The sequence below is a fragment of the Podarcis cretensis genome, assembly GCF_951804945.1.
Source record: "Podarcis cretensis genome assembly, chromosome: 13".
Classification (NCBI taxonomy): domain Eukaryota; kingdom Metazoa; phylum Chordata; class Lepidosauria; order Squamata; family Lacertidae; genus Podarcis; species Podarcis cretensis.
Window position 1 is genome coordinate 14750860 of NC_137182.1, and position 243793 is coordinate 14994652.

A 243793-nucleotide genomic window follows, 5' to 3' on the forward strand; every position below is an offset into this window, starting at 1 on the left:
TATTCTGTAGAGAACCGTTGCAAATTTTATTGTAATAAAGTAGGTCTTAACAAATTACATAGCATTGTCAACGTCTATAAATGGTGCTGACGTTTGGATAACCATTTTCCTGACTAAGCAGTAGTTCCAGATAGGTATTTATTGTTGGTGTCATTCATGCATGCAAGCTTTTCACAGCATCTGCCCCCCCTATCATAAGCACCTAAATGCCTGTATCTCCCCCTTTAATCCAGGTTTATACTTTCCACAAAATACCCCATCATTTAAAAAGAAAAAGGAACGGATGTCAAACACCAATTTGCAATAGGACTCCCATGTCTGGAAGCACTCTTAAGTTTAGGTGATGGGAACTCCCGTATTTTATTTCAAGACAACGGTTTGAATGAAGAGAAAAATAGGAGCGTCAAGTCAACAGATGAAAAATATTTGCACGGTCCAAGCTAGGAAGGAGTGTGGTTTTGAGAGAAATTGGGTGAGACTAAACAACAAGCATTCAGCTGAAGGATCGGTTGACCGAGATTCATATCTTCCTTTAAAAGAACAAATAAATATCTCTGAACATGTGTAGTTCGCTGAGCCATAAACAGCCCACATACATCTAGATTTTAGTACTGGTATGGCCCTGCCACTGGGTGAAGACATTTCCACCCCTTCTGTCACAAAAGGGAAGCAGATTGTTAATTATTTTATTTATTACAGTTGTATTTTTGCTGTAAAGGAGAAGGAAAGGTGTTGGTAGGGTTTTCTGCCTTATGTACTCCTGCACTTTGAATTTCAAGGGACGTGTTTAATGCTCAGATATAGACGGCTAAATGTATTGGGCTGGTTCTGGTGGAGCGATATCTGCATCTGATAGCATGACATGGAATGGGTCTCAGTCTCTTCACCTCTCATTTTAGACTCGAGCATGAGCAAATTCGTTTTTAAAATTCATTTTCAGAGTGGGACATACACGGATTTGATGGGGGAAAGATGATCTGAAGAGCTCCCCTAAATATTTTATTTCCACCCCTCCCCAAATATATATTTTGAAAAGGGCCGTTTTATTTTTGAAGTAGTTTGCAAGGCATGGTGGCCAAATGGTTAGGCCTAGGGGCAGCACTCATCCTAAATATCAAGAAACTTATGCATATGCAATCCCAAAGGATAAAAATGCTGACAGGTTTATCCCAAAAGTATAAACATGTTCCTTCGCATAGAAGGAAAAACCTCTTGCATAAAGCCAATTTAGACAAAGGGGACATCCGACTGGCTGTTTATTGTGAATTCATTCTGATTTGTACACAAAGATCCAGTGGTTATTACAAGCCAGTGTTTATTTTGCCACACTTTCCAGTGCAATTTGCTATTCCTTCTCTTCTTATCAGACTTTTTTTCAGTACAGAAAGTGGAAGACCATCGCACAGGACTTCAAGTGATGTCATATAACCTCTGCGCAAATTGTAAGTGAACAAATCAAGATTTCTGCATTGCAGGGGGTTGGACTAGATGACACGGGGTTCCTTTCAACTCTATAATTCTATGAGGAATGCTCAATAAAAACAACCCAGGTGGAAGTGCCATAAGCTGTATCAGGGAGGAATCGGCTTACATTTTAAATCTTAAAAAACCAACAACACAATTTAAACTTAAACATCGGTTCTGTGCACCAGAAATGTACTGGAAGAAGAAGAGTTACATTCCAGCTCTCTGTAGTCCTCAGTTTGGATTGTAGGAGGCTCAGAGTATATAAATAAAACTTTAGGAACACAGGCCTTAGAATCCAACTACATTTCTACATTCCCAGAAACGGAGGGAGCTTTCAAATGCAGCTTGTGATAATAATGGTCTCGGATAATAACGCAAAGCCAGAAATCCTACTCATCATGCCCTCAAACCCCAGACATATCTTTGCAATCTGTATGGTTTGCAGTTTTTGACACAGCACCCCTTTATGTGGCCCTATTTGTACTTCAGCAATAGATGACATTTTTCTTCTCGCTGTGGGGAAAACAACAGCCACCACCAACAGCATCCCCGGCATCAAAACCACCTCAATGTCACCAATTCCACACATGGGAGAGAATTAGAACAAGACAGCAAGGGAGCAGAGATTCAGTCCTGTATCTCTGGGGTGCTAACCGTGCAGCAAAACTACACTATGCAGTGGGCGGCACAAGCTTCGCGTTCATGACCGCGGCACTAGGTGAGGGGAAGAGAGGAGGAAATGTTGGGGAGCAGTTCATCCGAGGAGCTCTGAGTTTCGGATTCCTCCCTCAGATCGTCGATTGCTCCTGCAGGAAAGCATCGCCGCTGGGCCCCGAGCGCTCCGGTTCCGAGGCGAGGGCTGCCTCGCGCAACACAGCCATGTGCTCCTCTGCCGCAGACAGCGATTGGTCGATCCAGTCCATGCGGCTGGGAGAGTGGCAGGCGTTGCGGGTGATCAAGACCAGGTGGCTGACGGAAAGGAGCAGCGCTGTTGTCCTTCAAAAGGATGGAGACTGGTCAGAATAAGGATGGAGCCAGGCCCATCCAGCCAAATGCCCCCATTCCCCTGCCCCCGGCACAGAAAAGGAATTACTATTTGTTGTTTGTTCACGGGATTAAAAATAATTCAATACAGCGTGTTATGTGTTAAAAGAAAATAAATTGAAAAGAAATTAAAAGAAAATTATATGAAAATGGTGTATCGCTGGTATTTTGAGTAGATTAGCAAAAATGTACAGTGGTACCTTGGGTTACAGACGCTTCAGCTTACAGACGCTTCAGGTTACAGACTCTGCTAACCCAGAAATAGTACCTCAGGTTAAGAACTTTGCTTCAGGATGAGAACAGAAATCGTGCGGTAGCAGCGAAGTGGCAGCGGGAGACCCCATTAGCTTCAGGTTAAGAACAGTTTCAGGTTAAGAACGGACCTCCAGAACGAATTAAGTTCTTAACCCGAGGTACCACTGTACAGGACAAGTTCAAATATTTGTTGGAAATGCAAGTCAAAGGAAGGCACCTTTTGTCATATGTGGTGGAACTGTAAAGTAATAAAGGAATTCTGGGAAATGATTTACAATGAATTGAAAAAAAAATGTTTAAAATAACTTTTGTTAAAAAACCAGAATTCTATTTGTTAGGAATCGTAGATGCAGAGATACTGAAGGAACTGAAAAGATTGTTTATGTATGCTACAACAGCTGCAAGGATGCTTCTTGCCCAGAGTTAGAAAGATGGTAAGATACCTACCAGGGTAGACTGGCAGATGAAATTATTGGACTACGAAGAGATGGCAAGATTAACCGGGAAAATCAGAAACCAGGAGGATCAAAACTTCAGTAAAGAATGGGACAAATTTACATTATATTTGAAAGACCACTGTAAACACTTGAACTCTTTGGCAGGTTTTAAATAACTCTTGCAATGTTGCACAGATCTTGCACACAATGGAGGACTGTCAATTAGATGGACTTATAATATGCAGTTTAAAAAGTTACTTACAGAACCCACAGAGGGGAGGAGGGAAGTCTTGAGAATAGGAAGAATCTTGCGTAATTTCTATTATTTGTGATTATGAGTGTAAATGAAGTTGTAAAATCAAATTTTTTAAAAATATTTTTTTTAAAAAAAATACAGTATAAATTCCAAAATGATATACGACATAAAACCGAAACAATCAATTCATAAAACGCTATAACACTATCATAGTGATAAACACTATAACGGAAAACACATCATAATGATAAAACAAAACAAAAATAAACCATGGAACAAACTTTTGGTATGAATGTGGCTCAAGAAAGCATTTAGAGAATAGCCTTTACCAAAGGTGTCATGGATTTTGAAGAAGCACGAACTCAGGACAAAAGGGAGAAACGAGCTAAGAGGAAGGCACATTTGGCAAATCCTCACCGTGATCAACTCCCACTCAAAAACCTATGTCTAGGGCTCCAATATGTTCCGGACATTTTCTGAACATCTCTGGGTTTCGTCCTTCAAAAATGGCACAGAGGCAGAATTTCTGAAAAGCACTCAAAATGTCTGGCATAATTGCAGCCGGTACGGGAAGTGTCGGGGTTTTATGTTTGCAATTTTCATTAAAAAATAGCTAAAAAACCACAAAAATAGCAAAATAAACCAAAACCCCACCCTCAACAACTTCTGTGTCCAGATTTTCACTTACAGTCACCCCACCTATGTTCCCACTGTGGAAGGACGTGTGGATCCAGAATCGGCCTCCACAGTCACTTTCGGACTCACTGTTAAGACCGTGTTCATGGAAGGCTCTTACTCGGCCATAATTGATTGCCAAAGAGGATGTATGACCATGTTGCACAATTCCTGTTATCCTCCACTGACAGCTCGCCTATCCGACATTGCCTACTCACCTGGCATCCAGGAGTTTGGGATCCAGTGGTGGGTACATGGATCGGACCACATCATCGACCCTGGGAGAAAAAAGAAACCCAATAGCCTATCGGGAAGAGATGGCTCTTTCAAGGCCCTTTGTAACACAAGTGGTGTGTATTGGATTAATAAGAGCTACAGGCACATTAAGAAAAAGAGGGTGTGAGAATAAACAATATGCCCTAGCCCAATACAATTCAGGTTGATGGGGAAGGAGTGGGCTGGAATAAAGGAGAATCTGCAGACTGATGTTACTGCTACTACTATTAATTTTTGTGGGAATGTTCAGGGATGCAGGAGAGGATATATTGTTTGATTATAGCCTTTCCAACTTGTGTTAACAAGTTCACAATTTAGCAGAGTAACATTCCCCTTTTTAAACTCACAGCGGATGCATTTGCTCAGGCTCGCTAAAGCCTCTATACAGTCACTTTGTCCTCTCTTGGCTGGAGGCCAAGAGAGCATCTTTGGCTAAGCAGATGTTGCTTCTTTGATGCATGTAGTCAGAGAGAGAGAGAGAGAGAGATAGCTGCCCTGCCCTGTGCTTTTGTCGTTACCTGCACAGGTGAGGCCACGCCCACCTCTAGTCACATGCAGAGGAAGTCTGTCCCAGCCCAGAAGGAAACAGGAAGTTTACCTGCTGGCTGGACAAACATTCCTCCCCATGTGTAAACATGTTCACTCTAGGAATGTTGTACTTGACTGCTCTTGTGTTTCACATCCCACAATTTTATTATTCATATGCTGCCCCTCTGAGTGGGTTGTCCCAGCTGTTCTTGGGGGCTTCAAGCAAAATATAAAAACACCATCAAACATAAAAGCACTTCCGCAGTAGGTGTTCACTGAAATGGCCAGTTTGTTCACACACTTTTCATGCGGTGGCTAACCACAACAGCAACAACAATTTATTTATTTATACCCCGCCCATCTGGCTGGGTTTCCCCAGCCACTCTGGGCAGCGCCCAAAAATGTCAAACTGTGGGTCTCTTATGTTTCATCCCTCATGCTTTTCACACTGCAGAAAATTGGATTTCCCCCCCCCCCCCCAGTCCTGGATGGAAAACCATTAGCTAGACCAGAGGTGGAGAACCTGTCATTGCATTCCTATTCCCACCTGCCCCAGCCAGCATGGCCAATGGTCAGGGATGAGTAGAGTTGTAGTCCAGGGGTGATTGAGAGTCCTGAATGGGGCAATTGTGCCCCTGAAGGACCAGGTGCACAGCCTGGGAGTCATTCTGGACTCACAGCTGTCCATGGAGGTGCAGGTCAATTCTGTGCCCAGGGCAGCTGTTTAACAGCTCCATCTGGTACGCAGGCTGAGACCCTACCTGCCCGCAGACTGTCTCACCAGAGTGGTGCATGCTCTGGTTATCTCTCGCTTGGACTACTGCAATGTGCTCTACGTGGGGCTATCTTTGAAGGTGACCCACAAACTGCAACTAATCCAGAATGTTGCAGCTAGACTGGTGACTGGGAGCGGCTGCCGAGAAATTATAACACTTGTCTTTAAAGACCTACATTGGCTCCCAGTACGTTTCCGAGCACAATTCAAAGTGTTGGTGCTGACCTTTAAAGCCCTAAACGGCCTCGGTCCAGTACACCTGAAGGAGCGTCTCCACCCCCATCGCTCAGCCCGGACACTGAGGTCTAGCTCTGAGGGCCTTCTGGCAGTTCCCTCCCTGTGAGAAGTGAGGTTGCAGGCAACCAGGCAGAGGGCCTTCTTTGTAGTGGCACCCACCCTGTGGAATGCCACCCCATCAGATGTCAAGGAAATAAACAACTATCTGATTTTTAGAAGACATCTGAAGGCAGCCCTGTTTAGGGACATTTTCAATGTTTGATATTTTATCATGTTTTTAATATTCTGTTGGGAAATGCTCAGAGTGGCTGGGGAAACCCAGCCAGATAGGGGTATAAATGCTGAAAATCGCGTCTGCGCAGACGCAATCCAGCCCATGGAGCAATCTCCGTGGGAGTGACCCGGCCCAGGCGAGGTAAACCTTGCCGACCCCTGCTCTGCACCTTTGTTGTTGTCATGTGACAACACCTGGAGGGATGCAAAGCTTCCCTCGGCCTGCTCTAATGCTTCCCGACAGTTTGGCATCGCCCCCTGGCAACTCTCACCTGGGGCTGATCCGCTTGGCAACCACAATGATGTCACTGAGGCTTGCCGGAGGCTTCATCTGGGCCCCCGAACCCATCGTCATGGCAACAAGCTTCTCGGTGAGGGTGTGGCAGATCTGTCGAAAGAGGGATGGTGTGAGTCGGTGCTGCCGCGCATAGCATCCTCACATTGCAGTCCCCCCCCCCACCCACCAAAAAAAGGGATTTACCTTCAGGATAGCAATGCAATGGGAGACCAGGCCCCTGAAAGGAGGAAGAAAGAGGGGGGGAAACACAGCAGTGAGTTAGAGAAGCAATGAGGCATTTTAGCAGATACCACTGAAAGAGTCATCCAAGCTTTTGTAGTCAACGCAGAAAACGGAAAGATCACAGGACTGATTGCACACGTGATTATTGGTTAGGGAGCTGCATTGCAAAATTGGGAAGACTGCAAATTTTGAAAAATCTCATTGGTTCCCTGCTTCTAATGGCAAGGGGTATTTCTCAAAGTTCACCATTCATCTTCCTCCCATCAAAGTCAGCTATTCCCACCCCCCCATGAAAAATTATAGAGCATTTTCCATGGGAAGTCTGGCTTGCCAGCTGCTCTGAGTTTCACACCCGTGTGCTAAACACTCAGATAGACTATACCGTATTTTTCGTCCCATGGGACGCTCCGTCCCATAGGACGCACCTAGTTTTTTTGGGGGGAAATAAAGGAAAAAAAATTCCCCCTAATTTCCCCCCCAAAACCAGGTCGGGGAAACCGAACCAGGTCGAGGAACAGCGGGATGGCGGCGCTGCGCCTCCCTGCTGTCCCCCAAGCTTGTGGGGAGCCCTGCGGTGAACTCCGGCAGGGCTCCCCACGCTGCGGATGTCTGCCCGGCGCGAGGGGTGCTCTGCCTCAGGGCACCCCTCGCGTCAGGCGGCAGGCTGCTATCCGCAGCGTGGGGAGCCCCGCGGGGAACTGCTGCAGGGCTCCCCACGCTGCGGATGTCTGCCCAGCGCGAGGGGCGCTCTGCTTCAGGCACCCATTGCGCCGGGCGGCAGGCTGCTATCCTCAGCGTGGGGAGCCCTGCGGGGAATTCCTGCAGGGCTCCCCACGCTGCGGATGTCTGCCCAGCGCGAGGGGTGCTCTGCTTCAGGCGCCCCTCGCGCCGGGCGGCAGGCTGCTATCCGCAGCGTGGGGAGCCCCGCGGGGAATTCCTGCAGGGCTGCCTAGGCTGCGGGTGTCTTCCTGAAGCCTGGAGAGCGAGAGGGGTCGGTGCGCACCAACGCCTCTCGCTCTCCAAGCTTCAGCGAAAGCCTGCATTCGCCCCATAGGACGCACACACATTTCCCCTTCATTTTTGGAGGGGGAAAAGTGCGTCCTATAGGGCGAAAAATACGGTAATCTCTGGTGTTGTATTAATTAATTACACCGGCAAACGAATGCCAGTGTACTGGAAGAAGCAAAGATCACCAGTGTCAAAGCAATGATTCTTCAACATCAGCTTCATTGGCCTGGTCATGTTGTGCTGATTATCGTCTTCCAAAGCAACGACTCTATTCCGAATTTAAAAATGGAAAGCGTAATGCTGGTGGTCAACAAAAGAGGTCTAAAGACTCTCTCACGGCAAATCTTAAAAAATGTAGTATAAACACTGACCACTGGGAAACACTGCCTGCGAACACTCCAACTGGAGAACAGCCTTTACCAAAGGTGTCACGAACTTTGAAGACGCTCGAACTCAGGATGAAAGGGAGAAGTATGCTAAGAGGAAGGCATGTTTGGCAAACCCTCACCGTGATCAACTCCCGCCCGGAAACCTATTTTCCCACTGTGGAAAGAAGTGTGGATCCAGAATTGGCCTCCACAGTCACTTACGGACTCACTGTTAAGACCGTGTTCATGGAAGACAATCTTGTTCGGCTACGAGGGATCGCCAAAGAAGAAGAAGACGTCTGAAGTGGTTCCTAATACCTGTCACAATTTTGGGTGAATAAAAAAATAAATCCCCTGTTCCCCATTTTATGCTGCCTGGGGAGGCATCGCTGCAAAACTTACGAAGCATCTTCAATCCAGTCTGCATTCTCCAGGATGGCCTCAATATGTGGGTTTGTTAGAACCACGTCATCCAGTTCTAGTTCTGAAGGTTCAGACTGGGTTTCCATGGTGCCACTGAAGTCAACGATGGGCCTGAGGGGAAAGTTCAAAGGTGAACTGGGATCAGCATTTTCTTTCCTTCTTTAATAATTTTTATTAAATTTTCAGTTTTACAATTTCAAATACTCATTTCACATCCTTCAGATATCAGTGACTTCCCTTCTTCTCTTTCCATGGTTCATTTTACACATCTTAAATCTTAAATATTTTACAAAAACAATACCAATTTGTTTTCCATTAGTGCATCCATCAAAACCTATTTACACTGCTGAATTTTATCTTAATGGTGCCCGCGTTTTCAGCTGTACACAATTATTTTCCATATATTCAATATTTTTTTCCCATCCCAACACTCAATTTTGAGAGCACAGAGTTCTTCTGCATCACCCGGTGCAACGTCTCGTGAATTGGAGACGGACGAGGAGGGGAACGTTACGTCGCATCCTCACCGTTTCTGTTAAGTTGTGGGTGAACATATCAGACGACACAGCGATTCTTCAAACAGCTCTTCTTTATTCAGAGGCCAGAACAGAACTGAACTGAAGAGCTCAGTCAGCCTGCTTATATAGAGCTCCAGAACAACGTAACTGTAGCAACTTTCTAAAACTATCCAATCACTGAACGTCACTTTCGATCCTTCATTTGCATACAAACTATCAAATCACTGAACGTCACTTTCGATCCTTCATTTGCATAACTATCTACAGTATCCCCCTGCCGGCCCAGGGTGAGAACTTCAGTACATAACAGTTTCTTTTTCAAAAATTTGCACGCTCACCTGGTATCATAATGGTTCGAGAAGTCCTTGGGCCGGCAGTAACGTTGCCTGCACACCACAACCAGAGCCACGAAAGAAGCCAGGAAGATGGTTGCCAGCACCCCAATGGCCACAATCACAACCGTCTCCATTGCTGGCCCCTTGTACCCTCAGGGAAGAGGACACTTAGGACATAGGAGACTTTAGGACACTTCAGAAGCGCTTCCACCTAGAATGAAAGGGAGCAAAAATGAGGGGATGAGCTGAACTGTCTCAAGCGGTATCTACCCATCTTCCACCGAGTCCTTGTGATTTGAGATATTTTTTACAAAGCAAAAATCTGTGCTCGAGTTCTCTTGAAATGTTAAGGCATGAGTAATCCATATTCCAGGACGCGGGTGGAGCTGTGGGTTAAACCACAGAGCCTAGGACTTGCTGATCAGAAGGTCGGCGGTTCGAATCCCCGCGACTGGGTGAGCTCCCATTGTTCGGTCCCAGCTCCTGCCAACCTAGCAGTTCGAAAGCACAAAGTGCAAGTAGATAAATAGGTACCGCTCCGGCGGGTGCAGCAGCAGCAATCGTGCAGGAAGGTAAACGGCGTTTCCATGCGCTGCTCTGGTTTGCCAGAAGCGGCTTAGTCATGCTGGCCACATGATCCGGAAGCTGTCTGTGGACAAACACCGGCTCCCTCGGCCTATACAGCGAGATGAGCGCCACAACCCCAGAGTCGGTCATGACCGGACCTAATGGTCAGGGGTCCCTTTACCTTTACCTTAATCCATATTCAGTGTTCCTGAGTATGTGACCTGCTTAATGCTTGTTAAGTGCCTTGCAAGACCAGGTGAAAATTCCACCGTGTTCAGCATCCTTTTCATGAATCCCTGCAGAACAAGCACTTGGTGGTTCACCAGAAATTGGCCAATTGATGGATTGCAGAAATTGGCGGATTGCAGTCTACTTTCCTCCACTGCACTGTTGCCTAACACCAATTGTTGCTCACTCCAGGTGTTTGGTGTGTGTGTGTTTGTGTGTAGATGCCTGGGCAACAGACGCCTGTTGTGTAACAAACATGGTTTTGCTCCAGTTTCAATAGAATGGTGTACAAGTTCATCACATGCAATGGAACGCCAAAGAAAATACCATTTAATCCCTCCGGAAATGAAGATATCGGAGCACCACAAATCATTTTCACATGCCTGTGTACGTAAAATAGTAGATCTATTTGAAAGGCAGCACATAGGGATCTGCATTGATCCTCAGGGAATCCCAATTCTTATTTTTGTAACACTATAAGACAAGGGTTAAGGGTGCCCATCTTGCAAAGCTCTCGTTCCCAGCACCCTGAACAAACTAAAGTTCCCAGGATTCTTTGGGGAAAGCCATGTTTAAAAAAAGGTAAAGGTAAAGGACCCCTGGACAGCTAAGTCCAGTCAAAGGCGACTATGGGGTTGTGGCGCTCATCTTGCTTTCAGACTGAGGGAGCCAGCGTTTGTCCACAGACAGCTTTCCGAGTCATGTGGCCAGAAGGACTAAACCACTTCTGGCACAATGGGACACTGTGATGGAAACCAGAGTGCACGGAAATGCCGTTTACCTTCCCGCCGGAGCGGTACCTATTTATCTACTTGCGCTGGCGTGCTTTCGAACTGCTAGGTTGGCAGGAGCTGGGACAGAGCAAAGGAAGCTCACCCCGTCACGGGGATTCGAACCGCTGACCTTCTGATCGGCAAGCCCAAGAGCCTCAGTGGTTTAGACCACAGCGCCACCCGCGTCCCGATAAGGAAAGCCATGACAGTTAAAGCAACTTGAGAACGCTTTCGATGTATGCTGAGGACGGGACCTAAACTGCTGTTCTAGTTGGCTTCTGTACATGGAACAAGCTGGAGCGACCCACGATCTTGTCCTTCATCTCAGGCAGCAAAATTTCTTGGGTGTCTGCTCATTTTTTAAAAAATTACCCCCTTTACAGTGGTACCTCAGGTTAAGTGCTTAATTCGTTCCGGAGGTCCGTTCTTAACTTGAATCTGTTCTTAACCTGAAGCACCACTTTAGCTAATGGGGCCTCCTGCTGCTGCCGCGCCCCCAGAGCACAATTTCTGTTCTCATCCTGAAGCAAAGTTCTTAACCTGAAGCACTATTTCTGGGTTAGTGGAGTCTGTAACCTGAAGCGTACGTAACCCGAGGTACCACTGTATTTTTATTTCGATGGCAATTAGGCAGGCACGTCGATGGATTCTGAAACTGTTGGCCGGATTACACAAATCTGCTGAAATTCACCCAACTATTAAAAGGTAGAAGGCTCATCCCCCCTCTTTTTCACCTGGCCACCTTTGGGCCGATGCCTTGTGCGAACCCAAACGACAACCCCAAACAATGACGCTAAAGGGCTGATCTGGAAGAGGCGGTTGTGGCCAACAGCCCCTCCCTTGGCTAATACACACAGTGATGCACCTTCTGGAACAGGACCAGGTGAGTGTCCTCATGCAAATCGAGCCAACCCACCTGGGAAACCCACCTGGCCTCCGCAGGATCACAGCCGCCGCTGTTGCCGGGAGTAACTTCCGTGCGAGCAAAGCAATGGAGCAAACACCAGCGGCGCTGCTGACCTTTGCCCCCCGTCTTCCCGGCCCAAAGCAAACAGTGCAAGGAAGGGGAGAGAGTTTCCTTGGAAGCACCGCTGGCCTCACTAGGCCTGCCCAGTCGTCATCTTGAAGCAAACGGGGATGGGTGTGTTTCGAGTATTCACACAAGCTGTGGGAAAATCTAGCCCCATTGTCGGGGAAAGTGAGGCGGCTGCCTCCAACATCAAGTGCCAGGAGCAGGAGAAGCTGCAATCCCAGACCCTCCAAGTGCCCCAATTTTCCAGGGACAGTTACGGATTGACAGCAGCTTTCAGATTTGATCCTGGAATGTCCCACTTTTCCTTGGGACGTCCCTATTTTCATCGGAGAAATGTTGGAGGGCATGCAATTCCCATCCAGTGGTACCTCGGGTTACATACGCTTCAGGTTACAGACGCTTCAGGTTACAGACTCCGCTAACCCAGAAATAGTACCTCGGGTTAAGAACTTTGCTTCAGGATGAGAACAGAAATCGTGCTCTGGCGGTGCAGCAGCAGCAAGAGGCCCCATTAGCTAAAGTGGTGCTTCAGGTTAAGAAGAGTTTCAGGTTAAGAATGGACCTCCGGAATGAATTAAGTATTTAACCTGAGGTAGCACTGTATATTTAAAGCACACACACCCCGCGCACAAAGAATCCTGGAAACTGCCCTTTACCCCTTGCAGAGCTACAATTCCCAGCACCCTCAACGTACTACATTTCCCAGGATTCTTGGAGGGAAACCACGTGGTTTAAATGCATGGTGTGCGCTCAGTCTGTGCCGAAGAAAGATTCAGCCGCCACCAGTCTGGTCGGCTTCTGTACACGGAAGCAAGGAGAGGCCCAGTCTTTTATTTACCAGCGGTAACGAAACTTCTTGGCTGGCTTTGGGGCTTTGAGGATTGTGGGCACTGTTTGCAGGTACAGTAAGGCCCACAACTTACGATCTGGTGATCACACCTAAAGCCAAAACCGCCTATAGTTATTGGGTTCAGTGGTGGGTGGAATTGCCAAAGTCTTTTTCCTGGCTGCCCAACCCCTTTTTATTTATTTATTGGCCAAGTTCATAAAGCTGAATGTGCACAAGTTAGGTAAAGGTAAAGGGGCCCCTGACCATTAGGTCCAGTCGTGACCGACTCTGGGGTTGCGGCGCTCATCTCGCTTTATGGGCCGAGGAAGCCGACGTACAGCTTCCGGGTCATGTGGCCAGCATGACTAAGCCGCTTCTGGCGAACCAGAGCAGCGCACGGAAACGCCGTTTACCTTCCTGCCGGAGCGGTACCTATTTATCTACTTGCACTTTGTGCTTTCGAACTGCTAGGTTGGCAGGAGCAGGGACCAACCGACGGGAGCTCACCCCGTCGCAGGGTGCACAAGTTACACGTGTGTTAAGTTATGGGCCTACTTTACAGTGCAAGAGGCCAGGATGGAGTGGCGTAGCGTGGGCTGTCAGCACCCAGGGCAAGGCAAGTAATTTGCGCCCCCCAAACCCGTGGATTTGCGCCCCCTAACCCTAACCCCCAGATGTTGCGCCCAGTGCGGCCAGCCCCCCCTACACCCCCCACGCTACGCCACTGCCAGGATGTAACCTAATGTGTTGGGTATTTTGTTTGACCTTCTGTCTCTAGTCTAGAGCTTAACAGATTCTTAAAACACGCACTAAGAAAAGTCAGATATTTCAGCCTATAGATAAATGGCACAAATCAGAACAAAATACACTTAAACTTCCATGTTTTGCTTCATTTATTCTGATTATAACAGAAATGCGATTCGTTTGACCACTGGAAATTCTAAGCACCTCCACGTCATCTGTCTCTGTGGTGTTAATGAAGAGCTAGAAATTTACTTTATTTCCCAAGATGTAAAAAGGGGAGGTTCTCTGCCTGTGCAGCTTGCGACGGATAAATCTTTTTCTCTTCCCTCTTTCTCTTTGCTTTCAAAATGGCCCTTTTGCTTATCTTTCTTTGTGGGTGCAGTTCCACCCACAAGAAATCCAGGGTAGTACAGATAATAATAATCATGCCAATAATTTTATTATTTATACCCCGCCCATCTGACTGGGTTGCCTCAGCCACTCTGGGCGACTTCCAACACATATAAAAAACACAATAAAACATTCAACATTTAATAACTTCCCTATACAGGGCTGCCTTCAGATGTTGTCGAAAGGTTGTCTAGCTACTTATCTCCCTGAATTCGCAATAATTTTATTATGATGAACTATTTTTAACTACCACCTTTTCCAAAGAGTTTAAGGAGGGAAGAGATGAAAGGAAGGAAGGAAGGAAGGAAGGAAGGAAGGAAGGAAGGAAGGAAAGGAGCAGAGACATCCACAGCTGCTGTTGCTGCTGTTACCTTTTCCTCCTCCTCACTCAGGAATTTTGCCTTAGCAAAAAAAGAAAAAAGTCCTTCGCAGCAAACAGTGGCCTCTTCAGAACTGCCTGTGGAATGTCTGGTTTTCTTTCTTGGGGCTGTTCTTTTAAAGAGGATTAATCACTAAACTCTGGCTGTTTCTCTTCCCCCGCAGTAAAAACAGCCACCGCTTTTGAAGCAAGACCTTAACCAAAAAAAAGCGCAACAGGGAAAAATAATAATTGCACCCTATAGAACACGGAAGAACTGCCCCCCACTCACCCTGTGAACCAAAGACGCCTTAAACCAGCAAGAGAGTGTGCAGAAACATTTCTTCTCTTTTCATTTACCTGCGGGAAGACTTGGGTAAAGTGTCCCCCTTGCCAAAAGTCCACCAAGCGAAGACGGGCCTCTGGTCCCGGCCGCACCAACCCTCTCTTCGACTCCTGGTGAACCAGTCCTCCTGCCTGCATTCCTTAGCAGGATAATAATGAACAGATGCCAAATGGACAGAGGAGAGATTAGAAAGTGGGCTGGCCAAGCTAAGGGGATGGAGGTGGGATTTGGGGGTGGGGGCAAGCTCAGCAGGGATGCTGAGCTCACCCTTCCCTGTGGGAGAAAGTGCCCGAATGTAGTTATCATGGACAAAACCACATCACTTTCTCCCTTTTTTTGAAACACAATAGGGATACATTTAAATTTGCAATTTGGTATAACAGGGACAGTGCAGTGGTACCTCGGATTACAGACGCTTCAGGTTACAGACGCTTCAGGTTACAGATTCTGCTAACCCAGAAATAGTACCTCAGGTTAAGAACTTTGCTTCAGGATGAGAACAGAAATCGCACACTGGCGGTGCGATGGCAGCAGGAGGCCCCATTAGCTAAAGTGGTACCTCAGGTTAAGAACAGTTTCAGGTTAAGAGCAGACCTCCAGAACGAATTAAGTTCTTAACCCGAGGTACCACTGTACATTCTTCTTTTTTCTTTGGTGATCACTCGTAGCCGAGTAATATTGTCTTCCAAAAAAACGGCTTTAACAACGAGTCCGTAAGTGACTGTGGAAGCCAATTCAGGATCCACACGTCCTTCCACAGTGGGGACATTGGTATCCGGGCGGGAGTTGATCACAGTATGGATTTGCCAAGTGTGCCTTCCTCTTAGCACGTTTCTCCCTTGTGTCCTGAGTTCGAGTGTCTTCAAAGCCCATGACACCTTTGGTAAAGGCTGTTCTCCAACTGGAGCGCTCACAGGCCAGTGTTTCCCAGTTGTCAGTGTTTACACTACATTTTTTTAGATTTGCCTTGAGACAGCAGCCATTAAAATATATAAATTAGATCTTAACACACCAAAATACAATCTGAAGTGGTCATTTAAAACCTTAATCATGATGATATCACAGTCATTTAAAACCTTAATCATGATGATTCCCTAAGTTTTATGGCAATCACACAAAATTTGGCCACCTTTAACGTGATCTCTGGATCTTTGTCCTCTACCAGAGATTTTAAACCGTGGAGTTCGGACCCATTTGAAGATTTTTGCATAGCAGGGGTGATAAATGCCGAGCGTATGTCCCCGTAGAAACAACGTCGTAACAAGGCATGAGAGACAGTTTCTACCTCCATGAAGCCGCAGGGACAGACTCTTTCTGTGTATGGTTAACCCTAGAATTTGCCCTGCAATAAGGCAGATGGCAGCACGTTGAATCTAGCGAGGGTGAACGACCGTCTGCATTTAGGTATTTGTAATTTTATTTTTCGCTCTATAGGATGCACCGGACCATATGACACACCTTATTTTAGAGGGGGAGAACAAGAGAAAAAAATTCTCCGCCTCTCTGCCCAGCGCCCCTTAAGCGAAGCGGCAGGAGAAACGGAGCCCCTTCCATTTCTCCTCCTGCTTGACTGAAGGGGCGCTGCGCAGCTCTCCCTCTCTGCTGAAGCCAGGAGAATCTTGCTCTCCTGGCTTCAGCAAAAGGAACCCAAAGCCTGCGGAGCACAGCGCAAGTTCCCACTGCACTACAAAGGCTTCAGACGGCTATCCCTGAAGCCTGGAGAGCGAGAGGGGTCGGTGCGCGCTAACCCCTCTCGCTCTCCAGGCTTCAGCGAAAGCAACGCGTAGCCTCTGGAGTGCGGAGGGAGCTCTCCCTCTGCGCTTTGGAGGCTTCGCGTTGCTATCGCTGAAGCAAAGGAGCCTGCATTCGCTCTATAGGACGCACACACATTTCCCCTTAATTTTTGGAGGGGAAAAAGTGCGTCCTATAGAGCGAAAAATACGGTATATTGCTGGGGTAAACCCTCTCCCATTGTCTTTTATTGCTGGGTGTTTATTCATCTCGCTCACATGGCATTGTAGTTCCACATCCCAATTTCTGACTTCTGTGATTTTGTATGAGCTGGAACTGGCCTGTGACCGAAATAATAAATTCATTCATTCATTCACATCACTTTGGCCTGCAAGCAGAGTTGTCTTTTCCATAGGGCTTATGTTCTCCCACAGCGGCATGGGGGAAAGTTGCCTCCCCCATGGTTGGCAGTGCACAGCTTCACCCTCCCCGCAACTATCCATGGTAATTTGGGGGCACTGGGCAGATATTTGCACCCCAGCGCCGCATCTGCTAAAGACAGCCCTGCCTGCTAGCCAGCTAACAGCTGGAGGAGAACCTCATCCCAGCAGGAACAACTGCAACTCTCAACAAGATGCACGCAGAATGAGAGATGGGGCATCTAAATGGCAAAATGCAGCTCAAGGTCTGCATGAAGCGATGCACATTGGGGTAGACTCCATGTGTAGCAACTGGGAAAGGCAAATTCCACATTAGGAAATGAGTGAAGAGAACTGAATCCCTATCTGGACTGTAGCCTCAGCCACAAGGAAGATCCTTGAAATATACGCGGAGTCGAGTGTGGATTTCATGCTCTTTATTCAGCTCATATTAGTGAGAATGGAAGTTCCCCTGAAATGTCTGCTTTATAGACAATATTTACACAATGGGCCACACGTGATTGGCTAATTCTGGGATTCTCCTGAAGGCCAATCAGGTTGCGGATTCGCTTCCACCTGGAGTTGGATTGGGTGGCTCCTGCGGACCAATCAGACTGCTGCATTCTGGATCCTATTGTTCTAGGACCAATCAGACTGCTGCCTTTTGGATCCTATTCAACTCAGTACATAACAATCCTATAATGCAAAAAAGCAAATCCAAAGGCAAATGCATCTACACAGAATGCTTCATTTCTCAAAATGACGTCGTAACCTCCATCCTAAACACTCGACATAACACCTGTGCTTTTCTTCTAGAAAAAAAGGTGCCAGTACTTGGGGGGGGGGGGGGACACGACATCATATGATCCCAAGTAAACACACACACTTTGTTCATTGAAAGGTTATTGTTTATTTTAAAATAAATTGCCACAAATTGTCTTCCAGCAAAAAACAAAAACAAAAAATCCTTCAGGTCCAACCACCGTTGTCTAAGATGGTTCCTAAAATGACCATCAATTTAAAAATCAAAACCTGTTGAATGTAGGAGGCAAGTGGTAGGGACTGAATCATTTTATGCTTCCTCAAAACCCATGCCACAATGTGCTAATTGTCCAATTCCTGAACAAAAGGATTCGAGTATCTCATTTTTGTTGTGCCTGCGAACAATGCTTTGACTCTCCTGTCAAATCTTTTTCAGGAACAGGAAAGGCTTTGGGAGAAAGAAGTATATTTAACTTGTTTGGCCAACGTTTATCAGAGGCATGTTACATTCTAATTTGTGACGATTCCCTTTCCCAAGGATTTATAACCACACAACTCCTCTGGTAGCCCAGAGCTCTGTGGACACAAAACAGTAAATAACATCCCTCCCCTCCCCTCCAATGATAAATTATTATTATTATTGGAAATACATAGCTGCTTCTGCATGGGAGGTACATAGGGAAAGGGCACTTTCTTAATAGCAATACTCATTTATCACTTTCTGCAGCCTGTAAAAGTTGCTGGGTTGCAGGTTTTGTGTCTTGAAGGGAAAGCGGACAAGCTTACACCATGTGAGATTGGGAGGGAAGACACAATAAAGGCCCTGTCCTTAGCCAGGTGAAAAAGCAGGATGAACATTCCTCCTTCATTGTTCATTAAAATCATAAATACAATTCCCCCCCATCCCCCCTCGAGGTAGGTTGGTAAGTCACTTTTCTACATCTGCTTATGGCTTTGTGTGAGGGACTTAGAAGTGCCCATTGCACATTCAATGCCTCCAGCCAAAGCCACATGGTCCTGGAATCTGCGCAGGCAGAGATCTAGCCTATGCTGGAGAGACCACATGGTAAATTCCTGTATACCAGCCTTCCCCAAACTGGTGCCCTCCAGATGTTTTGGACTATAATTCCCTCCAGTCCCAGCTGCTGATGGGAGTTTCAGTTCAAAACCTCTCCCGGTATGCCCCACGGAGGACCTTAAGGTCCATATAAAGCAACACCCTAGAGGTCCCGGGCCCTAAGGAAGTTAGATTAGCCTCAACCAGAGCCAGGGCCTTTTCAACTCTGGCTCCGGCCTGGTGGAAGGCTCTGCCTCATGAGACCAGGGCCCTGCGGGATCTGATTTCTTTCCGCTGAGCCTGTAAGACAGAGTTGTTCCACCTGGCCTTTGGCTTAGAATCAGTTTGATTCCCTCCCTCTCTTTCTTTTTCCTTTATCCTCCTGTGAAGAGGCTGCATCCTAATGTTTTAATGTTGTATTTTCATCTTTTTTTAAATTGTATTTTAATCAACTTGTTTTTATTATTGGTTGTTAGCTGCCCTGAGCCTGGTCTTGGCTGGGGAGGGCGGGGTATAAATAAAAAAATATTATTATTATTAAAACATCTGGAGGGCACCATATTGGCAAAATCCGGTGTAACCAAAGTCATGGTTAGGTGCCATTTTGCAACAGTGTTCCTCTAAGCCAGACAACCTGTGGCCACTCCCATCAGCCCCTGGCAAATGGTTGGGGAAGATGGCAGCTGTAGGGCGGTCCTACTAGCCCTACTCAAAGTAGACCCCCTTACGTTAATGGACATGAGCTTTCATTGCTTTCAGTGAGTGCAGTGGCATAGCGTGGGGGGTGCAGGGGGGGCCGGCCGCACCGGGCGCAACATCTGGGGGTTAGGGTTAGGGGGTGCAAATCCACGGGTTAGGGGGCGCAAATCCATGGGTTAGGGGGCACAAATTACTTGCCTTGCCCCGGGTGCCGACAACCCACGCTACGCCACTGAGTGAGTGTGCTCTGTCTTTTATCAAATGCAATACAAGCAGCAACTGGAGGGCCACAGATTCTCCATCCCCTGCCCCTTATGAATTCCTGAATGCTGGATTTAGCAAAAAAAACAAGATACTCCCCACCCCTCAACCACTTCCAATTCTTCAGTAGATTGTAGACTAGTCCTGGCTGTGCCAGCCACTCATGTATCACAGTTTTAACAGCATCTCTTATTCCCGTGGGAAGTACAGCCTGGTAGAATGGCACGCCATGGAATCCAGTATTTTCCCAGGACAAGGCAACCTTAAACCCTCATAGCTCAGAGAACCTGGGCCCATGGCGGGGCTTCTATGTGCACTCAGACGTTTCAGTTATTCATGTACCAACAGCAGTGCCCAAACCAGGAGGGCAGGATAGAAAAGGCAGCAAGCCTTCCAGCACACGGTGCTTTTCACTGAAAATGGGGAAGAATTAGACCTCATTGTTACCAGTCTGAGACTCGGCCACTTATTTGTGCTGTTGAGCAGTGTGACAGATGAGTGGCGCAACATTGGAGCAGGAAGTTCACAAATCTAAGCCGCGGAACTTTTCCCAAATGGCAGAAACTAGCCTTCTCAATCACCGTTGGTGCTAAAAGCACAAGCTCTTTACTGTCAATATTGGCACTAGACATGCAAACTGAATCCTCTTGACTGAACCAGAAAGTTTGCCAATGAAAACTCTCATATGGATATTATTTCTTGTGCAACATCGGAAGTTGTGTGTTTTGACACAAAGAAACACAAGCACACACACCTACCATCATGTGGACATATGGAAATAAGCTTCAATCAGTGGTAGATGTTCCCAGGGATCAATTTTTTTGCAGAGGTAGAACATGTATAGGAAGCACACTGCGGGTGGACAAAGTTGCATACCACAAACAGGGCAATCTCAATAAACCAGTCTTGGCTGTCAAGTGCAATCAACTCTTCCTTTTCCATCTTAGGGAGGAAAACGGAACACAAACTTGCAAATCTCAGGAGGAGCGTTAAGTTACCCTCACACTTGGCTGAAATTACACACATGCACCGGAATGAGCAGAAGATGCACTGCTGTTAACCCTACAACACTGAACCCAACATTATTCCCATAAACACTTGTGACCTGCATCACAGAATGGCATCTTGCAATTTTCCGTGTTGTGCATGGGCAGAGACAGGTGGTGTGTGCAACACGGTCTAGAGTTTGGGTGACTGATGCCCTCGGAATGGATTTCTAGCCCTATTCAAACCCACCATCTGGACATGCTTTTTTAAACCAAAGCAAGTTCGCTCAAAAGAGCTGAAGATTCACAGGACAATTGTAGCAAGACAATCCCTGTAATTCCTTAGCAAGAAGCCAGGATGCTTGAAAACATTATGGTGTGCACTTGGCCACAGAAGCCTCCCTCCCATTCCACACCCCCCACCCCCCAAATTTTGTCCACACTACATCCTTCAGCGAAAAATATTCCAGATGGGAGTTGAAGATCACTAACCCAAACAATGAGCTCCTTTCACGTCCAGCAGGGTTTCCCATCCCTGACCCGCAACGTTCAAGAGAGGCAACCATGGACATTCTGAATCCTACATTGAGAGTTTTATTGCTAGTCGTTTCTCTCCCTCCCTCCCATATCTTCACTGTCTCTAGTCTTGGCACTGCCCAGCAACACCGTCGTCCCCACAGCGATGGGACCTGCCCCTTTGCGTCGCAGCTGCTCCTTCATTCAACCAGGCTCCTCGCTCCGCTGGGAAGGTCTAGCTCTCGGGGAAGATGTAGCTGTATTGGCTAAGGATTTGCTCCACAATCTGGTTCTGGAAAACCATGTACATAGTCATGTTCCCTTCTTCGGCCTCTGGCTTCAGCAACGTTGGCCCAAAGACGATCGCGACGCTCTGAACAGACATGCGGTTCTCCTCCCGGAACTCTATAACCCTGCGGGGAAGAGAGGAAGGATTCCATGAAGGTGGAAGAGGGACACTGAGATGCAGCAGCTAGAGATGTGTCTCGTCTGGGCATCCTCGCTTGGTGGTGGCATCTTACTGTAGTTCACCTTCATCTGCGCTGCACATGTAAAGCAGTATCATGGCGCTTTAAAAAGTCATGGATTCGCCCAAAGAATCCTGGGAACTGTATTTTGTTACGGGTTCCGACAGTCATTAGGAGACCCCAGGTCCCTCCAGGGATGATTTAGCAAATAATCCCTCTTTCTTGGGAACTTTGGGAATTGTAGCTCTATGAGGAGAATTGGAGGTTCTCCTCTCAGCACCCTGAACAAACAACAGTTCCCAGGATTATTTGCGGTTTTAAAGTGGTATAGGTAAAGGTAAAGGGACCCCTGACCATTAGGTCCAGTCGTGGCCGACTCTGGGGTTGTGAGGCTCATTTCGCTTTATTGGCCGAGGGAGCCGGCGTACAGCTTCCGGGTCATGTGGTCAGCATGACTAAGCCGCGTCTGGCGAACCAGAGCAGCGCACGGAAACGCTGTTTACCTTCCCGCCGGAGCGGTACCTATTTATCTATTTGCACTTTGACATGCTTTCGAACTGCTAGGTTGGCAGGAGCAGGGACCAAGCGACGGGAGCTCACCCCGTTGCGGGGATTCAAACCGCCGACCTTCTGATCGGCAAGTCCTAGGCTCTGTGGTTAAACCCACAGCGCCACCCGCGTACCTTAAAGTGGTATAAGCGAGCTTTAAATGTCTAGTGCGGATGTGGTTCAAGTGTCTTCTATCACAGGTTAAAAGACACTTGCTACCATGTGCAAATCCCTCTTCCACCCACCATATGATATCGTCAAATACTAATGCTTTCCAAGAGTGAAAAAACCGAAAGAATCCCCCACAGAACGTTGACCATCAATTCAAAGCAGTGCAGCTAGAAGAAAATTCCTCTATAAACCACCCAGGGGAAACGTTTGAAAGGTGGAGTAAAAAATATAATAAATAAGTTTGGGTTGTCTGGAGGTGTGGACAGGGTTAGAGTCCTGTTTACAGACAGGAGCCTAGGGACAGGAGAGTCAGCATGCTGGCGACAGGTGTGAAGAGGAGATGCAAAAGGCTGCGCGACAGCAAGACAAAGGTTGAAGAAGAAGAGAAGAAGAGTTTGGATTTGATATCCCGCCTTTCACTCCCCTTCAGGAGTCTCAAAGCGGCTAACAATCTCCTTTCCCTTCCTCCCCCACAACAAACACTCTGTGAGGTGAGTGGGGCTGAGAGACTTCAAAGAAGTGTGACTGGCCCAAGGTCACCCAGCAGCTGCAGGTGGAGGAGCGGAGACGCGAACCTGGTTCCCCAGATTACGTGACTACCGCTCTTAACCACTACACCACACTGGCTCTCAATGGGAGGATTTTGGAATGGGAGGATAACCTCAACACAGGGACTCGAGGCGCTGGGCTGCAGAGTTCGCACTCAACACCCTTACGCCAGCCCGGAGTACCAGGAGATGCAGCTGCTCACCTGCAGAGATGCTGGAAAAGTACCCTCATGGTATTGTGGTTAGCAGGAGGTAGAGAATTCACCAGCTCCCGTAAGCGGTAGCTGCGCTTCGAGGGCTCTGTAATTTCTGCAATGCCAAACAGAGGAAGAGATCTCACTCAGTGTCTCCCCGCCCCCTATAGAGATACAGCGATACCTCTAGTTACATACTTCACTTCCTGAGAGAAGTGAAGCTACAGGGAACCAGGCAGAGGGCCTTCTCAGTGGTGGCACTCGCCCTGTGGAACACCCTCCCATCAGATGTCAAGGAAATAAACAACTATCTGACTTTTAGAAGACATCTGAAGGCAGCCGTGTTTAAGGAAATTTTTAATGTTTGATGTTTTATTGTATTTTTAATACTGTACAGTGGGGTACCTCGGGTACATACGCTTCAGGTTACAGATGCTTCAGGTTACAAACTCCACTAACCCAGAAATAGTACCTCGGGTTAAGAACTTTGCTTCAGGGTGAGAACAGAAATCGTGCTCTGGCGGCGCAGCAGCAGCAGCAGCAGGAGGAGGAGGCCCCATTAGCTAAAGTGGTGCTTCAGCTTAAGAACAGTTTCAGGTTAAGAACGGACCCCCGGAACGAATTAAGTACTTAACCCGAGGTACCACTGTACAAATAAATGTAGAAGCCTGCACTGCTGCTATAGTCCTCCCTCCATCTTCCCTGCCACCCAATACTTGGGGCCACTACAAAGGGGCACGGGAAAGATAACTGCAACCTTTTGGAGACATTGGAAGTGTGCGTCTCAGGGCTCAATTTTGATACTGCAACTTGCTGCTGGAAGTGGGCAAAAACCAGCAGTGCGTCTACTAGTTTCTCTCCTTTCGCTGCAGTGTCTAGTATGGGAAATACCTGACATGACATACCATCGTGTCAAGCATTTCTTTGCCACGCTGCAGCAGTCAAAATAAGGAGCAGGGCAAGTCTGTGTGTACGATACCACGTCAGACATCTCCCTCACTAGATGTTGGGAAGAGAGGTGAGGAACGACGACAAGGCACACACGGCTGCTGTTCTTCAGCAGCTGGCATTTATCACAACACCTACTTGCGTGTCAGATGGACCAGCTCCTCTGATTTCTACAAAAGTCATGTTATCTCCCGCTTGGACTACTGCAACGCGCTCTACGTGGGGCTACCTTTGAAGGTGACCCAGAAACTACAACTAATCCAGAATGTGGCAGCTAGACTGGTGACTGGGAGCGGCCACCAAGATCATATAACACCAGTCTTGAAAGACCTACATTGGTTCCCAGTACATTTCCGAGCACAATTCAAAGTGTTGGTGCTGACCTTTAAAGCCCTAAACGGCCGCGGCCCAGTATACCTGAAGGAGTGTCTCCACCCCCATTGCTCAGCCCCGACACTGAGGTTCATCTCCGAAGGCCTTCTGACGGTTCCCTCACCACAAGAAATGAGGTTACAGGGAACCAGGCAGAGGGCCTTCTTGGTAGTGGCGCCCGTCCTGTGGAATGCCCTCCCATGAGATGTCAAGGAAATAAACAACTACTGTGTCTGACTTTTAGAAGACATCTGAAGGCAGCCCTGTTTAGGGGAGTTTTTAATGTTTGATGTTTTATTGAGTTTTTAATATTCTGTTGGGAGTCTCCCAGAGTGGTTGGGGAGGCCCATCCAGATAGGGGTGTAAATAATAATAATAATAATAATAATAATAATAATATGATATTATTATTATTATTATTATTATTATTATTATTATTATTATTATTATCTCAGGAGGATGCTATGTTTTGTGGGCAGAGGAGGCTAGCTGATGGTGATCGGATCCCAAACAGGGTTTTCTGCGGTCCAAGCTACATGATGCATTACTATGCTCTTTAATACAGGGTTGTTTTTAAATCACAAATTTCTGGAGTGTGTGTGTGTGTGTGTGTGTGGAATCCAGAGACTCTATCATGGAGGGTAGGCTTTAACCCTTTCTTGCCTGTTGTGACCCCAAATCCAGGCCAGCTCTCGCAATTAAAAATTGCAATAAAAACAGTACTCTCATAAAAACTTGTTTCCCTTATGCAAATTGCAGTCACGGCCTCCCCAAACTGGACTGGGACCATAGCAGGCGGTGGGGGGGGGGAGGATTAAGGTGCCTACTCTGCACACTAGGGTCCTGATCTGGATCTGGCCCTCCTGCACTGACAAATTTGTGCAAAAGCAAACCTGCGCTTAAGGTGCAGATTCTTAGCCAAGGTATCGTCTTGTTCAGCTCTGAATGTGACTCCCCCTGCGGCTCGAAGGCCTCAAGAGAAGCAGCCTCTAAGAAGAAGAAGCAGGGCATAATCTGAGTTCTCTTCCTGCTCTTGTCTTTTCGAAAGCACTGACTAAACAGAGAACCCCTCCCACAGATGCACCTTTAAGTAATATTGCAAGGACCAAAAGCTTCCCCCTTCCCCTTCGCAAAGCAACGTCTCTTACTGATGGCTGCAATGAATCTGTCAAAATGGCTGAAGGGGAAGAGCGGCTCCGGCAACTCGCGGAAGAAGAGTTTGAGGGCCCCGGTGATGACGTGGACATCGTCCCAACGGCCGTCGTCGAGATCCAAGCGCTCATCTGCAAAAGCGACGGCAGGGAAACAGGTTAGGCCGTATCCGAGGGCTGCTGAATTAAGGAGCCAATATTACTTTTGTCCAGAATGTTTGGGCCTGACTGCAGCACAGCAAGGGCCACTCCAATCTAAAATATGAGGATGAATGAGGATCCCCTTCGGTCACAACACAGAGTGGCTGTGGAAGGAGTCCAGCTTCAGACCCACCACTTGGGCAACGCTGATTGGCTGTGAACATGGGAGAGCAGCAGGTCTAGAAACAACTCTATGATTTTATCATAAAGGTAAAGGTAAAGGTACCCCTGCCCATACGGGCCAGTCTTGACAGACTCTGGGGTTGTGCGCCCATCTCACTCAAGAGGCCAGGGGCCAGCGCTGTCCGGAGACACTTCCGGGTCACGTGGCCAGTGTGACATCGCTGCTCTGGCAAGCCAGAGTCGCACACGGAAACGCCGTTTACCTTCCCGCCGGTAAGCGGTCCCTATTTATCTACTTGCACCCGGAGGTGCTTTCGAACTGCTAGGTTGGCAGGCGCTGGGACCGAGCAGCGGGAGCGCACCCCGCCGCAGGGATTCGAACCGCCGACCTTTCGATCGGCAAGTCCTAGGCACTGAGGCTTTAACCCACAGCGCCACCTGCGTCCCTGTTGATTTTATCATAGAATCATAGAATTGTAGAGCTTTTGACAACTAAGATGTATATATTTTAGGACCCACCTTATTTCAGGTATTGTAAATTGTTTTAAGCTGTTTTAAACTCTGGGGCCTTAGGATAAAAAGAGGACAACAACAACAACAACAACAACAACAACAGTTACTCATTCATTTTTTTCTATCACAGTACGAGTGTGTGGGGGGATCTTATGAATTTTGTGCTTTTATGATGTAAACCGCCCTCAGATCTTTGCATGTAGAGCAGTATACAAATGTAATTAATAAGGTAAAAGGTAAAAGGTAAAAGAGCCCTAGACAGTTAAGTCCAGTCAAAGGCGACTATGGGGTTGTGGTGCTCATCTCGCTTTCGGGCTGAGGGAGCCGGCATTTGTCCACAGACAACTTTCTGGGTCATGTGGCCAGCATGACTAAACTGCTTCTGGTGCAACGGGACACCGTGAAGGAAGCCAGAGCACACGGAAACGCCGTTTACCTTCCCGCCGCAGCGGTACCTATTTATCTACTTGCACTGGTGTGCTTTTGAACAGCTAGGTTGGCAGGAGCTGGAAGAGCGCAACGGGAGCTCACCTCGTCGTGGGGATTCGAACCACTGACCTTCTGATCGGTAAGCCCAAGAGGCTTAGTGGTTTAGAATAACAATACTAATAATCCACATAAATATTCAACCAATACCCTTTCTAGAGCGCGCGCTCTCTCTCTCCACACACACACACACACACTGCTAGAGATTGAACTTGGCACCTTCTGCACACAAGCGGAACATTGTACTGTACTGCTAAGTTTTGTCCCCTGCCAAGCTGAATCTATGGAGTCCCTTACCATGGTCCACCTTGTAGCGCAGTTTCTGTATCGTCGCCAGATTCCCACTTATCCGGTAGAGTCCATCAATATCCAAACCTGCGGGATGAGAAATTATGGCTCTTATACTAAAGGCCCACGAGACCAAAAGAATTGCCATGAACAATAAGTCTGAGCCTGAGAAGGTATCGTGCAAATTATGGGTATTTGCATGCATCTCTCTTCCTTTGCACAATATATTTTGCTTCAGTGGGAAGCGACAAGGAGTTAAACACCTCTGGAAGTCCTGCTGCTCAGCTCCTTTCCGAGATGTCACCGGGCCCACATGTTTCGACACTTATCTTGACTGCCACAAGGATTAGGTTAGTGGTGGCTTGTGCCCTTTTTGGACTGGTGGGGCGAATGGAAGGGAGCACAAGCAGTAGGTGGAGCTGCAGGCAATGATATGCGGAGTGAACTCTCTTCAAGTCCTGTTGGTCATCTAAATCTCTGATAAGTTCATCAAGGGCAGGGGAACTTATCCCCCATCGTTCTGCCCGGACGCTGAGGTCCAGCGCCGAGGGCCTTCTGGCGGTTCCCTCATTGCGAGAAGCAAAGCTACAGGGAACCAGGCAGAGGGCCTTCTCGGTAGTGGCACCTGCCCTGTGGAACGCCCTCCCATCAGATGTCAAAGCGATAAATAACTACCTGACATTCAGAAGACATCTTAAGGCAGCCCTGTTCAGGGAAGTTTTTAATGTGTGATATTTTAGTGTATTTTTGGTTTCTATGGAAGCCGCCCAGAGTGGCTGGGGAAACCCAGCCAGATGGGCGGGGTACAAATAAATAATTATTATTATTATTATTATTATTATTATTAGGCCCGAGGGACTCGTTTATCCAGCCCACGGTGACCCCTGCTGCCCACTGCCGCCACCCGCTCTTACTGGCACCGCGCTGCGTGGCTGCCCACTTCTGGGTTGGAGGAGCACTGGAAACAGCTTGTGCGCATGCGCAAGCGTTATTTGCACATGTGCAAGTGTTATTTGCACATGCACAAGCGTTATTTGCGGTGCACATCCGGTCGGAGGAGGCCTGTGCACATGCACACAAGCTATTTCTGGTGCTCCTCCGACCCGGAAGTGTGCCGGAAATAGCGTGTGCGCATGTGTATGGGCACACGCTTTCCCCCTCTCCAGCCTGCCGCGCAATTGGCACTGGGGACACAGTAAGTTTGCTGCCCACTGCTCAAGGGCAACACTGAGACCAAGGTGGAGGAAGCCAATAAGTAATGTTACCATCAGTCCAGAGGGGTAAGCAAGAAGGGCAGGCAGGTGGGGGGTGGCCGAGGGCAGACTGAGATTGGTGGCGCCGTGCCCCATGGGACTCAACAGAGCAGCCTTCACTGGATTAGTAGGAAGAGGTAGAGGAAGAGGAAGAGGAAGAGGAAGAAGAAGAAGAGGAAGAAGAAGAAGAAGAAGAAGAAGAAGCAGCAACTCTCAAGACTTCCCACGACTCAGCAAAACCAGATAATATGAATGGCACAAAACAGAAGAAGTTTTGCAAGTTTTGCTGAAGTTGTACAATGCGTGCAAGCCACAAAACTGGGGGTAGTAGGCACATAATTTCAATTTATTTGGGGGCATAGAACTGTGTACCTCTCTTCTCCACAGTACAGATGCACTGCCTCACAAACTGAGGCACAGTACTCTTCTCACGGTCGCACAAAACTTGCAGAGGGCATCCAAACACCTGATCTGGATTAAAGAAGCAAACAACCCCACAAGAAATTAGGTTAGAAACACGATCCAAAATATCCTTTCTATTTATATCTCATTGCCATCCTTGAAACTTGTGGCAAAAGTAAGACAGCTATAAACAAATCAAAGCCTTCTTAACTTACACGCAGGCTGGGGACACGCTATACATTAATGGCACATGGTTTCCCCCGAAGAATGCTAGAAAGTGTAGTTTCTTAAGGCTGCTGGGAACTGTAGCTCTGAGAAGGGCAAACTACAGTTCTCAGGACTCTCTGAGGGAAGCAGTGTGTTTCAAATGTCTTCTAAATGTATGGCGTGTACACTACCTCAACTGAACAGCTGCAATACAAAGGCTGAAAACTCTGTCAATTGGCCTTGGCTGATCAGCGTGGTTGCAAAGCCTTTTTTTTTTTAATGGACTCTTAGATCTTCCAGGAACATACCTTTGATGTAGCCTCGTTCCCGCAGGGACTGAAGGGTTGGCCGCCTCTGCAGAAACCTCAGGAGTTTGTTGCGAACTTTGCTGGAATCACTGTCCGAGTTGAGAGAGGTGGATGAATGCCAGGAGGCTGCAGAGGGGAGAATTTGGCATTTTAGTACAGGAGGAGATTTATTTTCTGCTGAAGGCTGAGCCTGCCCACATGCTTCAGGTACAAGAGGAAATGCAAGCTTTTCTTCTAAGACAGTTTCAAGGGCCTGTTCACACATGCAGAGCCGTAGCTAGGTGGATCTTGCGCCCCTGGCAGAACCATCCAAACTGCGCCCCCCTAAAGGTAAAGGGGCCCCTGACCATTAGGTCCAGTCGTGGCCGACTCTGGGGTTGCGACGCTCATCTCGCTTTATTGGCTGAGGGAGCCGGCGTACAGCTTCCGGGTCCTGTGGCCAGCATGACTAAGCCGCTTCTGGCGAACCAGAGCAGCGCATGGAAACGCCGTTTACCTTCCCGCCGGAGCGCTACCTATTTATCTACTTGCACTTTGACGTACTTTCGAACTGCTAGGTTGGCAGGAGCAGGGACCAAGCGACGGGAGCTCACCCCGTCGCGGGGATTCGAACCACCGACCTTCTGATCGGCTCTGTGGTTTAACCCACAGCGCCACCCGCATCCCTAGTCACCAACAAATCAGCTCTTCTTTTTGCCTCTCCTCCACCCCCCCCTCCACCAATTCAATTCACCCTCCATTTAAAACCTTTACTTATGAGGCAATAATCAATATTTTTATTTATGGACATATTTTTAAGCTGGTTTTGTACATGCCTGTGCCCCTGGAGGGGGCCCACCTCACCCCCCCCCTAGCAGCGGCCCTGCACATATGCCCCTCAAAGTGCTATTTGCCTTGTCCAGAATCTTTGAGGCGGGTGTGTGATCTCTGTTAGCTAGAATGAATATCCAGACTGTGCTCAGGTGAGGAGCAAGCAAAGGGAAAGGGTGGAGACAGAGACCCCATGCTGAAAGGTCACTCCCAACAGGCACAAGACAAACTTCCAAGTACAGTGGTACCTCGGGTTAAGAACTTAATTTGTTCTGGAGGTACGTTCTTAACCTTAAACTGTTCTTAACTTGAGGTACCACTTTAGCTAATGGGGCCTCCTGCTGCCACCGCGCTGCCGCCGCACGATTTCTGTTCTCATCCTGAAGCAAAGTTCTTAACCCGAGGTACTATTTCTGGGTTAGTGGAGTCTGTAACCTGAAGCATCTGTAACCTGAAGCATCTGTAACCTGAGGTACCACTGTAACAGACGTGCAAAAACAAGCTCCTGCACCACTGGGGGTGTATATGGATGGATTTTTACTTGTCGGAAGGATAAAAAGGAGGGGAGGGGAGAATAATGTATAATGCCTTGAGCTGCTGTTTTTTTTTGGGGGGGGGAATGTGATATCAATGTAAATTAATAATAATAATAATAATACTGTAATAGACAAATATAAACTGTTTGAACTATTTGTCAAGGAAAATTTTGTTCCAAAAATCCATTTCTGTGTTTGAAACCAAAAATTTGCACTGAATATTAACACCGACCTGGGCTTTTCTTCTCGCCCTCTTTCTCTCTGTTGCTTCCTAGCTGTTCCTTCGATTTCAAATCTGATGAATTCTCCTCATTGTCTTCCGGAGGGAAGTCTGTAGGCTGAAAGAAATACAAGGGTCACCTTTGTCGGTACCTCTGAAGAGAACACGACATTTTACCGTGTGTTTGCAGCTGCTTGAATTCCCCATTTCATTTGCATTGTCCACACTGCTCTCAACTCTTGTCCCCTGCAAAATATGGGGATTGCCCGATATGGGGATCATCCAGTAAACTGGGGGGAAATTGGGCTCCAAAACAATCCAATCAGGGTCACAGACAATTGGTTCAGTGTTTTGGGGTATGTGGATCCATCGCCACTTTCTGCAACTCTCCATTCCACAGCTACTACAGTGGTACCTTGGGTTAAGTACTTAATTTGTTCTGGAGGTCTGTTCTTAACCTGAAACTGTTCTTAACCTGAAGCACCACTTTAGCTAATGGGGCCTCCTGCTGCCGCCGCGCTGCTGCCGCATGATTTCTGTTCTCATCCTGAGGCAAAGTTCTTAACCTGAAGCACTATTTCTGGGTTAACAGAGTCTGTAACCTGAAGCGTATGTAACCCGAGGTACCACTGTACTTCCTGAATGCCTTCATTTCTTCTCCAGCAATGCTCCTGACTATTTCATGTACATTCCTAAACTATACAGTTCCTCCTTTGATCCCTCACATTTGCACAAAACCAGAAAACTGTAGAGGCAGCCAGTTCCACCCAACATTGGGGGGGCCCCATCAACACGTGTTGCAAGGCCCGCCACTGCTGTGAGGCCCACCGCCATTGCAAGGCCTGACAAGGCCTGTCGCCACAAGATCTGGCCCCTCAATATTTTTTGGGGGGGGAGGCTCAGTCTTGTCCAAACAGACTTTTTTTTGGGGGGGGGGGTAACTAAAGACATTGCCGTCCTATAGAGTCTATGCAAGCAAACCATGTTAAATACATTGGTACCTCTGGTTGCGAATGGGATCCGTTCCAGAGCTTGGGTCGGATCTCAAGGAATTCGCAACCAGAGGTATTGTTTCTGTGCATGTATGCGGCATGATTTAGCGCTTCTACACATGGTGCAATTTAGCGCTTTTGTGCATGCAGCGAAACCCGGAAAAATACTTCTGGGTTTGCTGCGTTCGCATCCTGAAAGATATGCAACCAGAGTGTGCTTATCCAGAGGTACCACTGCAATCCATGTGGTTTGTTTGTGCAGTTTTCTCTTTTTGTGCAAATCTGAGGGAACAAAATGAGGGAGATGTACCTGATATTGCACAGCTATTTGTGCACAGCCTCTGCTGGTACTTAAGCAGCATAACAGAACACCTACTGGCATGAATGGAAAAGACCCAAGTTGCTCCTCATATACAAATTCAAATAGGTGCAAGTGTGGACCAGTCTGGTCTAATTCAAATGGGGGTGGAAGGTGGACAAACAGCTTTACAATGCTCAAATGTGGACAACTCCTAAGTGTAACTGGGTGTGTGCAGGTCTTCTCAAGGATGCCATTTTCCTCCCATTCCTCTGGCTAGCAGAATAAAATATCTCTCATGAATTGGCTGCCAATTGATGGAAGCTTCCTGACTGAATTCTTGTGAAAATGAAACAATAAAGAAATGGTAAAGGTCTTCAAATAACACAGGATATGCAAACTAGGGATGCTCAGGGATTTCAGTAGGTTCACATTCCTAAGTGAACCAATCTAATTGCTCTTACTGGATAAACATGTAGTTAGCAACATCGTTATTATAATGGCACACGTTTTATGTTTAAAATGTGTACCCAACATGCAAATTTTTGTAGGTTGCTTTTAAAAAATAAAATTGCAGGATGATGCAGAAACAGGAAGGAAATGACTTATGAATAAACAAACCAGAAGCGGACTGAGCTGTCCTTCCCCAACGCACAAACTAGTTTTAAAAAAATTACACAGTATTTTTAATAACACACAGAAGCCAATCAAGACAGAAAATCAAATGGTAAAAAAGAAAACAGAATACATAATACACTAATTATTTAATGCCCCTTAATTAGCAACATGGGGCGGAAACTTTCTACAATGGAAACTTTCCAGTGTGCGTCCTCTCTCTTTAAATGTAGTTTTATTGAAGACTATTCAATGAAATTTTCCACTGTTGCATTTGTTTCCATTTTCCGAATATGTGTTTCACAAATTTAATTAGCAATACAACACATGGATACAATGCCAATGAAACTAGGCAATTTCAAAGTTGTAAATCAAGCCTTAAAAAATAAAATGTAAGAGAACTGAGTGCCACTGAGGTGTCATGTCTTAAGTATTCACAAAAATAAGAATAATTTCCAAGTAAAGCTTTGAAGTTGCTTGAACGGAACATTCAAACACCACATTAATGCTGCAACCTACATTAATGTTGCAAAATATTGGGCCACTGGAATAACTTCTGAGATTTTCATACAGCATGAAATTCTAACATGGCCATTAAAAACTAAACTAAACAGAAAAGTCAAATAAACATACTAAATCAGATCCAAATGGCATTGGGGGGGGGGGTCAGGAATCCATGTACCGTATTTTTTGCTCTATGAGACTCACTTTTTCCCTCTTAAAAAGTAAGGGGAAATGTGTGTGCGTCTTATGGAGCGAATGCAGGCTGCGCAGCTATCCCAGAAGCCAGAACAGCCAGAGGGATCGCTGCTTTCGCTGTGCAGCGATCCCTCTTGCTGTTCCGGCTTCTGAGATTCAGAATATTTTTTTCTCTTGTTTTCCTCCTCCAAAAACTAGGTGCATCTTAGGGTCTGGTGCGTCTTATAGAGCAAAAAATACAGTAGTTTCCTGATTTAATTGTTTCCAGGGGAAAAACCTGGAACACAGCCTTTCATATTACACACAATCAGATGCCTGAGGCAGTGCACCTCTGTGTCACATTCAGACCAACCTTGTTTACACTTGATGCACAAAACTGGAGGGGGGCAGTGGTTTACAACATTTGTTTTCCCCCTGGATGAACATAAGGCCTTACCTGTCCCCCCAGGGTCTATGCTTCCCTCTTCCTGGAAGTCCTTGCTAACCCCTTAAGTTATGCCTGCCGTAAATACACCTGACAGGAACGCAACTGAGGTTTCTTACATTTGGGGCTGGCACAAGACATTTTGGCACCTGAGGCAGACTGCAAAATGGCAGCCCCACTCCTTGACAGGAAAGAAGAGGTGAAGGAAGGAAAAAGAGGGTTGGGAAGGAAGATTGGCATCGGGATCAGCTATCCCTGTGGATTCTTCCGCCTGAGGCAGTCGCCTCACCTTGCCACATGGGTGGGCCAGCCCTGCCTGGGATAAAAACATGGGACAAGCCCCACTCTCACCAGTTTACTGATGCTGTCAGCAATTGCCTTCTGCCATGTGCTGATGATGCACTCTGAATCATGCTGGATCAGGTACTCGGATCCTTCCCTTGTCTTCAGCTGGAACAGAGGAACCACCCAATTGTGACATCCAGGCAGAAGATGCTCACCACAACCCCTAGATTCAGTACAAAATGCCCCCCAGATTCAGTACAATTCTCACGGGTTTCTCACTGAGGACGTTCCTGTACAGTACTTCAAAATTTCTAAAAGGTGAACGGTGCCAGACCTCAGAGCTAAACCGCAAAGCTTGCCCTCTAGCCCAACAACTCTGCCATATAATGCACAAACTGGATGGGGGTGGGTGGGTGGGTTAAGGGACTACTGAAACCCTTTTGACATCACAGGGGGAGACCTCCGGGAGCAGTTGGTAATTTTATGTAAAATATGATGTTATAAAATAAGTGGGCAAATTTGAGCGGTCTGTGGGGCATTAACTTTTTTTTAAAATTGTTTTAAATAACAAACAAAGGGGAATCTTAGGGGCCCTAAAACAAGATTTGGGGGGCTGGATATGGGCCATGGGCTATTGGGTTAACCACCCCTTCTGTAGAAGATACTAGCTGTGCAAACAAGACATTGCTGGACAGCATTGTGCTCATACAGAACCTCTTCCAGCTAATCACATAAAGGTAAAGGTAAAGGGACCCCTGACCATTAGGTCCAGTCGTGGCTGACTCTGGGGTTGCGGCGCTCATCTCGCTTTATTGGCCGAGGGAGCCGGCATACAGCTTCCAGGTCATGTGGCCAGCATGACTAAGCCGCTTCTGGCAAACCAGAGCAGAGCACGGAAACGCCATTTACCTTCCCACTGGAGTGGTACCTATTTATCTACTTGCACTTTGACGTGCTTTCAAACTGCTAGGTTGGCAGGAGCAGGAACTGAGCAACGGGAGCTCACTCCGTCGCAGAGATTCGAACCGCCGACCTTCCAATTGGCCAGTCCTAGGCTCTATGGTTTAACCCACAGCACCACCATCAAACGTGGAAATGAAGTTACTGAAGTTTTATATAGTGTGAGATTTACTTTCTGCACCTAGGATTTGCTGCTAGTTTCCTTCATGTTCCAACGGGGTCACTGGAAACGCACACGACACATCTTACTGATGAGCAGTGTCGGACTCATTGTATGCCTGGCAGCTCCAGAGACAGGCTTCAGCGCCTAGGGCTTGCCGATCGAAAGGTCGGCGGTTCGAATCCCTGCGGCGGGGTGCGCTCCCGCTGCTCGGTCCCAGCGCCTGCCAACCTAGCAGTTCGAAAGCACCTCCAGGTGCAAGTAGATAAATAGGGACCGCTTACCAGCGGGAAGGTAAACGGCGTTTCCGTGTGCGACTCTGGCTCGCCAGAGCAGCGATGTCACGCTGGCCACGTGACCCGGAAGTGTCTCCGGACAGCGCTGGCCCCTGGCCTCTTAAGTGAGATGGGCGCACAACCCCAGAGTCTGTCAAGACTGGCCCGTACGGGCAGGGGTACCTTTACCTTTACCTAGGTTTCCCCACCACTTGAAACCAGGTTGCCATGTACAAATATGGACTCCCGATACTAATCTTTTGTAACCGACGCAGCGCAAGACACGTTGCACGGCAACCATAACTTTCATTTTAAAGAAGTGGCCCATATTTAGGAAATGACAAGATTCACTTTTAATAAGTCTAGTCTTCATAGAGGAAGATGCTTGGAAGATGGAGTGTTGTGGTTTTGTGGCCAAAACTCATCTGTACCATCAGCATTAAGACTGCCTTAAAAGTCTGTCTGTTTTTTAAAAATGTGTGTTCCCTTTTTTTCCAGTGAAGATAAGTTTGTTGAATTGATATTTGCAGGAAGATCCACATTCAGGCATGTGTAACAGACAGATTGCCTGGTGAGGAGCAGCACAGACCTGTGTTGCTTCCTCCTCCATGTACTTTGCCATTATCTGTTGCTATGGAAACAGAAGCAGAGATGGGGACCACCATCCTTTACCTCCAAGACGTTCTTTTTGCTCGACTTGTCTTTTGCAGCCCAAGAAAGTGTTGCTCCACTAAGATCCACAGTGTGCTCAGGGCTACTCAACACGGAGGGATGTTTCTGAGGGTGAAGGTAGGAAACAGAAGCAGCATGGAAGTCCACATTTTATGACTGCTCGCAACTACAGAGAAAACAAAAATCCCACCCACTTACCCGTCAAATTATACCCTGCAGATAAATTATGGGGCTTTCCAGTCACCCTTTGTATTGTGCATTTATGATGGTTTGTGCTCATGATGCTATTGGGGCAGTCACACAGCTGAATTTCCAACCAGTGCATACTGTGTAGCTTCCTTCTGAAATCCTGCAACTTTTTATATACCACAAAGATTGGGCAGGAGGAGATGCCCTGTTTTTGTTGTGCTATAGTCCCTCTGGACAACAATAACATGCAAGCATTGACTTGGATAAGTACCACATAACAAACTAGAGCAGCCTGGAGGGGTTCCAAAAGATCACTGGCTCTCAGTACATTTCCGAGCACAATGCAAAGTGTTTGTGTTGACCTTTAAAGCTGTAAACGTCTTCGGCCCTGTGTACCCGAAGGAGTGTCTCCACCCCCATTGTTAAGCTGGACTCTGGGATCCAGCTCCAAGAACCTTCTGGTGGTTCCTTCACTGCGAGATGTGAAGCTATAGGGAACCAGGCAGAGGGCCTTCTCGGTAGTGGCACCCACACCCACGCTAGGCGTTCACACTGGGTCACAGATCAACGGCGGCGGACTTGCTTTTGTCTTTTGTGTAGTTATCTAAATCTTTTCATGTTGTAAGTTGCCTGTATTATTATTTTAATGTATTTTATTTATGATTTTCAATTTTATACATTTCAATAATTTTATATTCATTTTAACATATCATAACTTGGCTTGATGCCAGAGTGGTGCATGCTCTGGTTATCTCCTGCTTGGATTACTGCAATATGCTCTATGTAGGGCTACCTTTGAAGGTGACCCAGAAACTACAACTAATCCCAAATGCAGCAGCTAGACTGGTGACTGGGAGAGGCCACCGAGACATTATAACACCGGTCCTGAAAGACCTACATTGGCTCCCAGTACGTTTCTGAGCACAATTCAAAGTGTTGGTGCTGACCTTTAAAGCCTTCAATGGCCTCGGCCCACTAGACCTTAAGGAGCGTCTCCACCCTCATCGTTCAGCCTGGACACTGAGGTCCAGTTCCGAGGACCTTCTGGCAGTTGCCTACCTGCGAGAAGTGAGGTTGCAGGGAACCAGGCAGAGGGCCTTCTCGGTAGTGGCACCCACACCCTGTGAAACACCCTCCCGTCGGATGTCAAGGAAATAAACAAATATCTAACTTTTAGAAGACATCAGAAGATAGCCCTGTATAGGGGAGTTTTTAATGCTGGATGTTTTATTATGTTTTGGTATGAGCTGGAAGCTGCCCAGAGTGGCTCGGGCAACCCAGTCAGATGGGAGGGGTACAAATAATAAGACAGCAGGCAGGTGGGGTAAGGCTGAGGTTTGGTGAAGCAGCCTCCACTGTCTGCCTTTCAACTGGGGCAGCAAGCCAGGGCTGAGGACTCACCACACTGCTAGACGTGGAGTGTTTTGAGTCCTTGAAAAAAGTCAAGACACCACCTTCCAGGACAGTCCACGAAGAACTCCAATTCTTCCTAAGAGGGGAGAAAGGGAAGGAAGAAAAGGAAACCTCATTCACAGAGCAGTGCTAACTGAGCAGCGTGAAATGGAGGAGAGGGATTCTGTCTGCCTCAAGGGAAAAGGTTTTCCTACCCTCAGTTATCCTGATTCCCTTCCACCCGCCCCTCGCTCCGCATTTCTGCCACCAACTTTGGCATTAGGGAGAGTTCACACATGCAATTATTACAACAACCAGGTCTCATGCCATGCACCTCTCCGCAAGTTCAGGGCCTCTGATGAAGAGTCAGCTAGGCAGAAGGTGGGACTTCTCAACTGAGGGAACCAGGCCATGGGATTTGGTCGAAGGAAGAGATGAAGACAGAATCAGGAAGCCAAGCTGAGGTCAGTTCCAAGGAAGCAGTCCAAGCAGGGCAGAAAAGGAGGAGACAGAAGGGCTGGGGAGGAGGAAGAGACAGAGGACCAGCAAAGTTCAAGGAGAGATGTGGGAAGAAGACAAGATGGTGAGCCTGAGCTGCTGAACACACAGAAAATGCTTTGCTGCACGGACAGAAGTCCTTTCCACCCTAGGGCCTTTTGGAACTGCCCTTCTGCAATCAGCTGGAAACGGAATTAAAGCACTGCTGTTTTGTGCAGCGCTGTTTATCCCACAACAATCCTGCAATGAAATCCCAGCTCTGTTTACACAAAAGAAGTCACTCCCTGGCGTGAAAGAAACTAGGCTGCCTCTGATTCAAGATGGGGCCTACAAGCTTCCGTTGTTTAAAAAAAACATTTGCTTTAAAAACTTTTTTTCAAAACCAAACACACCTTCTCAATTAAGGAGAGACACATCTTTAACACCCGCTTTAAAAGAGAGGTTTTCAAACGGCTTGGATCCAGGATACCTGGGGGATTGATTGACCCCATACCAACCTGCCCCAAACCCCAAGATCAGAAGGAGATGCACACAAACAAATCATTCTCACCTCTGGCGTTTCCCTTTATCAGCAGTCTTTGTCCGAAAGAGCATCCCAGCCTTTTCAAGCGTTTTTAACTGAGTGGAGGGAAGGAAAAGGCTGTAGTTTAAATCTGTCCTGGCTGAGATCCCGTAACATTATTCACCCACTTTCCCATTCCCAATACAAGCCTCTTGCCGAGGAAAATCTGTGTACACACCATACATTTGAAACACACCCTGCAAGAATCCTGGGACCTATAGGTAAAGGGAAGGTAAAGGACCCCTGGACAGTTAAGTCCAGTCAAAGGTGACTATGGGGGTGCAGCGCTCATCCCGCTTTCAGGACGAGGGAGCCGGTGTTTGTCCGTAGACAGCTTTCTGGGTTATGTGGCCAGCATGACTAAACCACTTCTGGCACAACAGGACACTGTGACAGAAACTAGAGCGCATGGAAACACCATTTACCTTCCTGCCACAACAGTACCTATTTATCTACTTGCACTGGCATGCTTTCAAACTGCTAGGTTGGCAGGAGCTGGGAAAGAGCAATGGGAGCTCACTCCATTGCACGGATTCGGACCACCGACTTTCCGATCAGCAAGCCCAAGAGGCTCAGTGCTTTTATTATTGCTTTTTAGTCACCCTGAGCCCGGCCTTGGCTGGGGAGGGCGGGGTATAAATAAAAATTATTATTATTATTATTATTATTATTATTATTATTATTATTATTATTGTACTTTTGTGGCAAGAACATACTGCAGAATATAAAACAGCCACCTGGGGAATGCCCTTAGGCCACATCCAATATTTAAAGGACTATATATTAAATTTAAATGTACCAGTATGTTTGCAGATGTGGCCTTACATGCGATGCCCAGTCTCCTAGTTACCAATCAAGATAAAACAGAAGAGAAATGGCAGAAGTGGGAATTGTGGCCACAAGAGTTATCAGCTGACTCTTTATGGAGCGGAAGGAAATTGGGTCCTCAGCTCACCACCCTATAGCATCTTATTCATTTCTCTCCACCACTCTAATCTTTCCACAGATGAACCTTGTAGCTCAAAATGCAGGAAGGATCAGGAAACCCGTATATATCCCTTCCTCAATGGGATATGAATTCCCACTTCAGATTTTCCTCCACGGGTCCAAGACAATTCAGGGTTTTCCTTACCTGTCCCTCCTTTGGCCCAGAGAAGGGTACCCAGTTTCCAAAAGGGCTGCTGTCCAGGCTGGACCCACTGCTGGTACTGTGGTGATGGTGGCCAGATGCAGCGACCTGGAAGATATCCTTTTATTAGAAGGAGCAACACAGAACAGGAGCATGTTGCAAGCTGCTGATCAACCCACAGCGCCCTTGAAGCCCTGCCCAAATATTCCTGTGTTTGTGTTGATATTAAAGGTAAAGGTAAAGGGACCACTGATCGTTAGGTCCAGTCGTGGCCGACTCTGGGGTTGCGGCGCTCATCTCGCTTTATTGGCCGAGGGAGCCGGCGTACAGCTTCCAGGTCATGTGGCCAGCATGACTATGCCGCTTCTGGCGAACCAGAGCAGCGCACGGAAACACTGTTTACCTTCCCACCACAGCGGTACCTATTTATCTACTTGCACTTTGACGTGCTTTCGAACTGCTAGGTTGGCAGGAGCAGGGACCGAGCAACAGGAGCTCACCCCATCGTGGGGATTCGAACCGCCGACCTTCTGATCGGCAAGTCCTAGGCTCTGTGGTTTAACCCACAGCGCAATCCGTGTCCCTGTGTTGATATTACCACAGAAGAAAAGCCTTGCCATCAGCTAAAAGGTAAAGGTAAAGGTACCCCTGCCCGTACGGGCCAGTCTTGACAGACTCTGGGGTTGTGCGCCCATCTCACTCAAGAGGCCGGGGGCCAGCGCTGTCCGGAGACACTTCCGGGTCACGTGGCCAGCGTGACATCGCTGCTCTGGCGAGCCAGAGCCGCACACGGAAACGCCGTTTACCTTCCCGCTGGTAAGCGGTCCCTATTTATCTACTTGCACCCGGAGGTGCTTTCGAACTGCTAGGTTGGCAGGCGCTGGGACCGAGCAGCGGGAGCGCACCCCGCCGCAGGGATTCGAACCGCCGACCTTTCGATTGGCAAGCCCTAGGCGTTGAGGCTTTAACCCACAGCGCCACCTGCGTCCCTCTGCCATCAGCTAGTCCATACCATTTAATAAGAAACAGAAAACAGAGGAAAAACTGAATTTTGACTTGTGCTTTTTTATTAAAAAAAACTTTCTTCAAAGTTTAACCCCCAAATCAGAAGAAGAATCTTCACCTTGAATTTCTGCCCCCAAAGCAGCTTTTAAATAATAATAATAATAATAATAATAATAATAATAATAATAATAATTTATTATTTATACCCCGCCCATCTGGCTGAGTTTCCCCAGCCACTCTGGGCGGCTCCCAATCAGTGTTAAAAACAGTACAGCATTACATATTAAAAACTTCCCTGAACAGGGCTGCCTTGTCTTCTGAATGTCAGGATCTTGCCAGCTTTAAAAAAGGTGGCATTTGTTATTTTCACAGGGTTGCTGGTTTCATTGACCACTTACGATAATGTTTTGTATAACATGATCACTTGCTATAACGTTCAGTGATGATCATCTGACATTTCCTTAATGGGCATCAAAGGCCTCAAGCGGTTTTTTTCAATGATCCATGACAACTAGTGGCTATAACAACAGGCCAGCCAAGAGGACACACTTTCTGGTTAAAATGGGGAATAAACTCCAGCCTTCTTCTGTTTGTAGCAGAGGGGGCAGAAACACAGAAGATTTAAGGGTGTTACAAGGCAGCTGGCAAACAGGTCTGAGTTTTTACAGCTGGGTGGCCAAATTAGCCTTTGGTGGAATAAGATTACGCTTATTTCCATTTGGGAATGCTTATCTCCTCTTCTGTGCTTAGTGACTCTGCGCATGCTCTTTCCCCTCAAAGAATTCTGGGTACTGTAGTTCTCCCTCCTAGAGTGACAACTCCCAGCAACCCTGAACGAACGACAGCATGGAAAACTGTGGCAAATGGAGCATGGTTACCCCAGTGCACAGACCCACAGGCTTTCCGAGCCCTCCTTACCTGGTTGGAGGCATACTGGTCACCATCAAACACCAGTCCTTCCTGGTTGCCATAGGACGGCCAGCCTTGGTATGCAGAGGGAACGCAGAGTCCGTCCAGCGGCTGGTAGGAGCCAACCGGAGAATAATCTTCTTCAGGGTAGGGCTCAAGTTCATCGGGAGAAAGGTTGGGGTAGTCAGTTTCTGGAGTTGGCGGCTGAAGGAGGTTTCAGACAAGAGGTCAGCACATAGCATGTTGTCAAACAATAATTCAGGGGTTCTTAAATCTCCTTAGAGAATCTTCCCCCAGAAGAAAAAGGTAAAGGGACCCCTGACCATTAGGTCCAGTCGTGGCTGACTTTGGGGTTGCAGCGCTCATCTCGCTTTATTGGCCGAGGGAGCCGGCGTACAGCTTCCGGGTCATGTGGCCAGCATGACTAAGCCGCTTGTGGCGAACCAGAACAGCGCACGGAAATGCTGTTTACCTTCCCGCAGGAGCGGTACCTATTTATCTACTTGCACTTCAACGTGCTTTCGAACTGCTAGGTTGGCAGGAGCAGGGACTGAGCAACGGGAGCTCACCCCGTCGCGGGGATTCGAACCGCCAACCTTCTGGTCGGCAAGCCCTAGGCTCTGTGGTTTAACCTACAGCGCCGTCCGCGTCCCTCTGCCCCCAGAAGATAGGGAGGGAGCAAAGACCTACAAACCAAAAAGGCAGCAGGCATTTCTGACTGTGCTTCCAAAGGCTTATAAAATACAGAGGCCTTCTCCTGATCGATAGGGTGGGCACCTGCTAATCTATAGCAGGGAACCTTTGGCCCACGGGTCTAATTGGACCTGGCATGGGTTCCAATTTGACCCTGCCGACCTGTCACTTTTAATTTGTATACCACCTTTCTATCTTACAATACTCAAGGTGGTCTACAAGCTGAAGAAACAAAGAATGCACACCTTATAACACTCTGATGCAATACAAAAATGTGATAATATAAAACAGAGCTTTAAAGTAAACAACCTATTTTATCAAATAAAGTAACATTCAACAATCATTAGACTAGTATAGAACAGGGGTCAGCAAACTTTTTCAGTCGTGGGCCGGTCCACCGTCCCTCAGACCATGTGGTGGGCTGGACTATATTTTGGGGAAAAACATGAACCAATTCCTATGCCCCACATATAACCCAGAGATGCATTTTAAATAAAAGCACACATTCTACTCATGTAAAAACATGCTGATTCCCGGACTGTCCACTGGCCGGATTGAGAAGGTGATTGGGCCGGATCCGGCCCCCAGGCCTTAGTTTGCCTACCCATGGCTTATACTGTACGTAAATCTGGCACTGTTCTCATCCCTGGACGTAGATTGTCCTCAGTCCTCAATACACAAACTAGACTTCTGTGGGCTATCCACTGCAGAATCAGAATTTGCCCGCCACCCCAAGACCCAGTAGACCCCTCCCCGACATTTACCCTCCGATCCACAGGGCTGTAGGGCACAAATGCAGGCTGCATCTCCGGATAATTGAGGGTTGCGTCCATCCGGGGTGCGTCCCACGACGTCTCGCCCGTCGATGTGTTGTAGAAGAACACCTGCCCGCTGGCCTCGTCTACATATTGGTCCCACTCGGCAGGCGTGGCAGGGCTGAGGGCAAGCAAGGGAGAGCAAGAAGGAGGGGGACTCCCGCCACCGGCAGGACCGTCAAAGGGAGGCTCCCAGGTCGTTTGGCCAGTGGCCGAGTTGTAATAGAACAAGCGGCCACTTTCTGCGTCCGTGTGGGTCTCCCAGCTCGCCGGGGGGCTGCTGAGGTGGGGCTGGGGTATGGATTCAGTTTTGCTCGTAGTGGAGGGACTCCGTTCCAACCGGAGCTCCTGGAGATTCACATACACAGGATCTTCAGCCACCTCCTTGCTTGGCTGAGGCTGAAAATAAGAAATAAAATAAGTCGTCGTCAGCCAACTGCATCATCACACAATTACGTGACACACAGAGGCAGGACGCCCAAAGCCTCCAATCCACAGAAACATGCTGGATTTCTAATGTTTGGTCAGCTGGATGTGAACATCTTCATCTTTTGTAACGCCCAAACTTCCCTTGTCACCTAGCTCCTATACGTTGTATTTCCTGTATTCTTCTATTACCCTTGCTGGTACCTTTCCCAGGAAAATCAGAGGCTCACTATGTCAGGTTTCTATTGGAAGACTGGACAAAAGCTAGAACATTGGCAGTGGTGAAGTTTTTATCGATGGTTGCAAGAACCAATGATCCCTATCTTTAAGGTAAAGGTAAAGGGACCCTTGACCATTAGGTTCAGCCGTGGCCGACTCTGGGGTTGTGGCACTCATCTCGCTTTACTGGCCGAGGGAGCCGGTGTACAGCATCCGGGTCATGTGGCCAGCATGACTAAGCCACTTCTGGTGAACCAGAGCAGTGCACGGAAACGCCATTTACCTTCCCGCCGGAGCGGTACCTATTTATCTACTTGCACTTTGACGTGCTTTCGAACTGCTAAGTTGGCAGGAGCAGGGACTGAGCAACAGGAGCTCACCCCGTAGCGGGGATTCCAACCACCGACCTTCTGATCTGCAAGCCCTAGGCTCTGTGGTTTAACCCACAGTGCCTCCCACGTCCCATCCCTATCTTTAAGTCTGAACAAAATGCTTGTTTAACCTGGAGGTAGGCTGTCTGAATTGTGCATTGCTTTGTAACGATTTGTTGGGTCTCTGGACCGTAATAAAGATCGATTGATTGATTTTCTCCTATTAGGTAATGTTAACTCAGGGTGCTTCCAGACGACCTGAGCATTGCTTGCAGGGAGGCCAGACAATGCTGCATCAAAGCAAGTTCCACCTCACATTTTCTGGAGCCTTTCCCCATCACTTTCCTTACAGCAAAAGGCTTGACCTTGAGCTTGTTGCCCAAGACCTCCTAATCAAGTAGACAATCTGAATTTGCCAGGATGTGACTGAATCCCACCCCAGTACAATGACATGTCTGACAGAAGTGCCCTCAATGTCCCGAGAGCGATTCACATTGAGGTTTGGTTTCTCTTGGTTCTTCAGCTGGTCTGCTTGGTTGCTACAAGCCTGGCCCATCGCAGTTGTGTCCAGCAATGAATGGCCCAGTTCCAAAAGTGGGTTTTGTTATGTACTGAAATTCTCACCCTGGGCCAGCAGGGGGATACTGTAGATAGTTATGCAATTGAAGAATTGAAAGTGACGTTCAGTGATTGGATGGATACTGTAGATAGTTATGCAAATGAAGGATCGAAAGTGATGTTCAGTGATTGGATAGTTTTAGAAAGTTGTTACAGTAACGTGGTACTGGAGCTCTATATAAGCAGGCTGACTGAGCTCCACTCAGTTCAGTTCTGTCCTGGCCTGTGAATAAAGAAGAGCTGTTTGAAGAATCGCTGTGTCGTCTGATATGTTCACCCACAACTTAACAGGTTTGGTAGTCCTTTCTCCCTATCAAACCTGCTTCTGTCTATTGAAGGATATACCTGAGAAATCCAAAAGCAGTTCACGGGGAAGGCAGACAGTTCGTTTCCTGAAATTTACCTGAATGCAGCACCTACAAGAAAATCAAGCCACATAGGCCAACTATTTTGAAATGGAGCAAGAGACTTCTGAAACAAAGGACTTTTGGAAACGGTACATGTACAAAAAAACATAACCCTGTGCAAGCATATAACTCTATGTCAGACTGTACACTATTACATCGAGAAAATTTATTTACAAGTTGAAAGGAAGGATCCATTAAAAAGAAAGAAAGATAAATATAGCATAAAAAAGGCTTTGGCCCAGGGAATTTGCTTTTTTGTGTGCCAGTTCTGAAGTATTTCCTCTTCTTTAGGCTGCCTCAATTCTGATTTCCTTTAAAATAGGTTTAGTTTTATTTTTACCGGTAATTTGTGGTTTTCTCAGTGCTTACTCTGCATCTTGGTTACATTCCATTTTTTTTTACATTTCACGGTTTAAAACTTTTATTTTTGAACTACACAGAGAAAGCTTTTATTAATGGCAACATATAAATGTTGTAAATAAATATCACCAACCATTTAAAACATTAAACTTATGTTGTTTCGTGTTTCCTGGTGGACAGGAGTTGTGAGGATCAGTTTGCTCTGTGGTGAGACAGCAAAGGAAGTTTGCAGAATTTTCTATAGTACTCCAAACAAGCAGACCTACATCCCAAGTAACAAAAAGTTATCCTGCGCCCCTGAAATATCAAGGTGGTTTTCCCCCCTTTCCATTCAGCTCCCAAAACAGCTCCTTTTATCTTTGTCGAGTTCAGTACTTTTCCCCGCTTTCCACATCTCTCGGCTCATAGCTTTCTTGCACTGGGTCAGCCTAAAAATAAGTGATACTCTTGGCATAATCTTAGCTCCATGTCAGGAGAGCTTCATCTGCTAAATTTCTCTCTATCTAAGGGAGGGGAGATGATAGGTCAAACATTGTGGTCAGGGCTGGCTCCAGGTTTGCTGGATTTGTATACCCCACTTCATCAGAAAACCGCAGGGCAGTTCACAACATAAAAGTACAAAACAAAAAATGTAAAATACACAATAAAACAAAAGCAAAACAACCCAATAACCCACAGACACAATTAAAAGGCCACAGAATGTTTATCATCCAAACAGATGGTTGAAATGTTTTTGCCTGGGGCCTAAAGATATGCAATGAAGGCGCCAGGCGAGCCTCCCTGGGGAGAGAATTCCACAAACAGGGAGCCACTGCGGAAAAGGCCCCGTTCTCAGGTTGCCACCCTCTGGACCTCTCGTGGGGGAGGCACACAAAGGAGAGGCTCAGATGATGATCACAGGGTTGCGATGGCAGCTTTCTAATCAACCCTGGGTAGCTGGGCCTAGCCATCATTTGCATTTTCCCTTGATGCCTCAGAGCAACAATGAGACAGGGGTAACAAGGGAGATTAAAAGGGTGCCTAGATCCAGGCCCAGGACAGATGTCATTGCAGGAGGTTGATGACCCCCAGGGTCCCTTCCCAGTCTACAATTCTATGGTTCATCAGTGATGAGCTGCCCAAGAGCTGACCCAAGGTACCTCTGACTCGGGAGTCCCATTTGATTGAAGGCCTCACCCCAGAGCCTGTTCGCTGGTGTCAAGCCCGAGTCCCTGAACATGTGCAACATGGGTAAAGAGTGCCTCTGAGCAAGTGCTGAGCTGCACTAACTGAATCAGAGCCTAGCTGTGGGACCGGCTTTTCTGTGCCAGGACTCAGTCTCGATCATTATACAAGATGCGTTGCCGAGTTTCAGTCAGTCATCACTGCAAAACTATACAGCCAGCTGCTTTTCAGCTGAGAGAAAGTTGTTTGTCGGCATGCTCAAGCAGTGATACCTCCTCCCTGCCCGCTTTTAATAGTGAGTTCATTCTGAGCTTCCTACTGGCACCTCTGCTCACACATCCTCACTCAGCTTCCTCTGTGCATGAGTTGCTACTAGACCTCGGTTAAAGGTAAAGGGACGCCTGACCATTAGGTCCAGTCATGGCCGATTCTGGGGTTGCGGCACTCATCTCGTTTATTGGCCAAGGGAGCTGGCGTACAGCTTCCGGGTCATGTGGCCAGCATGACTAAGCCGCTTCTGACGAACCAGAGTAGCGCACGGAAGAAGACGAAGAAGAAGAAGAAGAGTTTGGATTTGATATCCCGTTTTATCACTACCCGAAGGAGTCTCAAAGCGGCTAACATTCTCCTTTCCCTTCCTCCCCCACAACAAACACTCTGTGAGGTGAGTGGGGCTGAGAGAAGTGTGACTGGCCCAAGGTCACCCAGCAGCTGCATGTGGAGGAGCGGAGACGCGAACCCGGTTCACCAGATTACGAGTCCACCACTCTTAACCACTACACCACACTGGCTCTCCTGCCAGAGTGGTACCTATTTATCTACTTGCACTTTGACGTACTTTCGAACTGCTAGGTTGGCAGGAGCAGGGACCGAGCAACAGGAGCTCACCCCGTCGCAGGGATTTGAACCACCGACCTTCTGATTGGCAGGTCCTAGGCTCAGTGGTTTAACCCACAGCGCCACCTGTGTTACCCATGTGCAAATAGGGAGTGCTGATCCCCACACTCCCAGGTGGAAGCTGTTGACCCAAGCTCTTTAGGAACTGCACACAGACATCCACAGAATCGTGGAATTTGAAGGGACACCACGGCGCCCTGCAATGCAGGAATTTTTCACCCAACGTGGGGCTCGAACCCACAACTCTGAGATTTCATACTTTACCAACTGAGCTACCCAGGCAGAAACAGACCATTCCCTCAACAGGATGGCTTCCCAAATGAGCAGCTTGCCTTCAAGTTCGGGCAGAGAAACTGAGGCTAGACTTGACATCTTCTGAATTTAAGGAGTGCGTCTGGCTGTTAACCAGAAGGTTGGTAGTTCGAGCCCACTCGGAGGTGGCTGTGCGCAGGATTCCTGCACTTCAGGGGGTTGGACTAAATGACCCACCAGTGTCCCCTCATGCTCTACAATTCTATGATTCTAGGAAGAAAAGCTAGGAATTTAGCCAGAATTAACTCATTTACACCTATGCCAGCTGCCTGTGACAGCCACAGCCGCTGTTGGGAATCAGACATAGAATAAAGACCTGCATTACTGAGGCACACCTGCATTTATGGTACTGCCCTAATCTATTTGTGAATCTATTTTTTCTCGTTCATAGGAAAAGCTGTGGAGCTTCTCGCCACTCAGAAGTGGGAAACACTTGACAGGAAATGTGTAGGGTTGTTTTTGCCATCCAGGCCTATAGTTAGCAACTGGGGAATAGAGCGGCTGTGTACACATTATTGCTCATTCCAGTTCTGGCGTTTAAAGCCAAGTACACATGTGGACTACATGGAACTGGCGGAAATGACTGGCAGAATCCGAGACCAGGGAGAAGAGTCGGTGGAAGAAGATTGGAAGAAATTTAAAGATTATCTACAGAAATATTGTAAAATTAAGGAATGTTAGAAAGATGTTGGAATGAAGTTACATGGCTTTAGCAGAAATGGTATAAAGAATTAAGTATAATAGATTGTAATTGGATTAAAGGAAAAAATAATGTTAGAATTTGTTAAGTTAAATGATAGGACAGAAATTTGAGGAAGATGGAAAGGATTTGCTGAAACAATTAATCGAAGTGGAATACAAAAAAAAAGGGAGGTGTGAGGAGGTCGCTGAAACAAGCAAAAGAAAGTTAATAACACTGAAAGTATAGGTTGTGTTTCTTTTTTCTTTTTTTTAATTGTTTTTGTTTTATTTTTGTTATGTATATGTAATATTTTTGTTTTTGTATTGTATTGTATGGTTTTGTTATGCTTAACTCTTTTTCTTTTTTCTTTCTGTAACTTTCAAAACTTTAATAAATATTATTTAAAAACATAATAATAAAGCCAAGTACACATGGTGCGGGTGGCGCTGTGGGTTAAACTACAGAGCCTAGGACTTGCTGATAAGAAAGTCGGCGGTTCAAATCCCCGCGACGGGGTGAGCTCCCGTTGCTCTGTCCCTGCTCCTGCCAACCTAGCAGTTCGAAAGCACATCAAAGTGCAACTAGATAAATAGGTACCGCTCCGGCGGGAAGGTAAATGGCATTTCCTTGCGCTGCTCTGGTTCGCCAGAAGCGGCATAGTCATGCTGGCCACATGACCCAGAAGCTGTATGCCGGCTCCCTTGGCCAATAAAGCGAGATAAGCGCCACAACCCCAGAGTCGGCCACGACTGGACCTAATGGTCAGGGGTCCCTTTACCTTTACACATGATATTAACTACAATCTACAGGTATCTTGTAGCTTCTAGAGAAATATTCCTGTTGGATGTGCTTTCCTGAAAAACGGCAACCAACCCGTTTGAAAATGCAAGCCGCAGTTAAGCTGAGGTGTGTACATTTCAGGCAGCTGTCGCACAAGCGGAGACGACAGCTTCAGTGGTGAATTGAAGTTTGGCGCAGGGAAACCAAGCAGGTAAAGAAAGGTAATGGACCCCTGGACTGTGAAGTCCAGTCAAAGGCGACTATGGAGTTGCGGCACTCATCAAGCTTTCAGGACGAGGGAGCTGGCATTTGTCCACAGACAGCTTTCCAGGTCATGTGGCCAGCATGACTAAACCGCTTCTGGCACAATGGGACACCGTGATGGAAACCAGAGCACACGGAAACACAATTTGCCTTCCCGCCACAGTGGTACCTATTTATCTACTTGCACTGGCATGCTTTCGAATTGCTTGGTTGGCAGGAGCTGGCACAGAGCAACAGGAGCTCAATGCGTTGCAGGGATTCGAACCGCTGATCTTCCGATCGGCAAGCCCAAGAGGCTCAGTGGTTTAAACCACAGCGCCACCCACATCCCAATTACCAAGCAGGTAATTGGCATCAGGGGCAGGTATCTCCACCCACTCTGTGACCCTCGCTCTGTTTCAAGCAGCTAATGTGCACATAGCCAAAAAACACACTGGCAAGATGTGCGTAAGGGGAAGAGATTCAGTTCAGTTCACATTTGAAGGCAAACTACCCTAATTTGCACTTTCCAAAGAACAACCATCCTTCAAATTTCACACTTGTCCAAATTTCGGACTTTTCCAGTAATGGGCACAAAACTTTCATGTACCAAGTAAAGGGTCCGCAAAAATGCATATATTCATGAAAAGGATGCTGCAGAAAAATAAATAAAAAGCAGACACTGTCCTACAAATTTAGAAGTAAAGATACGACACATCCACGAGGTCATGTGATAAGGTAAAAAGATACTGGGAAAACATATACAATGAACTAAAGAAGATCTTTAGATATACGTTTTTGAAAAAGCCAGAGGATATTGTTAAGAATGATAAGAAATTGTTCTTATATGCAACAACAGCAGCGAGGTTATTATTAGCCCAGGGTTGGAAACAACAACAATTGCCAACAGTAGAAGAACGGCGACAGAAGGTATTGGAATATGCAGAAATAGCTAAATTAACGGGGGAAATTCGACAACAGGGCGATGAAACATTTCAGAAAGAATGGGAAAAATTTATGTAGTGCATAGGAAAAATAAGGTGAAATAGTGAAACCAGTAGAATTGAAATAAACCTCATAATGAGAAATACAAAGAAAATTATCGGATAAATAAAAATAAGAAGTAAAATGTATAATGTGGGTAATGTAAATAATAGTAGTTGTAAATGAATATAGACAGACAACAAGAATTGTATATATAGAAGAACTTATTTGTTTATAGATGTATCATGGACAAATATGGAAGTAGAAGAACAATACAGTGGTACCTCAGGTTAAGAACTTAATTCGTTCCGGAGATCCGTTCTTAACCTGAAACTGTTCTTAACCTGAGGTATCACTTTAGCTAATGGGGCCTTCCTCTGCCGCTGTGCCACTGCCGTACGATTTCTGTTCTCATCCTGAAGCAAAGTTCTTAACCCGAGGTACTATTTCTAAGTTAGCGAGTCTGTAACCTGAAGCGTCTGTAACCTGAAGCGTCTGTAACCCGAGGTACCACTGTATACAAAATGGATGAAGACAATGCGAAAAATTTAGAGGTGATATAAAAAAGCCAGAAGGAAGGAGGGAAGTCAGCTCTTAGGAGCAAGTATAAATGTAAAATGTAATACAATATCTGTATGTAGAGTATGTAATTGAAAAACCAATAAAGATTATTCTATAAAAAAGACACGTGCAGGAGGAAGAGGAGGAAGAGAAAGACATGTGAATGGATGGAGGGGTGTATGTGAAATCAGGGGTGATAAGGGAAATGGCAGCTTCCAAACGGAAAGTCAGATCCAGGACACTAGAGAAGTATGGGTTAAGGGTATAACTAAAAAGGTGTGACTCTGTAGAAGGAAGCTTCCTATGCTCCCGAAACAGGCAACATGAAAGGCAGAGCCGAGAGGTCATCTAAGCATGGACAAAGTTCAACAGTTCAGACGGGCATTCTCCTTGAGCTAAGTTGGGAGCGCTCAGAGCCAGTGGGTGTTGGCTCACAAAGATGTTAAGAGCTTACAACAGAAACAGGCACGGAGACAAGAGTCTTTGAGCTGACTCTGAATGGGGGAAGTGGCTGCTTTATTCTTGGGCAGGCGACGGCCAAGGGCTGAGGACATAAATAGATCCCAGGTTGCAAAACTCAACCCAGCCAAGAGGAACTACCGAGGCAGAGAACAGGCTGGGGGGAGAATATCAGACTGAGTGGAGCAGCAGGGTGGACTGTATTGTTTTTGGGGTCTCCCACAACTCACCCTACACAACACAAAGGCAGCACACAGACTCAGCTACCCTTTGGGTCAAATCTCTTTCAGTCATGAACTAGGCATCTATCCTTAATAATAATAATAATAATAATAATAATAATAATAATAATAATAATAATAATAATTTATTTATACCTCGCCCTCCCCGGCCACAGCCAGGCTCAGGGCGGCTAACACCAATAAAATTACAATAAAACATAATGGGGAGGGGGAAACAAACAAACAAACAGTTTATTAAAATATGGGTTAAAATACAATTTAAAATGCAGCCTCATTTTAATAGTAGCCCATAAATCAAAACCATAAGGGTCAGAAACCTAAGGGTCAGACTGAGTCCAAACCAAAGGCCAGGCGGAACAGCTCTGTCTTGCAGGCCCTGCAGAAAGATGTCAAGTCCCGCAGGGCCCTAGTCTCTTGAGACCGAGCGTTCCACCAAGTCGGGGCCAGTACTGAAAAGGCCCTGGCCCTGGCTGAGACCAATCTAACCACCTTGCGACCTGGGACCTCCAAAGTGTTGTTATTTGTGGACCTTAAGGTCCTCCGCAGGGCATACCAGGAGAGGCGGTCCCGTAGGTACGAGGGTCCTAGGCCGCATAGGGCTTTAAAGGTCAAAACCAGCACCTTAAACCTGACCCTGTACTCCACCAGGAGCCAGTGCAGCTGGTAAAGCACTGGGTGAATGTGATCCCGCGGCAAGGACCCCGTAAAGAGCCTCGCCGCGGCATTCTGCACCTGCTGGAGTTTCTGCGTCAGCTTCAAGGGCAGCCCTGCGTAGAGCAAGTTACAATAATCCAGCCTGGAGGTGACCATCGCATGGATCACTGTGGCCAGCTCAAGACAAGTCCCTGGTCTCAAGGCGCTTCTAGACAACCTGTTTATTGAGCACTCACCCCAATCTGTTTGCAAGGAGATTAGACAACCTGGGCAAACAAACATTCACTCCGATTTGTTTACGGAGCGGCCGGTGCAAGTATTAACCCAAGCTTCTCATTACAGTGGTGCCCCGCAAGACGAACGCCTCGCAAGATGGAAAACCCGCTAGACGAAAGGGTTTTCCGTTTTGGAGGCGCTTCGCAAAACAAATTTCCCTATGGGCTTGCTTCGCAAGACGAAATGTCTTGCGAGTTCCTGCGGGTTTCCCCCCTTCCCCCCCCCTTTTCCTAAGCCGCTAAGCCGCTTATCAGCTGATCCGCTGATAAGCCGCTTATCAGCTGATCCGCTAAAAGCCGCTAAACCGCTAATAGCGCTAATCCGCTAAGCTGTCAATGGGCTTGCTTCGCAAGACGAAAAAACCGCTATACGAAGAGCCTCACGGAACGGATTAATTTCGTCTTGCGAGGCACCACTGTACATTTTCTCACCACGTTCCCTATTGCAAAAATAATCCAATATTTGGGGGAATCGGGTTTGTTGCACAAGGCCTTGAATTGCACAACCTGAATTTGCTGGCAAGCAATGGAATCCCACCTGAAAATATTAACGGAATAAGAAATAACCCTCCACTCTCAACCAATCTGAACCTGAAATCTGAACCTTCTTTGCAAAACTTCAGAACCAGATTTGGAGGAGAAACGGTGACCTAATGATAGTGAGGGGATCATCACTCTGTATATTCTACTACTGAATGCAATTCTGCAGCTAAGCGCTGGCTGAGTTTATGGAAGCAAGTGGAGGCGCCCAATTTCACCCCCAACAGCAGACATGGGTGGAGGCGGAGAAAACCTATTTTGTGCTCTCTTCAAATCACTCAGCTTAAAACACCACCAGGGCCACTTTTAAGTCGTCTGTGGCAACGGGATCTTTGAAGGCCTGAACATGGAGAGCAAAACAGGTCTGCTGTAATGAGGCCACTGTCTCCCTTAGGCCAGCACCCCTGTCTCCAAGAGAGGTCAGCCAGTCCCAGAGGCAGAAGATGAAAGCAGGACCCTATGCTCAGAATCTAGCATTCAAAAGTAAACCGTCTCTGGACACAGAAACCCCACTTTGTGGTCAAGGCTGGCCTACGTTACTGGTCTGTATTAAGGATCACAAAGAAACTGCACGAAGCTCTTGGAACGCAGGAAAAGCGTCACTTCAAATATTTTTAGTGGCCGGCTAACAGTCATGGTACTGGAGGAGACTCTTGAGAGTCCCATGGACTGCAAGAAGATCAAACCTATCCATTCTGAAGGAAATCAGCCCTGAGTGCTCACTGGAAGGACAGATCCTGAAGCTGAGGCTCCAATACTTTGGCCACCTCATGAGAAGAGAAGACACCCTGGATAAGACCCTGATGTTGGGAAAGATGGAGGGCACAAGGAGAAGGGGACGACAGAGGACGAGATGGTTGGACAGTGTTCTCGAAGCTACCAGCATGAGTCTGACCAAACTGCGGGAGGCAGTGGAAGACAGGAGTGCCTGGCGTGCTCTGGTCCATGGGGTCACGAAGAGTCGGACACGACTAAACGACTAAACAACAACCAAACAGTCATGCAAACTGCTCGAAGACCTCAGTACAATCCAAACAGTTGCAATCTCATGCATGCTTATTCCAGAGCAAGTCCCAGTCATTGTGGCCGTGACTCCAGCCGCAAATGGGTCACTGCAGCCCTCCAAACTGCTCTTTGGAGTAATAGCACCAGCATATATTTTAAAAAGCGCCCCCCCCCCACATTATGGCACCCAACTCCAAGAGATAGTACACAAGCCCCATCTGTGGTCTCTTTTAAACAGGCTGTAAAAGGCTGATTTATTTACTGTGTCCTTTGGGGGTTGGATTAGAAGGTCTGGTAGTCTTCAGTCTCATTGCAGGGCGCAGTATTATTAGGGCACCACAGAAATATTCAGATGATGGTCTTTGGGGGAGAGGGAGATAAAAAAAAAAATCCCAGAAAAATCTCTTCAGAGAGAAAATTAGCTCAGGTCTACATTTATCACAATAGCCCCCACTTTCTTGTCCCTGACTAAATTCAGACCTTTGGCATTTTTACTTCCCCTTCCTTTCTCAGTCTTGCCAATGTGGGGAGGAGGAGAAGGAGGGAGAGCAAACCCCAAACAGCTCTAAATTGACTGAGCAAAGTTCAGGTCCTGAAAAGGCTTTTCCTTGTCCAAAGGTGCAAAGCTCCACAAGTCTGCTTGGAAGCAAGCTCAGTAGGGCTTATGACTAGATATGGGACTGCAGCCTAACGTTTTCCAGACAGGGCACCAACTTTCAGTTCACGGTGCTTTTGGGGGCGGGGGGGGGGGGAGGGACAGCAGATTGTGAAACACTTTTTCATGCAACACTTAAAACGCAGCGCAAGTTCTAGGCCTGGCCAAGAGTGGATACATCAGGATTTCCCACCTCTAAACATTTCCAGAAGCTAACTTTCCCATCGACATATAGCATTATTATTATTATTATTATTAGTTTTTAATGTTTGATGTCTTACTGTGTTTCAATTTGTTGTCAGTCACCTAGAGTGGCTGGGGTAATCCAGTCAGATGGGGGCATATAAACAATAAAAATATTATTGTTATTATTATTATTATAGCATGCCACTGTTTAGAAAAGCAATGGTAAATACTGTACTCTAGCCCCCTGGCCTCTTCCCACTATAACAGCTGCATGGAGCATTGAATGTAGTCAAAGAACGGGCTCGCTGCTCTAATCTACAGGCCTCCTGTGCTTTCCACAGAAATCGAACAAGGCACATCTGCTGAAATCTGTGGCACTGTTTTTGCTGTAATTGTATTTTAAGTTATGTTGGGAGCTGTAGTCTTGAGACTCTATTGTACAGGGAGCGGCGGATGTTTCAATGTTTTAGTTGACTAGTTACTACATTCATTAGATTTTATTTATTATTTATCTCATTTCTTTACCGCTGTATATTCTTAAGAAAAAAACCCCAAAGCGGTTTATAAACACGTTAAAACGTCAAGTAAAAACAACCCAGGATAAAACATTACTGATGAAAGGCAAATATAAAGCATACGTTCAAAGCAACACAGTTAAACACTGACTAGAATTATTCCTACATATTTTTGTTATATATGCATATATATTATGTTTAGCTTGTCTACCTTGTGCACCTTCTTGTGCAAAAATGTTCACTTTTGAAAGACAGGATATAAAATCTAGAATAAATAAATAGATTTACCAGTCACAGAGGTGCTGCGATGGGGAATCCTGCATAGGCCCATCTTCTGACAATCATGGGATAGAGCCCCGGAGCTTTGGGGTGAGGGCGGGGGGGGGGGGGTGGATTTTACATGGTGGAAATTATTATGAATTTCCTGCTATCATCCACCACCTCTTCTAAACAGGGTGTGATGTATTTTAATCAGCAATTGGAATACCCTTCCCCCTTGTTGACTACTTTCTAAAAGGTGTGCATGAACTTCCCTAGGAATCTCATATTCCTGGCCCCAGATATGCAAGTGACCCACTGCAGCTATTCAACAGAGAGAGAGAGAGAGCAAACACTCTGCACATGCCCAGAGGCCCTAACACAGGCACCCCCAAACTCGGCCCTCCAGATGTTTTGGGACTACAACTCCCATCATCCCTAGCTAACAGGACCAGTGGTCAGGGATGATGGGAGTTGTAGTCCCAAAACATCTGGCAGGCCGAGTTTGGGGGTGCCTGCCCTAACACATCCACATATTTCCAGCCCTAGTCCATGGAGTACAAGGCAAGTTCTACACCACCTCAAAAGCAAGCACTAAGCAGCACTCTTGAATTAGTTAGCAACTATCTACCTTTCCCACATCACCATACCTTGGGAAAGTCAGGCGGACGACGTGATTTGCGCCGGGAAAACGCTCTGGGGACCCAGTCGCCCATTGCCAACGCCAGCCAAAAAGGTATGTCACAGAACCCAGACGCAGCGCCTTAATGGGGAGAAAATGGCTGAGGGCGGGCGGGAAAGGGACAATTCACTTTCTCAACCACCGGCCAATCACGAGAGAAGGAGCAACACAACGCAGTGCACAAAACAAGAACCCTCGCCAATTGCCTTTTGCAGGTTTCCTGTTGAGGTTTGTGGGATAGATCAGTTGCTGTGACAACAGGGGCGTTAAGTCCTACCTAATGCGCTCTACTGACAGTTTCATAGTCACTCATCAAGACTTCCTCCTCTATGCTCCTGGGGCCATGCGCAGGGAAATGCCAAGGATTCAGTCCCTCAGCAAACCCTACGTTTTTTGACCTGGGAGCCCTACATTCCAACAGTTAAAAGGTAAAGGGACCCCTGACCATTAGGTCCAGTCGTGACCGACTCTGGGGTTACGGCGCTCATCTCGCTTTATTGGCCGAGGGAGCCAGCGTACAGTGTCTGGGTCATGTGGCCAGCATGACTAAGCCGCTTCTGGCGAACCAGAGCAGCGCACGGAAACACCATTTACCTTCCCACCAGAGCGGTACCTATTTATCTACTTGCACTTTGAGGTGTTTTCAAACTGCTAGGTTGGCAGGAGCAGGGACCGAGCAACGAGAGCTCACCCTGTCGCGGGGATTCAAACCGCCAACCTTCTGATCGGCAAGCCCTAGGTTGTGTGGTTTAACCCACAGCGCCACCCGTGTCCCATATGCAGAATGTAGGCACCCTATATATAGAAATGAGCAAACCAGTGATATTTTAGGGAGCAGGCTAGCAGACGGGACCCATTACTTCCATCATAGGAACCTACACAGAACAAGGTTGCTGTGTGTAGGTTTTATTATATTTGTTTTTCATCTTATATTTTGGAAATGTACATCCAGTTTTTTCCCCTTTTAATTTTTTTTGGGGCCCCAAGAGAGTGGGGCCCTAAGCTATAGCTTATGTAAATCCGGCACTGGGTTGGACGAGATGATCCTCAGGCTTGCCTCCAACTCTACAGATCTATGATTCTATGAAATCTTAGTCCCGCGACCATAATATTGGTGGGGCTAGCAACCCCAGAACCAGACTCTGTTTTTGTATGCTAATGACCTTTCATAATGACATCTGCACAAGCCCATGACAAAACAGCAGCTAAAATATATACCAAACGGGGAGACAGGAAGGATACATCACAAGGCGCTATAGCAACTCAGGGTACTTTATTAAAAGAGAGGGAGAAACTTTACTGGGTAGTTAGAAAACTGAACACACCCTCCTCACAGTTACTCTGACCTTGACATGTTTGCATGCGGCCCGTCAAGTATTAGATCACTGGGTGTGTTTTGCAAAGCAGTTATGCGCAAGAAATTAAATCAGAGGCCAACAAGAACTCTGTGGCACCCGCTGCAATAAACCTGAATTTTAACATTCCCAAGAAGCAGCGTGCTGAGGGCTGGACAGGAGGTGCTGGTTAGCGAAACCAAGTGGTAAACTCGAGAATCCACATAAAAAAGCAACTTCTCTTTTTGTTTTCTTTTTGAGAAGTTGCTTTTTTCCAAAAAGAAATAATAAACAATGAGTATAAAATTCTGTCAAAAATGTATAAGATATTGCTGGAATGGCATACTAAGGATGAAGAGGTTAAATCGGTAATGATACAATGGGCAAAGGATTTTGGGTATAATATTCAGTTTGAGGAATGGGAAAAATTGTGGAAAGAGAATATAAAATTTACGGCATGTACGTTATTGAAAGAGAATGTAATGAAAATGTTTTATAGATGGTACATGACTCCTGTAAAATTAGCGAAGATGTATAAGGTTGATAACAAATGCTGGAAATGCAAAGATAAAGAAGGGACGTTCTTTCATCAATGGTGGGAATGTAAGAAAGTTAAAAGTTTCTGGGAAATGATATATAATGAGATGAAAAAAATATTAAGATATACATTTGTGAAAAAACCAGAAGCTTTTCTTTTAGGTATTGTAGGAAAGGACATAAGAAGAAAGGACTATAAGCTTTTCCAATATGCTGTAACGGCAGCCAGAATCCTGTTGGCCCAGAAGTGGAAACAAGAGGAGATACCGACGATAGAAGAATGGAGATTAAAATTGATAGACTATGCGGAACTGGACAAATTAACTGGGAAAATCAGATTTACTAAAGACCAAAAGTTCATCGAGGACTGGGGAAAATTGATGGACTATCTGAAAAACATTTGTGGTATAAATACAACGTTAGTGGGATTTCAAGAGGCACTGTAAAAATACAAATAAGTATTGTTTATTAAAAAAAAAAACGGGAGTAAGGAGGAATAATGGCAATATGAAAAAAGGGAATGTGTATCAAAGGTATAAATATGGATGATTGTCAGAGGCGCTGAAGGAAGTTCAAAACAGGTATAATATGTTGTATTCAATTTAAAATGTATAACTGGATGAAAATCAATAAATTTATTTTTTTTTTAAAAAAAAAAACAACTTCTCATGTGCTGGTACTTCAAGACAACCAAACTGTCCATCTCTCCCACCCTCGCCTAAATGCTTCTATGCTTAAAGCAACTACAGGTACTGCAATCCATCAACAATCCTCTTCAATCTTAACAGGATGCCTTCGTGGGAGACTTCGCAAAGTGGGCTCTAGCCCAAGAAAACTGAAAATAAAACAGGTGATTCACAGTGCAACCATTTGCATGTTTACTTAGAAGAACCGGTGGTGGTGCTGAGGGGAGACTAACAGGCCTAGCAAGTTGAGTGTGCATAATATTGTCACTGTCACATCTCTCTACTTAAGCCTGATTTCTGTATTATCAGTGTGTGGTGCTTCTGTTTGTTTATTCAAATTCTCCCATGTCACCACAAAAAACACAGCTTCCCATCCGGCTGACAGATTGAGTTACAGTGGTACCTCGGGTTAAGTACTTAATTCGTTCCGGAGGTCCGTTCTTAACCTGAAACTGTTCTTAACCTGAAGCACCACTTTAGCTAATGGGGCCTCCTGCTGCCGCCACACCGCCGGAGCACGATTTCTGTTCTTATCCTGAAGCAAAGTTCTTAACCTAAAGCACTATTTCTGGGTTAGCAGCGTCTGTAACCTGAAGTGTATGTAACCTGAAGTGTATGTAACCCAAGGTACCACTGTACAGAAATATAGTATGAGATGATAACAAGGGCTAAACAAATCAAACCTGTATGTTTGTTTATATGGTACTGTAGGTGCAAACTGCACCAATAAGATTCCTCACCTTTGCTCTACCCTCAAATTAAGAGTGTTTAGATGGGTTGCAAACAGCACAAGAGAAGCTCGAGAGATTCCTTTCGGCCACATGGGACAAAAACAAGTGTCTTATTTGATGCCACCAGATTTTTTTTTTTTAATATTCTTTTTTATTAACTTTCATTTATCACACACACACAAAGAAAAAACAAAACCATTTAAAACAACAACTAATACAGAAAAGGAAAGATTTACATTAAATCCAATACTTATTAAATTAAATAACAGAAAAAAGTGACAAAAAAAAAAAGCACCAGATGCCACCAGATTTAACACACTACAGCTGCTCTCCTGGAAACCTTCATCCGGAAGTTCCCAATGTGATCTGCCAGGAAACACCACTCACTACCTTACAAAACAGTTAAATGCCTCTAAATGCCACTTGTAAAAATGCAAAAATTTGACCAAACTGCAGGAAGCCGTGGAAGACAGGAGTGCCTGGCGTGCTCTGATCCATGGGGTCACGAAGAGTCAGACACCTAAACGACTAAACAGCAACAACAAAAATGCAAAATCTCCACTACAAACCAAAGAGAAAAGGACCTGTTTTACATGCAATACTGCGTTGTGAACCTGCCCAAGCCCCCATCTTCATCAAGAGAGGAGTCTTAGGGCTACACTTTTGATGAGAGGCACCTGCTCAAAAACTCTGATCAGCAATCTGAAATGGACACAGGGAGATTTACACAAATTTCTACTTACCCCGGGAGCAAAGAAATCGCTACCTTAGGCCTTCAGCCACACTGGTCACTTTGCCTAGCTGGATTTTTCAGCAAACAGCCCCACCCTGCCCTGCTAGGACAGGTAAGGCAAACGGGTCATTTGCATAAGAGAAAAGGGGCGAGGCCTCCCTGGTTTTAACCCTCTGGTTGCCTCATTCGGCCTCTGGACTCCTCCACTGCCACTGAATCACCTGTAGAGAACCCGTGGCTGGAAGGCAGAACTACCACGAGACAGGATGTGGCTTCCAAGCAGGGACAGGTTGTGGTTTTGTTGTTGCTGTAATAACCCTCCCCTGGAGGCCAGCATCCACCAGGGCGACGCTGTTTTTAATTCAGCCTTTCCAGGTGCAAAGGAACAGGAGGACCAACTCTGAGAAGATGCAAGGTGCACTATTTCACTACTAAGTGCACATTTCACTACTAAGTGCACACACTACTAGGTGCACACACAGTTGCACCTCTGGGACTGGGGGGGGGGGATATTCCCCAATCAAAGGTTGTCATTTGCATTTTTAAAATATTGCAATTTTTATAAAAATTTTTTAAAAAGAATGAAAAAGTGAAAGTGTCGTCTTTCCCCCCAGCATTGCACATATTCAATCATAAGTCAATCATTTCTGCGTCAATCTGCTTTGGGATTAGTTTAGAATGAAAAGCAGAAGAGAAATGGATTTTAATGGAGATTTTTGTTAAGAATCCTGAAAAAATACTTTCTAAAATTACATTTATCCCAAAATACACATTTTTAATGTATCTTGGTACTTTTCTTTTTTGAGCAGAGAACTGTATTGCAAAACCCACAGAAGCGAAAATACCCAGAAACTGCATTCCCCCACTTAAAAATGCACTTAAAAATGCAGAGCAGGCTCAGTCCCCAGTGGACTCGGGTGTATGAATTTGGCGAGCAACCATCCCTGCCACCCTCTACATTTCAGCACACCTTCAAGGTTTCTCCTGAAACTAATGAGAACATTTTAATTTTATTTATTTATAGGTCATTTTGAGAAAGAAGAATGATCCACATATACCGTATTTTTCGCTCTATAAGACGCACCAGACCACAAGACGCACCGAGTTTTTGGAGGAGGAAAACAAGAAAAAAAATATTCTGAATCTCAGAAGCCAGAACAACAAGAGGGATCGCTGCACAGCAAAAGCAGCGATCCCTCTTGCTGTTCTGGCTTCTGGGATAGCTGCGCAGCCTGCATTCGCTCCATAAGACGCACACACATTTCCCCTTACTTTTTAGGAGGAAAAAAGTGAGTCTTATAGAGCAAAAAATACGGTATTTGGCTTGTCAGGTGCATCAGGGAAGCTCATAAACTTCATTCATCAGGGCAAAATTCAACTCCTGTGGTTAATCCCCAGCATCAAAACTGAATGCAGAATCTACCTTGCTGACAAATGAAAGCATCTTTACAAACCTAGGAACACCCACCTCCTGGCTGAGGCAAGTAACTCTCACAACGTCCTGCGGCAATTATATTCACAAAGTGCTTAAAAAGATGCACTGTAATCATTGCTAGCAGTCTCCAACGGACGTATCCCATGCATTTCTCAAGCTCTTTTAACAGCACCATCCTATGCCAAGGGAGATGGACCAAGGCACACGAAAATAAATTAAGAGCACCTAACATTGCCTAGGGACGCAGGTGGCGCTGTGGGTTAAACCACAGAGCCTAGGACTTGCCGATCAGAAGGTCGGCGGTTCAAATCCCCGCGACGGGGTGAGCTCCCGTTGCTCAGTCCCTGCTCCTGCCAACCTAGCAGTTCGAAAGCACATCAAAGTGCAAGTAGATAAATAGGTACCGCTCCGGCGGGAAGGTAAACGGCATTTCCGTGCGCTGCTCTGGTTCGCCAGAAGCGGCATAGTCATGCTGGCCACATGACCCGGAAGCTGTACGCCTGCTCCCTTGGCCAGTAAAGCGAGATGAGCGCCGCAACCCCAGAGTCGTCCGCGACTGGACCTAACGGTCAGGGTTCCCTTTACCTTTACCTAACATTGCATAAGATTAGGCTGAAATAATTTGCGCATCAGCCTGAGAGTAAATCAGTTTTGAACATGCATAGGACTGGTCTGTAAGCAACAACAAATCAAACAGTTCTAATGGCCCTTTCCACTTCCTGTGATGATATCTATTCCATACGACAACTATGCATCTCAGAGCAACAAAAATCCTATGACCTCATTAGTTAGAAACCCGTTGTCAATTTCAGCGCATAGCTCCAGGTGCAAAAAAACCCTTTTAAATCTTTGAATCCTTCCACTACATTTGTGCAAGTTTTAAAACAAAAACATTTTTTGTTTAAAAATTAAGGAAGAAACCCTTCCATCCTGATCATTTTAATTATCATTTACATCATTCACCGATAAAATCTCCTCCTTCAGAGAACATCCCATTTTAATGGCAGAGTGTATATATTGCTACATACCATCCCATGAGGCACAGCGGAGATTGCGGCGTCTTTATGACATATGGTTTATTTATCCAACCTGAGCCTAAGGCTGCACATAGCAGTCATACCCCAAGAGGTTCTGCCTCCTCTATAAGTGCAGTACAGTGGTACCTCGGGTTAAGTACTTAATTCGTTCCGGAGGTCCGTTCTTTACCTGAAACTGTTCTTAACCTGAAGCACCACTTTAGCTAATGGGGCCTCTCACCGCCCCACCGGAGCACAATTTCTGTTCTCATCCTGAAGCAAAGTTCTTAACCTGAAGCACTATTTCTGGGTAAGCGGAGTCTGTAACCTGAAGTGTATGTAACCTGAAGCATATGTAACCTGAGGTACCACTGTATTGCATTCAAACACACCCCAGCCATTTCTCTGCCTCTCTCTCCAGCCCCACTGCTCGATAACTCAGTTGCATAACTCTTAAAACTCTGCCCTAAGCTCTTGTCCATATTGCTTCCCTTCCCTTCTCTAAGCTCTTGGCTTTTATCTCTCCAGTTAAAGGGCTCCCACTTCTCTAAGGTGAGTTTCTTTTGATTGCTAAAGACCAATTACCCAAGCTAGTCCTGACTTAATTAGTCCCAGCACTTGGCTTCATTAAAAGATTAGCAAGGTCTGGCACAGCTCAAATTCGCAATTGGGTCTATCCTAAATACAAATGAGTCTGGCTATTTCCTGCCTTTAATACTCCAAACCTAAATTAAATCCTACCACTAGCATAATCTGGAATCTAGGGTGTCTTGCACCCCCAGATTCATAACAATATGATTAATTTCAAACATGTGCATGCACACAAACACACACACACCCCAAGATAAATTCAGGTCCCCTGGGCAAAACTGCTGGGACAGGTCAGCAAGGTTGCCAACTTCTGTTCCTAGCTCTTGCTCCTCGCCTTGAAAAGCAGCTTGATCTACTGTCATCAAGAAGCTGTGAAACCCTCACTTCCTGTGCATCAAGCAGTTGTTAAAGGCACAGGATTTCCTCCTGTTAGGTTGTGGGTGAACATATCAGACGACACAGAGATTCTTCAAACAGCTCTTGTTTATTCACAAGCCAGGACAGAACTGAACTGAAGGGTTCAGTCAGCCTGCTTATATAGAGCTCCAGTACGACGTTTCTGTAGCAACTTTCTAAAACTATCCAATCACTGAATGTCACTTTCGATCCCTTATTTGCATAACTATCTACAGTATCCCCCTGCTGGCCCAGGGTGAGAACTTCAGTACATAATACCTCCCCCACCTACCAGACTTGTAGCTTTATAAACCAGGGATAGAAGTTGGGGGACTTTGGCAGAAGCAGAACAGACAACCAAGCCTTCTACTGGAAGATACGGTGCACATGTCTGCATCTAGACGTCCCAGGTTGGATTTTTGGCTTCTTTAGGTAGGACTCCCGGGAGAGACCCCTCTCTGAAATGTTGGAGACCTGTTGCCAGTCAGTGCAAACAATACTGAGATAGCTGGAGTAATGATCAGAAACATAAGATATGGCCTTATACTAAAAAGCTACATGGGGAAGTGGGTGCAAAGACGGTTGTCACTGAGCATCGCTCCATCAGCATCCTAGCTCAAAGGACCCTGTAGTGGAGTGTTTCTGGAGGAAGCAGAAACAGGCACCTTGTACAGTGGTACCTCAGGTTAAGTATTTAAATCGTTCCAGAGGTCTGTTCTTAACCTGAAACTGTTCTTAACCTGAAGCACCACTTTAGCTAATGGGGCCTCCTGCTGCCGCTGCGCCGCCAGAGCACGATTCCTGTTCTCATCCTGAAGGAAAGTTCTTGACCTGAAGCACTATTTCTGGGTTAGCGGAGTCCGTAACCTGAAGCGTCTGTAACCTGAAGCATATGTAACCCAAGGTACCACTGTAGTCCCTCATACAGCAACCCATGAAGTCATGTACAGTGGTACCTACGTCACTTTGCCAACAAAGGTCCGTATAGTTAAAGCTTGGTTTTCCCAGTAATTATGTATGGAAGTGAGAGCTGGACCATAAAGAAGGCTGATCGCCGAAGAATGGATGCTTTTGAATTATAGTGCTGGAGGAGACTCTTGAGAGTCCCATGGACTGCAAGAAGATCAAACCTATCCATTCTGAAGGAAATCAGCCCTGAGTGCTCACTGGAAGGACAGATCCTGAAGCTGAGGCTCCAATACTTTGGCCACCTCATGAGAAGAGAAGACTCCCTGGAAAAGACCCTGATGTTGGGAAAGATGGAGGGCACAAGGAGGAGGGGACGACAGAGGACGAGATGGTTGGACAGTGTTCTCGAAGCTACCAGCATGAGTTTGACCGAACTGTGGGAGGCAGTGGAAGACAGGAGTGCCTGGCGTGCTCTGGTCCATGGGGTCACGAAGAGTCGGACATGACTAAACAACTAAACAACAGTTGAGGTGATCCGTCCGAAAATAACCTCCCCAAAATGAACGTTTGTCATTTTTCAGCTGCTAAATAGATTCAGCCTCAGGAGAAAAAGTGACGGAAGCTTTCCCTGCTTCTCAGGCTGCACTGTCAAGGTAGTCCTAGGGTCAGCCTTCCGGAGTCACCATAGATGTCAACTTACAGATTTGAAAATAAGGGACCAGCAGCCTTGAAAATAAGGGATCAGCAGCCAAAATAAGGCATTTTAGCTTATGCACGTCGGGGCTGCCGTTGTCCTGGTGCGAGGAGTTCCATTGGCCCTTCCCTGCCCGAGAGAGACTCTCACCCACGAGCCCAGCATGAGGTGGTTGCGGCATCGCGGTGGCCGCTGAAGCGCCGCCCTTCTTCGTCCCTCCCCATCCCCTCCTCTTCCTCCTCCCTCAGGCCACCTCCGCAGCCGCCTCCAGCTTCCCCTGGCAGCGCGGCGGAAGTCTCGCAAGAGAGGGGCTGCCTGCCCGCCTGCCACCACCCGTCTCCTCACGACGCACCCCTGAGGGGGAAAAGGGAGAGACGAAAACACGGCAACTCGTGTTCGCGCTCTCTCTCGCAGCTCAGGACCCCGAGCCGCTGCTTCCCTCCCGAGCCGGGCGAGCATGAAACCCGGGAAGTTTAAGGGACATCATCAATCTGGGACAGCAGCGGGACACGGCGCTGGGATAAGGGAGTTTCCCGCCAAATAAGGGACGGTTGACAGCTATGCCTCACAGGGACAAGCACCCATGTGGAGTGTTGTTTGGCATCTACAAAAGGGCTGTCAGTTTGTTCAGCTCTGGCCACTGCCCTAGGGTGTGGTCTCTGGCATGCAACATTCCCCACTTCACCCTGTTATTTATAGCAAGGCAAGGCAGAGCATATTACATAACCTGAGGTGCCAGGGAAGAGTTACATAAACCAAGGTGTCACTCCAGACCTGTGGCTAAAATAGTAAAGGCAGTGTGATAACATAACTCAGCCCTGGAAGCTTGCGCCCAAATATCTGGAGGGGTTTCTGGCAAGTCTCCTCTGCCTCTGAAAAGCTGGATGATAGGCACACATTTAAACTGAACATTTCCCCATGCAGGGGAAGCTTCTCCTGTTGGATTTCTGCCTGGAACACAGCTGCGAAAGGTACAGGAGCCTCACTAGAGAAAACGGTGACACCTCAAGGTGAGGGGGTTTGTTGGGCGATTTTATAAGAAGAGAAACATGGAGCCTTAAAACTGCTGGGAAATAACACCCTTTGCCCTGGAAATTATTACATTTCTAGGGATGGATGAAACCTCTCAATTTCAGTTTCTCATTTTTCCACTCTTCAGTTCTCCACATTTTCATGTCAGTTTGTTATACAGTGGTACCTTGGGTTACATACGCTTCAGGTTACATACTCTGCTAACCCAGAAATAGTGCTTCAGGTTAAGAACTTTGCTTCAGGATGAGAACAGAAATCATGCTCTGGCGGCGCGGCAGCAGCAGGAGGCCCCATTAGCTAAAGTGGTGCTTCAGGTTAAGAACCGTTTCAGGTTAAGAACAGACCTCTGGAATGAATTAAGTTCTTAACCCAAGGTACCACTGTATATATATATATATATTTTCAAGACTTCCGGAGGCGGCGCGAACGGCAATGGGGGTCCTCTTCTTGTTGTGAAGGGGAAGCTCCGCGGAAAACGGGTCGTCCGCTACGGCGAAGCGGAGACCCACATCGGAAACCTACAGGTAGCAAGAGCCTGTGGTCGTGGGACTCGGCGGGCGCCAGAAGCGGCCCCAGAAACGCAGAAGGGACCCCGTAAGGGGCTCCGGAACGTGGAGGGGGTATCGCGGCGCTGTGAGTCGATCGCTATTCCCGTGGAGTGAAGCCGCACAGCCGCTGTCGGTGAGCGCTGACCTTTTTTCCTGGAAATATTCGATCTTCAAAAAGCAACAATCCGTGAGTAAGAAAAGACTGTAAAATCTGAGCCTAAAATTATTATAAATTCGGCTAAAAGCGGAGAGATATAAACAGGAAGTCCGTCTTCCGCTGCTGCTTAAACTTCAAAGCAAAAGATTTCGACGTTTGGAGCCTTTGAAGAGGCGTTAAAAATAACTAATCTGTGCATTCATTGAAGCTGCTTTTGTGCAAAGTGAGGACTTTACCTATCTTTGTGATTTATTCTTTTTATTTGGACTGTGCTAAACCCCTTCTTCTGGAATTACAATTTTATTGAGAAGCCTAGGTATTTGGACTGCCTGAATAATAGAGCTGTCAGACTGCAGACTTTGACATTTTGTAATTGGGGTTTGTTACAACCTGAGTGTCTATGGACTGGTTACATTGAAACATCATTCTGGGCACTTGTTAGAGACAATGTAATGCCTTTTAAACCAACTCTGCTAAATATAAGTTAAGTTGAAGGTTCCTGGAAACTAAATTGGCTTTATTGACTTTTATTGACTTGGCTTCTTCCCTCAAGACATTCTGAGCTCCCTCTAGAGGATTTTGGATTTACAGTTGTGACTTTATTTTACTTTCTCTTTCCTTTCCTCCTATTTGACTGTTTACTCTCTGGGCTGCCGCTTTCCCATGGGAACAACTCAGTTTGACCTTGATTACTAGACAAAACTGGAATGAGTGGTGCAAAAAAAAAAGAGGCCAGAGTAAGAACTAGACAAACAACCTTAGCCTTAGCCTCACAGGCACGTAGATCTTCTGTTCCTACTCTGCCGTCGGCAGGGGGAGAAGAAGCTGAGCAATTACAGTTGGAAGATATGGCTGCAGGAGCATCTGGTTCAATTCTAGAGAAAATCTTTGAAAAATTGGAATCTTTGGACAAGAAAGTGGATGAACAAACGGCTAAGATTGACCAAAATGCAGCCTGCCTAAACAAAATAACTGAACAAGTGGCTCTGAACGTACAATCAATTGGACAGCTATCTGAAGCCACTGCAGAAAATCGCAAATTAGCTGAGGCAACTAGTCAAAAAGTTGAAAATCTAGAACAAGAGGTGAAACCACTGCACAAACAAGTTGGCGAGCAACAGATGTATTTGTCTATGATAGAATTGCAGAACCGGGAAAATAATTTAAGATTGAGGTCAATACCAGAACTTGAACAAGGAAATTTAATTGAGTTCCTGACTAAAGAATTTTCTAAATTCTGGCCTTTAGAGGAGGAAAAGGATTTTAAAATTGTGTTGGCTTTCAGACTTGGAAGGTTGGTAAGGAAAGACAAGCCCAGAGATTGTTTGATAATTCTGAGATCGAAGGAGGAAAGAGATAAAATACTAGGCCTACACTACGAAAAGTCACTGGACATTTCGGGTACAAGAGCTGAAATTTACAAAGATATTCCGAAACAACTTCTGGACCTTAGATCCACCTATCTTGAACTGGTTAAATTGCTGAGGAGCAATTCAATTATTTTTAGGTGGGAATTCCCCCAGGGACTATCTTTTACCTTCAGAAGGAAGAAGGTTAAAATTAAAACAGCTGAAGATAGAGATAAATTTCTGATTGCTTACGGAGAGGACCTTCAGAAAGGGATTGAAACACCCTTTGGGCCTGGACCGCTATCTACACCTGCACCCTTGGAACCTGAAGATCCAGAGAAAAAGATACCACCGCCAGAGAAATAACAGATTTGTTCAGGATGTCTCTGCAACTTCTGAGTTGGAACATTAATGGCTGCAATTCCCCGGAAAAGAGGAGAAGAATTTTTCACATATTGAGAAAAGAACAATTGGACATTATCTGCTTGCAAGAAACACATGTGACTAGGCTCCATAGAAAAGTGTTAATAAATAAAAGATTAGGCCAAGAATTTATCTCTTCGGACCGAGTTAAGAAAAGAGGAGTGGTGATATATGCAAAGGAGAGCCTGTCACCAAAATTTCTATTTAAAGATGACCAAGGAAGAATTTTGGCTATTGAGATACAGAATCAGGGAGAAAAGCTTTTGATATAGGGAATTTACGCACCAAATGAGGGGAAATCGGAATTTTACAAGAAGCTGCATGAGACAATGCTGGACTATCTGGACTATGACAACATCATTATGATGGGAGATATGAACGGGGTGGCATCAACCAACATGGACAAGTCTCAAAGCCTAAATGTGACAAAAGATGGCAGACTACCTAAAACTTTCTTTGAACTGACTGACAATATGGACTTGATTGACATTTGGAGGACAAAGAACCCCCTGGGAAGAGAGGGAACATTCTTTTCTGAAGCCCAACTGACATGGACAAGAATCGACCAAATATGGATAACTAGAGGTCTGGCACCTAAGACGAGAAAGGTGGAAATCTGCCCAAAGACCTGCTCCGACCATAACGCCGTAAAGATGGATATGAGACTAATTCCAACCGGCTCCTTTAGACGGAAGATGAATGACAACCTGTTCAGAGATCAGGAGATTACCAAAAAGGCCCAAAAAGCTTTGAAGGACTATTTTGAGATAAATTTGAACACCACGGTGGAAAAAAGAATCACCTGGGATGCAAGTAAGGCGGTTATGAGGGGGTTTCTGATACAACAGAACGCTGCAAAGAAAAGAGCTCAAAATGAGAAAAAAGATAAGATTTTGGAGAAAATCAAAGACTGTGAGAAGAAGCTAAGAGTGAAACCGAAGTCAAAGGAGATCTTGAAAGAAATTAAATTTCACCAGGCACAATACTCCAAATTGATAAATCAGGAAGTGGAGTGGAAAGTTAAGTTGATGAAACAAAGATCATTTGATTCGGCAAATAAATGTGGAAAACTGCTAGCATGGCAGTTGAAAAAGAGACAAAAATTAAATACGATCACTAACCTAGAGATTGAAGGAATAAATATTCAGAACCCTGTGGACATTAGGAAGTGCATCCAGAGATACTTTAAACAATTGTATACCCAAGGGCCGCAAGATGAGGTGGAGATAGAACAATTTTTGATAAAGAATGGACTACCAAGGTTGTCTCAAGAAAACAGATCAATCCTGAACGGTAAAATAACACTACAAGAGATTGAAGTTGCCATTCAGAATATGCAACTGGGCAAATCCCCAGGGCCTGACGGGCTTACCTCCAAATATTATAAGACATTGAAAGACCACTTGATATACCCACTAATGGAGGTTTGCAATGAGATTATGGAGGGGAAGAAAGCACCGGAAACGTGGAAAGAAGCTTTCATCACATTGATACCTAAATCAGAATTGGAAAAGACACAACTTAAGAACTACCGCCCCATTTCCCTTCTCAATGTGGATTACAAAATTTTTGCAGACATTCTAGCAAACAGATTTAAAAAGGTTTTAAGTGATGTGATCCATAAAGATCAGGCAGGCTTTCTCCCAGGAAGACATTTGTTTGCTAACACAAGGAATATTATTGACATTTTGGAACTTCTGCAAACAAATATTAATACAAGAGCAGTGCTAATATTTATAGATGCGGAGAAGGCCTTTGACAACATTTCTTGGAAGTTTATGAAGAAAAACTTGGAAGGGATGGGAGTGGGACGGGGTTTTGAAAATGGGATAGATGCAATTTATTCAGAACAAAAGGCTAAATTGATAGTTAACAATGTGGTGACAGAAGAGTTTAAAATTGAAAAAGGAACACGACAAGGTTGCCCTATTTCCCCTCTGTTATTTATTTCAGTCCTGGAGGTGCTCCTGAATATGATTAGAGGGGACCGGTTGGTGGAAGGAATTCAGGTCAGAGCGAAACAGTACAAACTTAAAGCCTTTGCAGATGACCTAGTTTTGACTTTACAGGAGCCAGAATCTAGTACGAAAAGGGCATTACAACTGATTCAAGAGTTTGGTCGGGTGGCGGGATTTAAATTAAATAAACAAAAAACTAAGGTACTGGAAAAAAATTTGACAACTTCAGAGTCAGAAAGGTTTCAGAAAGAGACAGAGTTAAATGTGGTGAAAAAAGTAAAATATCTAGGGGTGAACATAACAGCAAAAAATCTGAGTCTATTTAAGGATAATTATGAAAAGTGTTGGTTAGAAATCAAGAGGGACTTAGAAAGTTGGTCAAGATTGAAACTTTCCTTGTTGGGCCGAATTGCTGCTATAAAAATGAATGTATTGCCAAGGATGCTGTTTCTTTTTCAGACTTTACAGATTGTGGACAAAATGGAGTGTTTCGGGAGGTGGCAAAGAGATATTTCTAAATTTGTCTGGCAGGGCAAAAAGCCCAGAATTAAGTTTAAAATATAAACTGATGCTAAAGAAAGAGGGGGGTTTGCCCTGCCAGACTTAAGGTTGTACTATGAATCAGCAACTTTCTGCTGGCTGAAAGATTGGCTGCTTCTTGAAAACGCTGACGTCTTAGACGTGGAAGGATTTAACAATGCTTTTGGTTGGCATGCATATTTGTGGTATGACAAGGTTAAGATTCATAAGAATTTCAAGAACCATATTGTCAGGAAAGCAGTGTTTAATGTCTGGACAAAATATAAAGACTTATTAGAAAACAAGACCCCGAGGTGGTTATCACCTATGGAAGCTAAAGCAGTGAAAAGACCCAATATGGAGGTCAAATGGCCAAAGTATTGGGAAATATTAGAAAGAGATGGAGACAATTGGAGATTGCAGAGTATGGAGAAACTAAAAGATAAAGTGCGAGATTGGTTACATTACACTCAGATTAAAGAGGCTTTTAAATTGGATAAAAAGTTAGGATTCCAGGTGGAAAAATCGAAATTGGAAACAAAACTGTTAGAACCTAAGACTAAATTAATTTCAAGAATGTATAACTTGCTGCTGAGGTGGAATACACAGGATGAAACGGTTAAATCAGCTATGATAAAGTGGGCACAGGACATTGGGTATAATATCATGTTTGCTGACTGGGAAAAGTTATGGACCACCGGTATGAAGTTTACGGCATGTAATGCCTTGAAAGAAAATATTATGAAAATGATATATAGGTGGTACATGACCCCAGTCAAGCTGGCAAAAATATATCATTTGTCCGATAATAAATGTTGGAAATGTAAGGAAACTGAAGGAACATTCTTTCACCTCTGGTGGACTTGCCCTAAGGTGAAGGCCTTCTGGGAAATGATATATAATGAGTTGAAAAAGGTATTTAAGTATACCTTTCCCAAGAAACCAGAGGCCTTCCTTCTGGGCATTGTGGGCCAGAGGGTGTTAAAGAATGATCGAACATTATTTATGTATGCAACAACAGCAGCAAGGATACTCGTCGCTAAATATTGGAAAACTCAAGATTTGCCCACGCTGGAAGAATGGCAGATGCAACTGATGGACTATATGGAGCTTGCAGAAATGACCGGCAGAATCCGAGACCTGGGAGAGGAAGCTGTGGAAGAGGATTGGAAGAAATTTAAGGATTATCTACAAAAACATTGTAAACTATATGAGTGCTAGGAAGGATGACAGATTTGACTAACAGGGCCCATTAAGTTAGTTGATAGTATTATGAGAATGAGTGAACTTCATGAGAAAAATAAATTTTGAATAAACATTGTGTTTAAAATTAGATATTTAAGACCTAGATAAAAATTTTCAAAATTAGGGACAAAATATTGGAACTGTGTTCAATAAGAATTGAAATAAGGTGATAAGTTGCGGGCTAAAGCATTATAAATTTGGAACGCAGGAGCGTGAGATGTGAGGAAGTCCAAAGGATGAAGAAAAGATGGGTACTGCAAGATGTTAAATTTTATGCTTGTTTTTTCTTATGTTTACTTTCTGTTTATTCTGTCTTTTCTCTATTGTATCAACAAAACTCTTAATAAAAAATTATTATATATATATATTTTCAAGTCCTCATAAACATTTGCCAGTGTTTTAGTGCAAATGTATCCCAATATTCATATTTTCGGAAGCAATTTCCCCTAACATTATGCATGTTTATGCCTTTTTTTTTTTTACAAATATGCGCACTCCCCCCCAATATTCACATTTTTATACACTTCATTTGGTTGGAGAACTGCGTCAAAAAAAGTGGATAAATGCTAACTTTGAAGGATAGCTGTGTTTTGGTCCACGTATTGTGAACGAAGTAGATTCACTTTGTCTGAAACAAAAATATCCCCTCTTGTAGGTGAGGGAAGCTTAAACGGCACAGGCCAGATCTGCCTATTCAGTGGGCTATGATACTCATATGGCTACGTTTCTCTCCCTGCCCCAGTATAAATACTCCAAGACGAACTCGGGTTGCAATTAATCAAATTATGCACTGCCAAGCGGCTTCATGGCCTCTCGGGCTGCAGAGTTAGGAACCAGCTGGGTGAGCTGTCATTCTGACTGCGCATGAGTCATTAGTTAAATTAGAGCTACCTTGTTCTGTCTCTGCAGGCAAACATTTGCTGAAGGACTGAGTCATCCACAAGTCACACAGGACCCTCCAAATATTAAGACCTCCAGGCAGGCAGGATCAGTCTTCAAAGGAAGAACAGGCATCACCTGCTCACAGGTGCTGCCTTTCCTGAGATGTGGTCTCTACCTGTCGCAGAATCAGGTGGGAAAGTGGACTCTACCACTCGACAGAGCAGATGGGGGAAATTTCATATTTAAATACTTTTTAAAAAACCCTTTTAATTCTCTTTTTTTTAAAAAAAAACTCCCAAAGAAAACTAACACAGCAGACAAATATTAGAAGTTTTCTACTTAATGTGCTATTTTTCTTCTTCTGTTTGCTGGAATTATTGGGGGGGGGGACATGCAAAAATGGTATCTCCCACTTGTGGTCTTCTTAAGATGTTCCTTGGCCAGTTTCCTTCGGCCCCATCAATTGATCAAGCTTTAGTGAGCTGCTGCCACCTGCTGGATCCTCTGAGTTTGCAGGAGGAAAGGATCCATTTCAAGCATTTTTAACATGTTTGGTTTCCTATTTTGCTACAGTTGTTACCTCCTCACTTACTGGAGAACCTATTTGCCATAGCTGTCAACTTACAGATTTGAAAATAAGGGACCAGCAGCCAAAATAAAGGACCTGCAGCCTCACCTGTTCCAGGCACTCCAGTCTTCCTGTCCTCCTGCAGTCTGGTCAAACTCATGCTGGGTAGCTTCGAGAACACTGTCCAACCAACTTTGTAACCAGAGGTTCAACTGAATAGAATCTGAATCACATGCACCACAAGGCCTATGCAGCCTCAACTTAAGTTGGCTCCCCGGCCTGGCTTTGCACTGCAAAGTTTGCAGCAGCACGTGCAACAAAATGGCGTCCAGCATTCAAAAACCTCCTCAGCTTGCATTAACTAGCCACACACAAGGCATGCAAGCTTCACCCCCCAGTCGTTCTTAGACTTCTTATTGGGTGAGCAACACAGCCAAGCAACACAGTTGGAGCCTCCCTCCTCCCTGGCCGGCAGGGAGGGAGGGAGAGGAGCTGCTTCCTTTGAAATTTAAGGGACATAATTTAAGGGACATTTAAGGGACATCCATCAATAAGGGACAGCAGCGGGACATGGCACTGGAATAAGAGACTGTCCCTTCAAATAAGGGACACTTGACAGCTATGCTATTTGCGCAGGTGGCGCTGTGGGTTAAATCACAGAGCCTAGGACTTGCCGATCAGAAGGTCGGTGGTTCAAATCCCCGCGACAGGGTGAGCTCCCGTTGCTCGGTCCCTGCTCCTGCCAACCTAGCAATTCAAAAGCACCTCAAAGTGCAAGTAGATAAATAGGTACCGCTCCGGCGGGAAGGTAAACGGCGTTTCTGTGCCCTGCTTTGGTTTGCCAGAAGCGGCTTAGTCATGCTGGCCACATGACCCGGAAGCTGTATGCCGGCTCCCTCAGCCAGTAAAGTAAGATGAGCGCCGCAACCGCAGAGTCGGCCACGACTGGACCTAATGGTCAGGGGTCCCTTTACCTTTACATAGGATCATAGAACTACAGAGATGGAAGGGCTCCGAGGGTCATCTAGTCCAACCCTAGGAATCACAGTTAAAGAGTCCATGACAAGGCGGCCATCAAGCCTCCGTTTAAAAACCTCCAATGAAGAAGAGTCCTATAGACAGCAATTCAAAAGGGCTTAGCATAGAAATTTAATGATGGAGAGATGCACCTGTTGCATTTCTGCCTGCTTTGCCTTCCAGATGTTGAACAGAACATAGATTCCCAATTGCAGGGATGGGACTCCTGGTGTGATTAATGCACGTTTGTCTTAAATACACCAAAGCAGCAACAAAGTCTAGAAGGGGAAAAGTGACTAAGAAATAAGTCTATTCAACGATTAATTTGATCGGTCAGATCAGAGCTGAAAGACTGAGGATACTCGGTAGGGATAAATTTGGTGCAGTTCACACTTAAAGGCAAACTAATTCATTTATCTATTTCTTGAATTTATATACGCTTCAGGTTACATATGCTTCAGGTTACAGACTCCGCTAACCCAGAAATAGTGCTTCAGGTTAAGAACTTTGCGTCAGGATGAGAACAGAAATAGTGCTCCGGCAGCGCGGCGGCAGCAGGAGGCCCCATTAGCTAAAGTGGTGCTTCAGGTTAAGAACAGTTTCAGGTTAAGAACAGACCTCCGGAATGAATTAAGTACTTAACCCAAGGTACCACTGTACTGCCCTATACCTGCATGTCTCAGGACGATTTGCAGAATAAAATCAGAATATAAAACCACAAAATACATAATCAAAACAACCAACAACAACAACTCAATACTGTCCCCCCCGCCCCATTTTAAAAGGGCACAGGATGTGAATCAAATCAACCAAAGGCCTGCTTAAAAAGGAACGTTTTTGCCTGGTGCCTCAAGGTGCATAATGAAGGCGCCAGGCGAACTTCGCTGGGGAGAGCGTTCCACAGATGGGGAGCCACTGCAAAGAAGGCCCCGTTCTCGTGTTGCCACCCTCCGGACCTCTCAAGGAGGCAGCACAGGAATAAGCAGGAAGTGGCAAGTGTCATCCCCAGTGCACCAATAGGATACAGAACACACGCCCTCCACCGTCTTGAGAAAAAACCTTAATCCTTATTTTATTATTTAGTAGCTTACAAAAAGAGAAGCACACAGAAATAGGGGGGAATTAGAAAGGAGCAAGATTAGGCATGAATAACAATGCGCTAAAAAATAAATAAATCAAGACTTCTTGCGCTCTGCTCCAGCCAGCTAGGCGGGGTATAAATAATAAATTATTATTATATTATTCTTTAATCCCACCCAGGGCACCTCCGGTCTCTGCCTGCTTCTCAGAGCTGCTGTATCACACGGGGCTGGGCCACAGCTGCAGTAGAATCTCCTCTGGTCTGCTCTCCAGCAGCCGCTACAAAGCTGCTCAAGGGGGGAGGAGGTGGGCAGCAGAAACCATGGGGCAACAATGGGGTGCTCCCGCACAGCAGCCGCTCAGGACAAGTGGCAGCTCATCCTCCCTGAGCTGGGTGGCCGCTGCCCTGGCAGGGAAATAGGGACATTCCGGGATCAAATCAGAAGCCGGGATGGCTTTGGTAATTCTGGTACTGTCCCTGGAAAATCGGGACACTTGGTGGGTATGCTACTTGCAGCCTGCATGGATTTTTATTGAAGTATGTGCACTGGATGCTCGGGTTGCGAACGTGATCTGTGCGGGATGCACATTTGAAACCCGCAGCGTGTGTGAGTGTCTGGAGGCGGCTGGAGGATGGATGGCGGCTAACAGATTGAGGTTGAATCCTGACAAGACAGAAGTACTGTTTTGGGGGGACAGGAGGCAGGCAGGTGTGGAAGACTCCCTGGTCCTGAATGGGGTAACTGTGCCCCTGAAGGACCAGGTGCGCAGCCTGGGAGTCATTCTGGACTCACAGCTGTCCATGGAGGCACAGGTCAAATCTGTGTCCAGGGCAGCTGTTTATCAGCTCCATCTGGTTCGCAGGCTGAGACCCTACCTGCCCGCGGACTGTCTCACCAGAGTGGTGCATGCTCTAGTTATCTCCTGCTTGGACTACTGCAATGCGCTCTATGTGGGGCTACCTTTGAAGGTGACCCGGAAACTACAACTAATCCAGAATGCAGCAGCTAGACTGGTGACTGGGAGCGGCCGCCGAGACCATATAACACCTGTCTTGAAAGACCTACACTGGCTCCCAGTATGTTTCCGAGCACAATTCAAAGTCTTGGTGCTGACCTTTAAAGCCCTAAACAGCCTTGGTCCAGTATACCTGAAGGAGCATCTCCACCCCCATCGTTCTGCCTGGACACTGAGGTCCAGCGTTGAGGGCCTTCTGGCGGTTCCCTCGGTGCGAGAAGCCAAATTACAGGGAACCAGGCAGAGGGCTTTCTCAGTAGTGGCACCCGCCCTGTGGAACGCTCTCCCACCAGATGTCAAAGAGAAAAATAACTACCAAACTTTTAGAAGACATCTAAAGGCAGCCCTGTTTAGGGAAGCTTTTAATGTTTAACAGGTTATTGTATTTTAGTGTTTTGTTGGAAGCCGCCCAGAGTGGCTGGGGGGACCCAGCCAAATAGGCGGGGTATAAATAATAAATTATTATTATTATTATTATTATTATTCGCAACCCGCAGCGGTCTGTCTACGCACGTGTGGGTTGCAATTTGGCGCTTCTGAGCATGCACAAAGCGTGATTTAGCGCTTCTGCACATGCGTGATCACCGAAACCTGGAATTTACCCGAAGTCATACCCGAGGTATGACTGTATTATCATTTCTCGCACACATGAACTTCAGCTGGCTTGCTCACTTCTCCCTTATGCAAGGGGGAACCTGAAGCAGACTGACTTCCCAAACCCCTGTATGCTTGTATCGCCATGGAAAAACGGGAATCGAAAATACTTCACGCCACAGCCATGAGAACAAACAGCCTTATTAGTTCACTAGGTGAACTATATACATGATTGTAACTACCCGAGATTTGCTGGAAGAAGTGGAACTCTTTGGCAACTCTGCCTGGTAGGTTTTCGCAGGCTTTGAAAGAAGCGCGCTGACTTCTTATCACTGGAATGACGTCCCAACTTGCCAGAGGCTTTTCCTGACAAGACACACTGCCCTTTCCATGCTGCATCCAAAGGGAGAGATTCAGCAAAGAGACCTTTTCCACGCCGCAGAGACAGGAAAAGCTGCATTTGTTCCAGTTGTGCTTTTAGGTTGCACAGGAACCTATCTCTGGGAAGAAGTTGGTAGCCGTGCACACGCAGATAAATCACATGGTGTTGCTTTTCTGCAGCTGTAGCCCAAAGGAGCAAAATCCTTTTGGCCTTGTGGGCCAGATCTTTACCTTCCCAGCCCGCACCTCTGCTGGCCTACTTTGACAGGTGGGTGGGGCCTGCCAACTGTCAAACACCTGACATAATAATAGCATCTGGTGACTGACAGGTAGGGTGTCTCGCCCACCTGTCAAAGATGGCCTGTAATGGGGGGGGGGAGATAGTGACCAAGCAGAATTCAGCCCCCTGCACATCAGCTGATGAGTTTGGTCCTGCTTTCGGCAGGGATCAGGTGGGTGATCAGATGATCCAGCTGCAACTCTACCTGCTCCACACCTGACATCACATATGATGCTTGGGGTGGGGCAAGTGAATGTGGTTTGGGGAAAACAGTCTCACAGGCCAAATGCAGCCTGCAGACTGCCCTGCTGTTCCCCACCCTCATCAATTCCTGCACACAGAAAAGTCACATATCAAGAGAGAAGGAAGAACCCTTCTCTCTAACATGCTACTTTGCAGTGTTCAAGCAGCTTGTTTCATTCATTCTCCAATCTACATATACTGTCAGAAAGGGCTAGGCTACAACATTTTTCTACATCGGGAACATTACGTCACTGGAGGATCCTGGGTAATGTGCATCGAAGGAAGAGTGCCGATGGCAAGGTTAACTAGAGTCAGGGTTTCGCCCCAGAGCCTCTTTTGCTACCATAAGGTAAAGGTAAAGGGACCCCTGACCATTAGGTCCAGTCATGGCCGACTCTGGGGTTGCGGCGCTCATCTCGCTTTATTAGCTGAGGGAGCCGGCGTACAGCTTCCAGGTCATGTGGCCAGCATGACTAAGCCACTTCTGGCGAACCAGAGCAGCGCACAGAAACACCCTTTACCTTCCCGCCGAAACGGTACCTATTTATCTTACTTGCACTTTGAGGTGCTTTCGAACTGCTAGGTTGGCAGGAGCAGGGACCGAGCAACGGGAGCTCACCCCGTCGCGGAGATTCGAACCACCAACCTTCTGATCGGCAAGTCCTAGGCTCTGTGGTTTAACCCACAGCGCCACCTGTGTCCTGGTTTTGCTACCATAGCGTGCAACAAAAGAGGTGCCTCTGAGCGTGTGCAGAGTGGCAATCCTTCAAGGAACCCAAGTCAGCTCCTTCCCACCTGAAGGCAGAATGTCAGAATGTGTGGCTTACGAGCAATGGAATGCTAGCGCCGCCTAAGGTATGAAGGAAAACAGCAACTGGCAAAAGATAGACATAATACAGTACAAGGACAGGAAGAAATATAATGGACAGTAATAGCCACACACAAGAAGAACAAAGAGAGAGTTTGCAGGCTTTGCCTTTAGGCCTGTAAATTATTTGATGTGTTAATGCGAATGGAAGTCATTAAAACTGCAGCTGCGGTATAAGGGTTTTTTATTCTGACTGGTGTGTAATTGGAATTTATAAGTTTTTGGAATGCAGAGTTAAAGTAAATAATCAAATCATCAATTCTAGCATGCGGGGGGGGGGCAACAAAATAATATAACTTGGCATCTGAACAACTGGCATTATTAATTGTATTATAATTTGGTAGTGACAACAAGGCTTTTATCGGGTTATTGTAATTGAAAACTACCATATTTTTCACTCCATAAGATGCACCTGACCATAAGACGCACCTAGTTTTTAGAGGGGGAAAGCAAGAAAAGAAATAATTCTGCGCAGAGCATGCAAGCGGCTCTCGCTTTTCTTGCTTTAAACCCTTCCGTCCCTCCTCCCGTTTCGCTGAGAAGCCAGCAGAGCAAGTGCGATAGCTGCGCAACGCCTCTTGTTCTGCTAGCTTCCCAGTAAAGTGGGATGAGGGACGAAAGGGAGCCATTACAAGGGAACGCTGAGCAGATCCTGGCAGCGGCTCTTGCTGGCTTTTCCGGGAGGTGTGGGAAGGGACAGAGGGCAGCCCGTCAGTCCCTTCTCCCACCTCCCGGAAAAGCCCCCAAGAGCTGTGAGCTCTTTAAAGAGCCACGCCTAGCGTTTGTGCTGCTCTTGGGGGCTTTTCCCTGAGGAGAGAGAAGGGACTGATGGGCTGCTCTTCTCCCTCCTCGGGGAAAAGCCACATGCTCCACTCGGCTCTTTAAAGGGAGCGCTGAGCAGAGCCTCCTGCCTGCATTCGCTCCATAAGACGCACACACATCTCCCCTTACTTTTTAGGAGGGGAAAAGGTGCGTCTTATGGAGCGAAAAATACGGTAATAAAAATGTGTGGCTTACCTAGAAAAGGCTGCCTCTCAGCTGGGAGAGTCAGAGATACAGGGCGTTAGCCCAACAACAACAAATGAGGACCTCCACATGATATTTTTAAAGCAAATATTTAAGGCGGATATTTTTTAAGCAAATCCCATACCTGTCTGGCACAGGGCTCTGGCGTACCCTGCTCCAACCTTTCCTCCGCTGCTTTGTGGAAGGTTTCGGAGTTGCTCTTTGGGAGCGGGCGAGCCGGACTCCACGAGGCTGCTTTGTACAAGTTCCCAACACCCGCCTGGCCGGGGGGCGTCGCGAATTTCGCCAGGTCATCCAGGGACACCGTAGACCTTATGTGTTCAGAGGAATGGCTGTAGCCCCCTGGGGAATAATCGGGACCTGCCGCGTAGTGAGGCTTCAAGGAACCATGAGATGCACTGAGGGCAGAAAGAGTGGCTCTGCTTGCTCCGGAAATGGGGGGCGGAGCGTTCCCACCAACGTCAAAGGGGATCGTTGTCCCGACCCCTGAGGAGATCGAGCACTGCGAGGAAGAAGAGGCAGCTTTCTCCGCATCTACCTCACACGCTGGAACGGCATTGACAAACCGATATTCGTACTCCGCCGGTGGTTCCTGGCTGACCCGGATAGAGGCCTCTAAATTGACATTTTCCAACAGGGTTGTGGAGGGCAGCTCCTCAGAGGATGGCATGGTGTGGGTCACAGAGCCCAGTTCCTTGACGTATTTTGCTGGGATGTAGAATGGACGGGCTTCTTTGTTCTTCCTCACGTGCCACCAGTGGTCATTGGTTCGCCTCAGAAGCATGTATCTCTCATTGGGCTGTATTGAAATGAGCTGCCCGTCCTTAGCGGTGTACTCAAAGGGGTATTCCACCAAGACATATTTCTCCTCCTTGCCACCCAGGGAATCCATTCTTGTGCCCTAAAGTGGCTTCCTCGGAGCAGCAACTTCTTTCTGAAAAGGAAGAAGGAAAAGTTGGTGGCATGGGTTGAGATACGTAGGCCTGGAAAGACTAATGTTTGATGCAACTTGTCTGAGAAAATTAATGAGCAAACGCCTAGATTTTATTTCATCGGAACTGAGTGAAGATGGCGTCTGCCACCAGAGAAGGACTTTTGGATCGATTCGGCATAAACACCAGCGTGTGAGGACATTCTGCAAACAACAGACTTACCAGCTGCAAAAAAAAGGAGAGTCATACAAATTTCACACAGAAGCACATTATTGTTTACTTCAACTCGCCTGTGGAAACAACTCATAGGCTACGAAATAAGGAAGGATAACAACAGGAAGATTTAAAGAAGGAACTATTGGAAACTCAAGGCAGTAGAAACATAAGATGATTAGAGCCCCACTGAACTTGAAGCACGGGAAGCCCCAACAAAAAATTATAATTTGGCAGAATATTTGGATTATATGAGATGTATTTGTATAATTTGGAATACTTAATGTGATTTGATTGGATTGTTAAAATGGAAAATTTAATAAAAATTATTTTTTTAGAAAAAGAGATAGGTAGGCCTGTGTGGACTTAGCAATGGGGGGGAAACGGCAAAAGAAAGAGTTCTGTAACAAGCAGAATCTTACAACTCACGTAAGAGGCAAATGTAAGATAATTCCACTTAGTTTCTGTCAGGACAGGCCCTACCGTTAGGCAGAGTGAACCCAGGCACTAGGTTTTGGTTGCTGTAAAGGCCGCCAAATTGTTAGTTTTTAAAGATATGAGTATTGTATTTTTACTGCCTGGGGTGGGGAGAGGTGCTTGTGGGTTTTTCTGTCTCAGGTGGCAAAACATGAGGGGAGGGCAAAAGGTACAGAACCAGCCTTTGTTTTGCCCAATTGTTTTGCCTTTGTTTTGCCCTTTGTTTATTCACAGTTTATTCACTGGTGTCAGGGACTCAGCGGGAGCGCAGGGAGGAGAGGAGATGGAAAGCGAGGGGGAGCAATCCGAGGGCAGCGTAGGAGAATATGACAGCAGCCCGATAGATTCCATGAGCCTCTCCAGCGAATCGGAAGATTCACAGAAGGGGGCGCCGATGGGCAGGGCAAGGGGCGACACAAGGGGGACACCCCAGAAGCAAGGGGCCAGCGGGGACTCCCAGAGCAGCAGTTGCAAATCAGGACCAGCTTCCCCACCAGAGCGTAGTGGGGGGGAGGAGTCCCAGGTGTCAGAGCCCACACATGCACCACCAGCGAGAGAAGATGAGTCAGGGTGGACCACGCCTCCATCGGAGAGCGAGTTAACGGTTAAGAGGAAAGTTGCAGGCTGGGCGCGCGCGCCAAGTTCAAAGGTACAGGCGAGCGGCACAGAAGGTAGCCCGGATAGGGAACCAGGTCCTAAAGCCCGCCGGAAGGAGGGGCAAGAATCGTCAGGGTCAGCGTCAGAGGAGTCCAGGAAGGATGAGACCCTAGCGGGCAGGAGGGCCCAGAGGAGAAAGGAATTTAGGAAGAGGTGGAGCAAAGCGAGAGTCTTAAACTGGTGTGGAGGGGGAGGAGACTCAGACAGGACTTCGCCGGTCTAAGGTCGGGACGTAGAGCTGCACGCTGCGGCTTTGAAATGGAGACTGAATCTCAATAAAGACTTTTGTACATAACTACAGCCTAGCGTTGGTCCTCTGTGAGCTGGGACCTGGAGGCAGCTCTGACAACTGGGCTGAAGGGTTCAGCCAGCCTGCTTATATAGAGCTCAACTACAAAGCAACAGTAACAACTTTCTGTAACTATCTAATCACTGAACGTACTTTCAATTCCTTATTTGCATATGTGGACCTGAGTGAAAACTATCTACAGTATCCCCCTGCTGGCCCAGGAAGAGAACTTCAGTATATAACAGTTCTAGCTGTACCCAAATATTGTTTTGAACTGCCACGTCTCTACCCACAGTGTCACCCCCGATCACTCTCTCAAACCAGTTTCCCCTATCAATTTCAATCCACCCCTGCTTTATTCAAACCTCGGCTGTTTAAAACTGCCACTTTTTCTCCTTTCAGCGTCTCTCTCTTCTTGCCATACTCAAATTTCTCCCCTATTCCATTCCCCCAGTTGCTTCATGTGAGATAAAGGATGTGGAGTCCTCAGATATTCCAGAGTGCTTTACTCAAACCTTTACCATTGTTTAAAACTGTCGTTTTCCTGTTTCTTCCATCCCTGCTTTACACATACTTCTGCCATTGTTGCAAACCACCTCTTTGTGACACTAAGAATCCTCTAGTGGGATGACGACAGCATTACATTTTTATGTATATAGGAAGAAATATAAAGAGAAACACTGTTCTATTAGAACTGCTTGCAAGAAAATGCATACTGGGGCAACATTGCATATAAAAATACGTCTACCAAGTTAAATGCATGCAAAAATGTGCATACATTTTCATCCAGACTTAACCCCCTCCTTCCCACCCCACCCCCATCGCTGGCTAGCTAATATGGAAGGCAAAGTTTAGGATTGGGAAATATAGAGAAACTAGAATTGACATGTCATCTATCCCCTACCTGAGAGCAGCTTTAGGAAAACCTCTTTCTTACTGGAGCCTCCAAAATGAGCAGCTGGATCATGAATCTGGCTGGTTTTGATAGAAGAAACCCTGCTGTCTTGCTTTTCCTCCCATACTGATAGATGCTGACTTCTCTGCGTCTGAGGTGGTGGACTTCCTCCAAACAGGGGAAAGGCTTCCTCTTCGGCAGTTTCTCTGCTTTTTGAGTCCTGATTTGGGGGGGGGGGAATCCCCAGACTAGATTACACACTTGCAAATGGCGTTCCCGGATGAGGGCTTCAGGCCGAGGGCTTCCCAATACTACTCTGAAAAAGTTAAAAAAACAATTCATTTCAACAGTGTGCACTGAGAAATGCAATCAGATAGGTCCCAATATTAAAACTTCTCCGGTGGTCTTCCAGGATAACAATATGGCACTGGTTAATAAGTACTGATGCTTTTGAATTATGGTGCTGGAGGAGACTCTTGAGAGTCCCATGGACTGCAAGAAGACCAAACCTATCCATTCTGAAGGAAATCAGCCCTGAGTGCTCACTGGAAGGACAGATCCTGAAGCTGAGGCTCCAATACTTTGGCCACCTCATGAGAAGAGAAGACTCCCTGGAAAAGACCCTGATGTTGGGAAAGATGGAGGGCACAAGGAGAAGGGGACGACAGAGGACGAGATGGTTGGACAGTGTTCTCGAAGCTACCAACATGAGTTTGACCAAACTGCGGGAGGCAGCAGAAGACAGGAGTGCCTGGTATGCTCTGGTCCATGGGGTCACGAAGAGTCGGACATGACTAAACAACTAAACAACAACAATAAGTAGCCTGGGCAAGTAGCAAGGGCTACTTTTGAAAACAGGTCTGAAGGCTTCTCCCTCTCCTTCTGAAAGCTAGCCATTTCTGCTCCCTCCATCTTCCCTCTAGGTTAGCAACAGAGAGGGCCAGTTTGCCCCAAAGGCCCTCAGCTGATATAGATGAAGTTGGCAATGTCAAACACTTGCGAACACTAAGCTAGGAGTAAGTCACCCCACTGAGTGCTGTGACCTATTCCTGAGTGAGCATGCACCGAATTGTTGTGCAAACCTCCCATTTGGGGAATTTAATAAAGCAGTCAATATGCCAGCCTAGTTTCTGTTGTGCAGTGTGTGCTGTTCCTATCCCCTGGTCCACAGTGCGAGCTGCAGCCAACAGTATTCTTTGCCCAGGCTTATGGCTATTAAATAATCTATGGCCTGCGAAAGTGTGGGGAGAAGACTGTTATTATGCTGATTTTTTTTACTATTGGGCTGTCCGTCAGTATGCTTTCGACTATGTTTTTATTATGTTTCTATCACTAATGTTTTGCTATGTGTTTCTGATGTTGTATACCGCCCTGGCATCTTTTGATAAAAGGTGATATATAAATTGTATTATTAATAATAATATTAATGATCATAAAAGGTAAAGGGACCCCTGACCATTCGGTCCAGTCATGGCCGACTCTGGGGTTGCGGCGCTCATCTGGCTTTATTGGCCGAGGGAGCTTCCGGGTCATGTGACCAGCATGACTAAGCCGCTTCTGGCGAACCAGAGCAGCGCACGGAAACGCCGTTTACCTTCCTGCCGGAGCAGTACCTATTTATCTACTTGTACTTTGAGATGCTTTCAAACTGCTAGGTGGGCAGGAGCAGGGACCGAGCAACAGGAGCTCACCCCGTCGGGGGATTCAAACCGCCGACCTTCTGATCGGCAAGCCCTAGGCTCTGTGGTTTAACCCACAGTGCCACCCACGTCCCATTAATGATAATACGCCTGTGCTACCCTTACAAAAGATTCCTTACTGATGGTTAAGCAAGATGTATTCAAAACAAGAAGATGGTGTGGAAACCGGAAGGGTTTTAGTTTGCATATTAAATGGCAATTTTTAATAGCACGTTGCATTCTAGAGCTAACATTGCAGTGTGCTAACCAGTGCGCACTGCTCTGATGCTAGCTCAAATGCCACACCGCACTGTCATAACAAAGGCAGCACAGTGCGTGGGTGTGCCTGTCTCGGGGTTCTTCCGTTTGTCAGTCTGTGCTCAACCAGCTCTCTCTGTTTTCCTGCCTCTGTTCTTTTCAGACGCTACAGCTGCGGCTGGTGCAGCGGTTTCCTGCGTGAATTGTAGTCTGTGACAAAACGATCTGCACAGAGCCAGGTTGCACGGAAGGGACCAGATCTTACTTGGGCGTTGTACTCCCCGTTACGTAACGGTTACCTCTTCCCAGTATGAAGCTGCGTTATGATACAGGGGGAAGACGAGAGCCACTGAAATTCTCTCTCACACATAGCAAAGGCACGTGTGACATGGGCCATATGATTGTGGGGCGCAGCCCCGCCGAAAACATGCACACTGACAGCATCACTTGCTGGCCATATATTTGCCGGCCGTAGGAGGGTACCAGAAGACTCTGCAGTGTTCAAACATCTCTGGTTAACCATCCTTCACACAGCAGAGCTGTTCATGTATACTGTGGTACCTCTGGTTGTGAACGGGATCCGTTCCAGAGGCCCGTTCGCAACATGAAAAGAGCACGAGCCGCAACGGCGTGTCTGCGCACACACGGGTTGCAATTTGCCGCTTCTGCACATATGCATGATGTCATTTTGCGCTTCTGCACATGCGCGACCAGTGAAACCCGGAAGTAACCCTTCCTGGTACTTCCGGGTCGCCACGGGACGTAACCTGAAAGACCATAACATGAAGCAAACGTAACATGAGGTATGACTGTATACAGTGGTAAGGTAAAAGGTAAAGGTACCCCTGCCCGTACAGGTCAGTCGTGTCCGACTCTAGGGTTGTGCGCCCATCTCACTTAAGAGGCCGGGGGCCAGCGCTGTCCGGAGAAACTTCCGGGTCACGTGGCCAGCGTGACGAAGCTGCTCTGGCGAGCCGGCACCAGCACAGCACACGGAAACACCGTTTACCTTCCCGCTATAAAGTGGTACCTATTTATCTACTTCAACTTAGGGGTGCTTTCGAACTGCTAGGTGGGCAGGAGCTGGGACCGAAAGACAGGAGCTCACCCCGCCGCAGGGATTCGAACCGCCGACCATGCGATCAGCAAGCCCTAGGCGCTGAGGTTTTACCCACAGCGCCACCTGTGTCCCCCCGTATAAAGTGGTACCTCGGGTTAAGTACTTAATTCGTTCCGGAGGTCCGTTCTTAACCTGAAACTCTTCTTAACCTGAAGCACCACTTTAGCTAATGGGGCCTCCTGCTGCTGCTGTGCCGCCTGAGCACGATTTCTGTTCTCATCCTAAAGCAAAATTCTTAACCCGAGGTACTATTTCTGGGTTAGCGGAGTCTGTAACCTGAAGCATATGTAACCTGAAGCGTCTGTAACCCGAGGTACCACTGTATGTTTATACATGTAGCATACCCTTCAACTGTCTCGTTTTATGTGGGACATCCCAGAAGCAAATCCTGGTTTCTGTTTGGACCCTGGAATTTTTTTGGTACAACACTCCTTTTTCAGACTGATCCTCTGGCATGAGTCAACTGGGTTGCACCAGAGCACTAGAACAAAAACCGCTCATTTTTCGGACACGACACACATGGATACTGGACGTGACACCGTCATGCGTGACATCTGGGCATTGCGCGGCATCTGGGGGGGGGAGCTCAGCCCCCTAAAATACATGGGGGGCACTTAAGTCCCCTGAGCCCTCAGGAATTGGTGCCCATGCTGGATGCTATGAAATAGACCCCTTCATGTGGCTGCCAAACTGGTTTATGGCCTGCAAGCACACTGGCAACCGGAGCTACTCCTGGCTCAATCTTTCATCTGTGTTCGATGCAACTGACCATGTATCCTTCTAGTCCGTCTGCAGGAGATGGGTTCCAGTGGAAATGTTCCGCTCTTACCTCCAGAAACGGTTTAAGAAGGTAGCACAGGGTGTACGTTTCCGAGCACAATTCCAAGTGTTGGTGCTGAGCTTTAAAGCCCTAATCAGCCTCGGTTCAGTACACCTGAAGGAGCGTCTCCACCCCCATCGCTCAGCCCAGAGATGGAGGTCCAGCTCCGAGGGCCTTCAGGCAGCTCCCTCCCTGCGAGGAGCAAGGTTACAGGGATCCAGGCAGAGGGCCTTCTCGGTGGTGGCACCCTCCCTGTGGAACGCCCTCCCATCAGATGTCAAGGAAATAAACAACTATCTGACTTTTAGAAGACATCTGAAGGCAACCCTGTTTAGGGAAGTTTTTCATGTTTGAAGTTTAATTGTGTTTTTAATGTTCTGTTGAAAGCCACCCAGAGTGGCTGGGGAAACCCAGCCAGATGGGCAGGGTAGAAATAATAAATTACTATTATTACTCATATTCCTGCCTCTTGAACCACAGGGGGCTGCAGGGCATTACATTGTCTCCAGTGATATTTAATTATTTTTTTCTGGGAATATGCTGACGATGGCCCAACTCTATTTCTCTGTAATGTCTGAATCAGTAATGGCCAAGGAGGTCCTGGGCGAGGTTCCGGTTGCACTAGTGAGCTGGATGAATGCTAATAAACTGAATCTGAATCCTGGCAAAATGGAGGCTCTGTAGGCGAGTTGTTCCCAGATCTGGGAAGCTGGTAAACTTCCTGCCCTGAATAGGATCATGTTCTCCCTGAAGGAGCAGGTTTGTAATCTGCAGGTGTTCCCAGACCCTTTGAAAGTAGTTTAACTTTTGCCCATCATTGCACAGAAGAGAGTTAGAGATGGAGGAAGTGGCCTTCTCTGACAAACTATCTCACTTTCAGCAAGCAGAGAAGTGAAATTGACTAAACTGCAGATGGGGAATAGGTCGCTTTCAAAAACTGATTTTTTTTTTTTAAGGACCAGATACAAAAAAAAGTGGGTGCATTGCTGCCGGGAACATAAATTAGCAATATCAAAAGCAACACGATGGCCAGAAACAATTACAATGTGAAAAACTTTATGGACTAATTCAAAACATCAAAACTAACAAACTGAAGTCTCTGAAAATCCTTAAATGAGTCATGGTGCTAGACTTTACGCAGCGGAGAGCAAGCTTTGTATAATAAGCAAATGACTGATTCTGATGTCGAACATAATCGCATGAGCACTGTTCCAGAGTATTTTTCATTCTCATGTACTGTGGTACCTCGGGTTAAGTACTTAATTCGTTCCAGAGGTCCGTTCTTAACCTGAAACTGTTCTTAACCTGAAGCACCACTTAAGCTAATGGGGCCTCCTGCTGCTGCCGCGCCGCCGAAGCACGATTTCTGTTCTCATCCTGAAGCAAAGTTCTTAACCTGAAGCACTATTTCTGGGTTAGCGGAGTCTGTAACCTGAAGCGTATGTAACCGGAAGCCTATGTAACCTGAGGTACCACTGTATATTATATCTATTCGAAAAAAGATTGGCTAATGAAGAAATTACATATCTTTCTACTCACAAGTGTTGAACTAATTGGCTGATGAAGAATTCAACGAAACAGTAGTTGTTATCCAGAAACACTGTTCAGCAGAGTTCAGAGCTGGACATCGGAATCGGACATTTGCTGATTATACAAAGCTTCACAGCTTGCTCTCAGCTGGGTAAAGTCTGGCATTGTAATTGTTTCTGGCCATTGTGTTGCTTTCGATATTGCTGGGAACATAAATTAATCTTTCTTTTCAATTTGGCTATAGCATTCGTTCTCTAGTTGAGACCAATCCAACCACCTTGCGACCTGGAAGAGTTGGAAGGGACACCAGCGGTCATCTAGGCCAACCCCTTGCAATGCAGGAAACTTTTGCCCAATGTGGGGCTCGAACCCACAATGCTGAGATTAAGAGTCTCAAGCTCTACCAGCTGAGCTATCCCTGCTGTCACCTTTCAGCTCAGTAAGGAAGAGAAAGGTCTTGTCACATGTTCAGAGGCACTCGCCTATATGATTTCTTTACAGGTTTCCTGGACTGAGTTTTTGGCTTTGAAAACACATTCTGAGGCTGCTGGAAACTCAGGCAAGGGATTCAAAAGCTGAAAAAACTCAGTGCATGGCGACCTTGTCTAGCTACCCCTGTACAAAAGGCAGGTCTGTACAAAAAAAAAACATCAGTGGAACATTTCATGCAAGCCAAACCACAATGTGCCACAAGCGCACTGTAGCTACAGGTGTCTGAAAAGCAACTGTATGCACATCTCGAGCAAGTGAGCCAAGCTACATGGACAGATGACCACCCAACCTTTGCTAAAAAAAACCTCCAAGTAAGGAGAGTATATATGTCTATATGTCACCTATAAGTTGGTCTATATGTCACCTTTCTACACTGAGCTGCGCCCAGAGCAGTTTACAACAAACATCCACTAGTCATCAAAGACAAAACATCAGGAGGGTGTTGGTTGTGCTCACCCTATTATGGTGAAATACATGCAATTCATTGCCACTCAATGTTGTTGTGGCCACTAGCATAGATGTATTTTTAAGAACGAATAGACAAACTGAACAAGGAGAGAGAGAGAGAAATCAGTATCTAGTAGACATGGTGGCTGGGGAAGAAACTTCCATGTTTCAGAGGAATGAGGCTCTTGTTTACAGATTCAGGGAATAAACCCCAGACAAAGAGCTTTGTTTTTCTGCCCTGCTTGCATCTTCGGTGCTGCTGTTGCAGTGCTTAGAGGTGGCTGAACGGATCAGCTTTAGTATGTGCTCAATCCTATGCCCATTACGTTTTTGGTATGCATTTCCCCATTTAAAATATCACCGAAACCATATCGCAAAAATCAGGAATGTGTGCGATAGCTGTGCTCCGATCTGCATAGAAGTCTGTGCACTTCAAAATGCAGACCAAACACATTTCTACTCTGTTCCTAGCAGGTACTGAGTTAGACAGACCTTGATCTGATTAAAAAAAGGTTCCTTAATTTCCCTCAGTGCTTCTGAAGAGCAGATAGCAGGACATTGTTTAGCATTCTGGAAAATTCAAAAAAGCTTGCATGCTCTTTTGAGATGTTTCTTTATAAAAGTATCTCCCCAATAGGGATGTTGGGATTTTTCTGATGGGCCGATATGGCAAAATTATTTTCTGTTTCCTGTCGTGTTTGCACTGTACGTCAGGGCACCATCGCTCCAGTTGCACAGACGAGGAAAACCGAAGTTTCTCCCAGGGCCATTAAACAATCCCAGCATGGCTATATGGGATCTGGACCACAGTTTGACCTCTCTGCCCCCGCTGGACAGCTGCCAGCCCTCCTGCCTCTCAAAGATCAATGGGCCAGAATTTGTGGACCAAAAGAGATGCAGGATTGTGCCCAGCTTCTCCATCCTCTCTCTAGCTCGCCGATTGAATGGGTTGGAAAATATTTGGAGGGGACTTTTATGTCAGGAGCAGCTGTTCCCTTCTGTGCAAGGAGTGCTGGCGAGAATCCATTTCTCTAACAAGCAACTCTTGCCCAGACAAACACACAAGCCCTGCCGAAGCTGATCATTCAAGAAATTCAGCTCACACTCTGAATTTTCAACAGCTGGAACAACATTGGGGAAACGGAGCTCATTTTGACATGTTTTCCATGCTGTCCCATTGCGGATTCAGCCAGCCTTCCGGGACTTGACCCCTTGACCCCACCCTGTTCCCCTGTTTTACCTGCTGGCTCACATTTTCTTAGTTTCCTTTCCTGTCCCGGCCTCTTCTTCGCCTGCCTTTCGATCCTACGCTTCGAAGGATGTCCCAGATCTTCCTCGTCGATTGTATCAGGAGCAGCACGGACCTGCCCAGGCCTGTGCGCCTGGTCTGAACCTGCCTCTGGTCCTCCCCTACCTAAACTATGTCGAGAACGGAGGAAAGGAGGGGGAGCAGAGACTGTCACAAAACAGATCTTTCCGTTGGCTTCCTCAGGAGAAGGAGACTTGCGAGTGAAGGAAAGAAACAGCAGCCGGTCAAGACTTTGGTCCAGCGGCTCTGCCCAAACATCTTCATCATCGCCAGCAGCCCAAGTCTGGCATTCAGCCGTCACCTAAAGGATCGAAATCAGCTTCTCCTTGCGGGCAGCAGCCAAGACGTCCGACGGCGAGAGGAGCGTTCTGCAAGTGCCGCTTCGATGCAACACGAAAAACCAAAACGAAGAGGCACCTCTGGGGAAAACAGCCGGCCACACCCCTTCCAGTTTCTTTCATCCAGGTCAATTCCAGCTGAGGACAGGTGCTCGCTTCTCCACCCGTCAAAAAGAGCTCCTTGCAGTCACCCAAGACCTAGTTCCATGACCTCGTCTCCTCCGACTCCTCCCCAGCAATGCCCGTTTTCGGCCAAGCCCTGCCGAACTTGTGCAGAGTCTTGCAAGAGTAAGGCAGGCAGAACGACAGGGCTGTTCCCACCAGCCTGCGCTGGATGGAGGAAGGAAGCTTCCTCAGTCAGAGGAAGTCTCCCCAAGGCCGGGGAGGTTGGGGGGAGGGCGCTGCTCAGTGGGGAATGACTCACACACCACTGCCGAGTGCATCTCTCTCTCTCGGTGCGTGTCCAAGATTTCCACCAGCCTCCTGTGCCACCCTGATTGAGTCACGGGCCTGTCGGAGGGCATGGATAGCATTCCGGCTGGGTTGGGCTCCTCCAGTCCCAAAAGGATGTGCGCGTGCACGTTTATTTCTCTCGCGAGCAGCGGAGGAAGGCGACGAGGAGCCACACGTGTCTGTCGCCAGAAGGAGCAACCTACCTGTGCCTTTCAAAACCGATGGCATGATGTGCTGGGCTGACCTTTGCCATGCCAAGGGGCAGAAGAAAGCCTCTCCCTTTGGGCAAGCAGACCGCAAAAAAGGGAGCTGTTTTCTGTTTTCCGAGCTGCGGAAGGTCTGCCACAAGCTCAGTAGGTGGTTTTTGGCAAGCTGCTCTTATCGTCTCAGCACCCACTCACCCAGGAGCCTAGACACGCAGAGAGGGATAATTATTACTGCACCGGTTCCCAACGTTTGGTTTCCGCCAGACTCAAAAGTGAGTCAAAGAAGCAAAAGGCGGGAGCCATTTTTGCAGGGGAGGAGGAAGCCATTTATAAATTTGTCATGCAGGGAAGCGTGAGGGGCAGGGGTGCCATCTAAGGAACCTGAGGGGCCAAGTGCGCCCCCCATTTTTTTCAATAAGCCCCATTTTTCTGCGCCCTGTGGCAGAAAAACCTTTCCGTGGCTGTGATGGGGCCTACCAGCAGGTAGCAGAAGGTTGCCTCATCCTGCGTGGTGTCGGGAGATGTGTGTGACATCACTTGCCGCGTGTGTGACATCACATGTGCGCGCCGGACCCCTTTAATCTTGGGGGAGACCAGGAGCCTGTGGTGAAGGCCTTAGGTGAAAAAGGGTCAAGTGGGGGAATGTTTTCAATACAAGGGCCATGTTCCGCTCTGGTCAACCCTAGGCCAGAGGTGGGCGGGGCCACAGGCAAAAGTTAAAGGGGGCGGAGCAATGAATATTAAAAAAAAAAATCTTTGCACATTAGGCCAGATTCTAAACATGAACATGCTTCTCTGGCCTCCATTAGGAATGCAAGAGGCTCCATTCGAGATCAAGGACACATTGCAGCCAGACAAAAACATTGGGCTGCAAGCAGGGGCAGTGAGGGTTGTGGCAGGGAGAAAAGGGGTGTGGCCTGGATAGAGGGTGTGGCTTGGGGAGAGTTCAAAGGGCTGAGTGGCCTGAAGAGTCCAATTCAACACCAGGCCTTTAGTGCCACACCCCTGAGTTGGGCCCTCTTTCCCAAACTTCCAAAATACCTCCCCTGCCCCAGAGAAATTCCACAGGCCTTTTTACTAAAGCGGATATACTCAATGCTATTTTCATAGAAAAAGAGATGCTGGAACTCACTGTGAACGCCTCCTTTGTTTTCTTATAATGGCAATGGAGCCCACCTGAGAGGTGCTCAGTTCCAGCGAGTTCCGGCTGGGGAAAAAGCCCTGGATATACTAATATTGTCCTACATTAAAGGTAAAGGGAAAGGGACACCTGACCATTAGGTCCAGTCGTGGCCGATTCGGGGGTTGCAGCGCTCATCTCGCTTTATTGGCCGAGGGAGCCGGCGTACAGCTTCCGGGTCATGTGGCCAGCATGACTAAGCTGCTTCTGGCGAATCAGAGCAGTGCAGGGAAATGCCGTTTACCTTCCCGCCGGAGCGGTACCTATTTATCTACTTGCACTTTGACGTGCTTTCGAACTGCTAGGTGGGCAGGAGCAGGGACCGAGCGACAGGAGCTCACCCCGTCGGGGGAATTCGAACCACCAACCTTCTGATTGGCAAGCCCTAGGCTCTGTGGTTTAACCCACAGCGCCACCCGCGTACGAGACTGTTATTACTGAGATCCCTCCTTTGAAAAATTTGGCACATTTAAAGATGTCCTTTAGAGATGCATCGTTATTATCTGAGTGACAGGAGGCTGCTGTTTTAATTTAATTTTAATATTTTGGCTCAGGTGCAGAAATGTTTCCAGGCAGACAGGCAGATATTACTTTAGGCAAGGGTGCCACACAGTTAAGTGAAGGCCTCTGGGGAGGTTCACATACATCATAACCCAAGTCTCCTATAGCATTTGGAAAATGGTCACAATATTGTTGTTTCAGCAGGTCTAAAGCTGGGCTTTTGTTGTTGTTTAATTTGATTGGGCGCTAAGGGATTGACTGAATTGTCTTTATCACGGCCTCATTTTCTCTCGTTCCAATGAATATTTCATGCAGCCTTGCCCTGCTTCTCTCTAGTTTGGTGTTCTTTCCACCCCGCCCTTCCTTGTTAAAAATAAAACAAAATTGCAGCAGCACGAAAGAATACAAATAGTCAGCAGCAGCAACCCAAAGCAGCAATTAAAACACCTCCACCACATAATAAGAATCATTATGTCGGTTATTACACCTCCACTGTAGAAACAATATGCATCTGAATACGAGGTGCTGGGAACTGCAGGTGGGAAAAGTGCTGCTGCGCATCTCTCTCTGTTGGGGAGAAAATAAACAGGTCTGTGCGGGGGCCACGACTGAGAAGGCCCTCCTGCCAGTTGCCATCCGCCTCACTTTGGTGGTTCTCGGCAGGCTTCCAAAGAAATAACACCTGGGGGGCAGCCATATGTTAAGGTAAAGGTAAAGGTACCCCTGCCCGTACGGGCCAGTCTTGACAGACTCTGGGGTTGTGCGCCCATCTCACTCAAGAGGCCGGGGGCCAGCGCTGTCCGGAGACACTTCCGGGTCACGTGGCCAGCGTGACAAAGCTGCATCTGGCGAGCCAGAGCCGCACACGGAAACGCCGTTTACCTTCCCGCTGGTAAGCGGTCCCTATTTATCTACTTGCACCCAAGGGTGCTTTCGAACTGCTAGGTTGGCAGGCGCTGGGACCGAACGACGGGAACGCACCCCGCCGCAGGGATTCGAACCGCCGACCTTTCAATCGGTAAGCCCTAGGCGCTGAGGCTTTTACCCACAGCGCCACCTGCGTCCCCTATGTTAGGAGGCCATATGTTAGGAGCAGCCAATTCTTCAGCTACCCAGGTCCCAAGCTATGTGGTGGAACTGGGAGCCAGTGCAATTGTTTCGGCACTGGGGAGCTGCCCCGCACCAGTTGGCATCCAAGCAGATAATAAATAATAATAATAATAATAATAATAATAATAATAATAATAATAATAATAATATTTATACCCCATCCATTTGGCTGGGTTTCCCCAGCCACCCTGGGCGGCTCCCAGCAGAATATTAAAAACACGATAAAATATCAAACGTTTAAAACTTCCCTAAACAGGGCTGCCTTCAGATGTCTTCTAAATGTCAGATACAGTGGCACCATGGTTTAAGAACAGCTTAGTTTATGAACAACTCGGATTAAGAACGCTGCAAACCCGGAAGTAGGTGTTTTGGATTGTGAACTTTGCCTTGGAATAAGAACATGTTTTGCTTCCTGTTGTGTATGTTCCATTTGTAAATTGAGTCCCCCACTGCTATGGGAAAGCACACCTTGGTTTAAGAACGCTTTGGGTTAGATAGAGTGCGAGATTGGCTACATTACTACCAAATTAGAGAGGCTTTTAACATGGACAAGAAACTAGGTTTCCAGGTGGAAAAATCGAAACTAGAAACGGAATTGTTAGAACCTAAAACTAAGACATTGTCAAGAATGTATAACTTGCTGTTAAAATGGAATACTCAGGATGAAATGGTTAAATCAGCTATGATTAAGTGGGCACAAGACATTGGTTATAATATTATGTTTGCTGACTGGGAACGGTTATGGACCACTGGTATGAAATTTACGGCATGTAATGCCTTGAAAGAAAATATTATGAAAATGATTTATAGGTGGTACATGACACCAGTCAAGCTTGCAAAGATATACCATTTGCCCGATAATAAATGTTGGAAATGTAAGGAAACTGAGGGAACATTCTTTCACCTCTGGTGGACGTGCCCAAGGGTAAAGGCATTCTGGGAAATGATCTATAATGAGTTGAAAAAGGTATTTAGGTATACCTTCTTGGCATTGTCGATCAGAGGGTGTTAAAGAAGGATAGAACCTTTTTTTATGTACGCAACAATAGCAGCAAGAATACTCATCGCAAAGTATTGGAAGACACAAGATTTGCCCACTCTGGAAGAATGGCAGATGCAATTGATGGACTATATGGACCTAGCAGAAATGACTGGCAGAATCCGAGATACGGGAGAAGAACAAATAGAAGAAGAATGGAAGAAATTCAAAGATTATCTGCAAAAACATTGTAAACTATATGAATGTTAATATGATGCAGGATATTGAGACAATGTGGCATTAGTGACAAAGCTGAAGGAATGTGCAAAGATGTTTCATTAGTAACAAATAAGAGAATCACAGTTTAGTTAACCTAAGGATGGAAGATAAAAAGATGAGTGGATAGCAGCAGGAATGGTTAACTTTAAAAGAAATTAAGACATATTAAATTGGTTAAAATAGGGGGAAAATCTGCTGAAACTAAATTGGAAATTTGAAAACAGAAAAGGGAGATGTGAGGAAGTCCGGAAAGAAAGCTACATGAAACCAAGAATTGAACCTTTTAATTTTGTTTGATTTTTGTTTTGTATTGTTTGTTGTTGTGATGTTTTGCTTTTTGTGTTACTATAAAATTTGTTGAAACTTTAATAAAAATTTATTAAAAAAAAATAAAATAAGAACGCTTTGGTTTAAGAACGGACTTCCGGAACAGATTAAGTTTGTAAACCAAGGTACTGCTGTAGTTGTTTATTTCCTTGACACCAGATGAGAGGGCATTCCACAGGGCGGGCGCCACCACTGAGAAGGCCCTCTGCCTGGTTCCCTGCAACCTCACTTCTTGCAGCGAGGGAACCGCCAGAAGGCCCTCAGTGCTGGCCCTCAGTGTCCAGGCTGAGCGATGGTGGAGATGCTCCTTCAGATATACTGGGCCGAGGCCGTTTAGGGCTTTAAAGGTCAGCACCAACACTTTGAATTGTGCTTGGAAATGTACTGGGAGCCTATGCAGGTCTTTCAGGACTGGTGTTATATGGTCTCAGCGGCTGCTCCCAGTCACCAGTCTAGCTGCCGCATTCTGGATTAGTTGTAGTTGTAGCAATGGCTGAAGCCATACAACCTGGCCTTGCAGTAGCTGGGTGGCTGGCTGGAGGCCTGGGCTCGTGGGCGGCCGCAGCTGGCTCTGGGCCTAGTACATCAGGTTACGCCGCACCTCCCTCTTGGTGGCCCTGATTCCCAGATTGCAAACCTCCTCCTTTTGGTGGAGTGCAACCGCATCCGGAACAAGTTGAAACAGCCTCCCAAAGCACATAAACACCCACCAATCTTAATCCGAGCTGAGCTTCAGTTTATTGACTTTAAGCGACACATGACGGGTGCCAGGCACCCAACCTAGCATGCACCTGAAATCGGATGTAAGGGAGTAGTAGAGTTGAGCATCATTAACCCATTGATGACCTCTCCTGCAACTCATCTCTTGATGGCCTCACTCAGGTAGATCAATTCTGGGGAAACTTTTCTCCCCTTTTAGGGTTGTTTTCCTTCAGGGGTAATCTTGGAACGGGGGCTTGCATGACGCTTGGGTCACCATTTTTTCCTCTCACTTCCTTTTCTTTCTCCCTGCTCCCCTCTTCCTCCTTCCCCTGCAGGTTTGCTTGGGATGGGGCAGGGAAAACAGATCACTCTTGCCCAGAGCTTTCCAAACTGTGCGTCTCAAGACGTTAGCGTATGGTTACCAGATGTCCCCATTTCCCGGGGACAGTCCCTGGATTTACATATCTGTACCTGGACAAAATGGGACGCGGGTGGCGCTGTGGGTTAAACCACAGAGCCTAGGACTTGCCAATCAGAAGGTCGGTGGTTCAAATCCCCGCGACGGGGTGAGCTCCCATTGCTCGGTCCCTGCTCCTGCCAACCTTGCAGTTCAAAAGGACCTCAAAGTGCAAGTAGATAAATACGTACCACTCTGGCGGGAAGGTAAACAGCGTTTCCGTGCGCTGCTCTGGTTCGCCAGAAGTGGCTTAGTCATGCTGGCCACATGACCCGGAAGCTGTACACCGGCTCCCTTGGCCAATAAAGCGAGATGAGCGCCGCAACCCCAGAGTCAGTCACGACTGGACCTAACGGTCAGGGGTCCCTTTACCTTTACCTTTACCTGGACAAAATTCGTCCCTGGAATGTCCTCAGATTTCTTTTAATGTCCCTGGATTTATATTTTAAGGGATTAATATTTTATATTATTAGGGAATGAATGTTGTGTAGGGAATGAATGTTGTGTAGGGAAAGAATTAGTAGGGAATGAATGTTCAACGGCACAAGACACATTATATGGGGACTTCCGGTGAGGCAAAATGGCGGGCGCCACGGCAGCGAGCAGCTCCTGAAGCCAGCCAGAGCCAACTGCGCTACCAGGCTGGCTCTGGGCTGCTGAGACTGCCACTGCCGAGGGGAAACCGGGGACGCCCGGCACGTCAACTGGGGGAACCACTGACACACACATCCCTGCAACCCAAACTGAGCCGGGAGTGAAAGCACCCAGTGGCGCTCCGGGGCCAGGAAAACCCCAGAGCCGACACAGGGAGGAGGAGGAGGAGGAGGAGGAGAAGGAAGAGAGAGAGAGAGGAAGAAGGAAAAAAAAGGGGAGCCCTTACCTTGCTGCGCCACTGCCGCTCAGGAGAGGTAGGAGAGCACTGGGAGAGCTAGCCTCCAAGAGAGCAGGCCGGGGCCCAGAGGAAAGCCGCGCGACAGAGGAGACCACAGAAAAGATATTTCTTCTTTTTTATTATTTTTTAAAAATAACTTTTATTTTTTTAAAAAAGAGTGTACCTGGATTATTTGAAAAAAATCTGGTAACCTTACATTAGCGTGTTGGCTGCAGTGTATAGGTGTGTTGCACAAACGCTCCCCGTACTCCTCCTGGGGCTAGAAAGGGGTTAGTTTAACCTCCAGTTCACTAGTAAAACTGAACTAGGTAAAGGGACCCCTGTCCATTAGGTCCAGTCGTGGCCGACACTGGGGTTGCGGCGCTCACCTTGCTTTATTGGCTGAGGGAGCCGGCGTACAGCTTCCAGGTCGTGTGGTCAGCATGACTAAGCCGCTTCTGGCGAACCAGAGCAGCGCACAGAAACGCCCTTTACCGTCCCGCCGGAGCGGTACCTATTTATCTACTTGCACTTTGACGTGCTTTCGAACTGCTAGGTTGGCAGGAGCTGGGACCGAGCAATGGGAGCTCACCCTGTCGTGGGGATTTGAACTGCCCACCTTCTGATCGGCAAGTCCTAGGCAATGCCATGACTCATTGGCAGAGAAAACCACTCAGGGTTTCAAGAGAATTATTGCAGGATCATATTCCCCTCATCCTCCCAACACAGGTTATGAATCAGGGTGGCCAAAGCAGTTCCTGTGTCAAAACCAGGCCAAATTGGATACAGGAAAGGACTAGTAGCTATCAGACAATAATTGCTACCATCTTCCGGGCTCCAAGGCTTTTTGAGGACACGTCTGGGAATCGCTCCCAAAAATTGGCATCTGGGTGGATTTTTGCCAAATTGGCAAAATATCTGGGAAAACCCGGACATATGACAAGTGGAGCAATTTTTAACAAATACCCAAAAAGCCTAAAAATGTAGATGATGTTCCCAAAAGAAGCTCAACAACTTTGACCGAGAACAAAACAAAACCTCTGTCCGGATTTTCACATTTGGGAACCTTAATTATGGGAGCGGGTGGGTGTGATCTTGTGGCTTCCTTCTAATGCTGAGATTTGACATGCCATTTTTCAACGTGACATCTAAAAACCACCCTCCCAAGCTGCTCACATTTCCTCATGTACATACACAGAGATATCACTTCCTCTCCATACTTGCTTTAACTAAAACCACACTATTTCCCTAGCTGACCCATGCTATGTTAATATATTTGCTTCCATCTCACATACTTACATCATTCCTGACATTGGTATTGCACCTTTCCTCCACAGAGCTCAAGGCGGTATGCTTCATTTTATCCTCTCAAAAACTCAGTAAGGCTGTGATAGCGATTCACCCAGTCACCAATGTGTCTTAAAAATATATATTAAAAATTCTATATATATATATATTAAAAATACATTTTTCAATAATATCACCTGTTCATGCACCTTTCCTTTTTCTGTCAGAGTTACTGTCTTCTGTGAAGCATCTTCCTGAGTAGAAAAGCCCATGTTGGTTGCCTGGTTTGTGTCAACAAAGGAAAAGGACTTTTGGTTTCTTGTTGTTTGCATGTGTCTGCTTCCAGAGACAAAGGAGTGTGTCTCGTGTGTGTGTATATGTGTGTGTGTGTGTGTGTGTGTGTGTGTGTGTGTGTGTGTAGCTAAACTGCTGGAGAATCACAGCACCTGCGGTGGCTGCAGAGACCCGTAACTCATACCCACTGCCTCTTGTGTTGTTTTTGCTGCGTTAGCAGCACTGAAGTGATCTCCCCGGGGCTTGAGCCTGCCTGGGCAGTGTGTCTGGAGGTCCTGAGCTGCTCAGATGACAAGACTCCCGCTTCCCAGCCTCGCTGACGTGGTCCAAATGAAAGCAGAGCCACACGTTTGGCACCAGCTTGGCTGCAGGTGTTGCCGGAAGGAGACGTACAAGACTCCAACCATCATAGGGCCTCCACTCTGGATTTGTGTAGGATCTACTACTCTCTTGGGGACGCGGGTGGTGCTGTGGCTTAAACCACAGAGCCTAGGACTTGCCGATCAGAAGGTCGGCGGTTCGAATCCCCGCGACGGGGTGAGCTCCCGTTGCTCGGTCCCTGCTCCTGCCAACCTTGCAGTTCGAAAGCACGTCAAAGTGCAAGTAGATAAATAGGTACCGCTCCAGCGGGAAGGTAAACGGCGTTTCCGTGTGCTGCTCTGGTTTGCCAGAAGCGGCTTAGTCATGCTGGCTACATGTCCCGGAAGCTGTATGCCGGCTCCCTCGGCCAGTAAAGCAAGATGAGCGCTGCAACCCCAGAGTCGGCCACGACTGGACCTAACGGTCAGGGGTCCCTTTACCTTTATTACTCCCTTAGCCTTTTCCTCTCCCGAAGATGTCCCACAAGACAGTGGGCATGGATTTTTGCTGCCAAAGCCTTGCTCACAAATGACTATAGCCGCAAGGCAGCAGAGATTTAGGATCAGAGTTTTCCTTCTCCTAGAGGGGTTACCTTCCCTGGTTGACGAGCCCCATCTGTCGCTCATTTCCCTCGACAACATGTGCAGTCACTGTCTTCTTGACCGCTGATTGGTCTCGTTTCCTCAATCCGCCAGAGCCTGTCTTCGCAGGATAGACAAGTCCCTAACCCATCAATGGTTTAAGACTGCCCTCACCTGAGTTAGCCACCCACTCAAAGCTGTTTCTCTGATGTGGTCACTGTCGCATGCTCATAGCTTCTAAGGTGCCACTGGTGAGAGCTCCCAAGGGCAGTGTAGGAACCAAAGGTGGACAAACAATGTCTCCCTTAACACCCAAACTTTGAAGGCAAAGGAAGCTGCAAAGAAACGAGAGCCCCCCGAGTTAATTCCTTATTAAATTACTTTTTATTATCTGCATAGAAGATTAAAATGGAAAATAAAAATTCATCTCTGGAACCCATTGGCCTAGCATTAAAAAACAAGGAGCAGAGAAGTGGTTTATTATTTGTAAGAAGGTCACTTTGCTTAGAGGGTGCTGGAATGTGTTTTCCCAGAGGATTCAGCAGCTGTTTGGCACGTGGCACTTCAGGGGTAGCCTGCAAAGTGCGGAAGGCACAAGAACTCTGCTACAAAGTGCATTAATTTAAAAACAAAACAGAAAAAAACCCCCCACCCTTTCTTATCGCTGGTCGAATCAAAATGTCCACTAACGTTGCGTCTCCCTAGGAGTCCAAGTCCGACAAGTCTTACGTGTATCAAATGCTTGCTGCGCCCAAAGCAGCCAGGTATTTTGTCTGCAGAGGCCAGAGAGAGGCGGAAGGGAATGGATTGTGGCTCCAAGTGGCGGCGGCAGATCGGCACAAGGAAGCCACCGCCTCCTTCCCACCTTTCTCTGTCGGAAATGTGATCCACAGCTGATGTCGCCAGAGCCCAGGTGATCCCTGATGGGTTGGACCTTCAGGGGAAAGGAGTTGTGTGACTAGCCAGGGCCTTCCTTTGCTCCAAAGCCTGCCTCTGTCCTTTCCCAGCTGTCCTCTGGCCTGGCCCCTTAAGGGCTGTGGTCTGCCCCTCTTCAGGGAGAGGTCATTTGCAAAGGGACGCCTGCAGCTTCTGCTGGTATTCCTCCCGGCGGACGCAGCGAGGACAGAAACTGGCATTTGCCTGGCAGCTGCTGTGGAAGACAGTCTTGCACACCTTGCACCTGTTGAAAAAGAGGAGGTTAATTGCCAAAGCAATTCATGCAGCCTGGAAAGGGAGGGGAAAGAAGTAAAGACAGCCCATTAAAGCGTGGGGGGGGGTAGAGAACTCCCCCTGTCAAGGGCCGCATTCCCTCAAGCAGAATCTGTTGGGGGCCACATCCCACAGATGTGGTCAGGGCTGAAGTCAGTGGTGGGACCAGCAGTGGCGTAGCGTGGGTTGTCAGCACCTGGGGCAAGGCAAGTAATTTGCGCCCCCTAACCCTGGATTTGCGCCCCCTAACCCTAACCCTAACCCTAACCCCCAGATGTTGTGCCCGGTGCGGCCGGCCCCCCCTGCACCCCTCACGCTACGCCACTGGGGATCAGTCATTCCCCCACCCTCACCTTCTGACACCCAATTTTTCTTCTCTTCTCTCTTTCTTCCTCCACATCTAGCAAGCTGCCGAGGGAGGCACAGGTCAACAGAGCTCTGAACCGATCGCTTGCAGGTTTTTTTTTTTTTTACAAAATTATGCTTAGTTAAACATGTTAAATTAACTTAATCGGAAAGCTTGCAATTACCAGATAGGCTTAGGATTTAAATATGTAATGTGATGAATTAATATGTTTAAAGTTGAATGTTTAAGAAAGACAGATGTTAAGTGATTAAGTTAAATTTTTAAGAGTTTAGGTTTTGGAAAACCGTTAAAATGATATACGCTGAAATTCAACCAGGGGGATATGAGGAAGTCACAAAACAATGTTATGAAGATCGGTTCATTTATGGTGGAGATGTATGTTTGTCTGTTTGTTTGTTTTTTAAATGAAAATTCTGGAAAATTAATAAAAAATTTTGAAAAAAAACAAAAACAAAGTTATGCTTAGGACTGCTGGCTACCACCCTCTCCATCCCCTGTCTAGCCACTCCTTTTCAAATCATCATGCTGGGCTTGTTCAAGAACCTCTCTGTGAATTGTGTGATCTGTTCAGTTCAGAACAAACTTCCACGCTTGCATTAGGCTTTTGGAAGAACCATCCCCCCCTGTTTGCAGTCAGCACGCAGCACAGCCCTCGGACTTATTTTTCTCTTTTCCTCTGCTCAAAAGCAGACTGGTAACTTTGTGCCCCTGTGGCTGAACGGCTACGCAAGAGGAAGTGACCCCAGGCTGCCACCTGTGCAGGACAGCGATTCAGGAAGGGCCTGCTCCTCCTCGGAGCTATTGTCAGGAGAGTTCCAGGCACATCCTGCCTCGCCGGGTAAATAGCCTGATTCGGGCGACAGGAAACTGCATCAGCTCGGCAAGCAGGCACTCTTCCTGCCTCAGCACAAAGCCAGTGAGCAGAGGGCGGCAATCTTCAGTGAACCAGGCCTGCCGACGGCTCTCTTGTCTGCGCTGCTCTGATGCTGCAGCCTTGTGAGATTGAGCTGGGGTGCGGGTAAAAGGAAGTCGGATATTCAAAAGCTACTTTAAAGGAGGAACCGGGGCCTGAATTCCTGTTCAGCGTTCTGACCGTCCCCACAGAACAGAGATCAGGAAGATGTTCTCTTCCAGAAGTTGTTGGTCCACTGGTGGTGAAGGCTGAAGGGAACTGCAGGGCCAACATCATCCTGATGGCTTGTTGTTGTTTAGTCGGGTCCGACTCTTCGTGACCCCATGGACCAGAGCATGCCAGGCACTCCTGTCTTTCACTGCCTCCCGCAGTTTGGTCAAACTCATGCTGGTAGCTTTGAGAACACTGCCCAACCATCTCGTCCTCTGTCGTCCCCTTCTCCTTGTGCCCTCCATCTTTCCCAACATCAGGGTCTTTTCCAGGGAGTCTTCTCTTCTCATGAGGTGGCCAAAGTACTGGAGCCTCAGCTTCACAATCTGTCCTTCCAATGAGCACTCAGGGCTGATTTCCTTCAGAATGGAGAGGTTTGATCTTCTTGCAGTCCATGGGACTCTTCAGAGTCTCCTCCAGCACCATAATTCAAAAGCATCAATTCTTCGGCGATCAGCCTTCTTTATGTTCCAGCTCTCACTTCCATACACCACTACTGGGAAAACCATAGCTTTAACTATACGGACCTTTGTTGGCAAGGTGATGCCTCTGCTTTTTAAGATGCTGTCTAGGTTTGTCACTGCTTTTCTCCCAAGAAGCAGGAGTCTTATCCTGATGGCTAGAGGTTGCTAAAAAACGGTGGACCTCCTTGCTACTGAAGCATTATCCCTACCCCACCCCACTGATTTTCAAAAACCCTGCCCCCTTACAATACAGTGGACGCTCGGGTTGCGAACGTGATCTGTGCGGGATGTACCTTTGCAACCTGCAGCGGTGCATCTGCACATGCGCGGGTTGCAATTCGGCGCTACTGCGCATGCGCGACCTCCAAAACCCAGAAGTAACCCGTTCCGGTACTTCCGGGTTTCGGCAGTCCGTAACCTGAAAAAAAGCACCCTGAAGCACCTGTAACCTGAGGCATGACTGTGATAGGATTGGAAGGGATGTCATGGAACAGCAGTGTGCCTGAAGACAATATACAGTGGTGCCTCGCAAGACGAAAAGAATCCGTTCCGCGAGTCTCTTCGTCTTGCGGTTTTTTTCGTAAGCCCATTAGCGGCTTAGTGGATCAGCTGATAAGCGGCCTAGCGGATCAGCTGATAAGCGGCTTAGCGGCTTAGAAATAGGGGGGGGGGGAACCCGCAGGAACTCGCAAGACATTTTCGTCTTGCAAAGCAAGCCCATAGGAAATTGGTTTTGCGAAGCACCTCCAAAACGGAAAACCCTTTCGTCTAGCGGGTTTTCCGTCTTGCGAGGCATTCGTCTTGCGGGGCACCACTGTACCTAAAGCATCCCCAATAAATGCCTTGCCAAGCCTTATTCCTCAGCTGCACCTTGAGCTCCACGGCATGGGAGATAACACTGCAGGATGATTTTTTTGGTTATTTTATTTATTTATTCATTGAATTTATATACCGCCCTATACCCAGGGGTCTCAGGGCGGTTCACAGAATAAAACCACAAAATCCATAATAAAAATAAAAACAATAACCCAATTACCCCCCCCCCATTTTAATCATGTGTTTATATCTTTTTGGTGTATTTTAAATTTTGCATTATGTATGCTTTTACAGTTCTAAGTCGCTTTGGGGCATTCTTGTTGTAAGATACAGTGGTACCTCTGGTTGCGAACAGGATCCATTCTGGAGGCCCGTTCGCAACATGAAAAGCCCACAACCTGAAGCGCCGTATCTGCGCAGGTGCGCGGCGTGATTTGGCGTTTGTGTGCATGCACGAGGAGCGAAACCTGGAAGTAACCCTTTCCAGTACTTCCGGGTCTCTGCGGGACGCAACCTGAAAAAACGTAACATGAAGCAAACGTAACATGAGTATGACTGTAGTATTATTATTATTATTATTATTAATAATAATAATAATACATATTTATAAAGAAATACTTATTCTTCACCTCTCCCCCTCCATTGCAAAACAGGCAGTGTGGCGCAACAGTTAGAGTGTTGGACTATGGCCTGGGAGACCAGGGTTCGAATCCCCATTCAGCCATGAAGGTCCCTGGGTGACCTTGGGCCAGCCACCGTCTCTCAGCCTGACCAACCTCCCAGGGTTGTTGTGAGGGTGAAGTGGGGGGGAGGAGAAGAATCTACACCACCTCGAGCTCCTTGGAAGATAAAGGTGGTATAGACACGTGACAAATAAATCAATAAAAAGGAACACAACTGCGAAAAACGAATCGCTTCTTTGAAAACTTGACTCCAAAGGCAAGGTGGGGAAGAGAGGAAGAATGCTTACCTGGTTGTTGTGTCAAATTCAAAGGGGAAGATGATGTCATTCCTGTTGCAGATCTCGCAGATGAAGCCCCTCTGGGTGCACAGGTCGCAATTGTAGACGTGATGGGAGGCAAACTGAATTAGAGACTGGAGGAAGGTCTCAAACACGCCGTCTGCTATCTAGGAACAGAGGAGGGCTATTAATAATAATAATAATAATAAATTATTTATATCCCGCCCTCCACAGCCGAAACCAGGCTCAGAGCAGCTAATAGCAATAAAAGTAATACAGCATTCTAAAATTAATATTCTAAAATACCGTATTTTTTGCTCTATAAGACTAACTTTTCCCCTCCTAAAAAGTAAGGGGAAATGTGTGTGCATCTTATGGAGCGAATGCAGGCTGTGCAGCTATCCCAGAAGCCAGAACAGCAAGAGGGATTGCTGCTTTCAGTGCGCAGCGATCCCTCTTGCTGTTCTGGCTTCTGAGATTCAGAATATTTTTTTTCTTGTTTTCCTCCTCCAAAAACTAGGTGCGTCTTGTGGCCTGGTGCGTCTTATAGAGCGAAAAATACGGCAATTCAAAATGAAATGGCAACCATTGGGCTAGAGTTCTGTGAGGATTTCCAAAGGAGGGAGTCAGGCTGTGCCCTGGCCAAAGGCCTGGTGGAACAGCTCTGTCTTGCAGGCCCTGTGGAAAGATGTCAAGTCCCACAGGGCCCTAGTCTCTTGTGACAGAGCGTTCCACCAGATCGGGGCCACAGCCGAAAAAGCCCTGGCTCTGGTTGAGGCCAGCCTAACCTCTCTGTGGCCTGGGACCTCCAAAATGTTTTTATTTGAAGACCGTAAGGTCCTCCGTGGGACATATCAGGAGAGGCGGTCCCGTAGGTATTAGCAGGTGGGGAAGGGTGGTCGTAAAAGGGAAACCTTTATCTATGAGGCAGCTGTGAATACAGAGGGGCCAGGTGACCAACTAACACCTGAGGTTCTGACACAGATAACAAAGCATCTGCAACATGCAGGACAAAAGGGAAATTTGGTACATATTGGGGAGAGCACCAATGAGGTTCCATGCGACCACTTAAGACTCCAAAGCTGTTTTCGAAGCTCTCTTGAGGCAAAGGCATAAAAGCTTGCTTCTGAGCATGCTCTGTTTTGGTTCAGCACGCTGCATTCTAACGTGTGTAGGTTAAGCCTTGGGCTGGGTCGTGGGGGAATTGTGGATACAGTGGGGTACGTTTTCCCGAGGCAAACCCTTGTTTCAGAGGCTTCCTCTTTCCAGATCTCCTACCTGCCTCAGGTCAGCCACGCTGTATTTATGGGGACATTCCAGGAGGTAGTGCCGGTGATCGAGCCTTCAGAAAGGATACAAAAGAGGAGGAACAGTTTGTTAAGAGCTTTCCCCATCTGCTGCCAAGAGCTATATAGAAGCCATACAATTCCTATACTCCTAATTGGCTTGCAAAGACAGGGCAATAGGGAAGGCCACACTCATTCTTGCACAAGCATGTCTACGGTCAACCTCCTTCGGCTGTTTCCCCCAATCTCATTTTTCTGCAACTGCTTTTGTACCCGCCGCGCTTCTACATTTGCCACAGATATGAAAAAAAACTATGAAAATGCTTTTTAAAAAAATGTTGTAAAGTATATATATGGGACACGGGTGGTGCTGTGGGTTAAACCACAGAGCCTAGGACTTGCCAATCAGAAGGTCGGCGGTTCGAATCCCCGCGACGGGGTGAGCTCCCGTTGCTCGGTCCCAGCTCCTGCCAACCTAGCAGTTCAAAAGCACATCAAAGTGCAAGCAGGTAAATAGGTACCGCTCCGGCGGGAAGGTAAACAGCATTTTCGTGCGCTGCTCTGGTTCGCCAGAAGCAGCTTAGTCATGCTGGCCACATGACCCGGAAGCTGTACGCCAGCTCCCTTGGCCAATAAAGCGAGATGAGCACCGCAACCCCAGAGTCGGCAACGACTGGACCTAATTGTCAGGGGTCCCTTTACCTTTATATATGGAATTTGCCATTAGCTCATCAGTGCCATCTAGTGTCAGATTTGTACAATGCACCTAAAACATTGTGAAAAAGAAAAGAAAAGGTAAAGGACCCCTGGATGGTTAAGTCCAGTCAAAGGAGACTCTGGGGTTGCGGCGCTCATCTCACTTTTGAGGCCGAGGACGCCAGCGTTTGTTCACAGACAGCTTTCTGGGTCATGTGGCCAGCATGACTAAACCGCTTCTGGCGAAATGGAACACCATGACAGAAAACAGAGCGCATGGAAATGCTGTTTATCCTCCCACTGCAGCGGTACCTATTTATGTACTTGCACTGGCGTGCTTTTGAACTGCTAGGTTGGCAGGAGCTGGGACAGAGCAATGGGAGCTCACCCCATCACAGGGATTAGAACCGCCGACCTTCTGATCGGCAAACCCAAGAGGCTCAGTGGTTTAGACCACAGCGCCACCTGCGTCCCTTGTTGTTGTTGTTTCGTCATTTAGTCGTGTCCGACTCTTCGCAACCCCATGGACCAGAGCACGCCAGGCACTCCTGTCTTCCACTGCCTCCCGCAGTTTGGTCAAACTCATGCTGCTAGCTTCGCAAACACTATCCAACCATCCTGTCCTCTGTCGTCCTCTTCTCCTTGTACCCTCCATCTTTCCCAACATCAGGGTTTTTTCCAGGGAGTCTTCTCTTCTCATGAGGTGGCCAAAGTATTGGAGTCTCAGCTTCAGGGCTGATTTCCTTCAGAATGGATAGTTTTGATCTTCTTGCAGTCCATGGGACTCTCAAGAGTCTCCCCCAGCACCATAATTCAAAAGCATCAATTTTTCAGCGATCAGCCTTCTTTATGGCCTGCATCCCCTAGCTGAGTCCAAAGTTTCTAAGCCTCATGGGTTGAAGGGCAGATTTTGTATAAGGTACAGCAATCCCTAAATCATATGCTGAGATGCACTGGTGTGCTGTGAGAAGGGCTGAGACATTCCTTGGAAAACTATACCACTATGTTGGATGAATCCCACCATTCTGTCCCTGTTGGGAGTAGGGCACATCCACTGATTCTGCTGCACGGACCCTCTTCTCTCTTTGCCAGTGCAGAGGCAGTGAAATCTCTTTTAGGGATTGCTTTGATGCAGCCTGTGCCTTAGCGGACATACTTGGGGGAATCCCCATAGCATCACCATTGCTCAGAAAGAAGAGGTGCATGACTGGGGAAGGTGAGGCATCAGGAAGCACTGGCAAGGAAGAGGTCCGCCCTGGGTTTTGGAGCCAGTCAATAATATACATTTGTTCAGCGGAAAACTGAAGCATGCCTCTAATGCTAATCTGGATGCAAAAACTGTGCAGGTATCAACAGTTTGGGGAAGAACAGTATTGACAGTACAGAATATAGCCTTTTTTTCTTGGTGAGGATACAAAGCTCAAAAGCAGTATGCTTATGTCATTCAACAGACATTTAAGCACATTCCAATTAGTCCCCCCCCCAAAAAAGCATTTCTTAATTTGATGGTGGAACAGTGCCCTGAATAAGTAACTTGCAAGCAGCAAATATTTGCAAGCAGCCTCAAGTACACTCCTAAGAATCTTGTTCAACTGAGGACCAACTCAGGAAAAGAGGCTCTGCCCAAAATCTCATTCTTTCTTTGAAATCGTCACCTGGAGGGTTTATGGATGGAGCGTTCCTTTTTTGAAATGTACATAAAAAATGAAGCCAAGATCTTCAAGGATCTGCACGACATTTTCCATGCATGTTAGCTGCCTGCCCTTATCCAGTTAGGAACATGGACAACAGAGAGTGGGTCAAAGGCTTGGGGCCTGGAAGAAAAGGGGGGGGGGAGAGAAGGTGGACTCCCTGTATACTGAAGCCTCACCTCTTGCTGATCTCTTTCAGGGCTCCACTGCGGCAAAGGACCAGGTAGTCACCAAGGAGTTTCAGCTGCTCCCGGCTCTTGTAGATGTGGCTCATGTGGTCCACATGGTCATAGAGGGTCTCGTTCACTAGTTTCAAGTTGATCAAGGGCTGGCTATGAATTTGGGAAAGGAACTTCAGAGCCTGGCGGCAGACCTAAGAGATGAAAACACCTGTAAGTGTCCTACGTTGGCATCTAGAGAAGCCAGCCAGAGGGGCTGGTTACAATTTCAGGATAGCACCCTGGATATTTCCCATTATCAGTTTCCATTATCTTCCTCTCAGCCTTGACAAGCCCAGATTTTTTGCAAGTAAAGGTAAAGGAGCCCCTGACCATTAGGTCCAATCGTGGACGACTCTGGGGTTGCAGCGCTCATCTTGCTTTATTGGCCGAGGGAGCTGGCGTACAGCTTCCGGGTCATGTGGCCAGCATGACTAAGCCGCTTCTGGCGAACCAGAGCAGCACACGGAAACGCCATTTACCTTCCCGCCAGAGCGGTACCTATTAATCTACTTGCACTTTGACGTGCTTTCGAACTGTTAGGTTGGCAGGAGCTGGGACCGAGCAACGGGAGCTCACCCCGTCGCAGGGATTTGAACTGCTGACCTTCTGATTGGCAAGTCCTAGGCTCTGTGGCTTAACCCACAGCACCACCCGCGTCCCTCAGAATCAGGACAAATAAGAAACTGTTATAAGAATTTTAAGGTCTCAAATACAGAATATTCATAAATGCACACATATCTAAATGTATGAACCATGTGTCTGAAATAGTACGGAAGAGCAATCCTGAAGCCATTTTGACTCTCCCAACGATTTCAAATATTCCTCTGCAGTAAGGGAGGCAAATGGGGAAAGCCTTCTCATTGTCTTTTTGCTTGCAAATCCTGTCCGAAGGGAGTCTTTGTGTATGAATAGGGTGAGCCTGTGACCTGGATTCAGGAACTAAAGTATTAACTATCACCAAAGAATGGCCAGGCTGCCCAGGTAATGCAATCAGCGACCATTATCAGGGTTCCTGGCAGACAGGATTTCTGCTGTAGAACGCCTCCTTCTGTGATGTATGTGTGATATTTTAGGGGGGGGGGTCGTGGGCTACAGGGTGGGCAATTTCAAAAGTCTATATAAGGGCTTGAGCGCCATTTTTCAGGGTTCTCCTCCCTCCTGCGTGTGGTGAGTGGGGACCCTGTTGCAACAGCTCCTTGAATAAAAATCAGGCTTACTAGCTGCTTTGCTTCTCAATATACTCTGCTTGGCCTCTGTTATTCTCTCCTACTGAAAGGGAACCCACTTAAGGACTCTATATGGGCTCTGGAATACCCCATAAGGGAAAGGGAGCAGTTTTTATTATAACAAAATGAACAATGCATGAGCCACATCAGGAGTCAATCAGAGCACTGTACGCTCCCCCCCCCCCGCCTCACCGGGGCTGTTGCCACCCCAGGCCTGTGCCCCCTATCCTCAAGTCGCCCAGACTTACCGGACGCCTGGTGAGATCCCAGTTGTGAATCAGCCGCGAAGGAATCACAGACTCTTCATCCCAGTGGCAGCTGTCACAATAGTAGAGGCCTGTGAATGCGCAGAGTTTGGGCTTCACAAAGGAAAAGCCAATCTGCCTGGAGCAGCCTGGAAAGAAAAGCGGGAATGGTAATGGCTGCCGGCCACAACCGCTACGTTATATCTCCCCTGTCAGAGTGTCAGGCACTGGACTGAAGGGGGCGAGTTGGAGGAGGAATGGTGGAAGTCCCCACCCCCACCCCTTCTCCTGAAGCTTCCAGAGGAGAGGAAGCCAGTACAGTGGACGCTCGGGTTGCAAACGTGATCTGTGCGGGATGCACGTTCCCAACCCACAGTGGTGCATCTGCACATGCGCGGGTTGCGATTTGGTGCTTCTGTGCATGCGCAAAGCGCAATTTAGCACTTCTGCGCATGCACAACCGCCGAAACCCGGAAGCAATCCGTTCCGTAACCCGAAAAAACACAACCTGAAGCACCTGTAACCCGAGGTATGACTGTATTGAATTACAGCAGTGGTTTGAGGAAGGGAGGGGGGAGACAGAGCCAGGGGAGACAGAGACAGAGCAGAACAGCTGACGCGTTATCACTGGATATTATTTCTGAGCCCCCTTCTCCCAGAACTCGACGTTCATTGAGGGTGCAAGAGGAAGTCTCAGGATACCAGTTGCTTGGAATCGCTAGAATCGGAGAGCGCCGTTGCACTCGGGTCCTGCTGGGCACCTGGTTGGCCACCGTGGCAACAGATTGCTGGATAAAACGAGCCTTCGGCTTGATCTAGCAGGGCTCTTCTTATGTTAAGGGTTCCTAAGGATGCTACCCCTTCATGGATCACAGCCTTGCCGTGGCGAAGGGGCTTGAATAACTCAGAGAAGCTATGAGCTATGCCATGCAGGGCCACCCAAGATGGACAGGTCATAGTGGAGAGTTTTGACTAAACGTGATCCACCTGGAGCAGGAACCTGCAAGCCACTCCAGTATCCCTGCCAAGAAAACTCCATGGACAAAGCTTGGTGTGCTCTGCTCCATGGGGTCATGAAGAGTCGGACACGACTAAACAACAACAAGGATGCTACAAACTGGCCCATGGCAATTTTGAGAGTCTTCTGTACAGTGGTACCTCGGGTTACATACGCTTCAGGTTACATACGCTTCAGGTTACAGACTTCGCTAACCCAGAAATAGTACCTCGGGTTAAGAACTTTGCTTCAGGATGAGAACAGAAATCGTGCTCCGGCGGCGCGGCAGCAGCAGGAGGCCCCATTAGCTAAAGTAGTGCTTCAGGTTAAGAATAGTTTCAGGTTAAGAACGGACCTCCGGAACGAATCAAGTACCGTATTTTTCGCTCTATAAGACGCACCAGACCACAAGACACACCTAGTTTTTGGCGGAGGAAAACAAGAAAAAAAAATATTCTGAATCTCAGAAGCCAGAACAGCAAGAGGGATCACTGTGCAGTAAAAGCAGCAATCCCTCTTGCTGTTCTGGCTTCTGGGATAGCTGCGCAGCCTGCATTCGCTCCATAAGACGCACACACATTTCCCCTTAATTTTTAGGAGGGGAAAAGTTAGTCTTATAGAGCAAAAAATACCACTGTATCTGTTCCCCCACCATGAGCTCTGCGTTGCAGCCACCTTGCCGCCCCCCAACCTACCCGCACAGATGAAGCTCTGGCAGTCCAGGCCTCTCTCTGTGGGGATGGCAACCAGGTACTTGAGGAGGAAGCCATTCCCCTTGGTGGTGCTTTTCAAAACGGCCTGCGAGTTCCCGTCCAGGTTGCCCCCCAGGCTCAAGGCCTCCTCCGCCGTCTCCAGGTACGACATCAACATCCGGCGGACCAAGTCCCTCCAGTCAGCTGCCTCCTCCGCGTTCTCGGCTCTCAGCTTCAGCACCGCTTTCGATGTGATGACTTTGAAGAAGGCTGGCCCCCCCAGGCTCACGTCGGGCAGGATGTCCTGTATGGTCTCGATCCCGTAGCTGTTGCTCAGCGTTTTCTCCCCGTTCCGGGCCCTGAAGCACTTCAGGGCTTCCAAGGACAAGGAGAACACAAAAGGGGCCCACGTCTTTTCGGTTTCCAGGTACAAAACAGACTCCTTGACCGCATCCAGCTCGGGGTCCAAACCGCACGTCCAGTCCAGTCCGTTGCTGCCTGTCCCATTGTATTGCAAGAGGGCCGAAAGCTCGCCGGGCGGACCACCGGCAGAGTTCGCATCCGGGTCCTCTGTTGCTTCAGTGCCCTCCAGGGTCTCCCAGCCTTCGTCCGGCTGAGGCCTACATTTCTGAAGTGCCTCGTGCAGCCGGTCCAGCCAATCCTCCGCCTCATCCTGAGAGGCGGCTCGGAGGCAAAGCCGTTTGCCCGAGAAAGACAGGTCAAAGCGGCCGTCGCTGTGAGCTGCCCCCAGGCAATCGCACCGCAGAAGGGAACAGGTCTCCACGCACACCCGCTCCTCACTGTCCACAAAGAGGCGCAGCTCTAGCGGTGAAAGCTCGCAGAAGAACTCCTTCCAGATGCCCATGCCTCCTCGCCGCTCCAGGGTCCCCAGCTTCAGCAGACCACGGAAAGGGTTCGAAAGGCCTGGAGGTGGAGGATAAAAAAGAAGAAGGGTATTATAGACCCAGCCAAAGTGATTCAGAAGTCATAAATAATGATGCTGCTGACCACCGTTTTGTCTTGTCTTTCGTCATAAGAATTCTAAGGTGACATAAACACAATCAGCACTCATAAGCACACAAGGTAAACACACATACGTTAAGTACATAAACCACATGTCTGAAATAGTACAGGGGAGCAATCCCGTGGCCATCTTGACTCTCTTAATGACTCCAAATATTTTCCTCTGCAATAGAAGGAAGTACCTAGACAGCATCTTAAAAAGCAGAGACATCACCTTGCCAACAAAGGTCCGTATAGTTAAAGCTATGGTTTTCCCAGTAGTGATGTATGGAAGTGAGACCTGGACCATAAAGAAGGCTGATCGCTGAAGAATGGATGCTTTTGAATTATGGTGCTGGAGGAGACTCTTGAGAGGCCCATGGACTGCAAGAAGATCAAACCTCTCCATTCTGAAGGAAATCAGCCCTGAGTGCTCACTGGAAGGACAGATCCTGAAGCTGAGGCTCCAATACTTTGGCCACCTCATGAGAAGAGAAGACTCCCTGGAAAAGACCCTGATGTTGGGAAAGATTGAGGGCACAAGGAGAAGGGGACGACAGAGGACGAGATGGTTGGACAGTGTTCTCGAAGCTACCAGCATGAGTTTGACCAAACTGTGGGAGGCAGTGGAAGACAGGAGTGCCTGGCGTGCTCTGGTCCAGGGGGTCACGAAGAGTAGGACATGACTAAACGACTAAACAACAACAAATCAGTCCTGCACTGCAGGGGGTTGGAATAGATGACCCTTGGGGTCCCTTCCAGCTTGACGATTTTATGATCTTGGAAATAGTTATTTTCAGTTGCAAAATCCTTCAAACCCTGTAAACAGACTTATCACATGAGTAAGGGAAGTCTGGGACAATGGATTTAAGAACTAAGGTATTTACCATTTTGAAAGAATGGCCCAGACTGGCCAGGATAAGGCAATCAGTGACCGTTATCTGATATCTTGACAGACAAGCCACACTCTCAAATTTCTGTTGTAATGTAGACTGCCTCTTACTGGTACGATGCTTGTAGTTGGTCTTTGGCTAAGGGGGGTCTGGCAAATTCTAAAGTCTTTAAAAATTGTTACACACTTTTATTCTAGGTCCTCCCCTCCTTGCAAGGGAGGGAACTCTGTTGCAACAGGGGGGAAAAATAAAGATTTGCCTTGCTTTGACAGGTTGCTGCCTCCACATTTTCTTCTCCAACTTAGGGGACACTGAGCCCCTTGGTGGGGAGTTGGTCTGCTAAAGCCAACCCCAAATTTATCTTCTATCACTTTCTCCTCCCCGCCCCATCATTCGCCCCATGGCAGAAAGACAAGTTACCCATTTGCCTCCGGTGAACGACGCTAAAGCCCTTCGATTCCGCCTCGGGGGACAGTTTGGGCTTCCTGGCCTTGGCTGAGGTCACGTGAAGCTTGTCTTGGTCCAGAGCGCCGCTTGGTATCGATGGCTGGCTATCGGCAGGACGCTCTGGCGAGGGACTGAGTGAACGGGAGAGACTTTTTGCTGTTCCCTCAGGAGGAGGAGAGGGAAGGTAAATGTCATCCTCGGTGATCCAGTTTGTTTCCTGTTGGGGAACAAAAAGAGCTGAATTCAGCTGGACTATTCAACAGGGAAATTAACAAGTAGCAAATAACGTTTTTACCGCGCTAAGGGCTTTATAGAAGTGGCGCAGTTCCTGCCCAAGCCCTGCAGTAGGGCTGGAAGGCCTGTGCCCCTTGGCGTAATTTCAAGTAGCAGAGTGTGGGGAGTCCAAGGGAAAACCAGGATGAAAAACCAAAAGAAATGGAGAGATTGAAGGAGGGAAAATAAGTCTCCTATGAGCAATTAGTTCAGTCCCCCGACAAGAGTGGTCCAGCTTCCTCCCAACATCCTGTTTGGACACGGAGGAAAGGGGAGGGAAGGGGTTTCCAAAAGAGAAAGAAAAGTGGGGTGTTTTCTCCCACTTTTGGCTTTGACCCCAACCATCACCTGCACAAGGCTCCCTCAGTGGATTTAGAACAGGGTCAGTATTTGGAGTGGGTAGGTTTATCAGTGGCTAAGACTAAATGGAGCCCCCTTGATCCAAGTCAATATACACCCCGGTGGGAGACATTGTATAGAGGTGGTTGTTATCCTGAGGGTGGCCTGTTTTAAATTAAGCTGGTCGAAACCGTCAATTTTAAACCATCAAGAAAAGACACCAATGATAAAACTTGATCTAAATAAAGCTCACATACTTTTTGAGCAAGCATGCATTCTAAATGATTGCTCTAGTGATACGTATATAATGGTTTGTAACTAAATAGACACTTAAAGGTAAAGGGACCCCTGACCGCTAGGTCCAGCCGCGGACGACTCTGGGGTTGCGCGCTCATCTCGCTCTATAGGCCGAGGGAGCCGGCGTTTGTCCACAGACAGCTTCCGGGTCATGTGGCCAGCATGACTAAGCTGCTTCTGGCAAACCAGAGCAGCGCACAGAAACGCCGTTTACCTTCCCGCTGGAGCGATACCTATTTATCTACTTGCACGTGATGTGCTTTCGAACTGCTAGGTGGGCAGGAGCTGGGACCGAAAAGAATAGGACACTTAAAGGTAAAGGTAAAGGTACCCCTGCCCGTACGGGCCAGTCTTGACAGACTCTGGGGTTGTGCGCCCATCTCACTTAAGAGGCCAGGGGCCAGCGCTGTCCAGAGACACTTCCGGGTCACGTGGCCAGCGTGACATCGCTGCTCTGGCGAGCCAGAGTCGCACACGGAAACGCCGTTTACCTTCCCGCTGGTAAGCGGTCCCTATTTATCTACTTGCACCCGGAGGTGCTTTCGAACTGCTAGGTTGGCAGGCGCTGGGACCGAGCAGCGGGAGCGCACCCCGCCGCAGGGATTCGAACCGCCGACCTTTCGATCGGCAAGCCCTAGGCGCTGAGGCTTTAACCCACAGCGCCACCTGCGTCCCTAATAGGACACTTAGGTAACCACAAATCAAAATGTGTGGCCATGCTGCTCACACAGCTTTTGGTATTGCAGAACCAAATATGTCTCCTTATGAAGGATATGAAGCAAAATAATTTACTTGAAGGTTTAGGCTTCTGTCTTATCCACCCTTATTCAGAAACAAGCACCACTGAACAAAGTGGAGTAAGATTTGGCTGTGGCATTAGTGTTCCCGGAAGCAAAATTACTGAGCGCAAAATTGTTTAATTGGTTTAAAGGTTACTAGTTTCTTCCAAACCGAACACAGTGCAGCACTCAGGGAGTTGGGCTTAAGGGTCTATGCGGGTTGTGTTGATGATCCCAGAGAAATACAGGATGGCATGATTGAAGCAATGATTCTTCAACATCAACTTCATTGGGACTGGTCATGTGGTGCAGGTGCCTGATTATTGTCTTCCAAAGCAACTACTCTATTCCGAACTTAAAAATGGAAAGCGTAATGCTGGTGGTCAACAAAAGAGGCTTAAAGATTCTCTCATGCCAAACCTAAAAAAATGTAGTATAAACACCGACAACTGGGAATCACTGGCCTGCAAGTGCTCCAACTGGAGAACAGCCTTTTACCAAAGGTGTCACGGGCTTTGAAGACGCTCAAACTCAGGAAGAAAGGGAGGAACGAGCTGAGAGGAAGGCAAACTTGGCAAACCCTCACCATGATCGACTCCCACCCAGAAACCTATGTCCCCACTGTGGAAGGACGTGTGGATCCAGAACTGGCCTCCACAGTCACTTACGGACTCACTGTTAAGACCATGTTCATGGAAGACAATCTTACTCAGCTACGAGTGTTAAGTTCAGATTTAATTTTGAATGAGGTTATCTTAAAGAGAGAGAAAATTATAACAGAAACTTAAAAAAAAACATTTTTTTAAATTTAAAAATCCACCAATTGTTAAGCATAGAATCATAGAATTGGAGAGTTGGAAGGGACTCAGAGGGTCATCTAATATGACCCCCTGCAATTCAGGGGGTTAATAATTGGTTAATAATTTGTGTATCACTAGAAAAATGACAAGCACCATTATCCCCTAGAGATCTGCAGTACATTCAGGAATTTGAAATATTTGTTCAGCCCCGTGCGGGATTTCTGCCTTGTTTGCCCTGGCAGTAGCTTTGCAAGACAGATGATTAATATGCCTATTTTATAGATGAGCAACCAAGGCAATGAGTCACGGGCTGAGATGTGATATAAGCCCATGGCTCCCAGATCTCTATAGACACAGGACCCACGGTGACTGGTTATGGGAACGCCTATCCGAAGTCTTAAGTGCAGCCAACTTTCAACCGCTGAACCTTAAGGTTTTAAAGGGCTCTCCTCTGTAGAACGCAGAGCAGGTATTTGGGCAGGTTGACTCAAGCAGCATGACCTCACTTCCTGCTGCGTGTGTAACATATAGATTGGCTGACCGCCAGGTATGAGAGAGAGGCTTTCTTTGAAGGCAGCCGGTATAAAGAGGAAATGGAATTGGGGAGAGGAAGTTCCCAATTAACTGCAAGGAAAAGCATTTCCTGACCTGCAGAGTAACCGCTTCGTCAACACCACTCACTCACTGAGAGGAGCAGGAGAGACTCTGCTAATTCTTGTACCTATAATTGGTATTAGTCACAAGAGGCTGGTTGACGTCAGACGAACAGCCACATTTGAGCAGGTTAAGCCTACCCACACTCCCTCGGTTCTCAGAGGTTCGCGAATGAACAGTGAGATCGTTCAATAAATAGTGAAAATAAAAACTCAAGATTGACTAGTCAGTCTAATTTGGGCAGGGGGGCCTTTTTAAAAGCACAGTATGATCTCCTAACTCAGGACGCGGGTGGAGCTGTGGGTTAAACCACAGAGCCTAGGACTTGCCGATCAGAAGGCCAGCGGTCCAAATCCCCGCGACAGGGTGAGCTCCCGTTGCTCGGTCCCTGCTCCTGCCAACCTAGCAGCTCAAAAGCACATCAAAGTGCAAGCAGATAAATAGGTACCGCTCTGGCGGGAAGGTAAACGGCGTTTCCGTGTGCTGCTCTGGTTCACCAGAAGCGGCTTAGTCATGCTGGCCACATGACCCAGAAGCTGTACGCCGGCTCCCTCGGTCAATAAAGTAAGATGAGCGCCGCAACCCCAGAGTCGGCCACGACTGGACCTAATGGTCAGGGGTCCCTTTACCCTTTACCTATGATCTCCTAAAATTCCAAGCTTGGCCAAGAAGTCAAAAACCCTCTTGTGCACCAAACACATTCACACAACTTCAGAGACATGCTGTCACTGGGCTTTTGAGCAAAACATTTGGGCTTTTGCCCTTGCCACCAGAACTATACGGAAATCCCATTCTGAATTTTCTTTTCACAAGAGCGAAATATTAAAGATTTTAACAGGACCTCCTAGGATTTGGGGAGTCAAGATACGACTTACAGGTGAGATTGGTGAGAGAAGTCGCCGTGTCCTTGGGTGGCTTTCCTCACGGACAACAACTTGACTGATCCTATATTTAGCCCCTCCTCTCTTGAGGCTACGATGAATTTGGGATGCATCCGCTATTCCTTTAGCGGCGTCTGCTGTGTCCAGCGCAGGCGATTGCTGGACCCTGGAACCGGAAGCTGCTTCCTTGGTTTGAGGTGGGTCAACTGGACTTGGAAGCTGTGAGTCTGCTGCGTCAGGAGGTTTGATGCTGGCAGGGTGTTTAGCTGTTACAGGACAAGGAAGGCGTGCGGTGCAGAGATCAGTGGCGGGACAGGGGCACTGAAGTGAGGAAGAAGCCGACAAGGTGTCTGTCGATTCCGGCTTTCCCTGTGCTCTGCTGAATTCTGCTAGCACCCTTGAAGGAAAAACAAAAGTTTAAAACAAAACTCAAAAGTGTGTGGGGGGGGCATGTTATCTGTTTGATCGCATCTCCCTCTATACCGTGTGCTATGCCAGGGTTTCCCAAACTTGGGTCTCTCTCCAGCTGCTTTTGGACTACAATTCCCATCATCCCTGACCATTGGTCCTGTTAGCTAGGGACGATGGGAGTTGTAGTCCAAAAACAGCTAGCGATCCAAAGTTTGGGAAACTCTGTGCTATGCCAACAGAGGCAAGGCATTCAGTAACCCCCTTTGGACATCAAATGGTCTCCAGGCTCCTTATCTGCTAAGACACCAATTCTAGCCTGAAATAAGGAATTTTAGCACATGTATACAAATGTGCTAGTTCTATGCACTGAGTTGGATAATAAGATTAATGCAAAGGAATTTGCTTTTTTTGTGGTTTAGCACTCCCTTTTGAGAATGGAGTGGATCGTTATACAGAAAGTAAGACGGAGGGGAGTATGTTGTGACTCAGACACGAGTTCAAATTCTTCCTTAGCCACAAATTTTGTTGGGCAAGCCAGCCAGCCACCCCTAGCCACAGCTTCCTCATCTCATACAAAAGGTTGTTGTGGACCTGGAAGCTGGCTTAAAAGGTAGTTTCAGGCACAATACCTATTGCAGTATTTGCTTAACACCAATAAATGTCAAAATGGAAAGCTAGCGTGGCTCTTCCTTCAATACGGGGAATTATCTGCTGAGCTCAAAAAGCTCAAGAGGGTAGAGGAGGTCGTGTTGGGAAAGCTACAGCTAAAAAATATGAACATCCATACATTGCATATGTGTCAGTTATGGGTGATTTCCTCTGGGATCCACAGCTTCCTTCGGGATCTTAGCTTCACACCACATATATATGAGTCATTTAATAGAGTGTCTTTAATGTCTTTCTTTGGCTCACCAAGGTGAATGGTGATTGTGTGGTACCATAATGTTCTGTCTCTCTGGGTTTTTTTTTTTATTAGCAGTGCAATCCTAGGCGTGCTTATTTATTTGAAAAAACACAGTGGGGTTTATTCCCAGGTGTGTTTTTAGGATTGCAGCTTAGATCAGGGTACTGGGCTTAAAAGACAATGACTTTAGCTTCTGCGATCTGCTCGGCAACACCTTTTCTGTAATAAACCTTACTATGCTACTCAGAAGCAACTATCCTCAATTAGCGCTTTTGCTGTTTTCAATCTGAGAGTATTATTTGAGGCTGAGAAAGCGCCTCTTTGTCGGCTGTAGAAGTGTGCGATCAAGTTCTCAAATCAGTCACATTTGTGATCTGGACTGGGCTACGCATAATACTGCAGACTGCCCTGTGATCCTTGGATGAAGGGCAGCCTATAAATTTAATAAAACAAAAAAGAAAGAAACTCTGACCACTCAACCTGGTAGAAATATCATGTAATAGATTCAAAAACAGACATCGCATGGCAACTGTGGGTAAGCCCCTTAGTCACTGGCTGAGCTGCTGTGATGTCACGGACCATTCCAAGCAGAGAGTTGAAAACTGGAAGTGGAAAGTATGTTCATTGGGGGAGTTGGGGACACCTCATATACAGTGGTACCTCAGGTTAAGAACTTAATTCGTTCTGAAGGTCTGTTCTTAACCTGAAACTGTTCTTAACCTGAGGTACCACTTTAGCTAATGGGGCCTCCTGCTGCCGCCACCGTCCGATTTCTGTTCTCATCGTGAAGCAAAGTCCTTAACCCGAGGTACTATTTCTGGGTTAGTGGAGTCTGTAACCTGAAGTGACTGTAACCTGAAGCGTCTGTAACCCGAGGTACCACTGTATACTCAAAGGGGCAAGAAATGCCTGACAAAGAAGTCTAACGATATCAGAGCATCTTTTTGTTAGGTAGAGGAAGAAGGTTGGTTCCCATATATTAATCCGGCTTGCCAAATAGGAGGCTTCCATGTATGATTTTAATAACATGTCGCTATCCACCTGGAACTTCCCAGGTACACCAAGATAAAGATTAGGAAAAATAAAATAAACTCATTGCCAAAGTAAGATATGAAAAGGTCTAGGCGAAATCGGGTTTTCAAAGTCGTTATATAAAGGTAAAGGACCCCTGGATGATTAAGTCCAGTCAAAGGCGGCTATGGGGTTGTGGCGCTCATCTCGCTTTCAGGCCAAGGGAGCCGGCGTTTGTCCACAGAAAGCTTTCCGGGTCACATGGCCAGCATGACTAAACCGCTTCTGGCACGTGGGACACTGTGATGGAAACCAGAGCGCACGGAAATGCCATTTACCTTCTCGCCACAGTGATACCTATTTATCTACTTGCACTGGTGTGCTTTCGAACTGCTAGGTTGGCAGAAGCTGGGACACAGCAACGGGAATTCACTCTGTCACAGGGATTCGAACCACCGACTTTCTGATCAGCAAGCCGAAGAGGCATAGTGGTTTAGACCACAGCGCCATGAGCATCCCCATCGTGATATATCACCGGCTGAATACTGTGATATGCTGATATATCACGATGTCTGGAATGTATCTCGGTGGCTTCTCCCCACCTTAGAAACAGCTGAGATATATCACCCAGTTCTAATGAGCAAGCCCCCATACCATTCTGACTCATGCAAGCTGGAGGGGCATGGGGGCTTCCTTAAATTGCTCAGCTGTGGGGTGGGAAGCCTCCTGCCGTGCCCTCCCCAGCTGAGCAAGCCCCAATACAACTCTGGCTTGCATGAGAAGGAGGGGCAGGCAGGTAGGCAGACCCAAGAATGTGCATGCCCCAAACCTTCTCAGGCTCCATCTGCCTGCCTGCCTGCGCCTTTGCTGCCTGCAGGCAATTTGAGCTGGGAATACATCGCGGCTCCCTGCCCACCGTGATGCATTGGCTAGCTCAGACTGTCTGAAACTGGTATCAGGATCTGAACACCAATTTACCAACTCTGTCAGGGAACTGCCATCAGAGCAGGGGCTGGAAACAGAGGGGCAGTTGTGTTACAGGGAGTCTCCGAAAATCTTGCGAAGGAGTTCCTCTTCCGGTGAGGAGCAAAGCCCCACCTCCAGTGGGGAAGCGGTGAAAGGACCAGAGGATGCTGGTGGGAGCCTCAGCCCCACTCCTGGCCAAGCCGGCCAGGAGGGAAGCATACCCCTTCTGTCGCCTACCCTGTGCAGAAGTCTAAAGCGCAAAGATGGAAGGAAAAGGCTGGGCGTAGCTGCCTTCAGATTGGGCAGAAGGCAAAATAGGAAGATTCCAAGGGATTGTCTGATAACTTTGAGATCTAAAGAGGAAAGAGATAAAATATTAAACCTGCATTACCAGAGAACTCTTCAGATTGAAGGTGTTTCTGCGCAAATTTACAAGGACATCCCAAAATATATTCTGGAGGTAAGAACTCATTACAAGAATCTGGTGGACCTGCTGAAGAAGAACAATATACCTTTTAGGTGGGAATTCCCACAAGGTTTGTCCTTTAATTTTAAAGGAAAGAAAGTTAGAATAAGAACAGTACAAGAGAAAGAACAATTCCTGGATAGAAACAAGGAGGACCTTCAGAAAGGAGTGTTAGAATTGACCTCTGAAACAGATCTTGGAAACCTGACATTTGGACTTAAATCACCAACGGAAGAAGAACAGCTGCAGGGAGCAGTTGGAGGTAACTAACTAACAATGTCTCTGCAATTCATAACTTGGAATTGTAATGGACTGAACCTTCCCAGAAAAAGGCGTGAAGTTTTCCACATTTTGAAAAGAGAACAATTGGATTTGATTTGTTTACAAGAGACCCATGTGACAAGGGCACATAGAAGATTGCTTATAAATAAAAGATTAGGAGAGGAATTTATTTCATCGGATAAAGTCAAGAAAAGAGGAGTGGTGATCTATGTAAAGGAGAAATTGGCCCCAAAATTGATTTTTAAAGATGAACAAGGAAGAATTTTGGCAATTGAGATTCAAATTCAAGGAGAAAAATTTTTGACAGTTGGCATCTATGCACCAAATGAAGGGAAGGCAGAATTCTATAAGAAATTGCATGAGACATTAATGGACTATTTGGATTACAAGGTAATTTTGTTAGGAGATATGAATGGCGTGGTTTCTACTAACATGGACAAAGCACAAAGACAGGTGGTCTCTAAGGATGGGAGACTACCCAAGACTTTTTTTGAAATGACTGAAAACATGGACTTGATTGATATTTGGAGGACAAGAAACCCTCTTGAGAGAGAGGGAACTTTTTTCTCAGAGGCACAGATGACATGGACAAGAATAGATCAAATATGGATTACTAGTGGAATGGCTCAGAAGATAAAAAAAGTGGAAATCTGCCCAAAGACATGCTCCGACCATAACGCAGTAAAGATGGAAATGAAATTAACAACAGCTGGTTCCTTTAGATGGAGAATGAATGACACCCTATTTAGAGATGAGGAGATTTACAAAAAGGCCCAAAAAACTTTGAAGGATTATTTTGAGATAAATCTGAGGACAGATGTTGAAAAAAGAGTGATTTGGGACGCAAGTAAGGCCGTGATGCGAGGTTTCCTAATACAACAGAATTCCTTAAAGAGGAAGAAACAAAATGAGAAGAAAGATAAGATTTTGGAAAAATTAAAAGAAGGAGAAAAGAAATTGAGGTCCAAACCAAAGTCTCATGAGATTTTGAGAGAAATTAAGTTTTACCAGATGCAGTATATGGAATTGATGAATCAAGACATAGAATGGAAAATTAAGCAAATGAGACAGAAGACATTTGAATCAGCAGACAAATGTGGGAAACTTCTAGCATGGCAACTGAAGAAGAGACAAAAATTGAATACAGTTACAAGTTTGGAGGTGGATGGAAAGAATATTTTTAAACCAAATGAGATCAGTAATTGTTTGCAGAGTTATTTCAGGAAATTATATGCACAAGGGCCGGAAAACGAAGGAGATATAGAAGACTTTCTTAAGAAATATGGATTACAAAGAATTTCACAACAAAGTATGTTGGTTCTGAATGAGAAAATAACAGATCAAGAAATAGAGGGCGCCATTCAAAACATGCAATTAGGCAAATCTCCAGGCCCAGATGGACTAACCTCCAGATATTATAAAGTTTTGAAGGAATGGTTAATACAGCCGTTGAAGGAGGTTTGTAATGAAATATTAGAGGGGGAAAAGGCACCAGAATCATGGAAAGAAGCTTTTATTACACTTATACCAAAGACTGAAACTGAAAAGAATCAGATCAAGAACTACCGCCCTATATCATTACTTAATGTGGATTACAAAATATTTGCTGACATTTTAGCAAAAAGACTGAAGAGGGTGCTGGTGGAGGAGATTCATAAGGACCAGGCAGGCTTTCTCCCAGGAAGACATTTATCAGATAATGTAAGGAATATAATTGACATTATGGAACTGCTGACAGTAAATATCAATACAAAGGCAGTTTTAATTTTTGTGGACGCGGAGAAAGCTTTTGATAATATTTCTTGGAACTTCATGAAGAAGAATCTCCATGGGATGGGGGTAGGCCAAAGGTTTGAAAATGGTATAGGTGCAATATACTCTGAACAAAAAGCAAAGTTAATTGTAAATAACGTGGTTACTGAAGAACTTTCTATAGAAAAAGGGACACGGCAGGGGTGCCCAATATCCCCATTACTTTTTATATCAGTCCTGGAGGTCTTGTTGAATATGATTAGGGGGGACCAGCTGGTAAAAGGAATTCAGGTCGGAGCCAAACAATATAAATTGAAGGCATTTGCAGATGACTTAGTATTGACTTTACAAGAGCCAGACACTAGTACAAAAAGAGTCTTAGAATTAATTCAAGTTTTTGGCCAGGTGGCAGGATTTAAATTGAATAAACAAAAAACTAAAGTCTTGGAAAAAAATTTAACAAATGTTGAAAGAGAGAGGTTTCAAAGTGAAACTGAGTTAATGGTGGCAAAGAAAGTAAAATATTTGGGGATTAATATGACATCTAAAAATGTGAATATATTTAAAGATAATTATGATAAATGTTGGACAGAGGTTAAGAAAGATCTAGAAATATGGTCGAACTTGAAGCTTTCCTTGTTAGGCCGAATTGCTGTGATCAAAATGAATGTATTGCCTAGAATGTTATTTTTGTTTCAGACATTACAAATTATGGATAAACTAGATTGCTTCAAGAAGTGGCAGAAAGACATATCTAAATTTGTCTGGCAGGGCAAAAAGCCCAGAATAAAATTCAAGATATTAACTGATACGAAAGAAAGAGGGGGATTTGCCCTGCCGGACTTAAGATTGTACTATGAATCGGCAGCTTTCTGCTGGTTGAAAGATTGGCTACTTCTTGAGAATACAGACATCTTGGATTTGGAAGGATTTGACAATAGATTTGGGTGGCATGCATATATATGGTATGACAAGGTTAAAGTTCATAAAGGTTTCAAAAACCATATTGTTAGGAAAGCACTATACAATGTTTGGATTCGATATAAGGATTTGTTGGAAAACAAAACTCCTAGGTGGTTATCACCAATGGAGGCTAAGGAGGTGAAGAAACTTAATATGAAATCTAAGTGGCCAAAATATTTTGAAATTTTAGAGGAAGAAAGTGGCAAATTTAAATTACAGAGTTTTGAGAAAATAAAGTCTAAGGTACGAGACTGGCTCCATTACTATCAAATAATGGAGACTTTCAAACAAGACAGGAAAATTGGCTTCCAGGTGGAGAAATCGAAACTAGAAACAGAATTGTTAGAATACAATACTAAGAATTTATCAAGAATGTATAATTTGTTGCTGAAGTGGAATACAATAGATGAGACAGTCAAGTCAGCTATGATTAAATGGGCACAGGACATTGGTCATGACATTTTATTTGCTGACTGGGAACAGTTATGGACCACCGGTATTAAATTTACGGCATGTAATGCCCTAAGAGAAAATATTATGAAAATGATTTACAGGTGGTACATGACCCCAGTCAAGCTTGCGAAGATCTATCATCTGCCCAATAATAAATGTTGGAAATGTAACGAGACTGAAGGTACCTTCTTCCACCTTTGGTGGACCTGCCCAAAGATTAAAGCCTTTTGGGAAATGATCTATAATGAAATTAAGAAGGTACTTAAATGTACCTTTCATAAGAAGCCAGAGGCATTTCTCTTGGGCATGGTCGGCCAATTGGTGTCAAGGAAGGATAAGATTTTTTTTATGTACGCCACTACAGCAGCAAGGATCCTTCTAGCAAAGTATTGGAAGACACAAGAATTACCTACACTGGAAGAATGGCAGATGAAAGTGATTGACTTTATGGGACTGGCAGAAATGACTGGCAGAATCCGTGACCAAGAGAAAGAGACGGTGGAGGAAGATTGGAAGAAGTTTAAAGCCTATCTTAAGAATTGTTATAAAATTGATGAGTGCTAAAATGTCAAGGGAAAGGAAGATGCAGAATTGCAGCTGAAACTGTTTGATGAATTAAGATGAAATTGAGAAAGATAATAAGTTTGAATTAATTGGAGTAAAGGGTTGCTGAAAAATTGCAAGATAAGGATGCAAGAAGGGTGGGGTATGGGGAAGTCCGAGAAAGAAGGTTTATGAAAATGAGGTTATGAAATTATATTTGTGTGTTTGTTTTTGTTTGTTGATGTTTTTATGTTGTTTTGTTTTAAAATTGGAAAATTAATAAAAAATTATTAAAAAAAAAAAAAAAGGCTGGGCATAACAAGACTTTTATGTTGGGGTAGGTCAGGAAACAAGCACTCCCGGATTCTGCTAGCGATTGAGGCAGACATGAACTTTGGAGTTCTGCACTGTAAATAGTTTTACAGTGCACCTATATAGCACCTAAATAGCACCTAAATAAAACCTGTAAAAACAGGTCGGAGTCCTGCCTGGTTACTCATGAGCGACCACCTTTGCCATCTGACAAGCTCGAATAAGGTCTTCCCCTAGTATTTTTGTATGCCACAACAGCAGCTAGGATTTTACTAGCCAGAAAATGGAAAACACAAGAATTACCAATGGTAGAAGAATGGCAGATGAAGATGATAGAATTTATGGAGCTGGCTGATCTCACCGGGAGAATCCGCGACCAGAAAGAAGAGGAATACCAAGAAGATTGGAAGAAATTTAAAGACTATTTGAACAAATATTCTAATATTAAAGATATGTAATCACTTGAAAGAACCAATCAGGCCTAGGATTAAATTAGATTTAAATATATAAATAAGAAAATGTATTATAAGAAAGGTAAAGAAATTGGAATACGACTGTAATATTGTTTTATGAAATAATGATATTGGAAACTGCTACATTCAAATTAAGTGGAAATTCAGATGGAGGAGATTAGAGGAAGTCAACCAAAATGTTTATGAAAATGCATTTTAATGAATTAATTGAGTTTCCTTTTTTTCCTGTTTAGGTATCTTAAGTTTGTTACTCCCCCCCCCTTCTTTTTCACTTTTCTATTGCGTTGTTGTATATTTTCTTTTTTGTTATGTCTATTGATGAAATTTAATAAATATTATTGTAATAAATAAATAAATAAGGTCTTCCCCTTTCCTCCGCATACTCACTCTTGGAGGGACTGGTCCAAGTCTTTTGCTGTTGCCACGCCAGGTTCAGCATCATCCGAGATGGGCTCCTCACCCCTGTCCGCATTCTGCGTGGCAGCAGATGTCCCAGGGGGAAGACCGTCGGAGCTGAGGCTGGAAGACAGCTGGGAGGAACCTGTTGTGCTGATGCTCAGGTTGGATGCGGTGAGTTTCTCTGCCCGTTGGCTTTTAGCGGCGGGCAAGAGAGCTGGGGAAGCCTCAGCGTCATCCGAGCCAGAAGACAGCGAGAGGGAGCCCAGCGATTCTTTCCTCCGGGGCTCCAAACTCACAAGCAGTTCTGTGGCTGGGCAAAGTCCCGACAGGGATAAAGGAGTGACCGTCCATTCGTTCAAGACTGCCGACTTGTAGGAGAGGTCGAAGGCCAGGGAGGACAAGCCCTGCAGGTAAGTGAGAAGGAACTCAACCTCCTCGGTGTCCAGTAGCAAGGCTGGCGAATGGTAATACTCAGAGAGGTGGGCTTTCTCGTGGAGCAAGAGCTTCAGGTAGCATTGCATCAGGCCGTCGTTCAGCGCAAGTCGTAGCCAAGCACGGCAGCGGCCCACGTCTGTGTTGATGAAGTCCAGGTGCTCCAGCTCAGAAATGATGTTTCTGGAGAAAAGTAAAGAGAGGAGCAGGGAAGGGGGAGAGAGCACAAGGCCCATTAATGCTGCAGCTCTAATAATAATAATAATAATAATAATAATAATAATAATAATAATAATTTTATTTATACCCCGCCCTTCCCGGTTCAAAAACCGGGCTCAGGGCGGCTAACAGCAAATTTAAAACACTTTAAAACAATTATAAAAGCAGCATAAATTACGGTATAAAATATGAATAACAATAAAATTCAAAAATAAAAAATCAATTAGATAATCCCCAGGGCTTAATTGATCCTACTTGATCCCACATAACACCGGTCCTGAGAGATCTGCATTGGCTCCCAGTACGTTTCCAAGCACAATTCAAAGTGTTGGTGCTGACCTTTAAAGCCCTAAACAGCCTTGCTACTGTATATCTGAAGGAGTGTCTCCACCCCCATCGTTCAGCCCGGACACTGAGGTCCAGCTCTGAGGGCCTTCTGGCGGTTCCCTCACTGCGAGAAGTGAGGTTACAGGGAACCAGACAGAGGGCCTTCTTGGTAGTGGCACCCACCCTGTGGAACACCCTCCCTTCAGACGTGAAGGAAATAAGCAGTTATCCTATCTTTAAAAGACATCTGAAGGCAGCCTTGTTCAGGGAAGTTTTTAATATTTAATGCTGTACTGTTTTTAACACTTGATTGGGAGCCGCCCAGAGTGGCTGGGGAAACTCAGCCAGATGGGCGGGGTATAAATAATAAATTATTATTATTATTGGGCTAGCAAGGAGGCCAGGGGAGAATTAGCTGTGTGGTCTCAGAGTGGGTGATCTTCATAAAAGGGGAGGTGGAAGGGGGGAGCTCTGAAGGACCTTGGAAAGTGGGGAGGGGTTTGTTAAAAAACAAGAAGTTTTTTTATCCCCCATTCCTCCTCTGACCTGTCTTCATTGTCCCACCCCAACCCAAAGCCTTCCTCTTCTGAGGCTCCCCTTTGTTGTTCTCTGACAGGGACCCCGGCCATTCCTTATTGTCCAGCCAGCTCCTGACATTTTTTGCCTATATCCGCCTAAATTCCTAGCAGGACTTTAGCAAGAAGAGACGACAAGTCCCTCCGTCAGCCATATCCCCTTGAACTTCGGTTAACCACCGTAAGTGGTTAACTCACATTTAATATAAATTTTACATCATGTTATCTAGTAAGAGAGAACTATATGAAAATGCATCACAGGTGTCATCAGAAAGGCTAGCAAAAATGAACAAAACATATAACAATAAGTGCTGGAGATGTAAGTAACAAAAAGGAACCTTCTACCAAATGTGGTGGACGTGCCCCGAAATTGGGAAATTTTGGAGCATGATCCACGAAGAAATAAAGAAAATACTAAGAATATCATATAGTAAAAGGCCAGAGGCATTCCTTTTAGGAATTTTAAATGATGATATTCCAAAAGACAAAACTATTTTTTTCTTATACGCGACATCTGCAGCAAGAATCCTGGCGGCTTAGTATTGGAAAGGGAATCAGTTACCCACTAGGGGAGAATGGTTATGTAAGCTTTCAGAATATTTAGAATTAGCCAAATTGACAGATATAATAAGACAAAAACCAAAAAGTGAAGTGAAAAGGGATTGGGAGTGTATAAATGAATACCCTAAAAGCCAAGGTTCGAGGACAGAAATTTGCCCGAGTCTGGATTAACCGTGTGAAGTGAAAGAATAAGAAAGAGGGATGTATATCTAGATGTTAGGATAGAGATGATAAGGAAAACAGGAAGACACAATGAGAGATAAAGGAGGTGCTGTGGGATTGGTGGAAGTCAATGTTTGTTTTTCTTTTTAGTGTTTATATTATTAACTTGTAAGATATGGATTTATTCTTGGTTTTTTTTTGAATGTTGGTTTTTGTGTTTTGTGTAATATTATTTTTTGATATTTTTCGTGTTGTTGTGTGGAAAATACTAATAAAATTTATAATTAGAAAAAAGAAAAAAGAAAAAGAAAATCTCACATTTGCATCTCGCAAATGCCCATACCACTCCATGCCCAGCAATGTTCAAGCATGTAATATCAGCAAATTTTGCTGATGGCTGCAATCTCCACCCTCAAAGCGGCTGTCTTCCCCACCTCACCTGTGTGTGATAGTTTTCAGCAGGGCCCAAAAGGCTGGTTGGGGGAGGGGCAGGCGCCCGCCAAATTTCCTCCCTTTCGCTCCCGATTCTGCCTTGATGTGCTTGGCCTTCAAGCCGTGCACAAACACTGCTTCGAGGGCGCAGCAGAGGGTGTTGGCATCTCCATCGTCACTGGTCACGAGGGCGTCGGAAGTCACGTAATGTTTCTGCAGGGCTTTGATGGAGTTCACCAGGTGTGTCTTGATCAACTAGGGTAGCATAAAACAGAGGCTGTATTAGGTTAGGGGCAAGATGAAAGAAAGCCCTCCTCCCCAAGGATATTGCCGAAATGTGTGTGGGTTTTTTAAAGCATTTATTAATTTTCCAATTAAAACATCTAATTAACATATCAAATCCAATGAAAATAAAAAACTAAAATACAGTGGTGCCTCGCAAGACGAACGCCTCGCAAAACGAAAAACTCGCAAGACGAAAGAGTTTTCCGTTTTTGAGTCGTTCCGCAAGACGAATTTCCCTATGGGCTTGCTTCGCAAGAAGAAAGCCCATAGGGAAATCTCCGGGGACCTCTTTTAAATGCTGGCGGTGGGGAGCAAAGCCTTTCGCCCCCCTCCGGCCTTCAGAAGAGGTCCAGGAAGGCCGGCGGGGGCCGAAAGGCTTTGCTCCCCACCGCCAGCATTTTTAAAGCGGTCTGGGATAGCAGGGAAGCGCTGCGCTTTCCCGCTATCCCGGACCGCTTTTAAAATGCTGGCCGTCGGGAGCAAAGACTTTCACCCACCGCTGGCCTTCCTGGACCTCTTCTGAAGGCCGGCGGGGGGCAAAAGTCTTTGCTCCCCCCGCCTGCCTTCCCGGGATAGCGGAGAAGCGCAGCGCATTTCTCCGCTATCCCGGACGGCTTTTGAAGGCAGGCGGGGGGGAGCAAAGACTTTCTCCCACCGCCTGCCTTCAGAAGACCTCCGCTGTCCCGGGGGCTTTTAAAACGCTGGCGGGCGGCAGCAAAGCCCTCCTGTCCCCGGAGCTTGCGGGGCGGGAGGTGGGGAGAAGGGATTTTTTCTTCCCACCGCCAGCCTTCAGAACAGCCTTCTGAAGGCTGGCGGTGGGAAGAAAAGCCCTTGCCCCCCCCCCCCCAGCCTTCAGAAGAGGTCGGGGGACAGACTGTCCCCGGACCTGGTCTGAAGGCGGTTTCCATAGGAACGCATTGATTGATTTTCAATGCATTCCTATGGGAAACCGTGCTTCGCAAGACGAAAAACTCGCAAGAAGAAAAAACTTGCGGAATGAATTAATTTCGTCTTGCGAGGCACCACTGTAAAAAAAAGTCCAATTGTCTTCCAAATTGTAATAATTTTTCTTTTGGCTTCCCACGGTCTGAATTCTGAAGCGCTTTCAATATCATAGTCCTGCCTCTCATCATCATCAATGTTTTTCATAATTCCATATCCGATTTTTTCCTCCACGTTCTGACTCTGGTTATGTGATCCTCATTCATGTCACAAAAAAGATACTTTTTTTTCCTATGGAGTGCAGATTTGTCCGTATATTGTACTTTTTCAGCTGTTTTTGTTTTTTCATTGCATCGCTTCATTTAATTGCATCCAAATTCAGAGTTCTGTCCAGCTCTTTGAGAATTGTTATTTTGGCAGCTCCCAAATCGTTAATCTTTCCCGTCCAGGTGTTATCAAAGAAACAGAGAGAAACCTCCTTCTGAAACTCCTTATTGATTTATTCTTAAGCAGACTTTGGATATTGCCAAAATGTTGAGGACAGCAGGAAGGCCTCAACTGGAGCGCACTGTGTTACGATCCGAAACGTTGAGAAGAGGATTGTGAAGCTAAGGCGTATAAACACAAGGTGCTGTTTATGTACTATTTCAGACCAGATCAGATTCAAGTTACCTAAACTATGTCTGTTTGAGCAACGAACAGATTGTAGGTGGAGCAATAAATGTGAGACTATCAGCGCCCCTGAAGCAACGGCACTGATTATAGCTCAGTAGGTTAGAGCATGATGCTGGTGATGCCAAGGTTGCAGGTTCGATCCCCGTGTGGGACAGCCGCATATTTCTGCATTGCAGGGGGTTGGACTAGATGATCCTCAGGGTCCCTTCCAACTCCACAATTCTATGATTAAGGAGATATCACAACTTGATACTGAAATTACCTGTTATCATTTTCCTTCTGGTGTTGTCATCTTGATCATGCCCAACGGCAATACTTACAAGATCTACATTTTCCAGCTATGCCATCTGCCTTCCCCAATGGCCAAAGAGGATGGTCAGAGGAGGAGATTGATTGTATATTATTTACTATACTGCCCATGGGCTGAGAACCCTACACGTAGTTTTCTATCCAAGTTGTTGTAGACCTTTTCTGTGCTTTCAGGTTTTTATAAAGATTTGCTTCCTGTTACTGAATCGTGATAAGAAAATAGGGTGCCAACAGAAAAAGAATATTTTTACACAACTTGATATAGATTTCTCCAGGCTGTTGTTGTTGTTGCCTGTTTTATTTAGGCTTGCTGGTAAACACCTTCTGCTTCTTCCATTTGTATATCTCAAACTTTGGAGTTTTTGGTTGAAATCAATTCTCCTCTGTTTGCAATCTCATACTAGATTGGCCTACAATAATCTTGAATTAGCCTTGAGGATTTTAAAAAGAAGAAATGGGCATCTGTTTAGAAGAAAAGTAACTGGAGGAACTGAGTAGGCTTAGGTTGGAGGAGAAATTAGGGGATGGGATGTGTGAGGAAGAGAGAAATTATAGAAATGTTGGCAATGGTCAAAAATGCCAGTGTCCTAGGGTAGCTCAGAGAAGGCGGAGAATGAGACTCTTGATCTCAGGATTTTGGGTTGGAAGTGGGTTGGAATAGATTACTCTTGGGGTCCCAGCTCTACAATTCTATGATTCTATGAAACCAGGGAGGGGAGGCAATGTTCCATGCCCAGAATGAATCTCATAGAGGTTTCCAAGCAGCGTCGTGTGTGACTCAAGAAGGGCTGAGCTTGATTGTCACCATCAATGGCTGTCAAAAGGAGTGCCTTCTCTCCACGGATCAGATGGAAAAGGATCATGAGATGCCTGTTCATGCATCCAGCCGCCACTTCCAAGTGGGCTCAGCCCCTTCCTCTGGAAAGGCCTGGAAATGTTTCACAGCCACTCGACATCCCTATGGCCAGTGAAGCTTCACCTCCATAGGGCAGCTCGGCTGTAATTATTCACCTTCCTCCTGGGCCATGTTCAGAAAGTGGTGGTGGGGGATGAGTGCTCAGACCCCTGGGCCCTCACTTGTGGGGTGCCTCAGGGTTCCGTCCTCTCCCCCATGCTTTTTAACATCTACATGAAGCCGCTGGGAGAGATCATCAGGGAGTTTGGACTGGGTGTCCATCAATATGAAGAGGATACCCAGTTCTACCTCTCTTTCAAATCAGAACCAGTAAAGGTGGTGAAGGTCCTGTGTGAGTGTCTGGAGGCGGTTGGAGGATGGATGGCAGCTAATGGATTGAGGTTGAATCCTGACAAGACAGAAGTACTGTTTTGGGGAGACAGGGGGCGGGCAGGTATGGAGGACTCCCTGGTCCTGAATGGGGTTCTGCCTGGACGCTGAGGTCCAGCGCCGAGGGCCTTCTGGCAGTTCCCTCATTGCAAGAAGCAAAGCTACAGGGAACCAAGCAGAGGGCCTTCTCGGTAGTGGCACCCGCCCTGTGGAACACCCTCCCATCAGATGTCAAAGAGATAAACAACTACCTGACATTCTGAAGACATCTTAAGGCAGCCCTGTTCAGGGAAGTTTTAAATGTATGACATATTAGTGTATTTTTTGTATTTGTGGAAGCCGCCCAGAGTGGCTGGGAAAACCCAGCCAGATGGGCGGGGTACAAATAAATTATTATTATTATTATTATTATTATTATTATTATTATTATTACCTGGGTAACTTCTCGGGGCTGGCATCCATTCTCAGCTTTGTGGTTGGAATGCATATCTACTGCTGCTTCTGCCCAGTTCTGGAATCACATGGTAACCTGAGGAAAAGCAAACAGGAAGAAAGTAAGAAAGTCAAACACCACGTGAACAAGTCCACTATCCTAACCTCTGTGATTATTAGTGTGATGGCCTGGGATTCGGACTCAGAGGCTGAACCTGAGGGATCCCAGCCTGCACAGGAGTCCCCGCCTCCAGAACCAGCTGAGCCGGGGCTGGGGCATGAGCCTGAAGGCTCCTCACCTGTGCTGGATCCTCAGGTGCAGACATCAGCTGAGTCTGCTCTGGCTCCTGAGGTGATGGAGGACCCATTGCCTGCAGGTGTTCCACTCTCAGCCCCGTCAGAGGAAGCTGAGGTTGCCTCTGGGTCCGGTAACCTTCCAGCCTCTCCTGAGCTGCAGAGGCTCAGGGCAGTGAGGTGGAGGGAACTAAGTTCCCGCAGGAGGAGTGCTCGGCTCCAGGCCAGGAAAGGCAAGTCACCAGAGGATCGGGGCCGCCCTATGCCTCGGGGCAGATAAAAGCTGGCCCAGCCCCAGTCCCAGGTTGCGGGAGCAACAGTGTTGGTAGCCTGTTCCTGTCTGCACCCTGTCCTGCTATTCTGCCAGAGTTCCTGACCTCACCCGACTCCCTGCCTTGGACCCCGCTTCAGCTTTGACGGACAGCCTCCATACCGCACCCTCGACCTCGGACTGGACTCGGACCTCGCCACACGGTTAACCCTCGGGACCAGCACAATTAGTCTGGAATACCCACCACATGAGCAGAGTTGGAGACCAGAGACCAATTCGTACAGCTTTCCTTCAACCTGGTACTCTCCAGATGCTACAACTCCCATCAGTATCTGGGGGACCAAGCAGCTAGGGAGCTAGCCATGAGTGCGAAACACACCCCTCTAAAGTTGTGAGACAAGTCCCCCGAGCCCAGTTCCCTTTTCAAATTAGGCCAGGGAACCTGGGTCCCTCCAGCTTCTTCTACAGGCTCAGGGAGCTCAGCTCTTGGCAGGCTCCTAGAATCATAGAATTGTAGAGCTGGAGGGGACCCTGAGGGTCATCTAGTCCAACCCCGGGCGACACAGGAATCTCAGCTAAAGCATCCATGACAGATGGCCGCCCAGCCTTTGCTTAAAAACCTCCAATGGAGGAGAGTCCACCACCTTCTTTGGGCCTTATGTCTGATCTAGAATCACAGACCCGGAAGCAACCAAAAGGCCATTCAGTTGAAGCTCCTGTGGGGAAGCAGCACCACCCACCCAGAACCTCCCCCTCTCCACTCAAAAGATCAGGCTACACAACCCAGAAGAGCCCGTAACACCAGATACGGAGATCAGGTGAGCTGCAGAAAGGTGCTAACTGAGCAATACCGCTAGGCGGCTCAAGCAAGCGAGCCTAGCCGCATGCAACTCATTCCATCAGAACAGCAGGCAGTCAGACCACAGGGACCAAATTCCTTCTCAGAGCCACACGATCATTCGGCAGGGTCCTGGGATGAGCAGCCCCTTTCCGCTAAGCCTTCAGAAGAGACAAAGATGGAAGGAAGAGACAACCCCGACCAGAGAAGAATGGCAAACCAAGTTGATGGACTATGCCGACATGGCAAAATTAACTAGGAAGCTCAGAAGTCAAGATGACAAGAACTTTAAAAAAGAATGGGAAAAGTTTGTAATTTACTTACAAGACCACTGTAAGCAGGTTAAAACATTAGCAGGATTTTAACCACACTTGTAAAGTAATGGAAAGTATGGATAATTTAGAAGGATAAAAATTTGGATCAGCATTGATATGCAGTTGTAAATATTATCATTAGGACCCATGGAAGAGATCGGGGGATCAGAGTAATATCGATATTTGGATTTTGAATTGTTTTTTGTTGTATTTTTATACTTTTAAAAATCAAATCAATTTTTTTAAGAAAAGACTTCACAAGAGAATTTTGAGCAGAATCGTCGACCCACAGAGGAACATGGCAAAGTGCTCAATATTATATTAGTAATCTCCCTTCCGCTTCCTAGTAAGCCCCTTTACCAGCAACGCCAGCCAGGATGGAAGCAACTGGGCTTCATGGCTATTAATCTATCCCCAAACTGACACAGCAGATGCACAAACACCAACCTGCTCCTCAAGGAGTTTGCGGACAGCCTGGGCAGGACCAACCGAGTCCAAGCAGAGAGAGGACAGTCGCGGACAAAAGCTGCCTAGGGAGACGGGGCGGGTGGCGAGAATGTAAGCCCCTTGCCTCCGCTCTAGGCTTGTCACAAGACCTGCTGAACTCTGAACGCTGCAATTTGAAAAGCTAAGCACAGCAACCACAAAAGCCACAGCTCTCTTAACCTCTGGTCTACATATTTATCGGACAGTCCAGGGAGACAAAAACAAGCCCCCAAGTCCTGCAGTCATTTGCACTGACTTGTATTTCTTCCTGTGGAAAACTGAGAGAGGTGGAGGCACCCCCGGAGTCCTTATCCATACCCTGGATTGCCATGTTGGAGTCACATTCCCCCATGTCTAAATAACAGGCGGTTGGAGGATGGACGGTGGCTAACGGATTGAGGTTGAATCCTGACAAGACAGAAGTACTGTTTTGGGGGGGACAGGGGGCAAGCAGGTGTGGAGGACTCCCTGGTCCTGAATGGGGTAACTGTGCCCCTGAAGGACCAGGTGCACAGCCTGGGAATCATTTTGGACTCACAGCTGTCCATGGAGGTGCAGGTCAATTCTGTGTCCAGGGCAGCTGTCTACCAGATCCATCTGGTACGCAGGCTGAGACCCTACCTGCCCACGACAGTCTCACCAGAGTGGTGCATGCTCTAGTTATCTCCCGCTTGGACTACTGCAATGCGCTCTACGTGGGGTTACCTTTGAAGGTGACCTGGAAACTACAACTAATCCAGAATGCGGCAGCTAGACTGGTGAGTGGGAGCGGCCGCCGAGACCATATAATACTGGTCTTGAAAGACCTACATTGGCTCCCAGTACGTTTCCGAGCACAATTCAAAGTGCTGGGGCTGACTTTTAAAGCCCTAAATGGCCTCGGCCCAGTATACCCGAAGGAGCGTCTCCACCCCCATTGTTCTGCCCAGACACTGAGGTCCAGCTCCAAGGGCCTTTTGGCGGTTCCCTCGCTGCAAGAAGCCAAGTTACAGGGAACTAGGCCTTTTCAGTAGTGGCACCTGCGCTGTGGAACGCCCTCCCACCAGATGTCAAAGAGAAAGACAACTACCATACTTTTAGAAGACATCTGAAGGCAGCCCTGTTTAGGGAAGCTTTTACTGTTTGACGGACTATTGTATTTTAGTATTTTGTTGGAAGCCGCCCAGAGTTGCTGGGGAAACCCAGCCAGATGGGCGGGGTATAAATAATATGTTATTATGATTATGATTATATAACATTGTAAGTTTCTTAGCTGGCCGAGAGACCTGGATTTTTCAGAGTTAGGGCCACAGCCCAATAGCAGGACACATATTTGCATGAATAGGGAGCCCAGAATTTTGAGTAGTAGGGCTGTGAAAGTCTTGGAAATCCACTGCTAGTCAGACCAGGTGGTACTGGGGGAGGCAGGCCATTGTGGAAAGAAAGCAACTACTTACAATCATTTTCACACAGATTCTGGGACATGCATGCTGTGGCAACCCCATAGCCTATTTTAAACACCAGACCTTGACTCGAGTGCAGGAAATCGTGGCACAAGTGTGTCTCTGAGCATGCACAAAACGTCTTCTCCCAGCAGATATATGCCACCTCCACTCATCTGGAGCAGGCTGGACAACTTTGAAATCTTGGCTTGTGAACAAGGTTATGCCATGTTCTGAAATGCTTTTGCTTTGAAGGCAACCTAAAGTGCCCATTCCGGTACTTCCGAGTTTTGACGGGTCCGTAACCTGAAAAAACACAACCTGAAGCATCTGTAACCCGAGGTATACAAGGGGCTTGTTGACAGGATCCCACCACAGCCACCGCTTGCCGTCGGCACACAGAGCCTTCGCTGCTGCTCCTGACAAACAAGGGGTCGATTACCGTTGCCTCGCTACTTCCCATAACAGAAAAGCTGGGTAGCTGCTGACTAGAAATGTTTCCCCTCCTGAAAAACACCGGGCTGAATGCCAGAGTGTGTGACGGCTCAGAGGCACCGTTCCCAAAAGTCTCTTCACAAACAAACACTGGAAGAAAAGACGGGGTTTGTGCGGCGAAGGGGAGGCAGTGTGGAATCTTGCTGAAGGAAGGCATTTCGCAGCTGGGAAACATAAAGCTCACACAGATTTAAGTTCCGTCAGCTGCTCTTAGTAAATATGCATCAAAACGCAGCACACTGAGAGCACAGGGGCTGGCCTGGCCTGGTTAAAATCTTTCTCATGTACATTAGAGCAGCTGGAATAAAATCACCTGGTCTCAAGAAAAGCACATACAGTATAAAGTGTGCTATGTAGGCACAATTATGACACGGAGACATAGTTGTGCAAGGATATAATTTGGCATTCCACCCACTCACCGTGATATTATCCATGAGGGAGCCACATCTAGGTTAAAGCAGACTGCTAAATCCAGAAGCCACTGGTATTCTCCAGAAATCTGAAACTGCATATCCCAGAGTTGGTCAGATCGCTCCTTTCTTTTAAGACAAAAGGCGGCTGTGAGCAGTTGACAGACTCCAAGTCATCGTCATGAGACGCAAGGTTATAAGCAACAATAGACAAGTCACATAGTGACTAAGTCGGAACAGGGAAACTTAAAAGCTATTCATCTCTGGGACGTGAACACTTTGTTCCGTGCAACGTGAATGATGAGACTTTTCCTCCCCACCTGACCAATGCTGTGTACCCACATTTGGGGTCTTTATCTGGGAGGCTGACAAATGAAAAGACTGTAAGCTTGGAATGTCTATGGTGATTATTTCTGAAGAATCTGAAAAGGCTTTACAAAGTCACCTGCCGGGTGAGCACCACGTGGTTCTCTCCCTTTCAGATCCTGCCCACCCTATGCAAAGAGAAAGAGACAGGCAGGCAAGCAGGGAGTCCCACCCACTAGCTCTCTAGAAATCTGAAGACCTTGTTCAAAATAAATTTTTGTTGTTGTTGTTTAGTCGTTTAGTCATGTCCGACTCTTCGTGACCCCATGGACCAGAGCACACCAGGCATTCCTGTCTTCCACTGCCTCCCGCAGTTTGGTCAAACTCATGCTGGTAGCTTCGAGAACACTGTCCAACCATCTCATCCTCTGTCGTCCCCTTCTCCTTGTGCCCTCCATCTTTCCCAACATCAGGGTCTTTTCCAGGGAGTCTTCTCTTCTCATGAGGTGGCCAAAGTATTGGAGCCTCAGCTTCAGGATCTGTCCTTCCAGTGAGCACTCAGGGCTGATTTCCTTCAGAATGGATACGTTTGATCTTCTTGCAGTCCATGGGACTCTCAAGAGTCTCCTCCAGCACCATAATTCAAAAGCATCAATTCTTCGGCGATCAGCCTTCTTTATGGTCTAGCTTTCACTTCCATACATCACTACTGGGAAAACCATAGCTTTTACTATACGGACCTTTGTTGGCAAGGTGATGTCTCTACTTTTAAAGGTGCTGTCTAGGTTTGTCATTGCTTTTCTCCCAAGAAGCAGGTGTCTTTTAATTTCATGGCTGCTGTCACCATCTGCAGTGATCATGGAGCCCAAGAAAGTAAAATTTCTCACTGCCTCCATTTCTTCCCCTTCTATTTGCCAGGAGGTGATGGGACCAGTGGCCATGATCTTAGTTTTTTTGATGTTGAGCTTCAGACCATATTTTGCACTCTCCTCTTTCACCCTCATTAAAAGGTTCTTTAATTCCTCCTCACTTTCTGACATCAAGGTTGTGTCATCTGCATATCTGAGGTTGTTTATAAAAAGAACTATTTTTTAAAGTCTAAAGACCCCCTCTGTAGAAATATCATTTCTCAACAGGTGGGAATGCCTTGCAGATAGCAGCGGTGCGTGGAGACCATCAGCCAAGTCATGCTTCCATAGCAGTGGCCAGAGGAGGAATGACCACTGGGAGGAGTGCAGAAAGAAGAAATGCCATTGTGCATCTGCAGCAGCAAAACTGGGTGCCTTCATCTGCCCCAGCTGCAATGAAACATGTCTCTCCTTTATCGGTGTCTACAGCTACAGCAGGCGCTATAACCTTCCAGTGGTTTGACTTCCCCCTCCCCTAAGGCACACTCTCCCATTGTCTCCCGAGACAGACGGATGCCAACCAACATGTGGATTCCAGAGGGTTTATAACAGGATTCAAAGGAAGCAAGTTTTGAGTCAATCCCCAGTATTTGGAATAGACCTCTGAATGAGATCATGGAATGCTGCTGCAAATCTAATAACAATGATGATGATAATACAGTAGTACCTCTGGTTGCAAACAGGATCCGTTCCGGAGCCCCATTTGCAACCTGAAAAGAATGCAACCCGCGTCTGTGCATGCGTGGGTCGCGATTCACCACTTCTGTGCATGCATGTGATGTCATTTTGTGCGTCTGCGCATGCGCAAGTGGCGAAACCCTGAAGTAACCCTTTCCGGTACTTCCGGGTCGACAGGACGCAACCTGAAAAAACGTATCATGAAGCAAACGTAACAAGAGGCATGACTGTATAACATAAGTAGGTGGCAGAGTGCATGAAGAATAGGACACCCAACTTAAAAGGCTGAGCCTTTGGCCCAGAAAATTAAAGGCATTTCAGGAAAACTTCCTGATGACAAAGAGCAGTTCAGAACTCGAACAGGTTAAACAGAGGAATCTCTTCTCTCAGGTTTTTTAAACACAGTGGTACCTTGGTTCTCGGACTTCATCCGTTCCAGGAGTCCGTTTGACTCCTGAAACTGTTCGAAAACCAAGGCGTGGCTTCCGATTGGCTGCGGGAGCTTCCTGCACTCAAGCGGAAGCTGCATCGGATGTTTGGCTTCTGAAAAACGTTTGCAAACCGGAACACTCACTTCCGGGTTTGCGGCGTTCAGGAGCCGTTCTGGAACCAAGGTACCACTGTAAAAGGTTCAGCAAATACATGTCAGAGATATTTCTCAGATTTGCAGTAAGGCTAACTAAATCAACGAATCACTATTCTTCACATTAAGTGCCTCCTTCACCGGCCAAAGCCCAGGCACCATGGCCTTTAGGAAGGATTTCCGCCACGCCTGCTCCCTTCAGTCCTCCGCAGCACCCTCACCCCACCAAAATTTGACAGCCGACACTAAAAAGGTATTGTACAGATGTACCTGCTACCTCTGAGGTTGCTCTTTGTTGCCACGGCCCATGGCGGGAGCAGCAATTCACAGCAGGTGAGGAAGGACCTTCCACCTGTTTCTTACTAGGCAGCGTGACAAATACTTCGGTGGCTTGTGAGTGAGGAACATCTCGTTCCCCATCACCTGCCCGGGGAGGCCATTATGAAATGAGTGAGATTCCATCTGCATGAGCCGTTGGCCCTAAAGGGAATATTTCAAAATTCAACGTGCAGCCAGCATGGGATACACAGAGGGCTCATCAACATTGGCAACGCGGTTTTCTGCACTGTAAACGTGCCTGCTTTTGCAAGCCTGAAGGAACTGCACTAATTTTGGAGGAAACTCTCTACTTTCTTCACTGCTGCGGTAAACAATGGTCAATGCATTTTGGGAAGCGGGGAGCTGCACCCTTCCTCCTCCAAGCCACCTTTGCACTGCTAGAATGACATACCCTCCACAAGCATTCAGGCCCTTTGCTTGCACCAATGCTCAGCCTGGTGGCATTCCTCATGACAGAAAACACGAGCTGTGCCTCAGTCACCTCCAAGCTTTCATGAGTCCAAGCTGGGTAGGCTGCCTTAACTATGGAGCATGGCAGCGGAGATGGAAGGGAGAATCATTTTCAGCATTTTCCCATGATCCTCGACTGCCATGCCCCCTTTGGCACGAGAAATAATCCAAAATGATATCTAACAAAATGAAAAGAAAAAAAAGTTTAGAATTTTGTTGTTGTTTAGTCGTTTAGTCGGGTCCGACTCTTCGTGACCCCATGGACCAGAGCATGCCAGGCACTCCTGTCTTCCACTGCCTCCCGCAGTTTGGTCAAACTCATGCTGGTAGCTTCGAGAACACTGTCCAACCATCTCGTCTTCTGTTGTCCCCTTCTCCTTGTGCCCTCCATCTTTCCCAACATCAGGGTCTTTTCCAGGGAGTCTTCTCTTCTCATAAGGTGGCCAAAGTGAGAGATTTTACTTTCTTGGGCTCCATGATCACTGCAGATGGTGACAGCAGTCACGAAATTAAAAGACGCCTGCTTCTTGGGTGAAAAGCAATGACAAACCTAGACAGAATCTTAAAAAGCAGAGACATCACCTTGCCAACAAAGGTCCGTATAGTTAAAGCTATGGTTTTCCCAGTAGTGATGTATGGAAGTGAAAGCTGGACCATAAAGAAGTCTGATCGCCGAAGAATGGATGCTTTTGAATTATGGTGCTGGAGGAGACTCTTGAGAGTCCCATGGACTGCAAGAAGATCAAACCAATCCATTCTGAAGGAAATCAGCCCTGAGTGCTCACTGGAAGGACAGATCCTGAAGCTGAGGCTCCAATACTTTGGCCACCTCATGAGAAGAGAAGACTCCCTGGAAAAGACCCTGATGTTGGGAAAGATGGAGGGCAAAAGGAGAAGGGGACGTCAAGCATGAGTTTGGCCAAACTGCGGGAGGAAGTGGAAGTGGAAGACAGGAGTGCCTGGCGTGCTCTGGTCCATAGGGTCACGAAGAGTCGGACATGACTAAAAGACTAAAGAACAACAACAACATGACCCTCATGGTCCCTTCCAACTCTACAGTTCTATGAGTCTATGTGGCGTAAACATCATGTCACCTTAGTTCAAATGGCTTTCTCTATAGAAAAGCAGAAGGCATCAAGCCACGTAGCCAAGGGACCAGGTAGAAGCAGAGGCTGCATTCACAAGCTCCCAAGTTCTCCACACTGTTCCTAGCGCCCTTATGAACATGAATGAAATCAGAACTACAACCACCAGCAACGGGGGTAAATCAGCAGGAGCCCTTTTCCCCGTAAATAGTGAAATAAAGGCAAATGCTACACACATCAGGTATAAGGAACCTGCGGTCCTCCAGGCACGCTCAGTTTCCAACACCCCTCAGCCCCAATCCACATGACCTGTGGTCAGAGATGATGGGAACTTGAGGGACGCAGGTTTCTCATCCCTAGCACAAACACTTGATGGCTATTGAGAGAAGCAGCAAAGTAATCTGCAGCTTCCTAGTCTGTCCTTGCAAGGGAAAAGACAACGCTTGGATAAAGAATTGCACAATTAAGCTTAAAAACTGATGCCAACGTCAGCTTGGGGAGGTCAGTAATTTTCATTAGGATTGTGGAAACGGGGAGAAGGTCAATTGCCCTTTCCGTGGTTCCAGTCTTGATTGGGCTGCCTGCAGCTGTTTTATTATTATTATTATTATTAAGAAACATCAATATAAGTTTGACATTTCATGTAACGTCCAGTTTGGCCTTGAAGAGAACAGAGAAACATCCCTTTTCAGGGGGGCAGGAACCCACTTGCAATTAGGTAATTAAACAGCTCTGTTCATCTGACCTATCAAAAGTAAATGATCCCTCCTCCTTCACTCTTTACAGGTTACAACGGTTTAGGTCAGTGATGGCCAAACTTGGCCCTCCAGCTGTTTTGGGACTACAATTCCCATCATCCCTGACCACTGGTCCTGTTAGCTAGGGATAGTGGGAGTTGTAGTCCCAAAACAGCTGGAGGGCCAAGTCTGGCCATCACTGGTTTAGGTGATAAATGCCCAAATTATCAGGTAGACCCTCCAACAAGAGCAACAAGCAGTATTTTTGCACAGCGAGGAAATCAAGTATCTTGGCCATGACAACTTTTGTGCTCTTGGCGGCAGATTTCCCAACCTCTGAGATTGTAAAAGCTCGTACTGTCACATTTTGCAAGTTCCCAGCTCAGATTGTGGTTTCCTTGCATAACTGAGTGGGAAGGTTCACATGAGTGAAAGAAAGGCATTCAGCCCTGACACAAATTGTGGTCAAAGTTCATCATTATCTGTGCTTAAATGCCCATGAACAAGCAAACAAAAAACCAGACACAAAATATACTCAGATTCCAAAAATGAAAACAGCACACAAGACAGTGGTAAGCAGAGGCACAAAGTTAGAAATAAATTAATCTGTAAAAGGTTCTTGAGCAGAGACTTCTACGCAATCATTCATCTATGTGGGGAAAATACAGCCCTGTCATTTACCTGGATTCTGTATCTTGATCATACTAAAGAATAATACCTTTATCTGCAAAATGCCTGTCATGACAGGCAGGGTGAGAGTGGGCGCTGTGTTTGTCTGTGTGTTCGGCATCACGTATGGCAAGGTGCAGAATCAGTGGCCTTCTGGACATTGTTGGGAGTCCAGTTCCCATACAGCATGACAATTGGTCTAGGATGGTGGAAGGTGGTCTAACAACACCTGAAGCACCCTACGTTTGGTAGCTCTACCCCACGGGATCCTTTTGGGGAGGGGCAGGATCATCGGGTACCAGATGTGGAAAGCAGTTCTTTCCCCTTCTTTATTTCCAGCAGTGTTACTTTTCTGCCTTGATGGCAGTGATATGCTTAAAAAAGTGCATGTGATATTTGCATCAAATGTTTTGCAACTATGGGCTTCAAGCAGTGTGTGTTAAAGAGCTTTAGGTGCTCATAAAATCTTGCATGATGGTTTTATTGCGCTGGCATGTGAAATAAAGAGCACACGCTTTATATAAGCTTTATAAACATACTTTATAAACTCAAATGCACACATTCACACTGCACAGCTACAGTGGTGCCTCGCAAGACGAAAAGAATCCATTCCGCGATTCTCTTCGTCTAGCGGTTTTTTCATCTGGCAAAGCAAGCCCATTGACGGTTTAGCGGCTTAGCGCTATTAGCGGCTTAGCGCTATTAGCGGCTTAGCGGATCAGCTGATAAGCGGCTTAGCGGCTTAGAAAAGGGGGGGGGAGGAAAAAAAACCCGCAGGAACTCGCAAGACATTTTCGTCTTGTGAAGCAAGCCCATAGGGAAATTCGTTTTGCAAAGTGCCTCCAAAACGGAAAACCCTTTCGTCTAGCGGGTTTTCCGTCTTGCGAGGCGTTCGTCTTGCGGGGCACCACTGTATAATGTTTGCAGAGGAATCCTATGGGGAAATGTATACGACTGCTGTCCTAGTCAGTAAACTGAACAAACCATTTCCAGTGTGTTGCACAACTGATATGATGCTTCCAATGATTCAGAAGGAATACTTTGAATACTATTTTAATACAAGTACTTATGCAAATTGTCAAAGAAGAGCAAGCAGGCTGTCTGCAGGTGTCTGGTGATGTGAAAAGGAATGGCTGTAATCCTTCACAAATGAGTAAATCCCATTTAGATCACTGTCCTTGGTTAAACTAAATATAGGTGGGCTTGCAGCTCACAGGCAATAACTTAATTAAAAACTTCTTTATAGCTGCTATTCTATTTTGTGTTTTTAGTTTACTGGAGTCTGCTGTTTTATATTCTCCTGTATTTATCACTGTCTGCTGACCGAATTGGGGCTGATTTTGTTACCCGTAAATTGTTATTAATCAGTTTTTGTGAGCTGGCTTGTGAGGAAAGCTGTCCTAAAAGGCAGAGTATAGATTTACTATGAATGCTTTATGGAAACAAATAGGTCTGTGTGCTGAAACACAAAGACATTCTTACCCCTCAATTCAGCAGAAATGAGAAAATGCCTCTGCTGGATGAAGTGTGTTGTAACATGTTACAGCAAGTGTGCTTTTTCCTGTATAACTATTTTTCATATGCTAATTTATGCAGATATAATCTTAAATATAGACCTTAAATATATACAGCTACACGACCGACCCGATTTCTTATTCAGATTGACAGCCCTAACATAACACACCTGCACAAACGCATAGACAGCTGGGTGTTGGTGATGTAAGCAAGCATAAATTACATTGTAAGCACACTCAAAAAGTACAGTGCTATGCGCCGCTGTCTGTGGACAAGCATCACACCCTTCTGTCTGATCCATTTCAGTGGTGCCCCAATCACATTTTCACATGCTTGGGGGCAGGCATTACCTTACAGCAAGTGTCCCCCATGAGCAGGGTTTTACCAGTGTTGAAGCAATGATTCTACAACATCAACTTTGTTGGACTGGTCATGTTGTGCGGATGCCTGATTATCGTCTTCCAAAGCAACTACAGTGATACCTCGGGTTACATACGCTTCAGGTTACAGACTCTGCTAACCCAGAAATATTACCTCGGGTTAAGAACTTTGCTTCAGGATGAGAACAGAAATCGCGTGGCGGCAGTGGGGGGCCCCATTAGCTAAACTGGTGCCTCAGGTTAAGAACGGACCTCCAGAACAAATTAAATTCTTAACCTGAGGTACCACTGTACTCTATTCCGAACTTAAAAATGGAAAGCGTAATGCCGGTGGTCAACAAAAGAGGCTTAAAGACTCTCTCATGGCAAACCTAAAAAAATGTAGTATAAACACCGACAACTGGGAATCACTGGCCTGCAAGTGCTCCAACTGGAGAACAGCCTTTACCAAAGGTGTCATGGGCTTTGAAGACGCTCGAACTCAGGAAGAAAGGGAGGAACGAGCTGAGAGGAAGGCAAACTTGGCAAACCCTCACCATGATCGACTCCCACCCGGAAACCTATGTCCCCACTGTGGAAGGATGTGTGGATCCAGAACTGGCCTCCACAGTCACTTACGGACTCACTGTTAAAACCGCGTTCATGGAAGACAATCTTCCTTGGCGACAAGGGATTGCCAAAGAAGAGCTCTTTCCGTTATAGCAACTACTGAGAAAGCAAAGGGGTGAACTCTGGGGCACCACTGTGGTGGAAGCTGGTTCCCTCCCATACATGACGACTCAGATTTAGGTGCCACTGAAATCAAGGCTAGATTCCTGCAAAGTGTTATACATGGGGCTGCCTCTGAAGACGGCTCAGAAACTTCAGCCGGTGTGGAATTCACTGGGGCAAGACGGTTTGAGCATATTACATGGATTCTGGCCCAACGGTACTGGCTGCCAATTAGTTTCAATGCAAAGTACTGGTTTTGAACTATAAAGTCTTAAGTGGCTCAGGACTGCAATACCCCAAGGACTGCCTCTCTCCATATCAACCTACCCTGACCCTGAGATCATCTTCTGAGGCCCTTCTCCGCGTGCTTCCTCCTGAAGAGGTCCGGAGGGTGGCGAGATGAGAATAGGCCTTCTCTGCAGTGGCTTCCCACTTGCAGGATACTCCCCCTAGGGAGGCTCGTCCAGCACTTTTGCTACATATTTTTAGGAGCCAGGCAAAAATGTTCTCCCAGGCCTTGGGCTGATTAAACAACGCATGGCCTTTTAAATGTGTCTAGTGTGTGTGTTCCTGCTTTTCTGTTATGCATGTCTGTGTTTTTATACTGCAAACCGTGCTGTGATCTTCAGATGAAAGGTAGAATATAAATTTAATAAATAACAACAACAATCATGTGCGTATAGGACTGCGGTCTAAAGCTGCTCCTTGCTGCTTTATTTATGACCTTAGCCATAAATAAATTATCTGTACTTTTGCATTCTTATCTGCGCTCAAGTTAAGCCAGTGCAGGCGGATCCCCTCCCGAGGCTGCCAAGCCAAGTAGGTGCAAAATAACAAAAACAACAACAACAACATTTTTTGTACAAGTACCTCCTAAGAAGATCCATAAAAAGCAACTGTAGCAAAAGGAATTGTTTTGAAAATAAGAACTATTTTGGAAAGAAAATAAGAACGGTTTCCTCCTGGCTTGGGGCGCCCTGTTAGTGAAGTTCGCTCCTGTGCTTTGCACCTCTGCCCTGGGTTCTGCTCTTGGTCACGAGAGAGGGTGACAGTGCGGTGGCTGTTGGTCACCCTTCTGAGTAATACCCCTCCCCACCTTCTCACTATATAGAAGGGTCTGGTGACTTCTGTTTCAGTGTATCTGAAGAAGTGTGCATGCACACGAAAGCTCATACCAAGAACTCAAATCAAATCAAATTTTATTAAACGGTCACAGACCAGATTAACTCGTACAGCTAGTCAGCAAAAGATAACACCGGAAAAACAAAGGACAATTTCAATACAGATTAGGCCATAACAGCAATTTAAAATTAAAGGTAAAGGTAAAGGTACCCCTGCCCGTACGGGCCAGTCTTGACAGACTCTGGGGTTGTGCGCCCATCTCACTTAAGAGGCCAGGGGCCAGCGCTGTCCGGAGACACTTCCGGGTCACGTGGCCAGCGTGACATCGCTGCTCTGGCGAGCCAGAGCCACACACGGAAACGCCGTTTACCTTCCCGCTGGTAAGCGGTCCCTATTTATCTACTTGCACCCGGAGGTGCTTTCGAACTGCTAGGTTGGCAGGCGCTGGGACCGAGCAGCGGGAGCGCACCCCGCCGCAGGGATTCGAACCGCCGACCTTTCGATCGGCAAGCCCTAGGCGCTGAGGCTTTAACCCACAGCGCCACCTGCGTCCCTTAATTTAAAATTAGACAGCATAAATAAAAGTATTTGCCTTCGCCTGCATATTGACATTGGAAAGCTCTTGTTTCCTGCGCCTAATAGCGGCTACACAGAATTTGGCAACATTGATGGTAATTTCAGGGACCTTATCTTCTACCAAGGCTCTCATACATAGTTCTGGTTCATTTTTAAGCTTTTGCAGAACTAACTTAGTTGGTCTTTAAGGTGCTACTGGAAGGAATTTTTTTATTTTGTTTTGACTAGGGAAAGAGAGAGACCTCAAGAGATCCATCCCTTCACCTGAAACCGAGCTTTTCTTCCTCTTCGGTCCCCCCCGTCCACGCACCTTAACCCTTCATTTTCTTTTTTTATATATATATATAAATATTTATTGAGATTTTTTTAAAATACAAAATGCAAAAATGTTAAACAATGTAACATAAATCATAACACATTTTTCAAAACTTCTTTGGACTCCCTCACGTCTCCCACTCCCACTTACATCATTATGACCTTTTCCCAGCAATTTATCATCTTGTTTGCATTCTTAAATCCCGTTCAATTCATTTAATCTAATAATTCTCCAAAAATTTTATATTTTCCTCAATCTCACTTATCGTCAAATTCAAATCTAATTCAATGGTGGGCAGTTATTTATGATCTAGCATCCTTCTTAAGCCTTCTACCAAATTACAATACTTTTGTAAATAAATCTTGAATTTCTTCCAGTCTTCTTCAACCCTCTCTTCTCCCAGGTCTCGAATTCTACCAGTCATATAGTCCATCATTAACCCTTCATTTTCTACCCCCCCCCAACTTTCTTCTCCCCCCTGAATATGCTCCCCCGACTCCCCCTCCCTCTGCACGGCCTCCTTTCACCCCCACCAGAGGCGGCGCTTGAAGAGAATGGCGGACAAGAAGGCGGGGGGGGGGGAGAGAGAGAGAAAGAGAAAGAGAGAAATTCTCACCCGCTCAGCTGCGCGGCGCGGATGGCGGAGCTCGACTGAGGGAACCCGGAAGTCAGCAGCTCCCAACCAGCTAAGAGGGAGGGAGCGCGCCACTCCTGACGTCACGCCGCCGCCCGAGGAGCCGCAGAGATAAGTAGGCGGGGAAAGGGGTAGAGAGGCCCGTGAGGTCACAAATTGCCAGCTGCAAAGCCTCCTCTGTCCCCGCCCCCTCCTCGCCGGGAGTGGCTGCGATTGAAAGAGTAGCGTGTCCCCCAAATAAAATATTTTATTTATTTACGTATTCATTTATAACCCCAAAAATAATAAGCGGCGGGGGGGGGGGAAGCGATTAAGCAGCAGCGTGTTCCCCATTCAGGCTACGCGGGGGAAATATTTTATTTATTTATTCATTTATAACCCAAAAAAATTAAAAAGGGAAGGGTGGGGAAGCGATTAAGCAGCAGCGTACTGTATTCCCCATTCAGGCTACGAGGGAGAATTTTTTTTATTTATTTATTCATTTATAACCACAAAAATAATGGGGGGGGGGAGCTATTAAGCAGCAGCGTGTTCCCCATTCAGGCTACGCGGGAGAAATATTCATTCATTCATTCATTCATTCATTCATTTATAACCCAAAATATAATAGGGGAGGGTGGGGAAGCGACTAAGCAGAAGCGTACTGTATTCCCCACTTAGGCTACATGAAGCAAATCTTTTATTTATTTATTTCCTAAAAAATAATTTGGGGGGGGGTGATTAAGCAGCAGCGTATTCCCCATTCACGCTACTTGAGGCAAATCTTTTATTTATTTATAACCTAGAAAATAATAGCGGGGAAATGTGGTTAAGTAGCAGCACATTCCCCATTCAGGCTATGCAGGGGAAATCATTCATTCATTCATTCATTCATTCATTCACATCCCCAGTATGCTTCTAAAAGTCAGATACAGTGGTACCTCGGGTTAAGAACTTAATTCGTTCCGGAGGTCTGTTCTTAACCTGAAACTGTTCTTAACCTGAAGCACCACTTTAGCTAATGGGCCTCCTGCTGCTGCTGTGCCTCCGGAGCACGATTTCTGTTCTTATCCTGAAGCAAAGTTCTTAACTCGAGGTACTATTCCTGGTTACAGATAGGTAGCCGTGTTGGTCTGCCATAGTCAAAACAAAATAAAAGAAAAAAAATCCTTCCAGTAGCACCTTAAAGACCAACTAAGTTAGTTCTAGGTATGAGCTTTCGTGTGCATGCACACTTCAATTTTTTTCTTTTATTTTGTTTTTACTATTCCTGGGTTAGCGGAGTCTGTAACCTGAAGCGTCTGTAACCTGAGGTGTATGTAACCCGAGGTACCACTGTAGTTGTTTTTTTCTTTGACATCTGATGGGAGGGCGTTCCACAGGGTGGGTGCCACTACCAAGAAGGCCCTCTGCCTGGTTCTCTGTCAGACCAATGTCCTTTGGGGTGTCCTGTCTGGCCTCATTCAGAGCAGGGACCCCCTTTCCCTTTACGACATCCTTTGATTCCTACTTCAACTGTTGGGGTTTGATTTGTTCCTGATGCAGATCTTTTGTTCCTCCTTTTGTTCCAGATGCGAGACCTTCACTCATCCCTTCTTCCCTGGTTGGGATGTGTGTGCCGCTTTGTGGTTTCATTTCATTTCAGGCTGCTGCCAGATCAATTGCAGCAACTGCACAAGCCTGAATTTCGCCGTCGGTTTCTATGGCTAATAAGGTCTTTCTATTTGTGCAGGGGAAAACCGAAATCTGCTATTAAAGGATTTAAAAATGCGAGCTCAGAAATCACCGCCCTGTGCGAGGCGCGCCACTCTTCATTTATCTCTACATTCTATAGTGAGGAATGGGCAGAGCAAAGGATCTGATAGGACAGGAGCAGAAAACAGAGGCGGGTCTTTCCTTTGTGCCCCCTTCCGGCCGCCAGGACTATCCCCCCCCCCCCCGCCTACCGCGCTTGGATCCCGCCTACTCAAAGCTGCCTGCGCTCGATGATTGGGAAACACATCCATTCTGGGATTTCACTGGCTGAAAGAGGGCAATACCCTGAACAAGTTCCTCCCCCTGAAAAAGCTTAGATGTAGTAAAGAAGGGAAGAGCATAGCAGAGCGTGGGGAAAATGCAGGCATTCTTAAAACAGACCAGAAAGAGATGTTTCCTTGCTCTCTGCAGCATGTCTCAGCCTGGGAACTGGTAGCTTTCAGCTGGGAAAATGTGAGATCCTAAAATAATACTCTCGGGGACGCGGTTGGCGCTGTGGGTTAAACCACAGAGCCTAGGACTTGCCAATCAGAAGGTTGGCAGTACGAATCCCCGCGGCGGGGTGAGCTCCCGTTGCTCAGTCCCTGCTCCTGCCAACCTAGCAGTTGCACATCAGTGTGCAAGTAGATAAATAGGTACCGCTCCAGCGGGAAGGTAAACGGCATTTCTGTGCACTGCTCTGGGTCGCCAGAATCAGTTTAGTCATGCCAGCCACATGACCCAGAAGCTGTACGCCGGCTCCCTCGGCCAATACAGCGAGATGAGCACCGCAACCCCAGCATCGGCCACAACTGGACCTAATGGTCAGGAGTCCCTTTACCTTTTAAAATAATACTCCTGGGCCATAGGCAGGTGCCCCCCCCAATCAATAAAAATCTGAGATTCTGCCCCCTAACAAAAACACACACACCCAAAGCTCTTGGCTAGGCCCATGTCCTGTGCAAAAGGCAGGGCAGCTTATCTTTTAAACGAAGGACTTGCTGATCAGAAGGTCGGCGATTCAAATCCCCGCGAGGGGGTGAGCTCCCGTTGCTCGGTCCCTGCTCCTGCTAACTTAGCAGTTCGAAAACACGTCAAAGTGCAAGTAGATAAATAGGTACCGCTCCGGCGGGAAGGTGAACGGCATTTCCGTGCGCTGCCCTGGTTTGCCAGAATCAGTTTAGTCATGCCAGCCACATGACCCAGAAGCTGTACGCCGGCTCCCTCGGCCAATACAGCGAGATGAGCGCCGCAACCCCAGTTGTGACCGACTCTGGGGTTGCGGCGCTCATCTCGCTTTATTGGCCGAGGGAGCCAGCGTATAGCTTCCGGGTCATGTGGCCAGCATGACTAAGCCGCTTCTGGCGAACCAGAGCAGCACACGGAAATGCCCTTTGCCTTCCCACTGGAGTGGTACCTAGTTATCTACTTGCACTTTGACGTGCTTTCGAACTGCTAGGTTGGCAGGAGCAGGGACCGAGCAACGGGAGCTCACCCCGTCGCGGGGATTCGAACCGCCGACCTTCTGATCGGCAAGTCCTAGGCTCTGTAGTTTAACCCACTGCGCTACCCACGTCCCTTTTAATCCTGCTGTTACATGTACCCAATGCTATATCTGTGCTGCCTGGTATTAGTTTTATTCCTCGGGTCTTTTGTAAGTAGGTTTGGGAGCTTCGTGAGAGCCTGTGAAGTGGGATACAGTTATTTTACAGACGTAAATGTGAACTGCTTTGAACTCCTCCTGGCTTGTATGAGTGCTAAACATGAGATAACAAAAAATGTTAGCTAACAAACAGGGTACCTTTCAGAGGAATGCATTTAATAGTATTCCTTATAAACAACAATAGTACTTTATAAAGTGCTCTAGATAATATACAGCAATATTCACAAAAGGACAATCATTCATCCTCCTCTTCATCCCCTTCGCCTTCTTCAGCTGAACTCCTGCAAATGAAAAGGGAAGGCGAGGTTAAAATTGAACCAGTTGAGCTGGATTCTACTCCGTCGAGTGTTGCAAACTTTCTCCCCAGTGCCACTGCTGCGGCAGACTAAGAACTGGGAACTGCCTTTTTGTTCTGTAGTGCTGTTTCCCTTTTTCGATTCCCCTTTTGAAAGACGGATGCCTACAATTTCTGGCATCGGAGAGGCTGTGTCTCTGAATATCAGCGCTGGGAATCAGAAGTGGAGAGGGCGCCACTGAACTCAGGTCCCGCTAGTGAGTTTCGCATCAGCATCTGGCTGGTGTGAACAAGATGGTGGCCTTTGTCCCGAGCTCTCCTGGGCACATTGTCAAAACAAGAATTACCGTATTTTTCGCTCTATAAGGTGCACCAGACGACAAGACGCACCTAGTTTTTGGAGGAGGAAAACAAGAAAAAAAATATTCTGAATCTCAGAAGCCAGAACAGCAAGTGGGATCACTGCGCAGTGAAAGCAGCAATCCCTCTTGCTGTTCTGGCTTCTGGGATAGCTGCACAGCCTGCATTCGCTCCATAAGACGCACACACATTTCCCCTTACTTTTTAGGAGGGAAAAAGTGAGTCTTATAGAGCAAAAAATACAGTATTCTGAGGCTCTGTACACCCACCCACCCCTTCAAAGCTCATTCAGAGCACAGTCTTCCAAAGAATTATGGGAGCCGTAGTTTGCTAAGTGTTGCTGGAAATTGTAACTCTCTGATGGGTAAACTACAGCCTTGTTATGGACTGACCAGGCATTCAGTAAGAGCACCGCCAAACCAGAGGGCTCCATGCTTCAGTAAAATCTGGAGGAGAGGAAAGACTGAGCCAGGGACAGGGACAAAAGATTTAGACCTTCAACCCAGAGGGTGATCAGGCACGGCACCTCAGCTCTACCTTTTCCTGCTCACCACCACTGAAATTGGGACTGCTTCTTCGCCACTCCCTATTGCCTGCCCACCAGACACATCCTAGCACCACCACCCAATGTCACTATACAGCTGGGAGATTAGGATCACAGATAAGAAACAAGGACCCTGTAGTAGGTGAACCCTTCACTTTTAGGTGGAAGGCAGTAATTTCACTAAAACTCTCCTTATCTCCTTTTGGAGGGGCGGGCTGTACATTTAACAGCTGGTGGCATGCAGAAATTCAGTATAGTTATTAAAGGTGTACGAGGCCTTGCCATTAAAAAAAAAAAAAAAGGTAGCAGCTGTATGTGGCAGGGGATAAGAGACCCACGCAATCTGGTACAAAAAGAGAAAAAAGGTCTGCAATCCGCAGTGGAACCAATGCTTTCTTGTTGGAGCTACCCAGAGGACATAGTCATGTCCCAATCCTGTGTATGCTCACTTAAGAGTGTGATAGGAATTTTGAGGTCTTAGATATATGGTAATGTTCATAAGCGTACTGTCAGAGAACTGACATCAGAGCGAGCAGAGCAAGAGGCGGAGGCAGGGCTCCAGAGCGATGCCGGAGAGGGAACCAGCAATGGGGAAGGAATTCAGCGTGACACCAATAGAGATGAGAGGGAGATGGAGGAATTGGTGACAGGGCTCCAAGACCCTTCACCCGAATCTAGTGGAGAGAGCGCTGGCACGCGCCTGCCTTCCCCTCACTTGCGCAGACGCGTTCCGCGCAGGGAACATAGGAGGAGACTTGGGGTCAAGCAGCTTTTATGCTAGAAGAGGTTCAAGAAACGCCCACTGACGGATTCTGCAAGTGACTAACAGGTCACGGAGGGCGAGCTCCAACCCTAAACATGGTTGAGCAAACAAGCTGACTAAACTGAAGGCAATTTACGCACAAGTAACCCCCTCACAACCATTACACGTACCAACCAAGCACGTACATAGATCAGCACAGGAAGACCGACCTGGAACCATTTTGATTCTTAAACTGAGCAAATGTTTTCTCTGCAAGGTCAAAGTGGGAAACCTCCCCATTGTCTCTTTCCTCACAAGTCCTGTCTTAAGGACACATTTAAGATATGAATAGGGTGTGAGCCTGTGACCTGGCCCAGGAACTAAGTATTTATCAGTACAAAAGACTGGCCAGGCTACCCAGGCAATCCAACCAAGTAACCTGCCAGACAGGAGATAAACAACGACAGGAGAAAAACAACATTCAAATTTCTGTTTTAAGACTGTCTTTTCTGTGATGTAGGTATGATGTATCTGAGGGGTGGTCTTAGGTTACACCCCTTCTGTGATGTATGTATGATGTTTCTGGGGGTGGTCTTGATCTATAGGGCTGCAATTTCAAAAGTCTTTATAAGGCCTTGTGCGCCATTTTTCTGGGACCCTCCTCCTTTCCTGCGGGTGAGGGGAGCACCCTGTTGCAACAGATCAATAAAGATCAAGCTTACTAGCTGCTTTGCTTCTCAATATTCCCTGGTTGGCCTCTGTTATTCTCTCCTACCAATAGGGAACCTATGTAAGGACTCTGTGTGGGCTCTTGGATACCCCATAAGGGAAAAGGGCAATTTTTGTTTACAACAAGAGCAAGTCCCATTGGAACACACCTTTGAAACAACACGAATGGGATCAGGATGCACATTTCCATATAGACACACCTGTTCTGCAACAGGCAGGCCACAGACCACATCTAGCCCACCTACGGAAATGTTCCAAACTGGTCCCGCTTCTTTGTTCGGTTCCCCACTTCTCTCCATGACCCCGCAATCTTTTCCTGTGATTTGCCAGCATGAACCAATTCTGGCCTGCTAGTTTAGTTTATGATGCTGCAGGTGTATACACTAGGCATCATGTGGTACCTAAACACAGCTTCCTAAGGTGGCATTATTGATGCTGTTGCAAGACCTTTGTTGGCAAACTTCGGCAGAGATAATAGATTAGTGGTTGTAGAGCAGGAATATTTTAGCATAAACTTAGGAACAGGTTCTGGCGGGGTGGGGGGTGGGAATGCAAATTATACAACCACCTGGGGGTTGATGTTCTGTGCATATATGTATGTGTTGCTTTTAGTGAAGGTTAAGCGGAAGTAGGGTGCTGGCTGGCTGGCAACCATGTTTACAACAAGGACCTCTTGGAGGAAGCAGAAATCCTAAGCAAGTCCTATCATTTCCTCATTCTTGTCCCTAGATTTGGTCCCAGGGGGCACTAGCTGCTGATATCTACAGGGGAAGGAGTCTAAATCTCCCCCATTTGTAGTTAGAAGAGCTAGTAAGTGTGCAGAAAGAAAAGAAGAAGCAAATATAACAAGCAAATACAAACACTACCCAATGCCTCCGAGATGGACTTCCTAAAAGAGATCTCTGGCCACCTGAGGAGATCTAAACCTAGATCTGATAGAGGAAAACCGATTCATATGCTAAAAAAAAATATATAGTACTGATTCCACCCCACTCCCCCTTAGCCAGTACTTTTTTTTTGGTAAAAAAGAAAAGAGAGGAAAAAAGAGGTGCAGGTACTTATATCTTGATAAACAGGCTGGTTGGTTGGAATACCATCAAATATACGAAATGTTTAAACAAGATAAAAAGATTGGATTTGATAATCAGCCCTCTAAATTCGAAACAGAATTAATAAATAATAAAATCAGGGTAATTTTGAGAATACATCGACTCCTCCTGGAATGGGAAGTTAAGGAGGAGGTTAAGGCAACAATGATTAGATGGGCACAGGACATTGGATGTCCAGTAATGATGGCTGAATGGGAAGAGCTTTGGAGAACAAATATGATAAACAGGCTGTAGGTGTCTCAGCACAAAATGACTGCTGGCAGTGCAGTATTCCACACCATTACAAGAATCAGTCTTTAGCCACATACAGCTTTGTTACAAATACCCATGGCTATTGTTGAGAAGCACTGTTTAACTATTAACTGAGGTTCTGCCTCCCTCCAGCAGAAGTCTCCCTCTCCCCAACCAAAGCCTGCCCCCTGCATGCTCCTAGGGGGTATTTCCCCCCAAAAAAGCACAACAGATTTATGGGGCAACAACTCTGGGCTGCTCTCCCCAACAAAAATCATGGCTACACCCATGCAAATACCCTGCATTCCTAAACAAGTCTTAAGAGGGAGAGGTATCCAGAGAACAGTCCTTCCCCTACCACACGACTTTTATCAGTTCAGAACTAGAGATGGCGAATAGTTACTTTTATCAGTTCAGAACTAGAGATGGCGAATAGTTATTTTCAGAGAGATGAAGGCAGGTAGTTTGAAACTGGTGCTGCTGCTCAGAATGTGTGCACATTTTTGCCTCTAGCCAAACAGGTTTTGCAGGTTTTTGTATTGCCTAATGCACGTGCACACACACACTTGCAAAACCTGCTCGATCAGAGAGTGGGAAACACAAGAAATCTGGAATGGGAAGCCTCTTTCTGAACACTTCCAACTCTTCCCCCCCCCCCTGCTTGTCTCTAGGTTTTAAGTTTCCAGTGGTTCTCCTGACTTGTCTTTAAACAAATATATACTGGAGATCCAGTTTAAAAACAAAACCTAAAACAAAAATGGAAAGAAGCCTCCAGTTTGCTTAGAGAGAGTTGCACAGCAGCCAGTGTCTGATTTGCAAAGAAGCCACGGAATGCAATTCTGCCAGAAACATGTCATGTGCGTGAAAATGCGACGGGAAAGAAATTGTTCCTTTGCATAGCGCTACAGCACCAGAAAGACAAAACCTTCACGCCAAACAGAATAAAAGACGGAAAGCCAATGGGAATGGCTGTTGATCAAAGGAAGGGGACCGGGCGGGAAGAAATCACCTTCTCCAGATATTATGAAGCAAATGAATGTTTCGATTTCTGAGCCTCTACTTTAAATGAAAAAAAATATATCCATCAAATGCCACCCAGGACTGCTTCTGCTCCCCAACTTACTCCCCAACCCCTCCACCATTTTCTTTCCTCCACAGCTCAGTTCCTTTCTCCTTTCCCAGTAATGCATGGTGTTTCATTTTGTTCCTAACAATAACTACATTAATAAGGTAGGAAAACCTTTCCACAATTATCTGCGCTTTGAAGATCGTGAATCTGCAATAGGATGCATTATGTAGCCGAGCTCAAAAAATCAAACCATCTGAAGCAGGGGTGGGAAAACTTTTCTCTGATTGAAGGCAACCTTTGGGGCACGTACGGCAGTGATGGGTGGGGTCAGAGAAAGAGTAGGAAAAGCAATAAGTGCAAGGTTTGCAAAGTAGGTGAGTTTCTGCCTGCACTCACACAATCCTATCCTCCGTCCAGAGAACCAAGAATCCCAAGGGCCAGATATCCGGCCTCTGGGCTTGAGGTTCGCCCACCTCTGGTTTGAATGGAAGAAGGAACTGACTCTGGTGCTACTTACGGTTTCTTTGACCCACTATCGTCTTCTCCTCCTGAAGACCTGATGAGCAAGAGAGAAAAGCAGGAGTTATGTCACAGCAGCTGATCAGTACATCCCTTCCTTCCTTCCTTCCTTCCTTCCTTCCCTCCTGTTATGTACTGAAGTTCTCACCCTGGGCCAGCAGGGGGATACTGTAGATAGTTATGCAAATGAAGGATCGAAAGTGACTCTCAGTGATTGGATAGTTTTAGCAGGGGGATACTGTAGATAGCTATGCAAATGAAGGATCGAAAGTGACGTTCAGTGATTGGATAGTTTTAGAAAGTTGCTACAGTAACGTTGTACTGGAGCTCTATATAAGCAGGCTGACTGAGCCCTTCAGTTCAGTTCTGTTCTGGCCTCTGAATAAAGAAGAGCTGTTTGAAGAATCGCTGTGTCGTCTGATATGTTCACCCACAACTTAACACCTCCCTCTCCTAAATTGCAGCTGTGTGTGCTTTTACTCCATGTCATGTTCATGGCCACATTTGGGGCAGTGGAAAAGGGCAACTTTTGGATTCCAAGCATAGTAGGCAGATGAAAAGGGGTCAAGGTTATGCAACAGAGCAAAATTTCAGACAGCAACGTGACCCTTGCTGAAATCCCCTCTTCTGCATAGCTAGAAGCCTTGTCCTCTTTTTGCTTCTGGACACTCCTAATTCCCAAGGTGTGGATGCAGAGTTGCTGTTCCCTCGCAGCTTGAAGCAAACTGAGTGCTGCGAAATAACCCACATCTCTGAGCACTTTCAGATTGACCCACTCACTGTTAGAAATGGAGATATGAAAAGCAAGGAGCTAAATGGCACCTTAAACCTAGGTTGTGGGCACAACAACAGAATGCCTAGGTGCTCTTTTTTTTTATAGCAAGAACACAAAGCTGAAAATGAATGAACTGCAGCTGAAATATTATGTTCATTTTTCACATGGTCTAGCCTCTTCCCTGACCACCCCTGTAATATTCTTAAGAGGGTCTCTTCTCCAGTCTTCAGAGAGTAGCTGGAAGTGGGGAGGCAGAAAAAGGTCCTCCTTTCCTTCCACTCTGTGGTTTTAATCTGAAATCTTAGGCGGAGCACTGCAACCCATAGTTCAGAAACTGCTCACACTAATGAAATTCTCTGTCACAAAACGCACCTAGAACAATGGGAATTTTGAACACTGGACCCTCTTCCCTTCCCTAATCCGATTATCTAATCTAAGCTGGTCTTAAAAACTGAAGGCTGTTCAAGAGACTAGATTTTCGCCACTAAGATATCCCATCCTAAAATCTTGGGAGCAGGGGACTCAAAGCAATCCCCCCCATTTGCCTCTTTACAGATTAAGTTCTTTTATTCCTATGTTTTTTGGAGAACAGATCCCTTCTCTTATTCCCCCCCCTTTTTTTTAGGAAGAAGAAAATGTGCTACAGTGTCATGCAAAGCATCCTGTATTAAGTTTGTGGGGGGAGGGAGGGAGTAGAGTGGAGATGTGCATATCTGATGTATTTTTAATATATATAATCTGGCGAGCCTTTCCTCTAGCAGACTGCCTTACAGACCAGCTGTTAAAAACCCCAAACATTTGCTAGTTACTTACTCTGGCTTCGGAGCTGGAGGTGGGGGTTCTGGCGCCCTGATTAAGAGTTAAAAAGGAGATGTTAAAGAGGTTCTGCTGCATCTAGGCCATCTTCCTTCCTCAATATACTTGTTTTTGGTACTGCAAGATGCTTTGATTAATTCAATAACCTAAGCAACCATTGCCTCTTTTGCCCAAGACATCCTATGCATCTTCAGATACAGTCGTACCTTGGAAGTCAAACAGAATCTGTTCCAGAAGTCCGTTCGACTTCCAAAACGTTTGGAAACCAAAGCGCTGCTTCTGATTGGCTGCAGGAAGCTCCTGCAGCCAATCGGAAGCCACGGAAGCCCTGTCGGATGTTTGGCTTCCAAAAATAGTTCGCAAAACGGAACAGTCACTTCTGGGTTTGCAGCGTTCGGGAGCCAAACCGTTCAACTTGCAAGGCGTTCAGGACCCAAGGTACAATTGTAAAGTCAAATCTTGGTTGTCAAACGTAATCCCTTCCAGAAGACTGTTCGACTTCCAAAATGTTTGACAGCCAAGGCGTGGCGGTTGCAAGAGCTTATTGTACTCAAGCAGAAGCTGCGTCAGATGTTCCGCTTCCAAAAAACATTTGAAAACCGGAGCATTTACTTCTGGGTTTTCAGCTTTCGGGAGCCAAAACATACGACAACGGAGGTGTTCGGAAACCGAGGTTTGACTGTCCTTCAAGGAAACTTTCCCCACAAGGCTGATTCCTAGTTCCATATTCAATATAGCAGCCTGTGCATAGCTGTCAACTTACAGATTTGAAAATAAGGGACCAGCAGCCTCGAAAATAAGGGATCAGCAGCCAAAATAAGGGATTTTGCTATTGTAAAGAGTTACATACATTCGTAGGATTGACAGATGCTGACAATTCAGCATGAGGCGGTTGTGGCGCCGCAGCGGCCGCTGAAGCGCCACCCTTCTGCGTCCCTCCCCATCCCCTCCTCTTCCTCCTCCCTCAGGCCGCCTCCTCAGCTGCCGCCACCGCTGCCGCCTCCGGACTCGCGGGCGAGAGTCTCTCACCCTCCCCCCCCTCGGGCAGGGAAGGGCCGATGGAACTCCTCGCACCAGGACGACGGTGCCAGCGCACGCTCTCTCTCACGGCGGAGGACCCCGAGCCGCTGCTTCCCTCCCGAGCCGGGTGAGTATGAAACCCAGGAAATTTAAGGGACATCATCAATAAGGGACAGCAGTGGGACACGGCGCTGGGATAAGGGAGTTTCCCGCCAAATAAGGGACGGCTGACAGCTATGAGCCTGTGTCACATGCAAATTAATAAGGATTGAGATGCGTGCATCCCACTTTGGATCAACTCAAATGGCAAACTTCGACACAACAGAGACTTCTCTGAATAAGACCAGCTAGCATAATCTACGGCCTTATCGTTTTGTTTTTGTGTAAGCCAATACAGGTCACTGGATGGGCAAGCACCCAGATCCTCGTTCAGTTATTAAAAATGCTTTGGCATAAATCCCCCGTCCGTTTTTGGTTTCTGCCTGTACTGAGAAAAGGATTGGCACAGGGACAGCATGCCTGAGAATGACTTGGGGAAAATTAAACACCGGACCAGACATATGAGGCCATTTGGTAGGAGACTGACAGCCTCCAGATGGTGTGGATATGTCGTTTGGGATAATGCCTCACCCCATCTGCTTATTCACTGATACAGTCTTCTTTAGCAGTTGTTGGTGTGGGGGCAGCAGATCTGAGACTTGCACCAGAATGAAGCAGTGGTCTGGACCTGATCTGCACGTTCTCACACATGGAAGCATCTCCTGACTGTTGAGATGTATCATTTGGGATACATCAAAGCTTATTTTAGGGAGTACTTTGGGCTGGACAGAGTGCAGGTGCATCTCAAAGAGACTCGTGGAGGTCTGTGATACGGGGTAGCCCCATGCTTGTTTTGGAGTGCAGAGGGATGCAAACTTTATGTACTGAGTTGAATAGGATCCAAAAGGCAGCAGTCTGATTGGTCCTAGAACAATAGGATTCAGAATGCAGCAGTCTGATTGGTCCTAGAACAATAGGGTTCAGAATGCAGCAGTCTGATTGGTCCACAGGAGCCACCCAATCCAGCCCCAGGTGGAAGTGAATCCGCAACCAGATTGGCCTACAGGTGAATCCCGAAATTAGCCAATCAAATGGGGCCCATTGCGTAAATAATGTATATAAAGCAGACATTCTGGGGGAACTTCCATTCCTCCTCACCACTATGAGCTGAATAAAGAGCATGAAATCCACTCTCGACTCCGAGTATATTTCAGTTGGAATAAGGAACTGGGACGGTGGGGGGGGGAGAGAACCAACTTTAGCTTGGTTCCATAATACACCCACACCACATAGATCTAGTCTGTAGAAGAGCTGCATCAATTGATTGGCATAAGATTCAGGGCATTAATTTTATAATGAAATGATTTTAGAATGTTGTACTCTTTTATTGTTGTTAGCTGCCCTGAGCCCGGCTTTGGCTGGAGAGGGCGGGATATAAATAAAATTTATTATTATTATTTATTATTATTATTATTATTATTATTATTGACGAAAGAAAGTGCTGCTTCGTCGCACAGCATGGAATTAACTCATGGAATTCACTGCTGCAACATGCTGTGTTAGCCGCTGGCTCAAGTGGATTTCAAAGGGCAGATTCGTGGAGGTATCAGTCAGTGGCCATTAGGCATTGTAACCTAATGAAACCCCCATGCGCCGTGGCAGCATATTTCGTTATGATGGTTAACGTAGCAACACCTTCCATGCGCGTGGTGCATTGCAAGGAATGAGAGGGGCAGGTATCTGCCCCAGGGAACTTTACAATCTATAACGGACACAAAGTAGACAACAGAGGAAGCAGAGGGAATGGAGAAAGGGGGAAAAGAAGGAGAAGAACACGGAAACACTTCAGTTTGGAACGTGGGGTTCTTCGAAAAGCAGCATCTCTTCAGGATTTCAGGCAAGAGTCTAAAATCAGGGCAAAAATGTTGATTCGCACCAACCATTAATCTCTCCATTAATCTAGGGACACCCACTCAGTGACTTTCCCATCCCAGTATTGTCCCAAATCTTTTCCCCTTTATACCTGGAAAGTCCGAAACAGCCAGGATAAACAACAACAACAACTCACATTCAAAGGGGAAAAGATTTGGGACAACCTGAGGGGGGGTGTCCACTTTTGCTCTGGTGTGGACAGGCCCTTAAATACACTGGGACACAGAATACCCTACATTCGGATGTTGTGCAGGGGGCAGTAGACCAGGAGCGCAACAGATCTGCTTAAGTATGATTCAGATGCCAAGCAATTCAGGTGTCTTGCTGGTGGAGCTGTCAACCCTCTAGGTTGTATCCTAATGTCTAGCTGCAAGAGGAAAAAGTTAGAGCCAAGGCTGATAATTTTGCGGTTGCATAATAATACTCACAGTTTCTTTGAACTGGCCTTTTTAACAGGGGGCTCTTCAACTCTGTCAAAGCAAGAAAAACAGAGGTTAAGGGAAGTCGATTGCACTCAGGGATTGTGCTCCCTTCACTCTCCTCCTGGTCATCACATAAAAAGCCGGCTCCAAATATAGCAATGTATTTGAAGCTGCTCATGACATGAGCTGTCCGAGATAGGTGTGTTGTAAAACTGGGCACAGGGGAAAGTACCGTATTTTTCGCTCTATAGGACGCACACGACCATAGGACACACCTTGTTTTAGTGGGGGAGAACAAGGGGAAAAAAAATCTCCCCCTCTCTGCGCAGCGCCCCTTCAGCAAAGCGGCAGGAGAAACGGAGCCCCTTCCATTTCTCCTCCCGCTTAGCTGAAGGAGTACTGCGCAGCTCTCCCTCTCCCACATTGCCTTCGCCTTCAGGAATAAAACCCGAAGCCTCCGGAGCGCAGTGGGAGTTCCCGCTGCACTCCGGAGACTTCAGGCGGCTATCCCTGAAGCCAGGAGAGTCTTGCTCTCCTGGCTTCAGTGAAAGGAACCCGAAGCCTCCGGAGTGCAGCGGGAACTCCCAGGGGCTTCAGGCGGCTATCTTTGAAGCCTAGAGAGCAAGAGGAGTTGGTGCACACTGACCCCTCTCGCTCTCCAGGCTTCAGCGAAAGCAACGCAAAGCCTCTGGAGCGCGGTGGGAGCGCTCCCACTGCGCTTTGGAGGTTTCGCTTTGCTATCGCTGAAGCCAAGGAGCCTGCATTCGCTCCATAAGACGCACACACATTTCCCCTTAAATTTTGGAGGGGGAAAAGTGTGTCTTATAGAGCGAAAATACGGTATTATGCCAACCCAAACCCAATTACCTGGGAGCAATTTCCTTTGAACACAATGCAGCTTCCTTCCGAGTAGCCTTCATGAATAGGGTTGCGTTTTTTAAAAAAAACAACAACATTGTAGGTGTATCGTGAAACAAGTTCTTGACACAATAGTAGTGTGTCGGGCTGGATTTATTCTGCTTTAGTTTGTGTTGCGATGCTTCCCACGTACTACCACGTTATGTTTGTCCAGAGGGGCTGGTAAAGGTAAAGGTACCCCTGCCCGTACGGGCCAGTCGTTTCCGACTCTAGGGTTGTGCGCCCATCTCACTTAAGAGGCCGGGGGCCAGCGCTGTCCGGAGACATTTCCGGGTCACGTGGCCAGCGTGACGAAGCTGCTCTGGCAAGCCAGCACCCATGCAGCACACGGAAACACCGTTTACCTTCCCGCTATAAAGCGGTACCTATTTATCTACTTGCACTTAGGGGTGTTTTCGAACTGCTAGGTGGGCAGGAGCTGGGACCGAGCAACGGGAGCTCACCCCGCTGCGGAGATTTGAACTGCTGGCCATACGATCGGCAAGCCCTAGGCACTGAGGTTTTACCCACAGCGCCACCCGCATCTCCCAGAGGGGCTGAAACACCACAAAAAAATCAGGACAAAAGCAAACCAGAACTTCTGTGGTGTAAAAAGCTAAGGGATTTCACCAGTTTCCATTGCCTGGAAATGAAGCAGTGTTAATACCCAAAAAAAATTTGAAAGCACAAACGGTATTGAATGTGAGTTAGTGTATGACCCCCAATAGCATCATGAGCACAAATAATAATAATAATAATAATTTTAAAAAATATATTTTTACCCCACCCTCCCCAGCCAAGACCGGGCTTCAGGGTGGCTAACAACCAATATAAAAACAAATTGATTGAAATACAACTTAAAAACAAGATTAAAATACAACATTAAAACATTAAAATGCAGCTTCATTTCAATGGAAACTCAAATCAAAAACTTTTTGGGGGATGAAAACATCAGGTCTTCACCAAGGCTAACTATCCAGATTGGTCCTACATGGGCCAGAAAAAAGCCAGGGAAGTTCCCAAATAGGAGTTCCATCACAGGAGGAGAAAGGAAAAAAGAAAGAGGGGGAGGGAATCAAGTTGATTCCAAGCCAAAGGCCAGGCAGAACAACTCCGTATTACAAGCTCTGCGGAAAGAAATCAGATCCTGCAGGGCCCTGGTCTCATGAGACAGAGAGTTCCACCAGGCTGGAGCCAGTGTTGAAAAGGCCCTGGGCTCTGGTTGAGGCATGAATGTGCAGTATATAAGATGTCCAAAGGGGTCCTCAGTTTCACTTTAAGTGGGGCTTCAGATCTTGCCTTGCCAAAGCCCCAAACAAGCCCCTCTTCACTTTTCTAACTAACCATTCAGACTACGTTGCCATGGAATGATAGCAAAAGCCGACTGGACGAAACTAGCTAGTATTAGCCTAACTTCCCTTTCCTTGCTAAACAACAGGAGAGCCTTGGAGACGGATTCGGTTTAGCAGGGCTGAGGATTGGAGTGTGAGATTATTCCCCTTTCCAGATACGTATTCCGTTAGGTAGCAGAATTCTTTTCGGAATACAAAACTTAAAGAGAGAATTTCCACATCATCTTTTGCTTTGCAAATCAGCAAAAGCACAAATTTAACTCTGTAGCATCAGGTTGCATCCCGGGCGAACCCCAGTTTTTAAACCTAGGGCATAACTAACAGCCGAGAGTCGTACTGCAAGGGGATACTTACACTTTTACTGAACTGGGCTTTTCCACAGGGGCTGGTTCCCTGGAAAACAGAGAAGAGCAGAGGTTAGGTTGTACGGCAGTCAGTGGCGTAGCGTGGGTTGTCAGCACCCGGGGCAAGGCAAGTAATTTGCGCCCCCTAACCCATGGATTTGCGCCCCCTAACCCTAACCCCCAGATGTTGCGCCCGGTGCGGCCGGCCCCCCCTTCACCCCCCACGCTACGCCACTGACATGAACTACTGACAAACCAGGGCAGTGGCGTAGCGTGGGTTGTCAGCACCCGGGGCAAGGCAAGTAATTTGCACCTCCTAACCCGTGGAGCCAGGTAGGGGCAGAGAGCTGCGAGTGCGAGCGCGCCCCCCCCAGATGTTGCGCCCGGTGCAGCCGGGCCCCCCTGCACCCCCCACGCTACGCCACTGACGGCAGTCAAGTCTGAAGGGTTTTGAAACTTAGCACAGTTAGAACTCGGCTACATTGGCGCAGCGGAGTCCCATTTTCACCAACAGGATTTCCCTGTATGACAGAATCGCTTCTTTGATGCGTCTAGATCTAGTCTGAGTTAAGACTCTGGGTCAGGCATGTCCAAAGTCTGGTCAATTTAATCTGGCCCCCGTGGCAGTACAGTGGTACCTCGGGTTACATACGCTTCAGGTTACAGACTCCGCTAACCCAGAAATATTACCTCAGGTTAAGAACTTTGCTTCAGGATAAGAACAGAAATTATGCTCCGGTGGCGCGGCGGCAGCAGGAGGCCCCATTAGCTAAAGTGGTGCTTCAGGTTAAGAACAGTTTCAGGTTAAGAACGGACCTCCGGAACAAATTAAGTACTTAACCCGAGGTACCACTGTATTTCTTTACTGCACCTTATCTATCTATCTATCTATCTTTATCATCTATCTACTATATTTATTTATTTTCTTTCTATACTGCCCTATACCCGAAGGTCTCAGGGCAGTCCATATATAGTATCCAATACAATCCAAACAGAAACAACAACCCAAGAAGCCCCCCCCCCCCCTCAAAGAACCAGCTTTTAAAAAAGGGTATAGGATGTAGATCAAGTCAGGCAAAGGCCTGGTTTAAAAGGAACGTTTTTGCCTCACGCCTAAAGGTGTATAGTGAAGGCGTCAGGCGAACTTCCCTGGGGAGAGCATTCCATAGATGGGGAGCACTGAAGAGGAGGCCTGTTCTTGGGTTGCCACCCTCTGAACCTCTCAAGGAGGGGGCACACAAAGGAGGGCCTCAGATGGTGGTTGCAGGGTTCAGGTAGGTTCCTATGGGAAGAGGCAGTCCTTGAGGTATTGGGGTCCTGAGCCATTTAAGGCTTTATAGGTCAAAACCAGCACTTTGAATTGGGCCCGGAAACTAATCGGTAGCCAGTGCAGCTGGACCAGTATTGGTGTAATATGCTCAAACGTCTTGCTCCAGTGAGCAACCCGGCCGCTGAATTCTGCACCAGTTTAAGTTTCCGAACCTTCTTCAGAGGCAGCTTGTTGCTTCTGCAAGCCTGGGGCAAGTGGGGAGAACAAGGATCTATGCCAATGTGGTCCAACTTTTCATACCAAGTGGGCCACAAGAGTACTTTGACACAGAAAGCGTGGGCTGCACATTGCCTTCTCACTCTGGGGAGAGGAAGCTAGGCCAAAATTTGACACACAGCCCAGCTCTCGCCTTCCCAAAGCCAGCTATGCAAGGCAAGGCGTAGGGTTTTGGGAAGAAGGCACAAGCCTCTGGCAGGGTTCTAGAACCCTCCCACCTCCTTCCCTAAGCTGAGAAAGGGCCAGATAAGTTTTGGGATGGAGGATGGAGGGCTCTAGGACCCTGTCAGAGCCTTCACCCCTCCTTCCCAAAGCCCAGCACCTGAGGGCTCGGTGGGGGCGTCAAATGTTGCCAAGGGCCACAAGTAAAGCCTCAAGGGTGACATGGGCTGGACCTCCCTGATCTAAGCATTGCATAGTGCTGAAGTCTCCACCGTCTTGATTCCATATGCCCCAAGTGATAAGGCAGGGCTCTGTGCCTTAATCAGCTGTGCAACAGACAAAAATGGAAAGGAGGAAGCTTTTCTCATTAAACGTGCATCTGCTGAAATTCTGCTGGTTACACAGCTGCCAGGAAAGGAAGAAGACGAAAAAGGTGTGTTATGTACTGAGTTGAATAGGGTCCAAAATGCAGCAGTCTGATTGGTCCTAGAACAATAGGATTCAGAATGCAGCAGTCTGATTGGTCCTAGAACAATAGGATTCAGAATGCAGCCGTCTGATTGGTCCTAGAATAATAGGATTCAGAATGCAGCAGTCTGATTGGTCCGCAGGAGCCACCCAATCCAATTCCGTGTGGAAGTGAATCCGCAACCTGATTGGCCTACAGGAGAATCCCGGAATTAGCCAATCTCGTGGGTCCCATTGTGTAAATAGTGTATATAAAGCACAGATTTTGGGGGAACTTCCATTCCTCACTACTCTGAGCTGAATAAAGAGCATGAAATCCACACTCGACTTTCAAGGTGACTCAATCCATCCACACATACCCCAGGTTTCATCTGCAGCCATAAGAGCAAAAAATGTGTGTGTGTGTGTGTTTTTAAAGGAAGCTGCAAGTCATACAAGTCTGGTTGCAGCAGCTCGTTCGTTCCTACCTTGATTTGGCCCAGTTGAATATATCTTCCTCATCCGAGGTCTCTTCATCGTGAAGTTTACCAATCATGCTCCTCCTCCGAGCATCATCCAGAGGCTGATACATGTCTTTGAGCCAAAGGGGCTTGTCGACAGAACCCTGAGAAGGAAGAAGGGATGTGAGAATGGGTCACAAAGAATGGAAACTAGAAGAACTACCAACATTAGAAGAATGGAGGATGAAATTAATGGACTACGCAGAATTAGACAGGCCAACAGGAAGGATCCGAAACCGGCGGGACCAGAGGTTCACCGAAGACTGGACTAAATTTATGGAGTATTTGAAAAATATTTGTGATGATCAGATTACGTTTGTAGGTTTACAAGAAGTTCTGTGAGGAGTAACTTAAGAAATATTGTAAAAATGGAAAGGGAGAAATGATTTGTTAAGAAAGGTAAAGGCAATATTAAGTTAAGAATTGCAGGAGAAGTGAACAGGACGGAGGATTATCAGAGGTGTTGAAGGAAGTCCAAATAAGAATATGTATGTAAGAATCTGTGTGGTATGTCTTTTAAAAATTTTGTACATTAAAATTAATTAAAAAAGAAGAAGAGAGAATGAGTCACAAAGCGAGGGAGCCCTTTGAGAGTTAGGTCTGTCGGAATCAAGATCGGAGGCAGCATGCCTGCTGACCTCTCCGATGTTGTTGGGCTAATACAACTCCTATCATCCATGACCGTTACCCAGGATGGCTGTGGCTGATGGGAGTCCAGCAACATTTGCAGCCCAGGTAAGAATGGGGGAGATGTTCACGTGGTCCACATTTCAACGTGGAATTTCCTAATTCACGCTCCCCAAACCAATGTGCCAACCGAAATGCAGCAATCCTACACAATTAGCTTTCTCCATATTTCGCAGAGGGGTTCTCCCATGAATATGCATATATTAAAGGGATAGTGCAAACATGATTTTATTAGCCAGATGTGGGCTTGAGGTGCTTCTGTTCAGAAAACTGCATTGAAATAATGCATACAGATATATATATATATATATATATATTAAATTGCAAACAGATGCAATTGCAATTGTAATGCAGATATATATATATATATTAATATAAATTAAATTATTTTAATTTTTTTAAAAATTAATTTTTTTAAAATTTAAATTTAAATTTACTTTTTTTAAAATTGCAAACAGATGCAGAAATTGGGCAAACTGAAGTTAAGATTGGGAAAATGAGAAACGGGAAGAAACGGAAACTGGCAGAATCTTGAGAGGCAGTAATTATCTCTCATTTTCAGATTTGGGGACAAACAACAGCAGATTGCTGCCTCCATCATTCCCAAAGGACTCCTGGCTGTTTACTGACACCAGATCAAGGTTTCCCCAAACTTGGGCCACCAATTGTTTCAGAACTACAACTCCCATTATCCCTGATCACTGTCCTGCTAGCTAGAGATGATGGAAGTTGTAGTCCACAAACCGCTGGTGCCCCTGGACTAGATGCTTAGTAAGGGAAATAAATTGGGGCTTGCCCAAGGTCACACAATGCATCCCTAGTTCAGATGGAAACGGGGACCCAAATCTCTCAGGCCCAATGAGACGACCTACCTGTCTGTCTGCGCCTTTCTTCCTTCTGCCCAGAAAGGTCCTTTAATGTAAAAAAAGAAAGAAAATAAAAAAGGAGAAATGTGTGTGTTTGGTATTAGTTCTAGGAAGATGTAAAAGACCTTTTGATGGTGTGTGCAGATACCTTAAAGGTAAAGGGACCCCTGACCATTAGGTCCAGTCATGGCCGACTCTGGGGTTGCGGCGCTCATCTCACTTTATTGGCCAAGGGAGCCGGCGTACAGCTTCTGGGTCATCTGGCCAGCAGGACTAAGCCGCTTCTGGCAAACCAGAGCAGCACACGGAAACACCGTTTACCTTCCCGCCGGAGCGGTACCTATTTATCTACTTGCACTTTGATGTGCTTTCGAACTGCTAGGTTGGCAGGAGCAGGGACCGAGCAACAGGAGCTCACCCCATTGCGGGGATTCGAACCGCTGACCTTCTGATCGGTAAATCCTAGGCTCTGTGGTTTAACCAACAGCGCCAACCATGTCCCTATGAATGAACTTATGAATGAGCAATAAACAAAATTTTGAATCTCAGTGCAATGCTTTACGAATTCCCGCCTCTTAAATCTGAGATCCGGGTTTTAAAATGTAATGACTGGCATTTGTACACTTCTTCCGCAAATGTTTCAGGTACTTTTTCATATTAATGTGAGAGAGATTCAGTTTGGTAGCATAAAGCTGTCCTGGTTACTGGAAACACCTTAAAATGAGACATGAATCTCTCTGTCTCTCTCTCTCTCTCTCAAGAGTTTTTTTTTTTTTCCAATTATTAGGGCTGTTCTCTGTATGCACAAGGAACATGCAAATGGCAGTAGGTCCTGCCGCCACACACTGAACTTTGAGGCGGATGTCCGAAATGCGCCTCCATGCATACTGAAGTAGGTGCATAGACAATAATGCTTCTACTTGCCTTCCTGAACATATGGTTGTAAAATTACTTTGAAGTGACTAAAGTTCACCTAAAAGGTAAAGGTAAAGGTACCCCAGCCACGGATGACTCTGGGGTTGCGTGCTCATCTTGCTCTATAGGCCGAGGGAGCCGGCGTTTGTCCACAGACAGCTTCCGGGTCATGTGGCCAGCATGACTAAGCCACTTCTGGCGAACCAGAGCAGCGCACAGAAATACCGTTTACCTTCCTGCCAGAGTGGTACCTATTTATCTATTTGCACTTTGACGTGCTTTCAAACTGCTAGGTGGGCAGGAGCAGGGACTGAACAATGGGAGCTCCACCTACAGACCACCAACAAATCCAAAATTTGGCACACACACAACTAAAGATACATTGATTACTAGACCAGTTTAAAAGGAAGACATTGGCACACCTCTCCGTAGAAACATGGGGTTTTATCTTAAGACAAAAGGCTGCTAAGGCAGGGCATGTTGAATTTTCCAACTTTGAAATTCCCCAAATGAGGGGGTATTGAAAATTCATAACACTGGGAATTCAAAATATATTTTGGCTAAATTAATATAATTTAGTTTTGTTTGGTAAGTAAAATGTGTGTAAAAATTACATAGAAATCAGTTTTAAAAATCAAGTACTTGCAGTTTTAGTATTTATTAATTATCTAGCATTACCTAACCCTTTTAGAAAGTAAAATTAAAATTCTTTGGTTTTCCAAAAGCAGTTTGCCTTCTTCCTCATCAAACATACTTAACAAGCTAAATGTTGTCCAGATCACAAAAATAATAGCAGATTTGGATTCCTTACACCCCAAAACATATTTTTAAGACCCCCTCACTGAAGAAATTTGCACAAATTAAGCTTCATCCCCTAAAATGAAATGTTCTACTGCTAAGGGATAAACTTGACTTGCTCTTAAATATGTAGCAGGCAGCTACAGTATAGGACAGGCATCCCCAACGTGCAGCCCTCCAGATGTTTTTTCCTACAACTCCCATGATCCCTAGCTAACAGGACCAGTGGTCAGGGATGATGGGAATTGTAGTCCAAAACATCTGGAGGGACGAAGGTTGGGGGTGCCTGGTATAGGACTTGATTTTCCTTAACTAATTGTTGGGGGACAACTAATTGTTGTTCTCACAGAGGAAGGGATAGAATCCCCAGCACCCAAATCATGAGCTTGAGACTGAGTCCTGCATGCAGAAATCTAAATTGCAGAGAACTAAGGATTCCTGGGGAAGAATTACCTTTTTTCAGAGCTGCCGTCCTTTGATTTAGCTGCCGAACGCTGAGAGCAGATCTGTTTAACAAGAAGAGGAAGAAGCGATTGTGACTGACTCAAGATTCTAAGATTACTCACAGGTGGGTAGAAGGAATGGTCGGGGTGGCCAAGTAAGAGACTAGTTTGTTGTCATGCCTATAATTATAATTATTATTACTACAGTGGTGCCTCGCAAGACGAAATTAATTCGTTCTGCGAGTTTTTTCGTCTTGCGAAGCACTGATTCCCATAGGATTAACGGTTTTAAGAAAAAGGAAACAAACTTGCAAGACGTTTTCGTCTTGCGAAGCAAGCCCATAGGGAAATTCGTCTTGCGAAGCAACTCAAAAAACGAAAAACTCTTTCGTCTTGCGAGTTTTTTGTCTTACGAGGCATTCGTCTTGCGGGGCACCACTGTATTATTATTACTTATTCCATTTATATGCCACCCTTTATCCAAAAATCCCTGGGCAGCGTACAATATTAAGAACATAATTTATGCAGCCTAATAATAAGAACATACTGTATTTTTTGCTCTGTAAGACTCACTTTTTCCCTTCTAAAAAGTAAGGGGAAATGTGTGTGCGTCTTATGGAGCGAATGCAGGCTGCGCAGCTATCCCAGAAGCCAGAACAGCAAGAGGGATTGCTGCTTTCACAGCATAGCGATCCCTCTTGCTGTTCTGCCTTCTGAGATTCAGAATATTTTTTTTCTTGTTTTCCTCCTCCAAAAACTAGGTGCATCTTGCGGTCTGGTGCGTCTTATAGAGCGAAAAATACGGTAATACGGAGCATAATTATAAAATAATCATAATAACACTCCCCCCCCCATTTAACAGGCAATAGAATATTTAATGATGAAGGCCAGGCTAAAGAAGAAGAATGGCTTTGCCTGGCGTTTAAGACATGTAATGATGGCACCATGCGAGACTCTCTGGCGAGAGCATTCCACATATGGGGAGCCATTGCAGAGAAAGCTCATATTGCCACCCTCCGAACCTCTCAGGGAGGGGGACATTGAGATGGGCCTCGGATAACAAGTGCAGGGTCCTTTCTATTTAAAAGGATGGAGCTAGAGCTCAAAGCTGCTTGGATACCTCAACCCTACTTACTCCCTGTTGTGAAGACATTTGCTGCAGTCATTCATTCTGTTCCTGGTTTTTGGCTTGACATTATAGAAGCAGAAGACCTATTTCAGAAGAAATGCTTGTTTTTGTGTGTGTGTGTGTGTGTGTGTGTGTGTGTGGTAGGGGTGGAGGGGAAAATTGATTCAGTGCACATTTAAATACAGTGGAAATTCACACTTTCTGAAACGGTTCATGAGCCAAAACAAAGCTATGCTTCAAAATTCACAGTTATCTAAATTTTGCAAAGCAATTCTCCAACTCAACTGTGTTTAGGGGGAAAAAATGCATATATTGGGGGGATGTGGGCATAAAAATAAATGTGTTAGTGAAAACAACAAAAATGCATTGCATTAACACCAAAAATGTGCGCGTCAGCTGAAATTGGGTATACAAATATGTTTAATAAGAAAATTGCACTAAAATACTGATGAATTTTCATGCAGATTTCTTTTTTTTAAAATGTCACTAATTGCTGTAAAAAGTGGGAAAGTGCATTTAAGACTGGAAAAAAATGAGAAAATAAGAGAACTAAAATTGACAGATTCTTCATCCTTATGTGTAACTCTGGCTTAAATTAAGGTGAAGAACAAGGTCCTTCGACCAGTGGCGTAGCGTGGGGGTGCAGGGGGGGCCGGCCGCACCGGGCGCAACATCTGGGGGTTAGAGTTAGGGGGCGCAAATCCACGGGTTAGGGGGCGCAAATTACTTGCCTTGCCCCGGGTGCTGACCACCCACGCTACGCCACTGCCTTCGACAACAGCAGAATATAGTGTGTTTGGGGGGTATAAGCAATGGAATGTATGGCAAGTTAAGAGATAAAAATAAGGATTTTTAAAACAACAACAGATATTTAGCTTACCTCAATCAGACAAATTACTGCAATGATAATCATTATCACAGCCGTCACTGAAATAGCCAGCAACAGCTTGTTGCCGTACCCATATTCTGGAATCCCCTGCCTTGCTATCTGCAAGATTGGACAGAAGAAAGTAAAATAAGGCAGTTGGCTTTCTCTGTGTTTCTCTCCTTTCATCAGCCACAAAGACTGTTTGAGGGTGGCTTGCACTCATACAAACACATAAAGCTGCCTTATACAGTGGTACCTCGGGTTAAGCATGTAATTTGTTTCGGAGGTCCGTTCTTAATCTGAAACTGTTCTTAACCTGAAGCACCACTTTAGCTAATGGGGCCTCCTGCTGCTGCGCGATTTCTGTTCTCATCCTGAGGTAAAGTTATTAACCCAAGGTACTATTTCTGGGTTAGCGGAGTCTGTAACCTGAAGCGTCTGTAACCTGAAGTGTCTGTAACCCAAGGTACCACTGTACTAGAATCAGATTTTGATCCATGAAGCCCAGCCTATTGAATCTGGCAACCAATGTCTTTCCTTATTGCCCAGGATATATTTAACTATTGATGCCAGGGACGAAGGCCTGGATTCAATTAAACTTGCGCACCAGCAGAAGTTGGCGCAAGGTTTTTTGCTAGTGCGATGAGGCTTCCCACTTCTTCCCTCTGCATACTCCCTGCATCTCCCCCAAATCTTCTCTGGAGGGTACGGAGAACGTGTCCCCCCAAACAGTGCAGGAGATTAGGGGAATGATTCCACCTGACAAGCACAAATACTGGCACCAATGGAAGAAAGAGGAGCGCAATGCAGAATTCCCCCCTATATCTGGGTTCTTCTTTATGCTAACTGTTATGTACTGAAGTTCTCATTCTGGGCCAGCAGGGGGAATACTGTAGATAGTTATGCAAATAAGGGATCGAAAGTGACATTCAGTGATTGGATAGTTTTAGAAAATTGTTACAGTTACGTTGTACTGGAGCTCTATATAAGCAGGCTGACTGAACCCTTCAATTCAGTTCTGTTCTGGCCTGTGAATAAACAAGAGCTGTTTGAAGAATCGCTGTGTCGTCTGATATGTTCACCCACAACTTAACACTAACCATGTGGTTCACCACAAAGCTATGGGCCTTCTCAGAGGCAGACAAAGGACCTCTGCATCGCCTGCCTACATCAATAATTTTTTGCCTCTCCTTTCTCCCTTATGAAGTGTGTTTAAAACATAAGAACAAATCTTCCTAGAAACCTACGCCAAATCAATCCCTGGAGTAAACAGACTGTAGGAGCACACCCAGCTAAGCTGGGCGTTGGCCAACCTTCTGAGAGACCACTGGTAGACTTGCCTACACTTGCCCCTTACCTCAGTCTTTGTGGGATGTAACATAAGCAATCAAGTACAACACTTCCTGTTTGCCCAGAGTGGACACGCAGGGGGGTGTTACTCCAGCCAAGAGGACTTCCTGTCACACCTGGTCTGGAGCATCCTCCCCCTGCGTGTGACCAGGTAGGTGGGTGTGACTTGGGAGACCCCATAAAAGGAGCTGGTCACACAGCCATCTCTCTTTTGATGCACTCTTCCACTTTGGCCACTGCTCCTGATGCTGTCTGCTGGCTCTCTGCCAGCAGCACATGGGCCCATCCTTACAAGGATGTAAGCCACACTGTGTCTGTCCCTACAAGCTAAAGCCTGCCTTCAGGGATCATACTGTGAACTGAATGTGAGTAAACTTTTCATTACTTATAAGGAAGACTCTGGGCATGCCAGATTGGATTGCTTAACTAAAGAGATTCAAACGAATCTGCAGTTAGCTTCTTGCTGTGTAAAACGGGGAATGAGCTCTGCTATACAGTGGTACCTCGGGTTACATATGCTTCATGTTACATACGCTTCAGGTTACAGACTCCACTAACCCAGAAACAGTGCTTCAGGTTAAGAACTTTGCTTCAGGATGAGAACAGAAATTGTGCTCCGGCGACGCGGCAGCAGCAGGAGGCCCCATTAGCTAAAGTGGTGCTTCAGGTTAAGAACAGTTTCAGGTTAAGTACGGACCTCCGGAACGAATTAAGTACTTAACCCGAGGTACCACTGTATATATATGACTCACTAGCGTGAGTTAGGAAGGATAGTATTTAATCAATATGTCCTCTCCTACTATCCACAACATTCCCACACTCTTCTGCAACTTTGGACTGTAGTCTTCAGATCACAACTTCCATCAGTCCCAACCAGCATAGCCAATGGTCAGGGATGATGGAATTTGTAACTCAATGACATCTGTAAAGCATCAGGTTGGCGGAAGCTGCCTTACCTCGTCAGAAGGTTTCCCCATTTTCCTTGGGCTCAACGTGGTCTTGTTGGCTGCATTCTTGGCAGACCAAAGGTACGACTTCCACAGGGAGGTGGTCTCCTTGATGTTTTCTCTTTCGCTGAAGAGCTTCATGAGGAGACCTGTCCTGGAGATGAGCTTAGCACAAGCCAGCTGGATGGCGGGTTCTGTGCAGTCCATCTTCAAGATGCGGATGACGTGGGAGATGAGGTTCCTCACCGGCACGTTGGGGATGAGAGGCTCCAAACGCTTGTTCAGCTCCGCTTCAAAGAGGTCGCCCTGAAGCAAATAGTCGTCTGGAGCTGGCAAGAGCTGAAGGCGCGGGGAATATGTGGTCCTCTGCTCGTGGTGCTCCCAGTGCGTCTCTTGCGACAAGGTGATGTCAGGGGAGATCTCGTTCAAGGTTTCCGAGTCGTCGGGCGGGGGCTTGGATTTATCTTCTTTCATCAGTTGGCTGAGCAGCTCCTCCTTCTTCAATATCTCAGACTCCAGGCGCTCCCGCAAAATTTCCTCCGTCTTGTCTGTGCTCTCTTCACGTGGAGATGCGACGGCAGGTTGGGCCTCGGCGGCCGGCTGAGCCTCGGCGGCCGGCTGAGCCTCGGCGGCCGGCTGAGCCTCGGCGGCCGGCTGAGCCTCGGCGGCTGGCTGAGCCTCGATGGGTGAAACCGGGTTAGGTACTACTTGCACCTCCTCCTTCACAGAAGGGGTTTGCTCTCCCTGTTCTGTGCTGCTGGTTTTGTTGGGGTGCTTCAAGATAATCACTACCTTGCCTGTCATGTCTTCGGGATTCTCGTCCACCATGATGGAGGCAGTCAAGGGAGGGGACTGGGTCGGGTACTGTCCGGCAGAGCGTTTCCAAGAGGAACCAAGCACTGCTCGGCGGAGTCGAGCCATACTTAGAGGCTCTAGACCCCCGGCTAGGTTCCTCCAGTTCCGAGGCCTAGCAGGGGAATCTGTGCTGCTTCGCTGCCCCGCATGCTGCTTAGCGGACTCTGCAAATTCTCGCCTCTCTCTGCCAGCCCTGAGAAACGACTCCACCCATCTTGGGGTGCTGCCACGCCAAGTTTCTCTTTTCACCCTTCTTAGGTGTCTTCCCTTCCCTTGGGCAGCCCCTGTAGCAGGCAGTGCTTTCGGAGGCTCCTGAGCCGGCTGTGGCCCGCCTTGACTCTCCCTTTCGTCTTCTGCGATTTTTTCTTTGAGCGCCACCTGCAGCAAGTTGGCCAGCAGGTACAACTTCTTCAGCTCGCTTTGGTCGGTCCACTTCACATCCAGGAGGTCCTCGCTTTTCAGCTTTTTGAAGCCCTTGACGGATTCGAAAAGGCTGGTGGGGAGTCGGTGGAAATGGAGGTCCAAGTGAGACTTGCCCTCGGTGGCCGAGAGGGTCAGAGTCAGGTTGGCGCGGAAAGACCTCTCCGGCATAATGTTCAGGGTGCTGCCGCTGTCGTTCAGCTTCCTGGTTTCCAACACCTTTATGACATCTTCTTGCATCTTGTTCATCGCCTCCTCTTTCTCTGTTCGGAGAAAGAAGAACAAGGAAAGAACAACAGAGGTGTCTATGGGCAGTGAGCTTCGGGAAGGGAACTTGGAAATGGGACAAATACATCGAAATCACACAGCTTCCCATCAAGGAATCCTGAGAACTTCGAATTGTTCAGGGTTCCTGGGAATCATAGTTCTGTAAAAGGGTGAGCTACAGTTCCCAGGATTCTTGGGGGGGGGGGGAGCCATATGTTATAAATGTATGGTGTGAATGTGACCATTCTGTCCACTTTGGGCTGAATATGGCCCCTGTTGCAACCCTATACCCTTCTACCTGGGAGTAAGCCCCACTGAATTCAATGGGGCAAATGTGTGTGTGTTTTTCCCCTCAGCCCTGTTGTTTTGGGGCAATGCTACTGCAAATCTAGCACCACTTGCATACCTGTGTTTTACCTGACCACCCTTTGTGTTAGTTTCTTACAGGTTCTGTATTACTCTGAACCTGTAAGCTTTTAAATAAACCGTTTATTTCAGTTACCGTATTTTTGCCCCATAGGACGCACCGCCCCATAGGACGCACCTAGGTTTTTTTTTGGGGGGGGGGAATAAAGAAAAAAAAAATTAATTCCCCCCCAGGCGCGGGGCTGGCGCGGGGGAAGCCCGAGCTTCTCCCGACCCCAGCCCCGAGAACAGCCTGCTATTCGCAAGCCTAGGGAGCCCGGCGGGAAGTCGCGCCGGTCTCCACAGGCTTGCGGAGAGCTGTGCGAAGCCCGGGCGCGCTTTTCAGCGTGCCCCAGGCTTCAGAAGGCAGGCAGCTCTGCGTAACCCTCGGGAGACCGGCACGACTTCGCGCCAGGCTCCCTAGCGTTGCGCAGAGCTGCGCGAAGCCCGGGATTGCAGGCAGCTCTGCGCAGCCCTCAGGAGCCTGGCGCAAAGTCGCGCTGGTCTCCCGAGGGTTGCGCAGAGCTTCCTGAAGCCTGGAGAGCAAGAGGGGTCGGTGCGCACCGACCCCTCTCGCTCTCCAGGCTTCAGCAAAAGCCTGCATTCACCCCATAGGACGCACACACATTTCCCCTTCATTTTGGGAGGGGGAAAAGTGTGTCCTATAGGGCGAAAAATACAGTAAGTTTCCTTTTAGAAGGTCAACCACGGCCAATTAGAAATGTGGAGGAAGAGCCTAAATGCAGGATTCTGGGGGCAAAAAGACTGCACTTTGTGGATTTGTTTAGATTTTGGTCCCATTTTGAACACTGGCGTTTCTGGCGTCATTTGTTAATGTGTTCCATTTCCCAACATTTCCCCCCCTTAGGCTGGGTTGCACACGATACCATTAAAGCACGTTCTTCCCCTCAAGAAATTCTGGGTAGTGTGGTTTGCCCCTCACAGAGTTACAGTTCCCAGAAACCCTTAACAAACCACAAGGCCCAGAATTCTTTGAGGGAACGATTGTGCTTCACATTTGCTTTAAAGATATAGTGGTACCTCGGTTTTCGAACGTCTCGGAAGTCAAACGTTTCGGCTTCCAAACGCCAAAAACCTGCTTCGGTTTCTGAACGCTTTTTGGAAGCTGAATGTGCCACGTGGCTTCCGTATTGAGTTTTCCGGATGTAAATGCTTCCGGAAATGCATGCTTTGGTTTCTGAATGTTTTGGAAGTTGAACGGTCTTCTGGAATGGATTACATTCGAAAATGGAGGTATAGTTTCTACCCAGCCTTTGTGTGAAACTAGACAGACAGAAACAAACGTTTTAATTTTAAAAAAACAAACCTACCACACAAAGTGACGTTAGCGGTACATGTGTTGGCACAATCCAACTTGACCGACTCACACAAAAGCTCAATGTCGTCCTGAATATGGCAGAGGCAACAGGCCATCTTTCTGGGCAATATGCTGCAGATGGAAAAACGACAAACATCTTTAGCCTCTTCTCGTTGCAATTTACCAGCAATCTGAGCACAAACAGCCCAGATACATGAGTGACAACAGGAGGAACACAAAGGGAAAAGGTAAGTAAGATAAGATTAGCTGCCATTTTCAGTTTTTCCTTCTCTCTCTTGGACTCCAACAAAAGAAAAGTTCCACACACAATACTTACAGAGTTTTCAGTTGCAGGCAAGTTCTGAGAAGGGCCTCCAATATCTCTGGGGTCACATCAGTGGCTCCAAGGTCCCTGGAAAAAGGATGCGAGAGTCTTTGCTGTGCTAAATGCCAAGGCATACCAAGAGATATAAAAGATGGAACGCTTTGCATAGTGGGTTTAATGAAACTCACTGGGTGACCTCAGTCTGGTCAATTATGTCTTAGACTAGACTGGCCTACCCTACAGGGTTGCTGAGAGGATGAAATGGCATTAACCCTGTGCCTGCTACCCCTGAGTTCCTCAGAGAAAGCATGGGATGCAATTGTGAGAAGTAACAATGCAAAGCGTCAGTAGGCCATCGTTTCCACCGGGGCAGCTTCTACGGGGGAAAAGGTTTGCTGCTTCTGAATTATACACAGCTCCACATCATGCAGAATGGGAAGAGAGAGAGCATGAGGCTCAGTCCTTGCCACCAAAGCACAAGCAGAGTTCATTTCTTTTGCCACTGACTAAGAACAGTCTGCCCCTATGCATCTGGGTGTGGAGATGAAAGCTTTCTGATAAAGTTGGTGGCTTTGAAGCAAGCTTGAGCCCTCAACTCAGCCTGGCCTAGGAGTCATGCTTTCGACTGGAAATCTGCATTCCTGGCATCAATTAGGGATGTAAAAATCTATCAGTTTGTGTCTTTCTCTCTGTTTCTCATTTTTTAAATCTTCAGTTTGCCACATTTCTGCATATTTTGCATTAAAAACAACGGTCCTTACTCACCAAAACTTGTTACCGTTTTAGTGTGTGTTTCTCCTTACGGACTTATTTTTGAAAGCATTTTTTCCTAACGCAATGCATTCTTTTATGTTTTTTTCATTCTTTTATGTTGTTTTCACTAATATAATCATTTTTATGCAAACTTTCCTTTAACATGCAGACATTATTTTTTTTAGTCAGAGAACTGCATAGCTGTGTTTTGGTGCATTAAAAGGGGAACCAAACCAAATTTCTTTCCATTCCCTATATTACATTGGGGTGATCCAGGTTCCTCAGTGATTCACAAAAGCAACCTAAACATATGATCAAACGCAGTTGACTTCTTATTTCTTCTTCTTCCTCCTCCTCCTCTTCTTCTTCTTCTCCTCCTTCTCCCTGCCCATCTGACTGGGTTGCCCCAGCCATTCTGGACTTCCAACAGAATATACAAAAACCCAACAGAACATCACACATGAAAAGCTTCCTTCAGACGTCTACGGAAAGTCATATAATTATTTATCTCTTTGACATCTAACAGGAGAGCGTTCCACAGGGCAGGTATCACTACCAAGAAGGCCCTTATCATTCACTTATGTGTTCCAGGAACAAAAAACCACTAATTTTCAGTCAAAATTAAACGCTGCAATCTGTGCATGCTCAGAGACTACCACTTTCCTTTTTATATCTTACTTCACACATTTTGTGGCTGAGGGCTGGCAGGAAAACTGGGCTACAGGGGAAAGCCTTTAACTATGAGAGTTACTCAGAGGCACTATCAAGCGGTTAATTTAGATGTATTTTTAAATTTCATTTCTCTTTATTTGTTACACTGCCATCCAGCCTTTCCTCAAAGTTATTCAAGGAAGCGTACATGCCTCCCTCTCCAAACTCTGACCAATTTAGTATTCCCAACAGTCTTGCGAGGCAGAGGATTTGAGAAAATACAGTGGTGCCTCGCAAGACGAAATTAATCCGTTCTGCGAGTCTCTTCGTCCTGCGGTTTTTTCGTCTTGCGAAGCACGGCTATTAGCGGCTTAGCGGCTATTAGCGGCTTAGCGGCTATTAACGGCTTAGCGGCTTTAAGAAAAAGGAAACAAACTCGCGAGAACTCGCAAGACATTTCTTTCGTCTAGCGAGTTTTTCGTCTTGCGAGGCATTTGTCTTGCGGGGCACCACTGTATAGCAACCAACCAACCAATAGTCATTAAGTGTGCTTCATGGCTGAGTCCAGACTTGAACTTTGGGCTACCTTGCCCTAGTCCAGTCTAACCACTATACCACATTGGCTCTTCAGATGTTATAAAGGTAAAGGGACCCCTGACCATTAGGTCCAGTCATGGCCAACTCTGGGGTTGTGGTGCTCATCTTGCTTTATTGGCCGAGGGAGCCGGCGTACAGCTCCCTGGCCATGTGGCCAGCATGACTAAGCTGCTTCTGGCCAACCAGAGCAGCGCACGGAAACACCGTTTACCTTCTCACCAGAGTGGTATCTATTTATCTACTTGTACTTTGAAGTGATTCCGAACTGCTAGGTTGGCAGAAGCAGGGACCGAGCAATGGGAGCTCACCCTGTCGCGGGGATTTGAACCGCCGACCTTCTGATTGGCAAGTCCTAGGCTCTGTGGTTTAACCCACAGCACCACCCGCTGTGACAAAAATAACAGGAGGAAGATGGATGAAGCTCCTCGCGACCCAAGCAAACCCAAATAGTAGCATCTGTAGTAGAAAAATCCCAAGCGAAGACGCAAGCAAATGTATTTCAGGTACTTACAGGAACTTCAGCGAGGGCAGTTTGTAAAAACGGGCATCTTCAATGACCGTTAGCGGATTATGGTTGAGAACCCTGCAGAAAAACCAGGGAAAGGGAACTGGTTGTTGTAACCAGCTTAAAAAGCAAACAAAACCAGCCGCTTAAAAATACCTGGCCAGACCAAGTCAGTTTGCTGCCTCAAACAGATGAACTGCACAGAGCAATAATCAGTCATTAGAGATACTGTGAAATTCTAAAGTTTTAAAGAGAGGTTATGGGGCTCGACTCTGTGTGGAAATATGGAAGCCATTCATCATCATCCATTATTGTTGTTATTGTTGTTTTATTATTTATACCCCACCCATCTGCCTGGGTTTCCCCAGTCACTCTGCATGGCTTACAAGCACATATAAAAACATAGCAAAAAGTCAAACATTAAAAACTTCAGACCTTCCAAGTGTCCCTAGATTTACAGAAGCCATCCCAGTTTCTGATTTGATCCTGGAATGGCATGGTTTTGTTTAGGATGTCTCTATTTTCATTGGAGATGTGTTGGAAGGTATGGTAAGTCATCCCTATTTTCATCAGAGAAATATTGGAGGGTATGGAGTTATGCGACCCTCGAGCTGAGGAGATAAGCAACTATACAACCTTTAGAAGACAATGTTTTATTCTGTTTTTATATATCCTGGAAGCCACCCAGCATAGGCATCATCTGGGAGTCCAACAATACCTGGAGGTTCACTACCCCTGAATTAACATACCCTCCAACATTTCTCTGATGAAAGTATGGGTGTCCTATTCCATAATTATAGGCTTCTGTAAATCTGGGACTGTCCATGGAAAATAGGGACACTTGGAGGGCCAGCCCTACACCAACCCTGGTATCGGTGATTTATACTTTTAGGAGGAGAAAAACACGGGTAAAGGCAATTTCAAAGCTCTTGCTTCTGATATAAACACTTTTTATTTGTTGACCCTGAATATATGTCCTGAAGGGCTCTGGTTACCCCATGACAAGAAAGCAGTTCTCTGCACGTGCTCAGAGGCCCTTTCTTCCTTACAACTGCATGCTACGTCTTCCAGGGCCGAGGGCTGCAGTTCAAAACTATTGTTGAGGGCTGAGAAAGGTCAAAGGCTAGCAGAGTACTTTCAGCATTACCCTAAAGGCATTAATTGCTGACACACCATTTTGGGTTGTGTGCGAGGGTGGATCTACACACACAGGAAAAACATGCTTTAAATAAGCCAGAAATTAAATTGTTATAACAAAAGGGGGGGGGGACGGTATAGAAAATTGCGTAGAATTTCTTTTATCTTCTGGCGCCATCTGGTGTTGCATGTTGATAACTCATTCAAAACAGTGTTTCCTCACTAATGTAGCTCAGGCTCTAGAGCAGGGGTCAGCAACCTTTTTCAGCCGTGGGCTGGTCCACCGTCCCTCAGACCATGTGGGGGGCCAGACTATATTTTGGAGGGGGGGGATGAACAAATTCCTATGCCCCACAAATAACCCAGAGATGCATTTTAAATAAAAGCACACATTCTACTCATGTAAAAACATGCTGATTCCCGGACCGTCTGCGGGCCGGATTGAGAAAGTGATTGGGCCGCATCCAGCCCACGGGCCTTAGGTTGCCTACCCCTGCCCCAGAGGCTGGCTACTCTCAAGTACTTGCAGGTTTTGATTTAACTTACATCTTGAGCAAAAACTGCATTCCGTGCCAGGCCTCAAATGCCCCTTGCGTGATCCGCCCAATAACGTTGCCGCTGAGATTTCTGCCAAGGGAAACAAAAGCAATCGTGGTGTATAGGACTTTGCATTTGTACAAATGCAAGCTCTTCCCCCCCCCCCCCGCCCATCACTGTCCAGTAAGGTAAAGGTAAAGGGACCCCTGACCATTAGGTCCAGTCATGGCCGACTCTGGGGTTGCGGAGCTCATCTCGCTTTATTGGCCGAGGGAGCCGGCATACAGCTTCCAGGTCATGTGGTCAGCATGACTAAGCCGCTTCTGGCGAACCAGAGCAGCGCACGGAAACACCGTTTACCTTCCCGCCGGAGCGGTACCTATTTATCTACTTGCACTTTGACATGCTTTCGAACTGCTAGGTTGGCAGGAGCAGGGACCGAGCAACGGGAGCTCACCCCGTCGCGGGGATTCAAACCGCCGACCTTCTGATCGGCAAACCCTAGGCTCTGTGGTTTAACCCACAGCGCCACCCGCGTCCCACTATCCCTGTCCAGTAATGGATATCAATTCTCACTCTGAGTTGTTGTGACAGAACATGAGGGTAGTTCCTTATTCCCTCCCCTGTTCCATTGGCCTCCCCTGACCCCCCCTTTCCCGCAGTACTGACCCCTTCAATTTCCATTGCCAGTTTCTCTTCTGGATGAACTCTGGGACAGATCTCTAAGGGATATTTTTACTTAAGTCTGCCTGGAAGCTGTTCAGAGTCCTGTTAGCGTTTTCCAAGTTACCAGGACCGGACAGAGAATCCGTTCTAGGACTGAAGCCTGACTTAGCCCCGCTGCTTCAGAATTCCAGTCTGATTCACATAAATCACATTGTTTGGGGTACCTCTGAGCATGCGCAGAGGTCGCTTTCCTCCCTCAGCAACGAATCAATCCATCCCATCTGGGATCATGGGGCAAGGCTTCCAGAGATAATATACTCTCCCCACACCCAGCAGACTTGACCCCCAGCACCCGGTTGCTTTTAGAAATAGTTGGGGGTGGGAAATTATTTCCAGGGCAGGGGCTTGGCAGATTCAGGACTTGGGGGGCTGAAAGCCATTCCATTTCTGCTGCTCACCCGCTCCCAGAAAAGACCATTTTACGCCCCCAATAACTTACATAAATTGCAGAAACGGGACAGGTTCAAAGGCGTTTTTCTCAATGAAGTGGATTTTATTGCACGACAAGTCCCTGTTTAAGACAGCACACAGAGCTTATCAAACTAGAGACTATCCCATGGTTTCTGCTTTTGACTTTTTTTTTTTTTTGACCGGATGCTTTTGGCCTAGTTTAGTCAGCTTTAATAATCCTTTAGCACTATCCAGAGTGGAATCTGCACAGAATGTGGCATATAGCAAAACCATAGCTGTCAACTTACAGATTTGAAAATAAGGGACCAGGAGCCTCGAAAATAAGGGATCAGCAGCCAAAATAAGGGATTTTCCGGGCACAGGTATGTTCAACTTCTGAGCCCCTCTGAGTCAAAGGCAGAAAGCCTAGCCAGCAGCCAAATGAAGCCTCATCAATAAGGGACAACAGCAGGACATGGCGCTGGGATAAGGGACTGTCCCGCCAAATAAGGGACACTTGACAGCTATGAGCAAAACGTACTTATACAGTTGTTCCTCCATGGATCCATCCTTGTAGCTTGACTCATGTTTATGACATCACTGTAACAGTATTAGCCAGGACAGCTAAATGGAACCTTCATGCACAGAGGCAGTATACCTTGAAATATCAGATGTTAAGGACAAACCTTGGGAGAAGACTGTCACCTTCGGGCTCTGCTTATTAGCTTTCTGGAGATATGTCTGGCCACCTATGTGTCAAGATGCTTGCCTAGACAGATCTCTTACCAGTTGGGAGATAGATGTGGCAAAGCAATGTAGGCTATTTACTTTTCCACATGCCAACCTGATTTTGTCATTCGGATCCTCTGCTTTTTAATCTTTCTCCACAAATCTGAAAACTGGATGTATTTCTGATCTCTGATAGGACATTTCAGATTTTGAAATTTCTAGCACCGCAAATTAAATTTCACAAGAATTCAAAATTCAACAGATTCAACTGCTTTGATTGGCTCAAGGCATGGCTAAAAAACGGAACATACTAAATTCCATTGCAAGCCTGCTGTTTGGCTGCCATTTGTGAGTAAGCCTAGGTGAATCTCAGACTCATACCCTCCCCTCTGCTCCTTCAGCAAAGCCTTTAAGAATTTGGAATCTTTTGTTTCTGTTTTTGCTTAACTGCAGCTTGCCATTTTGCCTTGACCTAGATAAAGGTAAAGGGACCCCTGACCATTAGGTCCAGTCGTGACCGACTCTGGGTTGCGGCACTCATCTCGCTTTATTGGCCGAGGGAGCCGGCATACAGCTTCCGGGTCATGTGGCCAGCATGACTAAGCCACTTCTGGTGAACCAGGGCAGTGCACAGAAACACCGTTTACCTTCCCACCAGAGCGGTACCTATTTATCTACTTGCACTTTGACGTGCTTTCAAACTGCTAGGTTGGCAAGAGCAGGGACTGAGCAACGGGAGCTCACCCCATCGAGGGGATTTGAACCGCCGACCTTCTGATCGGCAAGTCCTAGGCTCTGTGGTTTAACCCACAGTGCCACCCACGTCCCTCTAGACCTATATAGATTGTGGTTAATGTTAGTTATGGCTTGTTTGAAATACATCAGTGGGTCTGTGTGTATGGATGTTAACCAGAAAGTTGGTGTTTTGGGCCCACCCACGGCTGGCTTTGGGCAGGATTTCTGCACTTGCAGGAGTTATATTAGAAATTAGGGTTGCCATACGTCAGGAATTTCCTGGACATAGCCTGAATATGTCATTTGGAAACAATGTGCAGGAGGAAAATCTGGATGTATGACAACCCATGTCAGAAGTCTAGATGTTGGCAAATTTGCTTAAAAATAGCTGAAAAACTTACTTGAGATTTTGCAACAACTTTGGGCAAAAAAAGAAAAGAAAAAACAGCTCAACAAATTTTGTGTCTGGATTTTCACTTTTTGAAATATGGCAACCCAACACTAGATGATTCTTGAGGTCAGTTCCAAATCTATGGTTTTCCTGTCCAGAGACACGTGGGAAAGATCTCTTTGTCATTTGTATATTCAATTTTTGAAATTCTTATTTCGGTGCTGAAATTTGACACCGGCAGAAAGTGTTCCTCAACTTTTGAAAGGTTTTGTGTGTTTGATTAGCTTTTTGGAAATTCACACGTTGGCGTAAAAAATACACAAATTCAAAAACTTCTACCATGCGGTATGACTTAGCTTCTGAATAAGAGGTATGGAATAAATCTTGTCTGGTATTCCTACTTTGATGAAAAACAGCAAAGTTAACAATCGCAGCCCTACCAAGTCAAAATGTTACCTGCCACCACTGATGAAGCTTTGAACGACATGGAGATGGGACATTATATTACTTCCATAAGAAAGGTGGCATGCTGAAACTATGAAGCCTATAAATTACTGCAGCCAGACACAGAAACTTACAGGTGAGTAAGGGAAAGCAAGCCATCCAGAGAGGTATTCTGAAGTCTGCTCAGGCTGTTGCTCTTGAGGACCCTGGAGAGGTGGAGACAAGGCCATGTTTTCTGCCTTAACAGAACAGGCATAACCAAAGCACACTCCTTCTGCACTTGCAGAACTCAGGCCCAGCTGCAGCCATGAGCAACTTGCCATGCACAGCAACTGGCTCCAGGTGGAGACTCGCATCCACCTCCTGCACGTCAAAAAAATGGCCCAAATCACTTTCATAATGGAGATGCAAATCCGCTTTCCTGGAAGTTGCTTACAGAGGTGGATCTCCATCGTTGGACTGGAGCTAGATTTCCTCAGTCCTAATATGCACATTTGCAAAATTCAGGAAAGCGTGAATTCAGGAGGCTGAGATGTGCTTTAGTTCACTTACTTATTGTTTCAGAAAGTACAAATTAGGTAGTTTTGCCTTTAAATGACAACCGAACTGAATTTGTTCCCCATTCCTAGCCCCTTACTCACACCGCCTGGATTAAGATGCTCTGTGTTGCCCCAGCTTTCAAAAGTTGTATCAATCTATTTGTCATGTTTGGGGATTTCTGAGTACAATACTCTGGCAAAGGAAGCAATGTTCTTAGCTGGGAGCTTTCTACTACCTCGGATTTAGACCACAGCTGTCAACTTTTCCCTTTTCTTGAGAGGAATCCTATTCGGAATAAGGGAATTTCCCTTAAAAAAAGGGGAAATGTTGACAGCTATGGTTTAGACAAATGTATACTTATTAACTCACAAAACTTCCACAAACATGCAGGGACCCTGTCCCAATTACCTTAAGCTTTCGAACTGATTTGCAGCATAACTGAAGTTCATCTAGCTAGAGCAAGCTCTTTTGCCTTCATCTAGCCCAGCTCACGCCACATTCACACATTCACACATTTAAAGGCCCATGATCCCACAATCATGGCTTCCCCCAAGGTATTCTGGGAGCTATAGTTTGTTAAGGGTGCTGAGGGTTGTTAGGAGATCCCTATTCCCCGCACAGAACTGTAATTCCCAGGGTAGTACAATGGTACCTCGGGTTACATACGCTTCAGGTTACATACGCTTCAGGTTACAGACTCCACTAACCCAGAAATAGTGCTTCAGGTTAAAAACTTTGCTTCAGGATGAGAACAGAAATCATGCAGCAGCAGCGGGAGGCCCCATTAGCTAAAGTGGTGCTTCAGGTTAAGAACAGTTTCAGGTTAAGAACGGATTTCTGGAACGAATTAAGTACAGTGGTACCTCAGATAACATACGCTTCAGGTTACAGACTCCGCTAACCCAGAAATAGTGTTTCAGGTTAAGAACTTTGCTTCAGGATGAGAACAGAAATCATGCGGCAGCAGCGCGGCAGCAGCAAGAGGCCCCATTAGCTAAAGTGGTTCTTCAGGTTAAGAACAGTTTCAGGTCAAGAACAGACCTCCGGAACGAATTAAGTACTTAACCCAAGGTACCACTGTACTTAACCCGAAGTACCACTGTATATCAATCCCTCTCCACAGGGAGAACAGCTTGGTGAGGGGAATAGGAATCTCCTAACAATTCTCATCACCAGGGCTGGCCCACCCATGAGGCGAGGTGAGGCGATTGCCTCAGGTAGCAGGATCCACGGGGGCAGCAGACCCCAAAGTAGATCTTTATTCCCCCACTCCTGTTCCTGATGTAGATTTTCATTCACCCCTTCTTCCCTGGCTGGGAGCAGGGTGCCATTTTATGGTTCGCCTCAGGTGCCAAAATGTCTTGGACTGGCCCTGTTCAGCACCTCTAGCAAACGACAGCTCCTAGAATTGTTTGGGGGAAGCCATGACTGTTTAAAGTGGAATCATAGTGCCTTCTTTAAATGTATGGTTCAGTGGCGTAGCGTGGGGGGGGGTGCAGCCGCACTGGGCGCAACATCTGGGGGTTAGGGTTAGGGGGCGCAAATCCACGGGTTAGGGGGCACAAATCCACGGGTTAGGGGGCGCAAATTACTTGCCTTGCCCCGGGTGCTGACAACCCACGCTACGCCACTGGTATGGTTTGAATATGGCCTTAGTCGTTGGTCAACTGCCAATAGCTTAAAACCAAAAACCACCATGACTGAAACTAGCCAAAGCCAAGGCCAGGATAGGTACTCACTGATGACTCTAAATAATACTCACAAGTACTCAGCCCAAGGATACGCCCTCCACACCTGTTTCCCAATGGAAGAAATCGCATTATCAGTGAAGTCTCTGGGGGAAATAATAAACATGGGGGAATGAAAATTAAATGGATACTCTTGGTGTGGGAAAATAAACTCTGCATCTCTTGTGTGTCATGTTTATCTGGCATCCTGTAAGTCAAATTTCCAGACGTACAGTGCTCCAAGCCTCCACAGAACACTGTTTCCTGAACCTGGAAATCTCACATTTATGGGGGCAATGGCCGAGAGGAGATGAACTCCACCCATGCCCAGGGGAATTTCTCCTCTATGTTGATGACTTCTAGGAAAGGTCTTAGGAAGAGCTGGTGCAAATAGATCCATACTCTTCTGTTAAAATGTGCATAGCAGAGGTTCATTTTTCAGACCCAGGGCCACATTCCCCTGAGTAAGACCTTCCAGGGGCCAGAGCTGGATCCGAGGCAAATTGAGTAGAGGAATGAAATCTCACTATAGGCTACATTCCAGCCAACACAAGCCAGAGATTTCTACACACCTCTCCAATTTCGTTCAGGCATTATGGTGGTTCATGTACACACTCTAGCCAGGCAGAAGTACTCAAGGGGGAGAAGGGGTGCAGAGCAGGCCCAGGGAGAGGTGCGGCCCAGGAGGAGCCCCTGTTTGCCCGCTGGACCTTAAGGTTCCCCAGTGCTGCTGAATATTTTCCTTAGGGTCTCCCTTCTCCTCCATGAATGGCAGGGGAAGGCAAACTTCAGAGTTCGGTGCAAAGGACATTCAGCTAGACTCAAAAGCACATGGTGCCTCTCAGCAGCTGCTTTAGTTGGGGGTGTTTTTAGAGTACCCAGACCTGAAGCTCACAGTCCTTCCACACCCAAATCCATGCCTAGCTACCTAGGGTTGCCATAAGTCCAGAATTTCCTGGACATGGTCCATATACAGCCCTCATAAACAGTGTCCAGGTAGAAATCGCCAAAGGGTCCAGGAAAATCCAGACGTATGGCAGCCCGTGTCTTGACGAACTTCATAAAGAATAGCTCAACAACTCAACTTTGCCAAACGCTCAACAACTTTTGTGTCCGTATTTCCACTTTTTTGAAATAGCAGGCTAACTATGGGTGGGTGTCATTTTGCGGTTGCAATTATTAAAACAACTGAGAATAATCCCTGCCAATCTACTGCAAATAACCAAGAGAGAGAGGCATGACACATTTTCCCCTGCACATCTGTACCATTAGCAGCTGCAGGAGAGGCAGAGAACTACACTGTCACATTTCCCCTCCAGTTCAAAAGCAGAGGAGCCCTTCTAGGAAAAAACAATACAGTAACCATTCTAAGCAAGGATTGAGTGTGCTTCTTCATGCCAATTAACACAGTGGTGCTGAACTCCCCAAATTATAGAGAGGAGGACAGGCTCTAGTTTTCTACCACCTTAAGCAGGGTGGAGATACTTAGATGTTCCTGGAGCATGCACTCATTTTGTGTAGAAAGCCAGCCCTACCAAAACCAACCTGAGAAACCCAGTCTTGAACACTGCTTGTCATGGCATGTGGAGTCCAAGCAGGGATGCCCTAGGGCCTAGGCCTAGACACCTGCTTAGGCAGCATGTGCGATTGAATGAGCCCTGCAGGAGGAAGGTGTGGTGTGATAAACCCCATCTTTGCTGATGTACCTTCTTTTCCTTGAGCCCCCTAGGGAAGGACTCAGAGGAGGAAGGATCAGAGCCAGGGGAGTGGTGGTGGGACATTCAAGACAAGTCAGAGGATGAAAAGGGCAAGGCAAAATGGTTGGATGCTGAACAAGCAACAGGCTTGAGCGAGAGAGAGGAACCAGAGGCAGAAGGCACTGCAGAGGCAGGACAGGCAGCTGAGGAGACAGAGGCTGCAGCAGCTACATAGGAGCCTGCTGTTCCCTCTGGATTCAGCTCCTCTCCTCCCTTGTCTCCGAGGGCATGGAGGGCCTTGCATGTAGAAGAACAAAGAGCACAGGGAGTCCCTCTCCAGTAAGAGTTAAAGACTGCAGGGAAAACAGCTGAGAAGGCTATATAGGGGGATGTGGGAGGCACAGATTATCAGCTCTGACAACTGCTTTAATGGGGCCAGCCATGCCCATAGGTTTGTATTCCGTTTCCTTGAATAAAGAATCAACTTTACTGCTCATCTCTGAGCTGCCCTGCAGTGAACCAACCTGGACAGCCTTCCGCCTTTGGTCGTTTGCCTTTGTTTACCTGGATGGAGATTCCCAAAGGTCACACCTATACTACAGGTCTCGGCAGATACACAACCAGCTCTCTACCTAGTCGTCCCTCAAGTTACCTGGGAGTCAGAAGTCCCCTGCCCCCATCTCACTCACCCCCAAGTCTTAAATAATAATAATAAATTCTTATTTATACCCCACCCTTCCCAGTTTAAAAACTGGGCTCAGGGCAGCTAACAGCAAATATAAAACATTGATTAAAATGCGACTTAAAAACAGCATAAAATACAACATAAATGCAGCATCAATGTCAATAAAATTCTAAAATTCAGGGGTCAATCAGTAAACATCAAATGATCACCAGGGCTAACTGGCCAAGTTGGTCCTACTAGGGCCAGCAAGGAGACCAGGGAAGAGTTTAAATGTGGGGTCCCAGAAGGGTTTCTTCATAGAAAAGGAAAGGGAAAAGGGAATACAGGATCAGGCTAATTCAAATTGAAGGCCAGGTGGAATAGCTCTGTCTTACAGGCCCTGTGGAAGGAGATCAAGTCCTGCAGGGCCCTAGTCTCATGGGACAGAGTATTCCACCAGGTCAGAGCCATCACTGAAAAGCCCTGGCCCTGGTGGAGGATAGTCTGGCTTCTTTAGGGCCCGGGACCTTTAAATAAGAAGAGTTTGGATTTGATATCCCGCTTTATCACTACCCGAATGAGTCTCAAAGCGGCTAACATTCTCCTTTCCCTTCCTCCCCCACAACAAACACTCTGTGAGGTGAGTGGGGCTGAGAGACTTCAGAGAAGTGTGACTGGCCCAAGGTCACCCAGCAGCTGCAGGTGGAGGAGCAGAGACGCGAACCCAGTTCCCCAGATTGCAAGACTACTCCTCTTAACCACTACACCACACTGGCTCTCATAAAATAAAAAAAGCATTTTGGCCTCCCAGAGTTCTGGGAGCGGGGTGATCATCTCTCGGGTTCTCAAATACTTACAAGAAGAAAAAAACGTGAGCATGGCCAAAGGGCTTGGGGAGAGGCACGCGGTGGAGTCCCGGAGGGCTGCTGATCCGGCTACAGTTGAGGATCTCCAACGTGCAACGGCATGGGGTTGGGCAAGGCTCTATGGCTAAGTCCACCCTCGTCAAGGACACCAGCAGTATCGCGAGGAAGAAGAGATGGGCATTAGAGGAGGCAACGGGGCCCATACTACAGAGCAGATTCCAGGCCCCGCTCCCCTCTTGCTCATCTGACCCCAGCAAAGGATGATTTGGGAAATGGCGGCCAACACTGGTGGTGGCTCCATGCGGTTACCAAGCAACCACAGCCACATGCCTCTCCATTACGGAGGCTGCACTGGCGAGGCTCTTAGAAGAGGCCACCGCATCACCACCCCATGTCTGTGTATTCCCTGATCTTTGACCCCTTCACAGTAAGCCTCTGTGTGCCAGTTCCAAGCATTCCGCTCGGTTGTGACATCGTTTCTGCGTTACTCCCGGCATCCTAGAATTCTCATAGCCATGGCAACAATGGAGGTCCAAATTCACAGCCAACGCCTTGATGTTCTTGAGATGTTTGGTGCTTAATGCGATATCCCTAAATGTCGGTTATGACACACAGTGATCTGGATGACAGGGCGATTTGATGTTGAGTGGTCTTACAACTGAGGAATCTGGCTAGATGGCCTTGCTGGATGGCCTTGCTCTCCCAGCTCTTGACAATATCCCAATCTCTTTATCCATGTATAACGCTGAAATATTTCACTGGAACTTAATGAACAGTAGAACCAGGGGAAACACAAAGTATTTACATTAAAAAACAAATAAAACTGTTTACACAATGTCATTTACAACTGGGCTAGTATGGAAAAAAGGCTCATTTTTTGGGGTGGGGGGTAAAGTATACATTCAAAGCAACATAATTAACACAAGACTAAAATATTATCGTAAATATTTCAAAATAAAACATTTCTAAGGAGGTCAACTACAGAATGCACATTTAACGCAGCAAAGTGAACCAAAATTTGTTTTATCTTAAACATTACTAAAGGAAGTGAAATATAAAATGCATATTTAACAGTATACCGTATTTTTTGCCCTATAGGACGCACCGGCCCATAGGACGCACCTAGTTTTCAGGGGGGGAAATCAAGGAAAAAAATATTATTCCCCCCCCCCCGCAGCTCTGGGAGCAGCAGACAGCGGGCTTTTCAACCAGGAGGGAGAAGGGACTGAAACGGCCAGTCTGTCCCTTCTCCCTCCTTGGGGAAAAGCCCCCAAGAGCGGCACACTCTTTAAAGGCTGCGCGGCTCTTGCGGGCTTTTCTGCGAGGTGGGGGAATTCCCCCACCTCCTAGAAAAGCCAGCAGAAGCCACGCAGCCGCTTTAAAGAGCGCCCGGCTTTTTCCTGCTTTTGTGGGAGGTGGGGGAATTCCCCCATCTCCCGCAAAAGCCCACAGGAGGGAGAAGGGACGGACTCCGACAGTCTGTCCCTTCTCCCTCCTTGGGGAAAAGCCTGCTTTCTCCCACTGCCAGCCTCCAAGCCGGGTTGGAGAGTAGCAGGAAGGCTTCGCACACCTTCCCGCTGCCCCCCATCCTCTGGGGCTGGCGATGGGGGAAGTGCTGCTTTCCCCCACCGCCAGCCTCAAAGAGCAGACTCTCCTGGCTTCAGCAGAAGCAACGCGAAGCCTCTGGAGCGCAGTCTTCGGAGGCTTCGCGTTGCTATCGCTGAAGCCAAGGAGCCTGCATTCGCCCCATAAGACGCACACACATTTCCCCTTCATTTTTGGAGGGGGAAAAGTGCGTCTTATAGGGCGAAAAACACGGTAATTAGCAAGATAATTTATATATATATATAATAATCAGAGAACGTATCTTCTGATATCGCTGGCAATCCTGCCAATGGTAGTTCATTATAGGCGGTGGCAGGAATGGCCCCAATGAGCTGGCCCTGCACTAAGAGACAGCCAAGATAGGAGCAAATTAAACTACATTACACTGAGTCCAACCATTGCCCCATGTAGCTCTATAGTTCTTACTCTGACTGGCAACAGTTATCAGGCAAAGGTCATTCCTAATCCCAGGCTCATATTTGCTATACAGGGGTACCTCGGGTTAAGTACTTAATTCGTTCCAGAGGTCTGTACTTAACCTGAAACTGTTCTTAACCTGAAGCACCACTTTAGCTAGTGGGGCCTCCTGCTGCTGCTGTGCCTCCGGAGCACGATTTCTGTTCTCATCCTGAAGCAAAGGATTAGCGGAGTCTGTAACCTGAAGTGTATGTAACCTGAAGCGTATGTAACCTGAGGTACCACTGTACTGAGGACAAATACTCACCTTTGAATGAAAGAAGCATAACAGATCATTTTTTTCAGGAACCAATTTATTAGAAAAAAAGAGAGACTAAATTGGTGAGGAGGGAATCACCCCATTTCGCCAAAAATAAATAGGCAATTATAGGCAATCGTTTGATAGGCAGGTGTCAATTTATGGAAATCATCATCTGCAACCACTGTAAACAACAAAATGGGACTTCCAATAATGTCACGAGCTTCAGATGCGGCAGTTGCCCTTTCAAAGCAGAGAGAAGGACTCAACAGGTGTAAAATATCCTCCTTTAAAGGCATTACTCTGTGGGCACCAGGTGCTATTTTCAATACATGCTAAAATCAATAGATCTCCTCTTCCTCTACAGGACTTAACTGTGAGAGTGATAATTCAGTCACCTGGGAAGAGAAGGAAGTATTTGTTATTCTGCGCAATCTGGATCACTTACATTTCACAGTGGACCAGTGGTACCAAATAGCATGGGAAACAGCTTTACTAGAAAAATTAACCAATAAACTGAAACTGACACGGGGGCAAATAGAAGAAGACTTCACCCCGGTATGGCTCCCCTTTATCACATACACAGCCCAACAAGACGACGACAAAAATCCACCAACAGCATACAAATCAATATGGCTAACCTGAACCAAAACACCCACCCACCCCACTCACACATGAAAACAAAGACCACCACAGCCAAACACAAATGAACAACCACACCCTAGGAAAACCCCAACCTCTCTCACCACCAAAGGAACACAAGTGAACAGCAGAGAACCTGCACAAAAACCTGACACCAAACCCTACATATAGTAAGTAAAATAGAAACATCGCAACCCGCCCCCGCCCCTACCCATCTCCCCCCCCCACCTCTTTCCCCCTTTTCTTCCTAATCTCTCGACAAATGAAACTGATTTGTAAAAATGTTACATGGGAAAAAAATATGAGAGAGAGAGACATTGCAAACACTTTTTAAATCAAGAAAATCTTTAATAAAAATACATTAAAACTTACATTTCACAGACTGGGGCTGTGTACACAGCATACATTGAAAGCACATTATTTCCCCTCAAGAACTATGCACCCCTCATACAGCTACAATTGCTAGTACCCTTAATGAATTACTCTTCCCATTTTTTAAAAAAAAAATATTTTGGGAGGAACTCGTGTATTTTAAATGTATGCTGGGTACGCAGCCTGAAGCTGCTGAAACTGTATGTTCAATATCTGTGCCTGGTGATGTACACCCAATTATCCTTTTCTCCCCACAGTGGGTGATTGGGGGGGGGGGCAGGCTTGCATGTGGGCCTGAGCAATCAGGAATTTGTTTTTTAAATATGCCAGTCACCTTTCCTTTGCTCTCATTCTGCTTTCACCCTGCCCCACACACAACTAAAAAGGAGCTCGATCTGCCAGGATCTGCCAAGGCTGCAGAATTCCTAAAAAAATAAACAGAAATTGCTTTGATGGATTAGACGAGAAGAGCTCTCCCCAGTTGAAAACCACTGTGAATCTGAGCATGATAGGGGATAAAAAGTTAAGGGACCCCTGACCATTAGGTCCAGTCGCGGATGACTCTGGGGTTGTGGCGCTCATCTCGCTTTATTGGCTGAGGGAGGCGGCGTACAGCTTCTGGGTCACGTGGTCAGCATGACTAAGCCGCTTCTGGCGAACTAGAGAAGCACACGGAAACACCGTTTACCTTCCCGCCGGAGCTGTACTTATTTATCTACTTGCACTTTGACGTGCTTTGGAACTGCTAGGTTGGCAGGAGCTGGGACCGAGGAATGGGAGCTCACCCTGTCGTGGGGATTCGAACCGCCGACCTTCTGATCGGCAAGTCCTAGGCTCTGTGGTTTACTCTTCTGCAAACCCAGCCACCTGGCTTCCTAAGCGAACCTGACAAGCAATTTATCCTCAGCGAATTTCCTCAACTTTCTAACAACAGAGAAACCATATTTTCTCTGATCACTCTCTCCTATGAAGCTAAGGTGCCCAAGAGCTGAGTTTAACAGATCAAAGCAATCTGACGCTATACATTAGATAGTGTTCCAGATTACCTGGACGAGACCTTTGAGTTCCTCTTCTGTTAAAAGGTCAACATGGTCTTCCTGGGGACAGCTGTACTCCACAGCTACCTTCCCATTCTCTGAAAACAGTCAAGCAAATGTGGTCAAGCTTGAACAAGCTAAACCAAGGAAAAAGCCTTCTGTATTATTTTCTGACGTAAGGTAAAGGGACCTCTGACCAGTAGGTCCAGTTGTGGCTGACTCTGGGGTTGTGGCGCTCATCTCGCTTTATTGGCCAAGGGAGCCGGCGTACAGCTTCCAGGTCATGTGGCCAGCATGACTAAGCCACTTCTGGCGAACCAGAGAAGTGCACGGAAATGCCATTTACCTTCCCACCGGAGTGGTACCTATTTATCTACTTGCACTTTGACGTGCTTTGGAACTGCTAGGTTGGCAGGAGCAGGGACCGAGCAACAGGAGCTCACCCCGTTGTGGGGATTCGAACAGCCGACCTTCTGATTGGCAAGTCCTAGACTCTGTGGTTTAACCCACAGCGCCACCCGCATCCCATTTTTCTGACATACTTGACATTTATATAGGGCTTTATTTATACAGGGCCATATTCAACTAGACCAGGCTTCCTCAACCTCGGCCCTCCAGATGTTTTTGGCCTACAACTCCCATGATCCCTAGCTAGCAGGACCAGTGGTCAGGGATGATGGGAACTGTAGTCTCAAAACATTTGGAGGACCGAGGTTGAGGAAGCCTGAACTCGATAGACCCAGTAGCAGAAGCCTGTGAGAGGACTTCTGCTAGCCCAACAGAGTTTCCCCTCCTCGTCTTCCAGCCCACTCCCTGAAATTGGCTCTGGGTGGTGGTGGAACCCCCAGAACCACACACTGGATAGAGGAGCTCATTCCATCAGGCAAACAGAAATACTTGTCTCCTTAGTGCTATGTTGAATTCCTCCTGTAGGATTAACATAGGATTTCAGTATTATTTGATATTTCATAGAGACATTGAATTGTAGAGATGGAAGGGGCTCTGAGGCTTATTTAGTCCAACCCCCTGCAAAGCAGGAATCTCAGGTAGATCAACAACAACAACAAAACAACAACAACAACAACAACAATAATATTTTATTTATATCCCGCCTTCCCCAGCCGAAGCTGGGCTCAGAGTGGCTAACAACAATAAAAGTAACACAATGTTCTAAAATCAATTCATTCTAAAATCAATTCAAAATCAAATTAATGGCAACCATTGGGCTAGAGTTCTGTGAGGATTACCAAAGGAGGGAGTCAGGCTGTGCCCTGGCCAAAGGCCTGATGGAACAGCTCTGTCTTGCAGGCCCTGCGGAAAGATGTCAAGTCCCACAGGGCCCTAGTCTCTTGTGACAGAGTGTTCCACCAGATTGGGTGGACAGTTGCCCCCCACAACCTCTGCTTATAAACCTCCAAGGAAGGAGCCCACAACCTCCCAAGGGAGTCCATTTCCAGAGAGACAAATGCGTGCCCCAAGAAAGAGCAAATGGAAAGTATATATGAAAAAATAAACAAAAATAAAGAGCCTTGCCTAGAACTATAATGAGAATCTTCTGAAATGCATCTGAGAGGGCTCGATGCACGGCAAGCTTCTGGATGTTGTTCGCGGCCAAGAGAAACTCTGAAAGACAGAAGCCAGCAGAAGAACAGATTGTTTCAAGATACATCTACCTGCCATACAGCTGCTGAAAGCCTCTGAACTAATCAATGCTTTAAGCCGTAGCAGTTTGAATGTCCTTACAGTGTTGGACCTGAAACACTAATACACTTTAATATTATTCCAGATGTCTGTGATATCAAAGAAAATAATTAAATCCGTAATATTACAAAGGAGTATCTTTAATCATAACAAAATGAACAATGAAACTCCAGATGGTCATTATAGTTGTAATATAAATACAGTGGTACCTCGGGTTAAGAACTTAATTCGTTCTGGAGGTCTGTTCTTAACCTGAAATTGTTCCTAACCTGAAGCACCATTTTAGCTAATGGGGCCTCCCGCTGCTGCTGTGCCGCTGCCGCACTATTTCTGTTCTCGTCCTGAAGCAAAGTTCTTAACCCGAGGTAATATTTCTGGGTTGGCGGAGTCTGTAACCTGAAGCATATGTAACCTAAAGCGTATGTAACCCGAGGTACCACTGTATAAGGATATTTTTAATATGTTCTTACTAAAAAGCGGGGGGGGGGAGGGAGAAAAGTATGACTACACATTTCCAGATTTGACTAGATATTTGTCATAATAAGGCATGTCCATGATTTCTTCCATAATTTGACTTCCCAAAATATTAATACAATAGTATCTCGGGTTACATACGCTTCAGGTTAAATACACTTCAGGTTACAGACTCCGCTAACCCAGAAATAGTACCTCGGGTCAAGAACTTTGCTTCAGGATGAGAACAGAAATTGCGCGGTGTCACATCAGCAGCGGGAGGCCCCATTAGCTAAAGTGGTATTTCAGGTTAAGAACAGTTTCAGATTAAGAACAAACTTCCGGAATGAATTAAGTATGTAACCCGAGGTACCACTGTACATTGTAAACTCTTAGGTCTCCGTTGGTTCTAAACAACGTCTTAGTATAAGCAGCGAATTTCTGCCATCGTGCCCAAAAGGTATCTTGTCTCTGTCTTCTCTCTCGTGATCTCAGAAAAAGGAGTCATTTTTGCCACAACTGCAAAACTGCCACAACTGTACCTTTTCATTGATTTGGTTTGCCCTGTGATCTCTTACGTACTTTACAAACCAAAAATCTGAAGAACACAAAACAGTCCAGTGAAATCTTGTCTACACTGCTGTCTTTTGTTCTGCAGAGTGCTTGTGGCAGGAAAACTTGAATGCAGATATCCACTCAGCAAGGAGACTACGGGTCAGTCGCTATCCTTCAGCCAAACCTATTGCCCAGGATCCTGGTTCTTTAGGCTCAAGCAATAACCCTCTTCCTGATCAACGTTCTTAAAGTAAAGGTAAAGGGACCCCTGACCATTAGGTCCAGTCGTGACCGACTCTGAGGTTGCGGCGCTCATCTCGCTCTATGGGCCGAGGGAGCCGGCGTTTGTCCGCAGACAGCTTCCGGGTCATGTGGCCAGCATGACTAAGCCGCTTCTGGCGAACCAGAGCAGCGCACGGAAACGCCGTTTACCTTCCCGCTGGAGCGGTTCCTATTTATCTACTTGCACTTTGGCATGCTTTCGAACTGCTAGGTTGGCAGGAGCTGGGACCGAGCAACGGGAGCTCACCCCGTCACAGGGATTCGAACCGCCAACCTTCTGATCAGCAAGTCCTAGGCTCTGTGGTTTAACCCACAGCGCCACCTGTGCCCTTCGTTCTTACTGACCACATAATTAACAACAACACTTTTATATTTCCCATTTTATTCTGTCTTCCCACCCTGCCCCATATTACCTTGGCTGGGATCTACATTAAGCTCAGCCAGACCAATCCCTCTGGTGCGGATACCATACTGGGGGAAGGTTAATTCTTGGATACACAGGTATTTGGCATTCCTGCTCCTGGGCGATGTCCTCACTTCTTCCGCGTCATTCTCCTCGTCTTCGAAACCAGATATGTTCTGGAGCTGCTCCCAACAGAAACTGTGTTAGCAAAGGTCCAGCTGTTTTTAGCTACCCTACCCTGTTGTGATCTTCATCATTTTTTAGTGGGGCTGGGTAAGATTTGTCTCTATTTTTACTATTGCAAAATGAGCATTTTTAGTAAAAAAAAAATGTTGTTTTAACCTTTTGTACCTGTATGCTTTTTAAAAAAATTGTAAGCCATTTTGAGTGATGAATACATGTAATAATAATAATAATAATAATAATAATAATAATAATAATAACAGCGCCAACCCACCCCACCCCACTTCGAGCACGTCCTATAAAGCTTACAATGGACAGCCATTTTTAAAAAATAAGATATAATTTGTTCGCCGCCTCTCATGATGTCAGGGACCTGGGCAGAAGAGGAATGGTGGAGACCACCTCACCAGCCTGAACTTTCCAGAGAAGAAGACAGTTTGGAATTACAGTGGTACCTCGGGTTACATATGCTTCAGGTTACATACGCTTCAGGTTACAGACTCCACTAACCCAGAAATAGTGCTTCAGGTTAAGAACTTTGCTTCAGGATGAGAACAGAAATCGGGCTCTGGCGGTGCAGCGGCAGCAGGAGGCCCAATTAGCTAAAGTGGTGCTTCAGGTTAAGAACAGTTTCAAGTTAAGAAAGGACCTCTGGAACGAATTAAGTACTTAACCCGAGGTACCACTGTACAACAGGTGATTGAGGGAGATCACAGCTCAGAGGCAGATGAGGGGGAAAGCTGGGAACTAATGGGAGAGGAGGGGGAGGAAGTAGCAGCAGCACCAGAGGGGTGGCAGCTGACGGACACAGTGTCTTTAGAAAGCATTCCAGACACACACACCCTCTCCCAGAACCCGGCGAGCATTGAAAGTAGGAGAACAAAGAGCTCAAAGGCAGAGGGCACTTCTCAGCACCCATAGCTATGACACATGAGAGAGGGAGACAGTGGAGATTCACTTGGGGCAACGCCATTATTCCAAAAGGTTGCATTTCCAAGCCTCTCTCTCTGAATATTGATTCAAGAGGAGTTGGTAAGAACTCTTCCTTGTCTTTCTGGCTACCTGCCGTGGGGGTTGTATCCTCTGCCGCCTGACACATAGGTAGCAAACCCCCATGTGACTGTTTATATAAGCGGCCGACCGACTGTCAGACTCGGTCTACAGCGGTACCTCAGGCTACACACGCTTCAGGTTACATGCGCTTCAGGTTACAGACTCCGCTAACCCAGAAATATTACCTCGGGTTAAGAACTTTGCTTCAGGATGAGCACAGAAACTGTGCTCCGGTGACGTGGCAGCAGCAGGAGGCCCCATTAGCTAAAGTGGTGCTTCAGGTTAAGAACACTTTCTGCTTAAGAACAGACCTCCAGAACGAATTAAGTACTTAACCCGAGGTACCGCTGTACTAGTTTTTCTCCCAACCCTTAGAGCAGTGGTGGCCAAACTTGGCCCTCCAGCTGTTTTGGGACTACAATCCCCATCATCCCTGACCACTGCTCCTGTTAGCTAGGGATGATGGAAGTTGTAGTCTTAAAACAGCTGGAGGGCCAAGTTTGGCCACCACTGCCTTAGAGCAGGCTTCCTCAACCTCAGCCCTCCATATGTGTTTGGCCTACAACTCCTACAACTCCCATGATCCCTAGCTAGGAGGACCAGCGGTCAAGGATGATGGGAATTGCAGTCTCAAAACATCTGGAGGGCCAAGTTTGAGGAAGCCTGCGTTAGAGGAAAGTCGTGACACTTAGCAGACTTAGCATCTCATATGAAAGTGGGAGTGAAAACAAGAAACCCAAGTGCAAACAGCAGGCCATGCTTACCGTGATGATACGACTGGAGCAGCTGTTGAAACCAAGGAAGTGATTGGCTAGTTCCCGGCATCTGTAGCTGCTCAGACCCAAGCCTTGCTGTGAAAAGGGCCGCTGTCTGGTACAGAGGCAAACCTGGGCATGGAAGGGGTGGGGGAAGAAAAAGAAGTCCCAGGTGATAACAACCCACAATCATCATCATCTTTTCTTCCAAAGGTGAAGACAAGAAGCGATGGCATTTCAACTATTTGCATCAAGAGCCATTTCAGAACATTCTCCCATTCAAAACAAAATAAAAAAATTCCTTCCAGTAGCACCTTAAAGACCAACTAAGTTAGTTCTTGGTATGAGCTTTCGTGTGCATGCACACTTCTTCAGATACACTGAAACAGAAGTCACCAGACCCTTCTATATAGTGAGAAGGTGGGGAGGGGTATTACTCAGAAGGGTGGTGGGATTGGGTGATTGGCAGATAGCTGTGATGAGCCTGTTGACGACTCTTAATTCTGACAGGAATCACAAGACAGAGAAACCAGTAGGAGAACACTTCAATCTCCCAGGACATTCTATACAAGATCTCAAAGTAGCTGTTCTATTACAAAGGAATTTCAGAAATAGACTGGAAAGAGAAGCTGCTGAATTGCAACTTATTACCAAACTTAAAACCATGGAGAGACCTGGTCTGAACAAAGACATTGGATTCTTATCTCATTATACATGACAAAGCCATTTTTCACCTTCTCACCCCTTGCTTTTTCCTGTAAGACCTATTGCAGTCGTTAAGAGTCGTCAACAGGCTCATCACAGCTATCTGCCAATCACCCATTCCCACCACCCTCCTGAGTAATACCCCTCCCCACCTTCTCACTATATAGAAGGGTCTGGTGACTTCTGTTTCAATGTATCTGAAGAAGTGTGCATGCACACGAAAGCTCATACCAAGAACTAACTTAGTTGGTCTTTAAGGTGCTACTGGAAGGAATTTTTTTATTTTGTTTTGACTATGGCAGACCAACACGGCTACCTATCTGTAACATTCTCCCATTCAGTTTGGGTTTTTTTTAACACACAGCAAAGCCTTACAATGGTTTTACAATCTTCCCATTTTCTTTGCATTAAGAAGCTGTTGCCACCCCACCCATCAGTTTGAAGAGTCGCAGGAAGAGGAAGGAACTGCTTCCTGGCCTTGGGATATGTAGCAGCATGACACGGAAGGAGGAAGGTCTAAGGCAGTCAAACTTGGGTCCGCAGATGTTTTTGGCCTACAACTCCCATGATCCCTAGCTCACAGGACCAGTGGTCAGGGATGATGGGAGTTGTAGGCTAAAAACCTCTGGGAAACCAAGGTTGAGAAAGGCTGGTCTAAGGGGTTACCCTATGAGGGCAGTAGTGAGGGAAGTGTGGGAGGAGGGGATTGGCAAGAGAACCAAACAGTGGGTGGCACTGTGGTCTAAACCACTGAGCCTCTTGAGCTTGCCGATCAGAAGGTCAGCGGTTCAAATCCCCACAGTGGGGTGAGCTCCCGTTGCTCTGTCCCAGTTCCTGCCAACCTAGCAGTTCGAAAGCACACCAGTGCAAGTAGATAAATAGGTACCACTGTGGCGGGAAGGTAAATGCCGTCTCCATGCACTCTGATTTCCATCACGGTGTTCTGTTGTGCCAGAAGTGGTTTAGCCATGCTGGCCACATGACCCAGAAAGCTGTCTGTGGACAAACGCTGGCTCCCTCAGCCTGAAAGCAAGATGAGCGCCACAACCCCATAGTCACCTTTGACTGGACTTAACCATCCAGGGGTCCTTTGCTTTACTTTTTTTAAGAAAATGTGTATATTAGGAGAGTTCACACTAAAATACCACTGCTAATTTTCACAAAGACTGAATTTGCAAACTGATGAGAAAATGTGGAGAACCGTACTTAAGAATGGGGGGAAAATGAGAAATTGCAAGAACCCAAAATGGACAGTACCTGCTATAATGTCTGAATGGGGGATGCTGATCTGTGCTGAGCGCTACTGATTTACAGTCAAACTATACATGATGTGAAGGCTCTGTGATTGAAACGTGCAACATGTTTTGGTTTTTTTGGTAAAATAAAAAGCAGCTGTGTGAGTCCCCACTTGAATTGGGATGGGGGCACAGGGCCAGAGTGTTATGTGGCAGTTGAGACTGGAGGAAATTCAAGGACTATTTGAATAAATATTGTAATATAAAAAATTAGAAATTACTTGAAAGAAACAAACAGGCCTAGGATTAAATTAAGTTATAATTAAATAAATGGGATTTAGAATGTTAAGAAAAGTGACTAAGATGGACTATAATTGGAAATTGTTTTAGTTTAATAATGATATTGGAAAGCTGTTACTTTTAATTACAAGGAAACTCAGAAGGGAGGGATTTGAGGAAGTTAACCAAGATGTTTAAAAGGTTGGATTTGTGAAGAATTAAGTTTGTTGTTATTATTTATCTGTTTATTGTTCCCCCCCTTTTTTTCTTCTTTTTCTTTTTCTTTTTCTGCTTTTGTGTATCATTTTGCTTTGTGGTTTGTGTTATCACTGTGGAAAATCTAATTAAAAATTATTTTTTTAAAAAAACAGCAAAGTGTTATGTGGCAGTTGGAGAAGCTTGGTGGCTGCTTTTGGTAAAATAAAAAGATGTCAGAAATTCCAGTCATGGCACCTTCTACATCCTGTTTCTAACCCCAGGGGAAAACTACCTCGTTGCATTAGAATTTACTCATAAGCGCACAGCGACTATTCTGTAGGGAAAACACCTGTAACATAGACACAGTCTTAAGATTCAGCGTTGGTAAGATACCTTCAAAGCAGATTTCTGAAACAGGGGCCGCTGGTTACAAGCACATTGTGCCTTGCTGGCATCTCTCGCAGAGTAGAACTTCACAAGGGCATAATAGCCAGGCCCAGCGACTGGAGCATTTTGGTGAACCCTCACGGAATAGAGCGGCCCAAATGCAGAGAAGGTTAAATATAGAGCATGCTGGAAGGGAAGAAAAAAAAATCCATTTGAAAAAGCAAGGCTAGAAAATCTACTAGCATAGCCAACTGCATGAGGCCTCTGCAGCATAAGATTCTGGGTGCTACGGCAGAGTAAAAGGTAGATCCATGGGGCACAACCTACCAGAACATCTCCTGAGCAAACTCCATTGAAAATAATAGGGGCTGTGCCCATATAACATGCTACAATCCTTTGTCTCGGTTCAGTCCTCAGGTGATAGCATTCAACCTCTTGATATTTTGTCCAGTTCAAGGTGCTGCTTTTGACCTTTATAGTCATAGCTGTCAACTTTCCCCTTTTTAAAAGGGAAATTCTCTTATTCCGAGTATGATTCCTCGCAAGAAAAGGGAAAAGTTGACAACTATGTTTATAGTCTTTCACAGCTTGGGATGGGGCACCCTAAAGTCCACTTTCTCCCCTATCAACTTGCCCAGGCACTAAGATTTCCCACAGCAGCTCCTCTCAGAGCACCAACAGCTGAGATTGCAACTTTATTGTGAAGCTGCTTCCTTAAGGCACTCCACTTTTTATCAAGTATCAGAGTAATCCATTTTTTATTCCTTGGGGCATTTTTAATGCTATGTACAGAGAAACAGTATTGAGAGGGTGACCTATTTTGTTTTCACTTTATTATTTTAATTGCTTGTTTCAGTTGTGTGTTGTGCTAATGGTTCATTACTTTTAACTGGTTTATTGCGCATTTTATCGTTGTTTTGATTTCTAAACTGCATCGTATACCGCTCTGGGATAAATATCTATAAAAGCCTGGAATAAGCAAAGTTGTTTCTGATCCGTTTTGCAAAGCCAGGAACTGGTCGTTACTGCAAAGCGCGAAGACCGATTCAAAAGCTGCTTCCAATCAGGGACAAGGAATCAGCGGGCCTCCTGATCTTATTGGACTACAACTTCCGCCAGCCGCAGCCAGCAGAGCCGGTAGTCAGGGATGATGGGAGTTGTAGTCCAACAACACTGCGCAACGGCGAAAGGTCCCCGCGGGCTCCCCAAAACCCGCTCCAAGAGTTCCGGGCCAGGCTGAGGCTAGCCAGTCCCGCGTCTGCTGCCCATCCCGACGTTCGCCCGTACACGGATCCAGTGAAAGCGGGACAGGAGCGACAGCAACTCCCGCAAGCCCTTTCTAATGCAATTCCTCCAAACGATTCAAAGAAATTTGCGTGCCAGGTCCCCGGCAACATAAACGCTATTTTTTCATTTCTTTTTTTAAAAAAAGCAGAGCCAAAGCGAGGGCAGTTCTTAGCCCCGGGCAATCGGACACGGTGCGTCCCGACACGCATTCGCGAGCAGCCCCGAACGTCTGAAGAGGTCTGCAAAGAAACCCTCCCTCGCCCCTGCTTGCATGCATGCATGCATGTCGGGCGCCGAAGGTTCCCCACCCGAATACCTGAATAACCCACCCAAATCCAAGGGCAAATCCAAGGAAATATAAAACTATTGCTGCCTTGCAGGGGGTTGGACTAGATGACCCTCAGGGGTCTCCTCTACAATTCTGCGATCTTGCCTCTGACGCGTCTGTCTCCAATCCCAAAACGAGCAGGGTCCGTCCATTTCCATCCGGGACGCGGAACTCCACTATTTCTGCCATGGGTCAGCTGCAGAACATGAAGCGGATTTGCAGCCAAAACAACAAAAGCCCCACTCCCTCCTGGGGGCGGCCCTCCAGTCCACGTGTTTGCAGACGGAGGGCTCCGGTGACTTCCCGGGACTCCCTCCGCCCTCGCCCCCTGCCTCGATGTTCAACACCAAACCTCAACTCTGGAGCACAAAAAAGCCTCCAGTAAATTAAGGCTGTGATAGCAGCCACGAAATTAAAATCGGAAGAAATGTCAATCCGAAGGAAACCCAGCTGATGTTTGGTCCGATTTAGCACTAAAGATCAGGTTTTCCCCAGGGGAAAGTTGCAGGGCAAATGGAAGTTTGGATGAGCCTAGAATCATAACCAATCAGGGCTAGATTGGCATCCATTTGTCTCGGGAGACAACAGAGGAGTAGTCCTTTGGTCAAACTGTTGGAGGTTTGCAGGAGAGACCAGTGCAGGAGAGACATGTTTTGTTGCATCTGGTGAGGGATAAAGGGGAAAGGAAAGGGCTTCCAAATCAGAAGAACTTCATCTAGAAATGAAGCACAGGGATTTCCTCTATTTATTTTTTAAAAATGGAGTAAGCCCCATAGGCACAAACACTGTATGGGTGATTTGCAATTTATGTGCATTAAGCTTGTACACATTCAGCTTTATTTGTCTGGCAAAAAAATAAAAATAAAAATGGGTTGGACGTCCTGGAAATAAACCTTTGGCAGTCTCACTTGCCACTGAACTCAGTATGCTTTGACTATACATAATTTTGGTTTTAGGCACTTTCTCTAGAGCGTCTAGAACTTTCTCTAGACGCAGGTGGCGCTGTGGGTAAAACCTCAGCGCCTAGGGCTTGCCGATCGCATGGTCGGCGGTTCGAATCCCCGCGGCGGGGTGAGCTCCCGTCTTTCGGTCCCAGCTCCTGCCCACCTAGAAGTTCGAAAGCACCCTTAAGTGCAAGTAGATAAATAGGTACCGCTTTATAGCGGGAAGGTAAATGGCATTTCCGTGCGCTGCGCTGGTACTGGCTCGCCAGAGCAGCTTCGTCACGCTGGCCACATGACTCCGGACAGCGCTGGCCCCCGGCCTCTGAAGTGAGATGGGCGCACAACCCTAGAGTTGGACACGACTGGCCCGCACGGGCAGGGGTACCTTTACCTTTTACCTAGAACGTCAACCCAGCATAAGTTGAGAGTCACCCTTGCTTCAAACCTTCATGCAACTTTCACGAAAGGAATTTTAAATGACAAAACTAAATTTTTCTTATACGCAACGTCTGCAGCAAGAATCCTGGTGGCTAAGTATTGGAAAGGGACTCAGTTACCCACTAGGGGAGAGTGGTTATGTAAGCTGTCAGAATACTTAGAATTAGCCAAATTGACAGACATAATAAGACAAAAACCAAAAAGCGAAGTAAAAAAAGAATGGGAGTGCCTAAATGAATACCTTAAAAGTCAAGGTTCGATGACAGAAATCTGTCTGAGTCTGGAATAACCTTGAGAAGTGAAAGGATAAGAAAGAGGGATTTATATCTAGATGTTAGGATAGAGATGATAAGGAAAACAGGAAGACACAATGAGAGATAAAGGAGGTGCTGTGGGATTGTGGAAGTCAATGTTTTGGTTTTTTTAGTGTTTATATTATTAACTTGTAAGATACGGATTTGTTTTTTGTTTTTTGAATGTTGGTTTTTGTGTGTTGTGTATTGTTATTTTTCGATATTTTTCGTGTTGTTTGGAAAACACTAATAAAATTTATTTTAAAAATTAAAAAAAGAAAGGTGAAAGGGGGCTTCTAAGGACACGTCCTTAGAACACGCACAATCGAGAACCCACTTAACACAAGGTTCCTGACTGTAGGGAGGTTCCATGGAGCATGCTTAGAAGAGTCTCCCCCACTTTCAGGTCTTCACAGTTGGAAATAAACCTGATGGGGGCAAGGGTAAAGAGGCCCCCTCTGAGTTGATCCAATACAAATAACGACGTCTGAATGGAGCTAGAGGCAAAACTGCATTTATTTTTACAAGTACAAAGAAGCGTAGAGGGTCCTTGCAAGTCTCAGAGCTACAGAATGCATGACATTTTGCTCTTGACTTGACTCAGGGTTTTCTCACACGCACACACGAGGTATCAGCAGCGCACTAACTCCAGCCCTTGGGAAATGGGACCGAAGGGAGAGGTAGATCTCTTCTGCCCTCAGATGGTGCAGTTAAGTTCCCCGAAACGGCGGCACTTCATCACTTTCAGGTAAGTCTCCACCTTGTGCAGGTCCTTCTTGAAGCAGGACAGAAGGCCGTAGTTTTTCAGCAGAGCGTCTTCGCTCCGGAGGTTGACGTCAAATTTGTCGTAGGTGGGTCTGAGCAGCTGGGCGCCCCGTGAGCTCCCATCCTCCAGCTCCTGTGGGAAAATACGCTCTTGCAAATGGGAAAGGTACTACGACGGACGAATACGAATCCAAGGCAGACCTTTTAACATCACAGTAATCCAAGTTTATGCACCAACTACTGGTGCTGAAGAAACCGAAATTGACCAATTCTATGAAGACTTACAACACCTTATAGAAGTGACACCAAAGAAGGATGTTCTTCTCATTATAGGGGATTGGAATGCTAAAGTAGGGAGTCAAGAGATAAAAGGAACAACTGGCAAGTTTGGCCTTGGAGATCAAAACGAAGCAGGGCAAAGGCTAATAGAGTTCTGTCAAGAGAACAAGCTGGTCATCACAAACACGCTTTTCCAACAACACAAGAGACGACTCTACACATGGACATCACCAGATGGGCAGCATCGAAATCAGATTGATTATATTCTCTGCAGCCAAAGATGGAGAAGCTCTATACAGTCAGCAAAAACAAGACCTGGAGCTGACTGTGGCTCAGATCATCAGCTTCTTATAGCAAAATTCAAGCTTAAACTGAAGAAAGTAGGAAAAACCACTGGGCCGGTAAGATACAATCTAAGTCAAATCCCTTATGAATACACAGTGGAAGTGAGGAACAGGTTTAAGGATTTAGATTTGGTGGACAGAGTGCCTGAAGAACTATGGATGGAGGCGCGTAACATACAGGAGGCAGCAACGAAAACCATCCCAATGAAAAGGAAATGCAAGAAAGCAAAGTGGCTGTGCAATGAGACCTTACAAATAGCGGGGGAGAGAAGGCAAGCAAAATGCAAGGGAGATCGTGAAACATACAGGAAATTGAATGCAGATTTCCAAAGAATAGCAAGGAGAGACAAGAAGACCTTCTTAAACAAGCAATGCAAAGAAATAGAGGAAAGCAATAGAATGGGAAGAACCAGAGATCTGTTCAAGAAAATTGGAGATATGAAAGGAACATTTCGTACAAAGATTTCCATAATAAAGGACAAAAGTGGAAAGGACCTAACAGAAGCAGAAGACATCAAGAAGAGGTGGCAAGAATACACAGAGGAATTATACCAGAAAGAAACGGATGTCTCATATACCCCAGGTAGTGTGGTTGCTGACCTTGAGCCAGACATCCTGGAGAGTGAAGTCAAATGGGCCTTAGAAAGCACTGCAAATAACAAGGCCAGTGGAAGTGATGGTATTCCAGCTGAACTATTTAAAATTTTAAAAGATGATGCTGTTAAGGTGCTACACTCAATATGCCAGCAAGTTTGGAAAACTCAGCAGTGGCCAGAAGATTGGAGAAGATCAGTCTACATCCCAATCCCAAAGAAGGGCAGTGCCAAAGAATGCTCCAACTATCGCACAATTGCACTAATTTCTCACGCTAGCAAGGTTATGCTTAAAATTCTACAAGGAAGGCTCAAGCAGTATGTGGACCGAGAACTCCCAGAAGTGCAAGCTGGATTTAGAAGAGGCAGAGGAAACAGAGACCAAATTGCAAACATGCGCTGGATTATGGAGAAAGCTAGAGAGTTCCAGAAAGACATTTACTTCTGCTTCATTGACTATGCAAAAGCCTTTGACTGTGTCGACCATGGCAAACTATGGCAAGTTCTTAAAGAAATGGGAGTGCCTGATCACCTCATCTGTCTCCTGAGAAATCTCTACGTGGGACAAGAAGCTACAGTTAGAACTGGATATGGAACAACTGACTGGTTCAAAATTGGGAAAGGAGTACGACAAGGCTGCATTCTGTCTCCCTGCTTATTTAACTTATATGCAGAATTCATCATGCGAAAGGCTGGGCTGGATGAATCCCTAGCCGGAATTAAGATTGCCGGAAGAAATATCAACAGCCTCAGATATGCAGATGACACAACCTTGATGGCAGAAAGTGAGGAGGAATTAAAGAACCTTTTATTGAGGGTGAAAGAGGAGAGTGCAAAATATGGTCTGAAGCTCAACATCAAAAAAACGAAGATCATGGCTACTGGTCCCATCACCTCCTGGCAAATAGAAGGGGAAGAAATGGAGGCAGTGAGAGATTTTACTTTCTTGGGCTCCATGATCACTGCAGATGGTGACAGCAGCCACGAAATTAAAAGACGCCTGCTTCTTGGGAGAAGGGCAATGACAGGCCTAGACAGCATCTTGAGAAGTAGAGACATCACCTTGCCAACAAAGGTCCGTATAGTTAAAGCTATGGTTTTCCCAGTAGTGATGTATGGAAGTGAGAGCTGGACCATAAAGAAGGCTGATCGCCGAAGAATTGATGCTTTTGAATTATGGTGCTGGAGGAGACTCTTGAGAGTCCCATGGACTGCAAGAAGATCAAACCTCTCCATTCTGAAGGAAATCAGCCCTGAGTGCTCACTGGAAGGACAGATTGTGAAGCTGAGGCTCCAGTACTTTGGCCACCTCATGAGAAGAGAAGACTCCCTGGAGAAGACCCTGATGTTGGGAAAGATGGAGGGCACAAGGAGAAGGGGGCGACAGAGGACGAGATGGTTGGATAGTGTTTTCGAGGTTACCAGCATGAGTCTGACCAAGCTGCGGGGGGCAGTGGAGGACAGGAGTGCCTGGCGTTCTCTGGTCCATGGGGTCACGAAGAGTCGGACACGACTAAACGACTAAACAACAACAACAACAACTACGACGGACCTTTAAAGCCCTAAATTGCCTTGGCCCAGTATACCTGAAGGAGCGTCTCCACTCCCATCGTTCAGCCCAGAGATGGAGGTCCAGCTCTGACGGCCTTCTGGCAGTTCCCTCACTGCGAGAAGTGAAGCTACAGGGAACCAGGCAGAGGGCCTTTTGGTAGTGGTTCCCGCCTTGTGGAACGCCTTCCCGTCAGATGTCAAGGAAATAAACAACTATTTGTCTTTTGGAAGACATCTGAAGGCAGCCCTGTTTAGGGAAGTTTTTAATGTTTGATGTTTAATTGTGCTTTTAATATTCTGTTGGGAGCTGCCCAGCGTATCTGGGGAAACCCAGTCAGATGAGTGTGGTATAAATAAATTATTATTATTATTAGGAAACATGGCCCCAAATCACAAACTTGGGAGATTTTGAAAATTTCCCACGGTTTGCTTCATGACTAATTACGACAACCGCTGCCCTGTGTTGTAGGTGGGCAGAGTCTTGCATGCAGCCCCTGGAATGGGAGAAGGCAGGTGGAAGGTGTCTATTGGCAAGCATTTGAAGCCTATCTCTCTAGGTCAGGCTTCCTCAACCTCGGCCCTCCAGATGTGTTTGGCCTACAACTCCCATGATCCCTAGCTAGCAGGACCAGTGGTCAGGGATGCTGGGAATTGTGGTCTCCAGACATCTGGAGGGCCGAGGTCGAGGAAGCCTGCTATAGGTCCTTCTCAGCCTGGCTGCAAAATTGAGTAAGAGGCCCTGCACAGGCAGTTTTGCAATGGATGGGTTGAGATGCAGCAACAGCAATGCGGAACTCAGCAGCAGTTACTGTTTCCGGCTTTCCCCCAAATGTGGCTTAATTGCAAGTTGAGAGCTTTAAATGCCTTGTTAGTAAAGGTAAAGGGAACCCTGACCGTTAGGTCCAGTCGTGGCCGACTCTGGGGTTGCGTCTCTCATCTTGCTTTAAAGGCCAAGGGAGCTGGCGTACAGCTTCCGGGTCATGTGGCCAGCATGACTAAGCCGCTTCTGACGAACCAGAGCAGTGCACGGAAACGCCGTTTACCTTCCCGCCGGAGCAGTACCTAGTCATCTACTTGCACTTTGACGTGTTTTCGAACTGCTGGGTTGGCAGGAGCAGGGACCGAGCAACGGGAGCTCACCCCATCGTGGGGATTCGAACCGCCAACCTTCTGATCGGCAAGTCCTAGGCTCTGAGGTTTAACCCACAGCGCCACCCGCGTCCCAAATGCCTTGCTGGGTGAGGCCAAAAGAGAAGCTCACATGAGCACAACTTGCATACTTCAGCAGCTGGAGTTCAGATGCATCTTGTCTCCAATATTGAGAGTTAGCACACAGTCATCGTGGTTAGGAGGGTGATCAGAACCTCAGCTTCACTCAAAGGGAACTGCTTGCCCCTTTGCCCCTTGGGAACAGATGGCTTACCCTCATAAGAGTCTGGATGCCTTCTTCCAAGTCTTGGAGTTTTTCATACACTCTGTCCGAAGTCCCAAAGACCAGACTATTAGTGAAGACCCTGCTTAGGAACCGTACAGGACCTAGCCAGGACTGAATGAGAGTCAGCGAAAACCTGAGCAGCTCCATGTCCTTGAAGGGAAAATAAACAAAGAGGCCAGTGTTAAAAAGAACCATAACGAGCCACTCATTTCCCTCCCATCATAGCCTTCAAGACTGAAGACACTCTTAAGAACGTCATCTCTGTGCCAAACCAGCTTTGCACAAGCAAAGCAAAACACTGTTGTGGTGGCCCCACAACCTTGAGATTCGTTCCCTGGAGGACCCGCCAAAACCTGAAGCTGTACATCAGGGGTGGGGAATCTATGGCCTTCTTGACGACAGCTCCCATCCTTGACCACTGATCACATTGATGGATGAAATTGATGCGGTTTGGAGTCCATGTATTTCCATTAGAGCAACAAACATTGGGTCGGATCAAGGAAATGGTTTGAGACGGAATGCTGTGCCCTGGGTTCAATGTGTGCCTCTTTGTACTTACAGCCCTCTCCATCCAACCCAATAACAAGGTAGATAACGGTGTAGTAATTATTATACTTTTCCTGTCCTTGAGCATCAAACGTCAACCTAAATAAGGGCACCACCTCCAGAAGATGTACAGCAGGGGTGGGGAAACCTGTGATGTCAAACTCCCAGATGTCAAACACCCTCAAAATCTTAGTTCCAATCGGATTTCTTTCCTTGCACTGCTACTAATAGGTTAAGGGACCCCTGACCATTAGGTCCAGTCGTGACCGACTCTGGGGTTGCGGCGCTCATCTCGCTTTATTGGCCGAGGGAGTCGGCGTACAGCTTCCGGGTCATGTGGCCAGCATGACTAAGCCGCTTCTGACGAACCAGAGCAGTGCACGGAAATGCCGTTTACCTTCCCGCTGGAGCGGTACCTATTTATCTACTTGCACTTTGATGTGTTTTTGAACTGCTAGGTTGGCAGGAGCAGGGACCGAGCAACGGGAGCTCACCCCATTGCAGGGATTCGAACCGCCGACCTTCTGATAGGCAAGTCCTAGGCTCTGTGGTTTAACCCACAGCGCCACCCACATCCCTAGATAATGGTATACTAATTATTATACTTTTTCCGTCCTTGAGCATCAAACGTCAACCTAAATAAGGGCACCACCTCCAGAAGATGTACAGCAGGGGTGGGGAAACCTGTGGTGTCAAACTCCCAGATGTCAAACACCCTCAAAATCTTAGTTCCAATTGGATTTCTTTCCTTGCACTGCTACTAATACTCTCCTAGAAGAAGAAGAAGAAGAAGAAGAAGAAGAAGAAGAAGAAGAAGAAGAAGAAGAAGATCTCCCAAATGCCATGTCTAGCTTAACCCCATGACCCAAAGGTACTTCTTGGGCAGAGGACTTTCCCAGCCCTATTCCAGGAAACCCTTACATTTAATTGAAGTATACCTGGAGCCATTTGCTCGAGTGGGATTCAATTGCATACCGGCTAATTTAGTAGTTGGTCTGCACAACAAAACTGCTTCTGAATCTGATTTTTTTTCTGCAGGAAGGAAAGTGAAGGGGAAAACACTGGAAAGGGTGGAATAAGGCTTGCCTTGATGCAACATCATCTAACCTACCCTCAAACAAATCAGAATGGATGCTCATTAAACAGTAGGCATCTAGGTTCTCTGCAAACAAATAAGATTGCTCCGGAACGAGGTTGTCAGGAAGCGCCCTTGATAACTTGCTAAAGAGTAGTGAATGCCAAATGATGCTTATAAAACTGGCGGAGGGCATTCTCTCAATGGGCACGAATGGCTGGGAACATTCCTTCCTCAGTGATGGAATAGTTACGTTGTTTGGGACAAGTTATGTTCAGATGGCAGCTGGAGAGAAAATGGGATTGTAAAGTATTGTTGCAGAAGTTGGGAGCTGCCCCACTGTTCGCCAAGTGGGACAATGGGAAGCTAAACACACAAAACACGGAAATTCCAGATTTTGCACCTTGATGCAGCCATTCCATAAAATAATCAATAAACACACAAGACGGATCAGATGAAGACAGAGAACTTAGATCTGGTCAAACGTACCAGTCTTTTTCCAAATGGCGCATCTTATCGGAGGAAATAATTCCTGAACATCGAGATACCACTTTAGTGGTTAACTTATCTGACAGAACTTTAAAAACCAGAGGAATCTCGAGTATTAAATCTAGGTCTAGGTTTTGTTCCTACTCCCAAGTATTCTGCATTTCAAACCAGGAGGGATTTATTTAAATTAATTTTAGACTCTGTGAAAGGATTCAGTGGAACTGTAACAACCCTTCATGTGGATTATTGGACTCTATGAACAGACAGCTGGAATAGACACTTATACATGTATGGACCTTAGGCATGAACGGACTATAGAATGAACTGACCCACTGGGTCTTCTGTTTTTTTCGTTGAAATCTACAATTTGATACAATGAATAGCATACCTTATTTATTCAAAAGTGCAGCCGGTTACGTCTTGTGTGTTTATTGAGTATGTTTCATGTAACCATAGATTTGTTGTTGTTTTGCTAATTCCATAAAATAAGGCAACAAGGGAGGCAACCTACTGTTCTTTGCTGGGCATCGTCCTTCCCTGTGGGCGCAGGGATGGTTTCGGAATAACAGTACGAAGACGGAGAGTTTTTGTTGGAGTACCGCTGGGCTTCTGAGATGTAGGAACGTTCCTGTAAAAAAACAAACAAACAAAAAACAAAAGCCACAAAATGCTATGAGGGTTGCTTCCTCCATCCACTGTTTAGCCAGGAGCAAAGGTGAAGTTGAAGCTGGATAAGGGGCTGCCAAGCCAAGTTATAATTATGCCTGAGTGGCACCCAGCCACCCTTGTTCAGAAGGAATGATGATATAGAAACCAAATGGATGCATTTCTGAATAGTACACTATGGTGGAATCTACACACATATAAAAAAAAAACGCTGTGAAAATGCTTTTTTAAAAAATGTTTTGACAAAGACACAGAATTTGGCATAGCTCACTGTCGCCATCTACTGTCACATTTGTATATTGCACTTTCCAACACGTTCAAAACGTTTTATTTGCAGCTGTATAGCTGAGTCCTATTACTCACAAACTCCTTGAAGGTGTCAGCTGCAAGCAGGTGAAGATGCTGTGCCCTTATAACTGCGTTGGCAAACAGGCTGGAGAGGGGCATTGTGGGAAAGGCCGTTGTTCCCTTCGGCCATTGCAGGGCCAAGATAGTCAGTGCAATGACAAACAGAGAAGAAGGTCTGGAAGCTGCAAAAGAAGATGGAGGCTGAGATTCTCAGATCAAAGGAGAGTCATTTGCAATGTGTGCAACATAATTGAAAGAAGCAATGTGACACCTTTGCTTTGTGCAAATCTTGCAATTTGATATATTCTGCTAAAGCCGAGCTCCAGTCTAGGTAGATCTCTGTTCGTCTCTGAAAAGCCTTATAATCAATCTGTAAAAACGACGATACGGAACCTGTGGTCCTCAAGATGTGATTATTACTCCAACTCTCACAAGCCCCAGCCAATGTTGCTGGCAGTCAAGGATGATGGGAGTTCAATAACGTCCGGAGAGTCACATCGCCTTTTCAAGTGAGCAATGTTAAAGGTTACAAAATTCGAGCTGCTATGGAGCTCAGATTTCACATCTTCTACAAGGACCTTAGGGATGCGGGCGGCGCTGTGGGTTAAACCACAGAGCCTAGGACTTGCCGATCAGAAGGTCGGCGGTTCGAATTCCCGCAACGGGGTGAGCCCCCTCAGCCAATAAAGCGAGATGAGCGCTATTTTCTGTTACCTGGTTATACCACTGAGAGTTGCTTCTGAACCGCACAACCATATTTTCTGGAGAAATATACATTTAGTAAAGTGTGAGCCCTCCCAGCGTTCTTCCAGAGGAAGCCATGGAATTTTAAGCAGCCTTTGACTGTGTTCAGCATATGCCCAGGTGAGATAGTTATCCTCCTTTGGGATGGGGGCAGGTTTGGCAAAATAATTCCTGCTGGTTCTTGCTGTTGGCATGGGCAGGTGGGTTGGAGGTTGTATTCCAACTTACCTTTTCTATTATTTCTTCAAACAGATTAGAAAGGCAAATCTAGACAGCCACCTTCTAGCACCCTCACCCCAGTATTTGGGCTCTAAACTAGAAGCAAGATTTGCTGGGAAAGACAAATACCTTATACCTGGTCAGACCTATGGTCTTAACAGCCCACCTGCACTGAACTGTTAGTCACCTTTCAGAGACCTTCTGCAAGAGATCTTTTAGCCAGAAATGTTGGGGACTCAAGTAAGCAGCTGCAATGTACACGGTGCAAGTAGTCTGCCTCTCTGCTGGGGAGTCTGCTGGCATTTGAAACAAGCAGCCTGCACCTTGTCTGACGTTTGGTGTGGACAGAAACGAATGGGGAAAACAAGAGCAAAATGGAAGAAGTCATTGGTGCATGCAGACAGCAGGGGGTGGATGTTGCAGTGGTGTAGTGGTAAACTGTGAAGTGTGGGAGTTCATGGCCATGCCTTTGAAGAGAAATTCTGCATGCAGGCAGTTGTGTTGAATACACACACAAACACACAACATAGTATCACAGCCAATTCATTAGGAACAGCATGATTGCAATCCCCTGTGTAGTTTCTCGAGATGTAAGGAGGCCATGATTTCAATCCTGTCCTGTATTCCTCTCCATCAATATTGTTTCCATTGTGCTACAGTTCGGCTTCTGCTAAAACCTAAATCATCATCATCATCATCATCATCATCATCATCATCATTAAAATTTGTAAAATTTGCCCTTCATCTGAAGATCACAGGTTGGTTCACTACATAAAAATACAACACAGTGAGAACACAAAATACATAATAAAACAAAAACGAAACTGACTCCTTCAATATGAACACAATTAATTTTATCGCTAATTACATAATTAATGTCAGTGCATTTTAATGGAAGAGAAACATCAGCAACAGTGCAGAAAATAACACAGTTATGTGATGTTCTTGGACTTAAATAAATTGTGAATGCTGCTCGTATTTCTGTTTGCGTGACTTCTGTTACTGATCTCAGGAAAATGCGTGAATTGTGGCAATCCCTGTCCTTGTTTTTATTTCTGACAGAAGTCTCCAAATTCACTACCTGGCAGAAGTGTAGCTCAACTGGTGGAGCAGCAGACTCTTAATCTCAGGGTTAAGATGGTTTGAAGGCTTGGCAGCAGTTTGAATGGCAGCAGTTTTCTTCCCCTCCACCCCAAGCTTGTCAAATTGGGCACAGGAGCCACTGGGCTGATAGCTGGAGTGGGGAAGGTTTAGACTTCCAAAGCATGTCACCCACGTACAGTCCATGTTTCGTCACTTAGCTTGCTGAGCATGTTGAATTCTTACTGTTACCTGAACTTACCTGACAGTTGTACCTATTTGCATGACAGACTCCCCTGCCCTGCCCTCCAAGATTGCTGGATCTCATTTTGCTCCTGGTCTCATAAAACCCAAAGTTACGAGTTTGCTTAATATTAGCACGGAAAACGACATCCATCAAACCAGCAGCTAATTCCCAGATATCATCCTAATTGGATTGCCACCTTTCTGATGCACAGAGATTTCCACAACTTTAGCAGCTGCCCAAGCGGCCAAAACGTAACAGGTGAATATTTTCCCCATGAGGAAATCTGCACCCATTAGATTTCTGCAAAACTTGCCGTTATCAAGGACATAGAATCTCTTTCGTTCAGAATTATGGCAACCTCCCTCTTCTTAACATGCAAAAGCATACCTGAATCCATGTCCCGCTGGCAAATCACTGAGATGTTTAAAGGCAGTTTTCCTCTCATCAGTACTACTTAGTGCCCCACCTGAGCCATACTTATATGCCAAGCATATAATGTTTATTGATCGGATGCGTAAATCCATGCTTGCGTTTGCTAGCCAGCACATGCAGATATGCATATATGTAGAGGCTATCCATGTCAGTTGGCAACAACAAGGGTGTTGACCTGCATCATCAACACCTGAGTAGATGAGTTAGGACAACCTGATCTCAGCTGTGTCCACATAGGCTGTTGGTACACCACCAAAATAGGCTTGTGATCAAGTGGTGGGGTGTCACAATGCCAAGCGAAAATTCCACCATCTTCCTTGCTAGAGACCTCCGACCAAGGTGAATATTGGATATGACTGTTTATACCTGGTTGTTGGGGACACGGGTGGCGCTGTGGGTTAAACCACAGAGCCTAGGACTTGCCAACTAGAAGGTCAGTGGTTCAAATCCCCACGACGGGGTGAGCTCCCGTTGCTCAGTCCCTGCTCCTGCCAACCTAGCAGTTCAAAAGCACATAAAAGTGCAAGTAGGGTAAATAGGTACCACTCCGGTGGGAAGGTAAACGGCGTTTCCGTGAGCTGCTCTGGTTTGCCAGAAGCGGCTTAGTCATGCTGGCCACATGACCCGGAAGCTGTACACCGGCTCCCTCGGCCAATAAAGCGAGATGAGCACCGCAATCCCAGAGTCGGCCACGACTGGACCTAATGGTCAGGGGTCCTTTTACCTTTTTACCTGGTTGTTGACAATTGGAACTAGATTCTGTTGTTGGCATACATGATTGCTGTACCAAATTTCTCTTGCTAGGTGGGGACTACAGCTAGGGCAGGGGCGTTGTTGTTGTTGTTGTTGTTGTTGTTGTTGTTGTTGTTGTTGTTATACTTCCCTAAACATAGCTGCCATCAGATGTCTTCTAAAAGTCAGATAGTTTATTTCCTTGACATCTGATGGGAGGGCGTTCCACAGGGCGGGCGCCACCACTGAGAAGGCTCTCTGTCTGGCTCCCTGTAACTTGGCTTCTCACAGGAAGGGAACCGCCAGAAGGCCCTTGGAGCTGGACCTTAGTGTCCGGGCTGAACGATGGGAGTGGAGACGCTCCTTCAGGTATACTGGGCCGAGGCTGATTAGGGCTTTAAAGGTCAGCACCAACACTTGGAATTGTGCTCAGAAACGTACTGGAAGTCAATGTAGGTCTTTCAGGACTGGTGTTATGTGGTCCCGGCAGCCACTCCCAGAAACCAGTCTAGCTGCCACATTCTGGATTAGTTGCAGTTTACAGGTCTCCTTCAAAGGTAGCCCCACATAGAGCGCATTGCAGTAGTCCAAGCGGGAGATAACTTGAGCATGCACCACTCTGGCGAGGCAGTCCGCATGGAGACTTTCTAACATGGAGCTTCTTCTTAAACATGAAGGTCAGTTGTTGTTGTTGTTGTTGTTGTTGTTGTTGTTGTTGTTGTTGTTGTCCATCTGTCTCAAAAGACAATGGAGCACACCTCCAGTGATAAAGTCAGCTGTAATACTGTTCCTACCCAAAGAGACTGCTGGGTCTCAGAGGTGGCAGCTCCCAGGGGAACACAGCTAGGAACTGGAAGGAATGGGGCTGAAAGATGGAGATTGTTGGTGCTGCTGTGGACACCAATGATGTGAGTTCTTTTTTTGCAGTGGTGTAGTGAAAAAATGTGAAGTGCAGGAGCTCATGGCCATGACTTGGAAGAAAAAATCAACATGCAGGCAGTTGTGTTGAACACACACACAAACACACAACATAGCACAACAGCCAATTCATTAGGAACAGCATGATTGCAATCTCCTGTGTAGTTTCTCAGGATGTAAGGAGGCCATGATTTCAATCCTGTCCTGTATTCCTCTCTGTCAGTACTGTTTCCATTGTGCTACAGTTCGGCTTCTACTAAAACCTAAATCATCGTTATCACTAAAATTTGTATACTGCCCTTTATCTGAAGATCACAGGTTGGTTCAAAAACACAGTGAGAACACAAAATACATAATAAAACAAAAACAAAACAAAACAATGACTCCTTCAATATGAACACAATTATGTAATCGTTAATTACATAATTAATGTCAGTGCATTTCAGTGGAAGAGAAACATCAGCAACAGTACAGAAAATAACACAGTTATGTGATGTTCTTGAACTTAAAAAAAAAAAGTGAATGCTGCTCATATTTCTGTTTGTGTGACTTCTGTTACTGATCTCAGGAAAATGCGTGAATTGTGGCAAATCCACTCTACAAAGAGAAAGACTGTTTATGTACACTACGACAGCTGCATGGAAGTTGCTTGCCCAGAGATGGAAGGAAGATAATGTACCTACCAGAGAAGAATGGCTAACAATGATGATGGACTATGCTGAAATGGCGAAAATGACCAGGAAGATCAGAAACCAAGAAGATCATAAATTTAATAAAGAATCGGGGAAATTTATAAGTTACTTAAAAGAACACTGCAAACAATTAAAAATATTGGCAGGGTTTTGAAAACACTTGCAATGTCACAAGAACCATGGTAAGAATTGAGTGTTGAGGGAATATGGAGAACAGTATACGATGCAGTTGGAAAAGAATACTATGGAACCCATGGAGGGGTGGAGGGAAGTCAAGGGATTCAGAGAATCCTAGGTATATATGATTATGATTTGTATCTGATTCTAATTCTCCACCCCCATCGTTCTGCCCAGACACTGAGGTCCAAGGCTGAGGGCCTTCTGGTGGTTCCCTCACTGCGAGAAGCCAAGTTACAGGGAACCAGGCAGAGGGCCTTCTCGGTAGTGGCACCTGCACTGTGAAACACCCGCCCACCAGATGTTAAAGAGAAAAACAACTACCAGACTTTTAGAAGACATCTGAAGGCAGCCCTGTTTAGGGAAGCTTTTAATGTTTAATAGGTTATTGTATTTTAATATTCCGCTGGAAGCTGCCCAGATGGGCGGGGTATAAATAATAGATGATGATGATGATGATGATGATGATGATGATGATGATTAAATGTAAAACTGAATAAAAAATATTTTTAAAATTTAAAAAACACCATTGCTTTTGGAAACAAAACAAACAATTCCCATCCCTTCTCAACCCCCTAGAACATTCAGAACATTGAAATTCCAGGGATTCTGCATTTTGAACCAATGTTTTACTCTCTGTGTCGTGATGGTGACAATGTTCACCCCAGGCGTGTGGTCTACAATCTCATCCGTTGCTGACATCTTAGTAGCACACCCGCGGGGGCTTATGCAATCCTTGGCAGGGATCTTCCAGTTCATGACATTTCGAGGAAAGTCACCCCCGTTAATAAACATGGATTTTGCAAGGTGAGTTGTGGGCCTTTTCTCAGAAGCCCCTCTGAGCTTTGCCTCATTTGAGCATCATGCAAAGGTCATCTCCTAGGAAAGCCATTGGGGAGGGGGCGGGAGAGAAAATCACAGGTGTCCAGTAACCGCAGAGGCAGCAACATCTGGGTGTGTTTTTCCCCACTTTCGATGCTGGGTTGCTTTCAGGTTCATCCGTGTTTGCTGGGTAACGCCCACGTTCAGCCTACCTTGTGAAATTCTGATCACTTACACCTCAAGAAGGCGCATCAGAGCTGGAGGGAAGCACCAGACGAGGAAGTCAAAGCAGCCGGTGATGTGTGTCAGAGCACATTTCCTCCCAAGAAGTTGGGTGTGTGTGCTATAAATAGGTTTGTAAAATTATTGGTGGTCTGAAGAGAGTAAGCACAGAAATTCAGCTTCTCAAAATACTAGGAAACTTGTTGTAAACCACCAGGATATATTTTTAATGATACAGTGGTATGTAAGTATTCTTATAAATAAAATCCGACCATTGGTCACGTTGACTGGGGCTGATAGAAGCTGGAGTCCAGCAAGCCACAGGTTTGCCATCGCTCTGGTACAAACGACAACAAAACAGCAACAACAGCCAAATACACCCGTATCAAAATCTGAACAGTCATCTGATAATATATTTCCTCAAAGGGCAGCCAGCTCTGGAGCCTGCAAAGAAATTAGGAATTTCCTTTTTTCTGTCTTGTTTTTGTTTTGTTTTTGTCATTCCCAAGTATTTATTTTGTAAAATGAAAGATGCTGGGCTTGGAACAGGGTCCTCGAAGCCGCCACTTTTATTGTGGAAACATCGCTCTGCAATCATGGGAGTGTGAGGTATGTTGGGTGGGGTGACTTAAGCACTGAGGGAAAGATGCTGATCTCACATCCAAAGATGGTCTCCCTTTTTATGCCAAGTACCGTATTTTTTGCTTTATAAGATGCACTTTTCTCCTCCTAAAAAGTAAGGGGAAATGTGTGTGCATCTTACGGAGAGAATGCAGGCTGCGCAGCTATCGCTGAAGCCAGAAGAGCGAGAGGGATCGGTGCGCAGCGATCCCTCTTGCTCCTGGCTTCTGGCTTAGCTACACAAAGACTCTGGAGCGCAGCGGGAGCGCTCCTCCCTCTTTGCTCAAGAGGCTTTGCGTTGCTTTCTTGTTTCTTGTTTTCCTCCTCTAAAAACTAGGTGCGTCTTATGGTCAGGTGCGTCTTATAGAGTGAAAAATACGGCACTTGACAAAGACCTCCAACACGCACATGCTCAGAGAAATGCAGTTGTGTTTGAGGATGTTTTCGTGTAGACTTTTACATGCTGCCCTGATCCTTTTCACGGAAGGGCTGGGTATAAATCTGTAAATAAAGTAACTGAGCCCGGAGACTGAAAACTGGTTCGCCAGAGCTTGATTCTGATGGTGAGCTCTGCCTCCAGTTTCAGCTCTGCGTCTCTTGCTGGAGAGTCCCCCGTTAGCAGATATAACCCCACAATCCTTAGCTGACCCCTTGACCACTGTGGGTTGTGTTGGGGGGGGAGCTCTGATCTTTGCCTCCCTCATCGCCTTGCAGGGGACATCCATCTGTTTATCGAAACACGGCACTTGCCTTTGTATCTTATTACATGCAAGAGGGGGAGGAAAGGGTGGGTGGGATTTAATTTCCAGGGAGCAGGTAATGACCGGGCGCATAAATATTAAGAAAACAGTTACGTTGGCTGGAATTAAAATGCAAACGTACGGAATTTTCACTCCTTCCCTAGAACCAACAAACCAGAGCGAAAGGAGGAAAAAATATCTGTGTGGAGGAGGGAAATGGATGGAAGGCATGATGAGGGCTGAAACAGGAGAAGTTCTGGGTCTGTTTTTCTGACAGGGTTTCTGCTTCTTTGCTGTTTTCCATTTTGAATTAATACACTTTTTCACTGAAGGGCTAAGAAATCGCTGCCCGCTGAAAGTGTGATAGGAATTTTATGGTCTTAAATATATGGTAATGTTCATAAGTGTACCAACCAAGCACATACATAGATCAGCACAGGAAAGCCAACCTGGAACCATTTTGATTCCTAAACTGAGCAAATATTTTCTCTGCAAGGTCAAACTGGAAAAGCCTCCCCATTGTCTTTTCCTTCACAAATCCTGTCTTAGGGGTATGTCTGTGTTTGAATAGGGTGTGAGCCTGTGACCTGGCCCAGGAACTAAGTATTTATCATTACAAAAGACTAGCCAGGCTCCCCAGGCAATCCAATCAAGTAACCTGCCAGACAGGAGATAAACAACAGGAGAAAAACAATATTCAAATTTCTGTTTTAGACCGCCTTTTCTGTGATGAAGGTGTGATGTATCTGAGGGGTGGTCTTAGGTTACACCCCTTCTGTGATGTATGTATGATGTTTCTGGGGGTGGTCTTGATCTACAGGGTGGCAATTTCAAAAGTCTTTATAAGGCCTTGCGCACCATTTTTCTGGGTCCCTCCTCTCTCCTGCAGGTGAGGGGAGCACCCTGTTGCAACAGATCAATAAAGGCCAAGCCTACAGGCTGCTGTTTTGCTCCAAGTAATCCTGGTTGGTGTCTTTGTTTTTCGTCCAAGGGAGCCCTCGGATTTTTCTGTTAACAAAAGGAACATGCAGTCAAGGTCCTTGGAGTCAGAACAACCTCAGAGACCAGCGAGGGTCTCAAAGCTAAGATGGCGATGGAGGGGTGAGGCGTGGCGGGCAGAACTGAAACTTGCTTGTGTAAAGTCCCCTTTCCATTGCCTTGCCCGAGTGAACGTGTGACATTTCTGCCTCCCACCCCACCCCCACCCCAGATACCCATTTCCCTGCTGCACATGGGGGAGTTATTTAGTCATGCAAGATGACAGGAAAGAAAAAGATCTGCTTCGGTGAACCACACAAAAACAAGAGGAAACACTGTGAAGCACCGCCAGCTCCTAGCAAAAGATCACCGGGGGCCAACGCTTTGGTACCTTTCAAGTGTGTTCTCTCCAGGGTGTTGTGTAATTACAAATTGCCGCTGTTTCCTTCTGGCTTGGGCCTCCTCTGCTTTGAACATCAGCATGTGTACCTTTCGACATCCCACTGATCAAAATTGCAATGCTCTTTTTTGTTTTGGTCCTGAGCCCTTGTGGGAGCCAGCTGATCTGTGTGAAACTGCAAGACCGAAAAAACAAGTGTCTTTTGGTCTGGCCCTCTGGCGCGAGCCAGTTGATTTGTGGCAGAGAGCTAGACCAAAAAACGAGTGTCTTTCAGTCTGATGGTCTGGTGTGATCCGGCTGTCTCATGCCAGAGCTCTGGACCAAAAAGGGGACCGAAAAACAGGACATTCCAGGATCCAGTCAGAAGCTGTTGATGCAGCCTAATAAAAAATAATTTTTCTTTTTTTTTTATACCCCGTCCTCCCCGGCCAGAGCCAGGCTCAGGGCGGCTAACACCAATAAAATTACATTTAAAACATAATATGCAAAAAACAACAACCCCAATTTAAAATATTGGCTAAAATGCTGTTTAGAATGCCGCCTCATTTTAAAAGTAGCCCATAGATCAAAACCATAAGGGGAGGGAAACATAAGGGTCAGACTGAGTCCAAACCAAAGGCCAGGCGGAACAGCTCTGTCTTGCAGGCCCTGCGGAAAGATGTCAAGTCCCGCAGGGCCCTAGTCTCTTGAGACAGAGTGTTCCTCCAAGTTGGAGCCAGTACTGAAAGGGCCCTGGCCCTAGCTGAGACCAGTCTAACCACCTTGCGACTTGGGACCTCCAAAATGTTGTCATTTGTGGACCTTAAGGTCCTCTGCGGGGCATAACAGGAGAACAGCATCAGCTAGTTTGCTCCTACTTCACACGTGCTCCTCTCTCCACTGCTATACTTCTCTCATGTGGGAGCCTCAAGACACAGTTTCCGACAATGGTGCCAGCTTCCACACAGCTTTCACATGCCCCCTTCTCCTTTTCTGGATCAATAAAATCCACTCCAGAGCTGAAAGAAACACAGTTTCCTCCATTTCTGGCTTTCCGGCCGTGAGTGGTTATTACAGAACCAAAATGGTACCAGCTGTGCACAATGGGGTATAAAAACATTCAGAAAGAATCCTAAGGTTGGGAACTCAAAAAGAACCCAGTGTGGACTGAGCAAGGTCAGTGGGCGTGGAATGCATGGCAAGTCTGGGCGGAGGGAGAACTGGAAAATCAGCAAAACTCTACATGGAAACTTTTGGTTACAGGTCCCACCAGCACACACATTCAAAAATTAAAAAATAAAATAAATCAGCATTAGAACTATTTTTTAATTTTGAAAAGCTTAAAAGATCACTTTTGAAAAATTTATTGGAGAGCAACTTTTGAAAAATAAAGACACAAGGTAGGTTCTCTTGTGTGGCGATCACACAGGGCCCCCAGACGTTTGACGGTCTGTTGACCCTGTGCCACCACTGGGATTGCTTTCTTCGCTGCCACCAACCCGTTTCTCTTCACGGGTACACACGGAGTCCAGACAGTTGTTAACATTAACAAATAATCAAGTTTATTTTATAGGCATGAACAAGCTTATGGTTTCAGTTAATTTTTCTTGGCAGTTTCTTAATCTTTGTTCCTTAACTGTCCTATTCATTCCTAACAACTTCAAACTGATTATTCCAACTATCTATCTGACTCCACCTAACAATTCCTCTCACTCTTTCACCACACAACTCGACCAACCCACAGACTTATATCCTCCCTCTTCCTTCTTCAACTCCCAACTCTCAGCTGACTTCCACAGAGCTCCACTCTCACTCTAACTCCTCCTATCAGTTTCTCTCTGGCCAATCACATCACACTCATTTAACCCTTTCCTTATGATCCATCTAGGAGGCACACACCACATCTTGCACGAGCATCGTTGAGATTAGTCTGAGCTGTGAAACTGAAGCTTTGGTGACAGGACTCTTCAATTCAATTGAATTCAGTCTCCTTTATTCACATAGAAAGAGGGCGTCGTATACATGGATCAAAACACAACACTGGCAGCGAGTTGTAATAGGAGATACTTTAGGATAAAGCTGTCCAGACATCGTGAGACACAAAGGTGGCTCTTGGGACCTACGGTGACGTAGTTTCATGGCATCACGCAAGAATCTTGCCACATTCTCCACAACGTCATTCCTACAGTTATTCAGCAGAAAGGGCACCCTGGAAGAGTCGGTGAAATAGATCCCCTACACACACACACACACACACAGTGGTACCTCTGGTTGTGAATGGGATCCGTTCCGGAGGCCCATTCGCAACATGAAAAGAACGCAACCCGCAGTAGCGCGTCTGTGCACACACAGGTTGCAATTTGCCACTTCTGCGCGTGACGTCATTTTGCGCTTCTGCGCATGCATGGGTGGCGAAACCCAGAAGTAACCCTTTCCAGGTCGCCGCGGGACGTAACCTGAAAGAACGTAACATGAAGCGGACGTAACATGAGGTATGACTGTATACACACACACACACACACACACACACACACACTCACAAAATGGGCAATAAAATAAAACATGTGTGACAGATTCGACCTGATTTGTGCCACAAAGGCAGTACCTTTCAGAATATGGGATTTTCAAAAATCTGCCTTGCAGAACTGCAAACGGCAATATGTTAAATCTTATGAGGGGGGTCGAAGGTGATGTAAATTTGGAGTGTCCTGGCCAAATGACAGGACATTTCAATAGATTGCGTGCTATACCTTAATGTCTTCTTGGTTAGTTTTAAAGTACTAATGTTTGGTTCGAGATCGGTGAACCTATCAATTTCAGCTTCTAATTTTTCCAAATGTATATTTGGGACTCCACATTTTCCCACATCAGCAATTCATGAAAATTCATCCACATTTTAGATTTGATTTAATATTCATTATTTCTATTCCGATTTTCCATTATTCCATTATTAAATTAGGAGAATTGCTCCCAATATACATGCTTATTTGCAATTTAGTCTATTATGTACATTTTGACAAAGCAGTTCCCCTTAGCACAATGCATTGTGGTATATCATTTTCACCAATATGTGCATTTTTTCTGCACACTATGCTTTAGCATATGCATCTTTCTGCATATCACTTGGCTGAAGAACTGCACTGAAAAATTCAGAGCTGCCTGCCTTTCGAGGGATGGTTGTGTTTCGGTTTGCATATTGTTTCAAAACGTGCAGATTACATTAAAAAGGTAAAGGGACCCCTGACCATTAGGACCAGTCGTGGCAGACTCTGGGGTTGCGGCACTCATCTCGCTTTACTGGCCGAGGGAGCCGGCATACAGCTTCCGGGTCATGTGGCTAGCATGACTAAGCCGCTTCTGGCGAACCAGAGCAGCACACGGAAACACCATTTACCTTCCCGCCGGAGCGGTACCTATTTACCTACTTGCACTTTGACGTGCTTTCGAACTGCTAGGTTGGCAGGAGCAGGGACCGAACAACGGGAGCTCACCCCGTCGCGGGGATTCGAACTGCTGACCTTCTGATTGGCAAACCCTAGTGTCAGGGACTCAGCGGGAGCGCAGGGAGGAGAGGAGATGGAAAGCGAGGGGGAGCAATCCGAGGGCAGCGTAGGAGAATATGACAGCAGCTCGATAGATTCCATGAGCCTCTCCAGCGAATCGGAAGATTCACAGAAGGGGGCGCCGATGGGCAGGACAAGGGGCGACCCAAGGGGGACACCCCAGAAGCAAGGGGCCAGCGGGGACTCCCAGAGCAGCAGTTGCAAATCAGGACCAGCTTCCCCACCAGAGCGTAGTGGGGGGGAGGAGTTCCAGGTGTCAGAGCCCACACATGCACCACCAGCGAGAGAAGATGAGTCAGGGTGGACCACGCCTCCATCAGAGAGCGAGTTAACGGTTAAGAGGAAAGTTGCAGGCTGGGCGCGCGCGCCAAGTTCAAAGGTACAGGCGAGCGGCACAGAAGGTAGCCCGGATAGGGAACCAGGTCCTAAAGCCCGCCGGAAGGAGGGGCAAGAATCGTCAGGGTCAGCGTCAGAGGAGTCCAGGAAGGATGAGACCCTAGCGGGCAGGAGGGCCCAGAGGAGAAAGGAATTTAGGAAGAGGTGGACCAAAGCGAGAGTCTTAAACTGGTGTGGAGGGGGAGGAGACTCAGACAGGACTTTGCCGGTCTAAGGTCGGGACGTAGAGCTGCACGCTGCGGCTTTAAAATGGAGACTGAATCTCAATAAAGACTTTTGTACATAACTACAGCCTAGCGTTGGTCCTCTGTGAGCTGGGACCTGGAGGCAGCTCTGACACCTAGGCTCTGTGGTTTAACCCACAGCGCCACCCGTGTCCCTTGCAGATTACATTGGTTCACCTTTAAATGAGAACTGAACTGAATGGCTCCCCCATCCCTATGTTTGGCATTGGCTTACCAAATTTGACACTTCTAATGTCCGGCTTTCCTTTAAGAACCACCCTAAATCCAGCAGCTTCAAGAATTGAGGATGTGTGCATGTGTGGGAGGAAACCCATTCAAATTAGAACGCACATTTATGGCAAGCAAACTGATGTTAGGAAAAAAAATATATGTGAGAATCAAACCCATGCTCAGATTTTATTATTGACAGTTTTGTGTTTTGTATGGGGAAGGTAGGAAGGGAGCTTCCCTAAATAGGGTCTGCCACTAGCCCAGCTTTGGGTCCCTCTTAACAACAAACCCAATGCCCAAGGAATCAGGAGCGAAGGAATACCACATTTGATCTAGCAGTTCGGCTGATGATAGCTACGCAAGCAAGCGAGAGCTGCATCGAGAGCACTGTAGCCAAGCAAAACTTGTTCCCAAGTCAGGTGTGGCACAGGTGTGGCTGCAAAAGGTTTCACTCCTCCCCTGGACTCTCCCCCAGATTCCACTTGTCTGTTACTCTGTCCTGGTAAGTACAAATGTCTTCGTATGTATCAGCTAGTTCAACCGCCAACCCCTGTGAAGAAGCAAAAGGGAAAAGGAAAAAAGTTTGTATACAAAGTAAGGGATCCACTCTTAACCCCAAATACATATCCATCAATCACTGTCTTTTAAATCACCAACAATGGCTTGCACACCTGAAAACAGTTCAGCTTAGCCAAAATGCACCCAGGTGGCAACATAGCTGTCAACTTTTCCCTTTTCTTGTGAGGAATCTTATTCGGAATATGGGAATTTCCCTTTAAAAAAGGGAAACGTTGACAGCTATGGGTGGCAACCATCAACGGGCAGCAGCAGGTAGAAGGGGCGAAAACCAGGGTTCGATCTTCCCACCCCACAATCACAGAAATGTACGATTCGTAATAATTATGTACCAAACGTGATTTTCATATTTGTGACAATATTTTTGTGTTGATTTATGTAATTGCTTTGGTTTGGGTCACCCCCGCCACCCCCCAATTCCTCAAACGTACCAATGAAAAGGCTGGATCCGAATGACATTATAGAACCACATAAATTTACAGGTATGGCTTTGGATTTCGATATATTTCCCTATGTCCATTCTCTGCGAACTCTTTCTCTCTCTCGCCAGACAACATGCACACAATTGTTTTAAAGCGCTCAGCAGCCACCTGAACACAGATCATGCCATATATAAACACCATTGTCTTCCCCTATTCACTTAGGCCTCCTCCTTTTTCTCTCCTTTTTCTCTTTCACTTGTGTGAAGATGCTGACACATGTATACTGTCTGTCTGTCCGTCCCCCGTCCCCCCCAGCACCACTTCTGCAAGATGAACACTTCTTCTCCTCTCTGAACCCAGTGCTCCACTAATAGCTTCTAGCCAGGCTCTGTTTGCTCCTACCTTGGCTGATGTCTGAATGAATTTCTGTAAAGTGGTGCCCCGCAAGACGAATGCCTCACAAGACGAAAAACCCGCTAGATGAAAGGGTTTTCCGTTTTTCGAGGCACTTCGCAAGACGAATAACCCTATGGGCTTGCTTCACAAGATGAAAACGTCTTGCGAGTCTTGCAATTTTTTTTCGCTCCCCCCCCCTTTTTCTAAGCCGTTAAGCCGCTAATAGCCGCTTTGCCGCTAATAGCGCTAATCCGCTAAGCCGCTAATAGGGTTGCTTTGCAAGACGAAAAAACCGCAAGACGAAGAGACTCGCGGAACGGATTCTTTTCGTCTTGTGAGGCACCACTGTACTTTCTCTTCTCTCTCCTGCCCAAGATGGACTAGCCCACTTTCCAGCTTTACCATTTTGAAAATACCTCACTCTGTTGCTCACCTCGTAAGTATGGTCCTCAGCCGACGCATCCTTGCCATCACCCTGAAGGAGAAATAGCGTCACATTATTCCAAGCTGTTGAGTCTCTGTTTGAAAAGGAACTGCTAGAGAAGTATCCCTCACCGTGGCAATTGTTGGGTTGGAATCAGCAGAGTAACTGAGCAGGATTGTCTCAAACAAGGGCTTTGGAAAAATTGCCAGAGATGATGCTGAAGGGGCAGTGCCAGGGCTGGTGGGCAGCAAGATGGTGTTGCCCAAAGGCCTACGAAAACTTGGAGCCAGATTTGCACCAGTCCAGCTAAAGATTGTCGAAAAAATACCTATGCACACTACCAAGCCACACAGTTTCATGGGACTTCATGGGTGATTCAGATTAATCTGTACATCTTGAGAAGGCCCTAGACCCTTTGAGAAGGAGTCCTTGGTGAGAGGACTATGAATATACCATATTTTTTGCTCTATAAGATGCACCAGACCACAAGACGCACCTAGTTTTTGGAGGAGGAAAACAAGAAAAAAAATATTCTGAATCTCAGAAGCCAGAACAGCAAGAGGGATCGCTGTGCAGTGAAAGCAGCAATCCCTCTTGCTGTTCTGGCTTCTGGGATAGCTGCACAGCCTGCATTTGTGCCATAAGACGCACACACATTTCCCCTTACTTTTTAGGAGGGAAAAGGTGAGTCTTATAGAGCAAAAAATACGGTACATCTTATTTTAATGAATTGACTTTTGTGCAACTTCGGAAAGCTTTTACAGAGTTACGATTAAATACAATAAACTCTGCTTATAGAGATGGGAGACACAGAGGCATACCAACAAACAAACGTGTTTGCATTAAGGGGTGTCCTGAAGTAGAGGACCTTATGCATTATATCTTGCGCTGCCCCTTATATAATGAAGCAAGAGAAAGATTTTTAGCACCTATAATGACAAAGTCCCCTGACCCCTCTGACATGATTTTATATCTCCTCACAGACACAGATAAGTATGTGACCTGGCGTGTAGCACTCTTTGCAACTGCTGCTAGGAAAATTAGAGCAAATTATATAGCCAAGGTAGCCACCAACTGTAAAGGAGATGAATTTATTTGACCCTATCTACATCAAGCTATATTCTATCTTTATCACCAAACTCCGAATATAATTGCACATTGTATTAATTAACATTATTTTTTAATATATTAGTGGCCGTGTGATAATTTCAGCTTATAAATTTTATTGTTTAATGTCTTAACTCGTATATTAAGGTACTTTTATAGCTCTGTTTAGAGTAGGTAATGTCTTGATAATATAAATGTTTTAAGTTTTTTGTATCAATCCAGTATATTTCCTTTTAATTGTTGAATGATTCTGTATACATTGCGGCAGCCTTTGGCTATGTGCAATAAAACTGATTGACTGACTGACTCCAAGAGGCTCCTTGGCTGGTCCAGCATGTGATGGCCTGGGAATCCGATTCAGAGGCTGAACCGGAGGAATCCCAGCCTGCACAGGAGTCCCCGCCTCCAGGGCCGGCTGAGCTGGGGCAGGGCCTTGATTCTGAAGCGCCTGCACCTGTGCCAGATCCTCAGGAGCAGGCACCAGGTGAATCCACTCTGGCACCAGAGGTGGTTGAGGACTCAGTGCCTACAGGTGAGTCTCCCCCTGGGTCCAGTAACCCTTCAGCCTCTCCTGAACTGCAGAGGCGAAGGGCAGAGAGGCGAAGGGAACTGGTTTCTCCCAGGAGGAGTGCTCGCCTTAAGGCCAGGAGAGGCGGGTCTCCTGGGGGCCGGGACCACCCCTGGCCTCAGAGAAGATAAAGGCCAGTCAGCCTGGTCCCAGGTTGCGGGAGCAACGTCGTTGATGAGCTGTTTCGGCCAGCATCCAGTCCTGTTTCCCCCAGAGTTCCAGTCCTTGCCCGGCTTCCCGCTGTGGACCCTGCTTCGCCTGAGGAGGACTGTCTGCCGACCCTCAACTCAGGTCCTGGACCTCGCCCCATTGTAACCTTCCCCCCCTGGACCAGCACACAGCAAAACCTGGAGGCATCAGGACCAGAAGTAGAGCTGTGCAGAGATGGATGCAGAGGGCAGCTCTTTAAAAGTTGGTGTGTTGCTGAGTGCCTGGTGTCAGTCCCAACATGAAGGAGGAGGAGCAGGATAAGAATGATAGAGGAGAAGCACAGAGGAAGCCAGGAGGGCAAGGACAGAAACACAAAGGGAGAAGACAGAGGAAATGTAGGGGGAAAGGGATGAACGACAGAGGAAAATGGCATGGCCCCAGCGAGGACAAAGTGTAGGGTAAAGGAAAGAGGAATAGGAAAAAGGGGGCTGGGGCTTTTAAGCTGACATGGTGAGCTACTAAGAGGATAGGAAGGGGAGGAAATATTGACAGAAGGAAGGACTGTGTACGTTACAGAATAGACCGGGTTCCAATGATGAAACTGAGCAACTAAATTCTTTGAATAAGGAACCCACCAGAGGGGTCACTGTGGGTGAGAGACCCCCTGGGGTTCTGAGAACCTGACACCCATTAAAGCTCTCTCTTAAATATCTGTCCCAGCATCTGATCTCTCGTCTATTACACTTCTGCAATGCCATGCTAGAAACAAGAAGTGGCTACCCAGTAGGGTCAGTTATGGAGGTTCTGTGCAAAGCCCAGTCTCTCTACATGGGAGGTGAGACTTGGGAAAGTACAGAACAGGTCCTCTTTCACAGTAGCTCTGATTTTGTGGAACCAGCTCCCCAGTGGCAGTCGTCTGTTGGCTCTGCTTTGCATGCAGCCAGGAAACAGCGCTATAATATAATAAAAATTTATTGTTTATACCCCGCCCATCTGGCTGGGTTTCCCCAGCCACTCTGGGCGGCTTGCAACCTAATATTAAAAACACAATACGCTATGACTTCCCAGTTTGATCGAGCTGATGTTACTTGCAGGCTGAACCTTAAAAGACTTGCCACATGTCGGTTTTTATGGCCTTGTTGCAAATGGGTTGTTTGTATTTACTGCTGTATACGCACAATTTCTCAAAAACACACACAAAAAACAGGCTATTAAAGGGAATGAAATAATGTTAGGACCACATCATTGCGCTGTAGCAGCGCTTGAGCACCAGCGATGTCAGAATTTGGCATTTCCACAGGAGGGCCCAACTCACTTACCTTTCCCATAGTTAGAAACACAGGGACGCTCACAAACAGGACAATAAGAAAGGTCTGGATCATGATGATGGCATCTTTCAGGGTGTTTCGATTCTGCACTTGCTGAAATGTGCTGATACCTTAGAACAAAGACAAGATAAGCTCATTGCTTAGTTCAGTCTGTCATCTTTGGCTGCAATGTGTCTGTGGTTTCCTTTCCATCTTTGAACAGGAACAGCTCCCTGCTATAATATACAACAGACTACAAAGCCCACAATGCAGTACGACTGTGGGCGTGGTTTGTATTTGCATAAGCATCCAGGGCTCTGGTGGAATCCAGTGTTGTGCTACGGTGATGGTTCTGTCAGTGTAAACATTGCGGCTTGCTGGATGGAACTGTTAGAATTCCTGCTCCATGATTGCAGTCATGGGATTTTTGTCTATCACATAACGGTGTATGTTTTCATTCCACAGAGTGGGAAGTGACGGAGACAGGATGTTTGTGTTAGTGTGTTCCGTGAAGTGGGACTATTGTCCTTTGTTCTTTTTCTCTTTGCAGTCTGATGCTAGAGAGAGAGGGAGCCATGTTGCAGTGCTCCGTGTGTGTTTATATGTAAATAAGTAGATTAGCCAAAATGCTGAGTTGCTGAGGTCTGTTACGCAAGCTGCAAAGACTCTGCGGATCCCTAAGTGTGCCAGTGTCTGTTGGCATCAGTCACTGTGATGTTCGGGCAGAAGAAAGCTTTTGAAGCTCCTGAACGATTGACCAGAAGGGAGGGAACATGCCAATCGGACATGCGTCTCTGCCAGGGTCCTACTCGAGAGTAGGACGAGCTCCTGACAGGAACAACCCCACCCATCTCTTCCATGGGGGCGGGGGGTATCTCACCCAAAGCCAATTTCTCTCCCAGAGCCACCCCCATAGCTGTCAACTTTTTCCCTTTTTTAAGGGAAATTCCCATATTCTGAATAGGATTCCTCGCAAGGAAAGGGGAAAGTGACAGCTATGCCCCCCACCTCCCCGGAGCCAATTCTGGAAGGTGAAGCAAGATAAGGGAAGAAAGCTCCATTGCACAAATGGACATCCTTGTTCTGGGCTTCCACTAACAAGATTCATTAACTGAATCCTGCCCTTTGATTGAACAGAGCAAGGATGGCCCGCTAAATGGGATCAGAAACAATCCAAGATACAAGGCAATACCTTTTCCCTGTGAATATGTGGCTGTTTGCTTCATGTGCCCGATGAAAATAGGGACATCCCGTTCCATAATGATAATTTTACCATTTATACCCCACACATCTTACTGGGTTGCCCCAGCCACTCTGGGCAGCTTCCAACATATAAAAAATAATAAAAAAACATTCAACATTTTTTTTTAAAAAAACTTCCCTATACAGAACTGCCTTCAGATGGCTCAGGGGTCGGATAACTCCATACCCTCCAACATTTCTCTAAGGAAAATAGGAGCATCCTAAGGAAAAGTGGGACATTCCGGGATCAAATTATAAACTGGGGTGGCTTCTCTAAATCAGGGGTGTCCCTGGAAAATAGGGACACTTGCAGGGTCTGTGCCCAGGAAAGGTAGACTTTATGGTAGAGCCCTGCTTCATGGTTACTCACAGCCACAGATTACAGGACCTTGGAAGCAGGAAAAAGGAATATTGAAGCAAATTAAAGCTATTCACCCATGACTCGCAGTTCAGTGCCGCAGCACTGCTGCCGACTAATTTGTGTCTTGTTGTTCTCACAGAAGTAGATGCCATTGTCGGTGTGCTGGATTTTGCTGATGTGCATCAGGACCAGCGATTCGTTCCTCAACACCTGGACTCTGGAAGTGTTCACCATCTCCTGATGCTTGCCCTTTTCCGTCTCTTTGTACCAATTTGCCGGAGAGCTGGAAACGCACCTGAAGGAAACTTGGCTGCCCCAGCGGGCGGCGATGAAACGTATCCGCGTCGCCTTCTCAGAAACTACAGCATGTGCAGAAAAGGTGAAAAACCACAAAATGGCAGCGAAAGGGAGGGCGGAGGTGAAGAGATCTCTCTCTTTTGAACAAAACAAGACAAAGCAAAGCTCTCCGGTGATTTAATGTCTAACTGGAACCACATTTTACACAGGTTTCAAATGTGAGCACAATTTAGAAATTTGAGTCCTGAACTAAACATCGCTTCACCTTCCAGCCCTAGGAGGAAGGCTATGATTATATCACTTTGAGACAAGCAAAAGCAGGTGGGAGGAGAGAAGAGTTCAGGGATATTTATAAAAAATCAGTTTTGTAAGTTGTGCGCCCTGCTTTCTCAATTTGATCCTTGTTTTGCATGTTTTGTGGTATTTTATGCATTGTGACTTGCTGTTATTTGACTGATTATAGTTTAGAATTATTTATTTTAACTGGTAAACCAGGTGCTGGTTTTAACCTTCAAAGCCCTATACGGCCTAGGACCCTCGTACCTACTGGACCACCTCTCCTGGTATGTCCCACAGAGGAACTTTCGGTCTTCAAACAAAAACATCTTGAAGGTCCCAGGCCACAGAGAGGTTAGATTGGCCTTAACCAGAGCCAGGGCTTTTTCGGCTGTGGCCCCGATCTGGTGGAACGCTCTGTCACAAGAGACTAGGGCCCTGCGGGACTTGACATCTTTCCGCAGGGCCTGCAAGACAGAGCTGTTCCACCAGGTCTTTGGCCAGGGCACAGCCTGTCTCCCTCCTTTGGAAATCCTCACAGAACTCTAGCCCAATGGTTGCCATTAATCTGATTTGAATTAATTTTATAATGAAATGATTTTAGAATGTTTTATCATTTTACTGTTGTTAGCCACTCCAAGCCCGGCTTCAGCTGGGGAGGGTGGGATATAAATAAAATTTATTATTATTATTCAAAGTTACCTGATTTCAGCAGGAACTTATGGGGCGTGCCCCGATTGTAAATGAAGCAGTACAGTTTTGGAAGCATAAATTCCAGGAGAAGGTGTGTCTGGGCAATTTATTTATCTTCCTGGTAACTTGATAATAATCATATCATGTATTTATGAGTTGTTTAAAATTACAGTGGTGCCTCGCAAGACGAAAAGAATCCGTTCCGCGATTCTCTTCGTCTAGCGGTTTTTTCGTCTTGCGAAGCAAGCCCATTGACGGCTTAGCGGATTAGCGCTATTAGCAGCTTAGCGGCTTTTAGCGGCTTAGAAAAAGGGGGGGAAGGGGGGAAAAGTCGGAAAAACTCGCAAGACATTTTGTCTTGCGAAGCAAGCCCATAGGGAAATTCGTTTTGCGAAGCGCCTCCAAAACGGAAAACCCTTTCGTCTAGCGGGTTTTTCGTCTTGCGAGGCGTTCGTCTTGCGGGGCACCACTGTAAATGAATTAATTCATATCTATATCTATATCTATATCTATATCTATATCTATATCTATATCTATATCTATATCTATATCTATATCTATATCTATATCTATCTATTTATCTAACCAGGCACTGGTTTATTTTAGGTCTGTCCGCAAATGCAAAACAGATGGGCAGGAAGTACAGTACTGCACTCTTTGTTGACAGAGCTCACTGCACACATGGCCACTCCTCTTGGTCTTGCTTCCGTGAAAGTCTATCCCCAGTTAGCCCAACTGTGTCAGGTGTTCAGGGGCTGAGGGGGCGTTTTGGGAGCCCCACCCAGAAGCAAAATGCAGAAGGTCCCATCTTGGTCGCAGACCTGTCTGGTCCAAACAGGAGCAGACTGGGGAGGTGAAGGAACCACCCAGGACCCCAAAGAGCCTCCCCACCAGCTGAAGGAGCCAAGAGTGCATACGATGACAGCTTCATACATTTGGTCCCAGTTTTCTAGGGCTAAATCTCCAAACTGAAAAGTGCCCAGAGGGCTCAAAACAACTGGAAGAGTTCACCATTCTCTAGCTCAGCATCTCTCCCCTTTCAGTTCCTACACTCAACTCTTCTCCTGCACACGTCCTGTAACCTGGTTGGATTTCCTTGTTTTGCTCCTCCATTTACAGTGTGAGGCTTCCTAAGTGGACAGACCTTGGCTGGATCTAGACCATGGGTAGGTAACCTAAGGCCCCGGGGCTGGATGCGGCCCAAACGCCTTCTAAATCTGGCTCATGGACGGTCTGGGAATCAGCGTGTTTTTACATGAGTAGAATGCGTGCTTTTATCTAAAATGCATCTCTGGGTTATTTGTGGGGCATAGGAATTCATTCATTATTTTTTTCAAAATATAGTCCAGCCCCCCACAAGGTCTGAGAAACAGTGGACCAGCCCCCTTCTGAAAAAGTTTGCTGACCCCTGATCTAGACACTTCAAAGAAGCGTTTCAGTTAAACGCGTCGTAAATTTAAACAGGGAAAGCAGGTAGAGAAAAATGGGACCCCACAGTGCCATCTGGTGGCACAACGTTATATCGCATATAGGTAAAAGGTAAAGGTAAAGAACCCCTAGACGGTTAAGGCCACTATGGGGTTGCGGTGCTCATCTCACTTTCAGGCCGAGGGAGTTAGCATTTGTCCACAGACAGCTTTCCAGGTCATGTGAGCAGAATGACTAAACCGCTTCTGGCACAATGGAACACCGTGACGGAAGCCAGAGCGCACGGAAACGCCGTTTACCCTCCCGCCACAGCAGTACCTATTTATCTACTTGCACTGGCGTGCTTTCGGACTGCTAGGTTGGCAGAAGCTGGGACAGAGCAATGGGAGCTCACTCCGTCATGGGGATTCAAAGTGCCAACCTTCTGATCAGGAAGCCCAAGAGGCTCAGCATGTACAGCGCATCTAAATTGCCTTTTCTTTACCAGTCTAGCTGAGTCCCCTGTCCACAGCAGTCTTTCCAAACCCAAATGTGGTGAGGGATGATAGCAGTTGTAGTCCAATTTACTGCAGGGGGCGGGAACTATCCAATACCCCAAAGGGCCTCCCCACCAGCTGATTTACAGTGAGAGAACTTGAGTTTTTAGGCAGGTCTGAGGCCCAGTGTCTCTCTCTTTTTAGAAATTACCCAGGGAGGGAAACCTGTAATCCTCCAGGTGTTGCTAGCCTATAACTCTGCTTCTTTCAGAGGTGCCAGCTTCTCCAGATGTTAGAGGGGTCTTGATGTGGTGTTCTGACACTGGGCACGGGGCTCTCTGAATATTGAGGAGGCCCAGCACCCTAAAAAAGATAGGGTGCCCCAAAGTACCTCACCCCAAGGAGTCGATGCCCTTGCCTTCATCCCTGACCATTGGCTATGTTGCCTAGGAGCTGGAGTCCAGCAACATCTGGCTTGAGACAGGCCCATTGTCCCCTCAACTTGCCGTCCCGCTGTGAATAAACCGACAGGCCCATTTCACTGAAGGGAACAGAAGACGAGAGAGAAGAAGCCATACCTGTGACCACAAAGCAGGTTCCCAGCATCACCCAGAACACTCCGCAGACACAAAGGAAATAAGGCGCCATTGCCGGTTGAAGATACCAACTCGAGCCCAGCTGCAGACCTGGCGAAAACACAACCAGCTCTCAGTTCTGCCTTTGAAAAACTGAAAGTGCCGAGGCCTCTCCCTTGTTGTTTTTCTGTTTCCTGCCCATGTAAATGCAGCTGCGATGGAGGCAGACCCTTTGGGCAGGGTGCACTCTGTCATGTGACCAGGGGCTGCCACGGGTGGCCAGTTTGACTGACAGGACTGCCATGGAGAAGCGGCCATTGGTAGGTTAAGCATATCACTGGGACAGAGGCCTTTCCCCAGGCTGGCGTACTACTGCGCCTGTAGCAGATGCATTTGCACAGAAGTGTAGCGGTATTTAAGAGTGTTAGACAAGGTTGGCAAAACTGACATACAAGCTACGGGACAAGGATAACTGTGACTTTAAAGATGAATGGGAACGCTTTACGAAATATTTGAAGATGCAACAAAGCGAACTGGACT

General features: G+C 46.6%; 7 protein-coding genes and 1 long non-coding RNA gene across 22 annotated transcripts; 1 reads left to right on the forward strand and 7 right to left on the reverse strand.

Moving 5' to 3' along the window:
* Positions 1 to 1551: 1551 nt before the first annotated feature.
* Positions 1552 to 14807, reverse strand: TMEM98 (transmembrane protein 98). Its single transcript, XM_079950090.1, has 7 exons — positions 14678 to 14807; positions 9399 to 9606; positions 8522 to 8653; positions 6705 to 6738; positions 6496 to 6611; positions 4353 to 4412; positions 1552 to 2463 (listed from the first exon to the last, which is right to left on the reverse strand). Exons 2-7 carry the CDS (start codon positions 9527 to 9529, stop codon positions 2256 to 2258), a joined length of 681 nt encoding a protein of 226 aa, XP_079806216.1. The 5' UTR covers positions 9530 to 9606; positions 14678 to 14807; the 3' UTR covers positions 1552 to 2255.
* A 6342-nt stretch (positions 14808 to 21149) lies between these two features.
* Positions 21150 to 93614, reverse strand: ARHGAP27 (Rho GTPase activating protein 27). Of its 5 annotated transcripts, none has more exons than XM_079949420.1 (17): positions 92219 to 93613; positions 84630 to 84936; positions 81282 to 82091; positions 43363 to 43812; positions 41915 to 42109; positions 39995 to 40099; positions 38851 to 38918; positions 37812 to 37899; positions 36222 to 36326; positions 34221 to 34319; positions 30854 to 30959; positions 29276 to 29401; positions 28731 to 28829; positions 27115 to 27192; positions 25492 to 25626; positions 23033 to 23138; positions 21150 to 21507 (listed from the first exon to the last, which is right to left on the reverse strand). In XM_079949420.1, exons 3-17 carry the CDS (start codon positions 82047 to 82049, stop codon positions 21330 to 21332), a joined length of 2706 nt encoding a protein of 901 aa, XP_079805546.1. In that variant the 5' UTR covers positions 82050 to 82091; positions 84630 to 84936; positions 92219 to 93613; the 3' UTR covers positions 21150 to 21329. The 5 variants fall into 5 exon arrangements, with proteins under 5 accessions (XP_079805546.1, XP_079805545.1, XP_079805547.1 ...); XM_079949419.1 differs by having other exon boundaries at positions 92207 to 93613; XM_079949421.1 differs by lacking the exon at positions 84630 to 84936 and having other exon boundaries at positions 92207 to 93614.
* Positions 93615 to 102561: 8947 nt separating this feature from the next.
* PLEKHM1 (pleckstrin homology and RUN domain containing M1) lies at positions 102562 to 151755 on the reverse strand. Of its 4 annotated transcripts, XM_079949353.1 has the most exons (13): positions 151651 to 151669; positions 140669 to 140788; positions 136132 to 136227; positions 132210 to 132457; positions 129483 to 130109; positions 120554 to 120956; positions 116510 to 116753; positions 114198 to 115118; positions 112509 to 112654; positions 110993 to 111186; positions 108419 to 108482; positions 107150 to 107307; positions 102562 to 103380 (listed from the first exon to the last, which is right to left on the reverse strand). In XM_079949353.1, the coding sequence occupies exons 3-13, from the start codon at positions 136183 to 136185 to the stop codon at positions 103263 to 103265; spliced, it is 3177 nt and encodes a 1058-aa protein (XP_079805479.1). In that variant the 5' UTR covers positions 136186 to 136227; positions 140669 to 140788; positions 151651 to 151669; the 3' UTR covers positions 102562 to 103262. The 4 variants fall into 4 exon arrangements, with proteins under 4 accessions (XP_079805479.1, XP_079805480.1, XP_079805481.1 ...); XM_079949354.1 differs by lacking the exon at positions 140669 to 140788 and having other exon boundaries at positions 151651 to 151755; XM_079949355.1 differs by lacking the exons at positions 140669 to 140788; positions 151651 to 151669 and adding an exon at positions 143405 to 143519.
* A 3424-nt stretch (positions 151756 to 155179) lies between these two features.
* LOC307200663 (leucine-rich repeat-containing protein 37A2-like) lies at positions 155180 to 196578 on the reverse strand. The gene is made up of 18 exons (XM_079949388.1): positions 195589 to 196578; positions 192406 to 192477; positions 190238 to 190309; positions 187854 to 187925; positions 186698 to 186778; positions 185021 to 185092; positions 182521 to 182595; positions 182197 to 182315; positions 178928 to 180456; positions 176634 to 176741; positions 174635 to 174687; positions 172475 to 172514; positions 170883 to 171019; positions 168250 to 168288; positions 165653 to 165694; positions 162231 to 162266; positions 160641 to 160679; positions 155180 to 155325 (listed from the first exon to the last, which is right to left on the reverse strand). The coding sequence occupies exons 1-18, from the start codon at positions 195798 to 195800 to the stop codon at positions 155280 to 155282; spliced, it is 2844 nt and encodes a 947-aa protein (XP_079805514.1). The 5' UTR covers positions 195801 to 196578; the 3' UTR covers positions 155180 to 155279.
* Positions 156605 to 160627, forward strand: LOC307201157. Its single transcript, XR_013832597.1, has 3 exons — positions 156605 to 156698; positions 157844 to 159465; positions 159503 to 160627. It is a non-coding gene; the product is annotated as an uncharacterized lncRNA (long non-coding RNA).
* On the reverse strand, positions 184825 to 243443 carry LOC307201008 (B-cell antigen receptor complex-associated protein beta chain-like). Of its 7 annotated transcripts, none has more exons than XM_079950131.1 (8): positions 243257 to 243443; positions 239583 to 239867; positions 237918 to 238036; positions 234783 to 234824; positions 232841 to 233505; positions 231076 to 232076; positions 230444 to 230806; positions 229890 to 229948 (listed from the first exon to the last, which is right to left on the reverse strand). In XM_079950131.1, the coding sequence occupies exons 1-5, from the start codon at positions 243324 to 243326 to the stop codon at positions 233404 to 233406; spliced, it is 618 nt and encodes a 205-aa protein (XP_079806257.1). In that variant the 5' UTR covers positions 243327 to 243443; the 3' UTR covers positions 229890 to 229948; positions 230444 to 230806; positions 231076 to 232076; positions 232841 to 233403. The 7 variants fall into 7 exon arrangements, with proteins under 7 accessions (XP_079806258.1, XP_079806259.1, XP_079806257.1 ...); XM_079950130.1 differs by having other exon boundaries at positions 231072 to 232076; XM_079950129.1 differs by having other exon boundaries at positions 231064 to 232076.
* RDM1 (RAD52 motif containing 1) lies at positions 197848 to 210420 on the reverse strand. Of its 2 annotated transcripts, none has more exons than XM_079950020.1 (7): positions 208485 to 209177; positions 208164 to 208343; positions 205363 to 205485; positions 203373 to 203544; positions 201502 to 201591; positions 199978 to 200066; positions 197848 to 198315 (listed from the first exon to the last, which is right to left on the reverse strand). In XM_079950020.1, exons 1-7 carry the CDS (start codon positions 208638 to 208640, stop codon positions 198259 to 198261), a joined length of 867 nt encoding a protein of 288 aa, XP_079806146.1. In that variant the 5' UTR covers positions 208641 to 209177; the 3' UTR covers positions 197848 to 198258. The 2 variants fall into 2 exon arrangements, with proteins under 2 accessions (XP_079806146.1, XP_079806147.1); XM_079950021.1 differs by lacking the exon at positions 208485 to 209177 and adding an exon at positions 209878 to 210420 and having other exon boundaries at positions 197849 to 198315.
* LOC307200976 (somatotropin) lies at positions 212072 to 222368 on the reverse strand. Its single transcript, XM_079950084.1, has 5 exons — positions 222216 to 222368; positions 219554 to 219720; positions 219036 to 219152; positions 216403 to 216564; positions 212072 to 212345 (listed from the first exon to the last, which is right to left on the reverse strand). The coding sequence occupies exons 1-5, from the start codon at positions 222271 to 222273 to the stop codon at positions 212145 to 212147; spliced, it is 705 nt and encodes a 234-aa protein (XP_079806210.1). The 5' UTR covers positions 222274 to 222368; the 3' UTR covers positions 212072 to 212144.
* Positions 243444 to 243793: the final 350 nt, after the last annotated feature.

Coding starts and splice junctions, on each gene's coding strand:
- TMEM98 (XM_079950090.1), bottom strand. CDS start 9,529: ATGGAGACGGTTGTGATTGTGGCCATTGGGGTGCTGGCAACCATCTTC. Junction 8,654..9,398: donor TCGAACCATTATGATACCAG/GTGAGCGTGCAA, acceptor CTTTCCCCTCAG/GCCCATCGTTGACTTCAGTG. Junction 4,413..6,495: donor GCCAAGCGGATCAGCCCCAG/GTGAGAGTTGCC, acceptor TTTTTCTCCCAG/GGTCGATGATGTGGTCCGAT.
- ARHGAP27 (XM_079949421.1), bottom strand. CDS start 82,049: ATGGATTCCCTGGGTGGCAAGGAGGAGAAATATGTCTTGGTGGAATAC. Junction 43,813..81,281: donor CAGAGCCCTGTGCCAGACAG/GTATGGGATTTG, acceptor TCTTATTTTCAG/CCTCAGCCAAGCAAGGAGGT. Junction 36,327..37,811: donor ACTCCACGTCTAGCAGTGTG/GTGAGTCCTCAG, acceptor CTTCACCCTCAG/AAACATCCCTCCGTGTTGAG.
- PLEKHM1 (XM_079949354.1), bottom strand. CDS start 136,185: ATGCATTCCAACCACAAAGCTGAGAATGGATGCCAGCCCCGAGAAGTT. Junction 116,754..120,553: donor TTCTCTCACCAATCTCACCT/GTAAGTCGTATC, acceptor GTTCCCCAACAG/GAAACAAACTGGATCACCGA. Junction 112,655..114,197: donor CCAGAGCTTCATCTGTGCGG/GTAGGTTGGGGG, acceptor TTTTCTTTCCAG/GCTGCTCCAGGCAGATTGGC.
- LOC307200663 (XM_079949388.1), bottom strand. CDS start 195,800: ATGGGCCCCGTTGCCTCCTCTAATGCCCATCTCTTCTTCCTCGCGATA. Junction 190,310..192,405: donor TATCCTTGGGCTGAGTACTT/GTGAGTATTATT, acceptor CCACCTCTCCAG/GGTCCTCAAGAGCAACAGCC. Junction 171,020..172,474: donor AGAAAGGCGCAGACAGACAG/GTAGGTCGTCTC, acceptor CTTCCTTCTCAG/GGTTCTGTCGACAAGCCCCT.
- RDM1 (XM_079950020.1), bottom strand. CDS start 208,640: ATGACTATAAAGGTCAAAAGCAGCACCTTGAACTGGACAAAATATCAA. Junction 200,067..201,501: donor GATTCTCATTATAGTTCTAG/GCAAGGCTCTTT, acceptor GACTGTTTTCAG/AGAATGGGAAGGTAGCTGTG. Junction 198,316..199,977: donor AACTCAAAGGTCTCGTCCAG/GTAATCTGGAAC, acceptor TTCTCTTCCCAG/GTGACTGAATTATCACTCTC.
- LOC307200976 (XM_079950084.1), bottom strand. CDS start 222,273: ATGAGAGGAAAACTGCCTTTAAACATCTCAGTGATTTGCCAGCGGGAC. Junction 219,153..219,553: donor CTGACACCTTCAAGGAGTTT/GTGAGTAATAGG, acceptor GTTTTTTTACAG/GAACGTTCCTACATCTCAGA. Junction 216,565..219,035: donor ACGATGCCCAGCAAAGAACA/GTAGGTTGCCTC, acceptor TTTCCCTTCAAG/GACATGGAGCTGCTCAGGTT.
- LOC307201008 (XM_079950132.1), bottom strand. CDS start 243,326: ATGGCGCCTTATTTCCTTTGTGTCTGCGGAGTGTTCTGGGTGATGCTG. Junction 238,037..239,582: donor CACTGAACTGCGAGTCATGG/GTGAATAGCTTT, acceptor CTTTGTTCTAAG/GTATCAGCACATTTCAGCAA. Junction 233,506..234,782: donor CTGAGGACCATACTTACGAG/GTGAGCAACAGA, acceptor GCTTCTTCACAG/GGGTTGGCGGTTGAACTAGC.